This window comes from Myodes glareolus, chromosome 1, assembly GCF_982192425.1.
Source record: "Myodes glareolus chromosome 1, mMyoGla1.1, whole genome shotgun sequence".
In the NCBI taxonomy this organism is placed as follows: domain Eukaryota; kingdom Metazoa; phylum Chordata; class Mammalia; order Rodentia; family Cricetidae; genus Myodes; species Myodes glareolus.
Window position 1 is genome coordinate 26,113,728 of NC_142026.1, and position 243,793 is coordinate 26,357,520.

The following is a 243,793-nucleotide window of genomic DNA, read 5'->3' on the forward strand; positions in this document are numbered from 1 at the left end:
AGGTATTCTACAAATCTTTCAGAGACCTTCAGAATATGGCATTTAAAACGTTTTACGAACTTATGACATTTCATGACAATAAGACACATCTGCTCCTGGCAGCACCAGTTACTTCAAGAGGAAGATGGGCACCGAAGAGGCTCCTTATGACATTGGTTAGCCATTTGGGCAAGAAACTGCTCTTGCCTGGACTGCTTCTTCTTATGTTGTATGAGCTGGACATGCAGGACCCACAGAGAAATGACGGCTGAACTTGTCTAAAGGTGAGATGTTCCTTCAAGGTTCCTGCTTTATGAAATAGTCTGCCAGACATTCTGCAGGACACAGAAGAAAGCAACTGATGGGCTTTGCCATTACAAGGCAGAACAGATCTTCAAATTTTCTGCTTTATGGAAAAGTCTGATGGATAGTATGGGCCTGTGGGCTAAAGATTAGATGCCCCAACATTACAAAAGAACTTTGGGTGACTGTTCAGGCAGCAAGATGTCTCTGTCAATTCTAGAGTTTTGGAAGTTGCTTACAATGTACTTCCTGTTGGCTTAGGTAATATTATATCCTTCTGGAGTCATTGATGGTGTTGAAGAATAGATAGTTATAATTATAGTTTTCTTTAGTTATCATAAAAGATAAAGTAGATATAAATATTGTAACTGTAATTCTTACTTGATATCTGTCTTGTTATATATAATTTTACTATGTTAAACTTAAAACATTCCTTTTTATTTAGGCAGAAAAGGGGAAATGATATGGGAAGTCCTTCTGTAAATGTGTTTGTTTTATTGGTTAATGAATAAAGAAATTGCTTTGAGCCTATAGCAGGGCAGAGCAGAGCTAGGCTGGGAAAACTAAACTGAGTGCTGGGAGAAAGAAGGCAGAGTCAGAGAGACACCATGTAGCCACAGCTGGGAACGAATGAGCAGTCTCTTACAACAAAGCAGTCCCTCACTGGCCTGGATGCTGTCCAATAGGTTATCCTGACTAAGTGTCCAGTAAGTTACAGCATCTTCCTGTTTTTGTCTCCCCAGTTTTGGGATTGCGAGCATCTACCTCTGACCCTGTTTTTTAATTGTTCCTTTTGCTTTGTTTTTAACAGGGTTTGATGCATGAAACTGAGATCCTCATACTTGCAAGGTGACCCCTTCACTAATTGAATCATCTCTGCAGCATCCAAATGGGAGTAACTTTTAAATGAAATGTCAATAGACATTCATACTTCCACTTTAGATAATTTCTATTTATAAGGTATAATGGCATACTCATTAGCAAATGGGGAAATTTATGGAACACACACCACTCACCTCCCAGTCACACCAGCACTGGAAGGGTAATCCTGACAAACGCCCTGGACCCATGCCTTGCTTCCCTCTATTCCAACAATTCCAATAGACTTTGAAATAGAACTGCAGAAGAGAACGCCACACAACAGAGCCCTCAGGTTTCTCCCTGGAATGGCAATTGGATTGTAAATTTTAACATCTGTTCTTAAAGTTAAGAAGCCAAAGTTAAACGCATGAAAAGGAGATGATAGGAACAAGCAAGAGTGCATTCTCTGCATGATTTGCACAAAAGAACTGATGACAGCTCTAAGAGATCCTGGAAATCACTAGGTTTCACTGAACGGTAAATTATGGTGTGTTGACCAACGTCTTACTAAAGTTACAAAAGTTGTCATGATGCCATTCGAAGGCAGTTGGAGTAGATGAAACATTTGATTATGTAACATCATGTGAAACAGCACACTGGTTGCAATAAGGGGGTCTCAAAAACAGAGAACCAATGGTTCAGAATCGACTATATTTTTTATACCTTCAGTAATTTTTTTGATCTTTAAATATATGGACACAGCTGTAGTATGTCACATGTGCAGTCTCTCCCTCTTTCCAGTCCCCAAGCCCAAGTGTATTCTGCATTTTTACCACTGAACACACAAGCTGAAAAATTAACAAAAACTGAAAGACTAATGTTATGAGATGCACTCATTCCAAGTAACAAAAAAGATGACCCCTGCCCTGTCTTCCTGCATCCTTCATACAAAGACTGACTAGGATCTGACTCTCAGTCTAGCTTTGTGTAAAGCGAGAGAAATCAATCCCTCTACCCTCACTATTCTTATTTGATAAACATTTCTAACACCATGTTATTAAAAATCATAAAGAAGCTGAGGTATTATTTAGGTTTCTGGTTCTTTACTCTCTTTTTTCCTCCCCTTGCCCTGGTATAGTTTTCTTCCTGCCACCATGATAAAACATTCAGACCAAAACAACTCAGGGGAGGAAAAGGTTAATTCGGACTTATACTTTTAGGTCCCAATTCGTTGTTGAGGAAAGTCAGGGCAGAAACCTAGATGCAGGAACACTGCTTATATAGTTCTGGCTAACCCACTGGCTTATGCTCAGCTAGCTTTCTTATACCATCCAAGACCTAGGTACGGTACCGTTCACAGTGGGCTGGAATTCCCACATCAGTCATCAATCTCACAGGTATGGCCTCAGGCTGATCTGATTCCACAGTTCCTCCATTGAAACTCTGTGGAATGAATCTACAACTGTGTGAAGTTGACAACTAACTGGGAAACCCTCCTTCTTTGAATGACCAAGGCTTTAGTGTGGATTCTACATTGTAATTGAACAACAACAACAAAAAGGTACTGCTAGGGTAGGTGTGCCCTAGAAGACAGCCAGATCAGAAGCATCTTCCCTACAATCCTAGGCGAATGTATGCTGTGTCCTGTGTTCCTTCACCTAGCTGCTAGATACAACAGAAGGCTTGAAGATCAGAACAGCTCTGAAGGATGGGCATGTAACAAAAACGCCACCTAGCTCTCCCTCAATACAAATTAAGTTAAGGATAATTGCTCTGCATCTGACTCTTGTGAGGCATAGAATTAGAACTTGACATAAGAAAGCATAGCTTGGTGTATTGGTGCACCCCTTAATCCTAGCATGGGGGAGGCAGCAGCAAGCAGATCTCTATGAGTTCAGGGTCAGCCTGGTTGACATAGTGAGTTCTAGGTCATCCAGGGTTGCATGATGAGACACTGCCTCAAAAAAACAAAAACAAAACAACAACAACAACAACAAAAAAGCAAATTCAATGCTTGGTGTATGATATGCTGTCAGTTATTTGTTTCTATCGTCATCTTATTTAAATATTAATATAATTCTGACTTAACATTTAGATTTTTGATTGATATAGTGGGGAAGTTTAGACACTAGGTTCTAAGAAATGGCCCAGGGGAGACACCGTTTACAATCTGAAAAAAAAGTTCAAATGGGATTGAACCACTCTGGGTTGTCACTCAAGCACAGGGGTTAAGACTGAAGTCACTGGTGGTTAGACCAGCAATAGCTGGCCTGATCCTGAGTTCTGCATTCACTAGTTTGAGCTAAAACCTAATCTGCAGGAAAATGTCACCAAGGAGATCAGGAGGACATATGAGAAGATGCCAGAGTCTCTGTGAAGCTTGTAAGTGAATATCAGGTTGTGGAATCAGAGTGTCCTGGGTTCAGTTACAGGTATCTCTTTGTCCTTGTGGGTTACATCCCATTTCCTTCAGTTTTGCAGCATCAACTCTTCATTAGTACTGAGTGATAGCTTACTAATAGGGTTCTCTCTGGATTCAGTGACATCATGTTTGTACTATTTTGGCTCTGTCAGGAAGATGGATGCAACTGGAGAATATCCTATTAAGCAAAATAAGCCAGACTTCCAAAAAGACAAATGCCACAGTTTCCTTCACTTGTGAATCCTAGGGTATATATAGGTATGTAGAACCATGTATGTACTGTGGGATCTAGAAGTAGAAATGATGCTGTCTGGGAGAAGAAATGGAAATAACATGAGGGAAGGTCAGTAAGGGGAGGGGTTCTGATTAAGGGTGAACAAAGTGCATGGTATACTTGCATGACTCTGCATTTATTAAATCCATCAATTCATATAATGAATATATGCCAATAGAAATATATTTTTAAAAACCTATCTTCTCTGATTTATCATCAGTCTAGCTATTGCCCCTGCTCAATAGAATCCCATAGCCCAGAGAGGCTGCTACATTGAGCATTAATGAAACAGCTTTGGTGTGGGAGAATTGTCTGTATTCTGTCAATCATATTTTAATAAAACGCTGATTGGCCAGGCAGGCAGTATAGGCGGGAAAGACAGACAGGAAGTAGGGGTGGAGCAAAGAGACTGGGAGTATTCTGGGACGCAGGAAGCTCCCTCTGCCAGTACTGCCCAGACCACCGGAGAGGAAAGATGTAAGCTGCCCCGCTGGAAAAGGTACTGAGCCATGTGCTAACGTAGATAAGGATAATGGGGTAACATAAGTTATAAGAGCTAATAAGTAGCCTTACCTAATGGGCCAATCAGCTTTATAACTTATAGAGATCGCTGTGTGATTGATTTTCTCTGGGACTTGCCAGCTGTGGGGTACTAGACGGGAACAGATACCCCAACAAGCAGGCCCCCTCATGTTACACAGCTTGTCCATCACCATCTTGTTCCTAACTACACCACAGGGACATATGCATAGGGGCCCCAGAAACAAGTTGTGGAGTTCCCTTTCTAGTACACCTTTAGTCTTTAAATAATGCTTTAGAAAATACTTAAAGAAAGGCAGAATACCTCAGGTCCTATTCCCTTAAGGACTCCTGTTAAACTGCCACCACTATTCCAGAACTCAGCATCACTTAGGCTCAGCGACAGAGGCACCAGCATTAGCCTTACCAATATTACTAAGCTGAAAGCAATTGCAACGTTAATTAAATTTTCAGAGGGGGAAAAGAGAAATAAAACTTTTTCCAAGTCTTCTGACAGGAGCCAATATTAGGGAGAAAGGGGGTAATTTATTTTTTTAAAAAATGGAAATTTTAATCATAATCTAACGAAGTCTAACCTTTAACAGAGATAATTAAATAACCGGCCTGGAAAAGCAATCTAGAGGAATAGGCTCTCTGGGCTCCAGCGGCTAACAGGAGACTGGCTTTTATTCAGTGCTGGTCTGGGCTTATCAGAGCAGAATACCATTGGAGCAGTTTTGTAAATGCTGGCAAAAGATTCTCTTCCTTGGTGAGGCAAAAGAATCTAATTCTTCAGGTCGGTGCAGAAGAGGCCTAACCACGCACCAGTGTCTTACAACCCCAGCATCATTGGCAAATCCCAAATTCTGACCTTCAAAAGATGCATCTCTTTGTGATGTGGGGATTTTAGTTGGATCGTATGGAGATGTTTGGAAATACCATTCTCTCTAAAATAACAAGGGGCACCACAAGGGAATTCTGGTCATTGGCTTAGAGTAGGGGTGGCTTGCCTGAGGAGCTTGGCCTTAGAAAGTTGGCTAATAGTGTCACATAGAAAGGGTCCATCCTGCCTGCTCTGAGTTGATTTTCTGAAATTCTCTGGCTACTTGCCCTTCATGGCTCCATTTCCAGCAACCAACAGCTGAAAACAAGGATGGCCAGACAGACAAGAAAGGAAATAAAAGACAGGAAAGGATAAGCTCAAGGAATTATCGGCATTTGGGTTTTTGTTTTGTTGTGGTTTGCTTTTGTTGTTGGTTTTTGTAAAGTGTATTTCAGAATCATGTTTGTTGTACTTCACACAAAAAAAATTTGATTCTGTTTTGCTTTGTGAGTAAGGAATTTGCTATGAAATTCAGACTGGTTAGAACTTTCTGTGAAGCCTAGGCTAGTATCAGATTCATAAAGTTTATCAGGTTCTTGGATGGTTGGAGTATGACACTATACCGAAATCACAAAGACACTTGTTTTATTTATTGTATTTATTTCTGTGGGTATGGGGAGATGATACATGTTTTTGTGGGTGTGTGAAAGTACCATGTGTGTATATATGGTGTAGATGCCAGAGATCTATCTCACTTGTCTCCCCCAGTTACTTTCCCCATTAATTTTGGAGACAGTTTCTCATTAAACCTGAAACTCATAGATTGGCTAGGCTGTCTGCTCATTAACCTCCAGGAATCTACCTGTCTCCACCTCACGAGGCACTGCTATGCCCAGCTCTTACGTGGGTGCTAGGAATCTGAACTCAGGTTCTTAGCTTAGGCAGCACATACTTTATGCCTAGAACCTTGTCCTCAGTCCTGAGAGTCATGCTAACTAAACTATGCTTTAGTTTAACAAAGGAATTCTTACTTGTTCTTAACAATCCAAGCACTGCTCTGGATGGCCAATATGAGGAAGTTCAGACAATAAAGACTCCCCGAAGAGTAGCAAAGGAAAATATGTTGAATTTGAAATTAACAGACCTGAAATGGAGCCCTACTCTGTCCGTCTCAGCCATAAACCCAGGTACAAGAGTCGTCATTAATATCAAGCTTATCGTAGGCTGACTTGGGTTTCCAGCTGCTCATTAATCCACAGTATCTGAGAACTGGTCTCAGTTCTAAAAAGAGTTCCTTCAAATCCTATGGAGATACAAAAACTATATTTACTCCAGATGGGGCACCAACAAAAGACCAAAGAAAGGATTCTACCCACATCCAATTTGGCAAATCAATAAGTTTATTGCCATTGCTTACAGCAGCATGATTGACTCTCATGAAGCTTTATCACCACGACAGCCCACCCAGGCACAGCAGTGACTCACGGATGCCACATTCCTGGGGCATTGATGCATACCCACACCCACCGCTCCCATCCCCTGCTTGGTTATTCCACTAAAGAGAGAAGCTCTGCCCCTGCCAGCTTTGTTCTCTGCCTTCGTAACTATGGTGAGAGATCTTGAAAAGCTTGTCATTTTCTCTTCCTGCTTCTTGAGCCTCCTAAGATCTATGAGCTTCCAGAACCCAGTAAATTCCCTAAGCTTCCTGAATCTTATGCTCCTTCCTCCTCTCCACAGAAGAGAATGACTCAGTTGAGTGGAAATAATTACACAGCAAGACTTTAATTTGATGGCAAGTGTCCTTATAAAAGGAAAAAAAATCAAAGACACCACACACACACACACACACACACACACATGTGCACATGTGCACATATACACAAAACAAGGCAGGAGACACTAGAATGGTACAACCAGAGCTAAGTAGCCACTGCTTGCCAACAGGAGACAAGAAGCTGGGAGATGCAGGAAGCAGAGGCTTCCTAAAAGTCTCAGAAGAAATCAACCTTGACACTATATGATCTCATTCATTCAGTCTCCAAATCTACGAGGCAATACATTTCTCTGGGCTTTGCCTCCACATCTGTGCTACTTCATCATACAGTCCTGGAAAATGGACTCATGTTCATACCTGCAGTGGTTACTCACAGACAAGACATTGACAAGTTCCTGCTATTGATCAGTCAGCGGGATAAGTTCTGGGCATGCACCATGCACGATCAGCTGTGTACTCACACTCTCATGGTCTGCGCAATAAAGCATGGTCACTACTAATCATATACCTAGTGCAAAGAAAAATGTAAAATATGTACAAGATTTCAAAGGTTACATAAAAATCAAACATCTATAGATAGATGTTATAGTTTATGTTGAGGACAAGATACTGTTAATATATTGAGGTAGAGTGTACAATTAAAAATGGACTCCACTTACTTCTTTTTGAAGTGTTTAATTTGGCTTCTGGAAAATTTTAAATTATATGGGAAGTTGATAACATGGCGATCCTGAACAGCATTGCCTAGAAGCTCCCAAGCCATGACTGGAGTTGATTTTTAAGTATTATAGAGTACTGAGCCAACACAATGGTGGAGGTGTGTTCCTCTATCTTTTGGAGTCCCAAAGAAGTCATAGTCACTGAAGGGGCATAAAATGACATCACATGAGGGTGTGCCAAGGCTACTATCTCAATCTTCCTGAGAATTTCAGAGAGTTGTGTAGTAGATGAGGCGGCGGTCTGCGGCCTGGCTCCTGGCTAGCTTTACCCGAAATAATTACACAGAAACTGAATTCATTTAACAATGCCTGGCCCATTGGTTATAACCTCTTATTGACTAGCTCTTACATATTGATTCCACCCATTTCTAAAAATGGGTATGTCACCATGAGCTCATGGCTTACCCAGAAAGATTCAGCATGTCTGACCTAGCAGCTTCATGGTGGGTGGCTCTCTGACTCTGCCTGACTCTGCTTCTTTCTCCCAGAATTCAGTTCTGTCTTCCCCACCTACCTATGTTCTGACCTATCAGGCCAGGCAGTTTTCTTTATTAATTAACCAATGAAAGCAACACCTACATCAGAGTTGTTTAGATCATCCAACAATTCTCTATAGAGAAGTGAGAGAAAAACAGGAAACCACCACCAAAAAAATAAAGAATGAGCATCTGAAAATCTGAAATACATGGATCCCAGCCTGCGTGGGCACTCATTGCATCTCAGCCACTCATCCGTCATCCCCACGTTACAAATGAAGAAACTGAGGCCAGAGACAATAAGTTCTTCACTGAGAACAACACTGACTAGAGGTGTGAAAATAGCTCCAGTGGAGTAGGTGAGAGCCAGCTTGGAAAGAAGCTTGGATATTACGCTAAAATGTAAAATTAAGGAAGACAGGCAGGCATGAAGGTGCTCACTGGCATCTTTTGAAGACAGTGAGGTGGTGTGAAGGATTTTAAATAAAAGCCTGAGCAAATCCATTTTGGGCTAGGGATCTAAGAAGCTCTAAGGGGCAAGGAGAGTGGTGGGGCTGAGGGCTGTGTGCTCAGAGTCCCACCCTGGAATTAGGAGACCCATCTGAAAAGCTTTTTGTATGTCCCATGGCATTCCAAAATAAACGGTTAGCGTCTGATGTCCAGAAGTGATTAGGGCTGGTCCTATTGAATCCAGTCTCTGAATAGAGTGTGACTTTCTGCTTTCTTCTTCATAACTTCCTGAGGCCTTCCAGGAGATGAGCCCCTCCCTCTCACAGTCCCACAGGACCTGGTGACAATGGCAGAATTAATATGGAAGAAGGAAAAATAGAGACTTGTGCCTTCTAGCCCAGATGCTGGGAGTAAGAGTGCTGACAGATTTTATTTATCTCCATATTCTAGCTTATTTTGCCATGGGCCTAACGCACCTCATCCCTAGGGTGCCCAGAAGGAATTAATTCTTTCTGAATTTTGTCTTATTTCTGACATATGGACTGTATCACACCTTTCTCTCAAGAGTGACAGGGAAGAACTATCACTAAGGAAACAATGATTCTATTCTTAAAAAAAAACAACTCTTCATACCACGGCTCTGAAGACACAACGACTCGAAGCTGACAGCGGTTTGGATTCTGAAGTTAGAAGTGTGACAACAGCTGCAGTCAGGTAAGGTGACTTTCATCCAGACGATGACCCCAGAGTCCCTGGTGCTCCTCCCCTTGGCTGATGAAGCCTGTGGTGTAGTGAAGTGCCCTGTGTTTGACATTCAGTGTGTCTGATCTTGAATTCTGATTGAACATTTTTTTCAACCAGAGGAGGCATATTCCTACATGAATGTCCCTCGAGGTAGCGCCTGTAGGCACAGTTTGTGTATTTAAAATGCCACCTCCATTTGTTTCTCCAACTCTTTAAGAAGTGGTTGTGGAGGTGGATGATAGGCAATAAGATAAGAAGAAAAAACAACAAGTGATCACCCTCAAGAGGAATAGCTCTGATATCAACCACTTCCTCTCCCCACAAACCAGGAAGCAGGTAGCATTCAGAGCTGCTGTTTTGAAGGTGAAATGTGAAAAAGTAGACCCAATGGGCCGAAAGTTCCCTGTCCGTGTCAGTGGACACAAAATGGGTCCCTCATCTATAAACTGCCACCTCCTCTAGCACCAGCCCTAGGTGCTTAAACTGTTTTAACATCCCTGCTTGACTCCATTTACTAAAGACCCCTATATAGGGCCTAAGCTGGGTCGAGTTAACCTAGCAGGCCCATGCCATTGAAATAGAGTTGATTATTTAAATCAGCATTGGGCCAATGTGACCCCAAGCTCATGCTAACCTGAAAACGTCCACAATATTGATTTTGAAGTATTAATCACACCATTGAAGCAGATTGTCATAATTGATGCATATATGTCAGTAAGTGACCGACATACTTAAAATACTATAGATTAATTTAGCATCTTGATAGTTTAAGGAGAAAATAGTCTATGAACAAAGAAAAGACTACAAAGTCTGTTGAGCAGAGAAAACCTGTGTCATTTCAGTTGTTTCCACCGCTGGCTCTGAATCTGTGAGAAATGGGGGAGCTTAGGCATTTTCAGTGTTTGTTTTGTGTTTTGCATACAGATTTTCTAAATTCCATTTTAGCATGTGAGAAACGTCTAATAGTATACCCCAAGTCAATGCAGGGAAGATTTAGGCAGAATATGAGAATGTTTGCAAAACAAATTTTCAAAGCAAAATTGGTTCATATTCTTATTGGACTAAATTTTGGTAAAGTACACAAAAACCCCAGATGATTTTTGTTGGCAAACTCCACAATAAACACCCCCAAATCTCTTTGCAAACATCAGCTTTGCTCAAATAGTCCAAGACCAGATCTTAGATTCATTTTCAACAAGTGTGTTTTATTTTTAACTATCCATATTGGGATGGCTTAGCTTTTTGTCCCCGGGCAGTTGGTTTGTGTTCTTTCAGTTGGTTTTATTATTAAGTCTGGTATTCTACACTACACCATACATATCTTCTAGTAGAGATTACTGTCACCTGACAACTCTTAAATAAAATAAAGAGTACTTTATTTTACTGAACAATGTACTCCATGAAGTTGTTCCAAGAGTCAGACTTTGACATAGCACAGAAATTACTGAAGATCAAAAAGAATTTGGGAGTTGCTCCTCATAGCATATAAGTTCTTCGTCTTCACTTAAAATTAGGCCAGGGTCTTCCGGGAGATGGGAAGAGCTCACTTTGGGAATCCTTAAGAACTATTAAGTTGTGTGTGAAATCAGCATCATCTGACTAAAAACCTAAGTAAGAAAAGCTGGAGATAATCTGTAATGTTGTGGTCTGAGTGAGAAATGTCCCCCATGGACCTGTGTCTTAAACAGTTGGTCTTCCATTTGGTGAAACTGACTAGGGAGGTGATGAAACCTTCAGGAGGTGGAGCCTTTCTGGGTGAGAGGGGGAGTACAGCACTTGGGGTTTCTTGCCTCACCCCTGCTTCTTCACTCTGTCTTTTGAGCGCTGCTTCCTCCTATCCCCATGTTTCTCCTGCCATGCCTTCCCTGATTTGATGGGATCTATTCCTGGAACCATAGGCAAAATAAACTCTTTTTCTGGCCTAAGTTGCTCTTGTTGGAATGTTTTATCACAGTTTGCTTTACATTGCTCTGATAAAATATCCTTTCCAAAAGAACTTGACATGGACAGGGTTGATTTGACTGTGTTTCCATCTCACAGCCAATCTTTGAGGGAAGCCAGGGCAGGAACTCAAGGCAGAAACTGAGGCAGAAGCCATGGAAGAATGTTGCTTACCGGCTTAATTCCCAAGATTGTTCAACCTGATTTCTTAACCAACCCAGGATCAACTCTCCAGGGAGGTGGCACTGCTCATAGTGGGCTGGCCGCATCGACATCAATCAATCATTAATCGAGAAAATGTCCCCACAAAACTGCATCCAGGCCAATCTGATGGAGCCATTTGCTCAGCTGAGGTTGTCTCTTCCCAGGTGACCTGAGCTAACTTGCATCAGGGTGACAAGAAGCCCACCAGGGCACACAGCACCAAAAAGTAGCTAATGCATGTGGTTTCCTACACTAGTGTCAACCTTTGCATTAGTGGACCATGAACCATAGCACGTGTGAAGAAGCCTGGGATGTAAACTAGAGAGAGGTAAAGCAGAAGTTAGGAAGCAGGGAGTACAGATAGCAGAAGGAAATAGAGAAAATCAATTAAGGGATAGAAGGAAATAAAATATTCCTATAGTATGATCTTGTGAGCCAGCCGAATCCGTAGGTACCACACTGAGAATGGCGCAAAGGAAGAAGTGTCCTCCTTCACCATCCCAATGACAGAAGTCACAGCAACCAGCATAAACCACTGCACGAACAGTGTTCTCTAATCTGCTAAGCACAGATACCATGCACTATCCTATCTGTCTGTTTCCTTGGGTCATGCTTATTATATTTCAGCTGTATGGTTCATCTAACATTATTTTTCTCCCCATCTCTACATACATCCTCAATTTATTTTCGCAATTAGGCAAGAGCCAATGCTTAAGTAAAAAGCAGTTTATACATCTTTGCGGCAACTGAGAAAAGAAAACTCTAGGGTGCCTTCCATCCTTCCGTGGTTTTACCCTCAAAGCTGCGAATCCAGGACATGGTGATTAATGCCTCCGCCTATGCATCTTTCTGTCCATTTGGCAGCCCTCTAACAAACTTAATTAGGTCCTCCTGGCATCTGCCATAGAAGTGACAATAAAACATGAGCAATAACAACAAAAAGACCATTTCCACCATCTTAAAGACAACCCACAAGAGGTTTAAGTAGACATTTGCGTAATTATATAAATAAATGTGTGGCTAGAAACCACAGTAAATAATATAGGACTACAGAATCCTGTAACAGAAGGCCTTGCTTTAAAGAGTTTGGGGTTTTGTTGTTCTTATTTAGGTTTTACATTATTTTATGTGCATTTAGTGCCCATAGAAGCCATATCAAGGTATCAGATCCCATGCAAGTTCCGTTATATATATGTTTGTGACCCATCCGATATAGGTGCTGGCAATGAAACTTGTGTCCCTCTTAACTGCTGACTCCTCTCCCCAGGTCTTCGTTTAGTTTCAGCATGTCCTAGTGCAAACAAACTCAAATGGGGCATCTTGTGTATGATAGATAACCAGAGAACTTTCTCTATTGCCCACAGCCAGGAAAATAACTTGATCAAGATTTTATGTTATTTGTGCTCCGATAAAATCTCTTGAATCTTGGCTTTTAAAATTCTGTCTCTGTTAAGCACTTCAAAAACAAATAGTTCAAAAAAATTATTCAGAATGTTTTAGTATTCTAACTTAAAATAAGCTAGGAGTCAATAGAAAATGAAACCCAAAGAAGAAGGATCTTGCCTGAACACAGGAACAACCTTGTACCACCCTCAGGCAGATCTCAGTACAAGTCCTGGCTCACGCTTGGCCAAGGATACAGAAGATCTAGGATTCTAATGTAACCCCCATATTACCAGTGTGTCTGCTTGACTTGAGTGGGAGTTAATGCCTGTGGCCACTAACAAAGGCTGTGATACAGAAAGGGATGGGAAACAGAACAGGAAGAAAGGCAGGCTCATTCCCTTTGAGAGGGGTGACAGTGAAGTCTAGAAGACCTTATTAGCTTTTTCAAAGATAACATTATATGATTCTTTCAATTACTCACCCATCTTCTCACCAGAATCATCATGATGATATTATCCAAGCCAGTCACATAGCATGTTATGTTTTGTACTTATGACAGAATTCTAGCAATATGTTTTTATAATGAATAATCTTGTGTAAGCAGGAATTCTGATGGGCAATTACTGAGAGAGAAAGGAAGGGGACATTGTTTTGAGATGTGATGGCTGGTTCTTTCCTTTTTCTTTTCCTTCTCATTCTTACCTTCCTTTCCACTTTCCTTCCTACTTCCTTCCTTTCCTTCTCTCCTATTTCCCCCTTTTCCTCCCTTCTTCACCCTTTCATTCCTTTTAAACTCCAGGACAAGAGTGTGAACATGAAATTGGGAGAACTCCAACACTAGAGAAGTGCCATTCCAAACAGGAGGAGGTGGTTAATCACACTTGATCCCATCTGTTCAGCAGACACTCATATTTTCTCCTTCAAAGCCTTGTTTCTGTTCGTTCCCTATTCCATGAAGGTCATTTCTCCACAGCCAGCTTATTTGCTGTATTAATGTGGCCCATTCTAAGATCTCATGACCTGGGGAGACATAGTATCCATTCTCCAGAGGAATCACACTCGGCTTACCTTTCAGAATTTCAGGATGGGTTCTACAAAGATGAACAAGGGGTTTTATTTATTTATTTATTTGGTTTTTCGAGACAGGGTTTCTCTGTAGCTTTTGGAGCCTGTCCTGGAACTAGTTCTTGTAGACCAGGCTGACCTCGAACTCACAGAGATCCGTCTGCCTCTGCCTCCCAAGTGCTGGGATTAAAGGTGTGCGCCACCACCGCCCGGTTCACAAGGGGTTTTAAACAGCAGTTGTTTGTGAGCAATCTTCTCTGAAATCAGTCCATCCCATTAAACAAAAAGATCAACACCATTAAGAACATTGTTACCTCAATTAAGGGGAAGGCAGCTATGAAAGACAAATCTAAAAAGATCTGTAAACACAAGAAATGTCCTATATATGATCAATTTAAAAAAAAAAAGATAAACTTGCCCTGTTTACCAAGTTTGGTTTATTTTACACATCAAATTTCCATCGCTTAAAAAAGGGGAAGTTCATATAAAGTATGAAACACCCTGGCTTTATTAACACAAACATATTTTTATTAAAGAGTGAATGCATTTATCTAAAGAATAGTTTACATATGTCATAATGCAACAAGCATATCTTCAGGAGGTGAGTCCTCACCAATACGACTCCATGCTTATTGTACATGCCTTGAAACGGTACCCACACGGGAGACATACACACACGCGTGCGTGCGCGCACACATACACACACACACACACACACACACACACACACACACACACACACAAACACATACATGGACATACAGGTACACAAACCAAAATTACCAACACCATTGCTGTCTGGATTATATTAGCTTTCTCTTAAGGCTTCTAAGGTGCCCTGTTGCCCCTAACATCACGAGAAATAAAACACACCTTTTAAAGGAGCACTATCACTTGAAAAAGTGGTTCATGTGCCCTCTTAATGTGTCTCTTCATCTTAAATGTGTATATTTTAACAACTACGTTCCATGATCCTTTATGATATGCAAAGATCTTGAAATTGAGAGATCTCAAGCCATCAGTGAGAATTTTTCTTCAGAACTGATGGTCAAAGGGATCATTCTGACTCTAAGGTATTATTGACTTTGGGACAACAAGATCACATTTTCCTTTATAAGTTTCCAGATAGACGTGGGATTTCTATACAGACTTGATTTCACTCATTCCCTACTTGAGTTCAATGCTGAATGATGGAGCAAGACTTCCCAGGCAATGTCATGTCAGAGTTTAAAATTTCCATGAAGGAGTCATCCAACAGTGTAGTAACCATGTAAGCTACTAAAAACCAAAACTTTATAAAGGGCAACCTCTATAGACGCTGGCCTCCCACCCCCCCTTTTCTCTAGGGTATCTGATGTCTGAGACTCCTGGTAGGTTTGCTGACTGTTCACTTAATTAATTTGTTATTTCTTCCTTGTTGGAGTCCTGCAGTGTGTTGAGCCTCCATCCCTTTTGGGGAGGCTGGAAGAAGGGGGACCATGGGAGGGACAGGAGGAAGGAAATGATCATTAGTTGCAAAGATTCTAAGAAAATAGAGAAAGTGAATACAAGAGGAGGGTACTACTTGGTATACTCATGTAAATAAAAGCATTATCTTTAACTGCGAACTATCTGCTGTCTAGCGTGCTGTTAGTTGTAAAGCTTAATCCAAGCTGTGCTGATTTATGTGCTGAGGAGAGTGTCTGCCAACATGCCAAGCAAGGAGGAGCAATCCGTCAGTCACCGGGACATGTCCTTTCTATCCTGCGGCCTCCACACCAGCATCACCTTCCCACGCAGCCCGCCTGCCTAGGGACCACAGAGATGCTGCTAACATTCTTGTTGGATTTCATAAGGCAGATCGGAACAGTCCGTCAGACTACAGCCACGGAGTATTCGCCTGAGAATGGTGAAAATAGGCATGGAGATCTCCCACCAGGAAGTGTTGGAATAGGAGAAAAACCCAAGAGGAGAGTCTGGAACTTTCCTCCTCGTCCACATGCCCACTCTCCTCATGGTCACAGCAGCAGCAGATTTCAATGTCACATAATTAACGATACATTTCTTTAGATTTAGAATTGCTCTTCTGAATTTAAAAAGTATGGTCAGCCAAGAGTTTCGGCAGTCTTTTCCTACCAAATTTGAATCATTGCAGATGCATCTATCTTCCAAAACTCCTTGCCCAAATGCTGCCTCTGCTGGGACATCTCAAGTTCCTTCAACCATCATCAGATTCTAATTCCTGGGAAGCCTCTTCAGATGAGCTGCTCCTATGGATCCGCCCATCACTCTTCATACTGTGGAAAGTCTTCTTGAAGGCCTCCATCATGGCATGCGCCAACTTCTTGGCCTCCAGCTTGCTCTCACACTGCACGGCGTGGCAGTCCATCTGGTAAGACAGGTCATCGTTGATCTCTCTGTACACCCAGGCGAAGATGTTGGGGCTCACGTTGTGGTCAGCTGTGCAGTAGGCGATGCGAGCCACCTGGAAGGTATCCATGTGCACGGTTGCCTCGCCTTTGTGGTCGAGGTGATGAAGCCAGACTTGGAACGGACGGATCTCTAGGAGGGCATTGGCTGGAAAAACATCTTCTCGGGCCAGGGTGTGTTTCTTCCAGAGCTCAATGACGGGCTTCTCCGTGCAGCCAGACAAAAACTGCATGCCTGTGGTAGAGACTTTCCCCAGATAGGTGACCTGCAGATGGGAGACAGGAAGGAAAGGGGGGGTCAGCAAGGTGCACTTGAGCTGACTCTGAAAATCTAAGAGACAAGACATGTGATGCACACCAAAGTGGCAGGGCCACTCCTGGACCCCATGGAAGCAGAATTTCCTCCTTTTCTTCCTATTAAGTTTCCTCCAGGGCAAATGTATCGAACCTCTTTAAACAGAGATGGACTTTTTAAAATCTAAAACCTGGAGAACTCATTCCCTCTTCCAAACCCCTTTAAATTAAAACATGACCATGATGATGATCTTTCATTTAATTTGGCATTTCTTTGAAATTATAGGTCACTAGAAGTTTACTTTCATTCAATCGAAAATGTGAGCATTCAAAGACAGCAGGAAACCAGGAGGCCAGCGCATCTGCAAAACAAAGCCTTTATGAAGCTTATCTCTTGGCTGGATCCTCTCTGCAAATCCTTCCTTTTCTGATTTCCTTTATGCTGTTTGCTTCCAGCAAATACCAAAGACACACAAAAAATGTTCTGTTCAAATTACAGCCCGAAGCATGATTTCCCGCTTCCACTGAGAAGTTTTAAAAATACAACAATGCTTTGCTTTTCAAGCTAAACAGTTTGTGAAATGATGGGTATCTGGTTATATGACTGTAGCTGAGAGATTAGGGAAGGCTAGAAGGCAAGGTTTTCAGAGAGCTAGCTAAGCACTATTCAAAGGAGGGAAAATCATTCCCAAAGATTCAGATACTGTCTTTAAAAAAAAAAAAAAAAAAAAAAAAAAAAAAAAAAAGCTTGGGAGAAAGCAAAAGAACTTAGCTGAATAAAGGCACCTGTGCCAAGCCTGAAGCCCTGAGTCCAGTCCCTGAACCTACATGACAGAATGAGAGAACTGATTTCCACTTGCTGTCCTTGGACCACACCTGCCCCTGTTCGTAATTTATCCAGAGATACATGTGACTGCTTTCTCATCAGAACAGGCAGACCTGTTGCCACTGAATCACAGACATTAAAGAACTGAATGAAACCTAAGTGATCTGTCATGGAATATTAAAGATATGCTACATTCTTTTAGGCTGTGGAGTATTTGTTTAATGATGCAAAGCTGTGTTGCATTCTTGTACATTGCATTTGTTTAACTCTGTGAAACTGTGTTACTTTGCCTGTCTAAACCACCTGATTAGTCTAATAAAGACCGGAAGGGCCAATAGTGAGGCAGGAGAGAGAAATAGGCAGGGCTGGCTGGCAGAGAGAATAAAGGAAGAGAAGAGGGAGATGAGCTGACAAAAGAGAAGGAGAGGGGACACCAGGGGCCAGTCACACAGTCACACAACCAGTCTCAGAGTAAGAAGGAAAGAAAGGCATATAGAATAGAGAAAGGTAAAAGTCCAGAGACAAAAAGTAGACAGGATAATTTAAGAAAATCTGGCTAGAACAAGCCAACGCAGGCCAGGTATTCCTAAGTAAGAATGAGTCTCCATCCATTTGTGAGCTGGGCCCCCAAAGAGTAAAAGCAAACAAACAAAGAAACAAAAAACCTACAGTGGTCAATTAATAAACAATGTAAAATTGTGTAGAATTGGTTAATTTAAGTTATAAGATCTAGCAAAAAAACAAGCCTAAGCTATCAGCTGAAATTTTATAATTCGTAATATGTCTCCATGTCATTCCCGGCGAGTTGGTGGTCCCGATGAAAAAAGTCCGACGACAAGGAAGAAGTTAGATGCTGAGCGGGAGCGGAAAAGACCAGGGAATAAGATCAGCTAAGCTTGAGTCTTTTATTACCTTCTCTCAAGAACTACAAAGGGGCTCACATGAGATGTATCTCATGTCCCTACTAATTCCTACCTTCTCCAAAGTACTGCCATGTCTGAACAGTGCCAATTAGAGGGCTGGCCTTTAATCATGACTATATTCAACCTCTATCAAACACTATAGAAGTTCATCAAAAAACTTGAACCGTACTTTGATTTCATTTTGATATGACTCATTCATTCTTTCTTCTCAAAAGAGCAAATTGCAGGATTTTAATGATTTTAATTTGTCTACTCATGTTCACAGAACCCATTATGCCTGAAGTTAAAATGAGGAAAGAGCCCACATACCCAGTGTCATGCAAGTGAATGCACACATACAATGGAATATTGCTTTGTACCAAGGGGAGGGAATTCTTACATATACTACCACACGGATAAACTCTTGAGTATATTAGTGTGCAATAAAATAAGTCAGCCACAAAATAGATAAACACTGTGATTTATCTTATATTAAAACAGTGAAAATCAGAGAGACGGAAACTAGAGTCGTGAGAGATGGAGGCACGGAACGTAGCAATGGCTGCTCTTGCTTGTCAGGTCCTGAGCTTATGTCCTACAAGCCTGGAACAGTTATGCTGTTCAGTGGAGGTGATGGCACTAGAACATCTGTCTGCATTAATACTACTGAAGCGTAAACTCAAAACTTGCTTAAGATGCATCCCATCGAAGCAAACTCTTCAAAAGTGTCGTAAGGATGCTGAAGTGTAGCTCTCCACAACTGATGGTTCCCGGTGGGAATGGAAGTCAGGGAGGACTCAGTTTTCTTTTACTTATTTATTAAAACTTTTCACCTCCTTTCTGCCTCCCATTTCCCTCCCCCTCCCCACCTCCCCCTCCCTTTTTAGTCCTAAGAGCAGTCAGGGTTCCCTGCCACGTGGGAAGGCCAAGGTCCTCCCCCTTCCGATAAAGGTGAGCATCCAAACAAACCAGGCTCCCACAAAGTCAGTCCATACAGTAGAATCAAAACCCAGTGCCATTGCCCTTCTTTAAGGGACTGGCCACCAAGAGTTTGAGTATACGAGCAACACAAATTGGACTTGGTTTATTTGTTTGTGTTTTGTTTCTTCTTCTTTTTTGGGGGGAGGGGTCTTAAAGGGTGGGAGAAACAGACCTGGAGGACTGAGAAGTGAGTGTGCTCAAGTTTTATGATGCGAAATTCGCAAATAATCAATAAAAATATTATGAAAAATGGCTTAAGATGTCATTTTTAACGTTGTATGGATTTTACAAAAAGCAAAAGCAAAAACAAACAAAACCAACTAGTTTGAGTGTGTAAATAGCAATATACATATCGTATTCGCTGAAACTAGACATAATCAAGTTCTGTTAGGTAGAAAGAAAGATAGTCTGCAGGAAGACAAATTTTTGATTAGCTTTCAGTGCAATTACACACACACACACACATACACCTTTCTAAAAGTTATATAGAGAATTCAACTGTAAGAAAATTAAAAGGTACTTTTTCAAAAGCTTCATTAAAAGCTGTAGATGACTTACTCAAATCAAAAGCAATTTTCTAGTAATAAAATTCTGACAGCCAGCCAAGAAAAAATGTAACTCTTCTTATGGATGTCTATTATCCATAAGGTAAAGATTTTTAAGGAAAATACTTTTATTTTGGAAGTGTGTTTGGTGAAGAATGGAACAGATTAGACACTCAAGGTTTTGATGAGACAATGATAAAAGCTACTTAATAATGCATAGATATTTACAAAGGGATTTTTAAAGCATTGAGGTAGAACACAATACATAGAATTTATTCTTGGTAAACTAGTGTCTACTTTCACTAATGACAGAAAAGAGCCACTAAGTAGCATTGCCAAAGGTGTCAAGTCACCACACATGCCCACAGCAAAATTAAACCCCAGGGGAACTGAGGAGTTATAGAGGATGTTTGTGTCACGTGTGAGGGTAAAAGCATCAAATATATCAAATTCATCCACAACTTCATGGGCTAGGATGGGATTTTTGATGGGGTCTCACTACATAGTTCCAGAGGGCCTTGAACTTGTTAGGTAGGCCAGACTGACCTTGAATTCCCAGAGATGCACCTGCCTCGACCTCCCCAGTTCTGAGATTGAAGTTGTGCCATCACAGCTGCTTTGGGATGGGATGTTGCTCTTACTAACTCTGTCTAAAGGGCCAAACTTAGATATACACAGGAGATGTACCCAGAGTCATTCTGATAGTAGTAGTGAGAACACACTTTGTACATAGAATGTGTGGGGTGTGAGCAATGGCTTGGTGATCTGTAAAGAACTGGGCGTAGAGTCTGAATTTCCATTGACCATTTTGCTATTGGCTGAGAGGCATCCCCATTTGTCCTTGCTGTCCCTCCATGTTTTCACCGTCTCTGTCCTTAAATGGTCACAGACATCTAAGATGGAGTTAGTCTTTCCACATGACTAGCAGGATTCAATTGTCTGGCACTTCTAGAAAGGAACTCTTTTCCAGATTCACATACATCCAGACACTTTTTAAAATAAACATGTTATTCTTTTTTTGCAACTCTCACAAATGACAAGAATGTGGAATCTAAAAAGGCCAAACTTACAGAAATAGAGGGCAGGATAATCAGCAGCAGAAGCTTGGAGGGTTGGAGAGGGGAAGACCTGGTTCAAGAGTCCAAAGCGACAGCCAGACAGAATAAATCAATAGTATATTCCACATACTACTGGGTATAGGAGAGACTGCAGTCACATGTATTGCAACCCAGATAGCCCAAAACAGCTAAAAGACAGGATTTTGAATATTGTTATCATGAAGAAATGATAAATGTTAAACGTCTGGACTATTTATAAATATCTGATAGCTATTCAGTGTAGAGATGTACAAAACCATCCTTCTGGACTCTGTGAAGGTGTACAGCTGTAATCTATCAATTTAAAGAATTTAAAAAACTAATTAATTTTCTCAAAGTACCCAAAATTCAGGGATACTCTAAGGAACCTGCTTGACTCCATTTTGAAGTCAGGAGCGATTTATGTGTGTTGTTAAAATTAAGTTTCTATTTACTGTAAGAACTGAGTTCTCGCTGTTTCCTGGAACCTGGATTCCCCCAACCATGATCTTGACTTGTTTTATAGAACACCCTTACCCTCCCTGACCCCCCACCCTCCTTGACCATCTCTGAACCCTCCTTAACCACATGGTAACCACAAGATGTCTTTTGATATTTTTTCTGCATTTCTTTATTGTCCCATTGTCTCTCTTATCTAAGCCTACTTTGCAATTAGTCATGATTTTATTTCTTAAAAGGGGTCCAAGAAATGGATTCGGGGCTGCTCTCTTTTATTTATTTATTTATTAAAAATTTCCACCTCCTCCCCTCTCTGCTTCCCACTCCCTGCACTCTTTCTCCAGTCCTAAGAGCAGTCAGGGTTCCCTGCCCTGTGGGAAGTCCAAGGTCCTCCCCACTCCATCCAGGTCTAGGAAGGTGAGCATCCAAACAGACTAGGCTCTCACCAAGCCAGTACATGCAGTAGAATCAAAACCCAGTGCCATTGTCCTTGGCTTCTCAGTGAGCCCTAATTGTCAGCCACATTCAGAGAGTCTGCTCGTTCAGTCCCAGTTCAGCTGGCCTTGGTGAGCTCTCCTTAGATCAGTCCCACTGTCTCCATGGGTGGATGCAACTCTCGCAGTCCTGACTTCCTTGCTCATGTTCTCCCTCCTTCTGCTCTTCATTTGGACCTTGGGAGCTCAGTCCAGTGCTCCACTGTGGGTTTCTGTCTCTATCGCCATCCATCGCCAGATGAAGGAGAGATGGCTCAGTGGTTAAGAGTACTAGCTGTTGTTCCAGAGAACCCCGGACTGCTCTCTTTAACCTGATTTAGGAGGCAGTCACTGACCAGCTCTTGGGTGCACCCCAGTAAAAATCAAGTTAGCTTCCAAGTTGGCTCAAACCGTCTTCCTCTCACTGGTGGGGTTAGCAACGGTGTATACAACTGCACACCCACTATATGCCTGGTCAAGAAGTAGCTAGATATTGGCCAGCAGAAATCCTAAAGGATGGAGCATTGTAGGTGTGTACACCTACATCAGCCACATCCCAGGGGCTTACTCTAAATCTATAGCGGGAAAACATTGCGCATCCTAGATGCCCTCGCACAGAGGCTTGCCCGGCTTGTCATCCTCCCTGCTGCATGGCACTGCGAACACAAGGCTCAGTATGTGCTACCTCAGGCTCTCCTACCACCAGCACAGCCGTAAACAGTGTCAGAAGCAGGTGATGAGAGAGAGGCGCTGTGTGAAAGAGATGAATGCTTCCTTGATGAATGGGTTCCTTTTAAGCCCTGACCACAAGAGGTACCATCTTCGGGGGCTACAGAGTTACAAAAAATTCCATATTTCAAACCTGGTCACTAAATCCGTCCAAACTTTTACACAGACTTATTTCTTTTTCTTTTCTTGGTTCTTTACCTTCCAGGGGGAATAAATAAAGAGACTTAAAGATGACAGGAGCAGCCTTCAGGAGGATGAAGAACTAGCTAGCCTCAGTTCATAAACACTGGAATCTCTTCTGTGGTCTGAGACAGGCGTGGGGTAAAAAGCCAAGTGTAAATGAATCATTCTAAGAGCAATAAACCAGTAGCAGAGAAAGGAAAACTTGTCCCCATGTGTCACTTGATGGCGTAAACTCCCACCCCAAACGGTATCTGCAGTGAGGGACAGTGAGCTTTGTACAGTCCCTATTGAAGAGACTGTCTGAGGCCATTTCACAACACGTGACAGTGCACAGGCTGTGCTGAGAGGGAGCCACAGTGTGTCTGTATTGCTGACAGCAACCACAGAGCCACTGTCCTCGGAACCTCTCCTTCCCAAGCATGAGTTGTCCAACCCACTCACCAGCTCTGTGTTCGTGCCCAGTCCTGCTCAGCTGTGGCTAAACAAGCTGTGGTTCCTGAGGTCTTTCCTCATTTCAGCCAACATGGCTCCTCCTTCCCGGAGGTCAGTACCTAACTCATTCTGCTTATAACCTGCCCCACTTCTCTCTAGATCGGACAAGATACGAACAGTAATGACCTTGACCCCTAACAAGGATACAAGATGGATGGATAATAATGTTAGAATCCACATACCCTGGCAACCAAAGAGTTTTCAGCCTTCCAGCCTGCATGAGCCCCGCTTTATAAACTGGGCATCAGTCCAGTGCACTTCTGGAGTTCTCAAAACAAAAAAAGAAAATAAAAGAGAAAGGAAGGGAGGAAGAAAGGAAGGAAGGAGAGAAGAAAAGAAGAAGAAAAAAAGAAAAGAAAAGAAAAGGGTCCATCAAGAACAAAAGCTCTCTAGGAGAACCCCTTAGGCTATGGAAGATCTTGCTCTTTCTCCGTGCTCTGCAGGAGACTGCCTTTCTCTGACTAATATAAAATAGTGTGATAGAACAGAAGGCGAAGAAAACATAGCTGGGTAGCCTTATAGCCTTTGGGTTACAAGACAGAAGATGAGAAAAACAAGAGTCACTGTTAACCCTGGGTCAACTGCCGCAGCGAAACTCCTTTGCTCTCACATTGATTTCCACCGGCATACTTCAGAGAACCAGGGATGAGGAAACATGGGGATTATTTAAAACCTCTACTTGAATCTTCTCTCTTCTTGCTGGTCAAAAAGAGCAAAACTTCACTGGACACGCCAGTCATTTTACAGCCCAAACTGCAAACAGATCTGCCAGTTATGGGCATGTACCAAGTGCTCTAATTTGCAAAGGCAATATTAAGAGATAATGACGTTCATAGTAAAAACTATGAAATTTTTGTCTACAAAATAATAAGTATGAAAGATTCTAGAAGAATGGTGAGTGAAGACTGAAAGGTAGGGACTGAAAATAGTTCCTGAATCCCATGACTCAAAAGCAACAACAACAATTGGACCATAGATGGTGACACTCACCCAGGGCTTCCTTTATACAAGGTTGGTGGTGAAATGTTTATACAGATCATGACCCTACATTATGACTCCACATGTAAGGAATATTATTACCTTGTTTCTATAGACTAGGGGCCTATGGAGACATCAAGCAATTCATCCAAGCCAGATGGGGGCCAGGACTTAACGTTGGACAGCAGGATTCCGAACCCTTGCTGCCTTCAGCTGCATTCCGTCTGCCTCTCATAGATGATCCGCTCAGACAGGAGGAGGTCAAGTGGCCATTAGGTACCCAGCAGGCACCCAGAAGGTTCCCGTGGAGGACCTAGTCTGGCATAGGTCTCACCCTCCCAAGAGTTGAGACATCTCCATTCGAGTCTTTCTGCATCCCAGAGTAACTCAGAAAAATAGTGCAAGGGAGTAACTGATCTCTTAACTATTTTGAATGGTCCAAAAGGGCTTTAAAAAGTGTTTGCTGACACTTTCCTGTGGCATGCCTACATATAATTTAGCAAATAATAAATTTCACTTACATGTTGAGGCTGGCGGGGGGGCAAAGAAATAGTTCAAAGCATAGAATATATGATAGAAAATATAGATCTATTGTTGATCTAAACTGCTGATCTAAACCAAATCACCCATTTTCCAATGAGAAGTCAGCAGAGGCTTCAGGGTCCACTAATAAACACAAGCAGCACTTGGGCCTATGTCTCCCACCTTGCAGAATAGCCCTGTAACTCAGCACGTGACTTCATGATCTAACTTCTATGAGTCATACCAGAAGTACTGTCATGATGGAGAGTCCATATGAGTTTGACTGCACTATAGTGGCCAGTTGTTTAGTCAAGCATTAGATGGCTGTGCAGGTGTCTTTTTGATTGTGACTAGCATCTAAGTCAGAGATATCTTAGTGAAGCAAAACAATATTCAAAAGGAAGGTAGATCTGATCCCTTCCCTGCAAGGCTGTCTATTCCTCAAGGAATCTGCCTACTTAGTCAGGATACTCCTTATGACAGTACCAACAATACTAAAAGCAATTATTTTCTCAAGTGAATATTTATCCATAGCATATTTATGCTCAAGCCTTTGTTGAGAAATATTTAGTAATTTTTCCTAAGGTCACAGATGCAAGGAATATTTTATAGCTTCAACATTTTCATGGGTTCCATTGACAAAACCTAAAACAAGATTCATGGGAACTTTACTGAGGGATATATTGTCTCTGTGAAATGTAAATGTACACTATGGGGGGTAATAAATTAATAAGACTTGATACCCAGGAATAATTAAGTTCTATTTTAACTTCAATGAAGTCGTGTGTGTGTGAAGCTCTGCTATTCACCACAGCATGTGCCTCACAATTACACGTTTAGGCTGACAAATTTGCTTGCATTATCCATATGATATCAAGTTGTTTCAGTAAAGCAGACAGATGAGATTTGTACATCCTATCTTGCACGTACCCAGTCATTCCGATGTGCAATTTATCCTGTCATTTAGATCTTGGATGTGTGAACCTTGGAAATATTGTCACTGTCACTGTCAAAGACGGGAGCAATTAATCTAAAAAGCACCGAAGTGGGCCCCTGAAGACAAAGGCACTTAATAAAAATGACGCCACACTGAAACCCACATTTTCTCGGCAGGTCCCCTCTGGAAAGCTGACCTCAGAATGGTCCAGACCCAGAGCTGATCCACCCAGTGGCACCAGAACAATTTATTTCGTGACAAGGCTTTTATTTCACCCTCTTCCTTCTCGTCGGTGGAGCTTGCTGAGAGTGGGACCGAAGTTCAGAAGCCTGCTATAGGCAGGTTCTCTAAGGGTCACGTTTCCTTAATGCTAAATCAATATCAGGCACACTGCTTGAGAATTACCCTGGGGAATGGTTTCAGGGGACAAGCACTGCCATAAGGAAGAAAATGTCCCAAGTCTCAGCCCTTGGAACGTTTTTTAGTTCATTTTCCTTGGCACACAGCTCATCAGAAATAGACCACAAAAGGCACTCAATGTTTGAAAAGACTAACACAATATTGTGTTAAGAAGTGATAAATCTACAAAACAAATGGCCATAAGGTCCATATCTCTTAACTGTTGTCCTATGGAGGTAGGACAACAAAAAGGAGAGGAACTAGTAACCAGTCATGATTTGTCATAGTTTCCAGAGCAGTAAGGACAAGTTCAAATGAAAACCTTGGCACAAATTTTCACTGAAGTTTTGGTTTTGTACTGTTTTAACTTCATTTTTTTTTATTTCCTTTTTTCAAAGCAACGTCTAATCCTGAGAGGATACCCTACTACGGTCTCTTTCCTAAATCAATATAATTTCTAAATGCTTATCTTTAGGCCCACAGGTAAGTACAGCTCCCACTCCGTCTCAAAGAAGCTCCTTTTTACAACAGATGGAGACTATTAGGGAGAGCCACACTCGGTCAAAAGGCAGAGAGTAAGGAACTTTGCCCAACCTCAAAAGATATGCCTACAATGCGACTTTTATACTTAAGCATCACAGAAGATGGAGCAGAAATATTGTAAAAGCCACACCTAGTTTGGTCTTCTGTTTTGTTTTTTTTTTTTAAATCACTTTCCTGATTTTACTCTTGCAAAGAATTGTTTTTTTATTTTGGAGGTATAATTTCTATTATCACCCTCTGCCCCCCACTTTCCTCCAAGATAGTACTCCTTGCTCACTTTCTTGATGGCAAGAATAGAGGAAGCGGTCACTCTCGCTTTTTGATGATTGGGTTGCAGACTGGTGTGACACTTTAGAATGGAACTGTTAATGTGGAATTCCCTCCTGCCTTCTGCCTTAGCAATGCTATAGATGTCTCATCAGTATAAAAATGCACCATCGTGACTTTATCCATTACATCATCACTTATGATTATAAAACTCATAAAAGCCTTCATGCTCATACAAAACAAAGCAGTTTGACAAATTACACTACAATCATCTAAGATGCTATCACAAAAGTGTATTATACAAACTCTAGCATACTATAAAAACAAATTTATTCATAGAGAATGACTTATTGACTATATTATAACGTAAACTAAAGCAGACCAATAAGTTCTGCTGTGTATGAGCAAGAAGAAGTAAAAGCTCGTATTTTTATGAATTTGCTCAGTTAGGAAAAAGAAAATCTAGAAAGAACAAGGACTGGTTTTCAACAGGGGGTGACTGGTAATGGAAATTAAATCTCACAGAGATGTGAGAACAGGGTACCCACTTGGGAAAATGACAGCTTTTAGAGCATCATTCCACACAGTTGTGGCTTTCAGAATAAGGGAAACTGAGATTAATGCAGGCAACAGAAATGGGGAGAAAGAGTTCAAAGTGAAATCAAAACAGAACTGAGGGAGTCCCACGGGATTGCAAAGGAAGCGTGCAGCCAGAGCGGAGGGAACAAAACACCCAAGTGATGATCCTATCCTCGGGCTTGAACGGGAAAAGTTACAAGGCAGTGTGGAATTATATTTGCTGTTTGTTTTTTAAAGCAGTGAATATGTGTGATCCTGCACCTATTTTGTGCTTGCTAGAGCTGCACATTAAACCAGTAAATGAAGAATTAGGTTTCTCACTGTTGGAGGCCAATGTGGAAGGCAAAATACTGGGGATCTGAGTAATTTGAACAAACCCATGGCTTTTGGTGTATGTAGACAGGTTGATACTGGTATTAACACATAGATTTTGTGCACATGATTACACACACATATATACATGTTTCTTAGCTGTGTCCAGTGCCCTGTGAACAGTGGCATGCATGCAGCAAAAAAGCCATGCCTGGAGAAAACCGGTTCTAAACCTAACAGTTAAAACTTGGAGACCATTTCAGAACATTGCACTTTGTCAGAAAGTAGAAAGACAGAATGTTAAAGTATATATATATATATATTACACACACACACATACACACACACACACACACACACACACACACACACACACATATATATGAAAGAATGAAGATCTTTGGGTTAAGAACACTAATGAGACTCATCACAACTTTAGACTCGATCCTGACAATCACTTTTCCTTTTTCCATTGATATGAAGTATATTAGTGTGTGGTTACATACACCGTGCTTATAATCCCAGTCTTTTCAGGAGGCAGGGGTAGGATGGTCAGGAGTTTATGATCATCTACAAAATAGAAAGTTCCCCACCAGCCTGGGCTACTTAATCTACCTGTCTCAATATTTTTAAAGTAAATAAATAAGAATATAATGAAATACAATTTATTTGGACACAATTTTACTTATGGATTCTATTAAATATGGAGTTACACAGGTTTGAGTTGTATGGATCTCTTCCAGTCGTCACAGTAACAGTACTTGGGGTCTAGGAACAATGAAAAGTAATTCACACGCTATGAGTAGTTGCCTTTTTGCCAATCACTGTACTGTGAGAGAGTAATGCAGATTTGGTTGCATCACACGCTTGTATTTTTCCAGGAGAGGATTCAATAATTTCACAAGATTTTTAAAGTCTTTTGCAACACAAAGAGACACCCTACCTATGGCAAAAATCCTGTGAGCAGTTTCGCTGTGGCAATGAACATGAACATGTTTAAGATTTCGATATACATAGTTAATGGTTATACATGTTTAATGGATTAATTAGATGGCCTTTCCGGGACATCTAAACCATTTCATGCCATATCCGGTAACTACATGACAGTCTTTCCAGGGACAAGATACTTTTCAACAAGGGCAGCCATCATTGTTACCACCTTCACTAAACTGACACATAAGTGTTATCCTGTTATTGTTTTACTTGCCAATAAGACGGACTATTTTTGTGTGCTTTTGGTGATCCATACTGCTTCCCTTGTAAATGACCCATTCAATTTCTCTGACTCTCGTTTCCACAAAGACTGTTTATGTGCTCTTTCCAATGTTTGTATTTCATTTTGTTTCAAATCTCCCTTGATTGCCAAGAATGTCCAGAACGAGGATAGATAAAACCTATCTATGATGGCAGTCCTGGTCAGAAGCAGGAATTCATGTGAATTGCAAGGCAATACCAGCAAAAGAGCAGAAACACAACATAAAACAATCATTCCCCTGAATGGATTGTGATAACTTAGTAGGTGAGGGTTAGGGGACCAGGTACGCAGGAATTTACTATTGCATGGGAGACATATTGTAATTTCTTATATAAGTTTAGCCAGTTGGAAATCTTGGCTTTTGTGCTATTTTTAATTCAGAGGGGGAGATCACATAAAGCCATATACACACAGAACACATATAACTCTGAAAATGTTTGCTGTACTACGCCAGGGGCATGGTGTTAAATCATGTTTCCCGGAAGCACCATGTACCCTAAGAACTACGTTACTTCGTTATTACCTTGGGGGCATTTATGTATCAATCAGATACACACTTAGACATAGATATATACTATATTTAGATACATACATTTTCATCTGCATGCACCTCACATGGATAATGAACTCCATGGAGTCAAAGTCCTATAGCTATGGAAACATGCCCAAATGGTAAAGTCATTTGTCTATAAAACTTCCTCCAATGTAAGAGAGCCCAGTTTTCTGGTTATCTGTTGTTGTGGCTCTCCACAGGAGTGTGGTCCCTGAAGCAACATCAGAAGAGGCTGTAAGACTCCAGAAAGACAAGCAATAATACATCATCTTTGCCTACGAATTCCCAATTAGAGCACATATCTCCCTCCACATCATCACAATGTCATATGATGGCCATGATAGAAGAAAGCCCTGGGGAATTCTCTAATTGTCAAAAGGGTTGGATAGACTCTCCAGAAGGGTTCTGGTGCTATCCTGGCCCTGTGATGCACACAGAAAGCTCAAGACTGCTGTCGCTGCAAGCACTTATTATGAGTTCAGACTGTCTGTACATCTCGAGAGCTTCTTGTACTCTACTGAATTGCACATGGATCCTTACTGATAATACCTTTTTGTAGCTGCCAGATGCTGGTATATTTGGAAAGGTCCTGAGAAGGTGTGGTTCCTCTACATAAGCACTGCACCTGAGCTTAATCTGTATAATATGTCCATGTATGCTGCCCTATGTACACAATATGCCTACACAGGTCACCACAGAGACAAGAGAGAGGTCATTAGGAATCTTGGAACAGAATGTCTCATCTCAAGATCAATGAGCTCTATGGGACTTTAGTCTCAGTGACCACTTAGGTGTGCAACTCTTTGCTTTTTTTCTTCCAACTGCATTAGGAAGTAAATTCTCCATAAATTTTGATTAAAACAAAAGTAACAAGAAGTAAACAGGACAAATTTTAGCTCATTAAAAGTGGAAAGCATGCTGGCTATGGAGAGGTGATAACATTACTTTTTGGGCACTAGAGTTTTTGACTGCTTATGATTATCTGAATCATAAGATACATGTATGCATGCACGTGTATATGTATGTGCACAAGCATATGTGAGGGCCAATGTTTGGTGTCTGGTGGTTGATGTCAAGCATCTTTCTCAATTGTTCTCCTTTGAGAATCTTCTCTTACTTCATCTGTAGTGACTGACTAGGTTAGGCTAGTTGACCAGCAGACCCAGGGACCCTCCCATCTCTTCCCAGTAATGAGATGATGTGTGGGTGCTGTCTAATCCCTTTTACAAGAGTTCATGTCATATATACATACACAGAAAAGTAGCCTTGAGATGCTGGTCTTTCTTAGATTAGATTACTTTATTTAACAGGATTCTCCAGCTGCATCCATTTTCCTGAAACTTCAGTCAGCTCTTTATGGATGAAAAAAGGTTTGTTGTATGAACACGAGTGTGCTCATGTGTGTATGTGGGTACATGATGTATATGTCTTTGTACATGGATATGGATATGCATATATATATATATATATATCACATTTTCTTTATCTTTCCTCTGTTACAAACCAGTGTAGGATGGCTTTATAAGCTAGTATGAATTTTTCAAGAGTCCTCAATTCTCTTCCTTCCTACCATATACTCCACTTAACAAGTAATATGTTCCTTTTGCAACACGGCCTCAGTGGATTTACTCAGGGTCTAAAGCCATTCCTTGACCAGATACCTTCCTTCAGAAAAGTCCTAATTGCCTGATTTTCAGGGTAGAAAATACTCAAGTTCAGCTGAGAGCCAGGAGAACATAGTCTCAGAGTTCCAAATTTTTACCTCTCTTTGCCATCCCATCCAAAGACATTGTGAAGTTCCCACCCTCCTCCATCCTTCCTCCAATTTTGCTGATGTGGTTAAATAACACCACAGTGCCCATTAATTCCTCAGCAACATAGTTCATACATATAATAACTGTACATATATGTGGACTAAGGGTGATGACTTCTCAGGGGGATGTTCAAAATCACCATCTTGTGGGTCTGTGAAAATACCCATAGAAATATGGATATTAATGAAAAGCAATTTCAGATCTTTAGAGTAGTGGACATAGAGGAAAACTCTCCAATTAAGTATTCTGTTTTAAAGAGTTCCACTTTAACTGGCTTGCCAGCAGTAGAGGATCTCATCACAGCTCCTGCTCCTCCAGGGAGCAGACTGACCATCTCTTCTGCTACCAGGGACCTTCCCATCTAATTGCTGTCACACAGACCTTAGCTTGTGAAGATGTCTCCTCAACAAATGGAGATGGATAAAGCACATGCTGCCTTTAAAGCAGATTTTCATGCTGGTCCATTTTCTCCCCGGAAGCCCTCACCCATGAATTAAATTTACTAGGTAATTCATCGTCTAATTTTACCTGGAGGTAGTGTGCTCATTTTAGAAAGGGAGATAAAGCTGGTCTGAAAATTCCCTAGAAGCTCCCTGGTCTCGAGCTGACGTGAAGGGAAAAGGTGTTCAATTAAAATTCCAGCAGCTGGCTCCCTGCAAATGTAGACAGCGGGCCGAGAATAACGAAAGCAACCCAAACTTAAGCGTGGAACCACTTGAAAGTTTCCTTTATGAGTAACAGTAGTGTCCAGTAGATGGTTGCCATGCAGAAACACTGCTTTGTTTCCATGGTGTTTATTCTTTGCCTTGTTCCAGATATAACTGCTCTGAATCATTGAAGTCTTTAAATTGGTCTTAGTCACCAAGGGCTTCCAACAGCAGAAGCCTGTGCCACACAAATCCAGCAGAGTCATTGTAAGCCTAAATATAATAGCACCACGTGTGGCTGGAAGGCAGATTTACATCAATTAAAACATCTGCCAGGCAGGAGAAAACATATATAAAGTTTGGCTGAAATTATATTAAGTTCTCTTGTTTCTTGAGTGGATCTTTCTCAGCCAGCTTCATTTCTTGTCTGAGTGTTTACATCTATTAGGAAAAAAATGGATGACTTTGAATTCTACGAAATCAGAGTCCCAAAGTCTGTGAACTTAGAAAATATAAACATACCAGGTGGTCAACGAAAGCACAACAAGCCGTTGCCCATATGAAAGCAAACATTTATCAAGCATCCAAACCACGTTGGACTGTGGCTTGCCTATTGGAGACAGTGACCAAAATGGGAAAATTCCCTTCCCTCATGAGAAAAACATCTCATCTCCTTTACTGGAGTACAAACCGGAGCCCAGAGCTCCTGGAAGTTTCCAGTGTCACATCAGCCTCTCAGGTTGTCTCCACAGGGAGAGATGACCAGCCGTGGGAACACCCTCCTGTCCACCAGAAGTTCACACCGGGCTTTCCAAACAAGAATGTTGTTTTTAGCTCTAAAGCAAAGCACAGCTTCTATGCTATCTATTTATCTTGAAGCGTTTGCTGTGGGATGTGTGGACTTGGACTTGGTGAATATGTATCGCTTTCATTGTTAATAAAGAAGCTGCTTTGGTCTACAACAAAGCAGAATAAAGCCAGGTGAAAAAACCAAATGTCGCCATTTGGAATATAGCGAGATATAGGGAGAAAGAAGGGGCACAGTCAGGGAGAGACTCCAGCCAGCCAACCAAGAAGGATCGGTAAAGCCACAGCCATGTGGCAATACATAGATTAATAGAAATGGGTCAGTTTAAGTTGTGAAAGCTATTAGTAATAAGACTGAGCAATAGACCAAACATTCTGCAATTAATACTAGCCTCTGAGTGATTATTTAGAAGTGACTGCAGGATGGGTGGGGGAGGGGGCGAGCAGAGAAACCTCCATTTACAATAGTTGCTATGACCACAACTATAAATGAATGCCAAAATAAAAGAAAACAACAGGCTGGTGGTTGTGCTCCGTGATAGAGCATATACTTAGATGTACAAGACTCTTGGTTCAAGTTCTGCCCTTCTCCAAACAAAAGAAAATCTGATAAAGGTATTCCTTAAATTATCTGTATGTATACAGGCTCATGTACAAAATGCATCATCTGATAAACTGATGATGATCCTGCCCTTAGCTGAGAAAAAATATAAATCCGTCACTTGATTCTGCTCTAAGCAGTCTGAGAATATGGCCACAGCCTCGTTGTTTGAAAAAAATGGTCAACATTTTCACATACGGCATCCAAGTAGGACCTAATTTTGTAAGCCGTGTATCTGTTACTCATGCCAGAAGCAAGACTCCGAGACTGGGGCACTTTTCTAAGGGGAACCTTCAGGTTGGGGAGAACTAGACTGCAAACCCAGAAAACCTAGAATTTCAGCTAAAAATGAATTCATCAAAGGCAGGGATAGCTGAACACAGTCAAGGCAAGTGATCCGCTTTGTCTCCTCATGAACAGACACTATCCTTTAGCAGACACTGTTCAGGAATCTTATTCAAAGCATCTTAAGCCAAACTATTTAAACAATAAGAATACTATGAGACAGCCTTAAAGGTCAAACTCTGGGACAACTAACTGACCCATGGACCCCAGATAATCTCTGAACACCTTACCATTTATATACATAATATTGACCCATAGCAAGCTAGTGAGATTGGGGTAATTTGTTATACAGCAGTATCATGGCCATAGATGACAGATACATACTGCTTCTCACCGGGCAAACTTCCTACCTGTCATCTGAAGAACAACAATCTATATGACTAAATGGTCTATCTTTCGGAAATGTAAAATCTAGCAAGCACATCAATAAAGCCTCAATATAATATAGCATAAATGAGACTCCTCTAAAAAATGAAAAGCAATTCCTATGATTGCAGCCCAGAGCTAAATTAATCTTTTTGCCTGATGTGCCTCTCGTTTGCCTCTTCCCAGGACAGCCACCAAGCAATCTGGTAATCGAGGTGTTCACACATTTCTTCCTAAAATCAATTTCCAGTTTGAAAAATTGTCCTGCCGCTATGATTAAAATAATCTTACCCCAATATCCCTAATGGTCTACACTAGGATATACTCTAATATTAGAGTTCTATTTTCTTGATATTTCATTTCCTAAGGTTAAAAAAAATAGATGTGGAATTACCTGGTCTTTGTTTGCCTCGAGGAGGTAAACTTATTTATTTCAAGATGGAATTATCAACTTTTTTTTCTAGCAGCATTTATCTAAGGTTTTTTCCAAGTACAAAGCAATAGATACAACTTTATCATAACACACAGAATTTTTTTTTTTTTGCTGACCTTGAGATGTGCTGACTGCTCCTGTGGCAACACCAGAAAAAGACAAAATTTTTCACGCCAGCACAATGCAAAAGTTAATAAAAGCATTCATTTTTCATCTTTGACTCTGTCCAGCGCACCTTCCCCCTGCAAACAAGCCTTTGTCTTTTTGTTTCATTAAATTACAGGTGCACAATAAAAACAACATTCAGTCACAGGGAGAACATGCCCTGCACTGTTCTCACTGTTCTGCACATTTATCTAGGAATAAGTCCACCCTGCAAGTAAAATACCTAAAGATTGTATTAATATCTTTAGGGAATTGGAATCTAGATCAAATGATATCATAGATTCTACCGAATGGCAGAACACTCTCCCTCTGCCTCGCCCAACTCTGGGCATTTGTTTCAATTTTCCAGAGAGATGTGAAAAGGTATTTGAGATTACATATCTAAGAAAATGCTCTAAATCATGATAGTACAAAGAATACACTGAATTTTCCACCCCCGCTCACTGAAAGCCAGAGAGAAGCGGGGAGTTAAGATCAGCATGCAATAAGCCACAGAAACGGAACAAAGATTTCCTGCCGAACTATACGTTTACAAAGGAAATAAAAGGCAATTAGCAAAGCAAAGTTCTTTCTTCCTCTGAGTTAAGGAACAATTAGAAAGGCCAACCGCGCTGAGGCGGATGGCTGTGGGTCCTGTAGTAGGTGAGTGATCTTTCATGGCTTGGAAAGAATGCTGTCCATGAGGAAATGCCAGAGAACCCATTCCCACTATTACTTTGCATGGCATCACCTCAGGGTGCAGATATTCTAGAATATTGTTGGAAGTCATCTTGGAAAATAAAAAAAACATAATCTATTTACTGAATACTTTTTAGAAGTTCTGTTTCTTTAATGGAAAATGCCACCTTCTCGAAAGGAGAGGTGAGGTCAAGGCAGCAATTCTCCAGTGGTATCTCTTCTGTTTGGGGAGTCTTCCAACGGCGATGTTCCTCATCATTAGCACCCAGTGGTCTCAATACTAGCTGCAACTCAGGTAAATGCCAATGTGGAGAAGATGCTTCCCTCACACTAAATGGACATTCAGATCAAGCTGACTGTGTTGCAAAGGTCCCCATAGGACAGACACCTTGCAGCCTACTCCCCTGGTGGTTCTCCTGATCTTAGTGCTATGGCTCTTTGCCAACGTCCTGCTTTCCTTGGTCTTTCCTGTCCTGGACCCTTTAGGGACACCTGATGAGGATGCCAGGCCAGTGGAGCTTTAAATGCATTCAGTAAGTTGCTCACATGGGGAGGGAGAGCTGAAGAAGAAAAAGCGGGCTACTTAAAGAAGGAAATGAAGCTTAGTTTCCCTGCCTCTGGTTGTTATACTGTGTTCATAAAATCCATTTGCTGACCAGGAAGCAAGTCTACACCCTGAGAAATCCATGAAAAGTAACCCAGCCAGGGGGATACCGTGCTGGCCCTTCGAAAGGAAGATAGCTGTGAAATTGCAAGTTAGGGTAACAACACTCATGCCTTTTCCCCTGCAGTCTAAACATAAACTTCTATAAATATCATCTGAACCTACTTCAAGATCCTTTAATGCAAAACAAGATGAAGAACAAAAATGCTAACAGCAACCAACTGTTAAATAAAAACCACCTTGGAGACAGACTTACCCATTTTCTTGACTATTTTCCGTAGGATAAGATACAAAAGGAAGTGGCAAAGGAGAGACCGGGGATGGGAGAAGAAACTGAGGTGAGGGTGGGTTGATTGAATTTCACCATAGTGTACATCTTTGCGTTCATGTTAAATAAAATTTCTTTAAAGATACAAAAGAAGGAACAGGTAAGACCTTAGGACATGGGTAAGAAACAGCAGAACTGATAGAAGTAAGTGAACACATGTGGATGGGGATGGGGGATGAGAAGAGAGGGAGAAAAAAAGAAGGGAAAAAGGAGGATTGAAAATGGGAGGAGGGATGTTGAAGGATGCTGATGATGGAAAAAGAGGGAGGGATGCCAGTCATTTTAAGTTGTGTGGTTAGTTTTCAAAGCAGAATGGAGACAGTAGGATGGACTGGGATCCCCCACAGTGACTTGAATTCTTAAAAAAAACAAAACAAAACACTGAAAAGCCTTGACCACATTGAAATGAATCTTGTGCATTGCTCTCCAGGAAATCAAACACCAACGATGTCCCATGCACTATGGTAGGCAATTTCTTAATTTCCTGTGTACTTTTCAAGGTCATGGTCACTCTGCTGATTGAAAGCAGGATCTGAGTCTCAGAGAGGCAACTCAATTTGCCTAGCTCCATAGTCCAAAGGAAAGTGCAAGTATGCTCAAGCTACCTTCTTCTCCACCCATGCTAAAGCACTCAGGCCGCCATCAATCAGTGCCAACTGACAAACTAGCACAGGGACCACATCTTCCCTTCACATAGGAACTCCAACAAGTATCATTTGGGAAACCAACTGTAAAGTCTACTGAATAGCTTTTCCTGTCCCTTTGTTACACTCTCCCAAAGTGAATTCTTCTTCAGTGAATACATATTTACTAAGAACATTATTCCATGAGCTAGCATTATCCAAGGCATAGGGCTATAAAAAGGAACAGGTTTTACGTAGCTCACGTGGAATGAACAACACAGTGATACAAGTATCATATACAACCAGTGTGTCAGGTCCAATGTTGGGGAAGTCATGAGTACCATGGGCTCAGAGTGGGGATCCAGTTCAGGATCAGGGTAACATTTCCTGGGAAAGGATTCACGTTTGAGTCCCAAAGAAACAAGGTTTAGGAGGAAGTGCTGAGACTGGAAAAGAAATAAGTATGTTGGTGATGTGTAGAGTCGTGTGATTTATCCCAAAGCCATGACTATAACAACTGCAGAGCTTCAGGTCCGAAGATAAAACATTCTCGCACTGAAGAAAGATCTCTCTGTTTTGTAGGAAGCAAATGGACTGGGTGGTGGGACACTGAAGCACGCAGGAAAAGAGGTTGCCACAGAAATAAAAGAGGGCCTGTTCACAATCAGTAAGACACGAAGCCACCCTGATCCCTCACCAACCAGATATATATGATTACATGGGGGGAATGACAAGACTAGGTCAGATGTTCTTCAGGATACTTGACAGTTGACTGAAGGTGTGGACAGGAACTCACAGCTGAAGGGAACAAATGCCGAAAGAACAATGACTTGAATTAAGGAGAAACTGGATCCATGCACCTTCCAGGCAGTCTAGAGCATCTGAGACTGGCCTTGGCTACATGGAAAATATAGCTTCCAAGGAACTTTCTTTCTTTTTTAAAAAAAATATTTATTTATTTATTATGTATACAATATTCTGTCTACATGTATGCCTGCCATGTATGCAGGCCAGAAAAGGGAAGCAGACCTTATTACAGATGGTTGTGAGCCACCATGTGATTGCTGGGAATTGAACTCAGGACCTTTGGAAGAGCAGGCGATACTCTTAACCGCTGAGCCATCTCTCCAGCCCAAGGAACTTTCTTTAAAGCGAAAGTTGAACTTTCTGCTTGGCTAAAATGCGAGCAATTCTCAAGATTACTACTTTACATTTAAATTCTCTAATTATTGACCAAGTTGTTGTGTTATGAGGATATCATGATGGGAATTTTATGTGAGTGTGAGTGTGTGTGTGTGTGTGTGTGTGTGTGTGTGTGTGTGTGTGTAGTTACATCCTAGCTGCCAACTACCATGAATGACTTAAAATGATTGGAGTATGACTACTCTCTTTGTTTGTGAACAGGAATTTTGGAAGGCCATGTCATAGGACCATACTAGAATCTATTAAATGAAGGCTTTGGAGTAAAAACACAATTAAAGAGTAATAAGGATCTACTCTGCTTTTACGCTAATTCCAAAGAGAGCCCAATAACGTGGAGTTTATAAAGCAGTTAATGGAAATGGGCTAGAGTCCTGGAATGGTACGGCTTTGCCTTGTAGAGAACAGATGGTGGCTATGAAAACTGCGAAATTTAATGAGCCTAGAGTGGCCTTGTGAGGCATCGAGGCTCAAGAGAGTGATAACTAGGTACCAGTCATTGGCCCCATATTGATAGTTTGATTTTCAGGATAACAGCTTGCCAGATGAGCTTGAACAGTCTCTGGGTGCTTAACAAGAGAGACCTTGGCTGAGCGGCAACTACTCAAGGCTGTCAGACTTTGCTTTGAACATAACTACTCATTTGTATACCTAGCAGGGACACTTACTTTATTTGGATCAGCAGCAAGAAACCAGGATTCTAGGGGTGCCATCCTATGACTAACAGGGTTAGGATCTCGCCCAGTTCTTAGATGGGGAAGGAAATACTCCTGAGCCAAGCTGTTGTCTACTCTTCCTATTGTGGTCAATTAGATGCTGCCTGAAACACTGATTAAAAAGTAGAACCTGTTGGGTGTATAGAGTGTGGGAAGTATCTACTATAAGGCACACTATTAATCCTAGTGCATCACATCTCCCTAAATTTTTACGTTTTATACCCATATCCAAGTGGTGTAAATATACAAACACATAAGTGCACACAATTTTTTTAATGGAAAGAAGGTGTGGTTGAATAATCAGAGACTGAGTCAGGATACTACAAGTCGCATGCAGGATGTTTTCCTAGCCCACCCTACACCTTCCAGTTCTGCCTGTTATCTTCCTCTTACTCCAAACCTGAGCATAACATGCCAGGCCTCCTTCATACCTACACAGCAGCACACAGACACATGATGGCTGTGGCCCCAGTTACAAACACAGTTTATTGTCTCATGTGCAGATTACTTTCATCATGGCTGAGCTATATCATGTAGAAAGAAATCATGAATTTTATTCACATTTGTAATCCAAGTCAATCCCCATGATTCGTGATCTTACTGCTTCTAATACCATTGCAATTGAGAGAAAACAAGCGCCTAACACAAAGCTGAAAGCCAAACAACAAACAAATTGAAAAATAAACTGATCAACTAAACAGAAGTATAGGAGCTGACATAGAGTAGAACCCGAGACTCTATATAGTCATCTATATAGTCTATATAGTCATCTATCTGTCAAATGCCCAACTTAGACTGCTCCAGGTAGTGGAATTACAAAAACAAACAAGCAACAGTTTCTGACTTCAAAGACGGGGAGGGGGTGTAAGTTGAGAATTACAACACAACGGGATACACATAGAAAGCATTTGATGGGGCTTGAGGGGCCGAAAGAAGCTGGTCTGAGCACTACATCTGCAGGATGTGCAGAAGATAGCCGAGAACTTACAATCATGCTCATTTTTATGTACATAAAAACAGCCTAAAACATTAATGAAACAACGAGGCTTGAATAACCTCACTGAAGTCCGCGGAATCAAGATCCATTTCATTAAGCTGCACCAGTTTACCAAACATGGTGCTGTTAGCAGTGGATTCGAATGCCCAATCCCCTTGACTTCTCAGACATAGAGATCTATGAAAGAACAAGTTTACACCTAGGGGAGATCGCTGTTCATACCTGGAATTGAGGCAACTGGTCCCCTCTGTACCCTTCATTTGTCCTCAGCTTCAACGCTGGCACTTATGCCCCACACCTAACAATCTCCATACCTCCTTCAACACCTCTCGCCCCACCTACTTCCAGTCCTCTGTGAGGTCACTAGTGAGAAAGATTTAAAGTGCCTCCCCACCTATGGAAGAAACGAACTCAGCAGCAAGGCAAAAGAGTTTCCCTTAACTCCATCCACCAGCACCACTCTCCTCTCTAAGTTGTGGCCACCCCTGGAAAGGTATATAGCACTTCACACTTCCTCTGCATGTACCCGGTCACATCTCATCATTTTGGCCATCAATGATGGTGTGACATTTGCTGAAGTAGCCCTCTGTATTCTATGTAATTGTCTTACTATCCAGATTTCTGTGGGAAAGTCCCTTTCAAAGCCTGCCACCAAATCCTCAAGAGGATTTAGCTTTCCTTGTCATGTGACTCCTGAATGCCACTGTCCACTGTACTGAGCACATCCTTAGGGCAGTCACAGTCCTCTCCTTCACGTCTTAGATACCTCTGTCAACTGTGAAGCCGCCCACCAAGATGACTACCATGTGACCTGTGCTAATGGAGCCAGAAAAGATACCTAGCGTTAAGAAGGGAACACAAAGAGGATATCAGGGCCACTCAAAGAATAGGCAATCAGAAGAAAGCTCTGAGTGTCAGGAACTAGGTAGCGTCACTGTTTGTCCTTGCTTTTTGACTTGGGACTTTTGTTTCCACCCCTCCTTGCATCTGCAATGAAGGCATGCAGCCAAAACCCCAACAGTTTTATAGAATACACATCTGTCATGAGGAAATTTTCTGATACACTGGGCCAAGTCAAACAGTGGCAGAACTATAGCCACTCTGTGGCGGCTCCGCTCTACCTCAGATTCTCTCCCACAAAAGTACCCCGGCATCCCCTGGGGATTCAAGAACTACTTCTGATTTCTGACTCTATCATTCCTAAACCATTACATACTCAAGTAAACTCTTGAAATAATCTTACAGTACCTCAGTTTACCTTCATAAAAAGCTACAACTCATCTCTAACTCAAACTCCTTTTCCTTTGGAAGACAAGAACTTACTATGGAAGTCGACAGACAATTGAAATAGGCTATCCTGGTCCTTTGCAGTGTAATATTTCATCAGCTATAAATATTGAGACATGATGAATCTCGTGATTTTTTCAACCTCTTAGAGAAAACTTAGAATAAAGCTTTCTAATATCCCTGAGATCAAAAGCACATCTCGGTCTAAACAATAGGCCACCACCCTTACCTCTCATGTCATGAGACACTGAAGAGGTGACATCAATTCTATCCTGTGGTCACAAGAATCTGCTTCAAGAGAAGACTGGCAGAGGTCAGACTGAGAATCTGTCTAGGCACTCTCCATTTTCCTGCCCACATGACCCCTATAGGTGAAGATTAACGTCTTCACTTGAGGAACAAAGAGAGCTAACTGGAGAGGCCATAGCGGAACTACCGTTTTCCGTAAAAGCTGGTGAATCAGTCAAGGATCAATGCCTTGCTTCTAAATCTGAAGCATTTCCCTTGCAAGGCTGGCATTTAAGAACCACCTGCCTCTCAAGGGGCTTGGAATCTCTCCAGATAGTCTGCTCTTTTCTAACCTTTCTCAAACTCCTCAGGCCCCCCGTTCAGGTTGAAAAAAAGTTTTAAAAATGTTAATCCCTAAATAACCATAACCCAAATTCTCCTCTTGACTTTAATGTGAAGTGTATTTGAGGCACATTAGAAAAGGAAGCCGGACTGAGCAGAGAGATTACACATTTTCTCCTATATCCCATCTTCCTATAAACAAAGCATTAATCAGAAAAAATTATAATAAATGCAGTTGAAATATTTTTAAGCTTTGCATGAGAGAAATAAACTGTAAGGCTGACCTGAACTTGGATAGTGAGCCAGAGAGCTGCAGACATAATGGAGGGATACATCATCCGTGTGATGCTGCTGGCCAAGGACAGGTGACAGTTATAGAACTTATTACTCATGAGACCTGAAGCATGTATGAGTTAAAGTTTTACCCCTGGGGATCCAGAAGGATTTTCTCTGAACTGACCTTGGGAGAGTCACAATTTCCAACTATCACAGCGCCTCTTATTACCATCTGATCCCCACTGCAGCAAGAGTGTAAGTGGTTCTGCATTACACCTGCTTCAGGTAATGGCACACTGCCCCCTGTGAAGGTGATGTTACAGTTGCCCCCTGTTGAGCGCTTCTGCTAAGGATTCTATGAATTACCTCAGTAAGAGTCACATAGGCCAGGCACTGAGATCTGCCCATTTACTGAAAAAGAAGAAGGACAGATGGAGTCCAGCTGGCCATTCCATAGTATTTTCTAGATACATATGTTTTGGCTTTACCATCTTTCTATACATAAACCCACATGCATGGAAAGTTCTATTTGAGGCTGCTAAACCTCAGGAGGAAATTGTAGTTGTAAGACTGAAACAGAATGTCTGGAAAATAAGAGTCTGTTGAAGAAGAGAAAACTCTTCAGCATTCCCTAGTTTATAATCATAACCAACTCTATAAAAGTGTGGGCTGAGGACATGGGGAAGAATACAGAACAGCCTAATGTGTCTGCTCTCACTCCTCCCAAATACGAGCCTCTGCTCGGCTTTGAAGCCTCTCATTCACACTGAGTGAAAACACTTTTCACTTCACCCTTCTAAAAGTAATTTAATGTCTGTCACTGCCATAATACTGACATTTTCTTATTTGACACTCTCAAATGGACCAGTATCTCTCTTCATAATTTTTGACACCTGGGGGATCACATATAAATCCACAAAAATAATGAATTTGTTCCCCTCTTATCAACAGAACCTCCATTTTCAAAACATAATAGGGGAGTGTACATCCTATTAGAAGTCAAATTACCCAACTCATCACAGCAATGTGAACAAGACGTCCTTCATTTTAAAGGTTTATAAACAATAAGAGGTTAGCAAAGCCAAAATAGCAAAAGTGCTCTACATCTTCTATTGAACTGAAACCCTTATTTTTAAAATATCAACATATAAACAATTCTAATTTTAATATGCACATGTCTATTAACTCTATAAATCTAGGAATAGTTTTCCCCAAACCCACTGAAAGAATTTAGCTGCACTGCTGCCTTGGCTGCAGTTTCCATTAAGAGTGATCCATCATTATGAGGTGTACTTTAGAACTCAATTTTTAGATTTTCATTTAAAAGTGGGTTATATCTGTTTCCTAAGTTATTTTAGGGTTACCTCTTCAGAAGAGGGGACAGCTAGAACAGCAATAAGGACCAGTAAGGGCAAACTTCTGGTTCAGAGAATAGAATCTCCAGCCTGAGCAAAGACCTAACATTCTGGGGAGCATGTCAATCACCTGGCCAGGGACTACACCCAGGAAGGTAAGTTTGCCTTAAGCCATGATAAATATATGAGGAATTCATAGACCTCCAGTGCAATAAAATAATATCCTTCTGTTTCTCAGAATTCCCACCTTCTCGGATCGTCTCTTAAAGAGGTAGATACACACCTGGTTAAGTCAGCCTGGTTTTCTAAATTACTCAGAAAAAAAGTCCAATCTTTTCGTTTTTCCCTTGAACCTTTTTCCTAAGAATAGTTTCTAACATGATGGGCCTCACTCTATCTCTAAAGCTTCGTTTCCTGCCCCTGGGCTGCCAGGTACCATGTAGCTGGCTTCCATACTGGCTTCACCCAATGGCATGGCATTTTTTTCTTGTTCTTCTCCGGTCTCCTCCCGGCAGCCAACAGGATTTACAGCTTGCTAGACCTGAGATTTTGCTTTTAAACTTCAATAAAATTATTCTAGAGGTAAAGAAAGGAAGGAAGGAAGGAAGGAAGGAAGGAAGGAAGGAAGGAAGGAAGGAAGGAAGGAAGGAAGGAAAGAACAAAGTATTCTTACACATTTAGTGGTTTTGGGTCTACTGTTTTCAAAGCCAAGGTATTCATCAAACTTGATACATGTTTTATACACAAATGTTAACAGCTAGGCAGAGATTTAATCAGGCAATAAGGCTCATAGCTGAGTACAAAAAGAATGTCTGGGATGCAAGGAGCTTCCACAGGATCACAGTGCACAAACTGGAATTGAAGCTTAAAAGATCTCTCCATTACCTCTGTCATATAGACATATCTACTCAGTGAGGTAGATTAAACTGAATTACGGGGCCTACAATGCAGTTATCATTACAAACTGGGCAATTGTTGCCATCTTTAAGCTATAATTTGGGCAAAGAGCTCTAGGTTGTGACTTTACAAAGACAATTTATTGCCAAAACTAAGCTTTATTAAAAGGCATCAGATTCTGTTGTGGCCCCCTCATCATGCTAGCGGTATTTAGAATGGACAAGCCTCACACAGACATCATGAAATCCAATACAGCTAGAACCCTCTTTCACATCAACATGCAAATCCAAAATTCATTATTAATATCCCCCCCAAAAAATCTTTGGATTTAATCAAAAAAGGAATGAAAGCAACTCACCTGAGTTGATAAATATTTGCCATATAATTTTGTAAGATGCTAAAATATTCCAGAATATTTTAAAGTCATTGACTTTTGTTTTATGAGAGAAAACAAACTTATAACAAAATAAATGTTACTTTTTATGGGCTAGAAAATGATCCAAGGAAATAGAATATGCACAAATATATAAAAACAGTATCATTCCCACACTACTGTGAGGATTTCCTGCATCTTCTCCAATCCCACGGCCATCTTCTAAACTAAATGTAGAGCTGTTAGGTCTCCTTCAAAATAGAAATGATTAAAACATGACTCAATGGCTTGCAGATTGACAAACTGTCAGATTTATAGCTTGGTTTTACGGGGCCTGTAAAACAGCAAGTCAGATGGTAAAACCTGACTATAACGATGGCGCAGGAATCTTCTAGAGTGTTACAATCTGTCCGGGTAATGATGCTTAAGATATCTTTTTTCTCCTTTAGGTTTTCTCAGAAACAGAGCCATATCTGAAAATGCAGACCAAAGCAAAGGGAGGAAGAGTCCTTAGAAGATCAATGAAGAAGACTAAACAGTTAAAATGGAGATGCATGAAAACGGGGTTAACCGGGGAAACGAGAGGGAGAGAGTACGAGAAGTGAACTTAAGACATACAATTTTATGGGAGCTTTTACTAATATTTTAGAAGCACTGGTAAAATCTAATATGCATTTATGCAATACAAAACTGAGGAGATGACAACGACGTTTGTCTTCATTAACTGTCATCTCAGGAGTCTCCATAAATTCTTCAGGTAGGTATGCCTACATAGTCACCGAGTGTGACAGGACATGTACCTGCTGTAGAAATGGAGAAAAAACAAGTGACATCTTTTTCATTGACGTGATCAAAAACAACAGAAGATGCCGAAAGACTGAGATTTCAGTCTTTTACATTTATTGATGGAGAAACCTTAAAAACATTAAGACAAACTAGTTCAAACGTTAATATATTTTTTTTCTGTCCAAGCAGCTAAATGTGTAAAATTTATAATTGCATAAGCTATATACATTGTAATATGTATCTATATTGTGATCTTAGTAAAATGTGTCACTGCAATTTTTCATTGCTTTCGAATTTTTCATCAAAGCCTGTACCCACCATGTATCAGCAAACATGCACTGGTTGCTTTTAATGAACAACTCCACTGCCTTAAATGCCTGAATTTTGATGTTTTGTCCCATAAATCCAAGGAAACTCTCAGAAGTAACTAGAATCCTGTTGTACCGATAGCAGTCACATAAATAAGCAGTATGCACAAAGGACATCTCTTATGTAAAGAATAAGTTCAGGAAGACAACAACCACAGGACACATGCCCACATGTCATTAGTCTGCCACTCACAGAAAATCAACTCAACTCCTGAGTTCTTTCCTCCTGAGGAGCACTGTGAAGGTGCAGGTCTTGCCCATGTCTCAGCCCTCCCTGGTAACCATTTTTGTTAAGTCAGAATCACTCCCTGGTGGATAGTATCCCAGTGGTAGGATGCTCCTACCCTTCATAGCTTCCTTTTCCTAATCTACTTCCAGAAGTTCTAGGATGCTCTACCTCCTTCTGTCACAGCACTTCTCAGCAAGAGGGCTTCAGACCAGCCGCAGTTATCAGGAGGGAAGAATTACATAGATGGCTCTCGCGACAGGTATCAGACCTCAGTCAGCCTCTTTGTAGGATGCAGTCGCCCGTGGTTTTAAAAAGACGAGTCCTGAGCAGATGTTTTGAAAACAGCTGCTCCTCTTTCTCCAACACCCAATGCTTTCTTAACTGCCTGGCAGTGGGTCCTGTTCTTAAGATGCCCAGCTATTCTTCTTGATGGCCAGTAACCTGCCCATTAATGCCAAGCCTTCACTCCTCCTTCCCTCTCTTGGATCAACCTGTGCTTCACGAGTTCTCTCGCACTCTTGGTTTCCTGGACGGTACCACCTCATTTCCCCATCCCTTAGACCATGCTTTCCCACTGCTCCTTTGCCTCCTGCCTAGCCTTGCCTCGCAGGTCTTCTTTCTCAAGTAATTTGTTCCTGTGACTTCTGACATCTTCCCATTGACAGATGAAATGTGCATCTTCCATACTCTTCCCAAACTTGTTCTTCAATATCATTAGAGAACAGAAAAGTTGATTTTCAGAGAATAATCAGGAAAATAAACAAAAATGATGAAGTGTAGTTTAAATAGAAACATTTTATAACATTTTTGTTTAAGCAAAACAGCCAGGTTAACTTTCCAAGGCAAACTTGTTAAACAATATCAAGAAATCGTAAGAATACTAACCTAAAACATAAAAGTAAAAAATAAGAAGAAAATATTTTAAAAATATTTTTGTTTGAGAATTTCACACAGGCATATAATGTGTTTTGATCAAGTTCACCCTCAGTTCTTCACCTTATTCCCTTTCAATTTCATGTGTTTATTTACTTGTTTACTTTTTATTTGTCCTCACTGAGTTAAGTTAGTGCTGTCAGTATGTACCTGTGTATGAGGTCATCTGCTGGAGCTCATGGATAAAATCCTTAAAGAAAACTCTCTCTGTGTGTCTCTGTCTCTCTCTCTCTCTCTCTCTCTCTCTCTCTCTCTTTCTTTCTCTCTCTTTCTCTCACCCCCTCCCTCTCTCCCTTTCACCATTCATTATTTTAAAGACCTTGTTCCATTTGGTTTTCAAGTCATTGTTCATCTAAACCTAGATTAAATGTATAAATCACATCCTAAATAAACTTAAATAGATGGGCAAGAGGGTTAGTCTTTGGGTTATAGTTTAAACCCAGAAAAGCCTCTCTGAGACATATCTCATTCACATGCTTGATTTATGGAAAGTATCAACTGGGTGACTCTATCTCTAACAAGTAGGACTCTTCCAGAAAAGCAAAGGCATTCGCCCCCCCCCAAAAAAACGAACATACCTATTAAGTATTCGTTTAACGCTAAGGAACAAAAGAAGGGATAGCTCTGTGAAGGTCTCATAAAAATCCCTCTGGGGACTCTCTTCCTGTGCTCTCCATCTTTTCGTGTTAGTTAGCCCTGTCTGGTTTCTTTGGTTCATTTCCCCAGTGCTTCATTCAGGTCCTTACTGAGTGTTGCGCCTAGAGAGATGCCAGCCAAGGTTAAGAAATGGATGCTTCTATCCTTCTAAGAAGATTTTCAGTATGTTATATCATTCCATTTGAGAAGATAAATTAAAGCATGGAGAGAAACACGAGTCAAGATTTTATGAGCTTTTAATAGTCAACATACCCCAAGTTAAAAGAACACAGACCTGGGCTCAGTGTCTGTTGCATAGTAGGATCTGAACTGTGGAGGTTGGGCCAGGAGTCAGACACGAACACTTATAAATATTCCAGAATGAGATAAAAGCTACAGGATGCAAGAAAGAAAAGTCTTGGGTGGACATCCCTGACATGGATGTCACGGAAGATACGAGGTAGATCCAGGGCGATGGGATGGGATTGTGCTGGTCAGAGAAGGAGGCCTCTGTGCAGCCCTTCAAATAGGAAGGGACAGGACAAAGTTAAGGTCTTTCCTTCCTACCCTTCCTCCAGTCTACCCTCTATAACCTATACATGACCTAGGAATACCAGAGAGTTCGTGTCTCCGCCATTCACCTGACCAAGAGCAGACTCAAGCAAATTCTCAGCTTTCAGGGTTCCCGTGAAAGAACAAATAAAAACAAGATAGGAATCTTATCTTGTTCCTTCCTGAAATTCCTGCAGTACTTGTTGGCTGTCTCCTGGATGAAGTTCAAGGCACTTGAAGTTTTTATTACATAGTTTCTCCCTCTCTTTGCAGCAACATTTTTGCCCTAGTCTTTAGGGTCAAATAAATTCAATGCAATGCCTGAGTACTGGCCTCATACATCCCTGTGCCTCTACACCTTTTGTCGACTCACTCCCCCTGGAGTGGCTGCCCAACTCCATCCCAGCTGCTGGGCCCACTCTGTGAATGCTTTCTGCATCTAAAAGCAATGCAAACATCATCGCTAAGTCACCAGATAAAATCAAACAGTCTGCACACACTGCTTCATCCTCATCGATACTAAAATTAGAGCTATTGCAGGATTGTCCAACGCATGCCCTCCTCCAGGAGCCCAGATCATCTCTATGACAGATGCCACTGTCTATTCTGGGATCTTGTAGCTATTTGCAAAGTACAAGAAGAAAATAAGGGTTAGATAAACATTGAATAAGTGAATGAATGAGTGAAGTAATGAATATTGAATAGTTGACAGGTATATTTAAATTGACTTAACCACTCTTTCCTTAGCACTTACTAGATAGCAAACTTTTGCAAGACATTGAAGAAACAAAGAGAGTTGAGACATATTAGTATGCTTAAGAAGTTTCATGCCATGCTGAGAAAGCCAAATACAGAAAAACATAATTATAATGCCACACAAAAATCTGCAGTCATAAGGTGTGCAAATGGCTCAGAAGTAAGACTTGAGAGAAAATATTGAGACAAAATCTGTGTATAGCAAAGTCTTTAATCCAGGGAAAAATAAATTTGGTCAGGAGGCTTTAGACTGATTTAGCAGCCACCGGAGAGCCACTGACAAACTTAGGAGGGAAATGGCCTCTTGGTGCAAGCTATAAGGCCCTGTCTTCCCTGTTCCTGGAGGCCAAGCACAGGATGCGAGAACTATTTAAGCTAACCAGCCTAGCTTCCTCTGCTGGATTCTGCCAGTCTGAGGGGATTAGTTCAGAACCTTGTTTCCGTCTTTGGTATGGTAATTTCACCTGCTAAGGAGGGTTCCCACAGGTGCCCTGAGTCTCCTCCCATCTGTCTGTTAGGGTTCCCAGCTCCATACACCCAGTCTGAAAGCTCCTGCCACTAGGCGCCAGGCGCTCAACACCTTGATCTCACTCCTAGCTGGAAGAGAGCCTCCACTTCTGGGGCAAAAGTATTTAACCCTGGATTAAGTTTGAATAAACGGGCATTCTCCTCTGGGGAATGACTCGAACTCGAACTCTGTTATCTGTGTGTGCGTCTTGTGTTTTAACCCCTAGGACATTATCCAGCTCGTGGAAGGTATGGCGTCACGGTCCATACCAGGAGGGTGGTGATGCAGACCCTGTGGCGTGGAACGCTCGCCACAGCAAGCGACATTTTTAGAGGCACTATCTGGCAGCTAACTGAATTTACTGGGGCACTGAGACAGTGTCATGTATAAGATGACCTGAGATTCCTTGTCCTGAATTATAAAACGAGGCTTTCTGCTTTATAAAAATACCTTGTCTCACAGCATGAATGGTGTTTTTCTCATTGAGAGAAGATAAGGAATCATGCTCCCAAAAGTTAAGCCTTAGACAAATAAAAAGGGTGATGTTATGTGCAGGGGACAGTGCCTGTTTGCATCTGCTGCATGGGGCAGTTGAGAGATAATCATTCACGTCCTTGGGAAAATATCACAGGATTCTCAACACCAAGGGAGTCTGGGAAGAGCAAAGAGCGTCAAGGGACATTTTCAGTCTAGTAGGTCCAGCTGGCTTCTCAAAGTATTTCATCTGTCAAATGAAGGCAGTAGAGAATTATAGGCTTAACCCAACAGAAAATAGAAATGAAAATTCAATAGTGTCTGCGCTGGGTAGTTTATGTTAACTTGGCACAGGCTGAAGTCATCTGAGAGAATGGAACTTCAATTAAGAAAATCCCTCCCATAAAATCAGACTGTAGGCCAACCTATAGGGCATTTTCTTAGTGATTGATGGGAAAGAACCCAGCCCATTGTGGGTGGTACCATCCCTGGGCTGGAGGTCCTGAATTCTATAAAAAAACAAGTTGAGCAAACAATGGGGAGCAAGTTAGTAAGCAGCACCCCTCCATGGCCTCTCCATCAACTCCTGCCTCCAGGATTCTGCCCTGTTTGAGTTCCAGTCCTGGCTTCCTTTGGTGATGGACTACATGGTGGAAGTGGAAGTCAAACAAATTGTTTCCTCTCTGATGTGCTTTTTGGTCATGGTGTTTCATTGTAGCAATATAGATGGTAACTAGGATAGTCTCCAGATGGCATTTCTATACCTGGAGTTGCATAGACCAAGGATGTCTCAGTCAGTCAGTCTCAACACCCAGTAACTGATTGAGGGGAACAGAAAAAGTTCAATTGTGGTGGGAAGCATTCCTGCCCTAGCTGGTCACAAGTAAGTATGCAGGCATTGTTTTTCCCAGCATCCTTTACTCTGAGAAGTCTAATCAATCCTGAGATTGATCACCTGACCATCACCTGTGTCATCCTAATAAGATAAGATTGTTAGTTAGCTGCCTTGGCAGAAGGGCTGGTACCAGTGGCACCAAGGGACTCATCACAGACCTTAAAAAAGGTAAACTGTCCCCATTACACGCAAGGGTCTAACCACATGAGCAAGCCTGTTAAGCAAAGAACTTTAGGCAGATGAGGTAGGAGGACTGGAGATTCTCCAGCTGCACTATTGGTTCAAAGGTGGGGCAGGGCAAATGACAAGGACTCTGGGCAGTTTCCTAGAGTGAAAAGACACCCCTGGCTGACAGCCACTCAGGAAACATGCAGTCCATCTCTACATACCAAAGGAACTGGACTCTGCCCACAGTGTGATCATCCTTGAAGTGGCCTCTTCATCCCTGCCAACTGGGAAGCCAGTTCAGCTGTCATTAATTTCAGATTCTGAGGACCATAGCAATGCACTTGGCCCAGACCATCGTAACTCCTGACTCACAAAGGCTGTGAGATAATAATTGGAATCCCTCTAGGCTGCCAAATTTGCGGTAACTTGTAAGAAAGGCAATAGTTATTAAAACATATTAAATGATACATATCAATTGGTACCCATACAGGACTTAAAACAGAATATATACTCCAGTCTTATGTGATTTCACAAAGTAAGTGAGTAGGTCAGACAATGAAAACTGTGGGGTATAAAAGAACATTGAAGAGTAACAGGTTATGAAAAGGTACCCCGGAAAAAAAAAGGGACCCTGTAGGCCCAGTCTTGTGCCACTGTTCAGAGAAACCTACCTGGTCCAAAACTAAATGTCCTACTTTGTAAGAACAAATATTGTGAATCCATCCATTCAGACGAAGTTCTAATCAGTCAATCAATCCAGCGTTCCCCAGAGTGGCCATGCATACTCGACAATAGATGGTCGGTCACACCCACACCAAAAGAACAAGGTCAGCTATAAGTTACTGCTGGCTGACTCAAGGGAAGAGAAGATGGACCCAATATTACCAGCACATAGGAAATGAAATTAGACCTGGAAAATTGTTTATGGCCAAACTAATGTCAGCAGGAAAAGTTAATGTTAGGTCAAAGAGCCTGAAGTGAATGAGAGAAGCAAATGTCAGTTATTTAGAAGGTAGGAAAATATTTGATTCAGACCATCTCTTCACTCAGTCAAAATCTATTGTGTATTGTCCTTTGCAATTTTCATTAACTATTCTATTATGTACCATTCTTGTGGTTCCATGAGACTGAAAATGACCCAGGGGTACACATGGGGACTCGCCTGTCCAGAAGAGACAATGTTTACAAACCACCAAACCACCAAACCATCAAACCATTTCAGATTAGATCATTCACAGTCGCATGTGTTAGCTAACTGTAGTGGTTTAAACAAGAATATCCCCCCACTGCCTCAGAGACTGTTTGACTGCTTGGTTCCCAGTTTGTGGTGCTCTTTGGGTAGGTTTGGCAAGAATGGTCTTAACTGCAGGAAGTACGACTGCATCACTGAGGGGGAAGGATTTAGAGCCTATAGCTTCACCCGACTTCCAGTTTGTTCTTTCTATTTTGTGTTATGGTTCAAAGTGTGAGCCCTCAGCTGCCATGCCTGCCCCGATGCCTGCACTTCTCTTCTGTGGGAGCTATATATCTATATCTATATCTATATCTGTATCTATATCTATATCATCTTGACACAAGCTATTGGCATCAGAGAGTCTTTGTTGAAAAATAAAAATCACTGTATAATTGTGCTTCTCAATCTGAAGGTCACAGCCACTTAGTTGGGGGGTAGTGGTCAAATGAACCTTTCACAGGAGTCACCTAAGACCTTCCAGAAACCACAGGTATTTACATTCATATATATTATATATGTTATAAATATGCATAACTGTAATTCTGCTCCTGTTATATCTCTTCCCATCACTATTAAGAAATTTATAAGAAGAGCAAAATTAGTTACGAAGTAACAATGAAAATAATCTTAAGGTTAGGGATCACCACAACTTGAGAAAGTGTATTAAAGGGTCACAGCATTAGGAATGTTGAGAAACATTGCTCTATAAGACCATCATGTAGACAAGTATGTAGGGCATTTTCTCAATTAGTGATTGATGGGGGAGAGCCCAGCCCATTGTTGGCGGTGACATCTATGGGCTGACGGTCCTGGGTTCTATAAGAAAGGAGGCTGAGGAAGCCATGGAGAGCAAGCCAGTAAACAGCACCCTTCCATGGCCTCTGCACCAGTGCCGCCTCCAGATTCCTGCATGTTGAGTTCTTGCCTTCAGTGATGAACAGCAATGTGGAAGTGTAAACAAAATAAACCCTATCCTTCCCAAATTGCTTTTGGTCATAGTGTTTCATCAGCAATAACCCAAAGATACCTTCGGATACCTTTGGAAACCATAAGCCCAAAGAAACACTTCCTTGCGTTGGTTATGGAGTTTAATTGCAGCATCAGAAAGTTAACTAATCCACCTTAAAAAGTCAGTGCCACAGGGGACCTGTCGTAGCAGGAAGCCTCATGGCAGAGTGATGGGAAGAGTGAAGTGGACAGTGATAAAAGTAGCCAGGCAGCTCGCCAGTTGCCAACTGTTCACACTGTTCACACCACTTTCACCAGGCAGACATGGTGAGTTCCCTACCACACCAGGTCTGCAGGAGAGTAAGCATTTACTTTACTGAATGGTTAGAAAAGGAGAGCTTTTGAAAGAACTCAACACCAATGGGACCCTTTTAATAGTTACATTCTGTTGACTGACCAGACACAGTATTTCTTACTGGGGGTGTAGCATCTTAGGTCCAAAAATAGAACTATGCACAAGCAGGTTTCCTTGTACAAGCCACGAGCCCTCACAAAGAGAAAATCAAAAGTACGACAAGGTCAGAATTCAGGTCAAAGAATACATGTGCTCCTGCTAACAGCTGTCTCCTCATTATTCATTCTTCTAAGCATTGCCTAGCTGATGCTTCTGTGGCTACCGGAGCAGGCAAAGTGAAAAATCTCTTGGTGGTAAGTGGGAGGAGAGAAAAACCCTCTCTATTTGTAGCTGGAAATGGTGTCGACAGTTCTCAGCGTCTCCAGGTCAACCTAACATGATGACGCCTGAGGCAATGATTTGACTCAGCTGGTTGGTTTACAGGCATGCAAACTGGTCCCGTCTCATCCCAGACCTGCCTTGAGAAATTTTATCTTCTCCTTGCTCCAAGTAGCCTCATGTTCCTGATTAATAACAAATGTGGACACTCGAACCATGAAGCAAGGAGAAGGCAACCAAAAATCTTCAAACACCACGGCAATTTTATAGCTATTTAAGAAAGGACTCTCCAACCCAGAGCCAAGATAGGAAAACTTCCAAAAGCAAAGGGTACTCCGGGTCTTCTCAGCACACTCTAACTGAATGTCAAGTCCAGCAGGAAACAGTATTAACTCCCCAGTCGTTTGGGCAGGGCGTGCTTTGTCTCCTATGTTAAAGCGACACCATTTCCAATGAACAAGCGGCTCGCTTCTCCAGTAGGATGTGGCCCAAGACAAATATTACTTTATTTTCCTTAGTAGTTCAAAGAAGATGCTTTGTGTCAGGAGGAAATAGAATCACTTGCTTTTTTAAAAAAAGCTGTTTTCTTCTTCTCATTTCCTTCTGCATTATCATTCCTGGAACGGATACAAGAAACTTAAAGCGAAACTTCCCCAGGCTTCAGTTTCAAAGCTGAACAAAAAAAAAAATCTCCTAAGCGGTGACCTGAAGTAAGGCATGCCATGTTTTCTCTCTCAATTCTGAAAAGGACAATGCCTATTGTAATTATGTTAACAGCACAGACAGCTTTAAGAACACAGCCGCATACATCTCTTACATCCTCCACTACAAAGCCTTGTGAAGGTAAGAGAGAGCAAGTGTTAATCTTCATGCAAAGGAGGGAAACGCGAGGACACAATCTGATGCGACTCCGTGGTCCTTCGGGAAGTTCATGAAGAAAACTTAAACAAGGAGTCTAGATTGCTCCATCTCCCTGGGAGAATGAATCTTCAAAAATATCTCATCCGTCATTCATTCACATAAATTCTCTACCTGATATTTAAATGGTAGACCTCCACAGAGGTTTATTAGTGAACGGAATCATGAGAGAGATAGCCAGCCACGGCGCTGAGGCTTGCATGGTGGCTACAGACCTATAACCGCACTGCTCACATGCAGCTGACCTGCAGTTGTAATAAATAAGGACACGAGGAACCTATGGCAGATAGCAAAGGAGCTCTTATCAATTACAAATGTCCCTTTGTCCTTTCTCTGGCCAACTGGCCCATCAGACCACAGAACTAAATACAATTTCACTTCATCTCCATAAGGAAGTATACATTAGACAAACCTGAAATTATTTAGTGCCTAAGGATGCAGTTTGTAGAAAATAAATTTAGAAGAAATTTGCATTTTATTTAAAATCCATGTATATATTTTCAAACTAGCAACTTTGAAAATAACAATGGATTTCCTTACACATAACATTTTGGAGATCTGATAATCCATATCCTGTTTTATACTACTTACTTATATTAACATTCTGGACTTAGTCAAAACTATAATGGGCACATATCAAATAGTATATTTCTAGCTTTAAAGGATTAGTTTGGGGCAGTTGCTTCTTTGAATTTTCAATTGCATTTATTTATCTTTGCAAGCATCTGTAGCCCAGGCTGGTCTCTAACTCACAGCATCATCCTATCTCACCCCTCCCCGATCCCAAAGGGCTGTGATTACAGGTATGAATCACATTCATCCAGCAATATTCTGTGGTTTGGAAAAGCTTTGTACAAGTAAAATGGAGAGAGAGCGCGTGCCTGCCAACAGCCTGCCGCTATGACTTGAATAAACTCCCAATGCTCTAGATATTTAAGGGTATCTGAAAATACTCATGAACTTTGAAAACGCGCTGGATATGGAATGTCCTGTTCCTCAGAGTTACACGTTGTCCTCGATCAATAGATTCCCTTGGGTCTGTTTGATCTCTACTGAGATGCTGCTGTATCAGCTGCATGTAGACTGGGCTCCTTTAGAGGCAAAAGGCAATAAGCCAGTCTTTGGAATGACCTTCATCCCAACACTTCAGTGTTTCCCTGGTGGGGATTCTTATTGTCACACTAATTAAGTAAAAACATAAAAGGCTTCCCCCAGTGCCCTATGCAAGGAAACCCTTCTTGCTGATTTTATTGAATAAAATCTTTGAAATGCTAGGAGGCATATTAATTAACAGCAGAAACAATGCTGAACATCTATGGAATACTTAATTAGTTATACCAAAATGATACCTTTAATACTTGAATTCTGAAGAGCCCATACTTGGTGATGACATGTGGGGGAGAGGCTCCTCTGTTTCGAAAGACAGGCAATGAAGGTTTGAGACTGTGGCAGGGGCGAGGTCCGTTTCGCCAGCTGACACAGTCATTGACACAGGGAAGGGATATTTCTGTGTATATTAGAGGAAAGTGCTCCCCGGCAGATAGATGAAAGCAGAGGGTAGAAAGGAGAAGGGATGAGAGAGAAGATCAGAATGGAGATGGATCGAGGCCTGTGGGTCTCTAAGAAAGAAAAGGACCCCATCGATTGAAAGAATTTTGCACAGCAAATACGAAACAGGTGTGAGCAGTTTCCAGTACCATTTCCCGGTCAAAAGTTGCTCACTTATCCCTGCCACATCTGGTCACAATGGTAATTACTGTGAAGGGCTTAACTTGCAATTCAGACCCTCCTTTCAGGTCTCCCACAGTAAAGACAAGGATCTCAAACATTAGCCGGTGCTGAATGCCAGTCAGCCTCCTAGGATGGCAATCTGCCCCGCTATGTCATGTCTAATCAAGAAAGTTAATCAACTTAGAAATAAGTGATGAGACTCAATGCGACACAGTACAAGGAGGAGGAACCTGCAGTTGGCCGAGTTGATCTGATTAAATTCACTTTAATTACCTTATTCATTTAATATTTGAATGGGAGAATTAGGTCCTGCTACTCGCTATTCTCGCCGACGTGAGGGGAGGATCTGGGTGTCAGTGCTGGCCATTTTGGCTGTGTCTCCCTGTCTACTCATGAAGGCAGGTAGCTACTGCAGTACAGGTGTAAGGCTGGTAGCTTGCAGCTCTCTTGATCCCAAGACCAGAACATTCTCATACAGTACAAAAAAAAAAAAAAAAAAGGCAAACCCCACGCCTCCGGCTCCTCTACTAATTTTAAAGTATCCACCTTCCTGCCTGATATAATTAGCACTTTTTGTTTCCTGCAGGGTGCTCTAATTTAAAAAGCCAGAGCTTACACAAAGAAATGTAAGGAGAGTCAGCTGATGAGTCAACATCATTCGTTCATGCAAGCATGGATGCAATATATTCATTATATAATCTACTTATGGTAGTATTTATTGAGCCAGTACTATGTGGCAGACACTGTAGACCTGCCAAGTAGCTTTGACCTTTGGAGAGAGCAGAATAGTGAGAGTGAGACAGAGGACTGTTAGTCCCTTGGGATCACACTGTGCTAAATTGAGCCACATTTGAACTCTGTCATGGGGCAGTATGCCTGTATAACTTTTACCCATCCTCTCTGTTGTCCAGTACAAGTTTTCCTACATGGGAGCAAGATCAAATAGGTAATAATTCGCTCCTAAGCTTTCTGAAAATACTAGTGCTATAATATGAAAATGTTATACAATTTGCAAGCAAAGAACACAACATTGTCTCTCATTTGGATCAGAATAGGTCCTGTCTTCCCAGAAAATGAGAACTGAATTGCCTTCCTGAAGCACATGGACTAAAGTTCATAGGGTTAAAGCACAGAAGCCGGGCAGTAGTGGCGCACACCTTTAATGCCAGCACTCAGGAGGCACAGGCAGGTGGATCTCTGTGAGTTCGGGGCCAACCTGATCATGAACATGAGTTCCCAGACAGTCAGGGATACACAGAGAAACCATGTTTTGAAAAAAAAAAAAACAAAAAACAAAACAAGAAGCACAGAAGAATATGTAGAAGAGGAACCACAAAAGAATGTGGGAATGTGCACTGAAATTCCCTCCGGGGTGAAAACAAGGGATGAGCAGCTCCATTTTTAGGAAACACCATCAAACCTGGGTGGCAGGGGTCCAACCAAGTCCCTATGTTGAGATGCTACCCCCAGAAATGGTGGTTTTTAGAAGGTGCTGCCACTGAGAGATGATTAGGTCATGAGAGTGGGGCCATCACAAACAGAATTAGTGACCTTATAAAAGAGGCCATAGAGAGACCCTTAACATCTCTGTCTTGTGAGATTATAGGGAGAAAAAGGCCTTCTGGGATGCAGTCCCTGATTGGCACTCGAGTCTTCAAATATCCAGCTCCCATGATGGCAATAAATAAATCTCCATGTTTATAAGCTAATGTCTAAGGTTACGTGATCCAAGTTTTTTTTAGTCATATTAATCAGGCCATGTGAGAATCAACCATATTGCACAGAAAACAACAATGGTAGCCTTCACCTTGACTGACAGTGTGACTGATTGACAAGGGCCAGGGAGATTAGTAAAGCACCTTCTCTGGGTGTACCTGTGAGGAAAATTCCAGAAAAGACTAAGGCGAAAAGACCAGCTTGAGTATGGGTATGGGTAGCACCGTCCTGTAGGCTGGAGCTACAGATGGAGTGACAAGAAGAAATGGAGGAGTCCAAGTAACACAGACATACTCACATATTTGTTCTCTCTCTCTCTCTCTCTCTCTCTCTCTCTCTCTCTCTCTCTCTCTCCCCCTCTCCCTCCCTCCCTCTCTCTTTTCCTCCCTCCTTCCCTTTATCCCTCTGTCCCTCCTTCCTATCTACCACGCTAGGCCTCTTCTGCTCTGCCACACCTGCCCCAACATGATGGGCTGAAACTATGAACAAAAATGTTGCCCCCCTTTAAGTTGTTCGGCTCCACCATCGTGTCACATAACTGAGAAGCATCTATTAGAATCAGGAGTCTGCCTCACAGGAATTATGCGTATCCTCCCATGAACATGTTACTCTCAGTGCAAACATATACTGAGGCTATATCCTATCTTGGTGCACATTCAGCTAAGTCCTTTGAAAGCCTATTAGCTCTTTTTGAAGTTGGTGCCAATCACCCCGGCCTGTGCGGAGGTCCTGTCTTGACGAATGCCGATTGCATCCACGGTCAAGACTAACAAGTTCAGCAGCAAGGTGTTTCTTAACTTACCTCAAATATGGATTTATCACCCTCAAACTAATGCTTTCGTTGAGCTCAGTGTTTAGGCAGCTGTCTAGTGCCTCAGCAACTAAGGACCTCTTCCCTAAGGGTGAAAAGACAGAACTATGACTCTAAGAAAGGAGCAGTCTTATGAGGGTTTCAGATGGCCCAACATAGAGGAAAAAAATTGAATTGAAACAGGGGAGCCTTTGGCAACTCTACTAACTAAACTGACCACCTGATCAGTCTTGCAAAGGAGAAGGCAGCAACGCTGGGAAACCAGCCCAAGGGACCCCCAGTAGCTGAGGGGCTGTCCTTGAGGAATCTTGCTTATGTTTTCTCTCAGTCTTCTGAGGGAAGTTGTACACCTTAAAAATCATCCAGGTAAAGAAGAAACACGTTCGGTTTCCCACTCAACTAAACAGTAAAGGCTGTGAAGAGCAGGTAGGATCCCACAGTCCCATCAGTAAAGTCCGGATTCCTTGAGCTCTCCACTCAGGCCTCAATAGGAGCTCCTCAAGTGCCTCTGTTCGCCTCACTGTCTGGAACTTGCCGGGTCTCAAGAGTACAACTGAATATGTGCAGAAAGCCAAATCATTTAGACACAGCCTTAAATATGTCCCCTCACAAAATGAAAATTGAATACATCGCTTGTGGAGAGTCTTTTAGTAATGGGCCTTGCCTTTGCATATCTCTCTCAGGCCATTTCTTCCTCCCAAAGTGGGCAAGCACGGTCTATAAATCTAGGTAAAACCTCACGATGTGCTCGCTCTCAGCTCACTTGACATCGGCTCCCCTGAGCACGCAGCTCCATCGCTCTCCATTTCCTATCAGGGCTTAAAGTGATGTCAGGCTCACACACTGTGGGGCCTCTCTTTGCCATCATCCCCCACCCTGCAGTAGTTTGGGCTCTCCTCTCTCCTTCTAGCTATCCTTGCCAGCTCCTTATTCTCTCTTCTCTTCTCCGATCTTTCTTGTCTAGCTATCCTTGCTTCAGCTAATTGCTGCTGTATAACAGAAAGGTCAGTGGCCCCCAGAAGCATTCATTTCTCATGTACCTGCGGAGTCCAGGTAAGCAGCTGGGGTCTCGGTTGGGCTGGCTGCAGGCTCTGCTCTCTGTGGGGTTTGACAAGTACACCTCCACTGGGCGGCGCTGTGTTCTATGTCTCTCCTCCTAGACTAGACAGTTAGCTTCTCTATCTCACTAGCTGCAGTATGAGAGGGTAGGGAGGGACACAAGCAGCCTCTATAGATCTAGGATCTGTCATCAATTCTGCCACACAGACCTCAATGAGAAAGTGACAGGCTGAACTCAGGATCAGATGTGTGTGTGTGGTGGTGGTGGGGGGGGGGGGGAGAGCGTCAACTTTGACTCTGTAAAGAAAAAGTATAAACTACATGATAATAGTGTCCCCTTTCCTGGTGTAGGAAGGCGCTGTGCCAGCTGCTGGGAGAAAAAGAGACGTTAGCGCTCTGACCCGTGATGGACCCTTCATACTATAACACCAATCTGCCAGGTGAGCGTGCCTACTCGTGCACTAGGGTTACAGCTATGATGGGTGGATCCAACTGCACCCCAGACAGGAAGGGATATCTGGACTGCTTTCATCAAGGTAGGAAGACCTGCTCACTGTGGGTGGCACCATTCTCCTGGCTGGGCTCCTGGCTTGTATAAGCGGAGAGAGGGCTGAGCTGCAGCCAGGCATTCATTGCTCTCCTCCTGACTGTAGATGCAGCATCACCAGCTGCTTCAAGCTCCTGCTGCTTTGATTTCCGCACCACAGTGTACCTTGAGCTGGGGGCTGAAACAAACCCTTTCTCCCTGAAATGGTTTTGCCACCAGCAACAGCGAAGCTCAGAGGCTGTCTGCTGGCGTTCTCCACCTTTGCCCTGGTGGAGGCTGGCGGTCTGTTAGCACATTCTGGATGGATGAACCTAATAGTCTCAGGACTTCACACACAGGGGTAGGCGGTAAAGGGATATTTAGGGTGCTAACCATAGGCTTAGGTAAAGTGTCTCTGGAGCCATGACCCCTCCTGTGAATCTGATGTTCTGATCATCAATCAGCCTTGTAGAATGCTTAACGGAGGTGCAGCCGTTTCCTGCAAGCTTCAGCTCATGTGGTGCATGGTCTGTCCTCACGATTCTGCTAAAGGAAAGCAGGATTCTCTCCCACCCCAAAGTGCAGCAAAGCTACATTCCTGGTCTGCTCTAATCGCTAAGCCACTTACACCCAGGAAAACACTGGTTTCTCTGCTGAGAGACACAAAACCAGAGACCGTTTAGAATGTGTAACCTAGTAAAGGTTTGGCCCTTTGTTTCCTACTTGGGCTTCTGTGTCTCAAAGTCTAAGGGAAAGAAAAGGGGAAAAGTACCCCACAAATGGGATTGCATTCTCCAATGGGAGAATTTAAAGCAGCCCTGAGATTTACATGTCACAATAGGCAAACCTCTTTCAAATGATATTTAGTAGGAAAAACCCATTTTGCATTTGGGGACAAAAGTGCCAAGGCCTCATCTTTTTTTTTTTAACTGTACAAATTTGGAGTCATTTTTGATTAACAAGTTACTTTAAAATTCTTTTCTATGCTTGTTCTTTTAGAAGCCCAATTACATTTCATTTGGGGGAGGCGTGAATTAGAAAGTGAAAAGACGTTTACATAAAATTAACATCCCAATGGCTTCCCTTGCATTGATAAGCAAATTTCTTTTCATATCAGAAACCATTCATACAGAGATGCTCATTATAGATGTTGGGATCTGTCAGCTCACTGAGCACAACACAGCCTAGTCATGCTGCACCCAGCTCCCCCAACCTCAAACAGACTCATCAACTCTTGCCTGCAGGCCACAGACTAAAAAACGCTCCTAGGTAAGAGCCGAGTGCCCAAACATGTTCGATTTGTAGCCACAAAAGCTACTGTTCACTCTTAGGTGTGCGATAATGACTTAGTTTTCCTGGTCATTTCTGGATTTGGCTCGATCTAATTTGCTGTACACATTTTTAGGTTAGGAAAATGAGCCCGTCTTTGCAACAAACCAACTTAAGATAAAGTAAACCATAACAGCCCCTTCTGGCATTTCTCTCTGAATTCACTGGAAACATCTAGAAGCCTGTCAGATAATTCTGAAGAATAGCCCCAAAAGTAACTCAGACAGAAACATCTGCATATAAATCTCCAATTCAGTGAGCAAAACTGTCCAATTGTGTGTGAGCAAAACAGCCATATGTGTAATAGAATTACACTTAGAACTTATGCAGCCATTTGCTCTAAGGTTGGAGCTAAGGAAATGGCAGCTATTTGCCTCTTTTATTTTACTTTGGAAAATCTAAATTAAGGAAGGGAATCATAATGTCAGCATTTGCTAATATTCTCATTTTATTGAGTAGAAGGGTATGCTGCCTTTTGGACAGTGTCAGCATTGATCTAAATAATTTGTTTTGGAGGCAATATCCTTGCTAAATGAAGTGGAGATAATTTCCAGTCTTCATATAGAAGGCTCTTTATTCAGCAATTTTCTCTTAACAGGTCATCAATAAACATGACATGATCTCCAAGAGTTGATATCTAAGTTCTGGAGTGTTCACTGACTGTGCGACGGGGCACAGAAATGACAATGCGTTGAATATAACCCTGACTCATGGTTCCTGGCTGAAGTTTCACCTTCTTTATCTTTCCTACCTAGTGGTTCAGCTAAAGACAATGAAGTAAGGCTTTCCAAAGAGGTAATAACGAAACACAAGAAAACACAGATAATATCGAAAGCACAAGAACCCCAGATACTCCAAGTTCTCAGAGATTCAGGTCTGGGTTATACTGTCATGGAAGAAAAAAACCATCATGCCTGGGCTTGGTCAGAAAAGAAAACAATTTCTAAGCAGTGTCTCTTGACCCTTTCCATGCGTTCTTATCCTAACAACCCCGCAGTCGGATCTCAAGATAAGGGTCTTGCTTAGAAGGCATTCGCATGTGTCACGGAAACTAAACAAGTCAGAAGAGGAGACCAAAGAAGGAACATATGAAGCACACCACAAATCCCCAGCAATGAGATCTCAGCTGTGAAAATAGCCTGTCCAAGTCATCCTGTGTTTGATTAAATAAGAAAACATTTCTACCATGTTTGAAGTTCACCACTGTAGCAAGACAAAATGAAGGCTTCGAGGGTTTTGCAATGTTGAAATGCATGGAGTGTTAGTGAAAAAGCAGCACATTTGACCTCTCCTGGGACACTTGCATTACACTGGTATGCGGCTGCCTTCTCGGAAACCTCCCCTGCGGAAGTCTGCCTTGCTACAACGGTACCTCGGAAGGAACAAAAGCCTTGTGCTTACCCATCATCCAAGGTCTCTGTCACAAAAAAAGAATACCATACTTTGAACACCCTGGGGGAAGATACTCCTTCTATCTCAAGGTCTGGAACTGGCTTAAAGCTGGAGCATATAAAAATGGGTTGCTGTGGCTAAGAGAACAGTCTTGGGCTATATATCTATGAGGCTTCTCACTTTAATTTATGGATGCTGTAGTAAAATACACAGACCACAGCAACAGAAAAGAGAATGACCTTATTTTAGCTCAAAGCTCCAGGTTAAAGTGTATCGTAACAGGGAAGACACAGCTGCAGGACCCTGAGGGAATTGGTCAGATCACATCGATAATCAGAAAAAGAGCAACAAATGCATCCACGCTCATGCTCAGCTTGCTCTATCCAATCATACACAGTTCAGAATCCCCTGCCTAGGGAATGTTACCACCCACAGTGGTAGTTTCCCTACTTCAAATAACAATACCAACATATAATCCCCCACAGACACGGCCTCAGGTCAACCTTCTAGTCTTCTAATCTAGAAGCTCCCCCATTAAGACACCCTTCCCCAGGGGATTCTGGGTTGTGTCAAGATGAAAATTAAACTACCTGTCACATCAGAGAAACACACGCCTTAAACTCGATGTTGATATGTTTCTTTCCCAATGGCTCCTTCAAAATGATAAGCATCAGATATTATGAAATTTACAGTGTTTGTGTATAAAAGAAGTCATTTAATTGACAATGTCAAATACAATTATTCTAGGAAAAAAAGTACATTTTATAGAGTGAAGTGTGTTCAACAGATGGCAAGGAATGGCTCTTATACTCCTTAGGTCAATTGTGGTAGAACCTTCTGACAACCATTTTCTCTGGGAAGTAACATTTATAAATTCCTCTTAACATGGCTAAAGATTCTCTCTTGAGTTTTACCAAAGATGTAAAGGACAGGACTGCTTTGAGGTATCATCTGTCTGATTCTACAAAGGAGATGGGCATGAGGAAGTCCTGGAAACCTTGCTCTCAACGGTCAGACTTGGAGGCGAATGAGATGGAGTAGAAAGTCTATCTGAATCCATCGGAGACAACAGTTAGGGATTCTGGAAGGTCAGACTCACACTGCCAAGGTTTTTCTTACTTAAGCCATGCAACCGTGTGGATCCAAGAAGGCAAGTCTGAGTCTGCTATCTAGTGTTGCCACTAAGGCAATGGTTCTCAACCTGTGGGTTGCAACCCCTTGGGTGGTAAAACAACCCGTCTACGGGGGTCACCTAAGAGGATCAAAGAACACAGCTACTTACATTATAGTTCATAACAGTAGCAAAATTATATTGATGAAGTAGCAACAAAAAAATTTTATGGTGGGGGGATCACCACAACATGAGGAACTATATTAAAGGGTTGCCGTGTTAGGAAGGTCGAGCATCCCTGCTCTAAGAAGTCTGACGCTAACATGCCTACCACAGGGGTGGGACATGGGCAAAGCTCAGGCACTAGTGTCAGCCTAAAGCTCCAAGAGGAAGGATCTTTGACGTTGCTTCTGAACCCTTTCATCAGCTTGGAACCGAGTAAGACAGACAAGTGTTCCTTCTGAATTCTTTTCACTAATCAGTACCGGTGGAACATGAAAGAGCAAAGAAGCAGACAGGACTACCCTGGGGAAACAAACTTGAGAACTCTTGGGAAAGAGAATGGCCTCTTTAGAGCAAGACGTCTCCAGACCTAGGAATAAAGCCTCTTTGTCCAATGTACACATCATTGAAAGCATGCGAAAATATTCTTAAGTAGCTCTAAAGCAAGTGACCACTAAGCGCCCATAACTTTCTGTTCAGCTCCAAAGAAACGTCGTTTCTTGTGCTTCAAGTAGTAGTTACTCTTTTATGGAGTTTGGGGAAATATTTCATTCCGGCAGACATTTGCAGTGCTCTTACACAAAGCTTACATACAATGTGTCTACAAGCCAATTGGTCTAATCATCTATATACACGATAGCCATATTTGCATTCCAATTACCCGTCTGGGCTTACACAGATGGCTGTTTTGAAATCAGAGAGAAGGATATACCTTGCCTTTTCCTATTCTACTTTAGGAGAAAAAAGTGATTAGTTCGAATTGAGGAAGCACAGTTATGCCAGCATCTGTTCCCTTCTTCCCTTCCCTTGCAGTTGACTTGGTAAAGATGAATTCCTTTTAATACACTTTACTCCCTAAGTGAAAACCCTTTCTCAATCTGCTGCCTATTTCTGTGGCTACCTCCACAACTACAAACCTTTCTCACTTTCCGGAGCCTTGCTCCCACGTCCCCTCTGAGCATCTCTCCCCACAGTGCACCGTGAGTTCACATCCAGAGCTAGTAAGGTGATTCTGGGCTGTGTGCTTTGGCAGCCCGGAGTGATTTCTCTACCAAGTCTGTTCTTGTTCCAGACTTCTTTCTTCTGTTTCCAGAGTGAAACTCCGTCACCATTCTTTGGCCTTGTGCTCTACCACATGTCTCTGATGCTAAAGGGATGCTAAGGGTTTTTCTGTTCTTCTGTCTGTCAGCATGGTCAGATAGGCGTCACCCAACACCCTGGGACTTCACTGGGAAAACTGAGTTGTGCCTGAAAACTTCCAAGAACCAGAATCCTTATTCCTTTCCAACAATGCTGGAATCCTTCTACCACTGAAATTAGAAGTTAAAACAATTTAATATTTTTGTTTGGTTGGGGTTGTTTTTTTTGACAAGGTATCTCTTGTAGCCTAGATGGACCTTGTCCTGGTCAAGACAAGGTATATAGAGGTATAATACCTATACAGACAAGGGTATTTCTGAACCTCTGATCCTCCCATCTCTACCTCCCTCCTCAGTGCCAGGATTACAGGCATGCACCCACCACTCCCATTTTGTACAGCACTGGAGACTGAATGGAGGGCTTTGCCCCACTAGACAACTACTTTACCAACTGTGCTGCCTAGTTTCTATGTCAACTTGACACAAGGTAGGTTCATCTAGGATGAAGAAATCTTAATTTAGAAAATGCCTCCATAGGATTGGCCTGTAGGCAAGTCTATAGAGCAGTTTCTTAACTGATGATAGATGTGGGAGAACCCAGTTCACGTGGATGATGTCATCCTTGGGCAAGTGGTCTTGGATGCTATAAGACAGCAAGCTGAGCAAGCAAAGGGTAAGTGGTCCTGGATGCTACAACAAAGCAGGTTGAGCAAGCCATGGAGACCAGGCCAGTCGTCAGCCCTCCTCCATGGCTTCTGCATCACTTCCTGCCTCCAGGTTTGCCATGGGCCTTGTCAGAGAAACAGCAAGTTGGAATCGAAGTTCCAGGTATCAGCGCACCAGAAGGGAATCCTCTGATGGGCCAATCTTGTTGAGGCAAGGCCACAGGACTCCAGACTCCAGAATGTCTTTTGCATCTGCTGTGCCTTTACATGTTTGTTGCAGTTCTTTCTCTAGTATGTAGCATGGTGTGAGTGGACGTGGGGAGATCTCCACTGCCTGTAATACAATGTGATTATCTCTAGGAAACATCCCATCGTACTGGGCATTTTTACCTGGGGATTGTCAAGAAGATGACCCCTCCCTAAATTGTACTGTCTAATTTGATAATAATGATAGCCTATACAAAGTTTTGATGAATAAAAATAAATACAAGGATATGTCTCACAGACAAGGTCTGTGAATCTCACCTAAGGAGCAGCATGGATTTTAGCTCAAGTTAATGACCAACAGTTGAGTCCCAAGAGCCCACCTAGTTTAAATTCTTTTAAGAAAATGTTGGGTGATGTGCTCACAGGTCTTGGAGTACATCACAGCTGAAACAAAGCTTTGAAAATAACAAAGTTAGACTAAGATGTTTTTGATAAATAACTTTGAGGTAGAAAACCCAAGAAGACAATCTAAAGTTTTAGAAAAGCACAGAGTTGAATGCAAAACCCTTTAAGGTCAGGGAACAAGAACAAAGCAGCCCAATTATTACTGGCTGATGTGCTCTCCTTGCTAGGTTTGGTTGATGGCCAAAGGTGACTATTAATTCCTTATACCCATTTCTGCTCTCAATCTCCTGATATAAAAATCTCCTGATATAAAAATCTCCTGATATAAAAATCTCTTAATGAATGGATATGAACCCTAAAGATTTAAAGTAGAGCTGATTATTTTTTCATATATAAAAGTTTAGATTTTTGATTTCTTTAAGAATCCTTATAAGATTACCTTTCAAAATAAGTAGTTATGTAATTGGCCCTTTATTAGTACCTGCAAAATGCCTGTAAAAGACCTGACAATAACACCTTGCTTGCCATGTAGTTAATCAATAACAAGTTGCTTGTGTATAAATGTATGTAGGTTCTTGGGATAATTTGTTTTTCACCTGTGGTACATAAAATATTGAACAATGTGAGGGAGATGAAAAACATGTTTTTACCTGTAATCATTCACTTGAAAAATAAAATGCAACTCTTTTGACTCTTGTACTGCCTGGAAGATTCTTTTGTGGTATAAAAGCTATGTAACATTTTCTTTGATCAGAGTGTTTATTTTCTCTATGGTATCTTCAGAATCTGAGAATTGTTCTTCTATCTCTTATATTCTATTGGTTATGCTTGATTCTGTAGTCTCTGTTCGTTTACCTAGATTTTCCATATCCAGCCGGCCCTCGGTTTGTGTTTTCTTCATTGCCTCCATTTCAGTTTTCAATTCTTGAACTGTTTCCATTACCTGTTTGATTGTTTTCAACCTTCCTCAGGACCCAGCAATTCCACTCTTGGGAATATACCCAAGAGATGCCCTATCATACCACAAAAGCATTTGTTCAACTATGTTCATAGCAGCACTATTTGTAATAACCAGAACCTGGAAACAACCTAGGTGTCCCTCAACAGAAGAATGGTTAAAGAAGGTGTGGAACATATACACATTAGAGTTTTACTCAGCGGTAAAAAACAAAGACATCATGAATTTTGCATGCAAATGGATGGACATAGAAAGCGCTTTACTGAGTGAGTTAACCCAGACACAAAAAGAGGAATATGGTATGTACTCACTCATAAGTGGATTCTAGCCATAATTAAAGGTCTTTGAGCCTATTATTCGTGATCCCAGAGAAGCTAAATAAGAAGGTGAACCTGAAGAAAATCATGTAGTTATCCTCCTGGAGATTGGAAGTAGACAAGAGTGCCAGGCAACTTTGGGTGCATGGCGGGGGGGTGGGATGGAAGAGGAGAGGGTTAGAGAGAAGGGAGTAGGGGAGGATTGGGGAAAGCTTGGGGGATTGGGATGGGGGGAGGGAGGAAGGATGGATATGGGAGCAGGGAAGTATATATCTCAACTAAGGGAGCCATTTTAGGGTTTACAAGAGACTTGATTCTAGAGGGGTTCCCAGGTCCAAGGAGAGATCCCCAGATTGTTCCCTGGACAGCAGAGGAGAGGGTGCCTGAACCGGCCTTGGCCCATAACCATACTGATGAATATTTTGCATATCACCATAGAACCTTCATCTGGCGATGGATGGAGATAGAGACAGAGACCCACATTGGAACACTGGACTTAACTCCCTAGGTCCAAATGAGAAGCAGAAGGAGGGAGAACTTGAGCAAGGAAGGCAAGATCAGAGGGAACCTTCACCAGATGATGGATGGAGATTGAGACAGAGACCCACATTGGAGCACTGGACTGAGCCCCCAAGGTCCAAATGAGGAGCAGAAGGAGGGAGAACATGAACAAGAAAGGCAGGACCGTGAGGAGTGCGTTCACCCACTGATACAAGGGGACCGATCTAATGAGAGTTCACCAAGACCTGCTGGACTGGGACTGAACAAGCACGTGATCAAACCGGATTCTCTGAATGTGGCTGGATTCTCTGAATGTGGCTGGCACGGGGACTGTCTGAGAAGCCATTGATAATGGCACTGGGACTTGTTTCCTCTGCATGTACTGGAGTTTTGGGATCCTAGTCTGTTTGGATGCTCACCTTCCTGGACCTGGAGGGAGGGGGGGAGGAACTTGAACTTCCCACAGGGCAGGAAACCCTGACTGCTCTTAGAGCTGGAGAGGGAGGAGGAGAGGGAGTGGGGGGAGTGGGAGGGTTTTGGGAGGAGAGGCAAAAATGGAAACTTTTATAAATTAATTTAAAAAAATAAAAAAAACAAGATAAAAAAAGCTATGTAACAACATGAGATACAGGAATGAAAAACATAGAAATAAAGAAGGGAAACACTAAGGGAGTTAGTGAGGGCTGTTTTCCATAACTCCCCTCAGAAAAGTTTAGCCTTGCTGACTCCGTGGGTTCCTATCAAAGCCCTGTGCTGCTGGAGGCTGGTCCACCAGACAGTGGTACAGCTTCCTGCTTTGAGTTCCTGCCCTGACTTCTCTTGGTAATGGAATGTTTCTTGTTGAATGGAGGCTGTTTGTTTGTCCCAGCCGCCCAGAACTGAAATACTCACACAGAAATCATATTATTTAAATCACTGCTTGACCCATTGGCTCTAGCTTCTTATTGGCTAACTCTTCCATCTTAATTTAACCCATCTCCATTAATCTGTGCGTCACCATGAAGTTGTGGCCTGCCAGCAAAGTTACGGCATGTCTGTCTCTGGTGGAAGCTCTATGGCTTCTCCCACTTCTCCTACTTTCACCCAGCATTCAGTTTACTTTGCCCCACCTACCTCTATTTCCTGCGTAGGCCCAAGACAGTTTCTTTAATAATCAATGGTATTCACAGCATATAGAAGAGAATCCCACATCAATTTCTGGAATGTGTAAGATGAAATAAGCTTTTTCTTCCTCAAATAAAACCTTTCTTCCCCTTGCTTTTGGTCATGATGTTTTCTCATAGCAATAGAAACCGTAGCTAACATACCAACTGAACTATATCCCAGTCCACCAGCTTAAAATATAAGTTTCACATTTCCTTGTTTCCCATCATGAACCGGTGAATCAGTAAGATAATAATTACGGGAAAATGTTTTTAGAATATGTATTTAGAAAAGAAGAAAACACTGTGATTTTAAATCCCAAAGGAAAAAAAAGGGGGAAAGAATCCGCAAAAGAGCAGCAAAAATAAAGAGTAGAATAGCAGAACCACATCTTTAGCCCCTGCCCCACCACACACTGTAGAGGAAAGAGGTATGGACGTAGCACATACGGGTTTATTAACCACCTGCACAGGGCACTTTCCACCCACTGTCTTTGACAGAGGCCAATTTGAGGAAGGAAACCTAATACCAAAGGCATGGCACTAATATAAGCTTAGCTTCTTGCACAATCTAGACTGAAGAAAGTATAGAAGCAATCTAGACTGTAGGATGACTAAGTGGACAGAGGTGCTCGAAACCAAGCCTGACAACCTAAGTTCAAACTCTAGAACCTCTAAAATGGAAGGAGAAAACTGACTCCCACACATTGCTATCCGACCATATACATGCTATGACAGATGTGGTTCACACACACACTCACACACACACACACACACACACACACACACACACACACACACACAGCTGTATTAGATGTGTATAAAAGAAATGGTGTTTATTTAGTTATAAATTTGGAGTAGACAAAATGTAAGAAAAAATGTTTAAGCCAATTGTTGAGTGGTACTGGGAGTTGAAATTCTGTGAGAGGAAGAGATTCCAAGAAGTGCTTAAAAGGCTAGATTCCTCCTGGTGGACTTGCCAAGCAGTTAAGAAAACGTCTCTTGACTACAAGTATCAAACTGAAAAAGATAAAGGATTAGCGCTGACTTCTTCAACATTTAAGAATAGAGAATGATCCCTTTTGTTTCTCATAGTGGCTACTCTCCTTATAACGCCAGAGTGAGACATCTTACTCTGACCTTATGAGGAAGGTTTCCCTCCTCCTAAATTACTTATGGAACTCTAATGTGATGGCATCAGGGGTGAGACTTTCAGAGGCAATGAGGTCATGAGGGAGGAGCGCTAACAATGGGACTAGTGCCTTCTCAGAATAACATTAGGGAGTTTGCTTCTCCTCGCTCGCTGCTCCATGCTATTTGAGGACACAAGACGTTAGCCACCCACAAGCAAGAACGAGAATCTGCAGCTTTCAGAACTGGGAGAAGTAAGTTCTACTTTTAGAGCCACAAACCTGTAGAATTCAGTAGAGCAACTCCAGATGACAGGCACATCCTCATATTTATATTATGTTCCAAAATAATGAAACTGTAGTAAGTCATTGCAAGATCATAGAGGTTAACATTTTAAATCCATATGATTACTCACAATTTTTAATTAATTAATTTGGGATGTAGGGGGGCACACATGCATCAGAGCACATAAAGATCATATGACACGCGTATAAAGATCAGATGACGGCTTTTCAGGATTCCATCCTTTTCTTCAATCTCATTTCATGGCAGAAGATGTGGTTTCAGCTGACGCCTTGCATTATCAGGCTGGATGGTCTGCAAGCTTGCACTTCAGGCTAATTCTCCTGGCTCTGCCTCCCGTCTTCCCGTAGAAGTGCTGGGATTACAGACGTAAGCAACTGCCTCCAGCTTTTTAGTTGTATCATGAGGCTCAAACTCAGGCCACCAGGCTTGCGTGACAAGGACCTTTATTTTACCTCATAAACCATCTCTCCACCTCTCAGTCCCAGGGCTGGCAATGTGGAGTCAGCTCTTTTTGTTTCTTCTTTAACTCGAATCAAACATATTTCCAGCTAATGAAATGAGGAAGAGCACAAAGGAAGTGAAGACTTGTGAAGGACCCCATGCACGTGCACATAGAGGATAAACTCCTCAGGCTACCCACATACAGCAAGAGCGCAGCAGGTGTATAGTATGAACAACACAGAACTGGTTTGTTCTTGCTTCTGACCCAGGCAATAAATAAATAACACATAAAATGCAAGCATTCCAGATTCTCTTGTCTTCTACCTGCTCGCACAGAATGTACAGAACCTAACCGCCAATCCCGCTCATGTAGATGCAGATTCTTAGATGGTCTCTTCCATTAAAAGTCTCAATGCGCAGATGGAATTCTCCCTAGGTCTGCTTTGGTAATGGAGATCTATTGAAATTGAAGCAGATTCAGCATTTGTCCGGTATCAATGATCAATATCAAAGGAGTCCAAGTCAGACTTGGACTTGGAGACAGTCCAGTCCCCAAGCTTATGTGCTCCTTGGAAACCCAGGTGTTCAGGGAGTCTGGCATCACAGCATCAGGTCTGGAAACTAGACAGTCTTCGTTCGTTTCAATAGCACTATCCACGTGTCAGAAACACAGCTGTTCTGTCCACACTCAATAAATCCTCAGTGATCTGTTGCCCAATCCATACACTGTGCTTTGCAGCGTCCCAAGTAATTGGTGAAGTTAACTCGTAAGGGCTTCTTCCCCACAGAGAACTTGAGAATGGACGGGAGGTCTCACCTTGAAGCAGACACAGTATCGCTGGACATTCATTACAGACACACTGACATTCAGGCTCAGCGCAGGATGGAAAATGCAAATAAGGGCAGCACTGATCTTTCTAAATAACCCAAAAGCAACTAACAAACAATTCTGCCCGCACCTAGACAATGCCAAGCCCAACCCAGGCACATGCAGAAGCTGAGCTGTATAGCAGTACGTCCTTCCTGGGTGTTGGGCAACCATAATCCAGTAACTATCAACAGCTGACTATGCCAAATAGTATGGGGAAGGGGTGCTTATGTACCATCTAATTTAAACTAAGAATTATTTATGAGCCAGTCTCATTATTATGTCTATTATATAATGCCAAGGACAGCTGTCCAAGGTCACAATGGTAGTGGAGATGCCACTTGACTTACGGTAGTACTATATTTTAGCAAATGTATTGCTTATTAAAAAAAACTCTTCAGTCAAAAATGCAATTGATATGCCTCCCCTACAAAGCAGCATAGTTGAACAGTGGAGTTCTGGTGGAGGATCAGCTCTCCAGCCGCCTGACTGTGTGGCTGGCTGAGGGCAGTGGCCTGCTGACACCTGTGCAGCACTGAACGAGTATCAAGTATCATACCGCATGTTTCTAAGCTCCAAAGGGGGCCACATACCAGGCAGACGGATGTGGCCTATGGAAGTCCGAAAAGGCAGACACACGTGTCTTCTCTTTCAGCCCCTCAGGAAGGATTGTCAGTGTGCTGATCCCCTGGATCTGAGCTCTGTGAAAGCCACAGCAGACGTCAGATCTGAAGAAATTCACACCGTTCAGGTTATGATGTATGCGATGCCATATAGAGGTATGCTAGAGTTAAATTTAAAAACAAGCAAACCCCGTGGATTTAAGAAAAAATAAATGCATAAATAAGATTGCATTTTAAGTCATTTGCTTTGTTACGGTTTGTGGCGGCAGCTGGAGGAAAGAGAAAGCACAGCATTTAGGATTGTGGTGCCCAAGGTGAGAGGAGGAAGCAGCAGGTGGTACCCGTGGTACCCTAGAGGAGGAGGGGAGCCAGAGGCAGACCCGCTGCCTCCCAAACCATCTCAGGGCAGGCAACTTTTCCTCTGGAAAATAAGCCAAACCGCTCCACGAGAAGCTGCCTTGCATGGCTCCTGGTGCTCCTTCATGTGCTGTTCTCACGGTGGCATGGGGAATCAGTCATGCTCGGAAATCTCAACTGCCTAGCATCTTAATGGAAGTCATAGGATAAGACCTCCCCACCCACAGCTCCTGTTATAGATGGCATTTGTTACCAAAGGCCTCAATCTAGCAGAAAATTTCAAAAGTAGGCAAAACTATGACATACAGGGGACCTGGGAGGATCCAGGTTGGAAAATATATTTCCATTCATGCAGCACATTGTCCAGGACAAACTTTCTTGAAAACTTTGGGGAAAAGAAAAAAACACCTCTGAGAGACAAGAAGTCTTCTGGACAGAAAGAATCAACTGCCCAGCAGGCAGGAAATTTTAAAAGAACGAAGTCTCTTCAGGGCTATGATTTCTCAGGATGATAGTACTTCTTTCTTTACATTTATTTATTTGTGTGTGTGTGTGTGTGTGTGTGTGTGTGTGCGCGCGCGCGCGCGTGCCTGTGTCCATGTCAGTCAATGCACACATATGTAGATCAGAGAAGAACCAGTGGGAATAGATAGTTCTCTTTGCAACATGTGGATTCGAAGGCTCGAGCTCATGTCGTGAGGTTTGGCTGTAAATGCCTGTCCTCACAGAGCTTGCCTATCCCAAATCATAGCACTTGCTCTCTGCATCACAGACTTTGATCTTACTGAGGCTCTAAGTATGAAAGATGCATCCAGTGTTCATCCACATCTGAAGCTCCCATGTGGGCTAGGATAGTCTGATATAGGACAGTCCTCAGTCCCTGCAGTATGATGGATCACATGACCGCCACATGTCAATGCAACCAGAGAAGCACTGATTTGAGCCACCTTTTGTGACTGGGCACGATCCTTGCTGTCTCTCTTCCACCATCACCAAGAATAAATGATTCAGGGGAAGAAGCCAGTGAGTCACACGGAATCACTGCCTGGATGGTAAGACCTGGGGCCCTGTGCCCGAGAGAAGAATTCTCCATTGGTAGCTACACTAGCCTTGGCTGTGTGTAGGAAAGATGCTGTCCACATTCTGAACCAGGGGTGTTTGGAGACACTGCTTTTGAAAACAAGCCTAGAACTAATATGCCGAAGTTATTCATGGATTTTGCCAAGACTGATGGTGGTGATTTGGCAAGCAACCCCAAGGACCTGTCATTGCCTCACCAGAAACAAGATGATTTCTAACACCAGCCAGCTTCTTACTGGGCATGCTACCTCTGTGCACAAGTTACTGAGCTAGTTACTTATCTTTCCTAACAGAGCCTGGGTTTCTGGAAGCAAGCAGCTAATTCACCTCTCCACCACCTCCTCAGAAGTAATGCTATCGAATGTGTTGTCCTTAATCATAAAATGAATGAATGATGGAGCATCGAGTCACCTGCTACCGACGAGCGTCTGTTCCAGACAACCACGATCATTCTCCTAAACTACCTTGGAACTGCTGCACAGCCCCCTGTGGAGAAGTCTTTGCTTAGCTTTACAAAGGAACACCGTGAATGCAAAGACTTCCAAGAAATGCCCCATAAAGACAGCATGTAAGGCACAAATAAGATACAAGCACAAGCAAGAATGGCAACGCTGAACAGTGGAATATTACTGTGTTTGGTTAGCTTTCAATAGCCAGCCAGACAGGTTTTATTTTTCTATGTACAAGTTTATTGGACACATGTTATCCCAAGACAGTGTAGTAACTATTGGCTGTGTAGTTTATTTGGAATGGACTACACACCATCCTATCTATGTTTCCATTTGCCCTGAACTCCTGGGAAACTGCTAAAGGGTACAGGAAGCTTGCAACTTAACATGTAGACTCACTAGCAACAGCCATTTAGACATGTCCATGGGGGTTTTAGGTTCCCATGCTGTCTTTTTTTTCCTTCATTGCCAATAACCTTTTTTTCATTTTCTTGATTTTGAAGTATTTTATTTTTTAAATTTTCGTGTGTGTGTGTGTGTGTGTGTGTGTGTGTGTGTGTGTACTTGCCACTTGTGTGCAAGTTCTCTCCGTAGCCAGAAGAGGGCATCAGATGTCCTGGAGCTGGAATTACAGGCACTTGTGAGCCATGTGATACAGATGCAGGAACCAGCTGCAGGTCTTTTGGCAGACCAAGTGCTCTTAATCACTGAGTCAATTCTCCAGGCTCCATAATTTCTCTTCTTAACAATGCATGATCAGATCCATACAGATACACACACTGGAAAATACACACACACACACACACACACACACACACACAAACACATTCATTCACAAGATACACACACACACACAAATACACATACCTACATATATACTTACATATACACATATGTATGCATATACACAGGGAGAAAACTTGAGAAATAAGTACAGAAACAAGAGTCAAGTCCAAAGTCAGGAAATTCATAACCACTGAACAAAGGACTTACAGACATGATAAGCTAAATGTTTTCCACTCCTGAATAACTAAAGCACAATCTCCACAGAAGTGCTAAGCACTTCTAGGGCCTCTAGAACCAGGGCACTATTTCCTGAAACATCCATGTCCGGCACATGTTTGTGTTTCCCCATGTTCCCTGAGAATGCTCCGTGGGCGGGTCATAAAGTCATGCTGTGGAAAAGAGCTTAGGATAAGTTCCACACATTGTGATTTCAAATAAAACTCCTGAGACAGAAGATCAGCCACTATGACAACAGTGAGAACCGCACACATGTTAGTGATCAGAAGAGGGCGTGAAGAAATGTAAATAGTGCTTAGGGGACGATTTGTAGTTAACTTGTTTTAATAAATAAAAACTTCAAAACGGCTCGGTGACCAACAGACATCCAAAACACTCCTGTACAAGAAAGCTCAGCCCTCACCATGCTGTTGTAACACGTGGCAGTTCCATTTATCTTCCTTTTAGAAGAAGAGAAAGGAATTTCCATAAGCCAGGGAGATCAGAGGCACTTCCTAGAGCCAGGCCACCAATCTGATCTGGACCCTCTCACTCATTCCAGCAGCGCATGCAGAGGAAGCTGGGTCCTCTCTGGAGGGGAGATTCAATCAGCAACAGAAGGACTCCTTCCAGCTGCCGGCAGCTAAACCCTGAACCCCCAGTTCAACAAAGCTAAACCCAGCCCCTCCCCTCAGGACGGAGGAAACAGTCTATTTGATCATGGATTTGACTAAGCCCCTGAGATCTGAGCTACGAAAGGAAAATCTGGACCATGTGAATGGAGGCAGGGCAAGGGAATGAGCACAGGAGGTACCAGGTCTTAGAGTTGTTCAAGTGCTCCAGAGACTCACTTTCTGGGAGAACTGCAAGCCTCCATTACTGGAACCCATGAGTAAGCACAGAGCGCAGGAGAATGCTCAGGCAGGAGGTCAAAGCCTGAGTTCAAGGTCACCCAATACTTCAAAACAACAGCCCTCAAAGGCTACCCCAGCTTCAAATGAGAAACCGAAACCCCAAGCAGTGTTGGTATCAGAAGGAGGTGGCACTTGGCCTTAATGACCAGGATCCTTAAAGGCATGTTCCATCCTTCAAACACCCAGCCTGGCCCAGACCAAGTTCACATCAGACGTCTTTTTCAGCCAATATCCATCTATTCAAGAGAACAGCAGAGTGTCTGAGATCAAAGTGTTACTTAGGACCTGAGCACATCTCTAGAACAAGTCACCGAAGACATAACTGCCACTTACCAGCTTTCCCACTGAGTCCAATTAGGGCTGCACAGATCGATATGCACAGATGATGCACAGATGTGGGGCCATCTACTGGGCCATGGTCAACTTACCATGGGGCATCTCCTTAAAGAAAACTGACTCTCAATTCTCCGGCAACCATCAACTGTCAACAGCTCATAAGGGGAAACCCCACCCACGCTAGTGTCTTGACTGACTAGATAATGGGCGGGTCTTGGGCACCGAAGCACAGCTGCTGGGAGTTTAGGCCTGTACTAGCCCTGTAATGTCCAGCAGGCATTATTCTGCCCCAGTCCCTGCAGACCTGTGGCTCTTAGGATCATTCTAGGCTCCCCAGGTTGTTCTTCGAGTCTCGAGGCAACTGTGGTGCTAGGGAAACTAAATGATAATGATGTCCCATTTAGGGATGGGCCCTCCACAAATCACTTACTCTCTGCACTCTGACCATTCGTGAATGTATTCACTGTCACCCACGAGAAGGAGCAGTTTTTCTGATGAGGACTGAGAGCTGGGCTAATTTATGGGTACAAAGGTGAGCATTCAGAAGGCATTCACATACCATATCCATTTAACAAAGTAAGGGCAATACTAGCTTGACCTGCTCAGCCATGACTTATGGTACCCCTTATGAAGGAGGTCTTAAATCCATTCAGAAATCTGTTAGCCCCAAAACATTCATGCCTTTATTGCACCCGTGGTCATATTCTTTTTTTAACCAGGCTTGTCGTTATTGTGACTAGAAAGGTTCATAACTGAGTAAGGCTGCTAAGGACGTTTCTACCCAGCAGACTGCATAGTATCTTCTGGAACTGTGAAGGCTGGCCAGCAAGGAGGAAGCTTCTAGATTAGTACCAGATTCCTGGCTCCATGTCCTGTGACCAGAGTATACTTCCAGTAACCAGGTATTACTGTCAAGTTCTGGTGGGCAACAAGAACAATGTCAGTAGTCTATATTGGGTTTGGGGGGGAATGGTTCTCTAGGACACCCCTGACCAATTTACTCAACGGAAAGTATCCCACACCGGGTACAGATATCCTAGACTCTTTATCTATATAGGCCTTAAACCACAAACCTGGGAGCCCCTGTCTCCACACCCAGACCAAGGAAATCAGTACTGGGGATGGATGGTGACCAGAGAAAGGTAAAGTGAAACATAGCATAAGCCATTTTATGTAGATTACATTCTGAAATGAAACTATTTTAGCATTTGGGATTAAATAAACACGAAAATGAATTTCATATTTCTGCTCATCTCTTCCATATGACTGCTGGAACACTTTAAGAAAAAAAAAACATACTGTTCACGTTATCTCTCTGTTGGATAGGGCAAGTCTGGGTTCCTAACTTGACACACATTTTCTACTTAGCCATCCAACTAACCTGACCACATGGAAACTCTAACTGCTCCCATGCCATGGATGAGAATACTGAAGCACAAAGGGTAGAAGTCCTTCTCCCAAATGACATACCAGTGAGCAGACGCCAGATCCGCTCCAGACAGATACATCGTTTTACTGTTACTACAGTACACACAGCATTTTCTGTGTGGTCTAAGCCACATAAGTAAAAATATGTAGGAAAATATCTGAAGAAAGAAACGTCTTTCTAAATGACTTTTGCTAAAGGGTCTGCTACTTACCCACAAATTCGAGTTCAGATGCCGGGACCAAATAGTTGGAAAAACCAAAGTAGAATATTTTCCCCTAATGATGTTATATTTCATTAGTAATAAGTCTGGCATAGGATGCATAGTCTCGTCCGTAAAAGGAGCAGTTTAGAGTTTAGCTGGATTCCGGTTTAGCTTTCACTGTCCACCAAGGAAGAGATTGAATATGCCTTCCTGTGGACACAGTTACAGCATGGGAAGCCTGGCTATGCAATGACATTGATTTTTGGAAAAAGTGATTTCAAACTGTACCCGAGAATGAGGCCCGAGAACAAAGCCCCAAATGAAGAAGTTCAATGCCGTGGGATGGTTCAGGGTGGGCTGGGAAACCAGATTTATAAGGAAGCTGTGTCACCATCGTCACCATAGAACTCCATGCATTTCCCCGTAGCTGCTTGCTAATCAACCAGTGCTTCAGACAATAAGAATAGAGTCTCCAGCTAGTGACGTGCAGCCTCAGGATGCCAGGCAGAGGCACGATGAAGGAGTTCTTTGGCATCTGCCATCTTGCTTTCTGAAAATAATCTATCCAAGGAAACATGCAGTTAAAAACCAGAACTTGAGGCTGAAAAAAAAAATGGCTCTGCAGTTAAGAGTACTAACTGTTTTTCCATAGGAGCCAGGTTCAGTTCCCAGCACCCACATGGTGGCTTACAATTGGCTGTAACTCCAGTTCCAGATGCTTTGACATCTCTTTTGGCCTCCGAGGGCATCAGGCATACAAGGGGTGCATAGATATCCACGTAAGCAACACCCATACACATAACATAAAAAGTAAATTTTAAAGGGAACTTAATTTGCACAAGGCAAACATTCATGCCTTCTGCCAGGGACTGACCACTGGAATGGATATTTCCAACCCACAGAGTGACCTTTCCCAACTTACCTTCATGCAGGAAGACACAGTCATGTGAATTCTTCTGCATCTGTTTAACACATGAGCAGTAAAACCATATTTTTCATGCACTATAATCCATATTCTTGAAAAACCTTTAGAACTTTCTAGAATGAACTGAGGTACAAATGGTGTCCAGCACAGTGGCTCAGTCATTTGGTAGCTAGGAAGGGGGAACTTGAGGAAATAGAATAAAGGAGGCATAGGAAGAAATGAAGAGATAAGCAAATTAAAGGAATAAACTCTGTAGGAAATGCCTCACAAATGAGAGTCAGAAGTCAGTGATATCCAGCGTCAGGTGTCTTATAGTACAAAGATTAAACAACAGCTTCGAGGAAGGATTTTGTGTGGACTCCGTTTGCTCCAGTAAGACCTGAGCTGTAGGATGGTGAATGCTTACTTAGCATAGGGACAGGAGTGATGCCTTGGGGGAAACCCTCAGTGTCGTGAAAAGAAAGGGCAGCAACAGTTCACTGCTGTCTCTCTTGTGCCATTTCCCACATAGGGAGCAAGGATGATGGCACAGGTGCCTGTCTCATCCCCTCTCCCTTGCAACAGAGGCATGAAACACTCGAGCGCTGCATAGGGCAGAATGTGTGCAGAAATTACTGCCCCGCACCCATTGCACTCACTTGAGTGTTGGGTCCCCTTAGTGTTGAGACGCAGTCACCACTAAAATAGTCAGAAGAGGCAGGGCATCATCGTGGGGATGATCCAGTTATGAGGTCCACCCATGGGAAAATATCAGTTACCTTGCCTGTCACGGTGATGAAATTACTGATAAAATCTGTAGAGGGAAAGAAGGATTCATTTCGGATCACAGTTTGAGGATACAGACAATCATGGCAGGGAGGGCCCAGGAACACTGACAGCTGCAGTAGAAGTAGAGGGAGGGGTCTTGCTCACATTTCCATAGAATGGAAACAGATAAAAGAGGAAGCAAGCGCAGGCTGTAACTCTCAAAGTCCACACTTTAGGGACCCATTTCCTCCAATTTTTGCCCTCCCTCCTAAATGTTCCACAGATGGTACCACTACGTGGACATTCAAGCTAAGTGCATGCGTCTGTAGGGCAGGGAGGGGCTGCATATCACACTCGAACCATGATCTTCTTCATGAAAAAGCCACAAGGAGCGAACTGGTCCTTTTTGGGGGGGGGGCATAGACAGTGCCTTCCATGCATCTTCAGAGACTGAGTCTGCTGCTCCCTTAGGATTAGGCTTCACAGCCCCTAGCACGGTAAGATCGAATTTCTGCAGTTTATTATACTAGTATATGGGATTTTTATTGTAGCAGCACAAACTGATTGGGACCCCAATCTTGATATTCTGCATCCATGATAGCTTCAGGGATTAAATATCCAAAGTAACATGTGTAAATCCAAACCTCTAGGACCTATGCATGCATGCTCATTTGAAAATTGGGCCTTTGAAGAAATAATTGAGTTCAACATAAAGATTTCAGAGAGTTCTGAATTTTAGGTGGCATCTCAACCCACTGGCTGGTACCCTTACTAGAGACTATGGAATATTTGAAAGTCAAGGACACACATGGAAGAAGACTACATAAGAATGGAACAACAGGTGTTGCCACAATCTGGAGACACCTAGAAACACCACAAGCTGGAAGGAATCTTCCCCAGAGCCCTGACAATGCTCTAATTCTAGTTTCTGGCTTCCAGAACCATGAGAGTAAATATACCTACAGTGTTAAGCCACCAAGTAAGATGCACTTTGTTGCAGTAGATCTATGCATTAATCAAACTTTCCAACGCTGTGACGAACAGCTGAGAAAAGACCTTTGAGCAGGAAGAACTTGTTTCAGGCCCCAGTTTTAGGTGTTCCAGCCCATGGTAGACTAAACCCATCACTGTGATGCTGAGAGGAGGCAGAAAGCATGGCATGTGACAAAAATCTGCTTCCTTGTGCAGGCCAGGAGTCAGAGAGGAACCCCCACCACCACTGTGGGCTCTTCATTTCTCCCATTTGCTGTTTCACCAGGACTCCAAAGCTATGGCCACACACATTTACAGAGTGTCTTTCTGTGGTGTGCTTTCCTAATTCTCTGAGGCATTGTCAATGCAATCAAATTGACCATCAAGGTTGACCCTAGGTGTTAATATATAAGAGGTTGTTTTTGGAATCACTGAATGGAATTTCCTAGTCTCTGGCTGCAATGACAGATACTCTCCTATAACGGCATTCTCTTCTTCCCCAAGTAGAAGGAAGGTAACAAATATAACACAAACTCGAACAGACCCCGAAAACATCTTTCATGAGATGAGACTGATAATTGTCCATTACACACCAGTTTCCCAGAGTCAAATTGACAGTGGTTCCTTTACTTGTTGGCATTTTGAAGCAGAAGGAAAGGCTCATACTAAGGCTCATCTATTGGAAATAAGGAGACACACCACATGACTGCTAATGCTGCCTAGTCTATGTGCGCTCCATGGCCCGTAGCACTGACTTCCCCGGGAAGATGGTAAGAAATGCAGGCTCACAGGATGCTTGCCAGAGCAACTAAGCTAGAATCCACATTTTGACAGAAGTCCCAGGTGTCTTGTGGAAACATTAAAGCTGAAAAGCTCTCAAGTATTTATTCTTTGACTATTTCAGCAGACGTACAGTTAAAACATCTTAAAAGATGTCCAGAAACCCACAAACTGAGTGACATGTGACATCAATGCACTGGTTAGCAAATGCAGGCTCACTACCACCTGCGTGGTTTGCAACAGCGCAGCATGCTTTGGCTTAACAAGGAAACAGTTGGAACAGGAAGAGTACCCTGCTTCCAAAAGAGCCCATTTAACTCCACTTGGACCGAGTAGGCCATGTTTCCTTCGGAAAATGGGGCCTTTCCAGAGATCTGAAGAATACTTCCCATGAGACTTGGTAAAGAAGGATCCACACAAGCAAAGGTGCAGAGGTGAAGGAGATACTGGGCTCTCAGAACTGTGAACTATGAAGAGAGAGTGAATGATAATAAATTGAAGCCGGAGGGGCAGGGGCCCTTGTTAGCACTCTCCATGCTAAACGTTCTGGACATTGTTATGTGAGAAATGGGCAGCCTGTTGTCCTTCTTCTGGCAGTAGAAAAAAAAGAAAATCCTGAATTCTGCAGAGTATGCCACAAATCGGGCTCAATATTATCAGAAATAAAGAAACTGTGTTTTTAATATAATATTCACCAAATCTGGGACACTCCTGTGAGGGTTAACCTTGTCAATGTAATTGGACCAAGAGAAATCTAAAAGCCTCGTAAAACACAGAGGATCTGAATGCCAATAGCAATGCAGAGAGGGCTGGGCTCCTTGGGTTTCAGTTATGAAGAAAGACCTATCAGATTGTTTGCCTAGGATTTGGGTCCCTATCTTCACTTGCCCAGGTGATCAAATGCTGTTACGGCCATGGTTCAAGAGAGCCTGGTTACCTGTGAGCTTGTGCAAAACTTGGCCGTCATCCACCAGGTACTGGTGTCACGGGAATGCAGGAAGCAAGGCTTACACAGCTATGGAGTCATCAACCCAGATTTCCAATGAAAGTCTGAGAAACCGTGTAATAGGTAACAGGGTCAGAATCCCTCTGACGCCAATGTGTGAAACAGCAAGAATAACCATCAACAACATTACTCAGGAGTTTGAAGGTCATGGACATCGACTAAGGAAGGCTGCAGGCAGTAGAGAAAGCCTACTCAAGGAGAATTGAGCGGGCTGCTGACTTTGGAACACATATTATGCCACCATTGGACCTGAATGTTAGACACCATGCTTCAGGGGTTAGTGTTTGCTTCATCTTGCTTTGGTCCACCACCACTCCTTATTCTTCTTCTAGTACTTTCTTTCAGAGAGGAAATACTTGTTCTGGAGCACAGTGTATTGGAAGAATATAACTTTTCTTTTCCTTCTTTCTTAATATTTATATTAATGCAAAAGCAGAGCTAAGCATTTTCCTGCAGGAGACTTTGGATTTAAGCTTTTAACCAGTACTGGAGCTGTTGAGACGGCAAGGAAGCAATTTGGAGTGTTTAGAATTATACCCAAGACAGTTACATTGTATTAGAGGGAGTCAGGATCTTTTGTTTTCTCTATTTGAAGGTTAATCACGGTTTAAGGAACTCGTTTGGTAGGAAGTTGTAGATGGGATGGCCTCACGATAGTTAATCTTGTTTGGCAACTTGCCTAGCCTGAGAGATGCCTAGCAGATCACAAAGCCCTCCTCCAGGTGCGTCTTTTGGAGTATTTGCAGAGGATAGCAGCTGGTGGAGGCTCTGGCAAAACCAATGGTTTGATCTAGCCACAGACTCTTTTAGAAAATGACTGGGAGGTGGTGCAATGTGCAAGGATGAACATAGGTGATTTGTTGTGGGTGTGGGTGTCTTTGAAGGATAAATCTCGACCTTGGACACTTCTTGTTATTACTTTCTACTTGGCTTCTGTTGGGGGGGAGGGAGTATCTTTCCTCTGCTGTCCCTTCTCATCTTGTTCTGGCTTATCATGGGCCCAGGAACACAGAACCAGCTGACCTCAGATCAAAACCTCAAAACCCACGAGCGAAAAGGAATGTCTTCTTCTTTTGTTGTGTTTCTGGTGTGGTAGTTAGTTTTTAATGGTCAACTTGTCGCAACCTTAGAACTACCTGAGAAGAGAGCCTCAACCGAAGGATCACTAGGATAAGCGTGACCCGTGGCCGTGGCTATGTAGAATTGTCTTACTAACTGAAGTGGGAAGACACAGTACACCGTGGGCGGCACTATTCCCTAGGCACAGAGTACCCAACTAAGTAAGGCAGGAGAAAGCTAGATGAAAGCAAGGACACACAGATCGACGTGTGTCTTCTTGCTCCGTGGTCGTAACGGCAGATGCCACGCTTTGACTTCTCCACGGCACGGTGGAGCTGTAAGCCGAAATTAACCCTTTCTTGCCTGAGTTGTTTTGTATCAGGCTGTTGTGTCGTAGCAACAGCAATGAAAGTAGAACAACCAAGTAGGTTTCCAGTAACAAAAACTGACTACCACGGTTTTTTTTTTTAAAAAAAAAAAACAAAATATAGGTTATCAATTAGATGGTATGACAGTACGGTATAAACTAAGAAATGTCTAAGGTACATCATAGGGTCAAGCCAGTACAGTGACAGCACCAGCGATGAGATGTCACAAGACACTTAGTTTAGGTATTCACTAATACCGAAACCTGTAGGTATTGGTAACTGTACAGTGGTAAGAACACATTTTTGTATTTGCTAAAGCATTAGAATGAAAGTCTGCCAAGTGTGTTTGGCTAATGTCTGTGATCTAACACTTGGGAGGCCGAGACAAGTGGACTGTTGTGGTTTGAGTTTTGTCTGCAAAAGAAATTCCAGGCCACTCAGGGTGGACTACAGAGTGAGAGTCCTTCTCAGAAAACAAAGAGAGCGAAAAGGAGCAGAAGCAAACATTACCCTGAAAGCCACCAAGGTAATTTGACAGCCAAATCATCCACTTGATCAGATCCTTTGACTCTTCAAGATAAAGCATCGCAGGACATTTGAGACACACATGAACTCAAATGTTTAAGCTACAGAAGTTCTTTCTCACACACTGTGCATTTGTATGTTCATGGCAAGGAGTCAAAAACACAACATGAAATTTTCCAAGCAATTAAAGAAGAAGAACAAGAGCCCTTGTGTGTCAGCAGCCCACTTGGGAACACAGTAAAGGATGTGGTACGGATTCCCAATTGGGCTAATCCCAGACACAAGCTGCATCATTACCTCCCACCTGCCGCCTTGCCAGTGTGCACTTGCTGTCACAGAAGGTATTAGGTGAGAAGAGAGGGATAGCTCAGAACCACTCTTAACAGCAACCCTAAATCACCGAGTACTGACAGGCATAATAGAGACACACTTAAATGGAAAGCGGATGACGTGATATGTGTTTTCCATTTTTTTTGCCATAATTGTATTTTATATCTTTAATTAGAACACATGCATCCAAAAGAAACAGATGTGACTCCTGGAGTGGGTGCCTCCTTGGCCAGGCATGGCCTCCTGGGTTGGCGGAGGGCAGGAAAAGCCAGCCCAGCAGATTTGAAAGTGGTGAGCAAGCAGCAGCTGCAGGGATGGTCTGGCCAGGTCTGTTGGCCTCAGCACGGAGTAGACCCAGCCATCACAGCTGTCTGCATTGCAAACCGCACATCTCCCTGTCAGTGAGCCTGTTTGAGCTTCTCCACCTCATCGTGCAGAACTGCAGAATGTGCACAGGAGCCCGCTCATGAGTTGCTTGGTAACCTAAGGCATCACTTCCAGTTGTTGGATTTCTGGGAGGAAGAAGATCTTTGAGAGTGCCCCTCTCATCTGTTGAGCAATGGCCTGGCGTTTTCACTCCAAAAGGCAACTTCAGACCCCAGTCAGTGCCTCTGAGTTTGGCAGCCCTCTTAGTCAAGTTGAAAAGGCTCGGTAAACATATCAGGAAGGCACTGCAATCTTCTGCATATTTTCCTAGTCTTATGACATGCACCACAGTTTTCCCTGCAAAACCTTCCTGGCCATGATGCTGAAGCAAACCAAACCAGATGGATTTGGGAATATTTGCATTTACATAACGATTTATCTTGGAGGATAAGTGCCCAGTCTAAAGATAGAATTTCCATACAATTGTTTTCACTTATCAGAAAGGTAATGTGATGTGAAGCCTTTTAGTTCATCGACATTTTAACTATGACCCACTACAGGATATCACGTGCAGACTTTTCCACATGAGGGATCATGAGGATACTCAGCAAGTACTGGATTCTAGGGCATTTCAGATTGTGGTTTTTCCAATAAGGAATGTTTGACCTGTAAGGACATGTTCTGGCCTAGAAATCTGAAATTCAATGGCTGCATGTTTATTTGAGATGTGCTTTAGAAAGTACACAAGCATAGGAGAAAAAAAATGGATGTAGCCAAAGGAATTCGAACAATGCCACTTTTCACTCTATGTTGGTTGGCTTCTTGTCAACTTGAAGCAATCTAGTCATTTGGGAAGAGAAATCCTCAGCAGAGAAAATAGCTATATCATGTTAGCCTGTAGGCAAAATCCAAGGAGCATTTCCTTGGTTAATGATAAACGTGGAAGTGTACAGTCCACTGTAGTTTGTGCCACCCCTGGGCTGGTGGTCCTAGAATGTGTAAAAAAGCAGGTTGAGCAAGCCAGGGGAAGCAATCCACTTAACTGCCATAATTCAAGGTCTCTGCCTTCAGTTCCTGCTTCCAGATTTCCTTCTTGAGCTCAGGCACTGACTTTCTTTCGATTGTGACCTGGCTGTATAAGTCACACCCTTTCCTCCCCACATTGCTTTCGGTCATGGTGTTTATCCTAACAATAATAATCAAACTACCACAGTCTCCCTATACTTCAATTTAATTCACAGAACATGAGTATCTTCCTGGTCTTTCTTTATCTGTACAAATTGAAGGTTTCATGTCACTGAAACCATGAAAGCAACTTCCTAAAACGAGAACTCAGAATTTTAATGGATGTACTTTAAATACCTTTAAAGACTTCTAGTAAGAATATATTGATTAAAAAATAAAGTAGACTTAAAGTCCAAGGGCAGCAGCGAGCCCTGCTGTCCTAATCATATGAACAGTTAAATGACATCAAATGTCTATGAAAGTGATTTAAACCCATTTGGAAATAATCTTTTGAAAACTGGCTCAAAATGTCAGAGACCGAAATTCTAGTGGAGTTCTGAAAAAAAAGGAGGAAAAAGCTGGCCAAATACACCTAAGATGAATATCACATTTAAACTGCTGTGATTGCAGTAAAAGATGAGTATCTAATGTCATAAAATGCTTAAAACTGTCGGCAGTAAGTCAGAAAGTTATAAAGGATGCTGGAATCTCTACAGACTATAGCAGGAACTTGGTGGATCTTGAAGTTAGAACTATTTTGCCCACAGAAAGCTCTTATTTTTCATTGACTCACATACACCATTATTATCGTTATCATTACCCCTGCAATTACTCCATCTTATGCAAAACAAAAACCAAGTTAAGTCCTGTTCCAGACAGGCAGGATATTTTAGTAAATAAGTTTAAACTTTGTTGGCCATTGTCCTCTGAGTTCACTGTTAACAAGAAAATGTCTCTAGGGACTGGAGACATGGCTAGTCCATAAAGCACTTGTCACACAAGCTTGGGGACCTGAATTTAGTTCTCTGCACTTGGATGAAAAGCCAGAGGATCATAAAAAACATTCCCATGTCACACCAGCATGGAGAAACCAGGGGTACGACCCCGAGGACTCACCAGATGAATCAGTGAACTCAGCTTCCGTGAGAGATCCTGCCTCAAGGAGTGTGTGTGGGAGTGGATGTAATGGGTGATGGCTAGAGAGAAGGGAGAAGAAGAGGATACGGGAGAGCTTGGGGGAATAGGATGGGTGGGATGGAGGAAAAGTGGATATGGGAGCAGGTAACTAAATATCTTAATTAAGGGAGCCATTTTAGAATTTGCAAGAGACTTGACTATAGAGGGGTTCCCAGATCCAAGGAGAGGTCTCCAGATTGTTCCTTGGGCAGCAGAGGAAAGGGTGCCTGAATTGGCCTTGTCCCATAGCCACACTGATGAATATCTTGCATATCACCGTAGAACCTTCATCTGGCGATGGGTGGAGATACAGAGACCCACTTTGGAGCACTGGACTTAGCTCCCAAGGTCCAAATGAGGAGCAGAAGGAGGGAGAACATGAGCAAGGAAGTCAGGACCACGAGCGGAGTATCCACCCACTGAGACGGTGGGACTGATGTAATGGGAGCTCACCAAGGGCAGCTGGACTGGGAGTGATGGAGCATGTGATCAAACCGGACTTTCTAAATGTGGCTGGCAATGAAGGCTGACTGAAAAGCCAAGGACAATGGCACTGGGTTTTGATTCTACTGCATGGACTGACTTTGTGGGAGCCTGGTTTGTTTGGATGCTCACCTTTATAGACCTGGATGGAGGGGGGGAGGACCTTGGACTTCCCACGGGGCAGGGAACCCTGACTGCTCTTAAGACTAGAGAGGGACGGGGAGGTGGGGAGGGGGAGGGAAAAGGGAGGTGGGGAGGAGGTGGAAATTTTTAATAAATAAATAAATTTCAAAAACTGAACTTAAAATAAATAAATAAAATAAAAATCAAATAAGGTGAAGAGTGTTTGAGAAAGAAACTGATGTCAGCCTCTGGGCTCTATGTACAGATGCACCCGTGCACACACACTCACATACACACACTCACACACACACACTCACACTCACACACATACACACACACACTCACACACACACTCTCACACACACACTCACTCACACTCGCACACACACTCACACACAGACACACACACACTCACACACACACACACTCACACACACACACATACTATCATGTCTCCAAAAGAGAAAGAAAAGAAAATGCTTCTGATGATTTGACAAGTAATTTTCCCTCCTGTAGCAGTTCAGGATGAAAACATCTGACCTTTTCCAGCAATATACTCAAGTGGATCAATACCTTTCACACCTAGAAATGCTTCTGCTAAGTGGAAGGGATAAAGTGTTTCTAAAATAGAATTTCTTTGAGGAAAAAAATTAGTCTTCTGTCTTTTTCTGTGTATATCACACCTGAAGGGGAAAGATGAAACCCTATTCTAGGTCATGGAAGTCAGTATGTCTCAAAACCTCTTCTACATATTCAGCCAATCCAGCCTTTAACCTACACAATATGTTAAACGAGCAGTTTTATAGCATCAGCAATATTTCATAACAGGAACAGTATGACCCCCTTAACCTGTCTCTGTGTAGGTGGAGTTGCATGTGCTAAGATCTGGTTTCCCATCAGGCCCTATATAAGGCTTCTTTTGAGCATGGTAAGTCAAATATGGCATCAACTATGAGAAATGATTAGTGCATTGAGGAGATGTGCCTGCTGCGTAGTGATGGATCCTGACAGAAGAATGACACCACCTGATTGTGTGACTCGAATCAGTTACCCCGACTCAAGCTTCTGCCCATCCTATGACTGTATTGAGTTACCAAAGACAATCCATAGACTCAAATTTCTAGATTCTTAAGTTAGGCTGTATTTTTCCTAACTCTGTGTCAAGGGGTGAACAAATGTATACTGGCTCTGAGTCCAAACAGACCCATGTCACATAGTCCAGCATTGACTTCCTGTCCACAAAAGAACCAGGAGGGACTCAGGTATTGACAATAAGTTATCTTAGGTCACCTAGAACTTTAACCAGAAGCACACACACACACACACACACACACACACACACACACACACCGTTTTACAAATGGAGAGAGTGAAATACAAAAAGGTTAATGTTATTTGGAAAATGGGAGGCTCGGCTTCAGACCCAATCCTTTCAGAGAGCCTCAGAGCTTGATGTCTGATTTCCATTCAGCTCAGACAAGTCAACAAAACATAAGCAAGAAAAGATGATGGTTAATTTTATGGAAAAATTTGGCTAGGCCACAGTACCTGTCTATATTGGTCAGTATTACTCTAGACACTCATTTTTCTGGGCGATATTATCATTTACATCAGCAGATTGCAGTAGGGCACATGATTCTCTCGGATGTGAAGGCCAGACTCCACACAGAAGAAACTTGAAGAGCCCACAACTGACTATCTCGAGAGGATGAGAGAATTCTATGAATGGGTAAGTCTTGTGCTGAAGCAGTAACTAGCACCCATTCCCTGGGCAACTCTGCTGCAACCCCAGTCCCATAAACTTGGGACAGTTTGTGGTAAGTGTGGAACATTCATGTAAATATTCTTTAGTTATCTGAGTTCAGTCACTGCACCACACCTCAAGGCAATAGCCATTTCTGCTTCTGGCCTTAGCTCTCTGCTCCCCGATCCACCAAGGCATGAAGCAGCCTCTGGCATGAGCTGTAGATAGTCACTGTGAACTGTGCCAGGTTTTTCCAGCTGTAGGGACTGATACAGTGGGCAAAATCAACCTCTGCTCCCTACACTGTTTCTGTCAGGCATTTTTTCAAAGTGATAAGAAAAGTATAAAGACCTCCTAAGTGGACAGCTCAAATATGCACGTGCGCGCGCGCGCGCACTCACACACACACACACACACACACACACACACACACACACGCACATCGTGTGTGTATTTCTGTTTCCCTTCCATTGCCCTGTTATCCAAGGCTAACCCTTCATCCCAAAGCCCATATCAACACAGTGAAGACTTTCGCGCTGATTTTGACTGCCCACATACAAACTCAATAAGGAACGGATTGTTCTTCATTATTCTCTCTCTGTTCCAGACGAACAAAGTTCTGTCTCCTCTGGTTACCATGACATTAACTGATTCCTCACCCCCAAATCTGGACAGTTTTATAAAGTCTTCCCCTCCCTCAGGTGCCACACCCATTGAGGTCTGTCTTCACAGTCTAGGTGAGACATTTCCTGTCCCTCTCTCCAACTCTCTCCACACCAAAGGTGATATTATCATAGGTCTGGATTATCACCAAGATCTCCTAATGGATCTCTGATATAGCGTTGCCTGTCTCCATCCTTCGTTTCTCTGTAAACAACCTGGTGCTACTGCTGTCTGCTTAGAGATTTCCTTATCTCCCATGCTGGATGCCACAGATAAAATTTTCTGCATGATCTACAATGGTGTGGGAGAATTGTCTGTATTCTGTCAATCATATTTTAATAAAACGCTGATTGGCCAGGCAGGCAGTATAGGCAGGAAAGACAGACAGGAAGTAGAGGTGGTGTAAAGAGACTGGGAGTATTCTGGAAAGCAGGAAGCTCCCTTGGCAGTTCTGCCCAGACCACCAGAGAGAAAAGATGTAACTGCCCCACTGGAAAAGGTAGTGAGCCATGTGCTAATGTAGATAAGGATAATGGGGTAACATAAGTTATAAGAGCTAATAAGTAGCCGGACCTAATGGGCCAATCAGCTTTATAACTTATAGAGATTTCTGTGTGATTGATTTTCCTTGGGAGTTGCTGGTTGTGGGGTACCGGACGGGACAGAAACCCCAACAAGCCAGCCCTCATGCTACACTCAGAGGTCAACTGTGCAGATTATCGATGACACCTGCCAATCACCACTGTGTCCTAGCACTCATTCTCTTACTTTATCTTTCTGTTTCTCCCACACCCTTGCTGCCTTTGGATCTCTGTACATCCTCTTCCTTGGTCTAGATTATTTCGCTGTTCCCTGCCACCAAGCTTCCAGAACTATCTATGCTTGCATATTTCTGGCACTAGTTAAGAGGTATGTTTCCAGGAACCTCCTATACGCCCATGCCTGACAGTGATGTTCTGACACCCCAGTCTTTGCTTCAAACATTTATTCTCCTCAAAATTATAGCCATCAGTGGTTTATTATACATCACCCCATTCTCTTTTTCTACTGAGAGCTCCACAAAGGCAGTATAGTTCCTGTTTTCTTTGTACCTACATTTTAAAAAGCTAAATAAGAACATAGCATAGAGTAAGTAGACTATATACGCTTGATGAGAAAAACCTGTAAATAGATGAACTAATAGATGATACGGTTTGCTCATTTATCGTTTTTCATGGCCTTCTTCATGCAACTCACTCACTACTTTCATTTTCCCTGTGTACAACAGGGAAAGCAACCTGGTAGTGTCTTACCTGGGATGTCTTTCATGTTCAGGATTGCCAAGAATAAATATTATTATTTGAAATCGGCACTAGAATAATGTGCTTTGTTCTCTATGCTTAACTAAAAAGTCCCCTTTCCCTGTCTACATGATTATACATTGGAGAAAGGGCAAGACCATGCCCTTAGCACTATGTAAGAAGGATGAAAAATCTTGATTCTGTCACTAACTGACTCTGAAACTAAGACTGGGGGATTTAATAACCCACTCTCCCAATGTTTCTTTGAGGAAGGTGACAAACAACTCTCTGCATCCTATATTTTGAGATTCGGCAATTTTTATAAGAACAAAAGGAATGGTTAACACCTTCAACAGCGAATTTGTTATTCACATCACACACATGAAAGCAGAGACAAAAGCTACCTGTGTGCCCACTTTCCATTTAAGTAATTCTAGCATGCTTTGGGGACAAAGTCTTCAACATAAAAGGATTTGAAGTAACATATGCAGACATGAAATTACCTCAGTCGTGCAGAGAAGGGTATGGCTTGCTTTTTTTTTTAAAGGAAATGTATCTTTTTGAATGAGGAAAGAAAAGAGCTCCCAAGATCTTGAGTAATGAAATGTTTGAAAGAAACTGGGTCTATGTCAGGAGTGTCCTCAACACACAGATCTTCAGCCAATGTTACAAAACTACATTTCGCGGCTCAAAACAATTCCACCTAAGCAAACTAGTTCTCAGAATGCCTTCTAAGTCATTTCACATAATTTGCCTTCTTTACCTGAACTGTCTTTTTGAAATACTAGAGGGAATATTATTTACAGGACTTCAACTATCAAAGAACACCACTGGGTATGAAGCCGGGAGAGGTCACACAGCTGGTTTCCAAGGGAACAAATTCACTCTCAGAATGTGTGCTATGGCCATAGTGACTTCATCTGCATGTAGCCTTCTATAATAAAGCTCTTTTCCGTGTACCATTTCATTTCCCATCTGATATCTGCAAGACACTGGATTTTCTCTTTTATAATTTAAAAGCAAAATCAAAAACAAGAACAACAACAATGTCTCGGCCTTTGGTGGGGTGAGAAGGTCTATGGTTTAAATAAATCAACTTATTTGTCTGAACTTCTGTCATCAGTATGCTATCAAGGCAGTGTACCTCCTACTGGCTTGCCTTCATCCCAACAGGAGCAATACCCAGAGAGTTTAAATAACTTAAAAAGTCCCAGTCAATGGCTCATTCTTCTACACCCACTTAACTGTCACTTGATTAAAGATATTGATGTGTGCATGTGCGTGTGTGTGTGTGTGTGTGTGTGTGTGAGAGAGAGAGAGAGAGAGAGAGAGACAGAGACAGAGACAGAGACAGAGAGAGACAGAGAGAGCTCAGCTCATGGATAGGTGGTTGGAGTAAAGCCCTTCCCTGTGTGGGTGGACCATAGGACCATCGTCAATCTCTTGGGAAACTGCATACAACAAAAGAATGGGAAGAAAGTTATAGTCTGATCCCCGTGCGTGAGTCTTGAGCTGAGATGTAAGAAGCACCCTGCTTCCAGCTCCTCAGCATCTCAGGCCTTCAGACTTAGAGGAACAGTGACACCACCACCATCTCTGCGACCTTCACACAATACACAACATCACCAACTCATTTCTCTTTCACCTTGCAGACAGCAGGTCCTAGGACTCTCAACAGTCAAACTTTCTTATTTAACATAATATTTTCAAGGCTCACGGGATCTGTAGCAAGTACTTATCTTCCATGTCTTTTATGGCCAAACAGTATTCCATTTTTTTATGGTTATATGACTTTTTAACCTACTTAGTAATGTTGGCTATCTATAAGGTTTGCCAAAAGCTTTAACGTAGTGCACTGTATGGTCACCATATTTAGTGTATACACCATGTGCACATTTTCCCATATGCATGGCATGCTGTGGGTATGTGGTTGCACAAAGTCAGTGGATTGACCACTAAAAGCCTTCTCCATGTGAGAACCTCAAGCAGATTGTGCACAGGATGAAAAAAACTCTGTTTGGGTTCCATGGTAGCTATGACTTACAGTCCTTGGTGCTACTGAGAGAAAAAGAGAGGATAAACCACTCATAATGTGTTTGCCTGCTTGATTCTCTGCTTAGTTACAAAGCCTAATTTCTCTCTCTCTCTCTCTCTCTCTCTCTCTCTCTCTCTCTCTCTCTCTCTCTCTCACACACACACACACACACACACACACACAGCCTTCCACAACAACCTTGAAACATGTGACCGTAGCAAGAGTTTAAAATGCACAGAAAGAACCACATCCACCAGAGGTGACAAAGCACATTAAAAAAAAAAACCTCAATATTACAAAAGGGAAACCTCTAAGATGTTCTAGCCCCAATTTTCTATCAAATAAGGACGATGCAGCCTCCAAGGAGGTAGGCTTTGGGGCAGGAGAAATGAAAGAGGAACGTATTCAGAGCAGAAGCTCTGGGGCTTTCCCATTGTGCTACAAGAAAAAGATGGATCTGGAGGCAATTTAACAAGTTTAAATTACAACCAGGGAAGTAATAAGCATTGCCTCCTGAGATGCTCAACCAACTGGGAACAGTCTGACAAAAAAAGAATCCTATGTATTCCATATTTTTCCCTACTAAATCCCATGTAGCACTTAGCATTGAGGAGATAATATGTGGATCTATGAATCTTCAAGCAAGGTAAAGGAACCTGGAATTACTAACATGACAGCCAGAGCTGTAAAACCTCTCGCCCATCATGTATATCACTGGTGAGGGGGTTCGGTGTACACTTGGCTCATCCAACGAGATGTAGACGAGAGGGTGTGCAAGCAAGAAATGTGGGCATATTCAGAGGTATCAATTACGTAATTGCATTTACTGTTGCACACTTGGTTGAGTGAATTTCTGCATGTAACCAAAGGCAGTTATAAGCCATACGGCTACTGCCTGCGCTTGTCTTCACAGTCAGAGTAAGAAAGCTTCTTTAGCTATTCTCTAACAGTTTAATATCTTAACACAAGGAATTTTTAAATTTTGTTTTTTCATATCACGCACAGAACTAAGCATTCTGGCAGCATTCCCCCCCATCAAGTCAGAATCAGGGATCTTCTCAGCTTATGGCTCCATCCTTCCTGATAATATTGGAGCCCTTCGTATTAGGATGTCATGGAGGAAAAAGAAAACAAAACAGCATACACGTTGAATAGGTTGTGTGGACCAGGAATGCACCACCTCTGCCCACACTTCACTGGCTGTGTGCAGATGCATGGGACACCCACCTACCTAGGATTAGAAAACACTATCTAGCTCAGAGCCCGGGAAGACTGGGAAAGGATTGCGTGACTCTTGCATCCTTTGATTGCTGAAATCCAACATTCCCGCTTTCTGCTCTGCAGAATGAACGTAGGAATGGTAACTAAACATTATTACTCCTCCTACATGTTTCCCACACCCCAAAGCTGAACAAAGCACAGAGTGTTGAAAATCACAGAGATTGCTAGTTTATGCCCAAAGAATGGCACAGAACACCCATCAGCATATAAAACATTATTTTTTTCTTGATGGTGAGTCAAAAATGCCAACAAAAGCATCAGAAGACAGTATTGCTATGATGAGTATGGCAGTCAGAGAGAAAAGACGTGGCACAGACTGTATATATGTTTCTTTTTCCTATTCCAGTGACCAGAGCTTCTCACCCTTGGCACTGTAGACATCTGGGGCCAAACCATCCCTTCTTGCAGCATCCCTAGGCTCCACCCACCAGAAGCCATTAGTACTTCCCCAAGTGTAAGAACCAAAAATGTCTTCAGAAAGTGCCAGATGTCCCCTGGTGGATTAACATGTACCTCAACCCCATGCCCTGAGGACCAGTTCCCCACATCATGAAAAATGTGACCATCACAGCCCACTGTTAGATTGGGAAAAGTCTCCAGGCCAGAAACAATTCGGTCTGTTGGTCAATCTATCTCCATCTCTACCTGAGTCAGACCATCTATCTTTCTATCTGTCTCCCTTTCTCTACCATTTTTCCCTCACACTCTGTCTCTGTCTCTTTCTGTTCCTCAGAAAGTGTGAGCAAGATCCCCAATCACATATTCTTTGGGTTCCCTCATCCAGCCTCCCCAATACTGTTCCTGCTGCTGCATGCAGACTTTCCTAAGAAGTGCTGGTCTGTTTAGGGAGTTTTCCATCCTTCTTAGCCAGTGACATGTAGGGCTCAGTCTGCAGCAGCCCTGCTTCCCCCAAGATGGCATCATTATAGAATGTTTACAACTGGTAAGTTCCTAAGCAGTCTTTTAACAAAAGGCACATAGCTTGGGAGTTCCAGATCTAAGTCCCCCACATTTAAAATCCCCTTGACTGTGGAAGGTGAGGACGGTAAGAAGATCCACCCTTTGCAACCTCATTCCACAAAACTGCCTCCAAAGGTAACTTCACTTTAAACTCCGTCAGCTAGAAAAGGTCTCTCAGCCTTGATCCCAACAGTAGCCTCCCTTCAACTAGCTGCTGCATTTCAGCCATGCATCTGCACCCAGATACAAGTGTTTCAGGCAGAGATGGGCAGAAAGATACATTTATTACCCTCATCGCTAAACGGGAAGTTTTTGACAAGAAAACCATTCAAAGTCCGACAGTCTTTTTATATGAATAGTGTGAATTTACCCCCAGAGAGCAACATCTAGATCACCCAAACTTCAGAAAGGCATCTCATGGGCAATGCAGTGAGGATGGGGATACTTCTTTTGATAGAAGTTTAATCCTGAAACCTTTTAGTAAACCTAGAAAGTAATGAGAATAAACACTACATATCTGCTGTCCATATCTGCTCTTGTGTCTCAGGTCATTAAGGTTGGTGATAGGTAATTTTTGCAAACATCCTGCAAAATGGGTATTTATATCATAATTGTAAGGATGATGCCCTAGGGCTCAGAGGAATGAATGATTTTTGCAATACAGTTTTATGAATCCAGAGCCAGATTTGAATCCGAAGCCCAGCAGCTTTTGCTGTTTTCCCTTCAGGCAATACATGGCACTGTAGAAAATTCACTGACTTCAAATTCTATCTTGGCAATCACAGGTACTTCTCCACACCCAAACCAAAAGGTCACTTTGGTAATAAGAACTTTAATTTTCATTTCTCTGCCTAGCAGCTCTCCTCAACTGCAGAACGTATTGGGTTCTGGGTGACAACCCCGAACCAAACGCCAGCTATTTGGTGGGCTTTTATTTATTGGTATTTTGGTGTATTGAGGATCTATAGGAATGTATGATTGCAAAACACATTCTTCGCAACATTACTGGTCTCTCTTCCCACATTAATTAGTTGGTGCCGTCTCTTGAAAGGAGTAGAGCTAACCAAATGGAAGATTTCTACTGTGAGGTGGGTGACTGCCTGTTTAATGAGGAAGGCAGGTGCCTTGAACAGCAGCACCCATGGTCGCTGCTGTGGTGTTCACTTTCATTACAATGAAAATCTACCCTGCTGCCCAGCACGCTCAGGTAACTATGGCAACCTACCAGCAACATCACCGGCACAAATTAGAGCCAAGGAGCCCTGACTGGTTCCAACCAGAAACTGAAGGAAAGGAAACCTTTCTCAAGGACACTTCGCTTTGATCTGAAGTAGCCCCTGCCAGTGCTGTATCTGTTCGGGATCCTTGCCAGAACCAAGCACGGTTTTCTTATCGATGGCTTTGAAAAGGAGTTAAAGGAAGTATGTTTGAATCGTAGCGACAACTAAACCGGAGAGTCACAGCTCTGAATGACTCTGAGAGTCGTAAAGGGCTTGAGGAGTCATCTGGATGGCATCCCTGCTGGCCACTCAGCCTAGCCGCATCAGCGCTAGTCAAGTGAATGTAAGCGGTCCTGCCCCAAAATCTAAGCGGACAGCTCCTAAGGAACAACATGGAAGGATGTCCCCTGGCCTCTGCATCCACATGCATGCTCAAACAGAAAGACACACAAAAGACATACACAAAACAGTCATCGTGGGGTATTTCTGGGCCAGAAACCTGTGGGTCCCGCAGGCAAGTTCATGCGCTTATTTGAAGCTGGTGACTAGGAGGTTGGAAGGACATGGCGTTAGTTACGTTTCCCACGGCTGTGACGAAAGGGCCTCACAAAAGCGACAGTGGTTCACGCTTTGAGGAGATCCTGTCCATCAGAGCCAAGAAGGTAGGACAGCAGGGGACTGAGGTCGCTGGTTACACTGCACCTACAACCAGGAGTGGAGGAAAGTCTGGGGTTCAGCTCACTTTCTCCTTTTTATTCAGTCTTAAAGCTCCACCCACAGGATGGCGCCACCCACAGTGTTGGTTTTCTCACAGCTAACCCGATCTAGACACGCCCTCACAGACGTGACCGGAGTTGTCTCCTGGAAAACCCTAGGTCCCATCAGGTTGACAAGATCAAGACATCTCAGACATCAAGCTTCCCAAGCCATGTTTGTCTCACAAGACTATTTCTGGGGGACAGAATTCGCTTTGTGTCATTGGCACTTAGGTCAGCTTCTGGCCTGGGGACGATGCTTGTGGTGTTAGTGGAACTCCACTAGTAAAACAATGCCAGCCACAGCTAATGAAGGCTACATTTCTTGTGTTTGACAAAATGAAGTGTATGGTCTCACAGTTCAAGAGGCTAGATATCCAGATATCTAACAGCAAGATATCACCAGGCCAGGCCATAGAAGACTGGTCTCAGGTCTAGAGTCCAGCAGTCCTTGACACAACTCTATCATATGACCTTCTCCATGTGTGTGTGTGTCTGTCCAACACATGGCCTCTTCCCTATATTTGTATGCCCAACTCTCCTTTTTATACAGACTAACACTATTGCATTAAGGGATCTTTCTGCTACAATACAACCATTACTCATGACAAAGGCCACAACCTTACTTCTAAATAAGGCCTCTTTCTGAGGCAATAGAAGTTGGCACTTCAACATGCTAATTTCGAGACATCACAATTTAGCCCCAAACATCTGAACACAGTGCTTTTAATTAAATACTGACTTTTTTTAGCCAGTAAAATCATGTAAAGTGAGTATCTTAACACATGGTAAAGTTACCATTTTAGCTAGGCTTTGAAATAATTTAATATACTGAGCAATGTGTCCATTCTCTCAAAAGGTTCATATCAGACTTGGATAACATTAATCAACCTTACTTAGCAATTAAGAGCCATTATCTCAAGAACTGACACAGTTTTAAGGAAATAGTAAACTTTTAGACAAGCAACATGCTATTATTGAAAGAGTTTAGTGGGGCTAGAGAGATAGCTCAGTGGTTAAGAGCACCAGCTGTGCTTTCAGGAGACCTGGGTTTGGTTCTTGGCACCCACAGATGGCTCTGAACCATCTATAACTTCAGTTACAGACCATCCAATGCCCTCTTCTGGCTCCACCTGGCATAGATGCACACACATACACACTAAGACACACATGCACACACACATATACTCTAAGGCACACATATACATAAAATCTACATTTTAAAGGAAATAATATTTTCCTTTCTAAAAAAGGAGGGTGGTGTTTCACTCAAGGAGCAATGATGCCCAGTCTTGGAGAAAATAAACACTGATCTTTCTCTGTTTCAGAATTAGTCATCACGAAGGTGTGTTGACAAGAGGGCTAGTTGTCTAAGGTACAGGGGAGCACCCTCACATCTGGGAGCACTTCCTCTCCAGCAGTCTCAAGCCAGCTTAAAGAAAGGCCAGAAGACCCCATCATCTTTCTAACCCTCGGACCCAGTTTTCTTAACATTTAGCTCCTTTCTTTCTAGAGACACGATGACCTGATCATGTTCCCTTGGTGGGAACAGCTCCTCTCGAAGGTATCCTGAGGTTCAGATGGCTCAAAGTCAACTAAAGAATGAAAGGCTACGTAAGGACATATTCTTACGTTCAAGGGTCAAAGGCTAAGACACAGACATGGTAGTTTGTGTCATCTAAGCATCACAGCCAACGACTGTGAGGACCGCAGCACGCTCTTCTCCAGGTGTGGCAGCAGGAAAGCCAACCACCTTAAAAATATGCCCTACTGTCTTCATGTGACAGAGAAATAAAGTGATCAGTTCACATCACAAACTATCTTTGGAGTTGTACGATTCATTACAAACAATATAAAAACAAAAACAGCATTTGCGTTTGCTGTGTGTTCTTGGGCCCCTTCCCTGAGAACTCACAGGTTCTAAGATTTGTATCCCCCTCCTTACGCTGAGGACTGGACACGGGGCTTCATGCATAGAAACACGGTGCCACTGAGCGACAACCCAAGCCCATCGTGTTTACTAATACCCAGGGTATCAGAAAGTTGAAGAAAGCTTCCAACTGGAAATTTTTAATCTGTCTCTTATATATACTATTCTGAATTTATATGAATTAGAATTTGGATTCAGGTTAGAAATTAATCGAGGCCTCATTATGTAATTAAATGTTTAATTGGAAGCATGAATTAACATATTAAACAGAGGCATATAATTTTATGAGACAAACTCTTTCATCTCAATAAGGAAATTCACCATGGCAACAAACTGTCTGACCCATCCAATTAAGTAAGTAGTTCAAAATGACTTTTTCAAATTACTGAAAATTGTGGTTATTATTAAACACACATATCATAATGTATGAATTGCACAACTGAAATTTTTGGGAAGCACTAAATCAAAAAAAACAGAGAAAGGGAATTTAAAATGTCATTTTAAAAGTACACAAAGAAGAAAGAGCAAAGCTGATATCTCAAAGGATAAAGTGCTAACATTTTTATTGTAGCCCAGGCTATCTGTGTGCTTTAATATTTTTCTCCTTGGTAACATCAGGGAATGATTCAGTGAATGTTTAACTGTTTCTGGTAATTGTGGTAAAAGCGGGTCTGGCTCACAGCTTTCGACTAGAAAGAAGCCTCAGAAAGCACTTGTATAAATAAGTATCTTCAGGATCTGTCCAACTAGCTACCTCAGGAGCTGAACCGCTGTCGAATTCTTCCCCACTCTTTCTAATTACACCTTCAGCGGATGACAGGCACTCTTTCATAATAAGTATTCTTTAAAGCTCCAGCAGACGCACCTAACAGCAACTCTCGGGGCCTTGGTTCAATAACCGGAAGTAACATTTCAGACACCAGCCTGCATAAATTAGAGCCAGAGAAGACGCAAACACGATTCAGTAGATGGCACTCTTCCCTAGGCCAGGATGCTCCAGCTTCTGTGCAACTTGAATGCTCTCTGTCTGGCAATTACCTTTATTAATTTCTTCCAGAGAATGCTGTGACCTAAATTACCATCAACTGCCTACCCTCAAATAAATCACCTGGCTTCTTCCTGAGCTACACCTGGCAGGCTGAACGCCAGTGTTCAGGGTGACGTGAGAGCGCACAGCCGTCTGACTTCACTCCAGCTTCACAGAAACTTCGGTAAGGGTAGTGTTGCAGGTGACATGAAGGCAAATTAGTTCTCCATACTGGTTAAAGATGATCCAATTGATTTGACCTCTTCTACAGCTGTTGACATTATCCAATGAAGTAATTTAAAATCCTTTTAAGTAGCAAATCAGTGGGTTCCTCATCCTTGGCATTTTTCACATTGAGGACTATGAGGAAGCATGGTCTATGACTTCAGTGTCTTTAGACACTACTAGATAGCACAAGCAATCTGTATATAACGAAGATTCCTGCTTTTGCTACTGAGGATTGAACTATGTGATTCGTGTACTTTCAATAACGGTGCTGGCTCCCTATCAGAAGCTTGAAGTTAGTGCATATACATTATAGAAAAGTTTGAAGCAAGTAAAAGCATAATAAGAAATAAAATCAAGCCACCAGGAATTGCTCCATATTATAGCTGTCATTTTTACTGTATCACTTTAACTTTTTTTTTCTCTTCATAAGGATGTGTCTAGGGTTTTGTAATACTATGACTTATTAGCATCTTAGAGAGACATGGAGTACTAACTTGTGAAAAGATCCTTTTAGCTCTAAATATATCCTGTGTTATTACTTCATCAAGCATAATTTAACGATTTTATAGTATTCCTTCAAGTGACACATCGTGCATTTTAGAAACCAATTTCTTATGTCAAGGCTTTTAATGTACATGACTTTTGCTCTGCTGTTGGAATAAACCTTCACAAGCGGGAATTTGGAGTATTAAACCATTTTAGTGAGCCTCAATAAAAGGGGAATGAGAGAGAGAGAGAGGGAGAAACAAAGAAGAAAAACAAAGGTAGAAAGGAAGAAAGAACAAAGAGGAGGAGAAGACAGACACAGAAACTAGAAGCTGGAAAAAGTAGAGAAACACACAGGTGAGGGAGGAGGAAGGACGGAGAAGGGAGGGGAGGGCTTTGCTCAGAGGAAGCTGGCCTTGACTGGCACCTCCCGGGCTTGCTTTTATCTCGGGCTTTGCTGGCTCACGTGGCTTCCCTTCCCACAAAAATCATCTCGCCCTTCCCCGCCATTCCGAGAGCATACACTTCAAATTATTTTCTCCTGTTCAATTCTTCCAGTGACTAACGCACATTAGTGAAACGGTTATGCAAAAACGAAAACAATCGAGGCACCTTGAACACATTAGGCTCAGTGAAAGAGACCAAACACAAAGGACCATGTACTGGCTCAATTCCTTTCTACAGAACACCCAGAATAGGCAAATTCGTGGAGACAGAAGGGAGATTAGGGGTTGCCAGGGACTGTGGGCAGAGTAGATGGAAAAAGACTGCTTGACTGTCATGAGGTTTCCTGGAGGGTGGTGAGGAGGGGTGGAAGGAGAGGGTGGTGACAGTGTGGCCCAATGATGGATGCCATTGGGCAGTATTCTCTACGCTGGTTAAAATGATAAATCTTACAGAATGTATGAAAAGGGTCAGGAGTGGAAAACAGTACCAGAAACATTATGGCATTTGAGTCGAGAGAATGTCAAACAAATCAGAATAGCCACTATTTGACTCAGTATCTTGCCAGGTGACTTTTCCTCCCACTCTCCAGATGTTGTAAGACAGACCCAGGTGGTGAGGTTCAAGGATAGGCCACTACTGAAAGCTAGAAGTAGAATGTGCTTCTGCGTCCAAAAGTCTGGAGCTGGGGATGGACTCCAGGTTAGCTAGGTGGACGGATCCTTTGATTGTTGCCTCAGGATGTTTTAGCCTCCTGTATTATCAAGACAGGGAGTCTGCAAAGTCAGGAAGGAGAGATCTGTTTACTGTCAGTCTGTCCCTCTATTGCTTTTTCCCTTAATTTCTTGAATGGAAGACAGTTACAATGCTGTGCCCAACCTCAGGAAGACACACCTGGGGCAAAGAGCTGAGAAAAACCCTGGCCCAAGGTCAAAAAGAAACTGAAATGATCAGCCCACCAACCTCTAAACAGCCAAATCCTGCCAATAACCTTTGGTGTCCTTGGCAGGAGACTTACTGTCAGGTGGGTTTGTACTGGAGACCACTGCCCCAGTCAACAGCTCGCGGCAGCTTCAAGAGTGACCCTGAGGCAAAGACTGCCAGCTCAGTCTCGCCGGATTTCTGAGTCTCAGAAGCTGAGACAGCCTGGCTGTTTGTTCTATGATGTCATTGATTCTAGTGTAAGTTTTCTATAGCAACAGGCAACAATAGAGCTAGATTTGTTGGTGCCCTGATGGTTATTAAATAAAGAGAAGTGTAGACATGCAATTGTCTTCCCTCCTAGACTTCGCCACGTAATCGTGCCACCAAGTAAATCAACCACTTGTGAAAATAGTTTCTTCAGTCTTCCTATGTGGGTTTGGGACAATAGATAACGGGCTGTTTACCCTCCATTAAAAAAAAATCAATGAAGGATTGGCACTTTCTCCCTTTGATTTAGATCTATTGGCTGGTTCTGCGGGAGCCTCAGGGACACACATTGACAAGGGAAGCTATTAGAGCTCTTCAATTCCCTGAGGAAACTCAGCAAAGAATTTCCTCAGAGTTTTTCACTCTCCTTTCACCCCAAACTCTATGCAGCAGCAAAGAAGAAAAGCGGTAGTGGGCAGGGAGGTAGTGGGGAAAAGAAGGTACGAGCAGCATTAAGCTGCATGTTCCTATGCCCCTCAGCAACATCCATCATAACCCTCATAGCAAACATGTTTCTGGTGAAGAAATGAGCCATGAACGAAAGCCTATGCAGCAGGGAACTTCAGCTCCCTCAAAGCAAATGGGGATTTTCTACTACATTACTTTACCTCACCCCTAACAGAGAAGAAAATACAAAAGAGGGGAGGCAAGTCCCTTTTCAAAATTTTTATACACTTAAGAGCTTGATTAAATTAAGTTCATGCTCCTTTCCCTTCCGTCACAAAATCTCTGCGCAAGTCATCAATTTCGAGGAAAATAAGATGGGCAAGGCGATGCCCTTTGCCGATTCATCCCAAGTAGCTGCTCCATTTAATACACTTGAGAGAACGCCAGGAACAAAGGAGCAGAGGGAATCGAGGGAACGCTGTCAAATACGCTATGCAGATGTGTGTGGCTAAGTAGCTTAATTGGGACTAGTGTGCTTCAATAAAGGAACCTGAGCTCCTGTCTGGGAAAACAAAGTGTCTTCGCTTATGCTTTTATCATCCCATAGCTAATTCTTCACAGTAAAGATGACATCTACCTCTCACCAGAGGACTAATATTTAATACCAACTAGATTTCAAATCAAGGACACCAAGTCCTGCTCAATGTTTCCAATGAAATATTCATGGTTTAAACAAAGTATTTCCTGAATCAAGACAGAGGAATGAACAAAGAGTGAGGCATATATAATAACCCAGGAAAGAAATCCATCCTCCCATGCTGGTAATCTCAAAAATACTAATAAACTAAGAAACATTAAAAGCAGACCAACTGCACTGTGTAGGAGCAGACAGGGTAAGTGGACGTAGGACAAATGCATCAGCCTTAATTGTGTAGGTAATGCAAGCTCCATAAACCAAGGCCAAGAGTTATGCTTTCCATAGTAAAGCACTTTGGCTGATTTACAAATATAGACACATCAGGATGATTGAAAGCTGTAGTAGATGAATTTCCCATTGTTAAGCTTGAGAAACTGGAAGAGACTTTGCTGGGACACAAGTATCCTCATCAATTTCTCTACCTAGAACAGGCAAAGTGTATGAGGAGGGCTAGATGAAAGGGAAGGGTGTGACTCCACACATTGAGAAACCCCATTCTGAAGAAAGCAGACTAAATGAGAGGGGGCCTCAGAGACTAAATGGCAGCAAAAGGTCCTTGTTTCATTCCAGAACCCCTGAAGAAGGTATATGTGCCAGGTAGAGAGGCTAGGTAGAGAGCTAACACACTAGGTGTGTTTAAAACCCCTGTGTTTATTCATTCCAACAGCCTTAACTTTAGTTCATGGAATTTTTCTCTTCTATCTGTTCATCACCAAGGACTGACTGCGACCTTGGTTCTTCAACACTGATTTCAGAAACTGCTTGTAGAATTTTCTACATAGCCTCTTAGCACTCACTAGAACATTCAGCTGACTCTTGGGTCATCATTCAACCAAGACAACAAAAGACACTTGACACAGTGCCACGGATGATCTGATGTTCTCATGGTCTCTAGGAGGCACATATGTGCAGACTTCATTCCCATCTGTCACTTGAGCAGACAATGTCACTGTCTCCCAGTGTCCACTCTCCCCCTGCCTCCTCAGAATATTTGATTCCATTTCATAGTTCAAGTTGGTGAGGACTAGCTGCCCCAGTACTATGCCCAGCTTCGCCACATCTCAGTTGAGAATATTCCTCCCTCTGGGCCAAAATGATTTGTTCTGACATAGGTGAGGGGTGCGATTGGATAGTAGGTCTGAACATCGGGTGCCTTTGTTGATTTGAGAGATGGAGTACAAGAAGTGAGAAAGGGGCAAAAGGGGATGCTGGAAATGGTAAAGAAGAAGAAAAAATAGATAAACTAGAAATGAGGGCAGCAGAAAAAATACAATAAAAGAAAAATAAATAGTTTCCTTTAACCAAGCATTCCAACTAAACGCATGATAAACACATTTTTATCTGTATGTGTGTATATGAGAATGTGTCTGTGTATGTGTGAGTATGTGTGTGAATGCTCATTTGTGCATGCGTGTTTGTGTGTCTGTGTGTGCATATGTGTGCATATGTGTCTGTGCGTGTGCATGTGTGTACATGGGTTTATGTGAGAATGTATCTGTGTGTGTGCACATGTGTGCATGTGTGCTTCTGTGTGTCTGTGTGTGTATGTGCATGTGTGTATGTTTAAGAGTGAGTGGCTCATAAAGAAATCACAGGTGAGAACTTCATGTGTATTCCACAGTTTCTACCTTAGTTTTTTGAGGTAGGGTCTCCTACCTAGAGGTCACAAATTCAGCTACGCTGTCTAACCAGCAAGCTCCCAGGATCTTCTTGTCTCTGCTTGCCCAGCACAGAGATTATGGGCTTATACCATCATGACCTCCAGCTTTTACACAGGTGCTGGGAATCCAAACTCAGGACTTCATGTTTTGTTCCCCATAACTTCACCAACTCAACCATCACCCCAGCTTCAATACACATATTCCTTCTCTTGCTTTATTATCACTGTCAACACACTCAGCCATGTTTATGAAAATGGAAAAACAAAGGAAACAGTGTCCCCCATGACATTTTCTTTACAATGATACCAGAATCATTAGTAAATCCAATGCTGATGGTAAAAACAGCCCTACAGATTAATTAACTAAATGAATAATTGCAGTCTATAAATACAATGAAAATACATTTTTTTCTTAAACACAATCTACATATTTCCACATTTTAAATAACACGATTTTACCATTTTTCTTTCAGGAACATATAATATTACTTGATGAACAACTATAATAACTTTCTGTCTTAATCGTCCCAAACCATGAAAAAACTGTTCCCAGAATAAGACCAAGGATCTTATCTTCAAATATAGAGTTGATGACCCACTATGGCTACAGAAACTGGTTCCCACTTGTCAATAAGTCTTAGTGTGTACACAAGCCACATTTCCTTTTAAGACCGCCACATCCATACAGTTCGTTCTGTAGAGAGGAACAGTGTATCTGAAGCATTGGTCCAGACACTGAGAAAGCTCAGTGCCAATGCTGCTTTAACACCTGTTTGTTAGCAATGACACTGAGTCTCACCCACTGTCTGGGACTCGGGAGAGGACTTAGTTCTAGATCTAACTATCCGGCATAGCACTTTACTATCTCCTGAAACAATAGGAGGCAATTATGAATGAGCTTAGCATGCTCTTGTATAAAACCAAAAAGCATCTTTCATCTTCCTCAGCCAGAACTCTGGGGCCATCATCTCCAAAATATACACCATACACCTAGCAGGTGCATAATAGGATCACACAGTTGAGAAAAAAAATATATGTTTATAGCAGTAGTCATTTTATCTTCAAACATAATGCAAATTCAGCATTCCTAATGTTTACTGTACAGGTTGATGCTACAGCCTTGGCCAATCCACCTGCCAGATGGACGTTGTCAAACACGGGGCTAAAAGTACCCTAAGAGCTACAGTGGAATAGAGGGGGTACCCAAGCCACATCACCATGCAGAGTATTATAGTTCACACCTGCCCACAGCACAGTCTACTACTTCCTGATAGTAGAAATCCAGATTTCTGAATAATTTGGTCTGGTTTTAACAAACAGTAGATGAGATTTCTACACATAAATGATAACTTTGAGGACTTTTTTTTATTTGTATCGGTGGTCTGCCTGCATATACATAAGTGTACATTCACTGTGCATGCCTGGTGCCTGTGGAGACCAGAAGAGGCTATTGGATCCCCTGCAACTGGAGTTAGAAGGATTATGAGCTGTGATGTGAATGTTGAGAAGTGAATCCAGGTCCTCTGGAAGAGTAATTATGGTTCTTTCAATGCCAAGCCATTTCTCTACCCTCGTATCTTATAAAATAAAAAGTAGTTATACAATATTTGTTCTACAATAACAAAATGGTAATGCAGATACTTTTCTGCTGACATTTAATCAGTTTTATTCCTTGTTATGGGATGACAAATAGTGACCCAAGGTTACCTGAGAAGAACTCAGCAGAACAATAGTGAAGCTACCAAGCCCATGAGAAATCCGATTCTGTGTCCACTATCATTCAGAAAAGGCCTTGCCTCAATCTTGATATGAACCCATTGCAACCACCAAGATACATAAACAATATTCTTTGCTCCTGACTTAATCATTTAAAAATATACATAATACCCAATAACCAGCACACATGCTTAACCTGTGGGTTAATATATTTGTAGTTAGAAGTAGTATTCTATTTTAAGGAAACTTAAAAAGAAAAGCCATGTGCAGAGTCCAGAGAACGGGGTGTAGTGGCCAAAAGGCAATAAACTAAATTCTTAGTGTTCTATTGGGCCTTCATTTCAGTCCTGGGACTCCATGTCAAAGGAACCCCGGTAGATGTGTGGCAGGTGACCTGTCTGCTCTAACTCTTTGGGGAGGTCACACTTTAGGAGAAAAAACACAGAATCTCTTTCTCTTTTTCTCTTTTTTCCTTTTATTAAAAATGAAATTTTTTTCAGATATAATACTTTCTCATTACAGGTTCCTCTCACTCCACTCCTCCAAGATCCTTCCCACCTCCCCTCCCATCCAGATCCTCCCTGTTAAACAGGCTTCTGTAGGATAATAATAACATAATAATAATAGGCTAGACTATAAAGTAACATAATAAGATGAAACAAAAACTAACACATCAAAATTGGACCAAACAAACAGATAGAAGGAAAACAGTGCAAGAGAAGCCGCAAGAATCAGAGGCCCATTCTTTCACACTCAGGAATTCCATGAAAATTTGAATCTAGAAGCCATAATATATACAAAAAGGATCTGAAGAGTTCAAAGAGAAAAGAAAAATACATATATAAAAAAATAAAAATTCAAAATAGTAAGATAAAATTTACAAAAAAAAAATGGGAAGAGCCCTGATACAATATTATGAGACAAGGAATCTCCAAAAAACAAAACAAAACAAAACAAAACAAAACAAAAAACCCATTGAATTCATTTTCTGTTGTTCATTTACTGCTGGGCATGCAGCCTACTCTTAAGAGTAGCTTGCTGCCTCAGTGAGACTCCTTTGGAGGAAACTAAATTTATATTTGGAAGTGGCTCTATGTAGGCAGCAGCTCAATGACTCCATGTCCAACGAGTCATGTAGGTGTCTTCAGCAATGGGGCCTTGCCATCAGATTGTGGAGTGCAACAGCCTAGGTTGTTTATGAATTTCCATGGGAGCCCTTAGTTCATATATATATATATATATATATATATATATATATATATATATATATATAAAACAATTGCATATAATCCAATTCCAATCCTGGTACTGGAAGCTTCGTTGGGGCTCTGTCTCCTCATTATTTAGCGATTTCAATTATGTTTCATACATGTCATATTTTAGGAAGCTTCTGTTGTGTTAAGTTTCCACACTATGCCTCAGGTGGTCCTGAATTTTAACTGTATTCACTCTCTTGTCCTCCTTCCCTCACCCCCTCTCCACTTGATACTCCTGTTCCAGCCCCCCACCCACACTTAACTATCTATTCTTCTTCCCTTTGCTAGGAAGAACTATCTGTCCCACCCCCACATCAGTCTCTTACTCTTCACCTCACCTCTGTGCTTGTACAGACTGTAGCTTGGTTATCATTGACATAACAGCTAATGTCTATGCAGAAGTGAATACATAACATTATTTGTCTTTCTCAGACTTGGTTACCTTATTCAGTATTTTTTTTAGTTCTATCCATTCACCTGTGAATTTCATGACTTTATTTTTCAAGAGACGAGTAATATCCCATTATGTAAATATACCAAATTTTCTGTATCCAATTCTTCTATTGAGGGACACCTAGGTTATTTCCAATTTCTAGCTGTTAAGCATGCAGCAGCAATGATCATGGCTGAGCAAGTGTCTCTGTGGTAGGATGATGTGACCTTTGGTTATATGCCCATGGGTGATATATTCCTTGGTTTCTATGGTTATGTTTCCCTATTCATTTCTAGTTTTGTTAATTGGGGTATTCTCTTTCCACCTTTTTTGCTAGTTTGGATAAAGGTGTTTCAAGCACACTGATTTCTCAAAAGAACTGATTGTTTCATTAATTCTTTATATTGTTTTATTGTTGTTTTTTCTATTTTATTGATTTCGTCCATGAGTTTTATTATTTCTTGCTGTCTACTCCTTTAGGTGTGATTTCTTCTTTTTGATCGAGAGCTTCATGTATGCTGTTAATTACCAATATAAGATCTCTCCAAAGTTTTTGTGTAGTCACTTGGTGTGATGAACTTGCCTCTTAGAACACCATCAGTGCTTCCCATAAGTTTTGTTATCTTATGTATTCATTTGCACTCAACCCTAGAAAGTTTTCGTTTCTTTCTTAATTTATGTCTTGACCCATTTTTCCAATGAGTTGTTCAATTTTGATGAGTTTGAAAACTTTCTAATGTTTCTGTTATTATTTATATTCAGTTTTAATCCCTGGCAGACTGATAAGATTCAAATTGCCATTTCAATTTTCCTGTACCTCTTAAAACTTGCTTTGTGTACAAGTATATGGTCAATTTTAAAGAAAGTTCATGAGTTTCTGAAAAGAAGACATTTTTGTGTTTGTGAAATATTGTGTAAATATCTAGTAGGTCCGTTTGGTCTATAATGTTAGTTAGCTTCAGAATTTCTCTGTTTAGCTTTTTTCTGGATGACCTGTCTATTGACAGCAGTGGGGTATTAAAGTCTCCCACTATTAGTGTGTGGGATCAATGGGTGATTTAAGCTATAATAAGTTTTTTTATATGAACTTGGGTGCCCTTGTATTTGGTGCACAGATGTTAAGAATTTCAATATCCTCTTGAAGGACTTTTCCTTTGATGTGTATACAGTCTTCTTCCCTATCTCTTCTGATTAGTTTTGGATTGACATCTCTTTTGTTGTGTATTAAAATGGCTACATGAACTTGATTCTTCGATACATTTGCCTGGAATATCTCTTTCCATCCTTTAACCCTGAAGTGATGTCTATCTTTGAAGTTAGTATGTGTTTCTTGGATGTAGCAGAAGGATGGATCCTGTTTTTCATATCCGTTTTGTTAGTCTGTATCTTCTTTATTGCAGGATTGAGTCTGTTGATGACGAGAAGTATCAATGAGCTGGTTTTGCTGATTTATTTTTTTGCTGTAGTGGTGTTTATGGTGTTTTATTTTTGTTTTTGATTGTATTGTGTGTGTACGTGCGTGTGTGCGTGTGTACACTTCCCCTCTTTTAGCTTGTCGGTCTGGGGCTATTTATTTCTTGGGTTTTCTTGAGTGTGGTTAGTCTCTTTAGGCTGCAGTTTTTCCTTCTAGCCCCTTCTATAGTACTGGATTTGTAGAAAGATAGTGCTTAAATTTGGCTTTTATCATGGAATGCTTTATTTTCACAATCTATTGTGATTAAGTGTTTCATTGGGAGTAGTAGTCTGGGCCGGAATCTGTGGTCTTTTGAGTCTGTAGAACAAGGACCAGGCTCTTTTGAATTTTTGAGTCTGCATTCAGAAGTCAGGTTTTATTGTCTTTATATGTTACTTGATCTTTTTGTCTTGGGGCTTTTAAAATTCTTTCTCTGTGTTGGGTGTTTAGTGTTTTATTATGTGCCAAGAGGATTTTATTTTCTGGTCAGTCTATTTGATGCTCTGTATGATTCTTGTACCTTGATAGGTATCTCCTTCTTTAGGTTAGGGAAATTTTCTTCTATGATTTCATTGAAAATCTTTTCTGTGTCTTTGACCTGGGTTTTTTCTCCTTCCTCTATTCCTATTATTTATATGTTTTGTCTTTTCATAGTGTCTCAGATTTCCTGGATCTTTTGTGACAGGATGTTTTCATATTTAACATTTTGTTCAACTGAAGTATCCATTGTTTCTATTTTTTCTTTAATAATCAAGATTCTTTCTTCTATATCTTGTATTCTATTGGTGAGGCTTGCCTCTGAGGTTCCTGTTTGAAATCCTAAAGTTTTTATTTCTAAATGAAACATGTGGTGGTTTGAGTAGAAATGATCCCTGCAAGCCCATAGAGAGTGGCACTATTAGGAGGGGTGGCCTCGTTGGAGGAAGCGTGTCTCATTCTCTTTCCGCTACCTGCAGATCCAGAGGTAGAACTCTCATCTCCTTCTCCAGCACCATGTCAGCTGCATACCACCATACTTCCCATCATGACAAGGATAGACTACACCTCTGAACTGTAAACCAACACCAGTTAAATGTTTTCCTTTATGAAAATTGCTATGGTCATTGTGTCTCTTCAAAGCAATAAGCCCTGACTAAGACACAATGACTCCCCAATTCAGTTTGGGTTTTCTTAGTGTTGTCTCTTTTACTTTAAGATCTTGAATTGTCTTTATTCATTTCCTTCTACTTTGGTTTGTGTTTTCATAGATTAAGGGATTTATTAGTTTCCTTTTCAAGGGCTTTATCATATTTATAAAGGCTATTTGGGCTTTTTTCTTGTGCTTTAGCTATGTTTAAACACTCAGGATCTACTGTGGTAGGGTTCTGGGGCTTGAGTGGAGACATATTGTCCTAGCTGCTGTTGATTGTGTTTTTACACTAGGGTCAAGACATCTGGGTTTGGGAAGATTGTAATTCTAGGTTCTGATTCTAATTCTATCTGTTCTTGTCTTTGTCGAGTGGGTGTGTTGTTCCTGGGTTTCTATTTCCTTTCTGAAAGAGTGTGGGTGGTGGCTCTGTGGTGCCTGGTTATAGACTCTTCTGGGATCCTGACAGGCATAGACACTGGGGGTTTCTGGTAAAACATGTCCCCGCTTCCTTGGCTGAAATGCCAGAATTTCTTTATGTGGTGACCATGACAGCACCAAGTTCTTTCTATAGAAAGATGGTTTCTGAAGTCATCAAGAAAAAAGTTTGTTTGTTTTTTGTTTTCCAAGACAGGGTTTCTCTGAGCAACCTGGGCATCCTGGAAGTCACTCTGTAGACCAGGCTGGCCTCAAACTCACAGAGATCTGCATGCCTCTGCTCCCAGAGTGCTGGAATTAAGGGTGTGCACCACCACTGCCCTGGCAATAAGAGTTTGTTTTAAAGAAAAGGTATGCCTAGAGCCCTGAAGAGCCTGTCTTGTGCCATTCCTAACCTGGTCCTGTGGTGGGTGGGGCCGATGGCAAGAAAAGTATACTAAGACTTTGAAGTAACTTGAAAAAGAGATGGAGGGAAACAAAATGAGGGACGTGGAGGTAAGCCTTGAATGACCTGGTGCTCTCTCTGCCAGGAAAGCGTACACCCTAAAAACACAGTAGTAGAGAAATGCCTTCGCAATAATAAATGACTCCTCCAGGCCTTAGCAGACATTACAGACATAGCAGGAGGTGACAAAAGATTTCTAACACTGTTCCCGGGTGTCACACAAACAATGTTTCAAACAAATGCCTAATCCATCAAGGTGGAACCCCCGTGCACAGAAAAAGCAATAAGCAAGCCTCCAGCTTCAGTGAGGTCGTTAGCTCAGAAGGTAACTTTCCTGGCTCCCAGGATGATAAATTTCATTTGTCCCATGACTTCCTGAGTAAATGATTTTATAATCCCTGGATTTGGCTTATGGAGATGCCTGGTGACTCACGAATGCCAAGCTGACTAATGTCTCATTTACAGACTCAGTATGCACGGGAGCCCAGACATCATTATGCTTGCCAAATAAACGGATGCAAAAATGTTTTCAGTAAAAAAACAAAGAAATTAGCATCCAGTGCACCGAGGAGATACACATCTGAACCCACTATCACAGCGGCCTTCATCTCCTGCTTGCTGGGTTGTCAGGAGCTGAAACACCCAGAGATGTAATAAGAAATAACTTTTCCCATTTAAAAAGCATTTTATGACCTCTTTAGGATCGTGGTTATTCACTGAGACTTTAACATCTATATCTTCCTCGCCACCATGTTGGCTGGTACTTCACTGGTTTTTACATTCAACGAAGGGGGTCTGGACTTCCATAGCAACCTTTATTTATTTATATAGGTAGGTCTGGTTATGGCAAAAGTTCCAGGTGCTTTATAAATATATATTCAAGTATAAAATTTAACCTCATTGTTTCCATCGCCAATAAAGATATTTTTAAAAGAAAGGTTCAAATAGCTTAAACTAATTTTAGGGAGGTTTTAATAGTTCAGAGAGGGATTGTGGGCACAGATGGCAATGACTTTAAATATTTATCTTCCCTCCATCTCCCAAACTCTACTAACTTGATCATAATGAAAAAAAAAACCTTGAAGTTATATATAAAGACAGGACAAAATAAAAGAGAAAGAACACAGTCACGTGGCAGAGGCTGTGGCAGAGACTTAGAAGTTGTAGACAGGCAGCTAAATCTATACATAGAAGCCACATCATCGAAAGCATGTTTGGTAAACTGAGGAATAGCCTCTCCATCTGTATCCTATGTCCATATTTCTCAAAAGGGTTCTGGATTTAGGAAACAAGCCCAGGATTTTTCTCTGGATTGCTTAAACCGCCTAGGAGCCAGAGTCTCCAAACTGAAGAGACAACCCCCCAGACCGGATGAACGGAAGGAAAGCTCGTGCATGACATCAAGATCCAAATCCAAAGCAGAAGACTCAAAAGGCTTGCAGTGTATGGAATGAAATCACCGAATGCAAAGGAACATCAGTAGCTAAGCCAGCTGAATCTGATCTCCTCAAGGCTACCTAAGAGGGCAGGGAGACAGCCGCATTCAGTCCCTTCGTAGGAGCAGGAAACAGCTGCTTTTCCTTTCCTTAAAGACTATCTAAAAATATTAACTTATGAAAAGTGAAAGCTCATTTTGGCTCACAGTAGTGGAGGTTCCTTCTACCCCACTGGCCTTGTTACATTTGGGTCTATAAGGCCACGTATTGCTAATATATGTGGGAGATCAAAACTGCAGAACTCATTGCTGGGAAGCATAAGACAGAAAAAAAAAACAGGGTTTACAATTCCTTACAAGAGCACCTCCGCTGACTTAAAGCTCTGCCACTATGACCCCTTTCTTAAAGTTTCTACCATTTCTAATCAGCACCAAGCTAGGAAGCAAGACTCCATCACATAAGTCATTGGGGGAGACTAGAGATCCAAATGACAGGCCACTCGATATTCTTATTCCCAGCCAACTTTTCCAACAGGTCAAAGGAAGAAGTGTTTATGGGGGTGTTCAAAGCACAAGACTTTTATTCCTTGGTAATGTCCTCTAGCACAGCAAAGTCAAGAAGCAAAAAAGAGAATAGCCAACAAAGCAAGCAGTCGCAGAGGGTCCCCAAGTAACAGCATTGTACCTGGCCTAAAGACATATGTCTACTTGGGAGGAAGACAAAGGGTAATGAAGGAGGGGCGTCTGTGAGACAACAAGGAATACAACCCAATGATGGAATTGTTGAGTTGGTAGTATACTGATGGATACATGTCAAACCTGCCCGGGGCCTTGTAGGGAAATGCAAAACAGTGAATAGAACCTTTATTCTGAAAATAAAGCACTCTGTTTTAAACTGTGGAAGACAACAAATAAAAGCACGGTGCACTGATGGACACTGTAGTTGCCTCACAGATAAAGACTTAACTAAACTTCCAGAAATAATTACATAAGAAAGCCAACAGGAAGAGAATGGATAAAGTTGTCATGGACCCAAATCTCTGCCTACCAAATTAGAGAGCCAGGAAGTATTATGTCACACGAGAGAGTGGGGAAATATGAAAATAAATAAAAGGAAAAATACCTAAAATAACTATGTTTACAAGGGGCAAAGCTAAAAATATGTTATGATTAGTTTTTCACATTACTAGATATTTGTATCTGTGGCTATAACTTTGATGATTACAACTGGAGTAATGGAAACAACTGGAAACCAGCTCAGAGCTCACATGAGGCCATGTCTGCAGTCTGCAGCTACCTAAGGGAATGCTTCGGCAACACTTTTCCACTAAGCAAACGATAAATTAAACTAGTCTTAAAATAGCAAGCTGACATTGCTCACAGTCCATTTCTTCTGCATAGATAACTCTCACACAAACAGTGAATGGAACCCTGGGAAAAACAAACAGCATTAAGAGGGCTGACTCAGAAACGTGCAAACAAGAAAATCTTAAAGAAAGATAGTTGAATGAACGGGGTCTTAGTTTTGAAACTGCTAGCCTTCAAAGAGTCTCTAAGAAGTTGTGTGATGATACACACTTCTACAGAAGCCTGAATACACAATATTAATGAGTTTATGGCACCTGAACTGCTGTTACGTGCAGTGTTGCTACAAACTGCCTAGGAATTGGAATCTATCATATAGGGACTATATTTTAGCCACAGAATAAATGCAGGAAGCAAGCAGAATCATTAACAAACTTTCTAAGAAAATAATTTCAAAATCCAGATAATAACAGAACTAAAATATTCAGAACTTAAGCCAACAAACTGTTTGAAAAGCTGAGCTTTTCAAACAGGGCATCTGAGGGTAACTCCCTAACAAGGGGCAGACTACTCCCAGGATTTCTAATGGGCACATATTGTCCATTCTGCTTTCAAAATGATGCTTCAATATTTCCTGGGAATGTGCAGGAAAGCATCAATTTGCATCCCTGTTGTAGAACTGTGAGGTTGTTTTTATTTTTTTGGCAGGTGTTTAACACATAGATAACATTGGATTTCCCTGTGGAGCTTTTAGTAGAGCATGGCTCTACTAACACCTCACAATGTCTGGCCAGGGAGGCTGATTCTTGACTTCTGGTTCCAAGAATTTGGGGAGAATACACTCCTGTTGTTTGAAGCCACAAAGCAGTCTTCAGAAACCCAGAACAGAGTCCTTCCATGTGCACTTGAGTAAACCTGCAATTATTATGCTGAGCATACCAGCAAGTCTGACACAAGACAAGCCACAAGTTAGACAGAAAAGGTCACTTTCCTTGAAACTATGGAAATTCTGATCCGGGCAGCAAGAGAAGACAAATGTCCAAGTTGCGGGCTTAGAGGGAGCTGTCTTCAAAAGTGCTACTTAGGATAGAGTTTCTTGTATACAACTTCCCAGAAGAACTTCTCAAGTACAAACAGTTTTTTCCTTATCAACTTTTTGAGCCCATTTTAAAATGTATGTTGATTTAATATTAAAATTTAATATAAAAATTTAATAAGAAAAATGAAAGTAAGTAAAAAATGAGAAAATAACATCAAAAGTTTTAACCAGATCTTGTTACCCAGGGATGACTTATAACTGACAGTGTGTTTTTTCTAATATTCTAAACAAAATCTGGGAATTATTTCTTTAAGATTATTTATTTAAGATGCATTGCTGTTTCGCCTGTATATATCCATGTGAAGGAGTCAGATCCCCTGGAACTGGAGTTACAGACAGTTGTGAGCTGTCATGTGGGTGCTGGGAATTGAATCCCAGTTCTCTGGAAGAACAGCCAGGACTCAACCACTGAGCCATCTCTCAGCCCATTATTTTATTTTTTTAAGGGGAGAAGAATTGTGTTTGGCTCATGGTTCTAGGGTACCATTCATCATAGAAAGGATGTCTAGGCAACAAGCACACATAGTAGCGCCTCACCTTGTACCCACAGTCAAGAAAGCCATGCATTTTCTTTGAGTTTTTGCATAGCTTTACAGAAACAGTGTCCTTGCATTGGTAAGACAGCTTAGTAAAGGTCTTGACTTGTAAGCTCAAGGACTTGAGCTTAATAACCAGAATCCAGGTTTTTAAAAGTACATTTTAGGAAGTTGGGCTTGGTGGCACATCTTCCTGAAGCACATATTTTCCCCTTTCTAACATACCTGATGCCACTATCCGGGTAAACTGGATCCTCTCCCAGCTCCAGAGTAGAACACCTCAATAGAGCCTAAGCATACAGAATATTCTGTGCTTTAAACATAAACACTACTCTCAGGGTGGACATGTGACAGATACAATATGACCAGAGTACACACGAAGGCAACTGCTTAGAACGATGGGACAAAGGCTTCTGCAGTGTGCTGTGTTAAGCAGGCTTGGGGCCTGGAATTTTAAAGTCAATTTGTGTTAACAAAACCATCCTGTGTGAGTTAACGCAGACCCAGAAAGACAAGCACGGTATGTACTCACAAGTGGATATTAGACATAAAGCAAAGGACAACCAGCCTACAGTCCACAACCCTGGAGAAGCTAGGTAACAGGAAATACCCTAAGAGAGACAGACGTACATGAGTCTCCTGAGAAGGGGAAACAAACAAAAATCTCCTGGTTAAACTGGGAATGTGGGGGGTAGGCGGGATAGTGGAAGGGAAAGGAGGAGGGGAGAAGGAGGGAGGGAGGAGAACATGAGGAATCAGGATGATCCAGTTCCGGGGGGGAAGGACAGAGAGGGAGAACAGTGGAAGAGATATCTTGATTGAGGGAGTCATCATAGGGCTAGTGAGACATCTGGCACTAGGAAAATTCCCAGGAATCCACAAGGATGACCTCAGCTAAGAATCTAAGCAATAATGGAGAGGGTGCCTGAACTGCCCTTCCCTATAATCAGATTGATGACTACCTTAAATGTCATCATAGAACCTTCACCCAGTAACTGATGGAAGCAGATGCAGAGACCCACAGCTAAGAGACGGGGGTGCAACAATATGAGCAAAGGGGTTAAGATCACGATGGAGATACTCACAGAAACAGCTGACCTGGATTAGTGGGAGCTCACTGACTCCGGACGGACAGCTGGGGAACCTGCACAGGATCAAACTAGACCCTCTGAATGTGGGTGACAGTTTCGTGGCTTAGGCAGTTAGTGGGGCCACTGGCAGTTAGACCAGGATTTATCCCTACTGATTGAACTGGTTCTTTGGAGCCCATTCTCTATGGAGGGATACCTTGCTCGGCCTAGATACAGGGGGGAGACTCCGGGTCCTGCTTCAATGTAATGTGACGACCGACTTCGCTAAATTCTCATAGGAAGCCTCACTCTCTCTGAGGAATGTTTGGGGGATGGGGTGAGGGCCAGGTGGAGGGAGTGGGGGGAGGGGACGGAGAGGAAACTGGGATTAGTATGCAAAATAAAAAAAAATATTGTTTTTTTAAAAAAGAAAATAAAATCTAGCCTAGTCATGTGGCGGAGGCATATGCCTTTAATCCCAGCGCTTGGGTGGCAGAGGCAGGTAGATTTCTGTGAATTTGAGGCCAGCCTGATCTACAGAACAAGTTCCAGAACAGGTTCCAGGGCAAGTTCTAGGACAGACTCCAAAGCTACACAGTGAAACCCTGTCTTGAATTCCATTCCCCCTCCCAAAATAAAACTAGCCTAAGAAGAACTCTAGATATGAGGACAAGTAGAATCCTGGTTATTACAAAGCAAGGCCTCCAGGGGAAGCCCTGGAGTACATCACAGTTGACCCTCCTGTTAGAATTTGCAAATGAGAAGCCAAACAAATTTCAGTAAGTTAAGATAGTTCAAATTTCCTGTTAGTTTTGCCCATAGCACCCAAGATTCTTATTTATCTATGACGTTTTATTAGTGACCAGACCACTCAGGAGTCTAAGATATAAATGAAGAAAGAAAATTAGAAAAGGAGGTGAGGAAGAGAGAGGAAGTGAGGAAAAAGAGAATGGAATTGAGGAAGGAAAGCCTCAAGAAACTCACAAGTCCACAGGGAGTAATGATTACTCCCCCCTCTAAAAAGTGTATCTTTTAGAGTCCATGAAATGGTTCAGTAAAAACTCCTTAAGTTTTTACTGAGTACAAACTTGGGTGCTGTGTTCAATTTCCAGAAGCTATACCAAAGTGGAAAGAGAAAACGTGAATTCACAAAACTGTCCTCTGACCTCTGCATGGTCCCTGACAATAATAATTTAAAAATTACAAAATTAAAGCTTATCCATTAAACAAATATTTTTTTGTTACTGTCAGGTTTTTCCTTCTTGTTACATTCTTTCTTTCTTTTTTTATTAAAATTTTTTTCACTTTACATACCAACCCCAGTTCCCCCTCCCTCTCCTTCTCCCACTCCCCCACCTCCTCCTACTTCCTACTCTTCATCCACTCCTCAGAGAGGGTAAGGCCTCCTTTGAGGAGCCAATAAAGTCTGGCATATCAAGTTGAGGCAAGACCAAACCCCTCCCCGCCCATATCAAGGCTGAACAAAGCATTTATTCCACCATAGTGAATGGGCTCCAAAAAGCCAGTTCATGTACACAGGACAAGTCCTGGTTCCATTGCCAGAACCTTCCCTCCAACAGACGAAGCTACATAACTGTCACTCACATTCAAAGAGCCTAGTTTGGTCCCATGCAAGTTCCCCAGCTGTCAGTCCAGAGTCCATGAACTTGTTAAATTTAAGGAAGCAAGAAGTAGTTGTGTTTAAATTTGCTTATGAGGGAGTCTGGGAGAGAAGAAAGGAGACATGCATCAGCTACCACACACCCTGATTTAGAGAATTGGGAACAATAAGGAGCAGGGGACTAAGTGTGCTCTGCACACTGCTGCGGGTGACCGTCACTGCCCCACTGTCAGCTCCATCAGATTGATCAATGTCTTGAAGATCAGTAAAGCACATCTCAGGGTGTGTCTGAGATGGTGTTGCCAGAAAATATTAGCTCACCAGCGTTCTGATGGAGGGGACTACTGATGAATCCCTGGAGGGACTCATATTATGACAGTGGGATCTGGAGAGTGAAGAAAGAGATGTGAGTCTAAGATGAAGGAAGTGGTTCTCTGGAAGTGCATCCCGCAGCCCGTCCATTGCCTGGGCTCTTTCTTTAGTCCTTCCTTCCACTTCTTGTACCCCATCATGTGAGTGTCCCGGCACAGGGTTCCACTGTCAAGAGTTCTGCCCATTTACACAGGGGCCAAGCAACCACAGACATAGCCCTACACAGTCATGAACAAAATAAACCTTTCTTCTTCTTGAGTTGTTTATGTAAGGTATTTGCTTACGGTGGCACAAAAGCAACTAATAAGATATTCTTCATGTTCCTCGAATTCTGTCTGGATATTCAAATAAGAAGCTGATATTGAAAAGGAAAAATCTACATAATAGAAATTGCTGAATTCCTGTGTGCGAATGGGTGTTAATGGTTAAGGAAAAAGAATGAGCTTTCGTTTGAAATGAGAAAAATGTGGCAGAGCCACATGTGGCATGCCTCTAATTAAATACACGCGTGGTCACATAAACACAAAAGCTCCAATGGAGAAAACAGCCACTCGTGGCGCCGATTTCCAGCGTGTTTCAGTTCGAGTCGGGAGCCCTTATCACAAGTTCAATGGCTGGATTCCACGGCTTGGACTGGCTGCTGTACATAACCGCTACACGGCAGGGCTTGGGAACTGCCAATAAAACCTCCGGCTCAGAAATGTCTCTCTCTGCTGCGTCCCGTGAAACTATAAATCAACCACGTTGAGCTACCCGGTTTGATGTTGAGTTGACACAAGTTAGAGTCATCTCCGAAGAGGGAACCTCAAGGAAATGCCCTAGTGAGATGCTGCTGAGTAAGTCTGTAGGGCATTTTCTTAATTAGTGATTGACGTGGGTGGACCCGGCTCGCTGGGAGCAGTGCCAGTCCTGGGCAGGTAATCCTGGAAGGCAAGCCATGAGGAAAAGCCGCTAAACAGCACCCCTCTATGGCCTTTGTTTGAGTTCTTGCCTCCAGGTTTCTGCCCTGCTTGAGTTCCTGCCCCGACTTCCCTCAATGATGGACTGATACTTGAAAGTGAAAGATAAACCCTTTCCTTCCCAAGTTGCTTTTGGCCATGGTGTTTTTTTTAATCACAACAATAGAAACCCTAAGACACGCATCCTTCTTGATTGCTAAGGGATTATTGCTGCTTCACTTGAATTCAAAGAATCTCAAGAAAAGTGGCATTCATGTTCTTATGGCTTATGAATCATTAACTCTTTGTTGAAAACCGGTTTGTCTGAGAGTTTCTGACCTCACAGTAGAAGAGGACATCAAAGTCCTTAGGTGGGGCCTGCAGCGGTGCCAGCTCAGTGCCCTGGGGGAAGGAGAATAGGGCATGTCCGGATTTCAGCGAGACAGCAGACGTAAGTGACTTGCTGGTGTGGCTCTGTGACAGACAATCAGATAAAGGATGCTGGACACTCCTCAAGCTTCAAAAAGAAGGCTAGGTCCCTCCCTGTGTGGGAAGTATGGAAGTGAGAAGGGAAGAGAATGGGGGAAAAGCCACCTGTTTCCTCACATACCACTCGAATTCAGATTAGTGAGGAGGGCCCAGCTGGCTGTCCATCCCTCATAACCTCAGCTGCATGGAGTCGGTGTAGGGAGAAGACTGGGTAAATCCAGAGTTGGGGCAGACACACTTAACTCCAACAAGGCTTCTATGACACTAACTGCTTGTGATCCTCCTTCCTGAACTTTGACCTTCATCTCTTCCATTGAGATGCTTCCTGCACTTTCTAGAAGTCCTTGCGCTCTGAAGTGACCACCAACCATGAGCATTTTAAAGTGCTTTAGAGACACGTGAGGTAAGATATGTTTCAATTCCCACCCCCCACACTATACTGCTGATATTTTAGTTCAAACTTGTGAATGCCAAGAAACAACAGAGGAGCTCCACGGAGTAGGCTTTAAAGAGCATCCACAAGGATGGATAGGAGCTCAGTGGGCACGTGGAGCTTGCGGATACATGCATGCATGTGTGTATGCATTTCCCTAGTAAGTTTTATGTTACAATATACTATTTCATGTTATATATAATGTGTTTTATAATAAAGCATATTGCTTTTTAGTATATGCTATGCCTCTTTTTTTTAGAAAACTGAATTTAAGATTCTGAATTACTGTTGTGCTTCCTATAAATCCAGATGACACATAACACTTGCTACCTTGCTTTCTTATTTTTTTAAATTTTTATTTATTTTCTTTAAATTTTATGTGCATTGGTGTTTTGCCTGCATGTATGTCTGTGTGAAGGTATCAGGTACCCTGGAACAGAAGCCAGATAGTTTGGAGCAGCCATTTGATATTTGTAAAAAAAAAAAAAAATCTATGCCAATTAAATAAGATAAATTCCTGAGCTTTGCACCCTTAGATAAGCACGATCATCAGATAACTCACTCTTTCTATTTGCTTTCCTTCCTGTGTCTTTGGCCTCTGACTTAGCACAGTGCAGAAACCAAGCAGTAGAGAGACAGCCTACAGAATGAGAAGCAATGTTTCAAAACATTTTTCTTGCAAAGGGTTGGTGTGCAGAATGGATGCATAAAGAACTAAATTCAATGAACAAAGAAAGCCCCAATAATCCAACTTTAAAATGGAGCAGGGATATAAATAAATACGTCTCCATGGAAGATAGTGACGTGGTGAATAATTCCATAAACTCTGACCCACTACGTTAGCAGTTGAGAAACGAGAAACGTAAGCCCAAACTGCAATGCGATGGACCCCCACTTCAGCTAGAATGGTTTTGATCTAAAAGCCAAAGATCCTGACAAGGATGTGGAGGAAAGACAGCTCTCCACTGTGAGCAGGAGTGGGAAGTAGCAAGCTGTTCTGGAGAACCGTATGGGCAGTCCTTCAGAAACAGGAGGCGCTGTTGCCTTAGGAGGCAGCCTTACTACTTCTGGATGTGGATAGAACGGAAAATGATATCAAGAGCTTAATGAGCGACTTGCACACTCACATTGTTGCTATTTTCTCCCTTTATCTCTGTTTGGATTTCCCACCTGGCTTTACTCTGCTAAGCCATTGGCTCAAACAGCTTTATCCATCAAGCAATAAAAGCAACACATAGACAAAGAACAGCTCACATCAAATAACTTTTTACTTTTATGTGAACGGAAATGCTAAAGAATATGGTTTGATCGTTGGACATAGTACCCGATAAAATTTTATAATTAAAGTTGTAATTCCGTAAACATAATGGAAAAAGTATCCATGATAAACATTCACCCTGGTTCTGACCACTAAGTCGTGTAGAAACTTAGCTACATATAAAAGGAGTGATTTCAAATTTGATGTACAAAGGGTCAAGTAGTTTCAAAAGAGATCTGTGGAGAAGTATGGCCGCTAGCCGAGTTGTGAAGAAGCACCAGAATCTGTTACTAGAGACACTGGGACAAACCTAGATTCTGCCACTTAGTCAGTGGGTGCCAAAGACAGAATAAGAAATATCTTCTTGCCTCAACTAGCTCATCTGTGATACGGTGGTGCACACAGCCCTTAACCCACTGAGTTGTCAGGAGGGTGAACCCATTCTGTACCAGGAAAGGCACATAGACACAGTAAACACACTAGATGTGCTAACCCACAGCTGCTCTCCAGGATCACAATTCCGCATTAGTGTTTTTATCGCTGCTCACCACCACCATCATCATCATCATCATCATCATCATCATCATCACCACAACAACATGATCTCTGTTTTATTCCAGTTTTCGGAACTGAGGGCAGTGGACCTAGAAGTGAGTCCGTGCCAAGTAGGACAGCACCCCCTTGAAGCCAGGACATGCAGAGGCGTAGAGCCCACAAGTGTGTGCGCAAATCCCAGACCCCTGTAGCATCCCCCACCCCCTAGATGGCTCGTCCCTGCTTTGTCACTTGCCAATCAGTCAGTGCTCAGGTTACTTACATGTATATTACCCCTGTCACACCACTCTGCAGGCAAAATTCTCAAGCACAAAACAGCTCACCTTCAGGTAAATTTCATGGTAGACTAGAGCGCAGGCTTCTGCTCTCCAGCCCTAAAGCTTGGTTCCTGGGAAAAAGAACTTGGAAATTCTGATATACATGCACATTTCTAAAAGTCCCTGTGATTGGGATACCGAAACAGCTGAGCAGGTCATGACACCTGCTGCCGAGACGGACACAACCTGGGTTCTGTTCCCTGGACTCACGTAGTGGAAAGGAGAAAACTGACTCCCAAGAAGTTGTTCTCTGACTTCTGCAAGCATTGCATACACACGTGTGTACACATTCTCTATAAGTAAGTAAACAGTCACCATACCATGAGGATCAAGAAGACCTTTTACAAGAAACTAAACAGGAAAAACATACTTGACATTACCTTACTTGGACACTCGTATTCCCTTTGCTTGTTTGTACACTGCATTTCCTACAATCCCTTTCTCCATGACTCCCACATTCAGTGAACTTTCAATGTGTGCTGATTGAACAAATGTGTGGTAGAAGGTGAAGACACCCAGCATCCCATCATGCAAGAGAGAGGCACAGCAAGTAAGTCATCCAGCTGCAGAACTACACAAGGTCTGTGAGGCTCAAAGCAGCTCCGGTGCGAGTCCTAAGGGGATACAATAGGCTATCTGGTTAAAAACAACAACAACAACAAAGAAAAGAAAGAAAAAGGAAAGAAAGGAAAGAAGAAATGAAGAAAGAAGGAAAGGAAAGGAAAGAAGAAAAAAACAAAACTCCACTAAAGAAAAAAAGTGACAGCAATAGAGGAGAACACACAAAGACCCAGCTGCCTGAAACATGAATAGCCTGGCAGAGCAATCTCTCAGGACCCACTGAGAATACAGATCAGAGAGAATCGGGCTATCTGAGATGAGCGAAGGTCTCAGTGAGGCTAACCTTCACCCATTCTCAACTCCCCCTCCCGTTTGATTCTTCCTGCCTCTTTTTCTTCCCAAAGTAAAAGTTATGCAAGTCCATCTCGGGAGCTATTAGGGAAGAAGAAGCAGTTCTGTGTAAAGACAGGGGGTCCCAAACCCTGGCCCTGCAGCTGGGCCAGCGTTACATTATGCTCATTATTCCTAGGACTCACGAGTCGGAGAGAGAGCTCCTTCTGCAGCTGGCGTCTTGTGAGTTGAGTTACTCACTGGCGAAAAGAGAGAGGAAACAGAGGACTCTGTTCTTGAGGATGACTGGGGGAAGACAGGGGGAGGTTTGGGGATTTTTAAACAGAAATGTCAGAATTTCCAAGATCTAAACTTTAAGAAAATAAACAAAGGAATATGACTTTGAAAACAAGCATGGCATTGTCACTGGGGGGAAAAAGGCAGTTGAAGAATATTTCCAGTTAAAATTTAGGGCTAATAAGTCAATAGCATTCAGTTCGAGAATCACTTGCTGAGGGCTTTCCTCCTTAGGACAGAACAGTCAGATAAAATGGAAATGCTCAGGGACCTGCAGAGCTGCTGGCCCTGACCCCTGATTCTAGGAGGGCCGATATCTATCCCTTGAATTGCTACCATTTCTAAGGATGCAGAATTCACACAGTTCTTTGATGGTCTAATGGGATATTTTCCACCTTGGCTACAGAAACTTCTCCTGGATTCAGCTGAAATCACAGCTAACTTTCCTTTATCCAGCTGGCCAAACACATTGATACCTGGACACTGTCAGTACACATACCCCGTAATATCCTTACCTGAAATCCTCTTCTGATGTGAGAGGTCCTTCTGTATATGTGTTGCTTTTATTGGTTAATGAACAAAGAAACTGCTTTGGCCTTTAATAGGGCAGAGTAAAGCTAGGCAGGGATGGGGGCAGGGGACTAAACTGAATGCTGGGATAAAGAAAGCGGAGTCATGAGAAGCCATGTAGGCACCACTGCAGACAGCGCTAGAACCTTGCCAGTAAGCCACAACCACATGGTGATACACAGATTAGTAGAAATGGGTTAACTGAAGATATAAGAGCTAGCTATCAATATAATTTTATCAACCATAAAATTATCTGTGTTTCTGTTTCATAGCTGTAATTTACTACTGTCATAAATCATAATATAAATATCTGCTATGCAGGAGATCTGATTTGCTATGCAACCCCTGTGAAAGGGTCATTCAACCTCCCCAGAGGGGTCATGACCTACAGGTTGAGAAACACTGCCCTAGAGCTAACATCACAGGTGGTTGTAGGCCACCTGAATTGGGCACTGAAAACCTAAGTCTGGTCCCTTAATTCTGATCTCTACAAAAACATGTGTTCTTTAACCATGAACTACCATTTCATCTCACCAGATGCCCATCTCCCCAGATCCTCAGATTGCCCCAATATCCTTTCCGAAGTAAAACAAATGAGAACAGATTAAGGGCAGTACGTGTATGTGGGGAAAAGATGAATACTGGACTCTATACACTCTCCAGAAAAAATGAAGTTTTCACAGTTTTATTTTTTATTCCCCTAAAAAACAACCCCACTTCTCTTCTTCTTTCCTGTCTCTCCTTTTCTCTCTCTTCCTCCCCCCACTTCTTATTACCCTCTTTCCCTGCCACACACACACACACACACACACACACACACACACCCTTTTATGTGTGGATGAGGTTGCTATGACTTCTTTATCTTGTTGTCGAGCCAGGGTCTCACTATGTAGCTCTGGCTGTCCCGGAACTCACCATGTAGACCAGGCTGGCATTGAACTCTCAGAGATCTACCTCCCTCTGCCTGGGATTCAAAGAGCATGCCACTACACCATTTTCATTCTGCAGCTTCTTTGAACTCTCCCATGCGTTTTAAGCACACCCTTTGGACTCCACCAAACGAAGCTGTGCTCCTTACATTCGTCCCCACGTGCTTCATCTTGCTGTAGGCCATCATCTTCTCCAACAGGAGCCAAACTCAAGATGATGTGAGCGCATCTTCTGAAGGGTGCACATGAACTTATTTCCAGTCACTTTCCGAATGTCAGTGTTTTTCTAGTTCCTAGGCTCTTCACCAGTATTACACATGGCAGACCCAAGGCCAGTTTATAACTCTCTCCCTCTAGTCAACTATTCTTGGAAGGGAGAGTAACCCTATCAAAGATACCCTTTTAAAAAACAGAATCTTAACTTACTTGCCTACATCCTCATTACATTTAGAACGATATCGAAACTCCATGGCATGGAGGTCATGCTTAGCTTGACCTCCCCGCTCAAATCTTCCTCAGCCTCCCAAATCCACTGACCCATTTCTTTCCCTTCAAAGTGACAACAAGCCCCCATCCACTTCGAAGACTCAGCGTTCCTTGTTTTTTTAACCTGAAGGGGGCGTCCCAGAAGCTCTCTACAAACTGGCTCTCACCAGTCAATGGCTTGCACATGCATTCTCTCCTCCTTTGACTCACAAGGAGCAGCTCAAATTCCATAAAGACGCAGTGGCTCTTGTCCACATTCTGCCCCGAGCCTAGCAGACTCTGAGCAGGCAGTAAGTATGTGTGGAATGAAAGGTGTGTGAGGGTTTGTGCTACGACTGTCACCCTAGATGGCTGCAGGTTCCAACCTGACCGCAGCTATGCAACAACAAGAAACCTGACCTGCCTCTCCAGCAACAGGAAGTGAGGAGGAGGGTGGATCCAAGAGGTTTTTTAAAAGGTATCATAAGCAAATACGCATTTTTCTCTTCTCCTTGTTATATTTTCTCCACCCTAAACAAGCTCCTGAGGGCAAAAATGCATGGAACATATTTTCTTTGTTATCGCTAAACTGATTTCTATATTCACGAACTCAAGCAAAATAAAACAGGATATGAGGGAAAAAAATTTAAAACTTACCAAAATTGGATATTTTGTTTCTAGTTTTGTTTCCATGTCAGGATTGTTGTTGCATAAATGAAAAAGGGTGCTTTTGTTTTTAACAGATTCTGAGGCATGAATATTTAGTATAAAATCTGAGAGCGGAAGCAAAGAAAAAATGCAAAATAACCCCCAAAGAGACTTGGGAAGTTTCAAGTATTGTTTTGCTTTGGTTTGGGGGTTGGATATTTTCATTCTTTAAGATATGTTTTATTCAGATTGTAAATACAAAAGGAGGAACTACCATGAGAGATAAAAGCCCCTGTGGACAGGAGAGATGGTTTAACACTCAAGAACACTGGCTGCTCTTGCAGAAGCCTGGAGTTTGGGTCCCAGTACCATACTAGGCAGCTTATGACTGCCTGAAAGTCCAACTCTGAGGATTCTGCCATTGCTGTTCCAGTTACATGAGCATCTACATGCACACATGCACACACATACACAGACACACACATACACACACACACACACACACGGAAAAATAATCTTAAAAAATAAGATTTACCTTATGAAACTTAAAGTTCCTTACAACCACTGAAAGAACAATAAGAATACTATTTTTTTAACATACTAAAACCTATGCGGTTGATGGGTATCCCCCAAATGATGAAGAATGTTCCTATTATTGAGAGAAAAACCAGAATGTGAGTTCAAACTAACACCACTCAATATGCTTGTTAGTCATGCAGTATATTTGCTCTTGAAGCAGGAACACCACTGAGAAACAAGACCCTCATGTGACACATGCTTGTGTCTGGCCCACCAAGAGAAACACTGTTGGCCCCATGTCCAGTACCTTGCAGCCACTATGAGTCCTCGTCTTCATCAGCGGTGTGGTGGTGCACAGCTCAATGGCTTCCGGTTCATGGAAGATGACCGCTGGCATCGGTTCCTTTTTCAGTGTTAGGACATTCAATTTAGACTTCAGCATGGTCTGGAAGTGCTGAAAACACAGAAAAACACACCAGGAGCGTTAAATCACTTGGATATGTATCTTGATTCGATTGCATGTCAAACTTAGTAGCGAATGCTTTGTCTTAATATTTTTGTTGCAGTAGGTGAGGTCAAGAGATGTTTACTCAATGGAGCGGGCAAAATCCTGTGAAGACTGGACTAAAATGAAGCTGTGGAGAATAGACAGTCCCCATTAGAGACGTGAAGACACAAGTTCATGGTGGCATCACCTCACCCAGGATTTGACCATCTGAGAAGATTTTCCAAGTATCGTGTGTATGGATTCCTAGAGACATGATCTGTGTAGATTCAGCATCATCTGGAAGGGTGCTCAGAGAAGAACAATAGAGGGTTCGTTCAGTGGAGAAGCCCATGCACCCTCTCTCCTGAGCTGGCTGTAGGACCTTGGGATGTTTTCTGCTAAGTGGGCTCTTCTCTGCTTTCTCCAGCCAGGATTCTAGGATTCTAGGATTCTAGGACTCATAGGCAGCCCAACACATCAGTTTTAAAAACTTTTCCATGTGTGGCTGCATTTGATCCTTGCTGTATGTATGTTCTAACTTCATTTCTGTCACTATGATAAAATGCTCTGACCAAAAGCAACTCCAGAAGGAAAAGGTTTATTTCAACCTACACTTCCGGGTAATGGCCCATCACTTGGGAAAGTCAAGACAGGAATTTAGAACAGGAATCTGTAGGCAGTGACCACAGAGGAATGTTTCTGACTGGCTTACTCACTGCCTTTTTCAAATCCAGTTACCTGGGAATGGTGCCACCCACACCAATCATTCGTTGTTCAAGACCATTTCTCACAGGTACGACCACAGACCAGTATGGTTGAGGTACCTCTTCAGCTGAACTTCCCTCCTCCCAGGTGACTTTAGATCCTGTCAAACTGGAAGTAAACCTAACCACCCAACCCCAGGTTTTATCTTCATTTAGACCATTGTCACAGCTTCCAACGTGTTTCCTTCACTCCCAACATTCTCCCTATATAAAGTATCACCACACAGAAGACAGAGCGATTCTTCTAAACTCCATCTATGGTACAGCATGCCATGCCTTTACTAAAACTCTCCCAAGCATCCTCATTTCTTCATTTAAAAAAAAAAAAGGCCTTATTTAGCTGCTGAAGTTATCCACACTGTCCCTCTGGTTTCATCTCTCACTTTCAGGTTTTCAATTATGGATCCAGCCTCCTTGGCCTCTTTAGTGTTTGAGAATACACCAGAGATACATGTGTCCTGGAACCTTTAAACATGCACTTCCACCCAAGGTATCTTGAAAGCTGGCTTCTTTGCTTTTATAAAAACCATGTATCCTTACAACCAGTATTATCTAAAAGTGTAAACACACATGTACACACACATACACACCTCTAACTCCATGGGCATGCAACCTGCAGAAAACACAGAATTCCATGCTCAAGAGAGTTACACCCTCACAGGAATTCTTGCTTGGGTTAGTATTTTTGTTTCAAAATTCTCAACAACTGCATCCTTGGATTTATGTTTTTCAAGTGACACCCATGGCAGGGGTGAGCACGGTCATTCAGGAGACACTAATATCATGGACCTCCTCAATCCTCGCTTATCACTTGTGTCAGTCATGGCCCATGACTAAGAATTCTGTTGGGACCAGATACCTGGAATGTTTCAAGAGTCAAGATGAGTATAAAATAAGTATAAGAAATTAAACTTATGACCAAGGAAGCAGAGATACAGACAGCCCAAGACGCTACCCTTAGGAGTCAGAATTGTCTTCAAGTCTTCAAGTGTCTTTGAAGTCAGTTGTGTTCCAGAAACACAAGCCATCAAGAGTCTTCACCTATGCTTTCCCAGGCACTGCTTCATTATATCAGGCAACAGCCTACATTGCAATAACAGCAGAGGAAGAAGGGGGGAGGTGGAGCAGTCACAGTCACTGCCTTCTGTGGTCCTTCCCTGCTCATTACCTGGCCCAAGGCAAAGCATGATATGCATTTATCAAGAAATAAAATCCAAATGGGCAGGGCAGCATCATGCAGCACCTTCACCCTTTGAATAAAAGCAAACCACAGGCTCAACTAAGAAACGTCAACAGTGTACAGGCTGTTTCCCTACTCCTACCTTTGCACTGAAGGTGAGCATTGCATCACAGAGGCCCAGGCCAGTCATCTAGCACTTCTGTTCTTTTTGTCTTTCCTTGGAGCAGAATTAAATAGTAAACAATGACAAGAAACCACTAGGACGTTCCCAGAAAGAGATTCATGAGCCAAGCAGAGAGCTTTATGTGTTTTTCCTATGCTCTGATTAGGAGACACTGAATCTGCATTTTGCACTGGAGCCTGCATATTATGTAGATAGCTGAGCACACAAATGTTCGGCACTGTCTCTCCCCTCCCCTTCCTTTATTGTCTTTGTCATTCACCACACCTTATCATCTCTATAAAATCTTGTACTTGTTTTGATTATCAAAACATAAGAACCACAGATGCCCAAGTTCTTTAATCCCATGAACTAGCAGAGGCACTGAAAATGGTGCCTCACTAAGCACAGAGATCCAAGGAACATTCTGGAAGGTAGGGAAACTGATGGATGAAAGGAAAATGCAAACACAGATTTAAAGCAATGACCTCTAAATCAGAGGTCATAGACTAATCTTGCTATCTCATCCAAGTTATCTTTCCAGGACCTCCTATTATTTTATTTATGTATTAAGAATAAACTGTACCAAACAGTTCTTTAACTATATCATATAACTCACGTAAAGGTACAAAGGTTTGGGAATTCATAGCATGTTGAAGTATGTATTTTAGGAGTCATCAAATGAGGACTCTGGTGGGCACATACATGTGACCACTGTCTAGACCACAGTGCCCAGTTATTGAGCCTGACATTCACCAGGGTGTTGCTGTGGTAGTGTTTTGCAGACAGGACTGGAGGTTTGAAGTAAGGGAGACTGTTCTAGATAACCCAGGTGGGGTTATCTACTAAAAGACTTTTAAGAGTTGAGCTCAGGCTTCTCCGATGAGAAAGAATACTTCCACTGTGGACTAGCCCCAAGTCCGGGAGTCCGAGCCTCTTCTTCCTGGCAGCCTGCCTTACAGTCTCAACTTCTGGCTTGCCTAGCCAGCGCCATGACTGCACATGCAAATTCCTCCATGGAGGATCTGTATATTCTACTAGTTCTGTGTCTCCAAATGACCAGTTCTGATATAGTTTTAAATGGAGAAGAGGCTTGTCCTTACATTACCTAGAGTGTTAGACAGATGGGAGGGGAGAAGAGGGGAAGAGAGGGGAGGGGAGGAAGAAGTTTTCACGTTAAGCTGAAAGCCTCTGTATGGCTCCTACTTGATGATTTCTGCCCACTGGAAGTGTAGTGTTTGGGGCTGCAGTGTGGTGCAAGTCTTCTGGAGATCGCCCTGGGGTCACTGAGCAAGAGAATGCAATCAGAAAAAGAAACTGCTTGTGAGAAAGAAACTAGGGTGGAAAGATGGGGAAAATAAATAGAAGAGACTCCAAAGATCAAGTGTCCAGTGGGGGGGGGGGGGGGTCTGTCGCTGTCAACCTCTTTTGCCATGGAGCAGTGAGCGTCCAGGAGCTCCCAGAAGCCACTGGTCCAGAGAGTCACATTCTGACTCCTCACGCACAGGGAGTTCCTAAAATGACTCTAACTGTGGGTTCCTTTTCAGAAAGGTAAGACTGTCACACGACCTAGAACAACTGAAATTGTGGTCAGGTCACTGCTTCCATCATCAAAGGACCAAATCCCGCAGCTATAGGCTCAATCACAGCACACAGGAGGTTAGAGGTTGCCAGCAGGCCCCTGTGCTTACCTGTGACTAACTGGCAAGAGAGCAAAATAAAAGAAATGAACAGGTAAAAAAAAAATCCAAGGGCTGGAGAGATGGCTAGGTGGTTTAGAGTGCTTGCAAATGCCCCACCAAACCAGAGAATTCACACACATACACACAGAGACACACACAGACACACACACACACACACACACACACACACACACACACACACACACACACCACCCAAGTTTTATTATCATTATTTTGGGATGCTGGAGATTGAAGCCAGGGTCTCGAGCTTGCTGGTCTTCCAGAGGACCCACGTTCAGCTCTTAGCCCACACATCATGGTTCACAACCACCTGTAACTCAGCCCCAGATAATCTAAGACCTCAGTGGCCTCTGTGGCACCTGCACTCATTTGATACACATGCATAAATAAAAACTTCAAACATACATTAAGGTAGGAAAGACAACGTTCGGAGTAAGAAAATAACTTCAGCACACTGTGCTGTGGAACCTCAGCCCCCTAACTCTTCAGTCGGAGCGGACGTAGCCAGCAAGGCTCAGGTCAAACCATTACACACGGATCCATACCACACACCCCTCCTGAATAACTGTGCTCAGATGAATACGGGGTCAGCACACCAGGAGAAGAAATAAAATGTCAGTCTCTGCTTGGAGGCTCCTGGCAGTTTGTAGAGACTCAAATCACAGGACAAATCACAGGCCTGGGTGACCTCTTCAGGACAGATCGAAAAAGCTAAGGTAATAAAATGAAATAGAGAAAATGATTCTTAGAGTAGAAATTCTGTCTCCTAATAGTTTTGTCCTCTTTGCCTCCTATGGAAAAAGATGACAATAAAGAGGGGAAATAATGTAGATGCTTGATGAGCTGTTGTATCTGCTGAGGTTCATCTCTTTTGGTAAATTAACATTAAGTCTAACTTTGACCTTGCTATTTTAAGTCTTAGGTACCTGACTGCAAGCATAGGAGCTATTTCTGCGTAAGAGCACTCGGCTGCTCCATTCCTAGGGGAAACTTCACAAACATTTATACCCTGGGTTTAGGAAAATGTGCCTGCCATAGGCTGACTGAGTACCACACATCCATATCTAAAAGGCTTGATTTATAGGAAACTCAAGGTTGGCTGTATTTCTTCTAAGAGATTAACAAAAATGGCTGCTAGACTGGCAATGTAACCTTATCCTTCGAGGCCAGTCTTAGACTGAAAAGTCATAGAGAACAGAGAATCTGTGATGTGGAGAGACAGCCCCTTGGCATCCTTCATCTCCTGGCTCCAGATGTGTCTGATGCTCTTATAGTATGAATTAATACATTCCTTTTCCTGCTTTAGTGAGCTTAAGCCAGATACCAATTCCTTGCAAACAAAATAACCCACCATAAACTATTTTGTAACAAAACAAATATATCCTTGATAGCAAAATGCAACCCCTAGCAAAGCCAGTATGAGATTACATTTATAAACCATCGAAACACAAACATGCTATATGTAAGAAAAAAAAAAGAATCTCATACCCTACTTCCTTGTATAGTCAAGGCGCCATGATAAAGCACCCACTCACAACTCAAAAACTGAGTTGCGACCTCATTTCAGGTCAGGTAACTGAATGTGGGATTCACCAGAAGTAGCAATAGTCAAAAGCTTACAAATGTGCAATGATCAAAACCTAATTAAAAATCAAAGATATAATGAAATGTGAGTGTCTCTGGTAGCAGTCTACTATGTGAAACACAATTTCATTATGCCTTGGTTCTAAACACACAGCATGTACCCTTTGCCCTGCACAAACCTTCACATTGTGTAGCACTGCCCAAAACACCTGGGCTCACACTAGAGACTCTCAGACATATTTAGTATTAGTATTTGTGATGTACAGTCAAAGTTTTCTGTTCTCATAGAGATACAGTAGTCTGCACAACTTCTAATATTCTCCTACCTATAATCACTTCTCAGCATTTAGCACGTTAGTACTAGAATATTTGCTTTTAGAATTAATGCTTGGGTTGCTGATTTGTAACAAGAACAGAATTTTCAACAATTTCTAAAATGTCCTTAAACGCATTTCTGCCATTTTGTACTACATGTTTATGAAAAACAGCATTCTCAACATTGGCAATTATAAAATTGAAACACCAAGCAACGCTGAGAAATGTTGAAGCCACTCTGCCTTCAATATCACACATTCAGTCAAGATATATCTGCTTCTTAAAAATAAATATGCATGCCTACTTCGTTATTGTATGAATTGTTTCCATCTTTAATGAATAGAAAATTTTTGTGTTTGCCAGGGAATTATTTCAAAATGATCTTTATGCTTTACCAGCAACCAGTTGACTTCCGTGCCTATTTTACATACCTATATCCATAGAGGTCACAAAAAATTCTTGTTAAAATTACTTCCCAAGTACAAAGTCTCTAAGCAGCCAGGACACAAAATAGGTCTTATAATGCAAAGGTTGTGTCTCGAATGAAGTTCTCAGAACCATGCCACAGTAAGATAATCTCCAGGTCTCGAGTGATGGCCACATAGTGTAACAGCTACGACAGTGGATTGATGACAAGGACTTTACCACATTACAAAGACCCAAGCATGATCCCCAGCTCTTTCAGAACTCCATGGCCTTGTCCCCCACCTGAGACTCAGTGTCCCCTAATCCGCCAACTTTTGAATGCTAGACCCAGACACGGCAGGAAAGGATATCCCACTGGCTCATCGCACAGCTAACCAGGCGCAATGAGGATAATGCAACTTCGAAGTACATGATCCAGCAGCATTATCTAAAGGCAAGGCAAGAGGAACAGCAGCCTGGAGCCTGGAAAGGCTGCTGTCTCTTAACCGAAGCTGCCCAGAGCTCCATAAAGAAAATGTGTCATTCATTCATAAGGGGAAGAGAATAATGGGGGAAATTAGGGCACTGCCCTGGACAAATGAGGCTGAGCTCAGTTTTCTGCATTTGGTGCTTTATGTGTGTTCCCGAAATAGAGCCTCTAAATCAAACCCCATTATGCGGATGGGGCAATCGCTGTGCCCTGTATAATTTTACAGTTGGCATCGTTCTCTGCTCCCATTCAGACATTAATCTCTCACAATTTTGCCGGCAGGGATTTACATATTTTACCAATTCAAATTGGATGTGTCTCACCTTTGTATTGATTCTGTACCTAAAACAAAAAGCATCTCCAGAAGACAAATCCTATCCCCTTTTTCATGAGATTCCTGAAAGCTCTATCCTCAAATTAGGATGAAGTCCTGATGTTGATAATGCCCTCGCCTTACCTCTCGATGCCTCTTAGCAGTCTGCTGCAACTTCGGCATCACTAATCTAGTAGTGCCCTAATCAAGCTTCTGAAGTGCTAAAGGTTCTGAAGAGGACCAGAAGGAACAAGTGGGGAGATCAGAGAAATGGGCAACTTCAATATTCTGAACAAATGCTAATTTGTACAAGTACTTGAAATCCTCGGTCCTTGGAACTGCAGCCAAAAGCACTCATGAGAAGAATGACGCTCCTGGGTGGCTCCCTCCTGCGTCCCTTTAGATAAAATCTATTCAGACCACAAATAAGAGAAAAGAAATCACAGTGAGAGCCCTTTGAACACTTTTTTAAGATGTTCTGCCTATTTTGCAAGAATTTCAAAATTTCAATTTCCAAATATTTTGTTCTTGCAGTTCATAGGAAAAGCCTAAAAGCAAAACAGCTTTTTAAATAAATAGCAAATAATCTATACATAATTGGGGCTAATGAAGAGCAAATAAAGGAAGTTTTTACTTAACTAAATTGTAGTTTTATTTAAATATTTTGAATGCAAAGGGTTCTGTCTGTCCATTTAATTTGCTCATTTTGAAAAGGAATCCAGATTGGAAAACCTCCCCTAATCTAGGAGACGAAAAGGGCCATTCGACTGCGAGAACTAGTGTTTTAATATAGGCTGTCAGACTATTGTTTTAAGAAAAGAAAGACCTACGCAACACTGACATTTAATCTCATGCTGTATGTCAATCATTCCCATTGCATGTCTTACTCAAAACAGCTCCGGCTTCACTTTCAAAGTGGCCACCTAAACACCCCTGTGTCTGAAAGCCTGTCTGTGTTTATTAAAGATGGGTTACCAATAAACTAACTGAAAATAGTTGTGTTTATACATCCAAATGTATTCACAGGTTGGACTGGAGAAGCATTTTTATTTTTTCCAACATCACGGACTCACTCAGGAAAGTACATGTGAGAAACACATTAATATCTACATGCCCAGCCAGCAAGGCCATGAAAAAACTCTAAGCAAGAAGAGACTCCCTCACTCAGGGAACACATGACTGTATGTACCCATGTCAAGTGTGTGTATATAAAAAAACATATACCCACACATGCACACATATGTATACATGTGTTAGAATATTAATTAAATTATGTTTGAATTCTTAGATTAGACCTTCCTTATTCACAGGAGGGTATACATTCCAAGATTCCTAGTAGATGAATGAAGCTGCGGATGGAATTGAATCCTGGATAAACTGGATTTTCTTTCACATACATACATGAAGTTAATTTGTAAACTGGAACAGTAAGAGATTAAACTTCCTAATTAACACAAAGGAAAGGTTATGACAAGATGTTATAATCTCAAAGAACTCTTCTCTTTCTACTAACTGGAAACACTCTTGTCTCTCTCCTCAGTGGGTCTGAGCTACCAGTACCATGACTGCTGAACTGAGGGACTATGGCCAATCAGAGGATTGCCACACCCCTGCAGTCAAACTGAAGATCAAGGTGACCACAAATGACTAACAGTTGGGTAGTGTGCACTGTATGTATACAGAGCACAAAAGGCCAGTTCACAGTCATGCACGTACTAAGAGTCCACCATGCCTCTCAGCAAAAACACGAGTGAAAATTGATCTATTCTTTACTTCTGGAATTTCCCAGTTAATATGTTTGGTCTTTTGTTGACTGTCTGTGATAGTATTAATTACTAATCTGACAGGTTCTGGAATCATCTAGAGCAGTGGTACTCAACCTTTGCAATGCTGTGACCCTTAAATACAGTTCTTCATGTTGTGATGACCCCCAACCCTGAAATTATTTTTTGTTGCTACTTCAAAACTAAAATTTGGTACTGTTATGAATCATAATGTAAATATCTATGTTTCCCAATGATCTTTTGTGATCGGGACCCACAAATTGAGAACCACTGACCTAAAGACCTATGCTATGCTGTGAGAGATTAGCTAGTCCCTGGGCATGTGCATAAAAAATTATGTTAATTAGTTTAACTGACAAGTAATGACCCACTCTAACAATGAGTGGCACCATTCCCTGGGCTACAGGAAGTGGACCAGAAGGCCTGGGCACAATCATGGTACTCTGATTCCAGACCGAAGACTCAATGTGACCCCACTTCAAGGTCCTGCTGACATGACACACTGTACCTTGAACTGTGATCCAAGAGAAAAGCCCTGTCTTCCGTCAGTTGCTTTGATCAGATATTTTTGTCGTCACAGCAACATACACGACAATTTCTGTGAATGACTGAAGCAACACAGAGTGACACCAGAGATAAGGAGAGTCTACCATGTGTATGAGCATATGTGTCACTGTATGTATGGATCTTTCAGATCAGTAGCAAAAAAAAAAAAAAATGCTGTGTTCCTAAGTCATTTCCGTTCCCTTCTAAACTTTTTCTCTATGAGTGAAAGTTAGTTTTCTAGTCTTCTAATTGTGAGCAGTTCTTCTACTGTTAAGCATGGGTTGTAAGCTATTATTTGAGAGGCGTCTTTGGCCTGCAGGTTATATGCTATTTGAATCAAAGATTGCATTGTGATTAAAATCTGAAGCTACTCAAAAACTGTTAGATATATAATTAAAATCTGCTTTCTACTTTTCTTAAAAAAATCAACAGATCTGCAAAACAACATGCATTCCCATAAGGCAATAATTAGCTCTTTTTGGCTGTTGCCTTTCCATCTACTGACCCAGGGCTTTCTTCTGTAATTGACCACAGTCTCTCCTTACCTCCAAGGCAAGATTTCTTTTCCTGAGTAAGTACCAGTGGCTTTTTAATAGTTATTTTATGTCTTCCTCAATTCACTCCTATCCATTACTTGGTTGACCCTTAAAAGCACTTGGATTTGCAATTGCAAGTGTAAAAATGACAAACACCAGGAACACAGAATAAATTTTTACCCTCTCATAAAGGAAAGCTCAAGCATGGCTGAATTAAATTGTTATGTTTAAATTATGAAAATTTAATAAAGAGGATCTGAGTGGAAAATATAAAATCTAAGGGTACAAGAAGACGCTGAAGGATGACCCCAGACTCAAATAGCATGCAAGAACAAGGAGTATTTATTGCTATACCAGCATGTGGGGTCAAACAGCTGTACAAAATGGCCACAACCCTGAGAGGAGCATGAAGGTTTCTTTTAAGCACAGCTAGAGGGACTTCAGGAACTGTCAGGTCATCTCAAACATAATTGGTCAAGCAAGCAGCAGTTACGGTAGTATACTTTTAGCTGGATGAGGCTCAATTTTATCATTTTTGGGCATACTTGAGCAAGTCTGGGCAAGTCCAAACATGACTCAGAATAGGCAGTGAGGGTGGGGTTGCAGGATTTTTGTCCTTCAGACATTGTGGGGCTGTACATATTCTCTCTTTCATCCCCGAATGTAAGGGTGTTTGTTGATACATGTCCCTTTGTTTAAGGAACTGAAACTTGTTTGTGCTTAAAAAACTGAAACCTGGATCCAGTTGTAAAATGGCAGGGTGTGTGGGGGGATTTAGAACTCTCAAAAGAAGTAATAAAACAAACAGGGGTGGGTTGCTGTGAAGTGTCTCAGTTCACTTCCTATCACTTGTGGATCAAGATGTAGCTTCTTCTCCACTCTCAGCTCCTTCTCCAGCACCGTCTGCCTGCACGCCAACATGTCATACCATGATGATAAGGAGATAAGCTTCTGAAAATGAAAGCCACTCCAATTGAATGCTTTTCCTTTCCAAGAGTTGTTGTGGTCATGGTGTCTCTTCACAGCAATAGAAACCCTAAGACAACTAGGTAAGCTCTGTGCTTTTAGTTCTGCTTTCAAGTAGCATGGATTAACAGGAATGAGAGCAACCCTCACTTAAAGTAACAAGACAACTTTGAAAAGGATGAAGCAACAATCTATGAGGCAGTTGCCATCTGTCAACGGAGTGAGTGATCCCTCTAGAGATACAACCCAGTGACGCAGGTCACACTACTGGCCAGTTTATCGCCTTGCAGACTTTACTGTCAAGGAAGGAGGCGAGCCCTAGGAGATACAACCCAGTGACACAGGTCATACTACTGGCCAGCTTACTGCCTTGCAGGCTTTTGTGGGCCACAGTGCAGCGAGGACAAGAACAGTCAGAGTCCAGCGCTCAGCATCCCTCTGGCTACGGAGACAGAGGTCAAACCTGGGGAAACAAAGAAGAGAAGCGCACGGAGAGAAATGTTTCTGTAAGGCTTGTGGGGACCCTCTTAAATATTCAGCTGAGAGCTGATCAGCATATGCATGAAAGGAAACAAACCCAGGCTGGAAAGGAACGGCTGGAAAGGATTAGAGATTGTACTTTCTGATATGCACGCAGAGCCTGTACAAGCTGTTTGTTTATTCCTGTTAAGGTGGAAACTCAGGATGCATAGGGCCATGAGTGCAGCACTTGGGGTGGGGGGTGGGGGTGTGTAGCTAATAATTATGTAATAATTATGACTCAGACTGCTTACTACCCTGCTGCTCCCTCCAAGTCTTCAAAAGAAGATTCCAAAGGATCAACTTATTTTCAGGTCATTCGTGAAATAAACAGCAGGAAGTGGAAGACTCAGAGCACACTTGCAGAAACTCTCTAGCCAACATCAGAAAAAAATAATTTAAAATATCTTACAGCCAATGAAAACTCACTGGACAGGCAAAATGGCAATAAATGAAAATTAGGAATAAGAAGACAAATCAAAGTACCAAAATCTACGCAGAACCAACAGGATATGATGAGAGGCTAGTAGTGTGAGCCACGTTTCCATATTCTCGATCACTAAGCCAGTGCAATAAAACAAGCAAAAGGAATTAATAGGTTCCATATTACAAAAGTAAAAAATAAGAGACTGTATTCCCAGTGAGTCACCTAGAACTGATGTACAAGCCCACGCTAATCAAAAACTACTACTCAAATCAATGACTGAGCCTATCAAGGACAAATGGCATAAGATCAGTGCACAAATCTTGTACAATTTAGAAACAATTTGGTGATTGGACATATGAACATAAAACAAGTTATACTTTCAAAAGTCGAATCTAAAAACAGTCAAGTTTTCCTTATTAGAGCTATGTTTAAAAGATTGTTTTAATGCATCAGAAAACGAGAAGAAATAAAATATTGATATTCACTGCAACACAGATGACTCATTAAACAGCTACTCTGAGAACAGACAGTATGATCATATTTATGAAAAATTCTAGGAAACATGTTAATGGATAGGGGGCGAGTGATTGCAGGTCAGTGATTGGGTGAAAACAATGGGGAAGAGAGGGAGGAGAATGAGAAACATGAAGAAAACTGTGTGGTAATGGTTTCATAAATGCATAAAAGTATCAAAACTTGTAAAACTGTGAGCTTAAATGTAATAGTTTATTGTATGGCATGGATACCTTAGCAAAGCTATTTTTCAGAGGGAAAATAGTTCCACGACCAATCAACTTGCTTTAGCTGGTGATCTACACTACAGAAAAAAAAAAAAAAGGTTTTGGACTAAGCATGTTGAAACTCAAAGTCAGATGGCTGATCTAAGAGATTCTCAAGAAAATCTATAACTATGCAGGATTTTGATATTTCATAGTGACTTTGGATTCTCACTCTTACATGGATATAAAATTAATAGTTAAAGTCCTTCCTCCTTGGATAAATGACTGAAGTTTGGGCAAGAAAAGCAAAGATATGATTAGAAAGCCATCAAGATGTCTCAGGTAATGATACTTGCTGTCAAAACTGATAAATTGAGTTCTATCCTCAGGAACTACATGGTAGAATGAGGAAACCAGTTCCTGAAGTTTTTCTCTGACTTCAACCATGGTAATGTAAGCACAGAAAACACACACACACACACACACACACACACACACATACACACACACACAAAATACAATTGGAAAACACACTTTAAAAGTTGATAATACTTTGTAAAATTATTAACAAAGAAGGTGTTAGAATAGAAACATTTCTTCCAATCAAGAGAATTCTCATTCCAGTGGGCTGCTTCAATCCCTTTGACTAAGAACTACTCATGAGAAGGTGGGCTCACCTTAATCCATGCAAGAGATGCACATGTTAATTAGTTCCTTAATGAGAGGCCCTACTTTTTCTTTACAAAACCTTTACTTCTAGTGTAGCATCGTAGAGACGCAGCCCTGTAAGGATGCCCATTTTTCTGATTATTCAGAAAAAACATAACTTCTGTTTTTCTTCCTTCTTTTTTATAAGCATAGCTACCTTAATGCCTTTGACTTTTTTCTGCAACCCTTGGGGTTCCTTACTTTGTTTATAAAGCCTCTATCCCCATCAAGTGGCTGCTTGTCAGCCAGCCATGTGTCTGCCCTCCATGTCCTTCAAGCCATGGCTTTTTTTTCTCTCTCCTTTATTTTCCTCCTCCAGGCAGCTGCTGACATTTACTACAAAGCCCTCTTGGCTTTACAATCCACGATGACTAACTTTGTGATTCCACTTGAGCCCATTCTTAAATGACCTCTATATCAGATGGTGACCATTTAAGGACTCCAAAATTCCAGACACAAACGTACTCATAAAAGGATGAACAATTTCAAATGAGCCCTGGAAGTTAGTTGAAGCAACTTTCATTGGCTAACATGGAAGAATCAGAGAAGAAATAAAAATAATTAATAATCGGCAATAAAAATCAATGTACAACACTAAATAATACTGATTTGGTGGCAAACTTGGGGTGGGGGGAGAAAGGAAGGGAAGGAGAAAGGAAGGGAAGGAAGGTGGACAAGAGGAAGGAAGGAAGTTGGTCCTACATAAGAATCAAGACTTTACAAATACATGTAAAACAGTAAGTCTAAAGTCAGCATTGAGCAAAACACACAGTTTTCAGACATGGATCATTAGTGAGTCAAATGCAATGAAAATCAAGTTCTTTCTATTGTCTTTAAAAATTTCCCCAGATGTATCGACAAAGAATACTACAGAACGTAGAAGACATTACCTACCAGTGACCATGGCAACCACCTCCGCAATGAGCCATTCTGACATGACTTGCGTCTTGATGTACTACAATAATGAGGGCACAGCACCATTTCAGGAAGATCTCATTATCTAAATTAATAGCCTGAACTTAACCTCCATAAATCACAGATAAGCCCAAATCAGAGGTATTGTCAATAATAACAGCTAGGAATTTAGAAACACTTAAAGATCGTGAAGAAAGAGAATTTAAACAGCGTTACCCTATAATGGGGCTACAAAGCCCCCACTAGACACCACAGGCTAACAAATAAAAAAAGCCCAGAACTAAGAATGTGTTACTTTTTTGTATTTGTTAGCCAGGGTCCTCCAGTTGATCCCCAAACATTCGGCTGTTTACAATGCTCTTGGTTACTCTATGGAACTTGACGGTAAGACCGTATGGCTGAATATGTCACATGCTTAAGTCACAGAACATGAACATGTCAAGTTAGTGCTCTCCGGGAAGCTTCATCCCTCCTAACGAGCCTTCATGCTGCTGGAAGGTGCTGTGCACACGGCTGGTGTGGAAAGGTCGTCACTGATGTTATGCATCTGTGGGTAATGATAGTGACCGACAATGAATGCCTGCTGGTTGTCGCAGCGGCACAAATGTCATGGAGTAGCTAATAACTGCCTGATTGGATTGTATGCCTGTTTTATAAGTTGAAACCCATATCTGTCACCATTATTGGATCCAGGAACCTGTGGCTAGCCATGCATAGGCCATAGGTGACAACCTATTACAATTATTCTGCTAAAGGGACATAGTGTCAAACTGATTCCTAATAACCTATAGTTATAATGATAGAATAGTGTAATTTCAACCCTCATCAGAGAAACTTCTTTATGGAGGAGATGATGATGAATCCTTCTGTGTGTCTAAGAGAAGCTATGATTTCATTAATTCTATGTTTGTTTTGTTAATCAGATGAAGGCAATGCTTTTTCCAGCTTTCTATACCCTAGGCAGTAGCTAGTAGGAAAACTCTTATTTTTATTAAGTTAAAAAACAAAGCACAGCAAAAAAATATTTGGAACATATGCATCAAATTTCCTAAAACACACATCAGCATTGTCTATCAGTTCCTTTAAATCTTGGCTTTTTCCAACTAGATACTTATATCTGCCTGGATGCCAGCTCATGTCTAGTGTGGTCAGCAATCCTCTCTCCACCACCACTTTTTCTCGTAGACATTAGCCCTACCCTCCTCCCCAAGTCAATGCTGACTTATCTGGGGACCTGCAACTCTCTTGATGAATTACAAGTACTGAGAATACCTTCTGGGTGACTCTGAGCAACTCCTCCATTCCAGAGGAAGAAAGAGAATCCTACAGAAGTAGGAATCAACTCTGAGATCATCTATGACTAAAATGTAAGAATTTGTCAAGATAGCTGATGGCTGCTTCAGTTCTTAATCAGCATGCCCTCCTAGGTCTCTTCTGCTGCTTCTGTCTAAAGAAGACCAAAAGCTGTCACCCCATCCTTTTGAACTGGCTAACATACCTGATTTTATGATGCTATTGTAATCATACTATGAATTAGAAGGCATCAGAACTCCCCAAAATACTAGATCTACTATACATCAAAATATTTGACTATGGTTGGCTTGTATATACTTCTCTGAGCCTTTCCTGCCTTCTCATAAACTACCTTTCCTGGAAAACTAGGATATGAGTGTGTATGTGTGTGTGCCTTTGTGTGTGCATGTGTATGTGTGTTACTATATATCAACTGTCAGATACAATGTAAGGGTTATATTGTTTACATTTCCAGCTAATACTCTAACAAAAGCAGCACAGACACATTTTTACTCCCAAAGGAGCGCATTTTATACCTATAGTAACAACTCTCTCTCTCTCTCTCTCTCACACACACACACACATGAGAGAGAGAGAGAGAGAGAAAGAGAGAGAGAGAGAAAGAGAGAGAGAGAGAGAGAGAGAGAAAGAGAGTGGGGGGAGATACACACATACACATGCATACATAAACACACATACATATGCACATAGACACAGACACACATATTCGGGCACACAGGTAGACATAGCATACACATACACAGAGACATGGCCATGCACACACATGCATGCACACAGAAACACACACACAAGTCTTTGTCATTTCCCTTTTAGACAACTATTTTGCAAATGTCTGGAAGCACAGAGGCAAACGTATTAATAAGAACTATTCCTAGGTTGCTGGACTGCTTGTAGTTTTTTTTCTTCTTCTTTTTGTTAGCTTGCATTTCCTATCATTTAAAAAGCCACTGCACATGGATTCCAGGCCAAGTGTTATGTAAGTTATTTGTAACAATAGCAGCTGAGGCATAGATGAAGTAGATCCCATCCATGACGTTCTTTGATAGAGGAGAGCTTCACAAACAAAAGGCTGCCTTTGAAAACCCAATCAAAGCAAGGGCGCAGGGAGAAAGGACACAGTGTGCTTATCTTCCTCCAAAAGAGTGAGAGACCAAGGCAGACACTCAGGGCAAATCTGAGTAAACATATATTTTTTTTAAATGAAAATGACAAAAAAACAATGCAAGCTTTAGAAATCAGCCCGAATATTATGAGCTTAAGATTTTAAACACTTTCTCACATTACCGCAAAGATTCCATTTTGGTCCCCCAAGAACAGCCCCAAGGGCACCTTTCACATCCTGATCTGAAAGGTTTTGCCTCCTGGGGACTGTGAACCTGTCGCTCATCAGAACTCCACACATGCCCACACGTGCTATAAGCACAAGTACGTTTCTGTTCACACACATTTGGTTTTTCTTCCACTTGGTTTGTGCTAGATGAGACTTGTGTACAGGGCTATGCAGGAATAAACATCGTTCTGGCAGATTGGAAGGAAACTAAAAATAAATTTTGTCCTTGGGCTTCAAGTGGTCAGGAAGGTAGCATGCCAGAGCTTTGGCAAGTCAGAGTGCACTCTGATAAGGGCTCAGGGGAGGGCATGGTGCTGCAAGGCCATCTCTGGAGGATTTAATTGCTAGACACAATGCCTTTGGGGGGGTCCTTTATTTAAAGTAGAAGTTGTCTACATTTCCAGGAAGAGCCACTCTACATTTTGCTGACAGTCCTCTCAATTGCTGTCACATTAATTAGACTTCTCTGCAACCTCTCACCCTGTGGTCCAAGAAGAACCAGCTTCCCTTCCTGCCTTGTGGCTGGACTTTAACATACACAATAATTAATGTTTTCATGGCTAGACACCCCACAATGATGTTTACACACTGGCCCCTTTTCATCTTGCTGGTCCCGAACAAAATAGCTCAGGATCATCACCAGGTGAATGTTTAATAAGTGAGCGAGTAAACACTGGAGTCAGGAAGAGTGCACCCAGAATGCTAAAGCAGCATCTCCAGGCAAACAACACCCAAGTCATGCAATTCTCCATCCACTTGATCGCCTTCCATCTCTTTGTTGTTCTGCTCCATCCTAGAAACCACCTTGACAATGTGTTTGGTCCAAATTTACAACCAAACGCACAGATTTACTGCGACGATGCTGAATGCTCCGTGCCATGAGGACTGTGAGCAATGGTTACGATATGAGATCTCACAAATCCCCTCTGACAAGCCAGGCTCTTTGGGATAACAGAGAAGCACGCAAAAGGTGCAGGCTGCCCTGCAGCCAGTCTTTCTTAGCCTTGGCCACAGGAACAGCTCACTTTATGTCAGTGAAAAGCTCAAACCACGGTAGCGAGAAAATGAGGACGTGCACACCCTCCGAGAAGGGCACTTTCTGTCTTCCTCCCAAAGGAGTGTGCGCAGGAGGTGCAGAAAGGATTCAAAGTGCACATAACATATCAGCGGGTGCTGCGTGTGAAAGGAAGGGCACAGAAAGTTGAAAGAAGGGAGACAACTATTTGAAAAAGGTTTTAGCAAAGGGGGGCGGGGAGGACATGGGAAGAGTTTGTGTAGCAGAATACCACAAAGTGGTTGGGTTCAACAACGGCTTTCTCATATTCTCGATCTAGGGGTGAGAAGCAGGAGAGCCGGTGTCAGCAGAGCCGCACATACTCACTGGTGGCTCTAGCGAACAAGCCTCCCCTGCCTCGTCCTACTGCTGCTATCAGAAATCCCTAGCAAAACTGGGTTTGTAGTTGCATTGATCCAAATGCGGGGTCCTTTCTTCCCCCTGTGTGTTTGCACATTACCTTCCCTGTTTCTGGCTCTGTGTCCAGATTTTCTCTCTGTGAAGAGAGTAGTCACGTTGGATTAGGACCTTTGTGCAAAAGACCTCACTGCAACTGCGTTCCCTCTTTCTCAGCTTTTTCTCCAAATGCAGTGACATTCTGATGGAATAGTATCTAGTATTTTAAAACAAATGCCAAAGGTGGTGGGCATAGTTCGTCTCATTAAAGGAAAGAAAAATAGACCCTCCAAGGTTGCATGCTCATCTAAGCAAAGATACTTCATTGGTCATTGTACATCAATATTGCCTCTTTTTACGTCTCTTGAATCTAACTAGATCTAACTATCCAAGACTAGACACGGGTGGAATTAGGCTGCCCTGGGGGTATGAACTCAGTGTGCACGAACTCTAGGCTGCAGGGTCACAAAAAATTAAAAGTGGTTCAATAAGGAGCTCAGGCTGCCAGCAACAACAGCTTACTTAATGGTTAGTTGATTTATTTCTATGAGGTTAGAAAGGCCAAGGACACCTAACACCTGTTAGGGCTCATTACCAACAGCCATATCTGTAGCTGAGCTTTCTTGGACCACCAGCCCCCAAATCATGATGGGGAGACTTCTTATTAATTACAAATGATCCATCTTAGCTTAGGTTTGTTTCTAGCTAGCTACTTTTTAACTTAAATGGAGCCATTTCTATTCATCTATTGCTGCCCCGAGGCTCATTTATCTCATCTACATACTATCCATCCTGTTTTCCTGCTTCCTCCATGTCTGGTTGGCTGGCCCCGGCTGGCTGGTCCCTTTTCTCTCTGCCTACCAGCCCCACCTATCCCTGCTCTGGCTAGCTATTGGCCATTCAGCTTCTTTTAGACCAGTCAGGTGCCGTAAGCAAGTAAGCAAGGTAAAACAGCAACACATCTTTACATAGTTAAATGCAGCAAAAACCAAAGCAAAACAACTTTACATAATTAAGCAAGCATGACATAAACAAATGCAACATGTCTTTACATAGTTAAACAACTATTCTGCAACACAAACAAATGCAGCACATTTTTATATGGTTAAACAGACATTCTATTCCACAACACATGTCTCCCTTGAATTGACACAATAAAAGGCACACCTCTTAAATTTCCATGGTGAGTTATTGAGTCAAATTCATTAATCCTCTTATTTAGTGAGTCAGTCACTCTTTGACGCACACAAAGTTGAACAGGGCAGCTGTGTTTCCTGTTTTCACGGAGCAGAACTTCAACCAGGGATGCCGCAGTTGAGAGCCATCCATTTCCAGAGGTCATTCATCCTCATTTCTCAGGTTGTTTTAATAACAAAGCACAAAGACAGAACGGAGCCAGAACTATTGACTCCCTTACCTGTGCACATAAGACTCCTTCCAAAACCATAGAAGAAGGTATACTTTTTATATGTTTACTTTATAGACATTTTTATAATTTTATATATAATTTGATTCACATCCCTGGAGTTCTCAACCAATGAATGAAAAAATGAGAATATAGATTCCTACATCAGCTACTACGTACTTCCATTGGTTTAGCTCTGAGTTGGGGATGGTGACTTTTTGTTTGTTTGTTTATTATTGTTTTATCTTTCATATTACTGAATCATTTTCTAAGGATTGCACTGCCCACATTCCTACAACAGCCAGCTTTACAGCGACCGTATCATGGTGTCTCCCGCTATCCTCTTCCTTCCTCTAAACTGGCTCTTCCTATTGAGAACAAGCAACTATTAGTATTCAATCCTTTATCTCAGGGACAACTTCAGGAAGACCCCTGAACTAAGACAGACCCATGTCTCTCCTTCCACTTTAATCCAGGCTACTAAATGTTGATTGTGGGCCATTTCGTACCTATGTGGCATACAGCCCCAGTATCTCTGTGTTAGATAAGGTAGGAAGAGGAGCAGGTCTCTTACAACCAGCTGAAAGAGGCTGTAAAGAAGGGTAAATGAAAGAGCCTCAAGTGCAAAAGGATGGATAATGGCATTTGACTCCTGGGATTGGAATCTGCTCTACAGAAGAGGACAAACGAATCTACAGCTATTCCTCAAAGTTCCTTACATTATTTGTCCCTTCAGTTGAGCTTTCATGGACAGTGTCTTCTCCCCCAGACACCTCCCCACCACCCATGAGACTGAAATACTACATTTATGCTTTACACATGCTATTGTTCTATGTTACAAACGTTTCCATTATAAATCCCAAAATGCCTCTCATCTTTAACCAAGCACTAAAAGGCATACCCATTGAAAGTGCATTAAATAATAACAAAAGAGTAATACAAGTTAAGGAACACGGAGAAATACCAATGGGTACTAAAACAAACAACTTATATAGACAAGAGAAAAGAGGTCAATTTGGCTGTGACTTATTTGATATACCTACTGTCAGAGAAGACCCCCTCCCAGTGCAACCAGTAAACTGAAAATCCATCTGCTATGCTGCGATGAATTGCAAACATCCCCATGGGGGAGACATAAAGAAGGATTAAGCAGGATAGACCATCTTAGTTCCTAACCAGCACTAGACAATTCACAGCCCGAGAAAACCATTCTGAAAGGCCGCTATTCCTCTAAAACACCACCGGCTCTTGAAACTCCCATCTTGAAGCAGACCACAGTTTCCAAATGAACCGCCCCAGCTGTCCTCGGGAGCCCTGTCCAAATTGAAGAGTTCTGGCACAATAAATTATTGCTTGCTGTCCTAAGTAACCAACCTTGAGATTAATTTGAAACACACCCAAAACAAACAAACAAACAAACAAACAAACACCAGAACTTGTTTGTAGCCATCACTCAAACTTAACCAACTCACATGGGTCTACTACACATTTGCCTTCCAGTCCGAAGCAGGCTTTGTTCACTGATGTTCACATGTCCCACGGCCTAAAGCTTGAGCAAGTGATTGTCGGGGGATATTCGATCACACTGTGAACCCTGAGTTTGCATTTGCATTGGCCAGAGATAATTTGCAAAATTAACCCTGGGTCAGGAGGTCAAGTTAGCGGCTAGTGGACAGAAGCAGTCATAGAGCATCAAGGGCATCTGTAAGAGATAGGGTGATGCACTGGAAGCATCAGGGGGCGGATTTGGAGTGGTGCAGATTCTTCTGATTGGTGGAGCAGAAGGACGCTCTCTTTCGGAGACAACCAGCAAGGAGAGAAGGTTAGCTAAACGCGACTCAGCCTCTCGGAGCTAGCAGGTATTCACCACAGCCTTTGACTCTGGAGTCTTATTTATAAATGAAATGATAGAGATTTAGTTAAAGCTACAGTTAGTGGCAGTAGTAGAGCTGGTGCTGTGGGGACAGAATTCCCACCGGACTGTAGCCTGAGCAGCCAGGCTGCTAGAGAAGCCAGCCAGGAACGGCAGAGTCGCGACTGCCAGCCAAAGCAGCTGCAGATTAAAGCACAATGGGCCGAAGTTAAAACAACAGGCATTGGGTAAATAGGGAGTTGGTTCTTAAGTGACCAAGTCACTAATTAGGAGGAAAAAAAAGTCCCTTTTTTCTTGTCAAAAACAATTTTTTAAACAAGGTTACTCTGGTTAATGACCCAATTAACTTGTAAATAAAACCATCCTAGGTTTCCATAAACAAGAATACCATATTTCTAAGAGACAGGAAAAATGATAAATACATTCACATAGTAAGCAACTTTTAAAAAGTAGGCCAAAGAGAGAATTTTAGAACATTACTGATTGAAAATACTGGGAGGACAAACAGATTCAGCTCTGTCTGGAGATAGAGCATCATGACATGAAAGAAAGAAATACACACCCATCCTGGGACACATGGATGGTTTCTTAAGGTGTGCTGGTTTTAAACATTAATTTTTTCCTCTAAAACATATAAGACTCTTCTTGTTGATCATGGCTTCCGCCCTCCACCTTCAATCCCATGCTGACCTGGAACATGACCCGCGCATCTATGATTTAGAATCATTGGAGGGATTATTTTTATGGAACCATTGAAATCTGCTTTGCAGCTACATAGGTGGATAGGTGAAAAGTCGGGTACAGCTTCTCCCATAAAATCCCCTACTGATTGCAACAGAGTGGGTGAGAGCCAGGGGAATTCTGTGACTTGTTAAGATGGATTTCAGCATCCCGATGCCGGCTTCCTTCCATCTTCTGCTTCAAACACAACTCTGGCTCCCTGAACGTATTCCAAAAAGTAACATCTTTCAAGGCACCAAATTGAAAACAGGTGCATAGTTAGCATGTAAATTTAAAACAACTTTTACATTTCCTTAGTTGCCTCCAACATGCTCATATAAAAAAAAAAAAATCTGGATTTCTGCAGCTTAACCCAAAGTTCCCACAAACTTTCAAAAGCCAATTAGCAAATTAAATTACAAACAAGAAAGATAAAGAAACTTGACTTCCCACCAGCGAATGGACTTGGTAAACAAACCTTAAGTCCACAAGCCAGTCAACATTAATTGGTTCCATTTGACTCAACTCAGTCACACACCCAGCTGACTTTGCCCTGGAGGCATATGCTTTTCAATTCCTGGATCCAGCATGCTATTGCCAGTGCAGCCTTCGCTATATGTTATTTCAATTAGGTAGCCAAGTCCCCACATTCAAAAGCTAACATTCAAGAAAATCTCACAGACTCTTGCTGATGCTGATAATGACAGCGACACCTAATAGTACAAGATCTTTCCCTGTAATGCTGTCATTTCAACCGTTATGGGTGGATGTCTGCCATCCACTGCTGTTTCTGTATTAGTCAATCATACTAGGATGAAGAGAAAGACACCACATAAGACTTACAAATCAAATATTAAATTTATATGATATTTTTCTGGTTTTTATTTTTCTTCGATCAGGCAGTTAACAAAAGGCAATAAAACTATCTACCACGTGCCAGAAAGAACTTCAGAAGAAACATTCCTCCTCCAGGTTAGCCAAACTTAAATACCTACCCTACTTCTAAATGCCCAAACTTGGGAGCCTATTTAACCCCTGAGACATGGGCTTGCCATCTAGAGACAGGGATGATCATAGCATCAGCCCATTGTGGAGCCACATTAGCATGAAGCAGGTGAGCTCCAGCAAGCACTTACAAGCCCTGTCTCAGTTCAGTGAGTGTCAGTCAGGGGAGAGCAAAAAGGAAACACTCAAGTCCTCAGGAGAGGAGCCAGGCTGACCTCAGAGCAAAGCTCTGTCTGATTTCATGGAGACAATGGCCCCAACCCTGAACCAGATCCTCTCAGAAAAGGTCAGACATGAAAACGTGGTCCAAAGACCTTACACATGTTCCCTTTGACCACTGGCTCACTCTCTACTTAGCCCTCCACTTTGAGTGTGTCTGGGAATGGAAGGTTAGACTCTTCCCTTTACATCCCAAAACCCAGCAAATCCTAGGACTTAGGATCCAGTGCTATCTCTCCTCAAACTGAGGTGCCGTACCAACCACACCTGCATTCCCACAAGGAAAGTGTGTGTGCCCTGGGATCCCCCTAAGCCGGACATAAAAGAGAAACAAACAAAACAGTCAATGAATAGCATGGTTTTTTCAGAAAAAGCCTGCAGGCCAGGAGCTAAAATGGATTTTATCAACCCTACTAGGTGACCAGGAAACAGAGCTCACCCACTCTGTCCCTGCTCAGACATTATCAGATGCCCGGGGCTGATGATTTTCATCACAGCCCAGACTGTTCAAAATTAGGTGATAAAAACAAATACCATCAAGAAAGAGAGAAGTTGATGGAACTGCAGGAGACTCAAATGGAAGTTTCAGATGAAGGGCACTCTGAAGTCCTTTTTACCATTTATGAAGGCAGGGTAACATCTTTAAGGATATATGGACTGCTTGCCACTACTTACCTGTTAGAATTTGTCTTTTTCCCTCTTGTAAAACACAACCATGCAAGATTCCAAGTTCTCTCTCTCTCTCTCTCTCGCTCTCTCTTCCTCTCTCTCAAAAGCAAAAGTATCTAGCTAGATACAAGGTAAATGACAGGTTTTATCTCACTCGGCAAGAACACATCCTGCTGAGTTGATTCACAAGGCAGCTACGCGCGCGTGCCTGCCATTTGTTTGCCTTGAATTTGGCCCTAATTGAAGCAACATGGGAGGCTGAATTCTCCTTGGTCACAAGGTCCTTTGGTGAGAAACAACTCCATCCAACCCGTCTCACTTTGTCTGTTTTCTGCTCAGCAGAGTCTCCGCTGAAGGGTTCTACTCTCAGGAGGCGTAAACCAAAATCAGTGCCAAACACACACACGCACACACACAGAAAGGGGGGAGGGAGGAGAGAAAGAGAGAGGGGGAGGAGAGAGGGAGAGAGAGCAAGAAAGAGAGGGAGAGAGGGACCATCAAAGGGCCTGGCTGATTTTTCAGTGCTAACAAACTGGACAGTTACAACCACATGCACTTTACATAGAGATATACAATCAGGTGTCCCCTTCATGTTTTAAACGTCTGCTTCATCAGTTGCAAAATCTTTACATAGTCTCACTGTGTTCTAGACTGCCAACATGACTGATGTGTATAAGGACCTAGCTTAGCGTCCAATATAATTTCAAGTGTTAGGGACATTGAAGTTTGTTAGAAGCTAATAAACCTTATGAAGTGTCTAATCTGTGTGCATACAGATGGAGTAATAGTTATTACTTCTTAAGTTTGTGCTAGCATTATGCTTACCATGTGACAGAAGGAAGCCTTCTGAAGAGGGATCTCAAAGAAATAAATGTATATTTGAGAAACAGTAGTGGGCAGTCTAGTGTGAATGAAATAGACAAAACCAAAAGGTGACTGCAGAAACTAAGAATTGGAAAACAGTGGATCAGGTCAAGAGAGAATATTCCACAGATCCTTAGAAGCCAATAAATATTTGAAGTAAGGGTATGACAAGATTAACCTATTGTCAATATACTTTTGAAATCAGCTCTTCTTCTTTTAAATGGCAAGATGAGAGTGAAGGGCAGAAGTTACCCTGGTATCATTTCTCTGGATAGTTCTCCAAGACATCACCGCTGAGCATAAATAGATTCAAATCCCTTCTGTACCCTTGGCGTGCAAATTTAAATGTATTTAAAGATGTGGACCACCGAACCGCAACGGAAGAGCTCAGAAATGACACTCTGTCTTATTTCTCTCTGCAGACATTACCATAAATGCCTGTCACTCACGTGATGAAGACCTAAGAACTAAGCGAGCCTTGCTAACACGCACCCATTACTGTTTGCAGGGAAAGTTAATCACCCCTTGACTTCACCTCAGAAAGAAGACTGAATGACACGGTTGGAGAAGCAAAGGGGAACTTACATGCATATTGCTAAGTGAAGGAGCTACTCTGGGTGAGCTGCCAACTGTAACGATCCTAACCATGTGGCATTCTGGAAAACCGAAAGCTATAGAGAGAAAATAGACCAGTGGTCATCAGACACTAAGAGGGAGCGCGGCATAAACAAGCGAAGCACAGAGGGTCTATAGAGAGGTGGAAGTGTCCGGGGTGGCAGTTATGTGTCATCACAATCGTCTTCAAATTTAGAGGCATGCGGAAGAATAAAGCCTGGCGTAAACTATGACCTCTGGGTGACTGTGGTGTTGTGATGTGACAAAAGAGATCCCTCAACTGTGGTGGATGAAGTACTCTGGGGGAAGATGCTGATAATGGACACAGCTGCACATGTGGAGAAGAAGGATAGGTATGGGAAGTGTGTGTTTGAGTCCACGCACACACAAGTGCGCATGTGCGTACTGCGTGCGTGCGCGCGTGTGTGCGCATGCGTGCGTTCTCTATAGCATCTGAGTTCCACTTGGAAACAAAATTCTCCAAAACACACAGAATATGCTTTTAAGTAGTAAAAGATGTCTCCTAGACCTGTGTTAGAGTAGTTCGGGGAAACACATTTGAACTCTGAGCAGAGAAAGAACACTGGGCACAGCTCTGTCTTAAGCATCCGACACTGTCCACCATCTCCTGTTCCGTCAGCTGACTCTCATGAAAGCCATAGACTCCCACCATCTTCAGGCACTCAGTGACCTCAACTCATTCTTCTGTCACCTGTCCTCCATGACTCACCCTTTCACATCCTCAGTCTTTCGTACTTTCCAAGGACAGCCATCATAGCAAAACCCTGTCATATATGCTTAATGATGACTGCATTAAAATTCCTTGGAAAAAGAAGACTTTCAAAACAACTTTCTGCCTAAGTCATGGATGCATGCCCACAGCTGCCCCTGGCTGGATAAATGCAAACAAGCTAAATGGTTCTATGTACAGTTCACAAGCCAAGTGGGCAGTCCCCACTGTTGGCCAATCTTACTGCACTCCTTCAATCAACTCTTCCCTTGCTTTATGCATGACTGTTAAATATGTGGCGTTATTTGGACATAAAGCTGTCACAGGAATAATCAAGTAAAAGTGAGGCTATCCTAGATGAAGATGAACTCTATTGTAAACACATCACGTCAGGACTACAAGGGCATGTCTACAAGGCAAGGAAGGCTAAAGATCACCAGCAAGCACCAGAAGCAGAGGGAAAGGCATGGAATAGATTGTTCCACAGAAGGAACGAACATCTCATTGTCTCACATTCTTAACTGGGGAAAAAATTCTGCTGTTTGTAAGCCATTGTGATAGTTCCTGCCATGTATCAACCTAACTGGGTCATGGGACCCAAATATGTCATCAAACACCATTTTGGGTATCTTTAAAGGTACTTCGAGGCAAGATTTACAGACGCTTCTATTAGTAGACAGAGTAAAGCAGATGGCCCATCTACTAGGTTGAGGCCTAAGAAAACAAAGTATTAGCTACAGTTAAGAGGAAGTCCCTCCTCCTTGTTCTCAGGCTGGCCCATCAGCCTCTTGCTGACTGAGCTCTCCGTTTTTTGTGGATCTCAAGCCTACTAGCTTTTGATCTAGAATGTTCACAGCCGGCTCTCCAGATTCTTGGGGCTTTAGATTGGGGCTAGAACTGCATCTTTGCTGCTCCTGAGTCTTCATCTTGCGACATAGATCTAGGAATTTGTCAGCCTTTTTACTCACAGTCATTTCCCATCTCCCATAGGTTCTGAGTCCCCAAGAACCTCTAGAACCCCAAGAACTCATGTGTGCGACCTCAGTTGCCATGCAAGGAAGCTGAGGGATTTCTTCCCTCTGAAGAAACTCATGCACGCAGATGAGAGTCTGTCCGAGCTCAGCAGAGACTCACAAGTCTCTCAGCATCTACCCACGTCTGAGACTCTGCCACGCCTTGCTTCTCCTAGATAACCCACTCTAACCACAGGAACCACTCATCAGTCTTACACTCTGACTCCATCACTTCCCATCTACATGAGATGCCATTCTTCTCTCTACCATTTCTTTTCTAGGTTTTATCTCTAAAGATAAAACATCCCATTGTTTTCCACGGCTTAAGTTTACCTCTTCCATTCCCCCTCTGCAACTGCTACTTTCTCTCATTCCCTCTGGAGCCAAACTCAGACCTCTATATTTTCTTCCCCCTCTAACTTCTCTCTATTAAAAACCCATTCTGGGGTCATCTAGATGGCTCAGTCAGTCAAGGTAGCTGTCACCAAGCCTGATGATCTGAGTTCAATTGCCTAAACTTTCATTGTTTCATTGTGGAAGGAGAGAACAGGCTGTCCTCTGAGACCTACGTGTTCACTATGGGGAGTGTGCACATCCGCATGCATATGTAAACACACATGAAAAAGTGTAATTTTAAAAAATTAAAAGCATACTAATTAGGCTTGTTTCTATCCACCCAAAGAAATGGCTTTACAGATATTTGTTGAATTACACAAACAGGTATCTCCCATCATTGGCAATATGTTTACCTTTCAAGTTCATTTTTCTCCCTTTTGATCTCTGTGTGTGTGTGTGTGTGTGCGTGTGTGCGTGCGTGCGCGCGCATGTGTGTACACATACGCTGCGCGCAAGTCATCCACCTTGGTTTGGTTCTTTGTCTGAAAGTTTTTGTTTGAAAAGTCTTTGGTTCTTTGTTTCCTCATTGACATAAAGCCCTCCAAGTATATAAACTGACTGGCCAGAGTTCCAGGGAACCACCAGGTGTCAACAGCACTATGATTACAGGCATGTCCCATCACACCTGGCTTTGTATGTAGGTTCTGTGGTATCAATACAAGCGTTCATGGCAAGCACTTTATGAGCAGATAGATATCCCCAGCCATGAGGCTGCCCTTTCAACATGATTTTTTCATCCATTTTGACATATGACATAAATTACATACTACTGAATATGTCACCACAACCACCCAGATGGAGTGATTGAAGTCTAAGTCATTCATTTGTTCTAGAATCTTCATCTTGAGATCCACCCCTACTTTTGCTTTGTAAGACTGGCTTCCATTCATTCTTGTGGTCAGCTATGCTCAACCAGCACCAGGACCCATGAAGAAAGCATGTGCATGATTGGAGACTGTGGAATGCATTTATCTTTCCCTAGGGAACAAAGGAAAGGGAGAGGTAAAGAAAATAGAAGAGAAATAAATGGAGGGGCAGAGAAACAGAGGGAAAGGGAAGGTGAGGGAAGGGCTAGGTAGAGGCTGGAAGAAAAACATATCCCCAGAGGATGTCCAGTCATACCATGAGGACACTTGCTCAACTATGTTCATAGCAGGTTCATTCATAATAGCCAGAATGTGGAAATGACCTTGATGACCCTCAGCTGAAGAATGAATAAAGAAAATATGATAATGTACACGATGGAGAATCACTCGGCTGTTAAAAACAATGACAACAGAAAATTTAAAGGTAAATAGATGGAACTAGAAAAAAATCATCCTGTGGGAGATAATATATTCCCAGAGGTATGTACTCGTTCTTAAGTAGATATTAACTGTAAAGTAGAGGATAAACATCTACAATCCACAAACCCAGAGAGGCCAGGTAACAAGAAGAACCCAAGGTGAGACTCATGAATCTCCCTGGGAAGGGAAATCGAAGAGATCTGGGTAAACTAGGGGTGGTTGGGGATGGGAACTTGAGGGATTGGGTTGGGCTGGGCAGAGGGGGAAAGTTCTGAGAGAGATGATTGGAAATTGGGGAGCATTTCAGGGTCAAGTGGAACCCTGATGCAAGGGAAACTCCACACATCTCCAACGGTGACCTTGTAATTAAGACTCCTAGCAAGAGCCTGAACTGGTCATCCCCTGCGATCAGGTTTGTGGCTACTCCAACCAGCTGTCATCAGAAAGCCTTCATCCAAACTGATGGAAACAGATGTAGAGACCAACAACCAAGCATTAGGCTGAGCTTGGCGAATCCTGTTGAAGAGAGGGAAGAATTGCAGGAGCCTGAGGGGTCACGGACATTACAGAAAAACTCATAGAAACAACTAACCTGGCTCACAGGAACTCACCGTCTGAACCAACAATCAGGGAGCCTGCATGGGACCAACCTAGACCCTCTACATATATGTGACTGTGTGTAGCTTCGTCTATTTGTGGGACTCCTAACAATGGGAGCAGGAGCTGTCCTTAATGCTTTGACTATTTCTTGGGAACTTATTCCTCATTCTTGACTGCCTTGCTCAGCCTTAATATAAGGGGAGGAGCTTAGTCTTAGCACAACTTGATATGCCATGCTTTGTTGATACCCATGGGAGAGCTGCCCCTTCCTGAACAGAAACAGAGGAGGAGTGGATTGGAGTAGGGTTGGAGGGAGGGAGGTAATGGGAGGAGAAGAAGGGTGAGAAATACATTTGAGATATTAAAGAAATTAATTTTAATTAATTGAAAATATTTGTGTGAAGTCTACTCATTCCTAATATTTTTTTCCCAATGACAATTACTAGCTCCTTGAGTGCCCTTAAAGCAGAGAATGTGCCTAAGTCATACCAAGAAAGTATGGAACTCCTTGGTCATTCCTAGCACTTAGGGTCTGGGTTAGCTGTCTACAGGTTCTTGTTGCCTTATTCAGGAATGAAATAAAGGCACCCCTCACCCAGGACTGCAAAATCACAAGAATACTTTGCTCAAAGCAAAGCGATGTTCAGTTTAGATAGTAATACACTGTCAAGATTGACAGCAGGTCACGTGAGTGAATGTACTCAAGGGTCCTGAGTTACTACTTGGGCTTCTTTTAATGGGATTTAAAGAAAGGGGAGACTGGTTACTAGGAATGTAGTTTAGGCACTCTATTCTGATTGACAGCTTAAATTATATAGCCCTTGTCTGCTGCATATATTCCTCACCATAATGCTTGTCATTTAATCATATACATTCTTAATTATATATAGAAATAAGATGGCAAATAGGAGATTTTCCCCTATAAGTTCACTGGAAGACACAATTTTGCTTTATTTCACACCCACCCAAAACTTATCTATGTTGGATTTCGCTATCTTCATGCTCAGACATATCAATATGATCAAACACAATCCGTCTAAGTTTGAGTGTTTAACATGGAGAGAAACTTATTCTATTGTACAGAGTGAGGTAGGCATATAGCCAAATGCAGGTGAAAGATCCTAAATTACTAGATAAGTTTCTAGGCGCATTGTACAGAAAGGGGTATGTGAACATAGTAGATATGGGAAGGGGTTTCAAACTGCCAAGGGCATTATTAGAAGAGGGGTATGTGCATGGCCCAAACCAAGCAGAGTCCCAGGTTGCTAAACTATTGCCTATGCTTACCTACCTCAAGATCACCTCTGTGCCATAAAGAGAACCCCACAAGTCCCTGCACATCTTTTCACACACATTCGCAACACCCCAGGATGTAGGTTGTTCCTACATGTGAATGTCCCTCAACCAATGGGTGTGGAAGTTGAGCACAGTGTTCTTCTTGCCCAGTATGCATTCCCAGGATTACACCAATAAGAGTCCTCGCAAGCACTGCCTATGGGCCCTGTAAGTTCAAGTGTGAAAAATAAAGGCTCTTCATTCTCTCACACAAATGGTCTGTGTCGGGTTTAATGCTTGGCAAAGGTACAGGAAAAAGAATGCAGAGCCTCAAGTGGCAATTGGTTGTCTACTCATGTGGAGGCCAGCTAAGAAAAGCATATTCAATGAGCCAGATTTAGTCTGACCAATGACTTTAAAATATGGGTGAGACTCAGTGTCGCAGGAGCTAACTCTAGGGAGTGAGTAGATGTAGCTTCGTATGTGTTTATCTTGCCTAATAATGAAAACTGTATCTTCACGTGAATTCCCTTCTATGTTGGTATCAGACAGAATATGGTCAATATTATGCCAGTATCCTGTGAACATCTTACATGCTGATCCTCCTTTTAGTATACTGACTCCATGTTAGGGACCTCAGAAATAATAATTTAAGAACTCCTCCCCACCAGTTTTATTTCTATTGCCTTCTTTCATTTATGGCAAGTGGTACTAGTTTCCTATGGAAGTCCAGGGCATAAATATTTCCTTTCAAATAAATGTACTACCTAATGAGGTGTGAAAACTTAATAACAAGAGAAAGCAAATACTTTAGTTAGCATAGTCTATAAAACGTGGGGAGGTATTCAGTGTCTCAACACCAGTGGTTGCACTTATACAAATGACAGAATTGGACCAGCATTCATCTACCTCACAGACGGGAGGTGGGCAAGAACAGGCCTGCCTATTCCAGGGACATTTCAACACTGGATGTGACACTAAGAATACAGCAGATCTCACTGAATGCTATGAAAATGAACTAAGGCACAAGCTAGGGTCTGTCATTGAATAGCCACAGGGGACATGGCGCGTCATGGTCAACTTCTTATCTCCTAGTAAAGTTCTGGGGGAAGAGGTTTGCCAGGAGAGAGTTGAGAAAGGAGTGCAAATCTGTTGTACTCAAATGTCTAAACTCAGAACTTCCTGTTGTTAGACCAGTGCACAGACTCCTCGCTTACGAGCCTTCCCGGTAATTTCCCAAGCCCGTTCCTGCTTTTGGCTCTGGGGACTTAGTGATTGCTGTGGTCGCTATGTTGCTATTCAGTCTCATTCAATAGTCTGATGCAGCTAGGTTATTTATGAAACTTTCACTTTCTGGAATGATCCGGTGAACAGGGGCCACATCACCCCTCAATGGGATAAAAGCTGTCCTTGGTGATTTACAATTCTTACTTTTGCTCAGAAAGTCTTGGTTTACAGCTATGGTATTTAACCCTAGGTACAGCATAATGTATTAAAATGTCATTTCATGAGAGAAAAATCTAAAATAACCCCAGGGCAGAGCTATAATGGAAAAAAGCAAGAATCAGAAGTTGTTCCTTCGGTTTTTCCAGCATGCTGACACAAAGCAGCTGCCCTGACCTTGGCCCATTCAAGGGCACCCAAGTCTCCCAGGTGTCTCCCCTATCAACTATGCCCTGGGATGAAGAGGGCAGTTGTTTTCCAACAGAAAGAGAAAACAACTTGGCTAGAGGAAGCCCTTAATACACATCTAGGGAGTTCACACCTTAGGCACAGTGCCCAGCAGTTCTTAGATTCTCAATGTGTTCCCCTGAGGAAGTGGGCTGACATTCTGATACAACCTAGTACCCCTCTCACGGCTGCTACAGCACATAGCCCAGCTCCACATACAGAGGTTTCTCAAGAAAGAACATGAAATAATGTATCCCTAAGAAGTCCATCAGGCCTTAAATGAATAAATTGAGCTCAACAGCTCACACACACCCTGCAACTAAGACCTAAAAAGGCTTAGTGGTATTTTTTAATTCGCTCAACAAGTTCATTCGTGAGCTTATGTTCGCCCTTAATACTTGACCAAAATTAATAGGTTCAAAGCACCAGGGAATGCAATGTAATACATGAGGCAACACTTTTAAATTGGATTAAGAGTTTTGAAAGAATTTTTGAGTAAATTGAACTCGAATAAATCCTGTCAACTAAGGAGAGAGTCATGTGCGTTTGAGAGGCACATCGAGTATCAGACGATTAGAACATTGATTCAGCATCCGGGTTCACCTCTTACTGGTCATACAGCTTAGCAAAACCAAGTCATTGTAGTCTTTGCTTGTCTCAGACAGAGACATATTAGCACAAACCAGATTAAAACACTCCAGGTAACCAAGAATGGCTTGAGTTTCTCATAAGACCTAGTGAGTATTAGAATAACAAGCATACGTCACCACACTTGGATTTATGACATTCTGGGAATCAAACTCAAAGTCCCATACAGGCCAAATAAGCATTCTACCAATAGGGCTACACCCTCAATCCCTGACCCAAATCATTCTATGCAGACAAGTATTCCATGTTTCGAATTTGGAACCTCAAACCTCCCAGAAGGCCATTTTCAGGTGAGACCATGGCCAGATTGTGTGCCCTTGACTTCTCCAATACGTTATTGGGTTATTAAGTATCACTAGTTACTCAGAGCTCCAGGGAATACATCCCACAAGGTAGGGACACAACAGCTGCTGCCAGCTTTCTTCCTCCTCGGTTCCTGAAGTCACAGCAAGTCATTCCTGTCACATTCTCCTGTCTAGTCTCAAAAGCCAACCCAAGTTCAAGGAGGGAAGTGGAATTAGCTTTGGTTTCCCAACTAGAAACAAAGCAACATATCTCTAGTCCTTGTTAGCTAACCACAAAGACCACGTGTAAATAAGCATGATAATATCACTGCCCTGTGAGTCAAGTCCCAGGGGGAATTTGGAAGAGGACTGGGTTTGTTGCTCGTTCTCTGTGTGCTCCATGAGTGAGTGTGTGAAGAATTTAATTGGCACATAATAAATAGCATGTACTTAATAAAATTATATGTACCCTTATTGGGAAATGACCTTTCAGAAGAGATCATCCTGAAAGAAAAACAAGCAAAATTGATGTCAAGTACAATTTTCTCCTGGCCAAATTAAACACACTTTTCACAAAATGAACAGAGAAGCCATATGTTATTTTCAAAGTGACTCCCCAAGTGGGCAAGAAATTTTGAGAAGAGACATTCAAGTTGCAGAATGGAAAGATGCTGTCAAAGAGGACTGACTGCCCCCATGTATAACAAAAATAATCTTTAGTCCCCCGGTACCAAGTTACAGCTCAGAAAGTCTAACGAAAACGCTAGGAGAGAATTAAATTTAATTTGTTGTTCTAAGCCGAGAGCTGACCCACAGCTTTTCCAAGGGTCTGGAGATCTTTCTGAGTTTTAGAAAACTAATTTCAAGATGGTTAATCTTCTGTTCAGAAATTGAAAAAAAAAAGAAAAAGAAAATGAAATGACACAGAACCCTCCCCTAATTGGATTAAAGAAACGTAAGACGCAAGAACTATGGCTGCGATGTAGTCATAACGTGAAAAGCTTATGAGTTTAGCTGTTTCTCTTTAACGCTGGGGAGAGAGAGCAGCACGGAGTATTTGAAAGCTACCAGCTGACATGAGGGAAAGAAAACATCACTGGAAAGACACGTGTGGAAGCAAGCTGCCACATCCTACTTTCTTTAGGAAGATGCAAAGGGAGCTTTAGAAACTAATTTTATAAAGTTGCTAGCATGTATGATGGCATCTTCTCTAGGAAACTGTTTAAAACGCCAGCAGAATGTTCAACAATGCGGACTATAGTGCATGCTGAGGTATTTTCCACTCAAGTTTATGCCTGCAAGATTGACATTTTACCCTAGGCTCCATATCTACTAGGGTCATTAATGAAATTAAAATAATGGTGAGCTCACTTTTTTAATTTTACAAAGTTTATCAAATGCACATAATATAATACATATTGTTCTATGTATTTGTTCATGTATGTGAGCATGTGTACAAGACAGAGCAACTGAGTAGCAAGAGAAAGGATATGGTATAAAGGATTTGAGATCTAAAAATTATTATTTGTATATATGTTAAATGTATGTATTTCTGTTTATTATGTGTATATATATGCATAAAATTAGCTCAGAATAACAAATGTCAACAATGATTTTACTGTAAAATATTACCTGAAGTTAATGATTACAAAGCAGGTCAATTAACTATCAAAGTAAATCTAAGAAGTTAAAACTGTATGTTGAAAGCAAATACATACAATTCAAAAACAATAATATGATAATAACCTGAATATAGAACTCTTAAATGATTTTAAGGTCAGAAAGCAGAGAAAGAAAGTTGTCTATACAGAGATGGCATGTTCATTTCCCGGTCCCCAGACCTCGAATAATCACACAGGAACTATTTTAATTACAACACTGTTTGGCCAATAGTTTAGGTGTATTCCTAGCTAGCTCTTACATCTTAAATTAACTCATTTCTGTTAATCTATGTATCACCACAAGGCTGTGGCCTATCGGTAAGGTTCCAGCATCTTTCTCCTTTAGCAGCTACATGACGCTTCCCTGACTCCACCTTTCTCCCTGTATTCAATTTAGTTTTCCCACCTAGCTCTATTCTGCCCTGCCATAGGCCAAAATAGCTTCTTTATTAACCAATGGTAATAAAATATATTCATAGCATACAGAGGGGAATCCCACATCAAAATTGACTTCTACCTATACTTGAAATAAATCATTTATTTGTAGATTTTGGTAAGAAAACTGTAGACTGTGCCACTCAAAAATCATGCCTCAAACTATTACATAATACTCATTTTCAGAGAAAAAAATCTATAATTTTTGAATCACTGAAGAGAACAAACTTCATTAAAGAAGATAGTACAAGAAAACATTGAAAACCTTAGAATACTCAAAATAACATAATCAAAATAGCTTATCAGTCATAAGATACATAGAAATGGGTTGAATTAACTCACTAAAGTTTCTTGATCTGGGTTGCATATGATCAATGTCATGTACTACTTACACAACTGGTGAAGAGATCATGCAGGGCATACTGACACAGACAGTTACCTGACTCCAGGCAACTTTTTTCTTTGACCTGTAAAACCTATGAGGTTGTATGTGCCAAATAAAATACAATCAAAATAAACGAAAACATGAAATGCATCAAAATGCGAATAAGAAAGCACAAATAATATTAGACAGTATATATGCACCACTTGAAGAACTAGACAAGAAGAAGAAACATAAGAAGAATTTAATTATATTAATATCAATGAAACTTAAATTGTTAGAAATCAAACCTGGTAACTCTTGGTGGTACAAAAAATGTTTGCAAAAAGTCAGTAAAATTACTAAGTAAAAGACTTTAGACTTTATTTGGTTTATGTTTTAAAGTACACACTAAAAATCACATTAGACTCCAATGCTTAAAAAAAAAACCAAACAAATAAAACCTCTCAATAGGAATCTTAAAGGGGAACAATTCATTAAGTAAATTTGTTAGTAGCTCTCTACTTCACTACCTGGTGATTATTCTATTGCTTATGGTTGTAGACTCTAAGTCATAAACTTCCTGTAATATGTTGATACAATAAAAGTTTCATCTTACATTTAAATGTAACACAGTTAAAGCGATGGGAAGACAGCGTGTTCATCACTAACCACACTACAGTGGGTGCTAAAAGAAGACAAATGGGTACCACAGTAAGACAAAGGTACCTTCCTAAACCACAGCCAAGGACAGCCAACACAGTCCAACTGCTTTTCATTTTAGGTTCACAGTGTAGGTGGACAAGAATGCCAATGCCTGCCTAGGATGTAGGATTTTCTTTTTTAGTTCCCCAAATCATTGTTGATATTTACTTGATCATCATGTTATTCCTTTTATGACTATGTCATAACCATTTCAAAGGCATTTCATTTTTTTTTAAGTCAATGCTCCAAAAAGGCTAAATCAATTTAACATCAAGTGCTCTGACTCCAACCCCAAATTATAAACTGGTGGTAGCAAGAAACAACAGAAACTCAAGTTTTCTTCACAGAAAATGTTCCAGGAGTCCTTCCTGGAAATGCAGCCATTTCCTAATAAAAAGCACATTAGGGTTTAAAGCAATGATGTTATAAAATGTTGTCACATTGAGAGCTCTGTCTTGAGTTTTCAAACAAATATTTCCCGGAAATCGAGTGTTCTCACAGTTTATCATATTTCCCACCACACTTCAAAGGAAAGGAAACATATGGGGATCTAAACATAAAGATTTCATAGTGTTGCATCCACGTGTTATGCTGGGCAATTTATAAAACACTTAGAGAATGCAATAATTTGGTTCAGCATCTGTCCTCAGCAGTAGTTGATATAATAGCACAACATTACAATGTCAAGGACAGGAAGATGTACCAAAGGACCAGTTCCCATACCTCTTCTCTACCCTGAACTGTCACATTTGGCCCCTTGTTTTGAACCCCTAGCTATATTTCAAATATGTCTGTCTATGTAAGACCTCTGCCTTAATATATATATATTCCCCATATATATAATTTCTTCTCTAAATGCCTGAATCAGGATCTCAAAATCAATAACCAAAAAATACACCATTCTTTCTTTAAAAGAAAACAAATGCCATGTGCCATCATGTCTTCCCTGCAATCCTTGTTTCCTCCATGAATGCTACCGACATTCACTGAGTTGTCTAAGCTAAAATCCTGAGACAGTTTCTTTCTCTGAGAGTCTACACCCTATCTACCAATGATTCCTATCGTGTCTCTCATCAAAACATACCCCAAACCAATTACCATTCGTTGACTCCATTCTCACGGTCATCCTTTCTTAGCTAGGGTTAGTACAGTAATCTCACAGTTGGCCTCTTGTCCCCTTTCTTGTTCCCTACAGCATATTCTCCAAGAAATTGTCAGGCATTCTCTTTCCATGAGATTTAATTATCTGTCAACTCTATGTTTAAGACCCACTATGAGCGTCCTATCACTCATAAGGAAAAATTCTAAGCTCTCTATCATGGCGATGCACTGGTGGTTAGAGATGAGCATCGTTTTCAAACTTCCAACTATAGCTTGTCAGTTCTAACTCTGGACCACTTTCTCAAGCCCACTTTCTTCCTGAGCTTTGTTCTCTCCCAGTGGTCTAGACACCATGACCAAGATTGTTTTCAACATAAGGCCCTCAAGATGTTGTTCCTTCTGCCTGCAATGTATGAACCACCAGGAACACAGGACAACCTCCTTGTGAATATTCATGTTTCAAAGAGCACCTTCTCAAATAGTCAACCTCCTCTAAATTAAAACAGCCCCCTCCCCAGAATCTCACTGGCCCCTTTTAGCTCCTGTACAGCACTCACTGCCTGATTCTTTACTATTGTATGATGGTAATTGTTTTAATGGTTAGGGATGTTTGCTATTTATTTCCAGTATGAGAGTGCCAGCCCCTGGAAAGGGAGAGTCCAGTCACTTGTCACCACAGTTAAATCAGTTCCACTGTTGAGTACCTGGCATAGCGCCCAGAGGTTCGTTGGGATATACTTCCTTTTCAAGTGCATGTGTATGTGTGTGTGTTTACATATATGTGGATACTTGTGTACATATGCACAAGATCACATGTATGCATGCATATGGTGGCCCGGCACTGGATGATGTCCTCTATCACTCTACACCTTATTATTGAGGTTGGGTCTCTCAGCGTAGCTAGCTGTTTTAGCGAGGCTAGCTAATCAGCTCGCTGTGGGCGAACACCTGTTTCTCACCTCCTACCTCCTGGGATATAGGCATGTACATGGTTTCCAGGGATCTGAACACTGATGCTCAAAACTGAGTGGCAAGTGCTTCATCTGCTGAGCCCTCTCCCCACCCCAAGGGTGTCCTTCCTTAAGTATACAACCTTGAATTTGTGAAATCTACAAATTATCTCCATGGTTGAGTTTTAAAATGCCTTTACATTCCATAGAAAATGTGTCTTGGACATAAATGGGAAACTCGTAATTAAACAGCTATATGAACATATGGGTATTTTCCTATCAAGGCCAATTTCAATGGCATTCCAACAATTTCTCAGAATGTTGACGTCAGAACCCATCTGCATAATGAAAAATGTATCGTACATGAACAACTTTAATTCAAACAGCAAAATATTTAATCAAATAGTAAAATGCTCCTATGTGCATTTTTATATATGCACATACTTCAGAGCTTCTAATGTTTCAGTATTTGGGCTCTACATCAACATCTTTAGAAGGTGGACTTGACGCTCACACTGTCCTGACGCAAGCTGTAGCCCGACAACCCAGAGAAGGAATTCCTGTTCATGTGGGCAGCTATTTGGTTTGGTCGGAACTCAACTTTTTCATTTACCCAGCACATCCAAGTCCCACTGGAAAGAGAGACCTTGGCAGACGTCTATGGGGCTGTTAAAAATCTTTCCCATGAAAGCACATCAGAATGCTCCCCCTTCTTTACTGCAACCAAGAAATCACAAGGGTCTCCAAGTGGAGCTGGTTTAGGAAAGCATACCCTTTTCCTCCATTTCACCAAAATATCCTGGACAAAATTACAGACGGCTGAAGGAGTCTGACCATGGACCCCATGCAATGTAGATCTGACGAAGGAACTCACCCTGCCTAGGACTTGTATCTGTTGTCAGCTGTTACAATGCTGGAGTTCCTAGTCACTATGCACCACATATATAACCGGCAGCAGCTGCATCTGCTGAAGAGTATTTCTGGTCCCTCTGCTGAGTTCCCATGGTGCTGCCTGCACATCCAGTTCCTTCACAGCCAGCATTTAGGACCATCAACCACAGTTGCTTTCTTTTCTTTTGACTTAATCACCTCCACCAGTAGGATGAAATGGGTTTCCCAGAACCATTTAACAATCTTTTAAATGTTTTCCCTGCCATTAAAAAAGGAGGGAATATAGAAACCAGCGTGTGAATTGTGAGATTCCATCAAATGGTATACAGTAAGCCACAAAAGAAGTCCAAAGTCTGACGGTGAAGACAGTGACTGTATATATCTGAAGGTCTAGGGACAGCGCAGACACCAAAGTACTAACAGTGAATCTTCACAGGGTTTTATTTCTTTTGCATGTCATTCTATACCATGAGATCCATTGTTATGAAATTATTATCATGCACTAAAACAAACAATAAAATTACCCTAGTCGATTTCCACTTTTACATAATTTGAGCTCAGGGCCAAAAGGCATCCTTAACCTGGTAGAACTATGAGTTCAAAGAGGAGAAGAAACAGGCCTGGTTTGGAATTCTATTCGAGTCCCCACCCTTAACCTGACAGCCTGCTTGGAAAGATTGGAACTACCATTTGTCAATGAACCTAAAGAACAGTATTGACTATTCCCTAAAGCACCCTAACTGATCCTCCTGAGCCTGCAGTATCATTTACATGGTTTCAACCCTACTACAGTCAGAAAACAGGAGGGAAGGGGGGAGGGAAGGAGAAAGGGATGGAGATAGAGAGAGAGAGAGAGAGAGAGAGAGAGAGAGAGAGAGAGAGAGAGAGAGAGAATCTTCATGAGTGTGAATGGGCATCCCAGTCTGGTTTTTGGTTTGCATTTCCCTAATGAAAAGTCACATTCACTTTGGTTTCTATGGCATTTTATTTTCTGATGATCAATATCATGTTTATTAACTAAGATCCAGTTAGAGTACTACAGTTTGCTCAATATTAGTATTTGGGATTGTGAGGGGACTGACTTTTCTCTCTGCTACCTAGTACTATCTAAAGAGAAAAAATTGAAGCTAATACTTAAAATGTTTCTCTGATCACAAGAAATCTGGAAAATAATCATTTAGGATTTCAAAAAGAGACAAGATCCCTTCAACCCTAAGGAAAAGCTACCTCCTTATTTAACTGTCTAGAAGCATTAAAAAAGAAGAATATGAAGTTTTCATCACCAGTTCTGAACTAGAAGGCCACATTCCAAAATATATTAGAGAAGAAGAAGCTCAAAATTCAGGGCCGGTATCCATTTGAGTTTTATTCAGTTCTCTCTTTGAACCATGAAGAATAATTTTTCTTGGAATTCAAGCCAGTTTCTTTGATAACATCATTATTTAATCTACGCTATGACAGTGTCTGCCCTGAGTTATGAATGCCATTCTGGCAAAAATGAGTAACAGACAAGGGATTGGGCATGTGCTTAAAATCCAGGAGTACTGGGCTGAGGCAGCTAACCGAAAGAATATGGAGGCTATTGATCCATTCAGAAAGTATCTGCAGATGCCCCAAATCCTGGCTCAGGTGAGACATAAATAATAATATAATATTGGACTGGAGAAATCAGCAATACTGTTTTGCAGAGGACCTAAGTTCGGTTCCTGTAAGTGGAGACTGCTCATTCTTGTCCCGGCCACCCAGACCCGAATAATCACACAGAAACTATATTAATTACCACACAGCTTGGCTAATAGCTTAGGCATATTTTAGCTATCTCTTACATCTTAAATTAGCCCATTTTTGTTAACTTGTGTATCACCACGAGGTGGTGGCCTACCAATAAGTTCCTGCATCTTTCTCCTTTGGTAACTACATGGCATCTCCCTGACTCCACCTACTCTCTCTCTATATATATCTCTGTTCAGATTTCACATCTGACATTGCTCTGCTAAGCCATTGGCCGAAACAGTTTCCTTATTAACTAACGATAATAAAACATATTCTTAGCACACAGAAGGGAATCCCACATCCAGCAGCTTGCTACCAATTATAACTCCAGCTCCATGGCTAGCTGATGCCTCTAGCTTCTGCAGGCACCTGCACATGCAGGAACATACCCTCACACAGACACATACATACACATTATCAAAAATAAATTTAAATCTTTTAAGTAATACTAGTACTAATAAATACGACTACTACTAATAATATCATGCATTACACAAGCCTGGCCTTCCTACATAAGTTTTAGTCAGCAATTCTTATCATCACTCTTAGGTAGCAGTGACAGAGTACATAATGGTGTTTTAATAGGAATGTTTTCTTCTCAGTGTGAATGAAAACCATGGTTTATTCTAAGGGTCATCCATTTGTGATAGGATTTCATCACTCTGAAGCCCATGAATTTGATCCATTTCCCTCCCAATCTCAATGAGATTTCCTTCAATGTTCTTCGTTCCACCTACAACCACAATGACTTATAAAGTCATTTTAGACTTCAGGACACATTGGAAATCTAAGTAAAACTACGGATGCTGTATCGGGAAAAAAGGTACAGCCTGATCCTAGAACTGCTGGAGTTTGGATTATCCCTTTACCAAGTCCATGCACAGAGCCCTTCCCTTTGAGACACCTCTGGGGCACTGGTTACAAGGGTAGAAGAAAGGGTCTTCGTTTCCATCTGCTGGTGAGTCTGATGAATACCAGTCCTGGAGCGTCAGTGTCCCTGAGTCCCCAGGAGAACCATTCACTCCCAGTACAGAAAGTAAGGTATTCCTGTTCTCTTCTATCATCTCATTCTTACCAAAAAATCACATCTATGGAGGAGATGGAGAAAGGAATTCCTTCAGCCCGTATATAAAAACAGATGGGAAACAAACAGTATAAATGCATATACAGTTCTGCTCCATAGCTAAGACACTCGGCTGTTAGGAATCCATGTGTCTAGTGGCATCTCATTACTGCGGAGTGTCTCCTGCATCAACATTCAAGAGCTGGAAAAGCACACAATCGGAAATGAAGGAACTCTGTCCCCACTGAATCCTGATCATGAACAAAATATAGATGGACATTCTCAGTCTTTCTAGCATCCAACCAAGGGTTGACGCCTCTTCCCTTCCTCAAAGTTCAGACACTAATTCCATGTGCATGGTAGATGCTTAAAACACCCTTCAGATGTAATTTACTCTATCCAAAACCAAAAATAATAATAAATAACAAAATAATTAATACCTGGACATTATTGCAATAGTCTAATATCCAGATTTGTTAGAACAATAAAAACTAATGCAATGAAAAATATTGAAAACTATTAATTATAGTATGAAATTAAAATTTAACAAATTTCTGTCTTAACCTTAGGAAAGCTCTCCCTGCTAAACTGATGAACTCAAGAATGATCAGAGGAGGTCAAGTCCACATATACGGCTGCCATTTATTGCCAAGGCTGCAGTTAAGGGTGGGCAAGGGTGTGATAGTTATTTAATGGGGTCCTTAGGAATTTGAGTCCCTTAACTTTAGCACCATGCTTACTGTACAAAAAAGATGCCATGGTACTAATGTTAATAGAAAAATAATATGGATGACAAACCCCGGCATGATTAGACAAGTGCCTAGGGTTGGTAATCTGGAATATGATAAAAATGATCAAGCTAGCATTGTTGCTAACTGTAGAGCACTTTCCTTACATCTCACATAGTCTCTCTGAAGAACTGAATGAAACCCAAGAAGCTATGGTCTGATGTAAGACGTCCACACCCTATTGAAGAATTCTATACTCCTTATCTGAGCCCACAATTTTTTTTAAGATCATTCAACAAGCCCATCTACTTGCCTAGGAACCACAACGCAGTCAAGAGGAGAAGGAGGATGTGAGTGGGGAGACCACACAGGCTTTGGCCTGTCGTTTCTTGCACAGCAGACCGTAGGTATAGTGGGAACTAGCACTACCTATCTGAGTCTCCTCACAGTGGCTTTATATCCACGAGTCTGCTCTAAGGACCAAGGGAATGGGATCTGCATAATCCCTGGCTATGCAGGTGCCATTGTTGTTGAACAGACAGTATGCATTTCTTCTGCGCATAAAGGAGCCTGGATGTTACGATCCTCCAAATCAGTCAGTGTGAAACTTAAAAGATCACATGGTAGAAGGTTATTCAAAATGACTTTGAGGTTTTATTAAAGAGCCTTCCAACTAATTTTAACAAAACTTGACTTACATTATTTTAAAAAAAAATACATGGGGCTTGGGGTGCATGTATATGGGTGAGCAGCCTTGCAGCCTAAGGACAATTTCAGGTGTCATTGCAGGAATGTCATCCAACTCCTTGAAACAGGGTCTCTCATTGGCCTGGAGCTCGCCACTTAGACTAGACTGACTGGTCCATGAGACTCTGGTCTCTTGTCCCCACTTTCCTGGTGCTGAGGTTACAACCATGAGTCACTGTCCATGCTACATTTTACATGGCTCTCCATTCAAACTCAGGTCCTCACATTTGCAAAGCAAGCATATGACAGACCACTGAGATGCAGTCCCAGCCAAACACACACTAACTCCATTCCAGAGAGAAGAGAAAAATGAATCTTTTCAAGTAAATAGAATAGCATTTTACTTTACGTTTCTTCTTAACTGACAACCTTTCTCTTTTTTCAATTATTAAAAAAGTTATTAAGTTTTATTTATTAAATTTATTCATTTATTTTACATTCCAACTGCAGTTTCCCTCCCTCATGTCCTTCCATTTACTTCCCCACCTCCTCTCCCCACCCCCAATCCACTTTTCCTATGGTTCTGTTCATAAAGGGGCAGGCATCTCATGGGTATCAATAAAGCATGGCCTATCAAGTTAAGGGAGGACTAAACTTCTCCCTTCATATTAAGGCTTGGTAAGGAAACCCAGTATGAGGAATAGGTTCTCCAAAGCCTCCATAGCTTCAAGGACAGTCCCTAATCCCACTGCTATGAGTCCCACAAGTAGACCAAGCTATGCAATTGTCACACATAAGTAGAGGGTATAGGTCAGTCCCAGGCAGGTTCCTTAGCTGTTGAGCCATGTCTGTGAACTCCTATGAGCCCAGGTTAGTTGTCTCTGTGAAAGTCTTTTGCGTATGTAGCATTCCTTAAGCGGTAAATGTTTTTAAAAAGTAGCTGAAAACCTCACCCTAAGCATTCATACAAGTTATCCATGCATCCATGCATACATACATACCGAATCACACAAACTAGAGTTTTTAAATATGCATGTGTATGTTATGTATTAATCATTTTATAATCCTGGTCAATATATTTCTCATTTGCTAGACTCCAATTTGCAATAACTAACTTGCACCTAACAATTAAAACCTACTGCGTATTCGTACTTCAGAAAATCCTGAGGGGGGGGGGGAATTTTACTTAATGAGAGATTAATTTGATTATTTTCTCACAAGCTTAAATTGAAAAAAAATACAGAATCATATTCAGCCTTGTAAAGATTAGCTTCTCCATTCTAAATGAACAAAATTTCGGGTTTGGAGAGCAGCAGCAGCGAGCGCAGGACTTGGAGAGGTAAATGCCACCTTTCAGAGCCCACACAGTAGCTACTTTAGAGAGTCAAAGGGGCTGGCAAGGGGATTTATTTCCTGTGAGAACCCTGTGCAAGCAAACTGTCCATTCAGCAATTCTCCAGGCCACTGTTTCACCATGCGACAGGCCCACTTATTCATAAACAAATCATTAACATTCTTGACATAAATCCATAGTGGACCATTAATCCCAGCTATGATAATGTTTTAGTGCATTTGCTGGGTCCATCGTGAATGGGAGTGTTGTCTTGCAGAACCCATCCCTGACAAATAAGAGACAAATTATGCCCCGTGAGAAAACTTGGAGAATGAACGGCTTACACACCAATTACCGTCTCATTTGCTGGCTGACGCCGAAATAGATCCTGTGTGCTTTGGGGGAAATACAGACTTTCCATAATAAGAACAACAACAACAACAAAATTTAAATACATATAAAACCACTTGCTAAGCTGAATTTTTGGTTGCTTGAATTTATTTCCAGGCTGGACTCTTGAGAGTCTTCCTAAAAGCAAATCAGAAAGTCACGCCTTTGGGGGGAAATAGTCCCATGTAAACAAACAAACAAAAATGATCAAGGATGCTACAAAATCCAATTGCTAATACATTTGTTATATTTCAACATTCAGTATAGTTCAAGTCACAGTTGTTAGGAAGGCATGTGAGTGATATAGCCAGGGTATACCAACTTATTTGAGTTAAGCAGACTCTACGCTTCTTTAAATTTATAGATCCAATTTATAAATCACCACACACACCTTGGAGATTTTGAAAGATAAATTCCTTCCTTTATGGTTAAAAAAAAAGTGTTGGCTAAGATTCCATCCATATGGAATATTCTACGGTGTGTTTATGATCTAGACGAAGTGGATTCTTTTCGAGTTCTTTAACCCCGACATCCTAAGTGGAACTGCCATTGGTAGCTTTAGAAGAGCAACCAACTCTCAGACTCCATTTGATGGATAAGTACCACCAGTGCTCCCTCCAGCCCGTCTGCTAACCCGAGCCCCTGGTCTGTGCTCAGCTAGGCAGCACTACATCCATTCCTGTTTACAGAAACATGACTCCGAGCCTTTTCACCTCTCCAGAAACTATCTGGCTTCCAACCGTGGATAGGGAAGACAGTGACAGTGAGGCTCCAACTTCACCCACCCAAGAATCACTAGGGGACTCTGCTGAAACACATTCCGGGTCAGTAGATGATAAGAGGCACATGATGCCCTGCATGTCTATTGAGCTTTCAGGTCAGGGATGCTGCCTTCCAAGACCACACTTCCACTTCCAAAGACAACGTGGAGAGAGCCATGTGGTGACAGTGGCTTGCTAGATCTCTTTTGGGTCTCTTGAAGCATGGCACTGAAGCCTCTTCTGTTGAGTTTTGCTTCCCCTATTAAGCTATTTATTTTGGGTTGTGAGCCTAGCCTTTGACAGCTGAGCAATCTCTCCAGCCTATATTAAGATATTTATTAGCTATTCATCTGTGGGCAAATGTCTCAGCCCAGAGGTTCTCAGATGTTATTGTTAGATGTGCTGCAAGCTGCATGGGTAAGACTCACACGCAGATCCCACTGCCTGCCTAGCAGGGCTTCTCACTCAGTAGGCTTAGCTACAACCTTAGCACCTAACATCTTTAGATTCTTCCCTAGCAAGAATTTAAAAACATCACACTCAGCTTTATAGTTTCCAATGCCTCTCAAGGAATGGTGCCAATGACTAGTGTGATGCCTCCCTGTCCTAAAGGGACTGTGACAATGTACTTCACAAACAGCAAACTATGATACCTGTCCTCTCTGCTTCCATACATGAGCTGAGGGATGAAGTCACGAAGACTCCCCTCAGTTAGACGTGCTGCCTACCACTCTAGGCATACACTGCAAGCTCCACTTCCGGGGATAGGGGTTATCTCTTTCTCCCTCTCTTCCCACTCTGTTGAGAATGTTACATTAAGGTGTGTTACTTTTGTTTATAGTACACTTGTTTAACTCTGTGAAGCTATGATGCTTTGCCTGTCTAGAACACCTAATAGGCTAAGAAAGATCTAAATGGCCAATAGTTAGGCAGGAGAAAGGATAGGCAGGGCTAGAAGACAGAGCAGATATATAGAGGGAAAACTGGGAGAGGGAATTCAGAGGAAAAGTAGCCAGAGAAGGAGGAGGACATCAGGAGCCAGCCAACCAGCTACACAGCAATCCATGCAGTAGGAGTGAGATTTACAGAAGAGAACAAGAAAAGCCCAGAGACAAAAGGTGGACAGGATACTGTAAGGTAAGGAAAGCAGACAGGAAACCAGCCCAGCTAAGGCAGGATGGTTATAACTAAGAATAAAACTCCATGTGGGATTCACTGGGGATCTGGGTGGTGGGTCCCTGAGTCATAAGAACTACTATACCCCGCCTCCACCCACTCCTCCTCTCTATCTCCCTCTCCATCTTTCTCTCTTCCTCCAAGAATATTCATTCATTCTGTCCAAACCTCTACAGTAGAAGAGAGATAGTTTGATTCAATTTTCCTACCTATAAGTCCGGTGGGTCTATTCTAAGAAGCCCCCAGAGACCCCTGCACTGTCTAACACTTCTTGGTACTGTTCAGGAATAAGTGCCCAGACACACAGAAGTAAGTGGTGGGAGATACTCAGGGCATGCTCAGGGCAATAGCCTTCTGGGTTACAAGGAGCAGACTTCTCAACTAGAAGGGAAGAATTCTTCTCAGCTCACCTCCATAATGTGCTTCTTTAACCACTTCCCATCTGGGAACCTTCACAAGGTTTATCCTACACAGAAAGAAAACCCAAGTAACAACTTCTAAGGAAAGAAACCTAAATCCCTGCCCAAAGATCCCACTTGAAATCGCAATGTAATAGAGCTTATAAAACACGCATACAGAAGGCAGCCAGGATTTTAATCAGAGACTTAGGAGTTTCACACCATGAGAATAGCATGCATGCCTTTTCTTCCTCCTTTCCTGCCTTGCCTTCGTATCTTCCTCCCTCCCTTCCAATAGCATCTGCAATTTTATGAACTCACAAAAATATACCCTCACCAATAAGGATGTTGTTATTCCTTGACCGTCCCTGTCAAAGAAAATGTGCCTTGTGCCTTCTTTGATGCCGCAAGAGGGGGTACGAGAAGAAGAAGCGGGTAGCAATGGGCCGTGAACCACACTCTGGTGTTCAATCCTCGAGCTAGGGCACCCAGGAACAAAGGTGAGAGCACAAGCTCTGGTGTGAATAGGATTATTTGGTAAATGAAAATTGGTACCGAGAAGTGAGAGGTAAAGATGAGGTAGAAGGATGGTTCCTAGGCGTGATGAAAGAACACGTGCCTGTCTACTCAATTCTAGACAATATGGCAAGCAAGAATATGGAGTCGATGCTGTCACTCTCCCAAGGGTCGAAGGTCACAGCTGAGAAAATGACATAGGATGTGAAATCTCTGGTCTTTAAGGTGCTTGCTGACATTAACAATAAAATTCTACAAGCACTATGCTGACCAAATGAAATGCATGGTATGACAAGTGTGGCCTGCTGGCCAACCAGTGTATACCCTGTCCTAGATAGTGTCTATGGCTGGGATGCTGGCTGGTTCCCAAAATCCACTGTCCTCCTTCCTAGGCACGAAGCTGAATTACATTTTCCCACCATCGGAAATTAACTATGAACCAATGAGACTGAGTTCTCGACTAACAAACACAAGTATAAAAATCACATGCCATGCATGGCACTTGCAATATGCCTGTTTACAACACATGCTTATTTTTAATACATAACACATACTTATAGTCCCAGCACTTGGAAGGTGAAGGCGAAAAAATTGAAATGTCAAGGCTAACCTCGGCTACAAAGTTTGAGGCCAGTCAAACATTATACCTCATGTCAAAAGAACAACAGCAAAGAAAGGAATGCCTATTAGGAGAAGACACTTTCAAATGTTAAAGGAATGGCGGTACCTCCTCTTCATGTCTTTCTGCTCGTGCCTAGGTTCACACATGAGACCACTGGGGTGGCGGCAGTGCCATGAAGAGGAAGCCTGGGTCACCCAACCACCACACAGGAGAGAATCACTGCCTATCCGGGAATCTGGCTTTGGATGGTTCTTGAAAAAGCGACATCTACAGGACTTGAAATGCTATATTTTATGTTATATTTTAGAGACTAGTAACCACTGAAATCTAGACTGACCTGCTTAATACATTTTCTAGAGTCAGTAGCCTGGGGTTTTGAAACAGCATCTTTCATCTCCTTTGAGCTGCCTTCCATTGAAAGGAGAAGGCTCCTCATGTTGGTTATTTGAACCACCATGGGCAGCAGGAGGGCCCTGCCATGTTCACAGACTCCTTGCAATTCCGGCCCCTGGCGTCTTCTGTCTGCCAAGCTCCTAGACTACTCTGGCTGACAGCAGGGACCCCCTGAGGCCTGGCTGGACTCCTTGAGGCACAGGAGCTGCCAGGCCCCCACCTGAGGAGCTCCACTCGCCAGGCCCAGCTGCCCAGACTTCCCTCCATGCTGAAGACTGGCAGATCCCACCCTATCTGGGAAAAAAAAATCCTACCAATCTCTGAGGTTGCCCCAAGATCAGGCCATATAACTTCCCCAATCCCTGGCCATTCTGGAAATTTCTGCCCCCTCAAGAAACTCCAAATAAACAATCCTGTGTTCTGCTCAGCTCTCTTGCTGCTTCTCAGCCACCCAGAGGCAGCCACCCTCCTGGGTTTTTCCCTCCCAACAAATCTCTAGTGTGTGGTTTGGGTGTGGTATCCTTTGACTCCTGACTACCAGATACCTTTCCATCTGAGAATATATCTTTTTTTTTTTTAGTTCATTTATTCTTCTCTCATACAATGCATTCCAAGGCAGCCTCCACTCCTCCCAGTTTCGCCACATATACCTCCCCTCTTTCCTAGACCTACTGCTCCTCCATTTCCCTTCAGATAAAGGAATATCTGAAAGTTGATACCCCAGGAATATCAACTGAACACAGCATAATAAGATGCAGGAAGACTAGGCACAAACCCTTATATCATGGCTAGACGAGGCAACTCAGTAGGAAGAAAAGGGTCCCAAGAGCAAGAAAAAACATCAAAAATGCTTCCCATTCCTACTGTTAGGAGTTCCACAAAAACCCCAAGTTAAACAACCAAATGTATATTCAGAGGACCTAGCAGGCTCCATAGTTGACAGAGGTTTCTGTCCCACCTGATCCCACAGTCTTTCAGTCCCAAAGAAACATAAAGAGGTCTACATTAATTATAAACTGGTTGGCCTATTAGCTCAGACTTCTTATTAACTAATTCTTACATCTTACATTAACCCAATATTCTTGTCTGTGTTAACCATGTGGCTTGGTACCTCTCATCAGCAAGGCATTCTCATCTTGTTTCCCCTCTGTCTGGGTGATGACTACCTACAGAGCTCACCTCTTCCCAGAATTCTCCTGTTCTCATCACCCTGCCTCTACTTTTTGTCTGACTACTGACCAATCAACATTTTATTAAATTACAAGTGACAGGGTACAAACTATTGTCCCACAGCTCTCCATAACTTCTGCTTCAGTCTCTGTGAGTCTCTATGAGCCCCGCTTAGTTGATTCTGTAGGCCATGAGTGTAGGAGCCAGGAGGATTGAGAAACGTACCTTTAATACTGACTGGGAGTAGATACCCATGCCTGCTCAATTATGTTGGCTTTTTATTTGCTGATTACTTAGCAGTAGAAGTAACGATCATCTAGAACGTTCATAAAGGTGCCAGTGAACAGATTGGTAAAAAAGCTACCAGAAAAAGATCACTACGGGAGAAAAGAAAGGAGCATTCTGCAAACCACCTCACATAACTATTCATCAACATCCCAAGATAGCTCCCCCGAAATGGTGGCTATAGTTTATAGTGACATGCACCTTAAATTTTTACTTCTTGCCCATTTTTTCTATTTCGAATGTCCTCCAAAAATGTTTTGTATTAGCAAGGAAATATTTGAACTTAGAAAAGTGGTGAGACTCTGGAAACATATATTACAGAGTCATCCTAAACTAGAAGAAATAAGCAGGGAGGAGGGGGGCGACTTCAAGACACTTTGTTCAATATCTTTTGCTACACATGTAAATATAAAATTCAAATAATGCAGCTTTTTTAATTTTTTTGTTCTTTAGGTGCCAATATTTTGTTGAGGAAATGGCTGAATCCCATGTTTCAAATGAGATGCAGAGACCACCAGTGGATTTGGGAATCGGGGAACATATCCATCCCCCAGACCAACGTGGGTATCTGCGACCAACAGAAGTCCCCTCCAGGGGAGACGCCTAAAGACTGAGCAGAGGATTGGTGGAAACACTTAAGGAGGGTTAATCACTTTTTCCATTTGCTTCACCCAATAGGATTTAATTAAGTCTACTTTAATTAAAATTTAATCAAGCTTTCTGTGGCTATACACAGCCACTGCTGAAAAATCACATTAAGTAGTATTTTCCAAAATCCCTTTTCAAATAAAATGGTGTCATAATGAAAAAAATATTTATCGTGTTCATGTATCATACTCTTCTAAGAGTGTGAGGCAGAGATTAGAGCAGAATAAAATGATCACAGAAAAGACAGTGTACAAAGAAACATGTGAATAGATATAGGAAGTTGGATTGATAAGAAAAAAAAAGAAGTCACCCACAAATCAGAAAGCTGAGTAGCAAAGAGATGCTAAAAATGATGGCAATGTTTCCAACAAGCTGCTGAGATATGAGGATCCTGTATCATCCACTGCCAATCTTCTACCAGTGCCCATTTGTGGACACTGTGCCAGAGACACTGGCCATCTTTGCAAATGCCAAATCTTCAGTTGTCTGTGATATATGAAAAATAGTTACTTATAGATTTGTGATTCTCTTAAACAGTGTATGTAAGTAATATTAGGCAGTCAGTTGATCATGTCTATTACTCGTGTGAACATAAATTGTCCTGGGCCTAGGAAGGGTATCAAAAGCTATTGGGAAATCCATGAGTCTCTGTCTCAAATCCAGAATATTTTTATATGCAGTGGGTAACTCTCCATCCATATCTTCTGCATTAAATTATGAGTCCTGGACTTTGTGGAACCATTTGAGTGATAGATAATCTCACCTGCTTCTGGACCTACCTTGATGGTGTCCTACATGAAGGAAGTTATCAAAACAGCAACTTTTCAAGCAAAAAGCATCATAATGCAGCCGTGTGTGTGTGTGTGTGTGTGTGTGTGTGTGTGCACGTGCACACATGTGTGCATGGTGGGTGCGCACCTAACAGTATCTAACTATATCTACCACCTAACTGCATCTCCATCCCTTTAGTGAATTTTGATTACTAAGAATTTTCAAGTAAATTATATCGTCTGATTGGTGAGTTTCTTTCTGAATTTGAAGTTGGACAGAATCCTGCAGGCTTCTCTAATGAATAAGAATGTTAATGGGTCTCAAAGTCACTCTTCTGGAATCAATTTTAATTTTACGATTTCACAAATAAAGAATGCATTAGACTGGCTTAATATGTAACAAACCCAGACCCGCCCAGATTGTTTTTTAAGCTGAGTCGTTATTATGGTCTCTTTTCCTTGGAATTTAGGCTTTGGGGGGCAGAGAGCAGAAAACGAAGAAATGTCCAGTTGAGAGCGCTACCTAATTGGTTTCTTTTTATCCTATAATGCTGTGTTCCTGGGCTGTGTTTAAGACAGAATTGCCTCTCGGCCCTTAGGTTAAGGGTCTAAAAGTTCTTTCAAGATAAATGTATAATTCCCTTTCAAAGTACAACTTTTTGAAGTTCACCTGAAGATGAAGCAGTATCCCATCACAGACAGAGGTTGTAGCATTCATACATTGTAAGATTTCTTTCTTCCCGTCCATCAGAATAAAAGTATCCCAGAATCTTGTGCAGTAGAAAGAGTAAAATCTGTAAGAATTTCACTGAGGGAACAGAGTCCAAGGTGGCTTTCTGCGCTGTACTCTGGGATAAAAAGTGGGTCCAAGTTTGGATAGGGGCTTTCTCTGATGTTCTATCTCACATTGCTGTTTTCACACAGCAATAGCTGTGTGAAGTTGCCACTAGGAATAAGCCACAGGAGACCGACTGAAGCTCTCTTCCCACCCCCAGGGTCCTCAAGAGCTTTGTCATGAGAACCGGACCTGGGAGTCCAGTTGCCTTCTGGATGTCAGCACCACAGAGCGGGGAAGAGGTTAGCAGGCGGACGCCCTGCTGAGCAGTTCACCAGTCTCACCAGGTACTCACCAGGTAACCGATGAGATACTACTATTCCGTCTAAAACATGAGGACACTGAGTTTGTCATTGTCACAAAGCAGAGCAAGACAAGTGGAAAATAGAATCAGAAGGCAGGATTTCTCCCCACAGCGCTCTCCTGTGCATCATCCCTCCCTCACCACAAAATCCAACCCCGCCCCTGGACACAGAGCTCCTGAACTCTTTCTTGAAACTCGTTGCTCAAATATGATGCCCTTTGTAGCCAGCAACAAAAAGCAAGGATGCCAGAAGACAGGAATAGAGACACTCAGTGGTTCATTAGATATCACAAAATGAACATAGGGACCAAAGGAAAAGAGAAAAGACCTGAGTTTGGGAGTAGGTTAATTCTGATGTAGACTCCATGACTTACTAACCTGGAAACAGTAGCCAAGTAAGCAAACCCCCACTGAGTCCTTATACTTCACAGATCAAAGGCAAACTTCCTGTGTCTGAGAATTATGGAAAGAGACTGAGTGGATCATGCACCCAGCATACTGGGGCACCCCTAAACCTTCCCCCTATGCCTGATCCATTACACAGCCATAGCCTCATTCAACCTCAACAGGATTTCTGGTCATTCTGAGTGACATTTCTCTCAAGGAATACATCTGTCTGCACCATCCATCCGATTTAAGCACTGGCTTTTTTCAATTAGGGAAATTAAATTCAGAGCATCGGAGCCAAATACAGAGGCAAAACACAGAGCCCAGAAAGGCAGAGGAAGTGTTGAGTCAGCCTCGGGGCCCTTTGCAAGAATAACATTCTGCTCACAATTCTTCCCCCAGTCAGCTTCTCAGTAACATGCTGACCACATAGTCTATTCTAGCGGCAGCTCCTTCCCCAAACTTCCACATGCCACACACTCCTGTCTCTCTCCAGGGTAAACATTACATCCCTGTGTCAGTCTCTGTCCTCCACACAGCAAATATATACGACTGACCAGGCATACATGAGCTTAGTTAGTTAAAAACTTAATATATGTAGTGCAATTTGCTGTTTACTTTAAGCTAGCTAGTCAAGCACTGCCAATCCAAAATAAAGAAAAATCATGCCAGTAAATTGACTATCAAATGTCACAATTATATTGACAATTTTAAACTCTCCTTATTACTTAAATATCTACATGGTCATTGTGAAAAAGGAGGCAAGGCTGGGGAAATGGCTTGGTGGATGAAGCCCTTACCTCACAAGTATGAGGACCAGCAAATCGAGTCCCTAGCACCGATACAAGAGCTAGGAAGGTCTAGTAACCAAGTGAAATCCTGGGGCTTGTGGGTTAGGCAGTGGTGGGGTGAGGAAGGCAAGAGTTTCACTATTGTTCTATTTTAAAGTTTGTTCTTGTTTCATTTCTGTTGCTATGACAAACACCCTAACCAAAAGTGACTCAAGGAAGAAAGAGGTTTATTTTGTTTTCAATTCCAGGTTACTCCCCATCATTTTAAGGAAGTCAAGGCAGGAACTCAAGTAGAGAGTCAAATAGCATCCACAGTCCAAAGCAGAGAAACAAATACATCCATGCTGCCTGCTTGCTATTCCACATGTAGTTCTGTCACCAAGGAGTTCGCTTCACACCAAAGCAATAAGGCAAGAATCACAAAGGATGTCAGGTGCTGGGTGATGGGCATACTTGTTGAATGTTCAGATTCACTTGCCTAGAGAGTAGTGCCACCCACAGCGGGCTTGCTCTCCTCCATCAATTCATAATCAAGACATTTCCAAGCAGACATGCCCGCAGGCCAATATGATTAAGGCAGTTCTTAAACTGAAGCTCTCTGTTCACGAGATCCTAGGTTATAGCAAAGACTTAAAGGTAACTAGAACATAGCCCTTAAGTCAAATGAAGCCAACCATCTTTCAGCGTGCTTATTGCAAACTTATACTTTCTCTCTGTGACTATTTATTTGGGCCTTGCTTGTCTTTTCCACAGTGGCTGTAAAATTGTCCATTAATAAAATAGACTGTTAGCTTGTCAAACACTTTGCAGGGTATCTTCCCTACTGGGTCAGTGGTGCATAGCATAATTCTTTTAAAAAGTTTTAAGTACTTATTCTATTAACTTTAATAGAACAGAGAGGGCTTCATGTTTTTGTTCTGGGATTTGTCATTGTCCACTTCTTTGTTGAGAAGAGTCTGACTATGTAGTCCTGGAGCCCTTGAAATCATTATATAGTTCAGTCTGTCCTTGAACCTATGATCTCCCTACCTCCAACTACCCAGTTCTGGGATTATGAGCAAGTGCCACCCGGCTAGAGCATGAAAATAACTTATGACCATCAGCAAAGTCTGGGTCTCACAGGCACTTTTGAATCTTCCTTTTAGGCCCCCAAATCCTGACTCAGGCCTCAGTGTGGTATTACCAGGCTTGAATTCAGAGCCTTACTGTGCAGGACTGAGTACTGAGGAGGCACACATTATGTCATAAGCCCAAATGTGTGCACAGACCTGGCAGTAGAAATTGCATTGTGAAGCCAGAGAAAATAAATGTAAGCACACACATAGATCTCCATTGATGTACTGGCCATTTACCAACGTGTTAAAATTCAATCGCTGACAAGGTCAGCCCTGTCTAACAGTACCTTGTTATGTTTTTTAATGCAAAAGCCTTTTACCGTCAAAGCACATGTAGAGCACCTGAACTGTCTCTACTGGACCTGGCTTGGAAATCTCTGACCACCAGGAAGAGGACAACATTCTTCCCACGGAAGAGGACAGCTTCCTCAGTGAGCCATCTCATTCAGCTGGGCACGTGGGTGTAAGGAAGGCCTTCATAAGGTGCAGTCTTGGAAGCTTGGCCTTGTGGCTCTCATCACAGGCATCTAAGCCACAGCAGAACAAACTGGAAAGGTAGCTTTTAACAATGGTTGGTGGCAGATATGATCCCTGCCAGGAGGGTCTCTCAACAGGTGTAGCAGTGGTGCTACTGGTGGACACGTGGAAGGAACAGACACTTGCCCACAGTTTGTCCTCAGTGACCAAGTAAACACTGTCAGTCGATAGCTGTACCTGGCACCACATCATTAGCCACATGGCTGGGCACTGAGTTTCTGTGTCTTTGCCTCCCAAAATGATGGTGCGAGGGGGCAGCAGAGATAGTGGGCAAGGAAAACTTCATATACTACACCATAGTAGCCGGCATCCAGATGACTGAAGGTAATGGAGGGGAGACGGGAAAATTGATGGAGAAGCTGAAGGTATGGCTAAATGTGTCAAAGCACTTGCTACATAAGCATGAGAACCATAATTTGGATCCTAACATCCAATGTAAAAAGCAATGCATAGCCACATTTCTTTAACCTCAGTTTGTGTGTGTATGGGGGCGGGATACTGAGGACACTAAGATCATTGGGTTTATGGCCACCAGCCTAGCTCTGGATTCAAGGTAGAAAGTGATAGAGGTGGACAGTCAATGTCCTCCTCTGGCTCTATATAGTACACAAAGGCATGTGCATCCACACCCATGTGTATATACCCACATACACAACACACACACACACACATACACACACACATACCATTACATGCCTTCACATATACGCCGCATCATATACCTTCACACACACATACACACACCATCACACACCTTCACACATACATACACCATCACACAGACCATAACATACACCACCAATTACACACCTTCACATACACACCATCACACACCTTCACACACACACACACACACACACACACACACACACAAACACATACACACACATATCATCACACAAACAAAAGGAAAGTGGTATAGAAGCAATGAATTCAAGACTCAGTGGATTAAATCCTTAGATTTCAATCTTCAAAAAAATGTACAGACAATCCTCAAAGTGTCAAATTCTCATAAAATTAATAAAACTGTATTTCTCGCTATTACTGACATCGTGTGCATCTGTGAGCGTATATGTGTGTGATAAGTGAATGTACGTATAATTGCACGTCCATGTTGAAGCACATAGAAGGAGGTCAGAGGGCAACCTTGGGTATCGGTTATTACCTTCCCAACTTAAGACAGGGTCTATTGTGGGAATTCATTCCACCAATGAGTTTTGGGATGCAGACCTTAGGGCATGGCTTCTGTGTGCCGAGGTAATCTCTTATGAGGAAGAGGCAAGGTCTCGCTATGTTGCTTACGTGGGAGTGGAGTGTCTATTCACAGGCGCCATATCACTACTGATGGAGTGTCTATTCACAGGCACCATATCACTAATGATTCGACTACTGATCAGCACTGCGGTTTTGACCTGCTTTGCTTCCAACCTGGGCGGGGCTTGGTGGTATACGCCTGTAATCCCAGCCACTCGGGAGGCTGGGACAAAAGGATTCCTGAGTCCAGGAGTTCTGGGCTGTAGTGCAATGTGCTGATCGAGTGTCCTCACTAAGTTTGGCTTCAATATGGTGACCTCCCAGAGCGGGGGAATACCAGGTTGCCTAAGGAGGGGTGAACCTGCCTGGGTTCAAGTCAACAGGAGAACTGACGAATGATAAATGAAATTCATACACAGCTAATAAGATTACTTGCTTCTTGGGCACATGCCTTTAATCTCAGCGCTAGGAGGCAGAGATGCCAGGAGATGAGGTAATAATTGTTCAAGCAGGATGGGCAATATGATGAGGTAATAAAGCCATGAAGCACAAAGTAAATTATCCAGGTCTGAAACGGAGCAGATCAAAACTCCAGTGTTGATCAGTAGTGGAGTTGAGCCTGTGAATAAACACTGCACTCCACCCTGGCCAGCATAGCGAGACCCATCTCTCCCATATAAGAAATTACCTCTGCACACAGAAGGCACGCCTAAGGCTGGTACCCCAAAGCTATTGGTGGAATGAATTCCCACAGCAAAGATCTTTTCACTGCTGGCTAAATCAGGCTGGCTGGCCCACAGCCTCTTGTGAGTCTTGCGTTTCAGCCCCCTTCTCTCAGCAGGACACTGGCGCTACTGCATCAGGGTTTCACAAGGCTTCTGGGCACCCAAACTCAGGGTGTCAGACTTGTGAGACGAAAACTTTACCCACTGAGACCTCTGCTGCTGGGAGGCCTTACACCGTGTCCTCACAGAACCTGGCATGCATTCCGGATGACAGAACTGTTGCAAGAAAGGGGAAGCACAAAACTCAAAGCCACAACTGGTGCTTTTGCTGTCATTATTCCTTTCATTTTCTCCTAAAAGGGGAACCTTCGCGTTCTTCTTCAAAACGAAAATATTTTAAAGGAAGATTTTTTTTAAAAATGCACAAAACCATTTTTTTAAACTTATAAGTCTCTATTAGGGTATAACATAAGTGAAATCTACAGATCTCAAGAACCTTTCTTTATTTTCATAAGTAATATATATGTATACATATGTATATGTATACACACTACATATGTATATACTTTACATATAAATAAAATCTCATAGGATACTCAGAAGTATTTTTAGAACCAATATAAGTTATTTTTATTAATTTTTTTTATAATTTCTTGTTTTCAATTGAGCTATACATTTTTCCACACTCCTTCTTTCCTCCCCTCTCTCCTTCCTCCCTGCCCCGCTGCCCTTCACACTCCCAATTTACCCAGGAGATCTTGTCTTTTCCATCTTCCTAGGCAGATATATGTACTTCTCTTTTAAAGTCTTCTTTGTTGTCTAGGTTCTCTGGGGTTGTGGACTATAAGCTGGTTATTCTTTGTTTTATGTCTAAAAGCCACTTATGAGTGAGTACATATTATATTTGTCTTTCTGTGTCTAGGTTACATCACTCAGTATGACTTTTTTCTAGTTCTGTCCATTTGCCTGCAAATTTCAAAATGTCATCACAGAATTCTACCAGATTTTCAAAGAACTAATACCATTACTCCTCAAATTGTTCCAAACAATAGAAACAGAAGGAATATGGCCAAACTCTTTTTACAAGGCTACAGTTACCCTCATACCCAAACCATACAAAGATACAACAACTAAGAAAGAGAATTTCAGACCACTCTTCCTCATAAACATTGATGAAAACTATTCAATAAAATACTGATAAGCTGAATACAAGAACACATTAGAAAAATCATCCATCATGACCAAGTAGGCTTCATCCCAGAGATACAGGAATGGTTCAATATACAAAAATGTGTCAATATAATCCACCATATAAACAAACTGAAAATAAAAAACCACACGATCATCTCATTAGATCCTGAAAAAGCCTTCAATAAAATTCAACACCTCTTTATGATAAAGGTCTTGGAGAGAGCAGGGATACACGGAACATATCTAAACATAACAAAGGCAATATTACAGCAAGCCAACAGCCAACATCAAACTAAATGGAGAGAAACTCCCAGCGATTCCACTGAAATCAGGAACAAGACAAGGTTGTCTACTCTCTCCATATCTGTTCAATATAGTTCTTGAGGTCCTAGCTAGAGCAATAAAGCAATAAAAGGAGATCAAGGAGATACAAATCGGAAAAGAAGTCAAACTTTCACTATTTGCTGATGATATGATAGTATACTTAAGTGACCCATAAAAGTCTACCAAGGAACTTCTACAACTGATAAACACCTTCAGTAATGTAGCAGCATATAAGATTAATTCAAAAAAAAATTCAGTAGCCCTCCTATATACATTTATAAATGGGCTAAAAAAAGAAAACATCACACTTTACAATAGCCACAAATAATATAAAATATCTTGAGATAACTCTAACAGAAGTATTATCCCAGGCTAGTCTCAAACTCATGGCAATCCTCCTATCTCAGCCTCCTAAATGCTGAGATTACAGGTGTGAATCACTGCACTAACCTAGAGTCAGCTTTTGAATGCATAAATGGGAGGGGCTGAGGATGTGACCCAGTAGGAGACTGCATGTTTAGCAACTTGGCATTCAAAGGGCCCTGGGTTCAATCTCTAGCCATGAGGAAGCTAAAGCCACCCATTGCATTATATAGTCCTGAACTCTCTATTCCACGCTGTGAGAAAGGCTGGCCACAAGTGTCCCTTACTTCCCATCAGCCTCTTGGGTTAAACAGCCAGCTGAGGATGGAACTCACTTCTTCCAGGACCCACAAGGCACTCCAGGCCCTTTAGAGCTGGGGGACAACTCCTTGGGACCCGATGCAGACAGTAATGTGGAAGAAGGAAAGACCCAGCAGAATGAATGTACACACTAGGTAGGCTCTAAATTTAATTTCTTTTATGCAGATGAAGTCTGTGAGTCTTTGAAAATATCAAGCTCAGCTGGTGAGGATTTGCTGTGTTTGTTTTTCTCTAATTAATGATAGTGCCTTGCTGGAGAGGGAACAGCATCAAGTAAATGCACTCAAAAATAATCCATTCCTTGGCCCTGGTTCTGAAGAGAATGAGATTTGTCCATCTCCCTGGAGTTAGAGAATTAGAGGGTGGAGGTTGGGGAATAGAGAGCCCCATCTGGAGATAGGGAGGAAGCCAATGAAAGCAAAAGTTCCCTCTCAAGGAGGTATAGAGTTGACAATTTTTGAGAGGAACCAGAATGTCTTGTCTTAAAAAACAAGACCTCCAAAAGAAGCACAAAATTGAGACACCCAACTCCTGAGAGTTATCACCAACCTCGGCACAAACTGACTTGTTCCTTTAGTCTTTACTTCTTCAGATTTTTGCAATAACTTCCTTTCGCCATCAGAAAATCTGCTCAGCAGGGGTGAGAGAGATGGCTAAGCCGTTAAGAGTTCTTACTGCAGAGGCTCAGAGCTCAATTCCCAACACCCACAGGTATGCAGAGGCCCACAACTGCATATACTCCAGGTCCATGACTTCTGCAGGGACCTATACTCCTGAGCATATACCTCCACGCGGACACTTAGAGAAACACATAATTAAAGATAACATCATATTTTAAAGACAGCCTGTTCACCACAGTGATCAGGACGTGGTGATCACAGTCCCTGTTCTCATGCAAGAGCACTGTCCCTTCTCCTCACACAACTCCCAGTCCCCTGAAACCAGCCCATTCTTTAAGCCTGTCTTTCTCTCTTCAAAGCCCTTAACTACACTATTTGCTCTACAAAGGATACCTTAAAAGATCTGGCCTCACTGCAAACGAGTGGATAGATGGAGAGAGAAAGGGGAGAGAGTGATGATAGATGACAGACAGATGGGTAGATACATAGTAGATACTTAGGTCAATAGATAGGTCAGTGTGTAGATGAATACATAGATGCTATAGATATATGGATATATAGATGGTTAGGTAGGTAGGTAGGTAGGTAGGTAGATAGATAGATAGATAGATAGATAGATAGATAGATAGATAGATAGATAGATAGATAGATAGGCATATAGACAGACAGACAGATAGGCAGATAAGCAGACATGTGGCTAGAGTACAGGGAGGTAACTAGACATAACTAATAAGCATCTGATGGACGGAAATATTAATAAACATGTGGGGTATATGCAGTGCTCAGCAATTATACGCAACTGTCATTAAACTCTGTGATGCCAATAAACCATTTTACACAGAGAAAGTGAGGAACAGGAAAAACTGGGTGGCTTATGTAGAACTAGCAACTAGCCAGAAAAGAGTCTGAGACCTAGGAACCCTTGGGGACCCCTTGACTCACAAACACTGATTTCCATCCTCACAGAAGGATAACTCACAGAGAGCTAGAAGTTGGCCCCAACTCCACACAGGTTGGCCACAAGGACACTGACAGACCCTGCTCTCCAGTAAACCAATAAACAGGACAGTTGGAAGGCAGTGCCAAGGAATAGTCGGTGGTGAGAGTCTGACACCAGGAGGTGGTAGCAGTCGGAGCCCAGCTGGGAAAACAAGAAGAAACTTCAAAGTTCAGTAGGCTCCATCCCATTGGCACGGGTGTTTTCTAAGGCCGCAGATGTATTAGCATTGTGTGCGTTTAAATAGCGTGCTCTCGTACCAGTCAGCACTCGGCCTCCCCATTAGTGCAAATTAATGAGGTGTTGTTATAGGTTTGTATTCCCCTTGGCATAAAATTAAAACCAAATAAATAAAACAGTAATTGGAAAACCCAATAAGGAAGCCATTCAGATTTAAACCAGCGATGTTTTCACCAGGGGGTTATTTGCTATGATTTGACTGTTCAACCGTCTTGACTTTTATTTTATTTTATTTTATTTTAGCTAAAGAAAATTTTAAAAAAACAAAAATCTCAGTTTCTCCCCCCCCCCCCGACTCTCCAAATGTCCCTTGATTGCTTCTACTACAAAATATTTCCAAACCATATTCCCAACTCTGTCCCATGGAATCAGAGGCTCAGCTTAGACTTGCTCCTCGTTCATCTTCCATCCCTCTTATAGAACATGCATTTCACTTTGCATATTTTAGACTAGGGTGAGCAACTCGCTGAGGGAGGTGAACTGGGGGAGCTGATTTCTCTCCCAGCATGGGTGAAATGCAGCCAGTATGTTGCAAGTCTTCAAGAGAGCATATCCTCTTTCCTGACCTCAGACGGGGACTCACTGGGACCCACTGGATCAGTTCTCCTGGGTCTGTGGGTCTCCTGCATTATCACATCTACCAATTCCATGCAGCCTGCCTCCTTCCCCTTTCTCCCTCTCTCTGGGACTTATTCTGCAAACTTTCCCAAACACAAGGAAAGGGACAGTTGGTCACTCTAAGTTGAGTCTATTAAGGTTGTATTTTTAGCCCGTGTACCTGGCAACTTGCCGCCCTTGGGTGTTCATGCACAGTTTTTGGGTGCTGTGTTCATTCTGTCTGTTTTCTGATGGAGAAGCTCAGCCAATCATATCTGGCTAGGGTATGGCTGCCAGGAGCCCAGGTAGTTAACCAGGGGAGATAGGTGCGCGCACTCTCTGCGCAGTGCTCGCCTGACTCGTTTGGACTTCGGACCTTCTACTTCGGTAGCGTGAGTTTCCCCGTTTTTCAATTACTAAATTATATCTGTTGCTTTGAGCTGATCTGGTTATTTTAGCGTACTGATCGAATATGCATTCACTAACAGTCTCATACAAAGTTCAATTACTTGAGGATGGGACCTTAATGTTCCCAGCACTCGGCATCAGTGCACCTATCTAGCCTGATCCTGAGCCTTCACTCACCAAGAATTCTTCTCGTCCCTTGCCATCTGCCAACAATATTGTGCATGTGCGCTTGCACACACAAGTGTGCATATACAAAAGTGTCTATAATGAGCACTAACTTTCATCCTATTTCATCCATAGTTTAATTTTCATGTAATTACTCTTAATGTTAATACTTTTGGAAATCAAAGGCACATTATAAAGTTTAATTGGCTTTTCTTCCTCAGTGAATATCATTAGCATTCTTACTATATGGTTTTCACGATGGATTCAAAGGCTATGTAGGCTATAATGTTTCATTTCATGACTCACAGCAACTAAGTTCCAGGGTACCCAGATACCTGGCCAAAGACAATGTCCGCACAGATCTGCATAGGTGGCTCTGGGTGGCAGTACACTGGATCTGGTGAACTGCGTGAAGCTGATTTTTCTCCCACCCTGGATAAGACTCATCTAGTATGTTGAAAGTCTTGCTCAAATGCAACTTGTTGAGAAATAATTACCCCTTTGACCTGACGTCTTCAAGAGAGCACATCTTCTTTCCTGACTTTAAATCAGGACTCGCCAGAGCCCTCTGGATCGACTCTCCTGGGTCTGTGGGTCTCCTGTATCATCACGTCAACCAGTTTCAGACAGTCTGCCTCCTCCCTCTTTCCTCCTCTCTCCTCTCTGTCTCACTCTCCTCTCCCTGTCCTGCCCCATCCACACACACACACCAGTTATGTTTCTTTACAGAATCCTCAGACATATAATCCCGTAGTTTGGTGAGTCACTTCTCTGAGGGCTTCAAATGGATTCCAGTTTCTCACCACTATAACTATTGCCGCAGTGAACTTTTTCTTATGTGTGAACTTTGTTGGCCCTAATAATGGCCACAGGATAAATTCCCAGGGGTGGAATTGATGGGTGAGGGAATTCTATGATACCTTATAACTGTTGCCAAATCGCCTTTCCGGAGAGACTAAACATATTCCATAGTCACTACACCAAGGGTCTCATTATTTCCTAGCATTGGCCTAAAGAATTTTTTAAAACTCTTCATTTTGAAGCATATGAAATGATAGTTAATATTTTAATTTGCATACATTTCATTATTGATTAGCTTGGTTTTTGAAGAAAGCAGACTCGGGCATCTTATATTGATGCTTTTTATGTCCCTTGTCGATTTATCAACACGGTGCTACATGTGTGCCAACTAAAATACATTACAAAATTAAGCCCTTTGACCATCATGCCAGATGTCAATACATCCTCTGGTTTGTTCTACTGTTTGCTTCATGCTACATTATTATTTATCTGATGATGATCTAATAAGACTTCTGTATAGAAACTTCTAATTTTTTTCCCTTTATGTTGTTTTAATAGTCAAGATGGAAAAAAAAATCACAAGACCTTGGGATGGGTCAGCTGTGAAATCTAGAGCCAGAAATCTAGAGGTCCCCCTGGGGTACATCCTCATCTGATAAGGGGCCACTAAAAGAGTTGGGAGTCTCAACATCTCATCTGTAGCTCCTAGCTATGGGCTATTATGACACTGGATAAGAAATCACTTCCTAAGCTCAACATCACAACTGCTTCTGTGAGTATAAGAAGTGAGGGTGGTAGCCACTCTCCCATTCAGCTCCTGCCTGTCTTCATAAATAAAAAATTTAGCATGTAACTGTGACTTACTTGGGATTAACTTTAGTATTTGGTATTTTATGTGAGCTTCTCCTGGAAATTACAACCCACTTACTTGAAGATTTTCTTTTTGGTTTTGGTTTATGCATTATTTACCTGAACCTTTTTTGTGTTTTGGTTTTGTTTTTTGAGACAGGGTTTCTCTATATAGTCCTGGCTGTCCTGGAACTCCCTCTGTAGACCAGGTTGGCCTCAAACTCAGATATTCGCCTGCCTCTGCCACCTAAGTCTGGGATTAGAGGCAGGCACCACCACTGCCTTGTTTCTTGAACCTTTTTAAACTTTATTTTCATGCAAGATTTATTTTTTTACCTTCATGTACCTTTGTGAACCACATGCACACAATACCTATAGAGTCCAGAAGAGGGCGTTAGATGCCATAGTTAGAGATGAGTTGCCACATAGTGGTAGGACTCAAACCTCGGTCCTCTGTAAGAGCAACAAGTGCTCTTAACCACTGAGCCGTTTCTCCAGTTCCATGAATAGAGAACATCATTATTTACAGGCTCTTCAAATGGTCAAAATGAGGAATCACATTACATAAAGTTAAACAGAGATTAACAATAGGCAAAACATCAGACTGGCTGACATTATTTTGATTTTCTGTGTTGCTTCAGGTTTGGGTTTAACTTAACTGCTTTAACAGCCAACATCTTCTAATGAGCAATGTAGTAGAGTTTACAGACCAATAGTTTCAGAATCAAAACCCCCTAAATTCAAATGTCAGTCCTGAGTCATTTGCCCCAAAACTAACACCTTCGTCCCTTCGTCTCCTCAAGGAATATTATGTGTTCAGTGTGATACTACGTGTAATGGGTAAAGAGGAACACCCATCCCCTTGTTACAACTATGATTCTTTTTTCTTTTTACTTTTTTTTTTTTTTTTTTACTTTTTCTCACTTTTATTTATGACAGATTTCCCCTGATTTCTTCTGGTTAAAAGTTCTTGGAGACAATTTCCATCATCTTTAGCCAATCGGAGAACATAATCATCTGACTCACCCATCCTGCAAATGGCCCCGCAAATAGCATAGGTTTTAAACTGGCCATTAAACTGACTTGTGACCCTGTCAACCTTGGTCACATTCATCTGGATGGACGTGTGGTCCTTGGCACAATGATGCGGTTGCTCGCAGAGCATTTCCACAGCATGAACAGGTCCACGAACTTGCCAGCGTCGTTCTGCATGTCGAGGTCCTGCCTGCTCACTAGGCCGCGGGAGCGCAGAAAGGCACACTATGATTCTTACACAAGACTTGGTGGCCTAAACCATTCGACACATTTTCACAAACACAGTCGTTATACCTTGGGTATGGGAGTCTGGAGAGGGAGCAGGTCACTGGAATCTGCCATTGGCCAGCATATCTTCCTTGAGCGTCAATCTTCTCGTTAGTAGTCAGAGCCTTTGAGAAGATGAAATTACCAAGTACGTGGAACAGTTTCAAAGCCTGGCCACACAATGGTACCGTACACATGGCAGCACCACGCTAGCCTCTTTCATCCTTCATCTTTGGATACTGTATTCTTGACGTGCCCATAGCCTTATAAGATTGGCCAGGTAATGGATGGGAAGCTTCTAGAAAAAGCTACAACAAGAATACTATTGACTCTCCTGTGCTTCTTATTTCCAAGGCTGTTCTCCTGTACCCAAGAACATAACTTCTACTCAGAGGTTCCTCTTCTAAGGCCAGAGATCTTCTGGGCCTTTTTAAAGATTAGGGGCAGCAAGTGCTCCCCACTGATACCGGCCTCTGATGTTACATTAGCGCTCACTTGTTCCCTCAACCTTTCCCCTCCTCCTGGACTCCAGCCACTCCAGCATTAGCCCTTTGAGCACGCTCTGTTTGCAGTCAGGGTGCTGCTATGAATCTCAGCACTGTTGCTTTAACCGATAAGCTAGCTCTTCACAGTACTGTAGCTCTACATATTCATAGGCTCCAAATCCCGGGATTCAGTCAACCACAGATGAAAGTGCGTTAAAAAAAAAAAAATCTAGAAAGTTCCAAAGAAGCCAACCTTTAAACTGCTACATGCCGTGCCCTATGCTGAATCCACATTAATGACATTAACGAAGGGATGTGAGCACGCCCTGCTGTGACCTCCTGCTAGTTCACCCATCATTAGCAGTAGCCTCTCCTCAGTACTCAGTCGAGCACTGTTCAGGTGATGTCTTGTTCATGTACCGCACTTTTAGACCTATGACAACTGAATACAGACATTTTCCTGCCATGTTCCCCAAACAGAACAACTGACATACCATTCAGATTAATTTTACAATTGCAAGTAATCTAGAGACAATTTAAGTACACAGAAGAGTATGTCTACGAAATACTTAAACAAGTGCAAATAACACGCCATTTTTTGTAAAGGACTTTTTACCCAAGGGTATTGGTAACCACGGGGGATCCTGGCACTAATTCCCACTATATATACACCAGTTACTACAGTCTTGGCACCTACACAGCAATGTTCATCTTCCATGTAGGTCTGTGACCTGGTCAAAGTTAAGCAATATTTATGCAGTTTCTTTTTTTTTAAAGAATTAGTTTAACAGTTTCTCTTAAAAGTATAAAATTTCCCCTCAGAAAATTTTATTACTTATTTCTGAATTATCACACATAAATCAAGGGATCTACGGTGGACCTGAAAGTCACTGAAATGGTCTAATTTGGATGACCAAAATGACTTGCTGTCATATATCCTAGCAAAACTCAGCACAGCATGACGCCTCCCAAATCCACGTGACACCACCCAAGTCGCTAGAACTCCGAGCTCCTGTGATGCTTCCTATTAACACATGTTAGGTCCATACCCTTCCAGCTTGGCCATGTTCAGTCTCTCGGAGCTCTGTCCAAAGAGCTCTGGCAAGCTGCTCACCAACACCCAAGTGTGTGAGGAAACCAGAGCTGGGAAGGCCTCTCAACACTGCAAGCTCCCCGGGCTCCTCAAATATTTCTTTCTCATGAAACTTGCCAAGAATAAAATTAAATCCAAAATAAACTCACATGTTTCTGAGGTTGGGATCATTTCATGATGTGTGTGTGTGTGTGTGTGTGTGCGTGCGTGTGTGTGTGTGTGTGTGTGTGTGTGTGTGTGTGTGTGTTGGGGGAGTGGTGGTTTATATAATGGTAGAACTCAAGAAGGCCAGTGGTCCCTGTAAGAATCATTTTGCTCCCAATGTCACTGCAATGGCATTGAAATGGTGCTGCAAAAGGAAATGGGCTATTTGGTACATATTTTTTCTTATTATTGTGCTAAATTTTCTTAACTATAAGAGCAATCTCCAGATTAGAATTTAGAAATCTGTGCTTGAGCAAAGAAATATAAAGCAATTACATATAAATGCAAACTAAAAACCTATATGGAATATATGGAAATGCACATGCTTTGCAAGAGCCAACAGCTCTATCTGGTTGTGATGCCTACAAAACACATCAACAGCCAGCATGGCACAATAAACCCATAGGTGCAGTGGAGGCACTAATACTTAGGCAACAACCAACAACTCTAGTTGGACTGAAGAGCCGCTCAACAAGAAGGAGACCATGCCAGTTACTGGAAAACCTACCTAACTACTCCATGCTAGTAAAATCATGGCCACTGTAAGAGACTCTGGGAAGGCTAATTTACTAAACCAGCATAATCCTTAGCAACAGTATATATGCATTTGTCCTTATATGCACAGATAAGCGTAGTCTCAACTTCTCCTCAAGAAAACTTCTCTTTGCAACAGATGGAGACCAAACTCCAGAAAACCAAGATCAATCAAAATGCAGACTTTTGGAGCCCAGTCCCAAAGAACACATCTACAAAACACTCCCATACCTGAAGCTCAGGAAACGTTGCAGGGGAGGTAGCAAAAAGATCGTAAGAGCCAGAAGATCAGAGGGTTTGCTGTGAGGTTGTGTCTCCTTCTAATATCAGAAGCTACACCCATGAAGTCCTATTAACATGACTGCCCAAACATGAGCTGAACAGCGACGATGTCAATGAACGTGCCAGACTAGAAGGAGAAAAGCCCATGAGGCCATAATCCTATGCAAACGCAGTTGGGGAAAGCTGGGGAGCAATAGAGGTGGTCCTCCCCATGGAAGAGAACGCCAATTTGGTGTTCAATGCCAAATGGTCAGCCCTAAAACATACATACTCCTAACATTATCTAGACTGCACAGATTATATTTAGGAACATATTCAAATATATGCATGTGATAACAATTAGTGAGGAAAGAGGCCAGGGGTTTGAAGAAGAGTTGGAAAGCCTATATGTAAGGGACTGGAGGGAGGAAAAAGAAGCGATAAATATTATAATTAAATTATAATTTAAAAAAAAAGAACACACGTAACTACAAAAGATTTAATCTCCAAATGTCATCTCTTGTTCCAAAATAATTCAGATGAATCATCTAATTTGTGTGGTCCAAACTGCTAGCCACATATGACTATTTAAAATAAAGTTAAACGTAATCTTAAAAACCAAATCTTTAGTCACAGTAGCCATACTTCAAGGGCTTAAGAGCCACCTGTGGTCAGCAGCTACCACCATGAACAGTGACGAGAGACATTGAGTGTTTTCACCCTCATAGTCCTGAATCAAAACACCTTAACCTGTGTGTGAACACATTCCCCTAATGGCACGTCAGTAGTAACAAACGATACTCCACTAACCTGGCTGATCTCATCACTGGCCGCTGTTCTCCATTCCCACTTTCCTTGGCCTTCCCCCTTCAGGGATGCTCTGAAAGTCTGCTAGGGTTAGGATGTGATTCCAGCCAATAGGAAGAAAGACAACCAAAGAATGCATGGGTGGGGAGATGGCTCAGCACTTATAATATGTGCCATGCCAGCAAGAGGGCTAGAATTCTGATCCCCAGAACCCACATAAATGCTGGGTTGGTAGAACAGCTAGCCTGTAATTCCAGCGTCAGAACGCAGAGGTGGGGGGAAGCCTGAAGCAAGCTGCCTAGACAGACTAGACACAGCTGGAAGTTCTGGGGTTGAGACACTGTCTAAAAGAGTAAGGTAGAAGTGTTAAGACTCCTGACATCAACTTCAGGCTTCTATACACACACACACACACACACACCATACATGTGAACACACATACATGCACACCACATATACATATATATACATGAAGAGAGGGGAGGGGGAGAAACATAATGTTAACGGAAATGTACTGGGAATACCAGGGAAATCGCTAACTTCCCTCCTAAAAAAGGTCTTATTTTGTTTCTTCTTCCTTGAATATAAATGTTCTCACCAGAAATTCTGCAGCTTCCTCACACAAGCATATGAGAATGAAGATCAGCATACCAAACTTGACAGTGTGAAAATCTCGAACCTTCAGTTCTGATGACATGCTCAGGGAGCTGACAGATGTGCACCAGCAGCTGCTCATCTCTCCAATTCTGCTTTACTGTTTCTCACTCTAATGTATATTCACTGCTACACTAAAGAGTTTGCATATTTTAAAAATGTGTCCTATTGACCATTAATATTTTTTTCAGGAATCTCCTAAACATATCTTTGACTTGTTTCAAAAATTGGCACGCTTACCTTTGTTGATTTTCAAGATACCAGGCTAGAGAGGTGGCTCGGCGGTTAAGGTGAGGTACTTGCTGCCAAGTCTGACAACCTATATGTGTGTGTATACATATAGATATTGGAAATAGATATGGTTCTATTTGTAAAGCATGTTGAGCAACTACAGACTACATGACCATATACGTGATCTTTGGGTATATCTGGCTACATCCTCTGCTCTAAAACTGTTGCTAGGTAGACACACTCTTTATTGTACAGGTATGGAAATCTATAAGCATCTGAAACACATGTAGATAGATAATTTCACACTCTGTATACTTAAACAAAAAATGTGTCTATTAAAACAATAATGCAATTGCTTAAGCAAAATTTATCTGTTAAAATCACGTTGTCACTGCTTTCCTGACATGATCTTTGAGACTCCTGGGAGGCTCTCTCTGCCCACAGGAATGTCATTGGTGTGTGGAAACCAGCCGTAAGAACTACTGTTGATACAAGCATAACAAGAGTTTAAAAGCCCATAAAACACTCAGTTCTCCATGGGGAAAGACCCTATGCCTTGTGAGTCTTTAACCTTACTTACTGTGAGAGATGTTCCTTATCTCAAAAACACACCAGCCCCTGGAGTGCACTGGTCTGGAGTCTCTTGAAAATACAAGAAAGGCTTACTCTCTTGAACTTGCCTCAGTGACATTCAGGGAAGCCTAGATCCACCCCTAAATTAATTTGTGGTTTGTAAAGTTTCCTTTCATAGGAGGTGTTGAGTCGCAATTTGCAAGAAAGTGAAGGAATCCGTGAATAGCCAGCAGTGAAATCTGTGCTTCGCTCTGGGGCCACATGCTTTCTTTCACTGTAGCACACCTTGTACAGGAGTCCGTTGTCAAGGAACCTTGAAGCCACGTGGCTCTCACAGCTTCATTCTGCACTGCGGTTAGGTATGTTCAAACCCAACTAAAAAAGTGATTAGTGATGGATATTGTCTCAAACAATTGGGGTCATCTGATGATGATAAACAAATTCTTATGTAATGTCTACTCAGTCAAAAATCAAAACAACTCAAATGTGGGCTATCCAAGGTCTTTTAAGTAGCTATGTATGTTTTATATACCACTTGGCTCCTCCCATAGTCGCCACTTACAGATGGGGTAATTTCATCTTTAAATTTTCAGAGGTGAGAGATCCCAACTCAACACCCTGCAACCTATGATGTGGCCTTCAGATTCTGCAATTTGAACTTGGCATAAAGCAGAAGTTTTTGTCAATAACTTGACTCAGGTGATCCATTAAGTTTTATTTAGCTCTTTTACTTACACGTGCAGTACATAGTAGGACTTTTGTGAAAACACAAAGCATGCTGGGAGAAAGCACTGCCTTAAACTTTGTAAAACAACTGTCCCAGGTGATATTTTTCTGATGTCTTGAGTTCTTTGTGTTACTTAACTGTGATGTTTTACCTTAACCTGGGAATGAATGAGAATCTAAAACAAAATAGTCGTTTCTAATGAACTGCCAGAAAGAGTTTAGATGTATCCACGGATAAACTAAAGGTATTTGGAACAGTGACCGTGAGTTGGTGCCCAAAGCATGCCCCATAGTGTACTATGCTATTGTTAGGGTTAGGGAGGGAGAAGAAGATGAAGGAAGGGAAGGAAGAGGTAGAAAGGAATGGATAAAAGAAGGAAAAGATGGAGAGGGAGAGAAAATAAGGGAGAGAGGAGGGGAAAGAGGAAGAGAGACGAAAGAAGGAGGACGGAGCGGGAGAGCTAGAGAGATGCTCTTCAGCAAGTGATCTAGACAGCAGCAGATTTTTAGGTACAGGAACTCCTCAGTAAGTCCTGTGTTTTGCAGTATGAACCCTTCCTGGCCTTCACTGTACGTCCTGACTAAACACTACTCAGATTCAAAACCTGTTTATCTCTTTTGACAATTGAAAGTTTTCCTGTGGATAACATCTATGGACCCCATTTGTATGAAGAACCCTTATGTGATCCCGTTAGTCAGCGCTATGAATCCACCAATTGTTTCAAGAGCCCAGGACCTAATGGAATCTAAATCAACAAGAGGAATTTATTACTGCTTTTGGGGATTTTGTAATATTTGCTTGTGATTTTTTTTTCCTGAGTCAATTGGATTTAAAAAGTATATTTTTTATTTTTTATATCAGATCAGAACCCGATTTTCAAAACCAGCACAACTGAATTTATAAAGAAACATACTTTTTATATACACATAATTTTTATGGAGTATGTATATTTGTGTACTGAGTGTAGGTGGAAACATACATATATTTAAGCAATATCAAATATTGTATATTGTTATGTAAAATATATAACTTTTTTCTTTTGATTTATTTCTATTTCTTTCATGGAACTATAGATTTATTATACTGAAAAGGGTCCCAGAACCTCCTCATAATACAATCATCGAAGTCACCGGACTTTTCTTAGCCTCTGTCATTGTCAATATTGTCAATTAGACAAGATCTAGGATCACCTGGCATAAAAGACCCTGGGCATGCAGTTGAGGGGTTATGTAGTTAATTTAGGTGGGAAGACCCCGCTGAAGTATGAAGAGACTGGGCCGTGGGTTGAGGACAGACCTTGCCATGGGCTGAGAGCAGACCATGCAGTGGGCTGAGGTTCCAGACTGTAAATAGGTTGAACACCACCCTCATCACTCCCTGCCTCAAACTTCTGCCACCATGATGAACTAGATATACTCTTAAACTGAGAGTCAAAGTAAATCCATTCTTCCTTTAGCTATACACACACACACACACACACACACACACACACACACACACATGCACACTCACATACATACATATGCAGACACACACACACAAGCACACATTCTCACACATGCGCGCACACACACAAGAAAGCCAGAAGGAAGCCTCGGAATTCTTCTATCTTTGACTGTGAGACTGAGTCTTTCACTGGCTTGGATCTGGTTGAGTAGCAAGGCTGGGTGGTCAGGGAGCCCTAAGATTCTATCTGTTTCCACCACCACAGTCCTGGGTTGGGGAGTCGCCAACATCTGCCACCATGCCTGGCTTTCTTACTTAGGTTCTTGAACTTCAACTCAAGACAGTGCTTACATGGTAAGCATTTTACTGACTGACACATCTACTCAGAAGCATTTAACCTTCTTAACAATCATGGAAGCCTCGCATAGAGAAAATCAGTCATGTCAGGTAGTCTTATCCAGGCAAAAAAACCAAAACAGGAACAAGGAACAAATGCATTCATCTCTCTCCACCACTTTGCACATAGAAACTGTATCAGAAGGCCCCACAGTGAACTTCCACAGGCAGCCAGTATAACCAATGAGGCCAACCATGAACAGGCAAGGTCTGTTTAAGGAAGGCGCAGACTTCCGATTCAGTGATCTGAGACCCAAGCCCTCACTTTGGTTTATAGGGGAGTCACTCAACTCCCAAATTGGCCTTATGTTGTAATTTCATTCCATTGTTGGACATACTCACCCGGGGAGTAAGTTATCATATGAGCATGTCTCATCCCCATCGCATTGATTATGTCGCAAAGAAACCACTTGCTTAGCATCTGACAGGCAACCCACATTTAACTTATACACTTTCCAGCCCTGTCAGGAAATAAACACAGTGGAGATCAGGCATTCTGGGACACCTGTCTATGGCTACTTCCCTGGTTGAGAAGTAGAGCCAGAAAAAAAGTTGTGTGGCTTTGGGGACACTTGGATTTTAATGGTAAAGGAGAACTCTTGCAACTACACTGGCACTCCCAGACTTTCATGGGGGTCCCCCGTAATATGTCTTAATGTATGCTTCCACCACTGCATCTTATAGTCTAGACACAGAATGTCATTTCCAGAACTCACCTCCTACGTCTCTCTTCCCTTTCCATCTTAGTGCATTAAGGTTTCTATAAAAAATGCCACAGTCTGGTTAATTCAAGAAGAACAGCAGGGGCTGGACAAATGGCTCAGTGCTTGAGAGTACTGGTTATTCTTCTAGAGGCCCTGGGTTCCATACAATGGCTCACAACTGTCTGTAACTCCAGTACCAGGAGATACAATGCTCTCTTCTGGCTTCTGCAGGCAACTGGGCATGCACACAGTACACAGACATCTACGCAGACAAAACATTTATATACATAAATTCATAAGTAAATTTTTAAGTAGAAAGAAAAAAATCGCAGGAATGTCTTCTTTTCCAGTTGTGGAGGCTGGGAAGTTCAAGATCAAGGAAGCAGCAGTTCAGCTTCCTGCTGAGGGCTACATCCTCTGGAAGTGAGAAATATCCTTTTATAGCAGGAGGTAGGTCAGGTGAGCGGAACACTGTGGAAGGCCATTAACCCCATTCACGAGGAAAGCACTTACAATAGAGTCACAACCTAACGCCATCCCATGTTAAGTTTAACAATCAAACCTGGAGCAGACACATGTAAACATAGTTTCCTGTTTACTGTTCAGTTCAAGCCTGCTCAGTTCAAGCCTGAGCAGAGATTGTCATCAGAAAGAGGACATCTCCCAATGTTCCCCTCTCTCATCCAGCTTCATCTTCCCCCATCCCACAAAAGCACGTAAATGTGCACGTGTCCTCTCCACAAACACATGTGTTCCTCTGAGACTCGCACCGGAGGGAAACTGTTAAAAAATATGAGTTTCGTGAAAGGTGTGTGGGAACGGCTTCATTGCAAACTGAGGCCACAGAAAATAATTCTGAACTGAAATCGAAGGATGTGGTTCTCAAGTCAGCCTCTCATCTTGCAGCCACAGAAACAACCCAGTGTTCCATTTCTTCACAAAGTTGAATTGGTTCAATTCATCTAAGAAGTGCCAAAGCCCTTACTATCAGAGAGGACACCAGGGGAAGGCAGTGGGAGTCTTTGTAAACCACCAGCCCTTAGCTTGATTTTTGTTACAAAATTTAAAAAAAAAATAAAACAGAATGGTTAATTTGTCTGTATAATTACACAAATTATTGAAATGGGATTATCTGTTAACCAATCTATTTAATAACATCTTCTTTCATAATATAATTAGAATTATTCTCAACAGACGAGTTGTTAGTTATTCAAAGCAGAATGGGAAATTTTACGAGGACAGGGAGATGGCAAGGATGAGGGTTGTATGAAGTGTTCTAGTATGGAACTTTCAGGGACTCAAGGCATGTGACAAGGTCTTGGAAGCCCTGAGTAACTCAAGATATCTGTGTATGAACATGGTTTCAGAGGCGAGGCAGGGTCAATAGAGATGAAAATCGAGTTGAAACGAGGAATTAGAGAAGTAGACAATTTTCAAGTTCAAGTGCCTAGAAGAAAGCAGTGCACTGAATCTGGGGAGCAAATTACACCATAGAAAATAACTATAAAACTTGCTTTCTCATGAGAACACTTGTTGTGAGTCAATTAGTTACGTTTATTGATGATTACAGTGAACTTTGTTGTATGATCTACTAAAATGCCCTAAGAGGCGCCTCCCTTGAAAGGCAATGAGTTACAGGTTATTACGAGGAAATGGTCACAAAGTGCTGACAAATGTCTAGATTGCAGATGCTACAGGAGTAATCTGCACAGAGGTCAAGGTAGTCAGAGGCTTGAAGACTCCTCATGAACCTCCAGAAGAAACTCCAAGCTACAGACATTTGAGTCTAGTGAGGCCCATTTTAGATTTCTGACAACCTGACCCATTTACATAATGCCTTTGTATTATTTTAAGCCACTGTATTTTCAATAATTTACTACATCAGTACCAACAGATATACATAGCATTCTCGGGTTTCAGGGATTGGGGAGATGAGAAGACAATGAGGAAATTTGGATGATTACAGACAAGAGTTGATTGAATAAAATGCCCAGAGGATCACATCAGCAGGCCTGGAGGTTCTGGTGAGAAGGCCACATCAAGGGGTCTAGTCTGAAAGACTATTGCTAATGTAGCAAGTGAAGTATTTGGGGCACCTAGCATGGGTGTGACATATCAACCCCTCAACAAATATTAACCACTACTCCTACATCACTGATGACCATAAGTCCAATTTCCTGCATCCTGGACGTTCAGCTTATTAAGCCCATGATGTCAGGGGGACAAATGCCATCTCTCCCTCTGATTTTCAACTGTCGTTGGCTCCTCTAGACCCTTGCCAGTCTTAACCCTACACTTTCTCGGAAAAATTGTTCTTCCCCTCTACCCCTCCTTGCCTACAAGTGTAGTTTTTCCCTAAATCGCTCCCACTCAAACCTCAGTACACAGCTAGACACAGGGAGTGGGGGAGCTCTCAGGAGTGACTTCCTTCCCGAGAAAATGGTACTAAAATCAGACAGAGAAAGAGAGACAGAGAGAGCAGCAACACTTTTCATGCAATAGAAAAACAATCAGGAAAAGGTCAGGGACAAAGCTATTCCTGTGTTTGTGACCACATGTGGTATGAGAAACGAGGGCGGAGGACATAGACTCAAGGGAAAGGAGAGAAAGAGAAACTATGCCCATTCTACAGTGAGTCTCCTTAAAATTGAAAGCTACCCTAGCAGAAGGGGAATGTGATCAACATTTTTGAAGTAATTATATACTTACCTATCCTTTCTCCTCAACTGCACGCATGCATATGTGCACACCTACACACATACACTTTTCTTAATTTTAGGAATGCCTGACAAACATTCAGTTATTGAAGTGGATCGTGGGAAGGAAGTCTGTGGGATTACTAATACTGCAATTAATTAGTATTGACTCTATAATTCATTTATACTGACGTACACAGAGTGAAATCAATTGTTCCCTTTTAAATCAATGTCCTTCTTTTATTCTCCTCTGCTAAATTGAATCTGCTTGATGGGAATGATGGGGCTAACATAAAAGTAACTGGTAACTTTAAAGGTTACTTTCAATGTTTTGTTTTTCTATTGCCATATGGTCACATTAAAATGCAATTTAGGGAACCTCTTCCTCTTGCTTACTATGCTGTGTCTTGTTTAAAACATCATGTCTTTCTTTTTAATTGGCGGTGGTTAAGAAAACAAAATGCCTTAGAGGTAGAGTCCTCCATTCTCATGAATGAAACCTTAAAAGCTATCTTTCATCAACCACTAAAGCTTTTAAAGTAAGGAGGGAGAGCTTCAATCCATAGGAAGGGGTCTCCATTCAAGCAGTAACTGCTTTTGAAATCATCCAACTGCATAGATACTGCCTCTGCTACTTAAAATGCCAAACCGCATTGCCACTCAGTTGATTTTGGAAAAGCTTCAAAACCACAAACCAGAGCCCAAAGATCAGTTGAATTTACTACTTCCACAATAAGATAAGAAAAGAAAGCTTCCAAAGAAAAGAAGCTGCAAACATTTGTTTACAAAAGCAATAAAATTTCATGTTCATGCTCCTTGATCAAGGTAGCTTTAGATATTCATCTAAAGGGGAGGTGGAATGAGCCACAGATAAATGAGTAAGATAGAAGTTTATCTACAAGCACATGAGCTTTGGTTCTACTTCTTGAATAACTTAAGAAGAAACCAACTGGCTACATATGCAGGGATAGAAGATGACAGGCCAGTCTGAAGTCTTAGGTAGTACCAGCTGGAGACGATGGCCTCAAAGTTAGCACTAACTGACCAGCATTAAAATCCTAGAGCCATTACTAAAGTTGTCAGTGACCAACATCTTCCTCTTTGTAAAACAATACTGATGATGGTACAGACCTGAGGGATGACAGTCCAGACCTGAGGGATGATGGTCCAAACCTGAGGGATGATTGTCTAGACCTGAATGATGACAGTCCAGACCTGAGGGTTGATTGTCCAGACCTAAGTGATGATGGTCCAGACCTGAGGGTTGATTGTCCAGACCTGAGTGACGATGGTCCAGACTTGATGGATGCTATCAAGCATAAAAGGAGCTAAAGACTCCATAAGGCTTAATCTACAGAAAACTATTCCATAAATGTGAGTCGCACCCAACTCTTGTTAAATTACCTAATATTCATCACTAATCTGAAACATGTTTCTCATCCTAATTCATTCCCACCCCAGTTAGAACCCCTGGACTCCACTTCGCTCCCATTGCTGCATGATCAACAGAATGGAAACGGTAATTCTAATGATTTCCCCGCCCCCTGGATAGTGATTCTCAACTCCTTGGAGCTGTAGACTCTCCAGGATAGGGAGCTTCTCTAGGACTGATTTGAAATCCCACAGGCAAGTCTCAGATTTAATACTCTAACAGAAGGATCTGGAATATGCATTCCTCAGATGATTTCAAAGAATAGATGCTGAGGATTGCTCCAAGAACCACCATGTCACTGTTGAATATATCTCAAGAGACTTCAGCTCTGAGGAAATAAGAAAGAGAGGCATGCAAATACATCAATGTCCATTATGATTTTTTTTCTGGAAGGATAGATTTTTTTTTTGAGGTTTGTGTATCCTCATCTGATCTTCAACTTGCCATGAAAGCACAGAAAGCCTTGAATTTCTGATCCTTCTACATTCGTCCTGCAAGTGCAAGGGTTACAGGCATGTGACATTATTCTCAGGTTATGTATTGCTAGGGATTGAACCCAGGGCTGCAGGAATGCTAGGCAAGAATTCCACCAGCTGAGCTACATGCTCGGGTCCCCCACTATATTTTTTAATTATCCTTGTCACCGCCCAGGTCAATCAGTGCTGAAGTACTAGGAGTCTGGAAGGAACTCAAACTCAACCATGGGAGGAAACGCATCAGACTTTCAGGATTTAGCAATAAGAGATGGGAACAGTAAACAAATTCCAAGCAAAAGAAGTTAAGCTCTGTGTCCCTGGTACAATACAAGACAAGATGATATCATTCAGTCACACAGAAGGGCTAAGCCACTTAATCCCTCACTGAATTAAAGTCAAGACACTGAAGTTCTTCTTTAATTAGATGCTCAAGTCATTTGCAATTAGTTCCAAACTGCTTTCGCTACTCGCTCTTTGTTGCATTTACTTTGCAATACCTTGTCTATTGCTACACGTAAGAGTCCATATAATCCTGATGAAATAGAGACCCAAAAGGTAACGATTTTATTGTAATGCAATTCAATCTATATTCCTGGCACTGTTGCACTCATAAAATATGCATTGAAAGCTCTAGGTGGGAATTCTATTTTCATGTATATCTAAATGGTCTAACAAAGCAACACTGAGCAGTTGAGCCCTGCTGGAAAATATTTCACCTGGCAAAAACCCAAAGCCATTCAGCTCTGCAAGTGTGTTATTAGAGGAAAGAAAAGGCAATATAGATAAAACTACGCATTTTCAAGATTAAAGACTCAAAAGGCTATATTGCTAATTATTTCCCCAAATCACTTCAACCTGGAATATCATAAAAATAAACATAAGAGATAAAAGTAATCAAATTCAATTCCTGAAGTTGAGTGTTCCCAGAAGTATTTCACAAGCGGAATCCCCTGAGACAGTCTGGTGAATAAGTACTTTGTGGTCTATGTCAACAACAAAATCACTTGGCACTTGATAGATGAGAGATCGTACTTTTTAGAAATTCTCAATGACTGAGAAATCAAGCAATGTTGAATATTATTTTCTTTAACTCACTGGTTCCCAAATGTTTTGGGCATAGAAGGCCGCCAAAGATGCATGTCCAGCCCTGAGAGAATGTCAATCTTAATGAAATCTTATGAGCTTTTAGAAGGTGGAGCATAATGAAAGGTCCATAAGACATAGGAATTGTGGGACAGCTCCCCAACTTCTCTCACTGTTTGAGATGTAGCTGGTGCCCCTCCATGAGCTACCAAAAGAACAGGCTTCTATGCCTGCCCTAACCAGGATCCAAGTCAAGAACCGACCCGATGTTGGATTTTGAGACCCCAACAGTGTGAGTGAAATAAACCTTTGTTTTTTCTCCTTTAGCTGTGTCAAATGTTGTGCTACAGTGACACCAAGCTGACTAATACACCCAGTAAAGAGACAGAAAACCCTGTTTTCATATATGCACCGTGTCTCCCCAGATGGAGAGGTGTGAACTCATAGAATATTGTTCTCCTTCAACACGTGCAACAAGGTACTGCCGCAGACTCTGTACATGGTCATTTCTGTCGCTGCTCTCTACTGTAGAGCACACTGTTTACAATAACTGCTTTCCAGATTTTGTCTTCATTTTGAGTCTTGGCATTTTAATTCTACTTTGTCTACATATGCTTTTGTTTGAGTTTCCTTTTGGGGCTTTTTGGGGAATGTCTTAGAACCGAAAATTAATATTTTCCAACAAATCTGGTAAACTTTTATATATTATTCATTAAGATATTGTTCTCCGTGTCTGTGATAGTTTTAACTTGATTTTCAACTTGACAAGATCGAGAATGAATTAGGAAGCAAGCCTCTGGCTATGAGGTGAAAGAATATTTTGATTGGTTTAACCCAGATGGAAATAACTCATCCAAAAGGTGGATGGCACCATTTCCTTGGCTAGAAAGGAAAAAGCTAAAGCATTCTCTCCTCGCTACTTCCTGGCTGCAGATGCAATATGACCAGCTGCTTTAAGCCCCTGATGTTGGCTTGCTCATAATAAGCCCTTCCTTCTGTAAGCTGCTTTTGCCAACCTATTTTATTACAACAACAGCAACAGAATGTAACTCCAGTTCCTTGGGAACGTTCATAGCAGCTAATTTGTCATCGCTATTCCAACTCTGTGTCATCTTAGGGTCTGCTTCTATTGACTCCTTTTTCTCTTGTCTTTGTGTTTCATTTTCTGGCCATATTTTTAATGTATGATAACTGTACAGGATGGCATATTTTAGATCATAGGGGGCTCTGCTTTTGTCCTGTAGTAACAAGACTGTGGCTTTATAGCCAAAGAAGCAGCTACCATTGCTCAGCAATCACCTCGGACTTGACTTGTGGAGCTTGCATTTTATTGTTTTATAGGATGACTCTCACGTTCATCCTCAGTCAAAATGAAAAATTCCTCTTACTCAGAAAGGCCATAAAATTCTGTTTACCTAGCCATAGCAAGTACGAATATTGCATGCAACTTACAAACAATAATGTGGAAAAGTATTCTTTGCATAAGCATAAATTTTCAATATGTCCATTTTTACAACTCTGGAAGAGACTCAAGCTATGTTTTCCCTAAAAATTCAGTAATGGTTTTAAGCAATACACACACACATACACACACACACACATGAACACACATATACACATGCACACACACAGCACTGTGTGTAAATCAAGTTTAAATCATTTTCATTCAGACAATAAAGTCTTAAAGGCCATATAAAGACCAAAATACTTCACAACTTATCTGATTATGTTAGAATGTGTTTTTAATTTTTCAGCTGTTAACCCATCAAAGTTGTCTTCTTACAAGAATCAAAAATAACAGTAGAATATAGATCTGATCTCAGTCAGTATTCAGCACCTATAGCACTCACTAACCTTCTCTGGTGTCAGTTTACCTCCCTATAAGATACTTGTAACAGCAAGCAACTCAAGCGCAAACGAAGTGAAGAGTTATCACTGAGGAGAAAGACCATGGCCCTTAGGTTGTTAGGTGCAAGGGGGTACTTAACAGCGATTGAAATACGGTTTTCCTTTTCTGATGAGAAACTGCCCTAGATGAGGACTCACATGTGTCCATGAGTTGGGTTAAATCATTTAACATGTTCTGCATGCCCCCACATAAATAGGCATGATTCCCCCCACCCAAACTATCTCATTGTCACCACAGCCTTCTTCCTCGCCTCCAGAACCTGACTGCTTTTGCTCAGGGCCTCATACAGCATTCTTTTGCCCAGCTCGCAATCTCGCCCACCCTCTGTAGTATGCTTTTGCCTTCTCATAAGCTGCCATTGCCGCCTGGTCCTCTAGCTTCTTCCATATCTGCCACCTGGCTCAGGTCACGACTCATCACGCCGGTTTCATCTCTTCCAGCCTGCCACATTTGAAAGACTCCTAAGTACCTTTTCTGCTTTTCAACACATCTTCTATACTACTATAAGAATGATCTCCCTAAAATTAACGTCTATAAATTTTTTTGTCTCCTTTAAGCCCACTGCTTTCTCTTATGCTTATACGATAAAGACCACGGTCAGAAGCATCCCACAGAACAATCATTCATTGTCTCTCCATTCTATCTGAGTTCGCACATCTTTCTACTCTATCATCCTTATGCTACCCACCCACCAAATTATGTGTACTACAATCTGGACAGGCCTGAGTTCAGAGAGGAGCCCAGGCTCTTTCATGTGACTAGGAAATATCTCATGCCCCTTCCTCTGTGGAGGGCTCCCTCTTCAGTGGATGGTTAGTCTACTCTTTGAAGAGTCTGTGTTATCTGTGGAGATTTCCCCTACTGTGTGGTGGTCTATCCTCTGTATAAGGTTCACCTACTCAGTGGAGAGTTCCCTCATCTGTTGAGGACCCCCACGTTCTGTGAAGGGTCCGCGTGCTTTGTGAAGGGTCCCTGTGTTTTGTGAAGGGTCCCCTGTTCTGTGGAGAGTTTTCTTGCTCTGTGGGGGGTTTCTGCAAGGGTGGGGCCCATACCTCTCCTTTTCTGCTTTATGGTAGCACCAATGTCATTGTACTATGGTCAATCACTTGCAGGTTCAGTGCACACCAAGGCTGTGAGCTCCCAGCGAACAAAGACAATGCCCATATAGAGTGTGGCTCAGAAATCAAGCTCAGGAAAAAATAGTCACACTGATCTAATAAATAAACATTGCCTTTTCTGCACTTTGGTACCTTACATATTACAGATACATATCATTTAAATATTAAACTCTGGGATGAAAAAGAAGTAATGGAAAACGGATAATCTCACCACACAAGAGAAACTATCAAAGGGAATGAGAAGCAGGGAGACATGGCATCAATCTCAATCACCTTTAGTTGCATTCCTTCCATACCAAAAAGAATAAAAATCTCTTTTCACAAGATCAAGGTCACGTCTACACTGGTCAGAGCCCAACCTAGCAACCCTCTGCCCTTCCTAGCGCATGCATTTTGGTTCCAAGGCCTTTCCTTTCGACTGTCTAATGTTAATAAGAACAACAAAACCATCCTCACTGGGTTTTTGTCAAGCAAAGATTAATATTGCATACTTTAATCGCAAAATTCATGTTTGGCGCTAGGCCTTGGCACAGAGCCTCGCATGTACTTTTTCTAGAACTAAATTACCCATTTATAATACAAACATGGGAATGAAGAGAAAGCAGCACTGGGTAAACAAAATATGTTACTTTTCAGTTCTCAACAGAGCAGGAGTGAAATCTGACATAATCACAGTTTTAGGGACATTTGGAGTCCCCACACCAAGCACAGAATCGGGGTCCTTTCCTAGAAGCAGCACAGAGCAAGAGGACCCCCATCCTCCTTGGCTCTTTTGTTAAGTAACCTAGCATTGTTTTGTTTTGCTTTTTCAAATAACAACAATGACAACCACAACAACAACAAAAAATAAGGGATCCCTGATTCTTATCATCACTTAAGCAAAGCCAGCTTAAGAGTAGGGTGGAGGCTGCAGAGAGTCCCTTGAAGCCACCAAGGGCAACTGAATTTATCCACAATCACTCGTGATCTTCTTTCCCAAAATTCCTACACTATAGACAATATTGTGAGACAAAGGAGGATCAACCCTTCGGAATGTTTTAATATTTCTCCATCTTGCCTCAGCTAAATTAGGCAATCTTTTATAAGCAGACCGACCGTGCACGTTTGATTATGTAGATTGCATTTTACATTCCCTAAGTCATGTAGTTGCTGCAAGATGCAAAATTCCTCTTTTATCTCCACAATCAAGAAATGATATCTAACTTACCAAAGTCATGGCCTGTTTTGTTTTGTTTTGTTTTTTTAATTTGTGAGGAGGTATATTCTGCGAGAGTCTGCGTGCACATGTACCCATGGGTGCACATGACTGTGAACAATCCTTAGGAGGGCACCAGGCATATACTACCCGCTTCTCACTTTCTCACGAGAGCTACACATCCTAAGCTTTGACCTCTGAATCACTATCAGGAAGTCCCTACAACTCTCCCAGTGCCTGTTTACTTCTGACTGTGTTAGCTGAGAAGCCTGCTGTGGCATTAGTGACTTTGGAACTCAAAACAATAGGAACCATGCTGAAAAAAAAACCAAAATCACATGGGGAGACTCCAATTTGCTTCTTAGTTTCCTCATGTCAAAACCTGACACATAGATCTGCTCATCTCAACCAGGGAGCAAATTTTCATTTACGCTTAACAGCTATCTAAATTAATTAAGATGTTTGCATAGTCTCTTGAACAATGTTCTACAAAGCCTACCTGTGCAAAATTCTCCCCACGACTAAGTCTCTTGCACTTGCTCTCTATGGGTAGGTTCCCAGCAGAGGGCTTTGTCAGGTTTATTCCTTAAACATGGGCCCCAGGGCTGGGGAGGTGGTGGGTAGGAGTGCTTACTCCTCTTCCAGGGGACCTGAGTTCATCTTCTAGCACACATATCAGGGAGCTCACACACTCTGAACTCCAGGGGATCTAATGTCCCTTCTGGTCCCTCTGGACACTGTACACATGTGACAGACATACCCAGAGACATTCATACATACATACACATAAATTTAAAATAAAATCTATTCCAGTCAGGGTTGAGATGGAAATTTTTTTTTTTTTTAATATCCCAAGCCTCTGGGAAAAGATGGAGTTGTTATGGACTTTTCAAACACTTCTTCCCTCTCTTGTTCATGGGTCAAAGGAAAGGGGCACTGTATTTCTCCTTTTTCTTTCTTGCCTTCCTTCCTTCTCACAAGTTTCTAGCAACCACAACAAAAACCCTGACTGTACAAGAAAGGCTCTCATTTTTATCAACATAGATCTTTGCACAGTGTGCCAGAGCATCTGACACGTCCGTGTAAACATCCCTGCTATTTAGAATGCAAATTTGTAGGAGCTACTTATAAGGAACCCCAGACTGGAAGTCTGCGAGTGCGCGTGGCACTCCTTTAATTGCTTTACTGCTAATAAACACTTAAGTGTATTTTACAAAATATTTGTATTTGTGTGATCTCATCTCATACTCAGAACTGCTGAGGTCGTTATTATTCTACTTATTTTAATGATGGGGGAAACCAGGGCTCCTGTGTTCCTATAAGTTGCTCAGTTGTCATAAAGGGGACACCTCATGGGACTGAAGATTCATGACAATTTACTGATGCACCATTTCTCTCCTTTTCCTATCAGCGAGGCCCATGTTGGCTAAGGGGGATACTTCCATGCTTTAAAATACATCCCTCCAAATTTTGGTTTTGGCGTAGATGGTAGTAAGCTATCTTTGTTATATCGTTTGTTTGTTTTGTTTGGCTTCTGAACAAATTGTGATAGGGGCTTCTATTGTGACTGGACTGAAAAACATTAAAATAAAAAAAAATAAATAAGGTTGTTGGCTCTCCTTTTCTTTAAGGGTAAAAATAAAATCTGTACACAATAGTCAACCACAATTCCTGTCTGGGCAGTTTGGACTTTAAGGAGTGGGACGGCTTCACCCAGGGCAGCTCCAAATAAATCCTTTTCATTTAAGTAATTACCAGCTATCTTTCAAATTCCTATTAGTCAGGGAGCCAATGCACCCAGCCCATCCAAAGAAATCATGTTTTAAACTCCATAGCTGTCAGCACTTAGGCCATGAAATGGCATCACAATGAAAATTATGCAAATTAATGCAATCTTCATTCATGTAACATCTGAAGAAAAAAAATGCTTACAGGAAAATGAGGGAACACCAGGTCCACATTCAAGTTCCCATATTCTATATTTCACTCCCAGGAAACACATATACATGTAATTGAAGAGTGGAGCCCCATTGCTTACAAACCAAACTAACAATAAACAAGCTGAAGTCAGTTCCTCTATTTATGCTGTACTGTGGGCACACACACCCATTTATTATCTGTAGGACTGACTGTGCCGCAAACCTTAGGAGCAATAAATAGTTTCAAAGGAGGGACTGTCCATCAAACAAGTCCAAACAGGAGTGGATTCCAACAAGTACAAAGATACACACATGCGCGCACGCAGACACTCATGTACACACATACACACACACACACACACACACACACACACACACAAACAAACATATGTAGCAGGCAGGGGGAGCACTTTCAAATCTGCCCTAAACCCTTCAGCTAAAGGATTCTTTAAAATAGTCTAAATCCTTCCCGTTTTCTGATTCTTCCAAGGGCTACCACTTTACATCCAGTCTCCTGCTGGGTCAAACGGGACAAGAAATCTCCTAAGAAAGCCAGTTCTCAAATTTTCTTCAGGGGGAATTTAGCAAATTATACATGGAGAAGTTTTGCTGAAATTAAGGGGGAAAATAGATGTGCTGGGTGTCCTCAACACGAAGAAACCCCAAACCACAGGTACTGAACCACCAGCTCAGGGATGAAGAGGGCGTCTGTGTCACAACAGGGAAGTTTTCCTCAGAGAAAACAGACAAAAGAGCGGAGAGACTGGATAGGTTTTACCGTCATCATGCCTACAGCACAGATGGAACAGAGACGCCAAAGGAGAACAGGAATTCAGGGATGGCCTGTGACAGGTATAGTGGATCTCTGGGGTAGTTCCAGATGCAAACGAAGAAGGAAATAACAGTTTAAAAAGGTAGATACTGTTGTCCCAATCACATAAATGAAGTTTAAGGTTAGTGTGCTGTGACAGCAGGGACCTGCAGGGCTACTGTATTCTTTTTATTTTTTAATCTGTTTCTCTTTTGTTGTTTTCTTTTAATCTATTGCTTAAGAATTTTGTATCTTTACAAAATGTATTTTCGATACTTTGATTAATTCTTGGACAATTTCACACAATGCATTTTAATTATATTCACCCACATACACACTGCTCCCCTTAACTCCTCCCAGATAGAGTCCCACCTTCCTTTGCCTCCTCGGTTTCATGTCCTCTTTTTTGTCTTTGTTTACTTAGTAACCCATTGCCCATAGACTTCTGGGTGTGGGGTCATGCATGGCATGTGACAGACCTCTAAGGAGCCACATCCTTAAAAAAACTCGATTTTCTCTCCGTCCCACTGAAGTAGTCAATTGTCCATGGCTCCTTATTAGGGATGGAGCTCATTAACTCCTTCCCATGCCGTGTTAGAAGGCTGACTAACTTAATCCAATACAGGTTGTGACCAGGCAACAGATACAGGGTATGAATGTTCCGTTATGTCTAGCACACACTCTCCCACACCCTTGGTCTAAAAGGGCCACTCAGGCATCAGCCATCATATTCATATTCATATTCATCACAGAACAGAGGAAAAGGTATAGAGAGGCAGGCTCCCTTGATATCCCTCTGCTTATACTCGCCGTCCATAACTATTTTCTTACAGGACTTGGACGGAGCAAATCATTTCTTTACAATTGGCACTTGTAACCGTGGAGAGACAGATAGTCAATAAAATTTCAAGATTCAATAAGAATGGCATCTGAGTGCTTCGATGCAATATAGAAAGAAGTTTAGATTTGTAGTTTGAGTTTTCAAAATCAAAATGTTGCTGAACCACACTTGGAATTTCGGTGCTCACTGAATGAAAGTGCGCCGGAAACGTAGGCGTCATGATGAATAGGTAAAGATATCCAGAAATTCATCCTTTTACTAAAGCTAGATGATGTGAAAACCAACTGATACGGCATAAGGTGTGTTTTCTCAGCCCATGGGAAATGCATAATGCAGTCAAGTGTGGAAGACAAATAGGGAATGCTTTAGCAACTTGGGACTCTACTCGGCTTGGACTATGCATATATCCTTCTCTAAACAATGTGCCTCACAACCTGCTAGCCACCTGGGTCCTCACGCCTGCAGCAAGCTGCACCTATACCTGCTTTAAACAATGAAAACAAGTTGTTAGAAATATAATGCCCCGTTTCTTCTCAGGCACATTCGGTACACGATCCAGGAACCATAAGCAATGACTGACCTAGTGTATAATGGTTTGGGGATGCATGCACAGTAAGGCATACCATGTTCTCAATGTGAACTTCTAGGGAGAGCCTCGTCTATGTCTTTGCATAATTGAGCATGTATATGATTAAAAGCGGATGCATTGTGGGAAGTGGTCGAGTCATGGTGAATAAAGACCTATGTAATCTATACCTGTCAATCAAAATAGAGGATCACCCAAACTATTCCCCTAGTAAGCACACTCATCCCTCTCCTGAACCCTATAAAGCAAATAATCTAGGTCCTTAAGTGCCCTCATTCATATGGCCACTGTCAGTCTTGATAGTGTGTCTCCTTCTTGTCACTTTGTTCTATCACCTTGCTTTAAATAAAATTTCCTCACTACTTTGCAAACACTGAGGGCTTTTATTTCACTCTCAAATAAGAGGCCAAGAACATGGAAATACACAGCCTCACTCCTGACTAGCTATAAGAGAAGGTTAATGAAGATCTTAACGTAAACCCATGAGCCTTAGAGTTCCAAGACCCATTGGTGGAGAATTACTCATGAACAATAAGAGTGCTTTGATGGAGTCGATTTTACTGCCAGAGTCTCTTGAGCCCCCAGGATATGAGTTCTCCTATAGCCGTGAGTCTGCTTTCTACTGTAGCCAAACTCAATCCTGTTTTAATGTCCTAATCTGGATTCTGCTCATATTCATAATGTGATATTTTGCCAATGCTAACAATTACGAAATTGTTATGGCACATAAAAGTCCCTCCCAGTTTAAGATGCACAAAGAAACAAAAGTAATAAAAACTTACAATCTATCGTGCCTTCTCTTATTGACCAGGAAGAATTAAGAGTTTAGATCAGCTCCCCTTACCCCTCGCCCCTTGTCCCTCACCCCTCACCACCAGCTGCAACAGCAGACAAGGGAACTGACCCTCCCCCCACCAGTGGCAGCACTCAGGAAAGAAAGCAGGCCCTCGCCTGGGTAGCACAGTAGAGCTGACCCTGGTGGCAGAGACACAGGTGAGTTGGCCCTGAGGGTGTGAGGGGGGTTAGCTGGCCACACACTGCTCGTGGGCTGGCCGTGTAGTGAAGGTGGGGGAAAGATGCCCTCCCCATGCTTGCCACATGTAGAGGGCAAGGGAGCTGACCCTCCCCGTTATCACCTGCAGCACTCAGGAAAATGGGCCATGCACCCTGCCTAGGCAGCCTGGTAGAATTGACCCTATTGATAGGGTTGTGGGTGAATCACCCCCAGAATGGGAGATGTGGCCTCACTCCTCATTTGCCACATGGTGGTGTGGATGCAGGAGAGATGCCCCTCCTCCACCCAGCCTGTGGCTATCTCAGGGATAGCTGGCCCTGAGATGTAAGAGCGGGAGAGCTGACCCTGCCCCCTCACAGGCTGCAGCACTTGGCAGAGTGGCTCCTGTGCCTTGCCTGGGCACCACAGTGGAGCTGGCCCTGAAGGTAGGTGTGGGAGAGCCATCCCTGAGGATGTGAAAGCAGGGGAACCGGCCCCGCCCCTTGCTCACCATTGGATAGCCAGGGCATGCTGGAGAGCTCACCCTGACGGTGAAGACAGGGGAGACCTGGCAGGCCAACCAACCCTGCAACTATCCAGGCCCAGAACCAGACTTATGAGTTGTTCCACCCCAACGTCTACCCCATCTGTGATCTGCTGGAGCATTTGAAGAGGCCATTCCTGTAGACCCAAAACGGCAGCATCTCCACAACTCTGGGCAACAGCAGGATATGCAAGAGGAGTCCCAGTGAGGGCCCAGCATCGATGGAGTAGCCATAACCAGAGACCTCAAACCAGACCAATGACTTTTCGTGATGAACACTTATGAGTAAAGATATATGGGTAAAAGGGAAAGGTTTACAGTGCGACATCACAGCTTCCATGATGAGATTTTTTTTCTTTTTGTTTATTCCTCATCCCCCCCCCTTTCCTTAAAAGGTATCAGCTCTATAAGGAATACAGGCACCTGCTAAATTACCAGAGAGATTTGGGTGCATGTCACAATAAATCCACAATGTAACAATACCTCTCAGTTCTGTCCCTTTCTGCTCCACACACCACCTTTGGTTCTTCCTGTTAGTGCAAGACTGGGAGATGGAACTCCAAAGTCTCAGACACGATCATCAAACACTCTACCACTAAGTCACATTCTAGCATTTTCTCTTCTGTTATAGCCCAAGAAATGAGTTTTGATGGCCATCTAATACAAACATAATACCCTCCTAACTAAAAGCCAAAGGGAAAAATGGAGTAAAAGAAAGAAAAACAACAAAGCAATAAGCTTTGAAGCAGCAGCCAAATTTGGTTTCGCTCAATGTGGTTGTGACTTCCAGCCCATCAAGAGCCTACAGCTGCTGGAAGAGCAAGAGGGAGAAAGAAGAGGTGGCAATCACCCCCTTGGAAAAGCTATTTAAAAAAAAAAAATATCCAAAAGGTTCAGCAGCACTCTCTAGAGTATGCAAAGAAACTTAGGGACAGACTGAACTTCACTAGCTAAATTTGGGGAGGGGGGAGAGAAGCAAGAAAGGAGAGTGAGGACAAAAGTGGATCCACATTTCAGAGCCGTTCCACCTTACATATATAATTGGGACCCTTGTAAATGCAGATCAACTTTTGTTTCCAAAGGACTCCTTCCAAGTTTTTATTGGACGCTGTCCCTACTCCTGAGCAGCCTGCCAGTGGGCATGCCCTCTGCTCAGAGCAAACATAGAGCTCAAGGGTCAGCCTCTGCTCAGCAGAGACATTAAACTCTGTGATGAAGAAAAATGCCAATTCCTGGGGCCAAGCAGCAGATAGATCTGCATGATGCTGTTTACGCTGCTTCCCGTGAACATGGCAGAGGCACAGAAACATGAATCAGGAGGCGTCTTCAACCTTCGGACTCTTTGTTCTCCGGGCTGCATTTTTTCCCGAAAACTGACAGCATTGTAACATTCAAATCAGCTTCCTAAAAGAGATCCAGGCAAGATTCGACACCCGAATATTTAAGTGTAATTCCTCCAGGGCCACCCCTCTAAAGGAAGCCTAATCTAAATCTGCTTTGGTTGTATACTTCCCCAAATTCATACTATCTGCAACACCATTCATTTTCTATAAAGCGTCACACTCCTAGACAGTAGACAGAGGGTGAGTGGGAAGGAGGGAGGGGGGACCCGCCAAGCTAACTTATGCCAGATGAACTTTCCTGGATCCAGGGAGCTTTGTTTTGAAGATTTCCGCCTTGCATTAAATCAAGGCAGAAAAGTGGATCTTGAAGACTAGGGAATATCACAGTCTCTCTCCAGAAGGCCAGGACTGCCAAAGACGGAGGTATTTAACTTTCTGGCCTAAAGAATCGTCTACATTGTCCTCAGATGAACTTACAGAACCACTCACATTGTTAACCAGTGACCACAAATGTTCCTCAAGAAATGGAACCCAAACAGCCTGAGACCCTGACTTTTTGACAGCTTTGGCCCGAGCAGCTGGTTGCAAGCTTAATACGGTTCCCGCTCCAGACTCAGAACCGAGAGGGGGCTCTCGGTGTGATGCGCACGAAGGCTACCTGATTTGTTTTGGATGCAGTAAAAGCATCATTACTTACAGTGGTGACACTCTGCCTTTTCAACTTAGAGTTTTGGCAAGAAGGTGGGAGCAGCAGCCAAGTTATAAAAACCTTAAGATTTATAGCAGATGCCAAGAGCAGGCCCACACCCTGATAAACACGGATGGAAATCTTCTTCCAGGGACCTGCCAGATGAGGGAAGCCATGGGCCAGGAATATGGCAGGCTTAGGATTATCTTTCCTTAGTTACTTAATAAAGTAAGGGCATGTACATAGGAAGAATGTGTCACCCCTTTTCTCTTCCCCACAGGAACATGCAGCTCCATGTACAACTTTCTAGGAAAGGAAAGAAAAACTAAACACTGGTCTTGGGGGGGGAGGGGAGTTCCACCTGTGAGCTCATCAGAACTCTGTGGTTGTAAGTCACGACACTGGCTGTAGCTCACTCGCCAAGGTCCCCGACCTCAGGGTCAGCAAAGGGTTCCTTTCAACATCTGTATCATTGCACTCAGAATTCCAACTTCAGGGATTAATTTGGTTTGGGGCTCCCACGGACCCACAGCCAAGGGACCACATGTTAATGGGCTGACAACCTTCACCCCCTTGACATGCACACACACACACACACACACACACACTAGACTGGAATAGGAAAAACTAGAAAGCTTTTCAGTTGGAATGCTGGTAACGGAAGAGGAAGATGGGACTGAACCTGGGCAGAAACAACAGCAACAGATGTGGCTTCTTCTTCCACTGAAGCATCTCAGTGTTTCTACTGAATTATTTTTCAGTTCCTAGGGACAACTTCGGTAAAAACGACAACCAACACCAGCATCCAAGTCTGAGGGACAGCATCTCCTACAGAGACACAAACGGCATACTGGGGATATAGAGTCACATGTGAGAGGCTCGAAATTCAATCTCTTTAAGAGACCTATGCAAGCTACACAGAGACAAAATGACGGAAAGAATTTCATGATACATTTGAGGCGGTGCTCTGGGTTAGCCAATCCGTGCTCAGACACCATGTGGTAAGACTAAGTAACTCTTAATGTTTGCGATACTTGAGCTATTGGGATATTCAGAGATGGAAGCTTTTGCCCCCCTCCATAATTTTAATTATAACTTTAAGTTTTTAAATGTGACTAAATCCCTACTTTTGTTTCGACTGGTGTTTGAGGAATTTAAACCTGGTCTTATTTTAATGGCACTTTATCTTTTACTAAAAATTATTCCGAAATATAATTTTTCCCTGTATGAATCCAAAGCTAACCTTCGCAGAAGCACATAGGGATATAATGCACATTTGCGCTGTGGATTTGTACCTTGGCTATGACTTCGTATTCTCTAAATAAGCTCACCCTTTCATTTTTGTTCTTGTAAGAAGAAGCTTGTGCAGAAGATATTTCAGAAGATTTTCCATTTTTCAAAGCCCCTATGGGAAAATAGATCCAATAACATAGATAGATGGAGTTGTGGTTTAAATGAAAAACGCCGCCCACGGGCTCATGTATTTGAACACTTGGTCCCCAGCTGGTGGCTCTGTCTGTGAGAATAAGAAATCTTTAGGGTGTGGACCCTTGCTAGAGGAAGTATGCCACTAGAGATGGAATCTGACAGCTTATATAGCCTTACCCAACTTCCTGCTCTCTCTCTCTGCTTCCCGCGTGTAGCTGAGATGTGATCTCTTGGCTTCCCGCTTTGCCACCGTGTCTCTCCCACCATTGTGGGCACCTAAGACTCTGGAACTGCAAGTCAAAATAAGTTCTTAAGCTGTCTTCCTTCATGGTATTTTATCACAGCAGCAACAACAAAAGCCATCTAAATCAAAAGTATAAGTTGCAGATGCATAAAAATATAATAGACGGATTTGAGTATGATTAGAATGTAGAATGATTTAAGAAAAGTTAACGAAGTTTGAATTTTAATGGAAAGGAGGGACAGACAACTCTTCTGAAGCTACAGCTAGCTGGCTTCACCCATCAGGACATCTGATGGAAACCTCCAGAACTAAGAAACACATATCTATAAAGCAAGAAGATGGGTGGAGGACAAGAGATCTAACTCATTGCTCCAGAGCTCGAGTTGTTGTGTGAGTTAATTCCAGGGGCTTTGCTCGCCGAAAATAGAATCTAGACAGCCACAGCCATGGGTGGCGGTGAGGGTAAATCAAAATAGAACCAGGAGGCTCCCGGGATGACCAGACAACATCGGCAAAGTGATAATTTGCATTCCCTAAGCATGAAGGGGTGGTCACCTTGAGGATGTCTTCCACATGGGTTTTCTGAATGGTTCTACACAGGCTGATAATATACATGTTAAAATCTACCCACTTGCCTTCAGATTTCTCCTCTCTGAGAATACCTCTGTTCCATTGTTTGGCATCCCTCAGAATGAGCCGATACCATGACTGTAAGGAGTTCAGTTGCCTGGAATGGTAGGGAGAAGAAAAGTGGTTTCCAACTACTTAAAAGAAACCATTTGCTTCTGCCTGCAAAGCCCTCCCCAGGCTTTGGCTTAGGAAATCTGATGAGTAGTCACACTTCTGGCTCAGTGCCAGTGCTTACCCAGGAAAGAGGGCTGGGGTGTCCCCATTTCAGTCACACAGACTCCAGGACATACATCTCCAGAGAAGAGGGGACTACCAGGAGAGCACATACAGAACAACGGAAGGCGAAAACAGGGCGTCTTAATTCACACTTCCGAACCTTGGGAGACCAAGCCGTCTGGTCCTGATCTCAGTATTAAGAGAATCTAAAGTTTTTGTTGTTGTTGTTGTTGTTGTTGTTGTTGTTGTTTTATGTTGTCAGGTGAAGGAGTTGAACTAGGCCAGGATTCCCAGCTCAGGACCCTACAAGGATCACCGGGCTATGTGACCTAATGAAACACACCCATGCAGACTGGGACAAGCTCGATGCTCCATGACATCTGCCCAAAGGAAAACACAAGCCCAGCCTCTGACCCTCCTATTTTCAAGAGAATCAGAAAGTCCAACTTGCCTTCAAAATTCCTATAATTTTTCAACACCAGATACTAATTTGTAAAATTTTATATGTACTGAAAGAGCCAAAGGCAGCATTTCTGCAAGTGGGAGCCAAACCTCAGACCCATGTGGTGCCAACTTACGGAGTTCATGTTCGGCACGGAGGTTCCTTGGGCTGTGGAAATTCCCACTGTAAAGGATCCCACTGTCACCTCTCCCTTGGAAACCCATGGAGCTATCGCCTCTAAGACCATGAGAAGTCCTGCCATACATGACCAGACTCGGTTCATTTCACTCACAGCTTCCTATACTTGTTCCAATTCTGGACTCCTTGTAGCAAGAGCCATGTGAGCAACTTGTTGAACTTGTGCCCTCCGGGAAATGTCAAATCTCTACTCTCTACTAAGATCTAAAGTTGTGTATTTCTCTTCTGTGTTTACCCTTGGAGATAAATTAATATTTACTGCCCCCCGTGGTATAGTAGAGACCAGGCAAAGCCCTTTATAGACCATAGCTCTAGTTAACATTCATAACATCAAAGAACTAAATGTTATCCCCCATCTCCAGGCAAAGAAGATATACACACAAACACAAAGCAGAGTCCCTGTGGCAATCCCCAGTGAGTAAGCAGGCAAGGTGTGCCTACATGATGCCCTATTCAGAACCCTGTCATCCCCCGCAGTCAATAGCCTGTCACACAAACAATTCTCACCATTTCACATTTGTCTTAAACTGTGTGGCTTTGGGAATACATACATACATACATGCATACATACATACATACATACACACACGCACACACACACACACACACACACACACACACACAGGTCATTCTCTGGAGTTATTATGTGCAGGGCAATGCCAGTCTAAAACAACCAGGTGATCTGCAAACTTACAGCTTTTTAGCAGGTGAGGTTGGAATGTCTGTGCTCGACATATGAATAGACAAGAATTACACTTAGCACATGACTTCTCACTCTGAGTCATACATGTTCGCGATTCAATGCCAGGTAAGTGGGCGGTCTCCATCACCCTTCTGTTTCTTCCTGTCAGCAGATGCGCAACCGTTAGCTCCTCGACTTCATTCTCTTCCCTCTTCCTGATTTCCTAACCTATCTTTCATCTTTCTTCTCAGTCTGGCTCATTAAAAAGGCTTTGACCTGGGCGAGAGACACGGCTCAGCAGATAAGAAAACAGGGATGGGGGATTGCGCCCAAGCCTGACCACCTGAGTTAGCTGCACGCAGCCCACGTGGTGGAAGCAGAGGAGCGACTCTTCCTGAATTCCAGAGCGAACACAGCTAAGAGCAAACACCTACCATTCTGTGCGCAGCTCTGCACGGGACGCCTGGCTTTATTCCTCTGCCAGTTAATTAAAAGCAGTGTCTGTGGCATGTCACTATCACCCCAGATTGGACAACTTGCCACAAGGCCTCTTTACACACGCCTCGGAGTCTTCTTGCCTTGGGTGTAAGAGAGATTGAGCGCAATGCCTTGACTCATCCTCCTCGGGAGGAACATTTTTAAACATTTAGCTTAAAGCTGTTTGTGTGACTGCTTTTCACTGTGGGTCAGTGTTGGGTGATGCAGTTGCGCCATCCTGTCTACGTGCTTCAGCCGTCATGCGCCTGAGTTGTTTCTCAAGGCATCCAGCCCTTCCATCTGCTGGGCATATTACTTTGAGTCACAAGCTAAAACCCAAAGCCACTAATGATTTGGTTGATGCATTCCCTATGTGCTTTCTATCCTGAGAGAAAGAAACAGGTGGTGATGACCCGAAGGGTCACAGAGGCAAAAGCAGTGTGCCCTTTCACCAGCATACTCTTGGCATCTAAAGACAACAGAACTGGAGCCGGGCACTGGGATATAGGGCTTTCAAATTCCCCTGAGAACCGTGCCAGCTTGGAAAATCCAGTACGTAAGGTAGAAGTGCCAAACACATGGGCATGGAGCTTGGACGAGAAACAGGGCCATGCAGAACGACTATCAGTAAGGTTCCAAAGCTAACTGTCCACCTTCGATCTGGAGATCTGGTCAAGCCACAGGTTTTACCGTAAGAACTTTAGATAAACAAGAGCGAATCTGAAACTGTCATTTCATCCCAGTGTGGTAACATATGCCTGTAATCCCAGCACTTGAGGTGAAAAGGGAGGGTGAGGGCGAGACACTATAGCACCAAATGTTGACCATCTTGGGCTACAGGGAATGACTTTGACAAAAGAGAAAGAAGAGGGGGAGATGAAAAACGTCATTCCAATAACTAAGTGAAGAGACATTTTCACTGTAGAGAACTACATGAAAAAAAAGGGAGAAAAAAAGAGTTTATTATTTAGATTCTAGGATAGAGTCTGGATTTTAACTGGGGGGGGGGAGGAAGCCACATAGAATTCTCAGGATTCAGGATTGAGAAAAAAATTAGAGAATGCATTGTTAGCTCCTTCAATAGCTAGTACAAGACCTCATATACAATCTTACACACAAGCAAGCACACTTACACACACTCTCATGTACTTAGACATACATACACCATTTTAAAGTGTTTTATAGGTTCAGTTACCATAAAATAAACCACACTAGTAGATACCGCTTGAGTCATGCATAAACCCAGGAAAGTCTCTGCTATAATCAAGACATGGGCCCATTGTTTCCCCTAAACATCCCCAAGCCCTTTCCTGATCTTTTCTCAGTCCATTCTCAGACAGCGTTGCTCTCTGGACCTTCCCACCGCCGTGCCTGGGAGTTCTGATTCCTCCACACCCTCACCCACACTTGGCCTGGTGTCAGCCTTGTGTGTTTGTTTTACATTTTCTTTACTTCTTTGTGGGAAGGGGAGAAGTGCATGCCACAAGATACAAGTGGAAGGACAGAAGAAAATTTGCAGGTGCCTGTCTTCGCCTTCTACCATGTGGGTTCTGGAGATGTAACTCCCGCTGTCAGACTTGGAAGAATGATCTCTTCCTGGCCAGGCCTTCTCTCTGGCCCTGGTAAAGCCTTCATAATTTTAGCTTTTCCAATGCCATGTACTGATACTTTCTGTGACTTTAATTTTCATTTCCCCAGTGATTAATGTGATTGGACATCTTTATGTGTTTTTTTGTAAACCATATGGCTTTTTGTACAAACAATATGCCCGTTTTAATGCAGTTATTTACCCTATTATTAAGTTCTGGCAATTTATTTTCTTATGTATCCAGATTCCGAGTCCTTTATTGTACATACGACTTGTGAATGTTTTCTCTCTTATCTTTTCCATTCTCTCATTAGTCTCTTGCCAAAAGCACAGGTTTTTAAACTTTGGATGTAGTCCAATTTGCTATTGATTGAGTTTTTATCGTAACTCTGTAAAATCCCTCTGTAACTCAAAGCTTTTGGACGTGATGCAATGCCCATCATCTTGACTGCAGCAACGGTTCGATTTCCACAACTTTGCAATGGCCCTTACAGTACTGGAGCCTGACCATGGCGTTCCATCTATTCTAGTCAAGCCTTCTCCCCCGAGTTACCTCCACAGCCCAATATGGAGAAACTCTTGAAACAGAGATTTATATGGAAGGCACGAAATAATGTGGACATACCACAGCCCTCCTCACAAAGAGATGACCAGGCAAACCGTAGTCCCACCACAGACTTCTATATAGTCTAAACGAAGTGAACCGGAACCTATTTGTACTGACCAGAAAAGTAAAGACCCCTCCCCCATCAAAAAAGGAGAGACTGGGGATAAAATTCATTTTAAAAACTTAAGTATGCCTGAAAAAAAGTAAGCCAGGAGACAACCACTAAGCCAGAACACGGAGAGACCACAAAGGGCTTCCTTCATGAGTAGAATTGGGAATGGTGTACAGTATAAGATTCTTAGCTTCTTTCCATACCTTTAAACTGTCTGCTACCTTAAACAGATATCTTACACAATTGTAAATCCAACCAAGAATGAAACAGTAGCCTTAGCCTGCAGCAGATGTTACCTGTATCTCCTACCTACACTTACACTTGGAAACAATGTTTGCTCTTATTTGTTTTAATGCTTGATCAATGAAGAAGAAATACATCCGTGGACTGGAGAAGCCAAAAGGAAGCATCCTGGTAAGTGCTGTGGACTGAGGAAAGGGGAACACAGGGGAAAAGCAATCCTACATTGTAACTGTGACCCCAGTATCTCAGAAAGTGACTGCGTTTGGATATTGGGATGTCTTGCCTGCAATTAGCTAACAGCAAGCAGTCCTAGAGTGAAGTTGCTTCTCTGGTCTAATAAGACTGATGGACGTATGTAAAAGAAAATTTAGACATTGGAGCAGTGCCATGTGAAGATGGCAATTATGTTGCCATAGGCCAAGGAATGCCAAGGACTGCCAGCAACTGTCAGAGCCAGAAGGAGGCCTGCAGCAGATTCTCGTCACTGCCTCAGAAGAAGTCACGCCTGACCTGTGTACTCCAGCCTCTAGAAGTGGGACCCACTCTTTCCCTGAGGCTTAAGCCCCTCAGAACAGGGTAGTATGTTAGGGAAAGTCTGTAAAACGTATAATTCAGAGGCCAAGAGCTCAGCGCTAACCGCAATGTGGAGTACCCATTAAGGCCGCATCCCACAGCCTGCAGCTCAGTCTTCAGGGAACAGCCGAGAGAGCTCAAGACGTGAGTGTCAGCATCCGCTGCCCCACAATAAGGGTGGCTTTCCAGATGCCTGCCACTTACATAGAGAGAGTGGGCCACTCCCAGTGCCCTGGCGGCCAGATGTGCCAGGCTGAAAACTCCAGCTTTAGTCTTAGACAACAGTAACAGAGCAGCACGGAGAAGGACTCGGTGCTAGAGGAATAAAACAGATTCCGTCCTGGGGGAGTATGATGGTTTGAAATCACCCAGGAGACACACCCCTGAGCATGTCTGTGACAGGGTCCCCAGGGAGGATTGAGTAGGGGGAGAGACCCATTGCTGAATATGAAGAGCACCATCCTGTGGGCTGGGACCCAGGGCTGAATGAGAAGGAAGAAAGAAGGAAGCCATCTGAGCGTCTGTATTTACATCTGTCTTCTTGATCCACCCAGATGCAAGAAATCTCTGCTGCCACAGCTGGTGGCTGTTCCAAAGGCTCTAACCACCATGTCCTCCCACCATGAGGGACAACATCCATTCAAACCATGAGCCTAAATAAACCTCCTTTCCTTCAGCTGCTTCTTGCCGGTTATTCGGTTAGAGTATAAGAAACATGACTAACACAGGGTGACAGGCAGTTTGGCATCCTTTGCTCCTATTACCGTCCGCTTCCCCAACCCTGAGGCACACAGGCAATGTCCGTCTCTGAAGAAAAGAACGAAAAGCCAGACCGCGTTTAAAGCTAAATGCTGTTAGCGATGGTACTCCTTGGAAAAACGCAAGCCTAAAAGCAACTGGACAGCAACATAGACACCCTGTCTTCACGGTGTAAGAGTGAAAACTGTCTGTGTCTCTCACAGCTGTTAAGCCAAAAAGATAACCTTGTTGGGACAGAAGGTCTTCTGATTTCTGGTAACATTTCTTTTTGTCCTAAAGTGACTTCCAAGACAAAAATTAATTCTTCTCCAGAATAACTGATGCAGGGGGCAAAGAAGACAATGAAAAAAAAAAAAAAAAACAGAACCAGATGCAGTTAGTCTGACTGAACACATTGGTGCTATCCTGAAGGTTGAGGGAAAACACACCCGCTCTGTGCCACTGGCATGCTTTCCCGGCTGGGAAGAGATGAAGCGCAGGGTTCAGCCCCATGGTCTATCAAGCACATTTGAAAACAAGATCCTACTGACCCCTTGGACCCAGAGAACTGGGGAAATTCCAGTCAGCTCCACCTGATGGTGACATCACAACAGGCACGAAATCTTATCTGGTACCAAAGTTCACTGGCTTCATAATAAAGCACATTGCCTGTAATTTCCCAAAGTCCCTACCTTCAGGGACGAAGCACATGTCACATCCAAGCCTCATCCTAGAAGGCTGACCAAAAGAGGAACAAAGAGAAAGCACGGGTTGCTTAGGTTTTCTCTCCGCTCCTACTGTTTCCAAAGTTAAAGTAGCTAACATAAGGAGGAAATTCACTGTGACCCAGCACATGACATCTGGAGACAGGCAACCCAGAAGGTATGCATGGACACACAGAGAGGGTGACAGGCTTCAATTCGTGTGCGCTTCCTAGCCCTTGAGAAACAGGTTACACCAACTAGGCAGGCGAAAACCATGGGAATTTAGCCACCCACAAGTTAGAAAGCTAAAAGTCAAAACCAGAGATGTTAGCCAGTTGTACTTCATCCATGGCTTCAGGGAAGAATGCTTCCTGGACTCACCTGGTTTCTGGTATTTCCCACCGATCCTTGGCATTCCTTAGCATGAAGCCACAGAGTACCTTCTTCTTCCCCCATCTTCAAGTAGCCTTCCTGTGTGTGTGGTTCATGCCTACAAATCTGCCCTTACAAAGACAGCAGTCATTGGTCCAAGGCTCCTGACATGGCAGTTTGGCCTCAACATCTACACAAAGACTTTTTTTCCAAATAAGGTTACATTTGCAGGTACCAGAGGTTAAAGTTTCAACATAACTGTGGGGAAGACACAGTTCGGCCCCTAACAGTAAGATGTAGAGACATTAGTTTGATACTGAATTTTGGTCCCTGATTCACTGTGTCAAAGACATAAACAATACAAAAGTCCCAAGTCCTACAACACACAAGCTTAAATAATGATATAGCTTTTCATTGAGAGGTAAGTTCCCCAGCTGCTTAGCCACCCAGATTCCTTCCTTCCTGCTGCCCAGCTCCTTACAGATTGGGTTTTAGCTTTACACTCTGTGTTGTGAGTCACACCATGGCTACTGAGATGTCATCCATCACCATTTATGCTCAGGACAGGAGGAAGACAGAACAGGGGGAAGGCTATTCCCTCAAGAAGCTTCATTTGTTATTCCTAAAGATAAGTCATACGTAGTGGATTTTCTTCTATAGTGTAGCGGATGCACATTGATCTCTGAAAACCCTTAGACCATGTGTAATGAGATGGGTCTAGATCATCTTTCCTGACCCAACCAGGGTTCAGTTAACAGAAGGCAACACTGTAGGACTGAGGATAGCTAAAGAAGTAACCACCATCTGTGGGCGTCCATTCCATCACCATTAAAGGAGAAAAATTCTCTGTACTTGTGATTTTCCTAGGGATTCACCACACTTTCCATGCACAGGGAAACACTCTGTACAGGACACAGAAGCACAAATGCAGGCTGTGGGCCTTGAAGCCAGAAAGCCATGCACACACTCTCCTCTCCCTCCAAGGAATGCTGGGAAAATAAAGAAGCTCCGAAAACACAGTGCTTTGGTTTGAATGAGAATGTCCTCCATTGGCTCAGATATTTGAATATTCGGGACCCAACAGGGATGCTGTCTGAGAGAGTATACCCTTTCTGAAGAGCCTCACCCCCACTTTCAGGTCTCTTTCTGCTTCCTGTTTGCAGTTGAAGATGTGGTGGTCTCTCCGTTTCTTGCTCTAGCAGCCTGCTGCCATGTCTCCCCATCTATTATTCTCTCCCCCTTCTCTTCCTCCCCCTCTCTTTCTAGAACCATAACCCAAAATAAACTCTTTCTTCTCTAAGTTGCTCCTGGTCGTGACATTTTATCCCACCATCACCACAAAGGAACCGATACATTTAGTAAGTATTACGTAAAAAACTGGCTGCTGCTGCCACTGTCATTATTAATAATAACCATTGTCTATAAATGTAAGCTTTCAACAAAGGGTTGCTAATATTTTTGTTGTCTCCCTCCATTCACTGAAACTGGCAGGAAATGTAAAAGCCCCTGATAAAGCCCCTGGTAAATGACAGTTCAGGAGTGAGCCTCACTGAGGTGTAAGAAAGCATGGTCCAGATCTCCTGACCACAGTGCCGTTTCTTTACTGTTCTTTTGGGCAGTAACATCCCTGAGGGACCCTAAAGGCTTTATTCTTCCAGCTATGAATACCTGAGAGCCACTGTAGATAACTGAGAGCAAGTATGGACTTGGAAACTTGTAGAATTTCTAAGTAGCTAAAACTTTCCTCTGGAGACATGGCTCCCAACCCTAATTTACACAGGACTTTCTAAGAATCATCTCTTATATGACATCCCTGGAGAGGTTTGCGACATTTCAGAAACCAAGGATGTGGCAGCATCTCAGCACAAGCTCATCTCCAGGACACTCACAGCCAGGCCCCTTCCAAACAGGGATCCCAGTGGCCAGGGGGTGTGTGACACCCGACCCCTTTCCAAGACACAACCCAGTTCCCAGCTTTACCCTCACCGTTAGAAGTGCACGAGAACCAGGGTGGCAGAGCTGCACACTAGACCCAACTCTGAGAATAACTCCATGCAAGGACTCACACTTTCCCATCAGACAAAACTAAAAGTGAGACTCGACCACTGAGAATCATCAGAAATGGTGAAAGCTGCAACACACACATCAGGGGACAAAACGGTAGTAAGTCCAACTTGGAGATAAAAAATAAAAACAAGTCCTCCAAAGTATACAATGATATCTTTCCTTTACAGAAGCTCCCTCCACTTGCCCTTTACCCTATGCGGGCATTGGGACCTGGACTATGTGTGATAATGATGACATGGCAGCAGGCTGGCAAGAAACGGAGAGATCACATCTTTAACTGCAAACAGGAAGCAGAAAGAGACCTGGAAGTGGGGTGAGGCTTTCCAGAAAGGGTATACCCTCTCAGACAGCATCCCTGTTGGGCACTGAATATTCAAAAGCATAGACCTCAGACACGGATAGGTGACAGTATTAATGTGACCAGCCTTAAAACACACGCTCCTGTACAGCGAGGGGGTCTGGTGTTCCCAAACCTTGGCAAAGATGCTTCTTCTGTGGTAGAGATGGAGAAAGCCAAACTAGGGAAGCTGGAAAGATAGTTCAGGCAGGAAAGTTCCTGCCTCTTAAGCAGGATTCAAGTTTGCTCTCCAAAGTGGCCTGTGCTTTTAACCACAGTACTGGGAAGACAGAGACAGGGGAGCCTTGGGGTTCACTGGTCAGCCAGCTTTACAGACCCAATGACAGACTGTCTCCAAAAAGAACTTAGGATGACGGTTCCTGAGGCACAGCTCCCAAGTTTGTCCTCTGGCCTCCATGTTGAAGGGCGCACACATATACCTATCCACACATGAACTAGCACACGCATGTACAAACACATACAAAGTCTAAACTATATAGACTTGTTGGCAAACAACTTAATCAAATATATTTATGAAGAGACAAGTTTCCTTCTTTGGTTACTTTTTAGCCAGATGGTGCCTTATTTCTGGGACAGCCTGTTCAATAGCGTTATTACAAGGAGGCCCCTTATCAATGTGATCGTGAGGTAAACAGAAGCCTACAGAGGAGGTTCGGGTGATGAAACGTGGAAAGGGAGACCTTGCCCAAACACCAGAAGTACTGAAAAGTGCCAGTTGGGAAGCAACTCTGTTCCTCTTTTATGACACCTTCCTTTGTGACTCCTCAGGCCCACCCAGTGCTCAGATCTGGTGAACACACACACTAGGGAGCTGCTAAATTGGGACCAGAACTTGCTTTTTAGTTCACGTGAGATGATGGTGAACTAATCACACTGGGCTTTGAGGGAGGCTGTGGACAAACACCTCAACTATTTTTCCCCTTCTCCTTCTACAGAGCCTCTGTTTAGACCTGAGGCCCCTGGGGACCCAGAGGCACACTGTAGCCATTGAGCACCTCTGAACTTGTTTGGTTGCTGGCCGATGAGGTGGTCTGCTGCTATTCAGGGTGTCACACGGCAGTCCTGTGGAAGATAGCCCGACTTCTAGGGACTTCAGGGCCGTAGGCGGACCCCACCAGCGTCTCCTCCAGGGATAAGGGACAGGACAGAATGGAGTCAGTGTGCAGGGAAGGTCCGGGCAGAGGTAATCTAGAACATCAAACAACATGCAGAGATTGCCCAACGCTGGAAGGTAAACCAGGACAGTCAACAAGACACAGTCATTAAGCAACGGGAGCCAGAGGCCTGGGAGTCTTCCAGTGCCAGTGTTTCGCAAATCATTTAGCGGGGATTTGGCTGACTGGCTTCGAGAAAGTCAGTGACATAAAACAGCAATGCATGTCTGGGAGAGGGGAACTCATGTCTGATTAACAACCACTCCAAGTTCTCTTACTGGAGGAGAAGGCATAGTGCTGTGTGCTTTTCTAAAAGAAAATGCAGGAATGTAAGCTTTAGAGTGGACTTGTTGGGGAGGTAGGGCCTCTGAGGAGAAGGGGTTGGTCCTTCGAAGGACAAGTTCTAGATCTTCCCTGCCTTTCTTCCCGGCCCTCACCCATGTCTTACCCTAATCTCAGGCAACTGGGCTTGACTTAAAGCCTCCAGTTCAGAAAAATACCACATGCCCCATTGGAAAAGCATCTCAAAGGACACTTGGGAATTCCAGGCATCATGTGATCGAGTTGTTGATTGCTCTTAAAGTCCTGACTCACCAAATCTTGAGGAACTCTGGGTCAGCACGGCTAGCTATATCGCTGCTATAGGGAATGTCAGAACATGCCCGGGATGGAAGTACAGACTGACACCCTAGGTTCTCAGAAAGCTGAAGCAGGAGGAGCACAAACCTCAGGCTAGCCTGGGCTACAGAGTGAGTTCAGAGTCAACTTCAGCAACTGGATGAGACCATGGCACAAAATAAAAAACCATACGCAATGGCTGGGGATGTAGCCCAGTTGGTAAAGAACTTGTGTAGCATGCTTTAAACCCCTGGGCTTGATCCCCAGCACCGTAACAAAATGGACGTAGTGGCATAAGCCTGTAATCCCAGAACTGAGGACGCACAGCAGTGGGACCAGGAGTTCAAGGCTACAGTGTGTTGGACATGAGCCTGGAATACATAAGTCTCGGACCAAACAAACAAATAAAAGCGAGAATGCAGCTTAGCAGTAGAACACTTACCCAATATATGTGTGAGGCCCTAAATTCAATCCTTCATACCAGAGAAAGGGTTGGTAGCTCTCTGAGCAAAAGGCAAGCAGTGTTCTCATCGTGTGTATGTATTTGCAGCACCAGCACCAATATGTCCATCACACCCTTCCTTGTATCAGAGTTCCCCAGATCAGTGAAGAGGGTAGGAAGTGAGTCTTGCATCAAATCTCCCAGGTCGAACTCTGGCTCAGACCATTTCTTGCTACCTGACTCTGGCCAAATCATTTCAACTCTCTGGCCTACCATCTCTTTGTCTATAAAAATGGGAATAAAACCGGCCATGGGAAATAAATGATCTGGGTAATTTATATCAAACTCAATGTAGTAGGATACAGAGAGAACAGGTGTTGGACAAGTAGGCTGTTCTCCCCTCCCCACCCTGGTCTGTGTTCCTGTTGTCAATTTGGACTGCCTGGCAGAGTGTCCGACTGACCACGTTTTCAGTCTGCTTGATGAGCCAGGTCTAATGGTCTCCAGCTGCTGCGATCGCTGGCTTGTCAGTACCGCTCCTCGGGGGAGCAGGGAAACTGCCATAACAGCAGAGACATCAATCTGGAACAATCCACTCAGCATCAGGGAAAGACACACCAGGTATAACACAGCAGGGTAAGCACAAGGCAATTCTGGGGAACAATACACTCTTCCCCCTCCTAAATCGCTCAAGCAATATTTTATTGGAAAACTTTGCTCATGGTGACTATGTGAAATGCCCCCCACAGGCTTGTGTGCTTGGGTGCTTGGTCCCCCAGCTAGTGGATCCATTGTGAGAGGTGGGGCCTAGCTGGAAGAAGCAGGTCATTGAACAGTGAGCCTGACCCCATCTCTCGTCCTCTCTCTGAGCTATGAAAAGTGGAGAAGCCTGAAATATGTTCCCCTACCATGGAGCCAGCTACGCCCACATGTCTTCTCAAACACAGTGCACTGCATTTCCTCAAACCATGAACCAAGAGAAGCCCTGCTTTAAAGTTGACGCTGTCCGCTGTGTTGTCACAGCCCCAACAAAGGTTGCTAAGACAAGTTTCAGTCTCTTTATCAGCCAGAAGTTGAACAGGAAACCAAAAAGTAAGGCTGGGCAGCAATGGTTTTCTGAATGACCACTGTCTTCTTTATACGCTTCCTCATTTTGTCCAAGGCACAGGCATTGATTGAATGAGAGTGAAGAGGCAAAGAGGGGTCCTGGTATTGAGAAAACAAAACCCAGATGCAGGGACAAAAAACAGAAAAGGTGTGATCTCCCAGAAATGACTCGATTGGACCTTTACGGAGCATCTTATGAAGGAGTAGTTTATAGACAGTCATGGAATTTGCTAGAACTTACCTAACAGGCTTTGCTAGACTGGAACTCCTTCACTCTATCCCTGACAAGTCCCCTCCCCTAAGGATGTGTTGGCCTCTATCCCTGCAATGTGTCCACCCCTAAGGATGTGTTGGCCTCTATCCCTGCAATGTCCCCATCTCTAACGATGTCTTAGCCTCCTTTGTTTTGATAGTTTTGTTTTAATCACCATCCTTCCCCCTCTCTGGGGACTTGTGTGTTTATTGTAACACTTAACTATAACACCTTAGGTTTCGTCTTTCTAAAGACCATTAGAAGCAATTATTTAAATCCATTGGAAAACCCAGGCAGATTCTGAAGTATCAAAGCTAAAGCAATAACTCTATTTGAAAAACAAAACAAAACAAAAACAAACAAGTCTTAGTCTTTTCTACTGAAAGAAAGTTCCCTCCACTTGTCTGAAAAGATCCTGCCTCAAATGGCCTCTTTAAAAATCTGTAACTCCCGTGATTCTCTGCAAGGAAAGAAAAAAAGAAGTCAACTTTGCATAGGGGAAGGTGAAAAGGGAAGAATTCATATTTACATTTTTAAAAACACAGGATGGCGAAATAAGTCTTCATTTCCCCTTTGCTCTTATTATGCGTTTAATGGCAGAAGCATCCAGGAAAGAACTTTAGTGCAACACAGCAGTGTTAAAATTCAAGGGAGCAGATGAAGTGGCCACAATTCTTGGGACTGAATGAGAAATTACCCAGCTCAGCCCTGCCCAGGGCAACAGGTTCATTTGCCTGAACTGGATTTGGGTCAAAGAACTAAACTTCAAATCAGGAAAGAAAAGCAGCATATTTCTTTGCTAGCAAGTAGATAATGGTGACAATAATAATTGAGTCTGATAAAAGATTCCCCAAGCTCCTGAACCCTCACTGTATTCTCTGAAAAGACCGTCAGTCAGAGGGTGAATGTCTGGGCTCAGGAAAGTTGGGCCGCATTCCCAGACCCTCGGAGCTTTCCAATGGGAACTGATAAAAATCAATTAAGAAAGGACGCTGTTCTTTGCTCCTGGACCTCTTCTGCGTCTAGGTGTTTATACAACTGATGGATGGCCTGGCCCTGTTGGGAAGTTCATGGAATGCTTCCTTGAAGTATTTCCTGTGCTCTGGCTCCTCTCAAAATGTTTGTATTGAAAATCAGCAAAGGAAAAAATAAGTGAGTCTTTAGGGTAAAGCTGAAGATATCTGTAAGCAGAACCCAGGGCTTAAAATATGCTGGAAAGAGGGGCTCACTGGCAATTTCCCCACCCAATACCATCCCTACGGCCATGTCCATGCCTTTTGTATCTGGGAATGGAAACATACCAGAGCCAGAAACCATTGTGTCTATCTGATGGTGTCTTGAGGACCAAAAGAGGCTGAAAACCATCTCAGAGCACAGAGACATAAGAGAGGCAACCATTTAACAGAGATACCCAGGCAAGCAGTCTCAGTAACTTATTACAAGCAGCTGTCTCACAAACTCAGCCTCAAGGGCTCCCTCTCAAAGAAGCAAAAACCAAAACCCTATAAACTGTATGTCTTTAAGAAGAATCCAGGAGTAATTTGGGAAGAAGTCGTGAGTATGAAGAACATGCCCCCCATTTTTGGTCGCTTTTACAGATCTCAAGATTTGAGATCGATTTCTAAACCTGGAGCCATGTAGTGGTGCTGGCTATAGGTGAGTCCCTCCAGCAATGACTGGGTGCTTCACAATGATAAACCCTCCTTGCTACAGCTTTCCAGAACCCTAAAACCCAGGCCCTTTCAATGTGGCACCTTGAAATAAAGCACCCTCATAGCATATCCAAACTATAAGATGCTCACAGGAAAATACATGTGCATGTTTTCCGTAAGTAGCAGGAAATATGTCAGTCAAGAAGCAATATCCACAGGGGATTAAAGCCAGACCACTTGCCTGCCAAGGGCCATGTGCTGCAGAACTGAGGAAGAATGGAATAGGCTGGTAAGGGTAACCTCAATAGATGAAAATCTACAAATAGTTCAGAAGCACAGAGTGCCAGGCGATACACACTACCTCGAGGACCTGTGACCACATCTCTGAAGGGACTTCCACGCCCTATTCTCAGCACCTGGATGGCAACCACCACCTTCACTCACTCCTGCCGATTCTCTGGAATTGAATTCAGGCCTTGAACCAGAGGAGGAATTTGAATGCACCACTGACATCTGATACCACTTATAAAATATACTTAGGTTACCTTGTGCCAGTTGCCCGGGGGAGGGGGGCACTCTGCTATTCTCTTAATAAACCAGAGAGGGAGGGTCAGGAGACTGGGCACCACCTCTTCATCGCCAAAGTTAGCCAAAGGTTTTGATTTTATCTCTTTAAGACCCGAAAGAATTGGCCTGGAATTTGGGGGAATCTATAGGTGGGAACCTGCTCTCCCCAACTCACAGACCCGGGGAACACTGGAAAGGGCTTTTTTGTGGGGTGAGGGCAATCTGGTTCGGCGCAATGCAATGCCCCCTGGAGGCTAAGGCTGGGTATAAGGGCCGAGAGGCAGAGTTGGCTTTGCTGAGCATCTGACTGTCTGTTTTGGAGCTTGGAATGCTGTTTGAGAAACGTCCCAAAGTCAGCCGGGATCCTGGCCTCTCCAACATAAGTCTCCTGGTGACGCTCAGCCTCCAGCCGTACTGTACTTTTACCACTTAAACACTTCTTCAAAGTTTACTACGCAGCAGTGTGGCCCCGAGTCTGCCAAAAAGTCTAGCTGCAGGATTTAGAGACTAGCTGCTGCTGTTTCCCCTGGAGAGCATCTGTGAGCAAATGGCAGTCATCAAACCTTCCAGACAGGGCCATCCCGAGGACCAGAGTGTCACGGGATGAATCTGATCTGGGAAAACTCCCTCCTCTCCCGTGTTACCTCCCTCTCCCAGCTCTCTACCTTAGGAACCTAAATCAAAGACCCTGTGACATTTCAGGGGGCAGCAATGAAAAACTTTGGGTGGGATGAGCTGAAACATCAGCATTCCTGGCTTTTGAAATTAACTTTTGCCTTTCACATATCTGCAGGAGCTTGGGTTCAGGGGACGTGAAGGGAAGAGGGTGCCAATGAATAAGGGGAAAAAGAAAATATGTCGCATACCACGACCAAGCCAAACCAAGCTTGACATGTCCAAATTATATTGGCAAGTGCATGCTTTCACAAATCATTTGTTCTGTCTTCTCCTAGAAAAAAGAGAAAGAGAGAGAGAAAGGAGAGAGAGAGAAAGAGAGAGAGAGAGAGAGAGAGAGAGAGAGAGAGAGAGAGAGATCTGGATTCAAATATTCTAATCCCAGACTAGTAAATTGTGTCAGTGAGATGCTATCTTAAATCTTGTTCAGAAAGTCTAACGCTATTTATAACAACATGCGCACCAACACCTCCGAGCCAAAAGTTTTAAGGCTTAAGGTAGCCCCTTAATCAGTGTCATCATCCCCTGACCCTGGATGGGTACAGGGCTCTGGGTTGAGCCCACAGCATCCAGTTCCCATAAATACATCTTATGGGATTGGGGGGTCGGAGTAGGTAGGGGTGTACATCTCTGAAAATGGGCCAAAGCATTACCTTGGCTTCTTCAGCCCAGCACCTCCTCTTCCAGGCTGGCCCCCGGTCTCTCGGGTGCCCCTTACCTGAAGGCGCTCAGTAGCCGGCTGCCACATCTTCCAGCCTTGGGGTTTTGGCAGCGGAGACGCAGGGAGACTCTGTGAATCGCGCCGGGAAGGAGAAGGGGCCGCGGTCCCGCTGTCACATCTGGGGTCCACGTCTGCGGGTGGAGCGTCCTGGCGCCGGCCGCAGCCGGTGGGCACAGGGGCTGCTAGCGGGACGAAGAGGCGCTCCGCTGCTGGCAACTTGTGGGCTCCGCTCCGGCCGCCAGTGGGTGCGCAGCTCAGACGATTGCGCAGCTCCGCCCGGGCCCCAGCGCCACGGCCGCTCCCTCCTCCCCCCTCCACCATCCGGACCTGCGCGCTCTGAGCATGCCCGGGCGGGCTTCTGCAGGAGGTGGGGGGGAACAGGAGCCCTGGGCTGTGGGGGTCTACACCCCGCAGACCCTCCAGCAGCCAACTAGCCCTGGAGAGTCTGGACCAGCACAGAGGAAAGAAGCTGTTCAAGCCCCGGCGTTTGGGATCTGGGAGAAGAAACAAAGTGGCTGGGGGAAAAAGGGCCTGGTGGAATGAGAGTGATGCCCCACGGGGTTCCATTCTGTGGGAGTCTCTAAATCACTTGGAACATGCATGGCATGTTGCTAGGGAGACACTTCCATTCCTTAGGTTAACTGAGCGCCTTTCATGTTCCACCTGCTTCTCTAAGTTCCTAAGATACGGTGGTACTCAGGAGAGGACAAGAGCATATCCCTCTCGTGGGCTTACATTACGTGAGGGAGATGGTAGTGAAGGAGGACAGACCTGTTGGAAGTAAGTACTAGGGGGAAAAAAGCATCAGGTCTTGTGTGTGGAGAAACGCAGAGGAAGGGTGTCCTTAATGGGGCCTTTGGAAATGTCTGCAGAAAGCCTTGAATCAAGGGCCATTGGCATGATGTAGGGCTTTCTGCTGGATAAAGGACCTGGGAACCTTAAGAGAAAAGAAACGACATTCTAGTTCACCAACAAGCATCTATCCCCAAATCTGCCAGGTGCCGAAGGAGCTCTGAGAACCCATAGGGACACCGTGCTGGCCTCCCAGGTCTAGAGGTCCCCAGGCTTGGCTACTGTCCACATAGCACCCATGGCAGGTCTGCTCTCCCCATCCTCTGGGCACTTCTGCAATATAAGTGTGGCTAACCCCAGAGTTTCAGCGGAACTGGTGTGGCATGTGGAGTTTGGGTCACCTATCCAGGTCACAAAGGCCAGAGAGTGGCTTGAACAATGCATTCAAACGGCATGGAGGGGGAGTTCCTGGCCATGGATATGCCTTGGGACGCAAATTCACCTGAGAGAGGGACGCTGGGGAAGTTGGTCCTGGTTAGGATGAGTACCTGGGTCTGCGCGCTGAGGAAGAATATGGGACCAAAACATGTGTGGAAGAGAGCTTCTGAGGAAGAATAAATAGAGAGAGAAGAATGAAGAACCTGGCCCCAAACTACTGCAATGGAAGGTCCAGAGGTCAGCAGAGCTGGTGTAAAACCATTATGAGACCTCACACAGCCTAATCACCCATGTGAAGTCAACATCAGCTCCTGAACCTGAGAAGAGCTGGGCCTCTCCCTTATCCTGCATGGGCAGAGTGCTTCCCACAGAACAAAGTATTCCAGAGTCTACTTCTCGATTGGATAGATGTCCCATTTCTCAAGGTGCACAGAGCCACGTAAGGGGCGCATCTACTATTCAGACCCAAGGCTCCAGGCTTTTGGATCTTGAAGTCATTATACAACGTATGTCTCAGGTAAACCCAGGGCCTCAGGTGTCCCACTGAGCCAATGGCAAAGCCACAGGATTGTCACAAGCTGTTTTTTGTTTTTGTTTTTGTTTTTTGTTTGTTTGTTTGTTTGTTTTATCTCACCAGACCTCCACATGGCTCTCCTGCTAACTTGGACCTTCTCAGCCCTTCCTGACTCCCAGATCCTTAATCTGGATCACTCTTTGAAAAAAATAAATAAAATAAAATAATCCAAAGCTGCTCACTCTGTGTAGGTAGGTGCCTCAGTCCTACGTGGACATGTACTTCCCAGTTTTGCTAATATGGTTGGTCCCTGTCATTTACAGATGAGAATTTTCCCCCTTTTTCTAATAACTACTTCCCCAGCATACTCTTAACACCTAGAAAATCCCTGATAAAACACATCCTTCTGATCTCCTACTTCTCCTTAATCACATCCCCAAATTGAGAGATACTCTTCATTTAATAAAAATCTAGCGACTCCAAACGTACGTATGAAACCCCTCAGGCAGCTAAAATAGGAATCTTCTGTTGCCAGGGCTGTCTTCAGACAAGCTTTGAAACCATCCTTAGTTGCAGATACTTCCAGAGGGGGGAAAAATGACTTTGTTTTAAATAGCAGCGGGATGAGATAACAGCCTAAATTCAAATCGCATTAGAGCGTTAAATCCCCGTCTTCTCACCTTCGAATGTAATTAATTGTTATGACTCAGTAATGCAGCCTCTGGTTGTGAGCATGGAGCTATTTAAAGAAAAAGAGGCTTCGGCTCGGGGAGAATGCTTTCAGCCACCACCAGTTCCTACTTTGTGACGCTGAGGATGTATTTATACCCAAGTCACTTGTTCCAACTTCTACTAAGCAGTGAATCGGGAAACTAGGTGGCTGGAGGGGGC

At 42.5% G+C, this 243,793-nt stretch overlaps 2 protein-coding genes across 5 annotated transcripts; both read right to left on the reverse strand.

The window, feature by feature from the left end:
- Positions 1-14,294: 14,294 nt before the first annotated feature.
- Pid1 (phosphotyrosine interaction domain containing 1) lies at positions 14,295-241,494 on the reverse strand. Of its 4 annotated transcripts, none has more exons than XM_048459078.3 (4): positions 241,156-241,294; positions 234,965-235,157; positions 130,017-130,163; positions 14,295-16,554 (listed from the first exon to the last, which is right to left on the reverse strand). In XM_048459078.3, the coding sequence occupies exons 3-4, from the start codon at positions 130,149-130,151 to the stop codon at positions 16,078-16,080; spliced, it is 612 nt and encodes a 203-aa protein (XP_048315035.1). In that variant the 5' UTR covers positions 130,152-130,163; positions 234,965-235,157; positions 241,156-241,294; the 3' UTR covers positions 14,295-16,077. The 4 variants fall into 4 exon arrangements, with proteins under 4 accessions (XP_048315035.1, XP_048315036.1, XP_048315033.3 ...); XM_048459079.3 differs by lacking the exon at positions 234,965-235,157 and adding an exon at positions 240,629-240,711 and having other exon boundaries at positions 241,156-241,281; XM_048459076.3 differs by lacking the exon at positions 234,965-235,157 and having other exon boundaries at positions 241,156-241,494.
- LOC125413140 (small ribosomal subunit protein eS21) lies at positions 196,199-196,763 on the reverse strand. The gene is given in 3 exon segments (XM_048454354.3): positions 196,199-196,222; positions 196,224-196,378; positions 196,381-196,763. Coding segments are annotated over 3 exon segments (249 nt in total). The 5' UTR covers positions 196,451-196,763.
- Positions 241,495-243,793: the final 2,299 nt, after the last annotated feature.

Coding starts and splice junctions, on each gene's coding strand:
- Pid1 (XM_048459076.3), bottom strand. CDS start 241,479: ATGGTGGAGGGGGGAGGAGGGAGCGGCCGTGGCGCTGGGGCCCGGGCG. Junction 130,164..241,155: donor CGGCTACTGAGCGCCTTCAG/GTAAGGGGCACC, acceptor CTGTGTTTTCAG/CACTTCCAGACCATGCTGAA. Junction 16,555..130,016: donor GGACTCATAGTGGCTGCAAG/GTACTGGACATG, acceptor TCCCATCTGCAG/GTCACCTATCTGGGGAAAGT.